This window comes from Lepidochelys olivacea, assembly GCF_965140295.1.
Source record: "Lepidochelys olivacea isolate rLepOli2 genome assembly, chromosome: 11".
Lineage (NCBI taxonomy): Eukaryota > Metazoa > Chordata > Testudines > Cheloniidae > Lepidochelys > Lepidochelys olivacea.
In genome coordinates, this window is record NC_140421.1 from 48,028,278 (window position 1) to 48,316,635 (window position 288,358).

General features: G+C 41.2%; 4 protein-coding genes across 12 annotated transcripts; 2 read left to right on the top strand and 2 right to left on the bottom strand.

Annotated features, from left to right (window-relative positions):
- Positions 1–1,807: 1,807 nt before the first annotated feature.
- On the bottom strand, positions 1,808–36,875 carry FRZB (frizzled related protein). 2 transcript variants are annotated; one of them, XM_084642798.1, is made up of 6 exons: positions 36,003–36,875; positions 18,599–18,646; positions 10,835–10,900; positions 7,454–7,658; positions 7,105–7,168; positions 1,808–2,965 (listed from the first exon to the last, which is right to left on the bottom strand). In XM_084642798.1, exons 1-6 carry the CDS (start codon positions 36,466–36,468, stop codon positions 2,855–2,857), a joined length of 960 nt encoding a protein of 319 aa, XP_084498924.1. In that variant the 5' UTR covers positions 36,469–36,875; the 3' UTR covers positions 1,808–2,854. The 2 variants fall into 2 exon arrangements, with proteins under 2 accessions (XP_084498924.1, XP_084498925.1); XM_084642799.1 differs by lacking the exon at positions 18,599–18,646 and having other exon boundaries at positions 36,003–36,874.
- A 20,510-nt stretch (positions 36,876–57,385) lies between these two features.
- On the bottom strand, positions 57,386–169,942 carry NCKAP1 (NCK associated protein 1). 5 transcript variants are annotated; one of them, XM_084643280.1, is made up of 32 exons: positions 169,671–169,942; positions 146,451–146,468; positions 145,130–145,240; positions 131,853–131,939; positions 131,558–131,614; positions 128,002–128,144; positions 127,822–127,912; positions 126,630–126,767; positions 125,544–125,592; positions 123,362–123,518; positions 121,616–121,672; positions 116,674–116,770; positions 116,394–116,500; positions 113,520–113,652; positions 109,378–109,459; positions 107,435–107,493; positions 100,068–100,213; positions 95,429–95,561; positions 91,705–91,824; positions 88,928–89,067; positions 87,509–87,640; positions 84,301–84,519; positions 83,786–83,916; positions 83,271–83,368; positions 78,952–79,045; positions 77,145–77,227; positions 76,565–76,645; positions 68,125–68,218; positions 66,377–66,493; positions 62,791–62,900; positions 58,902–58,991; positions 57,386–58,322 (listed from the first exon to the last, which is right to left on the bottom strand). In XM_084643280.1, the coding sequence occupies exons 1-32, from the start codon at positions 169,776–169,778 to the stop codon at positions 58,206–58,208; spliced, it is 3,399 nt and encodes a 1,132-aa protein (XP_084499406.1). In that variant the 5' UTR covers positions 169,779–169,942; the 3' UTR covers positions 57,386–58,205. The 5 variants fall into 5 exon arrangements, with proteins under 5 accessions (XP_084499406.1, XP_084499405.1, XP_084499408.1 ...); XM_084643279.1 differs by having other exon boundaries at positions 131,853–131,945; XM_084643282.1 differs by lacking the exon at positions 146,451–146,468.
- Positions 169,943–203,651: 33,709 nt separating this feature from the next.
- DUSP19 (dual specificity phosphatase 19) lies at positions 203,652–213,609 on the top strand. 2 transcript variants are annotated; one of them, XM_084644054.1, is made up of 4 exons: positions 203,654–204,048; positions 204,512–204,558; positions 206,324–206,476; positions 212,906–213,607. In XM_084644054.1, the coding sequence occupies exons 1-4, from the start codon at positions 203,823–203,825 to the stop codon at positions 213,125–213,127; spliced, it is 648 nt and encodes a 215-aa protein (XP_084500180.1). In that variant the 5' UTR covers positions 203,654–203,822; the 3' UTR covers positions 213,128–213,607. The 2 variants fall into 2 exon arrangements, with proteins under 2 accessions (XP_084500181.1, XP_084500180.1); XM_084644055.1 differs by lacking the exon at positions 206,324–206,476 and having other exon boundaries at positions 203,652–204,048; positions 212,906–213,609.
- A 3,070-nt stretch (positions 213,610–216,679) lies between these two features.
- Positions 216,680–229,296, top strand: NUP35 (nucleoporin 35). 3 transcript variants are annotated; one of them, XM_084643590.1, is made up of 9 exons: positions 216,680–216,833; positions 217,710–217,880; positions 221,735–221,862; positions 224,604–224,664; positions 225,337–225,478; positions 226,024–226,093; positions 226,188–226,316; positions 228,094–228,258; positions 228,728–229,290. In XM_084643590.1, exons 1-9 carry the CDS (start codon positions 216,800–216,802, stop codon positions 228,803–228,805), a joined length of 978 nt encoding a protein of 325 aa, XP_084499716.1. In that variant the 5' UTR covers positions 216,680–216,799; the 3' UTR covers positions 228,806–229,290. The 3 variants fall into 3 exon arrangements, with proteins under 3 accessions (XP_084499716.1, XP_084499717.1, XP_084499715.1); XM_084643591.1 differs by lacking the exon at positions 216,680–216,833 and adding an exon at positions 217,320–217,452 and having other exon boundaries at positions 228,094–228,271; positions 228,728–229,296; XM_084643589.1 differs by lacking the exon at positions 216,680–216,833 and adding an exon at positions 217,328–217,452.
- The last annotated feature ends 59,062 nt before the right edge of the window (positions 229,297–288,358 follow it).

Genomic DNA, 288,358 nt, shown 5'->3' on the forward strand with positions numbered 1-288,358 from the left:
GCCTAATGAGGTTGACAACCTGTAGGGGGTGCCACAAGAAAAGATTGCAGCATCTCATCAAGCTGACAGGAGGCACTCATGAGAGTCTAGATAATACTTAGTCCTGCCTCAGTGCATGGGACTAAACTAGATGACCTATCAAGGTCCCTTCCAGTCCTACAACCCCATGATTACTCTTGAAAGAGGTGGCTTTGGCCTCCTTCAGAATGAAGGAATGGGGAGGGCAAGAAGGGGTATGTAAAGGGAAGAGACCAAGCAAATCAAAATGCCACTTTTATTGTGGCAATGGAGTTCTGAGGATACAGAGGCAGAGTGCAGGGATTTCCATGCCATATGTGAGAAGTCACCCCACACCTCTATGCTCATTCCATGAAGTCCACTGAACAGCCATTGCATAATAGTAGGGCTGGTTGAACATTTTCCTTCTAAACTTTGACTAAACAATTTTTTCATTAAAAGTGTCTGCTTTCCAAGGAATATTTACATTTTTCCTGAAAACCAAAATATTTTGATTTGGAAATACTGCCACAGTGCCTCATGAGAGCTGTAGTCGGTTGTCTCATGTCCCCCTATTCTTCTATGGGCTGGATTTAATTCTCCTATATTGCACCAGCAAGAGAGACCAAGCTATAAAGGAGGAAGGGAGCATCAACTAAACTACAACTCCCAAGAGGCACTAGCGTGGCTAGTGAAAAATTGAAATATTCTGATTTTCAGTAGAAATGTTTTGGTATTCAAATTTCCACCCAAACACAAACTCTGGAGGAAGGGGAGGCATTTTTAAACCAACTCTACTAGTACTGAAATCTGCTATCTTGACAGATATCTTGACATAAGGCTCTATATCTAGAATTGTAGTCAGGACATTTTTGACAATGTTGCCATTGAAAAATGCTAACTGGTTAAAACCAAAACTGTTCCGCTTCAGTCTTAACTAATCTCAACTCATCAAAAAAATAAATAAATTGGGGGGGAACTTTGAAGTTATGTAAACATTTCATTTTGACAATTTCAAAATGGAAAATTCTAGTTTTCCAATTCAAATGGATTTTTCACTTTGAAATATATGCTAATTAACCTAAAAAAGGAAGATAAAGATTGAAATCAACATATAGACCCAAAGGGAAGCTCCCCCCGCCCCATCTCCTAGATATTTTGAGATTTCCACTTTGTCCTAATTTTAGCCAAATATTCAAGGGATGACACAACTGTTTCCTGCCCAGCTCTATTTGCATCCCATTGCTAATCTCCTGTGACATCCAGTCCCCATCTGCACTGTTGCATTTTATTTAAAAGATACAAAACCTATGTTTGCACGGTATCTAGCACAATGGCGCTCTGAGCTTGACCTTTGGTTATTAATGAAAACATTAAATTATTATGAACACTTTCGAAATATTTTCTATCTTCACTGCTTTATTTGCATTTAAATTCAGTAATGTTTAACTATGTAAACTCTGGTGTCGTTTCCTGTGGATGAACAGCAACCACGAGATACTGTATATGGGTGTCCTGGGAAAAGAAATTCAGTACTTCCAACTAAAAATGCAGTAACAGTTTGCATCATAAGTGTTTTATTTTCTGTCACCAGAGCTCAGAAGCTTGGTATTCTACTTACATCATTATACTTTTAAAAAAAAATGATAATTTCAAATTGTTGGCACTGACTGAAAAATTCTATTGAAGGAAGAAAATGCAGGGTGGGTGTTTGTTTTTTGCGCTGGCATACACTGTGGACAATAACAAATCACGGATTTTAAACATTCATTTGGTGCAAAAGTCAGGATAAGGTCTCTGACAACTATCATTCTTTTATTAAACATATTTTACTGAGCATTAAACACTGCTGTTTATGTAGGCACAGAAATAAGAATAACACCACAAAATCAAAATGATAAAGTGCAGACCTATACTGAGAAGCAGGCCTGGTAAGTCAGTCTACTCCTACGTGATGTGGGGGAGGGTGGGAAGGAACTGCCATTACGAGAGCAAGTATACCGTAAATTATGTTGTGAGTTAACAGAACTATACAATGTTTCCCACAAGGATTAAAGCATTTAAATCCCATGTGTTTTTTGTTGTGATAGATGTAAATTAGACTTAAACTTATACAGTGGCTCATTTAAGAGTAAGCAAATTGAAGGGTTGTGCTGATTAGAACACAACTTTTAACATGAGTCTCTTCCTTCATGCTGATTAGGTATTTTTTGTTAGATAATTGCAGAGCTAAATATTTAAACTGGTTTTCAATCAGTCAAAATTTTCCCTTATCACGTTGCTGACGCTAACACTGCGAACAATTTATTTTGCTCTTCAGTCAGTGTCTTTCCAGAAGTGCCATATAATTCTTAACTTATGTATAGATATGGCCATTATATTTCAGACTAAAACTTCTACATTAAAAAAACCCAGTTGCTGCAGCCATGATCAAGCATGTGAGAAAAAGGGACAGGAGCAGAGAAGCTGGGTTAAAGTTCCACCCCTACTTTTTTTTTTTTTTTTTTTTTTTTAAAAGGTCCTGGTCTGGCCAGATCCCATTCCTATGTTGAAATCTTTCTCTAAGCAACATGGCCCCACTGATAAAACCACCAATATCTCTTAACTTCAGTAAATGTCCTCCTATTTTTATCTCATAAGGACAGTTTCCTGCAGTTATTACTGAGATAAAATATAATTTTTTAGGGTTTATACCCCCCCTTAAAAGGCAGAATGAGGGAAAATAACTAATTAGCTACAACATGATTTTTTTAGTAAACAATATAATATAACGTGCAATAGTGCAATTTCTCCCTTGCTGCTTCAACAATGCAAGTCTTAATATAGAGTCCATTGATTTGTACATAGCTTTTCACATTTAGTTGCGTGTTTGTCGCGGGTTACTGTTCTTGCCAGGCTTTTGAGCAGAATCACTTTGTCCAGGCTCATTTCTGCCCTTTCCAGGGTGACGGAGTTTCTGATCCCAGCGCTGTACAATGTAAGCAAACAAAACTAATAAATGGAAGAAAAAAATTAACAAAGCTACAACTGCATGTGTTTCAAAATACCTCAAACGCAGATATTTTTACAAAACTAGTTCGCAAATTACACTCAAATGCTGCAAAGCAATATTTCTAAAAGATGCTGTTACTCCCACCAGAAGAGAAAATGCCAGAGACTTTATAAAATAATCGTGAATGTGTGACTTACAGATTATGAGCAGAAGTAAGAGTTCTGCCCCAGAGTGCAGAGCATAGTGACAGGAATGTGGCTATCTAAATGTGTAACTAAATATTACAGTAACAAATCACAGGGTAAAGCAGGTCCTTGTTCTCATGGTCTAGTGACCATATTTCTTAAACCTTTATTTCTTTAACTGTTTTTTGGTAGGGATGTGCCCGTATGAGGCTCAAACACTAGCTACTTACTAAGGCCATGATTCTGCAAGATTTGCACAAACCCTGTTTGCTTCAGCAGGGTTCTGTGTGGAGGCAGTAGTCAACCTACACGACTAAGCCTGGAGGATGAGGATCCAATCCTAAGAGGTGTTGAGCCCTCTCAACTCTCAGTGAAATAGTTGGAAGTTGAGGGCACTCAGCACCTCACGGGATCATGCCTTCAAATGCATAGCATGTTATTTACACAGTCGGGGGATGAGTGACATTACACACACAGACCTAAGTTATGAATGCCAGGGTAGATGATGGTCAAAACACAGACTTTGAAAAAAGTTATTTTACCAAAATGAATTATTTAAAATGTTAATGCATTTTTCTTTCAATGAAAACAGGCTTGGTTGCGCCCTCTCCGCAAGGTTAGAACTAAACGTTCCCCTCCGCATGCTTGCAACCCAACCACTGCAGTGCTGAGAATCAGAAAGTGACTATAGACAATACTAAAACTGTGTCCATGTCAAAGCTGAAAGAAATACAAGTAGTAATCAAACACTACTGTGAAAAGCACATTAGATTTTAATAGCCTATCTTTAACTTTGCTTATGCAACCAGCTTCATCAAACTCAAAGCCCTGCCAAGAACAAAATTATGCACGTAATTTATTTGCGTGGTTATTGTCCTCAGGTGTTACTAGAAACATAAGTAAGGATCTTTTTCAGTTCTTAAGGGTTTATTGAACTAGTATGTTTTTGGTTGTTTTGTTTTTAACAACTTGACAGTGCCCTTTTAAGCAAGAACTGTTGGCTGCCTAAGAGATCATATTAACATCATGAAAATGAATGATCAGACACCATGCTACAATGACAAGCAGAAACGTGGCTTACGCTTTATTTAATTTAATTCATTTATTTATTTTAAATGTAAGTAAAGCCACCTGTGGTCCTTTTTAGAAAACCAGGATAGAAAAACAGTCAAGTGATTCATAGAGCACAGCTGGGACGAAGGAACTGTGTGTAATAGATGGTGTAATAAATGGTAGTGAAATACCAGGGCTGTAACAGTTGCCGGTAACTGAAGTTACACTAGTAGCAGGAAACCAGAACTAAAGTGGTACCAGAGAACAACATGAATTATCACATGTTCCATGGCACTGGCATTGAGGAGGTTCTACCAGATAAGAGAGGTCACCCAGTCTAATAAAAGAATATGGATAACAGCTAGACATAGAAGAATTTCAATTTGTATAAAAAAAAAAAAGGATTTTCTCTGCAGTGATCACTAAAACTTGAAGAAAATGAGGGGAAAGAGACGGACAACACATGCAAAAAGATGTGGGGAACCTTATTTATGTCAAATCAACACGTTGGAGAAATTGTTTTTAAAATAAATGCTTTCCATGTAAAATGATGTTCTTTGTAATGCTGCCAAGGTCACTAAAACCATTTGAAGGTGTCAGATACGTAAAATAAAGCTTAGGTGCCAAAGGCTGTGTGGCTGTCTAGCTTACCCAATCAATCATTCCAGGAATTACAAGATATTAGGGTGGAACCTATATCCTTTTTGTGTTTGCTCCACTTCCTCCCTACTTCTCTATTTTCTTTCAGATAGGAACTCCTGTACTTGTATTCCTCCCTCACATATGTCAAATGTTTCCTTTAGATGAAGAGCTAAGTCTCAGAGCGAGACCAAGTCTGCACAACTTAGATGAGAACTGTATTTAAACATTTAAAATTTGAGACGCACAAGTTTGTAAATGAGATAATAAGGCTTGTGAAACCACGTTCTGCCCTTGACTGTGTGTAGACGGTTCCCACTAAACTGAATAAAAGCTGCATGTATGCACCTAAATGCAGAATTTGGCTGTAGAGCTTAATCCAGCTCCTGCTGATTGAAATAAATGATTCAGGTTTTAATCGCTGCTAAACTTGTATAAATCTGGATTAACTCCACTGATTTCAGTTATGTTACTCCAGATTTACCCTTGTGTAATGGAATCAGAATCTGACACGTTAACTTTCATGGGTGTAGAATTGGGCCTCATATATTTATATGGGAATAGATGGCCAGCCCTCTGTGGAGAAAGAGGTGGTTAGGGACTATTTAGAAAAGCTGGACGTGCACAAGTCCATGGGGCCGGACGAGTTGCATCCGAGAGTGCTGAAGGAATTGGCGGCTGTGATTGCAGAGCCATTGGCCATTATCTTTGAAAACTCGTGGCGAATGGGGAAAGTCCCGGATGACTGGAAAAAGGCTAATGTAGAGCCAATCTTTAAAAAAGGGAAGGAGGAGGATCCTGGGAACTACAGGCCAGTCAGCCTCACCTTAGTCCCTGGAAAAATCATGGAGCAGGTCCTCAAAGAATCAATCCTGAAGCACTTACATGAGAGGAAAGTGATCAGGAACAGTCAGCATGGATTCACCAAGGGAAGGTCATGCCTGACTAATCTAATCGCCTTCTATGATGAGATTACTGGTTCTGTGGATGAAGGGAAAGCAGTGGATGTGTTGTTTCTTGACTTTAGCAAAGCTTTTGACACGGTCTCCCACAGTATTCTTGTCAGCAAGTTAAAGAAGTATGGGCTGGATGAATGCGCTATAAGGTGGGTAGAAAGTTGGCTAGATTGTCGGGCTCAACGGGTAGTGATCAATGGCTCCATGTCTAGCTGGCAGCCGGTGTCAAGTGGAGTGCCCCAGGGATCGGTCCTGGGGCCGGTTTTGTTCAATATCTTCATAAATGATCTGGAGGATGGTGTGGATTGCACTCTCAGCAAATTTGCGGATGACACTAAACTGGGAGGAGTGGTAGATACGCTGGAGGGCAGGGATAGGATACAGAGGGACCTAGACAAATTGGAGGATTGGGCCAAAAGAAATCTGATGAGGTTCAATAATGATAAGTGCAGGGTCCTGCACTTAAGATGGAAGAACCCAATGCACAGCTACAGACTAGGGACCGAATGGCTAGGCAGCAGTTCTGCGGAAAAGGACCTAGGGGTGACAGTGGACGAGAAGCTGGATATGAGTCAGCAGTGTGCCCTTGTTGCCAAGAAGGCCAATGGCATTTTGGGATGTATAAGTAGGGGCATAGCGAGCAGATCGAGGGACGTGATCATCCCCCTCTATTCGACATTGGTGAGGCCTCATCTGGAGTACTGTGTCCAGTTTTGGGCCCCGCACTACAAGGATGTGGATAAATTGGAGAGAGTCCAGCGAAGGGCAACAAAAATGATTAGGGGTCTGGAACACATGACTTATGAGGAGAGGCTGAGGGAACTGGGATTGTTTAGTCTGCAGAAGAGAAGAATAAGGGGGGATTTGATAGCTGCTTTCAATTACCTGAGAGGTGGTTCCAGAGAGGATGGTTCTAGACTATTCTCAGTGGTAGAAGAGGACAGGACAAGGAGTAATGGTCTCAAGTTGCAGTGGGGGAGGTTTAGGTTGGATATTAGGAAAAACTTTTTCACTAGGAGGGTGGTGAAACCCTGGAATGCGTTACCTAGGGAGGTGGTAGAATCTCCTTTCTTAGAAGTTTTTAAGGTCAGGCTTGACAAAGCCCTGGCTGGGATGATTTAATTGGGGATTGGTCCTGCTTTGAGCAGTGGGTTGGACTAGATGACCTCCTGAGGTCCCTTTCAACCCTGATATTCTATGATTTCCTCTCTTTTTTCTTAAAGGTGAGATACAAACAGTTTTCAATGTTAATTGTTACTAAGATTGTGAAACATTGTCTTACCTTTACTTTTTTACCAAGACGATCCTTCCATTTCTCAGCTATGGAGCCTTCTACCAAGAGTAACCTACACATTTCAGATAAGCCAGTTATTTTATTATCAAGGAATGTGTATGCTGTACGTAGCAATATACACAACGCTAATGGGATCTGCTCAAGGGGAGAAGAGAGAGAGAGAGAACCTCATGGCATTCAGTAGTGACAAGTCCAAAAGTCAAAAGCATTGCTCACGAGTTCTGAAGAAAATTCTGCCCAATTTTCTTCAGAGGGAACAATGGTGGCTTCAAAATGAGGTGGTGGGCGAATAGAGCAGGGAAAGTAATTCTCTAAAGGACACTAAAGAATAAATTACCTGGAGCGTTCCTCATCTTCATAGCCCATTATAATGTATTCTTCATTGGCATTGAGCGGTGGGCATAGACAGCCAGAGTTTGTGTAAAGGTTAACAGTGTCCTTAGGAATATTCACCAAGGAAGACTTTAGTATCTCCTTTACTTCAACTACTGCGGTGACATCATGACATTTAGTCTTCACCTCCTTCACTTTAGCCCGAATGACTGGGGGAAAAGTACAGAGTATAGTTAACAGCAGCAAATAATGTAGGTCACCCCCATGCCATCCTTTGTGAGCTGGGGGATTAGTCTTTTGTGTGCTCCTTTATCAAAAGCTCAACTGAACTCCATCTAGATTTTGCCTAGAGATTCCCTTCTTCCCCCTATTTCTTCACTTTCTCTTCTACCAAGAGTAACATGTACATTTCAAGTAGGCAAGATATATAATAGCAATGTAGGTGCTCTGTGCAGGGAATAATTTATCAATGGGCCTTTCACCTTACTTTCTCTGGGATATATTTTTTTTTTTAGTTTTTTTCTTTTATTCCCTCTGTGTTTTAAACATGTAGTTCATATTTCCTATTATTTCCTCCTCGCTCATACATCTTATTTAGGTCCAGTACAGACTCTTAATTTGTCATCCACAGCCTTTCACAAAATGGAAAATATACTTGAAAGCTTTATTGTATCATTATCCCTATTGGATGACAGGGCCTTCCCTTTTCTCTTCTTCCTCCAGTGACCCAGCACCAATCTGCTCTGTTTTCCATGAACTCCAATGCTCCTGATCTTGACCTGATGACCTGTCTAATTGTTTCTTCTCTGATCCTATTATTCTCCCATGAACTGCATACTAGGGAAAGTTGCCTTCCAAGGGCAGCAATTTTTTCAGGTCTCTCATGGTGACCAATGAGCTGACACCGCATGCAAATCCAGAGGTCATATTCAAGGGAGTACTACATCTTGCACTGTTTTCAAATCATAGATTCTTCCTCCATTTTACATCCAAATTCCTCAGATTCTTAATCTCTTATAACTAGTGCAAAGAAAAAAAAGGAAAAATGGAAGAGATGTAATGAAAAAGAGAAAATCCATTAATCCATCCCCACTCCCTCCCCCCACACACACACTTTTCCACCCACAGCTATGCTCAGCATTGTCTCAGCTAAGTTGAACACAACTGTTCAACAGCTCACAGGTTTTATACAGAATAAAAATTTTACCCAAACTAATCCACTTTCTTAAAACCTCTTAAGACTTTCCCACAAAAACCTACTTTGCTTTGGCACTCTTTCTAATGTGTTTCCAGAGGTCTTTACGTTCTAAAGAAAGAGAGGAATGGTATAACAGAATATAAAGAGAGCCTGTGGTAAGTCATCTTAATTCTCTCCAAAATTCCCCCAAGCTTGTTTAGCCTAACCAAAAGAAGAGGGGAGATAGGATTGCTCTCTATAAATATATCAGAGGGATAAATACCAGGGGGAGAGAGGAATTATTGCAGTCAGTACCAATGTGGACACAAGAACAAATGGATATAAACTGACCATCAGGAAGTTTAGACTTGAAATTAGATGAAGATTTTTAACTATCAGAGGAGTGAAGTTCTGGAATAGCCTTCCAAGGGAAGCAGTGGGGGCAAAAGACCTATCTGGCTTCAAGATTAATCTCGATAAGTTTATGGAGGAGATGGTATGATGGGATAACATGCTTTTGGCAATTAATTGATCTTTAACTATTCATGGTAAATAGGTCCAATGGCCTGTGATGGGATGTTACATGGGGTGGGATCTGAGTTACTACAGAGAATTCTTTCCTGGGTATCTGGCTGGTGAATCTTGATCTTGCCCACATGCTCAGGGTTCAGCTGGTTGCCATATTTGGGGTCGGGAAGGAATTTTCCTCCAGGGCAGATTGGAAGAGGCCCTGGGGGGGTTTCGCCTTCCTCTGCAGCATGGGGCACGGGTCACTTGCTGGAGGACTGTCTGCACCTTGAAGTCTTTAAACCATGATTTGGGGACTTCAATAGCTCAGACATAGGTGAGAAGTTTATTGCAGGAGTGGGTGGGTGAGATTCTGTGGCCTGCGTTGTGCAGAAGGTCGGACTAGATGACCATAATGGTCCCTTCTGACCTTAATATCTATGAGTTTATGGCTGTAGCACGAGCAGTGAATCTCTGCCATAATCCACTGGAGAATACTCACACCACAACCACCCCTACATATAAAACAGCTAAATGAGTCAGAAAATCATAACCTTGCTGCTTTTCACTGAATATGAGAGTTATTAATATCATTTAGTAGGATTTATTTTATTACAGACTTAGTGGATACCATTTGTATACATATGTACTTAAAAAGCTTGGTTTAACAATAAAATTGTCTTCACTATGTCCTGGTCATGTAAACCCTTTTTCATGAATTCAGTGAAACTAATAGTAGCTACTCCCATGAGTAAGGGGTTGCAGGTCAACATGTTAAGACCTCAAGGGCCCAATTCTGCATTTCTGACTCCTATATGTAATCCTTACTTATGCAAGAAATCTTGTTGACTTCATCAGGTTTATTTGTGTAAGAAAGACTTGTCTGAATAAAGGCTGCAGAACTGGACCCAGGGGATGCCTGAAGAATAGGGAAATCTGGACAGCTCAGGACATAGTTTGGACATCAGGGGGGTCGCACAGGTGTTACTGACAGCATAACTTGGCCTGACGGAGCCTCATTACTGGCAATGATGCAGGGGAAGGAAAGAATCTAACTTCAGTGTCAGATCCCAGGATGAGTTTGCGGGGATGATAGTAAAAACATCTTTTTGTTTGTAAACTGAGCAAGTTTGAGCTAGAAATCAGAGATAGATCAAAGATAGAATCCCACAATGTCATTTTTATCCCATCACTTTTAAGACTAAAAACACTTTTCAATGCATAAACACCTAGTATTCTCCTGGAGCCAATGAAGTGGCACATCTCATACCAACTGGGATTTAGAGTGAAAAACAGCAACATTATACAATGAAACACACTGGGCTTGCATGTTAATGTTTAAATATTGTTTAAAAAAAACTGTTCACAGAACATTTTAATCTCAAAAGCTACAAATATTATGATGTCCTATTAAAATACTAACCCACCCTTGCCTCATCCTTCCATGAGTGAATCAAGTTTTGAACTTAGAAATTTTTTTTACTTCATGTTGTCTTTTTGTAGTTACTGCTAATGAATGAACTCAATACAATCAATCTGACCAGCTTTCCTAGTGCAAATGAGCATGAACTGATTACATGCTTAGGCCATAGCCCATTATTGTGGAATTTTTTTCCTGTCACATTACTAAATTTAGAGTTCCTGGAAAAACTTAATGTATTCCTTTAAAGGTTTGATATCTAGCCATGCAGCTGTCCTTACCATAGTTATAATTGTTCCGAAGATAGGTCTTCTGGGTAGCTTTAATAGGCTTGCATTTGCAACGCTCTGCAAAACAGAAAACCTTTGCTTTAGAAGAACAAGGCATTGACTCAAAGACAAACTCTCCCATCCCCCCAAAATTGCCTTTAAAAACACTGAAACAGAGATTGATAGCAATCAGATGGCAAAAATTAATTTATTTATATATTCAGGTTCTGTTAAAAACATAGGGGGTATTATTAAACTCCTCTGCACAAAAACATAGTGAAACTGAGCATCCCATTGCTGATTTGAGGATATTTATAAAAAGGTCAGTGTGTCCTGCAGGAAATTCTGATGTTTTAATGTTTGTTTTCATCCCAAATCTGAACAAATAGTTGAAATAGCAACACTCTTAGGAAAGAAAATATCTAAAAAATTGGAAATGGCAAAATGTTTTGTTCTGAGCCTGTTCAATGTTAAACAGTATTTTCCTATTGTGGCACATTGCCTCATGGAAACTGTAGTTCAGGAGTCAGATGACCACATTCTCCCCAATGGGCCAGACTCCCTGGCCAAACTACATCTCCCATGATGCATCTGCAGTCATGGGACTTCCATGATGCGCCAGTCAGAGAGAAGACTGTATTGCATCATGGGAGATGATGTCTAGTGAGGGAGCCTAGCCCATAGAAGAGAATGGGGGCTGGAACTACACTAGGGAATGCACCACACTAGGGAAATGCAATTTAATGTTGAACTGACTTGAAACTATACATTTCAGCCAGTTCAACAAACCAACTCAAATAAGATATTTCATTTTGATTTTCTCAACAGAAAACTGAAAACTTTTGCAGAAACTGCATTTCCCCTCAAGAAATCATTTTGATGGAAAATTCCCAACCAGCTATCAATCACAGAATAAATTCTGTTTTCAGTTATACTACATCAAACCCAGAATAACTGCACCAGCAAAACTGAGGACAGGCTGTAGACTCCCTATGGCAGCTCTACAGCGTGAAAACACAAGCACATTTGTTACAGGGACATAATACCTTTAAACCCAGGGGCTGATGGAATTTGTAGTCTCCAGACCAGGCACATGATTAAGAAATGTCAGGTGACTTAGTGTCATGTGACTTTCTAGTGGCTACTGTGTAAAGGAATGCTTCTGGCACAGTCTTGTGAAGGTTGGTTCTGTGGCCATATGAGATGAGGCCTAGAAGATATCCAGGAAAGCTACCCAGGGGAATAGTCAGTCTTCTCACCTACCATCTTGCTGAAAGGTCTTGTCTGGATGTTGCAAGTGTCTTGTATTATGTTAATCCTGGTTTGGAATCTCCTTTAAATTAATAAAGCCAGCACTGAAGAAATGACCTTGGACTGAACTATCAAATGGGTTTTATTTTACCTTCCTTAGTTGACACGTCTGCCCACTCACTGGCCTACACACTCTACAAAGGACTGAACTAGGATCCAGCCGGAGATTTTGACTAGTGCTCAGACAATTCTAATCACTGAAATTTTTGCATTTGATCTTTTTATTCTAACATGTACTAAAAAGAATCCTCTCAATAGGTGCCCTAAAGAAATATATGGCTAAAATATAATCAATCTCCCTGGCCATCCCACGCCAGAAAGGCAAAACAAAGAGCAAATTAAGGTGCTGATCCAGCAAATCTTACTCATATGGATCAGACAGACATAACATTTTGTATGTATATACTATAAATATTGGTATGAACAAGGTAATCAGCTTTGTTTGGATACTCTTCCATTTATAATTTGTATTTTAATTGTCTCAATATGGTCATGATACCTAATATGAGTTTTTGACACTGACTTTTGTGAGAGCAGTTCCTATGTTTCTACTTCATTCAGGGAAAGAATAAACAAAGACTCTTGTAAGTAAATTAACACTTGAAAATTGCATGAATTATAATAAATAATCGTGGAGTGCTAACTATAACTGAAATAACTGTTCATGGGCTTGGGGTGGGAGATGTGAGGAGACATTTTTTGGCAAGAACCCTGGGGAAGGGCTCTTTGTAATCACTCCCCTCTCTAGATAACCAGCATAGAAGACGGTATCATTCAGCTCATAGAGAATATGCAGAACCCTGTGTACAATAATGAATATGTGGCCACATAATTGCCCTTCTATCTGAATTTTCTACACAACTGTGCTCTAGAATCTAAGCTTTCATTAACACAGTGAGGTTCCCCCCTTCCAGTTGCAAAGATAATTCAAAATATAAACCCATGTAGCGGTGTCTGCATGAGGTTGCAGACAGCTGGAAACAATAATACAAGTGGGTACACTTCATTCATGTCAAATAAGTTGCTAACTCAGTCTGGAGCCTTTACTCATAATGTTGCTATCCGAAGAGGTAACTACTGATCATTTTAACAGAAAAAAATCAAGCTACTTCATTATTTTGGATGTAATGGAAGTTATTGAGACTTGGTAGAGTGGAGCAGCTGATTACAGTTGGCATTTGCTGGGGTAAGTGAGAGAAATTTAACCCTTCCCCACAAATTACAGTACTGTCTAGAGCCATACGCAGAGCCAGCTCCCTGCTGGGACCCCCCCATCCAGCCTCTTCTCTGCTGTGCCCAATAGAGCATTTCCCCCATTATGTTTGCTAAGCACACAGCATTCTACTTCTATTCAGAAATACATAAAGAACATCCTACAAAGTAACAATTGCATCAGTACTCTTACTAGAAACATCATGTTCCAGAAATAGGCATATCCTGTTAGTGATCTGTTTTGCTGTTCTAGCTGAAGCAGCACATAATTCAGAACAGATTAGTGGTCAAATTAGGAACAGAACCCAGGTGCCTTGACTCTCACACTCATGCTTTAAACATCTGACACTGCCTCCCAAGTCAGGTATGCATGCTTCAATATTAAAAACAGTAAAACCCAACACAGCTGATTTATATAAACTGAAGATCTAAAACAGTGCCCATTTCAGATATTTCAGTATAATCTGAAAAGAACAGTTCAAAAAAATAAACTTGTATTTTTGTGCTTTGAAAAAATTAGGAAGTTATTGTGTTATTTATTGGGGTTCTCAGTTTATCATTTACTTTGGCTTCAATGTATCCTTATAGTTAAAAAGAGAAAACAGTGTATACAGGAAAAAAGTACATTTCAAAGGAAGAGAATAATGTTTCTCTTGAATTTCAAAATACATTCTCAGAAATCTATCTATCTATATGGAGAGAAAGAGAGAAAAATATGCTACAGAGTTGAGCTTTTCTATGTGACTGTTTTAAAATAATAAGGCAGAAAAGGGAAGTAATTTTTGTCTTTCATTAAGCCTATATGAATTCATGTACATTTAGGCCAAATTACGGCTCATTTTGTAAACTGCCTCAAAACAGGTGCTCATAAAGGGGCCAGTTCTGTAACCCTTACTCATGTTAGTTTCACATTTCAAATTCAAACAGAGTCAGACCTGTGTCCAGGAGAGTTACCTTAACAACACACAATGTCAATCCCTTAAAATTCCCCTTCTCTGCAGAACTTTATTCCACCACACTAGCAAAACACAAAATGATTGAAATTGACAGCAATGTTACCTATGGGTTAACACTCCTAAAACAATAAATCTCAGAAACTGCTTTAATCCAAGGAAAATATTTTACTGTAATTGTCCTAGAATATAATCAATGGGCTTCTCCCTGATCCCACTGAATGATACTATCTAATAACACTTATCAGCACTTTCTCTCTGTGTGTGTGTGTGTATACACAAAAAGACTTGATTGATTGATTGGATGTCTCTTGCAGGGATGAACCTATGTGAGGAACAGTCAAAGGCATGCATATACATACACGCACAAACCCCGGAGGAGAACTTAATAGAATGATGCTATTGAAAGGCATAATGTCTCTTAGATTCTAGGAGAGCACGGAGGGAAACACCCCTTTCTACACATGTGTAACTGGAAAAGATAGGTTTCAGAGTAGCAGCCGGGTTAGTCTGTATCCGCAAAAAGAAAAGGAGGACTTGTGGCACCTCAGAGACTAACCAATTTATCTGAGCATAAGCTTTCGTGAGCTATAGCTCACTTCATCGGATGCATGCAGTGGAAAATACCATAGGGAGATTTTATATACACAGAGAACATGAAACAATGGATGTTACCATACACACTGTAATGAGAAGGATCAGGTAAGGTGAGGAGCTATTACCAGCAGGAGAGAGGGGGGAAAAAGAACCCAAAACCTTTTGTAGTGATAATCAAGGTGGGCCATTTCCAGCAGTTGACAAGAACGTGTGAGGAACAGTAGGGGGGGAAATAAACATGGGGAAACAGTTTTACTTTGTGTAATGACACATCCATTCTCAGTCTTTATTCAAGCTTAAGTTAATGGTGTCCAGTTTGCAAATTAATTCCAATTCAGCAGTCTCTCGTTGGAGTCTGTTTTTGAAGTTTTTTTGTTGAAGAATTGCCACTTTTAGGTCTGTAATCAAGTGACCAGAGAGATTGAAGTCTTCTCTGACTGGTTTCTGAATGTTATAATTCTTGACGTCTGATTTGTGTCCATTTATTCTTTTACGTAGAGACTGTCCGGTTTGGCCAATGTAGATAATTATCCCCCTGGCCCAGCCATCTTGTTGTGCAGGAATATGGGACATGACCCTGCCCACACACTACCTAGCCATTCTACTCTGGAGCTGCTAGAGGTACTGACAGTGCCGCTGCCTACCTTCCTTCTAACACCTAGAGCACTGGGAACCAAATGGCAGCTAGACCCCTAACTCCACTGGGAATGCAATGAAACATTCAATTTTTGAGAAAGAAGTCAGTGGGAGTTAGGGGCCTATGTGCCATGTGCGCCTTTGAAAATGTTCCTCTACAAATATATAGGGGCTCTTAAAAATATATAAAATAGGTTGCTCCCATAAAACCTGGTTGTGATACTGATCAATATAAGTACTCAAAGCTGGCAAATGTTTCACTGAAATAATAATAATATCTGGAGAAACTTCTAAGCAACTTTAAAAGCATCTTATGAAATAGACAAGAATGTAGTTTCTCGCCAAGGAAGGAAAAAAATTATTTATATGCAGAGTTGGAGGCAAGACTTTGCCAATTGACTTTGCCAGGGATAAGAGCTGCTTTGAGTAGATTTAACACACTGACATTACTTACAGGCAACAATACACACAACTATTTGCAATATCCTTTAGAAATCATACAGCATGTCCAGCCCTGAATTTTTTAACACACTTCATTGTAATACTACTTACAAAGGGTCTATTTACAATGGAGAAAGGACAAAGGCTGTTTTACTGAACATATAAACAAAACATATATTAAAAAATAATGCTCCTTTCTGGTGGGATTAAATTGTGTTTGTCAATTGAAAAAAATGTGCTATATTGAGACTCAAAATGTGATTCTACACTAAAAAAGTGTCTGTAAAAATATTCAGCTTATTCTTCAGAGCTGCTCCCTGGGTGTTTTCACAATCATATCTGCTTTCTTTAGTAATATATATTTTTACTGCTTTTCACTATTAGTCTAACAGAGCCAACACAGCTAAAATAATTTAAGCTGGACTCTTGTTGTGATGTGGCAAGAAAAAATAAACTGTTTAAATTCCAAGCAGTTAAGTCTGGGTGACCACAATGAAGACAATGGGATTGGCACTGAAGCAATTTTTGGCCAGCAAAATATTTCATTACTGATGGTGCAACATGACAAGGAAAGTAGACAGCTTGACCTTCAGATCCCACAAGTTTGCAAGACTCATTATTTTAAAACAATCTTTTTACTTATAAACTGATAAGCTGGTATGAAAATCAGTGAAAGACAACAAACATGCATCCTATTATGTTCTTTTAACAGTAATCGTTAAGCGCAGAACTTCATTTAGACTATGCAAAGATCATTTTTGCTTGGTTTAGAGTTAAGTGAAAAATTTTTTACATTTGGGCACCTACAGTTATTCACTTAAATCCAGATTTAGGTGCTTAAAGCAGCCTGATTATCACTGAGAATTGTGGTTATATAGCACCTCTTACAAAAATGCAGTTAGTAACTTAAATGTGGATTTAGATGCCTAACTTTAGGTACCCAAGTCTGAACCTTTTGACCCATGTGATTTGACCAGCAGCCAATAACAAGTTATTGGCACAAATGGTAATAGAATCCAGGAGCTCTGATTGCCATTTCCCAGCTCTAATTCTCAGGCAATACTTAGATATCATATCTATCCATATGGGGCAATTCAATTTTCTTTTTTCTTTTATTACCTAAGAATAGCGGTCAACTGGAAGGGATCAGTTCTGACACACAAACAAGACAATGAGAGGTTCAGCGGAGTGAAAATTCATGGATTCATAGTGTGAAATCCTGATCTTATTGAAATCAATGGGAGGTTTTCTCTTGACTTCAGTGGGGTCAATATTTCACCAAGAGGTTTTAAGGCCAGAAGGGACCGTTACGATCAGCTCATTTGACCTCCAGAGTGATGTCAGAAATGGTGGTTGCTGGTAGATTTAATTAAACTTAATAGAAGAAAATTACACAGGAATATTATTTGCAGCAATTTGTAATGTATTTTGCTGTAAAGTAAAACAAAACAAATTTTCCTTTCCTTTCTTAACAAAGCCCAAACAGGCTACTTAAGATTAACTCCATTTGACTGAAATGAATAAATCACTTAATAATATAAGATACATTAAAACAACAAGAACAACTTATTTTTAGATCTTTGCTACAACTCTAGAAATTTCTGAAGCAAAGGAAAAAATTAAAGGCTACACTATTTTTACAGCTTCATTTCCTGTTTTCCTTACAACTAACATAGACTCATGGATTCTAATGTCAGAAGGGACCATCATGATCATCTAGTCTGACCTCCATGTACCCATGACTAATGCAAACAACAGTTTACTCAGGTACATGCTTTATATACTCTACAAAAAAATTCTATCATTTTGCTTTACAGTTTGAAGGTCTGAAAAGAGAGACTGCTGCCATTTCAAGAGAGTGCTATATACACGGGCCTGATTCACCACTGTTTCACTCCAGTAAATTAACAGAGGTCCGCCAACATAAAAATGGACACAGTAGTAAATGGACCCTACATTATACAAAGAAGTATCAGAGTAACTTGTAAGGAATCTGATTCATGAGGGATTTGCATGCTGAACAATGCACACTAACATATGTGGCACTGTTGATTTTTCTTTCCAATGCTAAAATGTAAAGAGAAGTGTTGTCCATTGCGTTAGCATGCTGTAATGTAATATGTGATTCACCTGTTACTTTGAATTACTGGGCTGAACAAACGTTCTTCTGCACACTGAATTTCCAGCTTGTGTGAAAAAATAATTAGAAGGAAGATGACTTCCAGAGCAGCAAACCAAATCATATTTCTATAGTATGGAATAACAAAATGAAAGTGGAAAGCACAATAGGGGATGAATCCTAACAGACAAGAGCTCCCCTGAAATCAGTAAAGTCCTTTTGACTTGAAGGAAGTTTTGCCTGGATAAAAACAGCAGAATCAGGCCCTAGAAAAGTACTAAAAGTGAAATTCACACCTGTGCAGAGAGGCTTACCCACCACCTAAATCCAACTTTCAACCTCCCTGAATGTCTTATTGAACATGTAACTCTCATAGCAAATACACAGTGTACAAAAAATTGAAACAGCGGAGTCTATACATCATTAAGTACTGGTCTTATTTAAATGTTAAAAGAATCTGAAAGAAGATAACTTATTAAACAGTTATATATATAAAAATGTACTCACCATTGCCGGAGCCTCTACAGTTGCCATTATTAGAATCCATAGGGAAATCTGGTATGGATTCGTAAAATATGTTAGTATTTTTAATATTGGATTATTTCAATACAGCCAATTTTTTAATTAAAAAATTAAAATTGCTTAATTTTTCTCTAATATTTAGTGTATTAAAATGTAAGATCCTCTTAATGAAAAAGAGGTTACAATGTTTTAGAGTCCTCTCCTGTTCCTACTGAAGTCAGTCTGAATTCTGTCTTTTAGCAAGCACCTAATGTTACATGCTGAAGCAGACTCTAGATTATTTATAGTTCACAACGGAAACTGTTGCATTTCCATTGGTGATGTGCAAGGAGTAGCAGGATCTATACAAGAATGGAAATATGTGTCAATTCAGACATGAGATTGGGGCAACTGTGAAATGTACATATCCTGCTTTTCTACTCAGTTAGATGCTAGAGGGAAATTCAGCTTTGATTTCCTCAGTAACAAAAAACAAACCAACCACAATCATGTCACTGAAGGGAAAGCCAAAATAAGCGTTTCAGTTTTTCCCCCTTAAAAATTTTCTGATTATTTTGTGAGAGAGATCAGGAATAGGGGGAGGAGGGAGGGCATAATGCCCAATTTCCAAAGAACTGCATTTGGGGACATTCTAAATTGGGAATATGTGCTAAATTCATATTCTTATTTTCAAATCTATTATTTTTAAATAACACCAAAGTTTACCTGATTTATATGCATGTCTTGTTAATAAAAAATATATTAGCTGTTGCATATTATTCTCTAGAAAGAAGAAAAACTGAAGGAATGAATATATACATAGCAACATAGACAGTCACCCAACCTTGCAATGGGATTAATGTGGTTTTGCTTGCACGCAGCCCCATGGAAGTTGCTGAGGCTCAGTATGAGGCAAGGGTCCCATTACATGAATTCAACTGCAATGTCAGGGCCATAAGTTGTATTTACAAATGACATATGTGAGTGTGTATGTGCGTGCTAAATATGGATTGAGGAGCCTAACTTTAGGCACCCATTTTTAAAAACATCTGGGCTGGATATCTCTCTTATTTCCTTCACGCATATTTATACCTTGTACAGCAGGCAACATACTTTACATAGGTGGCTGAAAGATATGTAGGGTGAATGTAGATTTTGACATATATCTAGTTTATTTCACTAAAATAGTAAATAACCTCTGGCAAACCTGAGACTTCAGCATTAAACATCTGTATCAATGTAGTAAGCATAAGGGTACAGGAAATGTCTTCGCATTCCAGGGCAGTTGTCTATTTAGCCCAGAATCCTCTCCTTGACAATAGCCAAAAACAGTTTGCCACATACAGAAGTACTGAACCCCCATAATGCATTTAACTGTACCACATTGCAGTATGGAAGAAATTTCTTCCTGACGTTAGCTTATTCTTCAACTACAATTTATGCTGAGAAGCATAATACTTGTCATTTTTATCCTAACCAGTAAAATTTCAGCTACTATTCTTATTCATGTGTTATCAGAGACTTTTCTTGAATCTTGATAAGCTGTTCACGTCAAATAGCATCGAGAGGTTGTGAACTCTACAGATCAATTATACATGGCTTTTTAAAAAGTGTTTCCTATTATCCAATTTAAATGTTTCCTTTTAATTTTATCAAGTATTTTCTTAACCTTTTATTATAGGACAGGATAAAAGATATAATCCATATGGCCTTCTTCAAGCCTGTTATTTTCTTACATATTTCCTCTTATTTCTCACCTTTCCAAACTCCAATACATAGTCTGGGACCTAGCTGTGTTTCCTTATTCAGTACTCTGAATCGTGGCCTCTCTTTGGACCTGTGGCAGTTGTTTCTGACTCTCCTATTGTTACTACCAGTCTGATACTACCCCCTCAGCAATTCCCATTACTAGAAGTCTTGTGACCTCTTAAAGAAATCTACAAAACGCCCATAAACTGGATCTTCCTTACACTTTCACAGCACTTACCCCTGTAACCTCTGTTCGCTTTCCCTGTCCTGCAGACTTGTCTGTTTCATAATGGGTAACAAGGGAATAGAAACAGAATCAAAAACAGGGACAGAGGGAAGGAAAAAGAGAATCTGGCCAGCAAAGAAGGTAAAAAAGAAACATCATGGGCAGTATTTTTCATATCTTCGTTCCCAAGTAGGGGGTGTGGAAGGAAAAATACGAAGCACTAAAATACTCTCTCCAAAGTAAAGAAATGTAGATTTCCTTGAACCAATCAAAGCCCCAGATCCAACGTTGCCTGAACATTCGGGGTGCTTGCACTGCACATTGAGATCTGGATCTGAATTTTAGCTTGAGCCCACCTCCACATTAAAAACATTTTTTATTCTTTAGTATAGTGATCATCAGAAAGGCTTATATGCAGCGACACCCCCGCATTACACACACTTCCACTTCCTTCCTTTTTAAATGGAAGTGGAAGAACCCCTCTTAAAATTTAAATCCCACACAAAAAACAGATTCCAGAGAATTTTATTACTAATGATTTACACAACACAGTAAATTCATATGACGCTTTACAACACTAGTTTAGATCCTGCCCTGTGCATCCCCCTGCAGCTGAGCAAAGTGACATTGACATCAGTGGTGTTATAAGCAGGAATACATTTCATAATAGGAACATTTTTCAATAGCTTTAGAACAGTGGACCAGATGCACAGCTGGGGTATATCAGTTTAGATCCACTGTAGTCCGTAGAGATACACCAGTCTACACAAGCTGAGGATCCGGCTCGGTTATCTTTGGGGTTGAGAAATGGTTATGCATGTTGTGCATAGCAACCCTAACACAACCCCACAAATACACGGAAATGAAAAACTAAGCCACCTAACACCTTCACCCACAGTACACCTTAATATGACCCCACCTATCATACATACACTGCCATCTTAACTCAGCTCCATTTTCAACCTTTGGCATGCTCTCGTTTACCAATTTATTTTCCTACTCCCCTGGCGCTAGTAGTTATGGATGTTTGATGCAGTAGTTTGTTGTGCTGGCAGAGGTTAATTTGCGAAAGGGTTATGTGTAGAAGGGCAATTATAGGGGGTGATGTAAAACTCTGGCGACCCTAATGGGCAGAGTTAAAGTTGTAGTGTATGGTGTGTGGTAGTTGTGGCAATAGTAAGATGTGTGTCTATGGGAGGAGAAGAAGAGGATATATATTATTAGGTGGCTTAGCTTTTCATTTCCTTGTTTTGATGAGTTTGTGAGAGGCATGTCCTGTGTGTAGCAACCCTAACTGCTTCACAAGGAAGATTTTTGTGTATTCATCTCTTAATTTATTTAATACTTATTTAGGGGTAGGCATTGGATAAGTGGGGGGGCACGACATGTGGGGCTTAAAGGACAGTGGGAGAGCATTTGATCCCTTCTCTGTTGTCGAATACATTCTGACACAACAGTCTAGCTTCTCATAAAGAAGGCTTTATGTGCTCCTGGTCCTCATCCAATAGGTTTGCATGCAGCTCTCCCACCTCTCCCTCAACCAGTCACACTTGGAGATGCCCCACTCTTCCCCATACCCCATCAGTCCAGCTTCTCTGAACCCAGCATTCCCCGTCAATCAATCTTTAGCGCACCTAGTCCCAATAATCAGGTTTCTGTGTATCCTGACCCAATCTATTTATTTTGCACCTAGCCTCCATCCATCAAGTTTACGTGCACCGTGCACAAACTTTTATTCATAATGCAAATAATGGCTAAACACATTTGTTAAAAAGAACGAAAACAAATAAAAACACTCTCTCTGTGTCCCCCGGATCTACCTCTCTACCAAGTTTTGTCCAGACAACTGTGTACAGAACTTTCTGATAACGATAAACAGCAGGCCTGCCAAGGGAAAAATTCCGCACAAGCTCAAATTCAAAGGCTTTCTATTACAAATTTGTTAAGAAACACCAAACAAAAACTGCATCAAAAATTCAAAAGGCCTAAAAATTAACCTTGTGTGAAATTTCACACCAATCAGCTAACAACTTTTAGAGAAAAACAGGAATTTATGCCCCATTTTAAGACCATTTTAAAACACAAGCCAGTAGGCACCTCCATAAGACAATATATCAATAAACAGAACCATGTCTTGAAACAACATTTGATAGTAAATGAAGACTATATGAGTTCCAAAGGAAAAGCGTACTTTCATTTATGTTCAAGACTATGCAAAGGACAAATCACAAATCTCCTCTGAATAAATGCAGACCCTTATCACTGCCAGAAACCGACAACTCTATGCTTTTAAAAAACAATGGCCTTGTTATAAGGATCCCTGACCTTTCCTATAGCCCATTTTACCAAATCCATTTTCAGTGGAAAACTGTAAAAATAATTGAAAAAGAGTATAACAAAAGACAACAATTCAAGGGCCAGAGTGGGAGGAAAGGTTTGAAAAGGAGAGACAGACCGAGGTGATTTGGTAGAAAACTTTGTTGTGAATAAACAACCTGTTATGGCTAGAGGAAATCCAAGCATAATGTGATCCTGATTATTATTGCAATTAAAATGACATTGCGCAGCATTACAGAAGCCATTTCAGGAACTCTGCTGGAAACAGCAAAGTCAAACTGAGGGGTTGTTGTCTGGGGACTTTCTTCAGTTCTTTTGATGAGATGGGAACAGTATTGCTGACTAAGAAATCCCTCAACGTGAATTAATTTAGTTTTAATTATCTACTTCAGATATTTATTTGTTCTTTAATGTATCTTCTTTAACTGCAAAATATTTGCATTGTAGAAGTATTTGAGAATAGGGCATTATGTCATCTCTGAACTAAAAATGACAGAACAACTTTCAAGGTAAGAGGAGATCTGTCCTTTGATTCACATAGTGAATCCTGACTCCAGTATTCTGGTGAGATCTTCCATTGAGTCAACAGCAGCTCTGTGCATTAAGATCCACCAGCAGAATTTTGCATTTCATATGAAAATTAAAAAATTCTAGCTTTATTCACTTAAAATGATCACAGCCTTAGGTGGCATTTAACTCCACAAATCTTGACTTTGCACATAGATTATCAATACATATACCACAAAAGCCATTTTTTCCTACAGTTCATGCTATAGATATATTAGAGAGAGGCAGCGTACGGTCACCAGCAGCAACACTGTTAGTAAGGTTTAGAATTCTCTCTTCTTTAGTTCATAACTTTCTCAAAATGTCTCTTGTAAGGTTAGAAATATACATTTTCAGCTTATAAGTGTTTATTTTTTCTGAAACTAAGAAAATGGTGTACTTGCATTTTTTATGTAGAGGACTGAAAAATGACAACTTAAAAATGACAAATCTGACATGTACACAGTCTTCCCTGAGGAATGTGTGGTTCGTTACATGCAAAATACTGCCCTAACTTATACACTTGTACAATTTCACTGAAGTCCATGGAGGTCTGCAAAGTATGTTCTGAGCTGAATTTGACCTTAAGTCTGGAAACAACTGGATTGGAAATAACAGAGCTAATAGCATTTGCAAATAGTTATAATGAGCATGAACAGTTAATGCTTTTACCTATGTTTTAAGTACTGCTAGTACCGGGGTGATGGAACAATTTTCGTAGTGGGGGTGCTGCTGATGGATGGATTTGGTGTTTGTTATTACTACTTCAAGCAAGGGGGATGTGACAGCACCACTGATACTAGATGCACATCTTTGTGTGTGTTTACACACCTAGAGGGACATAAGGAGGCAGAGAAGGAAGACTTAACTTAAGCTAGTGTTTCTCCACCTAGCCAATGATCCCCAAAATATGTTTCACTCTGACCACAGAATCCCTTAAAAAAAAAAAAAAGGAGGGGGGTGCGATACAGCAAAGTGTCTCAGACTTCCAATTAGGTGCCCCTCAGTAAAGTGTTCCTAGCATTTGTTTTACTTGCTTTACATTCTGTGGTGGTGTTTCCTTCCCTCCCCCCCTCCCCCCATCTCACCAAGAGCACCACACACCTTCAAGCCATGTTTTTATTTCCTTGTAATATTGTATGTTCATTCTACAATGCTCCTCTTCCGGGCTAAATGGACAAAGTATAATCAGCCTGGGGAAGCCCTTCCTCTCCTCTCCAAATGCAGAAATTCACATGTACCTTGACACTGCTCAAGAGTCCACGGATGTGATAGGCAATACATGGACCACCAGATAGTTTCAGCTTCCATATGGAAACGAAGTAGAGTATCTCTGGAGAATATGTTATGGATGCTACAAGCATGCACCAAAATAATTTAAGGACCTGGACCCTTCATGATGGATGCAAGTAAAGCCAAAAATTAAATATATTGTTTCTCTGAAATATTCAAAAACAGCATAGCAATCAACCTACTCTAATCACATATAATCAAGGCAACTGTTTTGACTGAAGCATAATTCAAGACTCGGCAAAGAAAATATCCAGATCTATGAAGTTACACTTCCATATTCTGAAGGTGCAATATGACACAGAAGTTTTCTTTTTTAACAGCTATGTTCCTGCCATTTGACATAAACTTCTCCAATTTTATATGTTAGACATTTCCAGAGATAAATGTTCAGGTAGCCTAAACCATCTCTCTTATTTTGCAAGTGCCCCTTTCTATCTGCTCTTGTTTTATTGTTACTATTTGTTCAGGAAAACATACCTCTTCAGGACTTCAGCACTGTCATAAATAGGGATAGACATAAGCACATGCTTAGGTGTTTTCCTTAGTGAAGTCTTTAGCACTGACAACATATTTGATACTGCACTGTATAGAAAAACAAAAACAATTCCTGCCCTCAAGCCCTTGGAATCTAAAAGCATGACATACAGGTGGCAGGTCATACTGAGTAATCCAGTGAATGGGAGGATCTGGTCGTTTGTTTGTTAGTTTTTAAATTGTAAACTCACTTCTTGCAGGCTTTGCAGAATAAGTGAGTTTTAAGAGGGACCTAAATGAAGAGAGGGTGACTGCTTGGTAAACTCAGGTGAGAAGAGCATTCAACTAGCAAGAAGTCAACATGGAACAACACAGAGACAACAATGGGTGGAGGAATCAAATGGGGTAACAAGACTGGCATGAAGGGCAGAGCCACTTGTGCACACAATAGCAATTTAGCATATACAAAATGGTGTACCCCCACATCTGTAGGTAGAATCGCTTACATGTGCAAAAGCTGGTGACAAAAATCAAAGGCCAGAGACATAAATTTGGACCTTAGCACTCTCTGCTCTGACAATTGGAATGTAAACATGTTGTAAATATCGTTTTCTTCTCCTTCAAGGATTGTCTTAATTAGGTTGATCCTGAAGACTAATCAAAGATATACAATTTCACACTGGCCTCCAGAGTCAGCTATAACCATTGGTGTGTTTAAAGTTACAGTATCTTCTAAATACAGACCTGGAGATTCTCTCTTTTACAACAGTATAAAGGAACAGCACAAATCTAAGGGCCAAATCTTGGCTCATCTGCTTAGTGAGCACAGAGCTTACCCAGAGACCCTCTGCTCTGTGGTTGACCAACTAGATCCTTCTGTATGGAGATTGGACTCCACTGACTCATAAGAACAGCCCTACTGGGTCAGACAAAGGTCCATCTAGCCCAGTATCCTGTTTTCTGACAGTGGCCAATGCCAGGTGCTTCAGATGGAATGAATAGAACACGTAATCATCAAGTGATCCATCCCCTATGTCCTAATCCTAGCTTCTGGCAAACAAAGGCTAGGGACACCATCCCTGCCCAACTCATATGAGGTTTTCAGGGAGTAATGTCAGAGGAGGTAGTGCTGCCCCCCAATATCCCCATTTAAGGGTGAGATCTCCGCAGATGGGTGACTGCTGAGGAAACAGTGAGGGGGCTCAGTGATCCCCTTTCAGCCTCCTAACTCCATTTCTACAGGGGTGCTCTGCTCTGACTGGTCTCTCGAACCCTTGATTCCTCTCTCTCCCTTCAGAAAAGGAGACAATAGTTGTTAATGGCAGAGGACGGGAGGGGCACAGAGTAACTGAGATGCCCTTTCACAGCAGTCATTAGGCTGAGTGAATGGTACAGCAGTGGCCATATCATCCCTTCCACAAGTAGGAGGCTCTGGAGTAACAGTAGTGAAAAGACACAGACAGCTCCTTCCAGGGAAGTGGCCTTTAAATCTGCCTTACATCATAGCCTAGATATGAAAGGCAGAAGCCCTAAGCAGGGTCACGGTAGGGATCACAATAGCTTCTCCCATTGCAGCAACTGAGGATGGGCTTTTGGCTAGGTGTTGCCCCGCCCTCACCCAAGACGGACTCATCATCTTTTGTACCAGTCACCGTCCAGTAGATTTAGTAGTTGGGAGTTCGGTACTATTTCAAGCTCTGGTAACACAGGCTTATGGGAACTCAAATGGACAAAAGGAGTTGGACTCTGCCTTATGGGAGAACCCTGTACTGAGCAGGGAGCTAGAAAAGATGATTTAATGGGGCTCTTTCAGTCTTTAATTTTAACAACTGTACAGTTCTCCTTAAAATGGCTGCTAGCAATGTGTTTACAGGAATGAAAAAATAGGTGGGAAAGACAGACCTGCCAGACCAGTGTTAAAGAAAAGCCTCTCTGTTCTTCACAGAGTGGAGAAATGATCAAATAACAGTTCACACATGGAAATATTTGGGCTCTAATAGGGTGACAAGCTTAGAAAGGTCCCCAGTGATATACTACATAAATAATACTGGCACAAGCCAAAGCTCCTGTGCCCATTAATGTTGTGGTCAATTAGAGCTGATTTATCTAACTTGTTAATTAGGGCCACTCCCCTGACCTTTTAGGGCCCATACACTCACTGTTTTACATACTTGACAACTGACATCATGTGCAACATAAACTCTGTGAGGAAGAATGTGCATTTTTCAGAATTTGCTTCAAGATGCTGCACTTCATCAATTGTAGTTCAAATTATGCAAAAGTGCAGGTCTGGGAGAATGGAGCCCAAAGTTAACACTCTTCTGGTGAGAATGTTGAATGCTAATTAGTGTGCACAATTTCCCTATATGTAAACTGCTTTGTATTATGCACTTTTTCATCCCTTTGTCCTGTTATAATTATAAAACTGATGCATGAACATCCGTCTCATGAAAGCGAACAAAAAGAAATCTTTTCTGAAGTTAAACCGAAAACCAGTCCAGTCCTTTTACCCAGCCAGAGTCAGAATGAAGATCTCACCCTCGCAGTCTAACAACTTGATCTGACTGCCAATCCACATGCACAAAAATGAGTAAAGAAACAAAATTTTATTTTAATTAAAAATACTATTTGCTATATTGTGGATTAACTGGAAGAAACTCTGCAAACTGAGATTTTCTACAATGCGATAGAATATAAAGTTATTTCACACTGTGAATCTGTATACTGTAAATTGTTCACTTGGGAGGAGGTATGGTAGGGGTGGGCAAACTACTGCTCACAGGCCGGATCCGGCCCCTCAGGGCTTTGGATCCGGCCTGTGGGATTGCCACCCATGTGGCGCCGCGGGCCCTGTGCCACTCCCAGAAGCAGCCAGCACCACATCCCTGAGGCCGCTGGTGGGGGGCAAGGGGGACAGAGGGTTCCATGCACTGCCCTCACCTCCAGGCACCACCCACCGCAGCTCCCATTGGCGGGAATGGGGAACTGTTGCCAATGGGAGCTTTGGGGAGGTACCCACAGAAAAGGGCAGCGCATGGAGCCCTCTGCCCCCATCCCCAGGGAGCACACGGACGTGGTGCTGGCCACTTCAGCACAGCGAGGAGCCAGGGCAGGCAGGCAGGGAGCCTGCCCTGGCCCCGGTGCACGCTGCTGTCACCCCGAAGCCGCTCCAGGTAAGTGGTGCCAGGCGGGAGCCCGAACCCCTCCTGCACCCCACCCCCCAACCCCATGCCATACCCCTCTTGCACCCCAACCCCCTGCCGCACCTCACACTCCTCCTGCCACCCAACTGCCTGCCCTGAGCCCCCTCCCTCCCTCCGCACCCCTCCTGAACTCCTGCCCTAAGCCCCCTCATACACCCCGCACCCCTCCTCTGCCCCAACCCCTTGCCCTGAGCCCCTTCCTGCACACCACACCACCTCCCACAGCACACACTCCCTCCCTCCGCACCCCAACTCCCTGCCCTGGCCCTGCATGCAATTTCCCCCACCCAGATGCGGCCCTCGGGCCTAAAAGTTTGCCCACCCCTGAGGTATGGTCTGGTGAGCAGAGAAAAGGAATTGGACTCAGGGCTCCGGGGCTCTATTCCTGACTCTGCCACTGACAACGAGCTTGATTATATCATTTAACCATCCCATCCTTAATTTGCCCTTTTACACAATGGATTGAATAATACTTACCTTAACCAGTCAAAGTTTAGAAAGAAATCTGTGATCCCTGGACAAAAGGTATGATAGAAGTGCAAAGACCTATTACTTTGTGGGTAATATTTTCATTTTGAATGATGAAAACCTTTTCAATAATAAATGTGAATTTACATTTCATTGACTGTGCATTTCACCAACAATATTAGGTGCAGAAAGTGCATTCTTAAAAGGAAAAAACTTAGGAGAAATGCCTTGTATACGAATCATTAACTATTCTGTTATTTGTTTTAGTGATGTTTTCTACTAGGGTACAATCCTCTAATAGGATGATACCAGTTTTCTTCTGACCTTTTCCTAGATAAGGAATATTTCATTATATTTTAAAGGGGAGGATTTATTCCCCCTCCCCAGAAGAATGTCTTCAGTCCAGGGGATAGTATGCTAGTTTAATTTTTAAATCCCAGAAATAAGAATGTCATCAGGTTTCCAGTCAGTGAAGTATTCATGGATTTCACACTGGAATCATTCAAAGAGGTTATTGTGCTGCTGTGGTCCTCAGCAATAGGTAACTCAGGGGCAATTTTAGAGAAACTTCCTCCCTTCAGTTTTGAATGCCACTGCTTTCAAATATCTGTTGACTTGCCAAGCCTCACTCAGTTTGGATCCATTTTTAAGGCAGTTTTGAAAGTATCTCAGTGCTGTTCAGGAAAGAGTCTGTAAATGTGTTTCAAAATGAGACATTCACAAACTAGTCCTAATTTTGGAATTCAAAACCAACCTCACTGAAATCCTCCCAGCAGGTCTGCAGCCCAAAGAAGCAGCAACAGATCTATAGACAGACACGCGGCATTAGACGTGGGGTACAATTACAGAGGAAGGAAAGGTTAGAGACGAATGAGGGGAAGGGTTAGTTATGGAAGTATAAGGAACAGAGTTAGCTTGAGTTATGGGTTGTAGAAGGAGATCTGAGAGTTAGAAAGGGTGGAAATGGTAGTTTGAAAGGTAGGAGTGGAGTTAGATTGGTATGGAAATAAAAAAATATACAGATAGGGGAAAGAGGTGATGGATGGGAAAGGTTAAATGAGCACATGGAGAGAAGAGTGTAATGGAATAGAGTATAAGATGTGATTGGAAGTGGAGAAAGCATTGGAAGAGGAATGATGGGGTTTATTTATATGGAGTGGAATGAAAGGTAAGGGTCAACAGAATGATGGCAACAGTAATTAGTTACATACAGCACCTGTCAACCAAAGCACTTTGCCATGGGTCAGAATCAGAGGTGACATCAACGGTGATATAAATGAATCAACAAATTGGTGTAAGCTGGTGTAACTTAAACATCAAAGGGGCTGAAAGATGGGGCTGCCACAGAATGTACAACTAACAGTAGAGTGTAAGTAGGTGTAAGATAAAGCACAGGTGCAAACCTGCTCTGTCTTATAACTTCCTTTTCTCACTACACCATCCTCTTCTGCCAACTTTGGCATGTAAGTCAAACCACTTAGCAATAGTTAACTTACACCATGGTATCACCTATGGTATCTCCCAGTGTGACCAGAGATATGTATTTCTCTCTGATGAGATAAACTCTGAGATATTGATCATTTTGTAAACATCTAGGGTTCTAGAGCCAGAGCCTTGACCAAATTCCAGTCGTAGCCAAATCCCCAAATTACATATTGCCTAATTTAGCTTATCTCAGCTCTTTCAATTGGAAATAAATGGGTTTATTTCTCCATTGCTTGTCCTAGTACATTGTGTTGCTGTGCCCTGTTAAACAGGTTCTATGTTCCATCCCAGAGGTAGCTGCTCAGGGATGGGTAAAGTTATACCTTTTGGGATTAAAAAAGCCAGCCCCCAGCCTGACAGCTTTGCAGTGTTCTGGCAGCACAAAGCAGTTGGAAAGCCATCTTAACCAGTTATGTGGGGATTCTCCTATGGTAAGAGGAACAGCTAGATGGCACGGAGACACCCATCAACACCACCTTTACAGCTCCAAGCATAGGGAGCACGGCCAATGAAAGGGAATGTGGCCAGAGAGCTGATGTGCTCTAGAATTCTCTAATGATCTCCAGAAAGACCTCCTGGAGGCCACTGCAGCCAGATACAACTTAGAGCAGCTCTGAGGCTACTCTAATTTGAACTGGGGCCCAAACTGACCCTCATCTAACCCCAGGACCAGGAGACGTACACGTTACCATGTAGCCATCTTTACCACACTCATCCTTCAGCTACACTGCCTGCAACCCGAATACAACTGAGGATCTGACCCAGTATCTATGCATGCCATAAAACTAGTAATATTTGTTATAAGTTTATCTTAAAATATATATGCAACAATTACTTTCTGCCGCTCTTCCCCCAGCTGCCATTTCGCATGTCTTTGTGCTACTGCTGGCATGGGAACAGGTAGGGGCAATTGCTTCTCCTAACTCAAGCCTCACTCCTCCTCTGGCCACCACAGTCTCTCTCAGTTGTCACCGCCATGAAAATAGGAGTACCACCCCCTTGCTCCCATCAGCACAAGCTAGCTTGCAGCATGAAGTTCAACAAGCACAAATGTGCAGCTGCTCGTCTATGCAAAATAAAGCGAGTGCAGCCAATTCTGGAAGGAAGCATGGTTTTAGTGGGTCTGAGTGACATCGTAAAGGGGAGTGGAGGGCATGGCGAATTGTATACACAGTACTGGGTACATTAATGGTGTGACTACTGCCCTACTATAGTACAATTATGTTTACAAAATACTAAAACTGAGCTAAAAAGAATGTGAAATGGTTTCCATTTCACAAGCTTTGAAAGAGACCCATTTTCATTTTTTCAACAAAATGGACTTTACAAAAAATGTAAGCTACTTTTTGAATAGAGAATGTTTCTGAATCTGTTGTTGAAAGTTTTCATATGCCAAAGACCCATTTTTTGAATAAATTAGAAATGTTGATTACCCAGTAATGGTGTTGATAAAAATTTTGACTGAAAAATGTTGATTAAAAATATTATAAGAAGTTAAAAATTTCAAAGAAAGAAAGAATTTCTTATGGAATGTTTCAGTTTTGGAAAAAGGCCATTTTCAACAACAACAAATTTCACTCAAAAATCTCAATCAGCTGCACACAAATGCTAAATAAGAGTAAAAAGTTACAGGTCACAAAAACTTATTCACACCAAAGAGCATAAAGATATTATCAGAACGGTGTAAGATTGGTTTGGGGCTGAGGGTTAGGTGAGCGCTACGTTTCGCCTATGGTAGGAGGCAACAGGAGTGAGGGCAAGAACTGGGTTTGGAAATGGGAGACAGGATCAGAGGGACAAGTTTACAATTGGAGGAAGGGGTGGCAGGGGAGGGTTATGTTCAACCACACGTGGATGCAGTGTCCACCCTGTTTGGAATGACATTACTGCAGGGCACTTTTGTCCATTGTCTCTGCACCTTTATATGCAAGCATCAACTACTCACTCTCAGATGTCACCAGTATCCATGGAGTGAGATGGGAAGGCAAGGAGAGGAGAGTGGGCACTAGATAGGGGAAGGAGGGATAGAGAGGTTCTGGAAGAGAGAGAGCAAGATGCTACAAAGGGAAGAAGAGAAAGGGATGAGAGAGAGATTCAGGCGTAGGAAGAAGGTCAGAGGGAGAAGAAGAGGGATGGCAGATGGAGCTGGCTGGGGGCCCATGTAGCTGTGGTTGACTGAGATCCGAGGTGATCTCCCTACGGGTCAGCAAAGCATGAGGGCTGGGAGTTGGAGCCAGAGGGGGATCACAAGTGGGGTAGGCTGGAGTTGACTGGGATCAGAAAGGATGAGAAATGGGGACTGGATTCACAGCGTGCTGGGCACACGGGTGCTGGCAGAGAGGAGCGTGGGCTGGGCTCAGAGGGGTGTGGGCTGAAAGGGGAGCATAGAGAGGAGTGCAGGCTGGGCTCCCAGGGGCACAGGCAGGGAGGGGTGCAGGCTGGGCTCCTGGGAGCGATGGCAGGGAGGGGAGCGGGCTGGGCTCCCGGGGGCGATGGCAGAGGGGGAGCAGGGAGGGGAGTGGGCTGGACTCCTGGGGTGATGGCAGAGAGGGAGCCAGGAGGGGTGGGGTGAGGGCTCCCGGGGGCAATGGCAGGAAGAGGAGCGGGCTGGGCTCCTGGGGCGATGGCAGAGGGGGACAGGGAGAGGAGTGGGCTGGGCTCCCGGGTGCGATGGCAGGAAGGGGTGCGGGCTGGGCTCCTGGGGCGATGGCAGGAAGAGGAGCGGGCTGGGCTCCTGGGGCGATGGCAGAGGGGGACAGGGAGAGGAGTGGGCTGGGCTCCCGGGTGCGATGGCAGGGAGGGGAGCAGGCTGGGCTCCTGGTGGCGATGGCATGGAGGGGAGCAGGGAGGGGTGCGGGTCGGGCTCCTGGGGGCGATGGCAGGGAGGGGAGCAGGCTGAGTTCTCAGGGGCGATGGCAGGGAGGGGACCGGGCTGGGCTCCTTGGGGCGATGGTAGGGACAGGGGCAAGGAGGGGGGCGGGCTGGGCTCCCAGGGGCGATGGCAGGGAGAGGGGCAAGGAGGGGGGCGGGCTGGGCTCCCAGGGGCGATGGCAGGGAGAGGGGCAAGGAAGGGAGCGGGTTGGACTCCCGGGGGCGATGGCAGACAGGGAGCAGGGCAGGGAGCGGGTTGGGCTCCCGGGGCCAATGGCAGGGAGGGAAGCAGGCTGGGCTCCCGGAGGCGATGGCAGGGAGGGGTCAGGGCTGGGCTCCCTGGGGCAATGGCAGGGAGAGGGGCAAGGGGGGAGCGATGGCAGGGACGGGAGCGGGCTGGGCTCCCGGGGGCGACGGCAGGGAGGGGAGCAGGCTGAGTTCACGGGGGCGATGGCAGGGAGAGGGGAAGGAGGGGAGCGGGTTGGGCTCCCGGGGTCAATAGCAGACAGAGAGCAGGGCAGGGAGTGGGTTGGGCTCCCGGGGCTGATGGCAGGGAGGGGACAGGGTTGGGCTCCCGGGGGCGATGGCAGGGAGGAGACAGGGTTGGGCTCCCGGGGGCGATGGCAGGGAGAGCGTGGGCTGGGCTCAGAGGGGTGTGGGCTGAAAGGGGAGCATAGAGAGGAGTGCAGGCTGGGCTCCCAGGGGCACAGGCAGGGAGGGGTGCAGGCTGGGCTCCTGGGAGCGATGGCAGGGAGGGGAGCGGGCTGGGCTCCCGGGGGCAATGGCAGGGAGAGGGGCAAGGAGGGGACCGATGGCAGGGAGGGGAGCGGGCTGGGCTCCTGGGGGCGATGGCAGGGAGGGGAGCAGGCTGAGTTCATGGGGGCAATGCCAGGGAGGGGACTGGGCTGGGCTCCTTGGGGCGATGGCAGGGAGAGGGGCAAGGAGGGGAGCGGGTTGGGCTCCCGGGGTCAATAGCAGACAGAGAGCAGGGCAGGGAGTGGGTTGGGCTCCCGGGGCTGATGGCAGGGAGGGGACAGGGTTGGGCTCCCGGGGCGATGGCAGGGAGAGGAGCGGGCTGGGCTCCCGGGGGCAATGGCAGGGAGAGGGGCAAGGAAGGGACCGATGGCAGGGAGGGGAGCGGGCTGGACTCCCGGGGGCGATGGCAGGGAGGGGACAGGGCTGGGCTCCCGGGGGCGATGGCAGGGAGGGGAGCGGGCTGGGCTCCCGGGGGCAATGGCAGGGAGAGGGGCAAGGGGGGGACCGATGGCAGGGAGGGGAGCGGGCTGGGCTCCCGGGGGCGACGGCAGGGAGAAGGGCAAGGAAGGGACCGACGGCAGGGAGGGGACAGGGCTGGGCTCCCGGGGGCGATGGCAGGGAGGGGAGCAGGCTGAGTTCACGGGGGCGATGCCAGGGAGGGGACTGGGCTGGGCTCCTTGGGGCGATGGCAGGGAGAGGGGCAAGGAGGGGAGCGCGTTGGGCTCCCGGGGTCAATAGCAGACAGAGAGCAGGGCAGGGAGTGGGTTGGGCTCCTGGGGCTGATGGCAGGGAGGGGACAGGGTTGGGCTCCCGGGGGCGATGGCAGGGAGAGGAGCGGGCTGGGCTCCCGGGGGCGATGGCAGGGAGAGGAGCGGGCTGGGCTCCCGGGGGCGATGGCAAGGAGAGGGACAAGGAAGGGACCGATGGCAGGGAGGGGAGCGGGCTGGACTCCCGGGGGCGATGGCAGGGAGGGGACAGGGCTGGGCTCCCGGGGGCGATGGCAGGGAGAGGGGCAAGGAGGGGACCGATGGCAGGGAGGGGAGCGGGCTGGGCTCCCGCGGGCGATGGCAGGGAGGGGAGCAGGCTGAGTTCACGGGGGCGACGGCAGGGAGGGGACTGGGCTGGGCTCCTTGGGGCGATGGCAGGGAGAGGGGCAAGGAGGGGAGCGGGTTGGGCTCCCGGGGTCAATAGCAGACAGAGAGCAGGGCAGGGAGTGGGTTGGGCTCCCGGGGCTGATGGCAGGGAGGGGACAGGGCTGGGCTCCCGGGGGCAATGGCAGGGAGGGGAACGGGCTGGGCTCCCGGGGGCAATGGCAGGCAGAGGGGCAAGGGGGTGACCGATGGCAGGGAGGGGAGCGGGCTGGGCTCCCGGGGGCGACGGCAGGGAGAAGGGCAAGGAGGGGACCGACGGCAGGGAGGGGACAGGGCTGGGCTCCCGGGGGCGATGGCAGGGAGGGGAGCAGGCTGAGTTCACGGGGGCGATGCCAGGGAGGGGACTGGGCTGGGCTCCTTGGGGCGATGGCAGGGAGAGGGGCAAGGAGGGGAGCGGGTTGGGCTCCCGGGGTCAATAGCAGACAGAGAGCAGGGAGGGAGTGGATTGGGCTCCCGGGGCTGATGGCAGGGAGAGGAGCGGGCTGGGCTCCCGGGGGCAATGGCAGGGAGGGGAGCGGGCTGGGCTCCCGGGGGCAATGGCAGGGAGAGGGGCAAGGGGGGGACCGATGTCAGGGAGGGGAGCGGGCTGGGCTCCCGGGGGCGACGGCAGGGATTAGGGCAAGGAAGGGACCGACGGCAGGGAGGGGACAGGGCTGGGCTCCCGGGGGCGATGGCAGGGAGGGGAGCGGGCTGGGCTCCCGAGGGCAATGGCAGGGAGAGGGGCAAGGGGGGGACCGACGGCAGGGAGGGGACAGGGCTGGGCTCCCGGGGCCGATGGCAGGGAGAGGGGCAAGGAGGGGAGCGATGGCAGGGAAGGGAGCGGGCTGGGCTCCCGGGGGTGCGGCACTTACCGGCTCCCTCGGCGGTCACGATGGCCTCTGGGGAGATGCAGACGCCGCGGTCGTAGAGGGGCAGCTCCTCGCAGGCCAGGCTCTCGGGCCAGGTGTGGCGGTACTTGATGAGGACGGGCTCGCAGCCGGCCCGGGCCCGCTCGCACACCGACTTGCAGGGCTTGATGGGCTCGTGCTGGAAGTCGATGGTGCAGATGGGCGCGTACATGGCGCAGAGGAAGAAGAGCAGGTCGGGGCTGCAGTGGGTGCCCAGCAGCCCCTCGAACTGCTCGATGGCCAGGATGGCGTTGGCCTGGGTGCTGTGGTGCAGGTGGTTGGGCATCTTGGTCATGTTCCAGGGCAGGGACTTGCACAGCGGGATGCGGACCGGCTCGCAGGCGGCCCCTTGGGCCCCGGGCACCCTGCTCAGGAAGAGCCCGGCCAGGGCCAGGGCCAGGAGGAGCGCGGCGGAGCCGCAGCCCAGCATGGTCCCGCCGGGCTCTGGGCTCGGGACCTCACACACACGCGCTCCCCGGACCTGGCGGAGCCGCCTCTTCTCTCCCTGCCCCTCGCCACAGCGGCTCCGGCTGCCACCTGCCCCGGGCAGCGGGGCCCGCCCCCTGCGGCGCTAGGGGTCGCGGCGGGATCGGAGCAAGGCGCAGCCGGAAGGGGGGAGATCGGGGGGCGCTGCAGCGGGGGGCGCCCCGCTCCTGCTGGCGCCGAGCACGAGGACGGGCCCGCGGGCGCCCCGGCAAAGTTTGGCCAGCGCGGAGAAGCGCTTGGGACTCGCCGGGCCCCGCTCCGCAGGCTGAGGGACGGGCCGGCTTTGCAATGAGGGCTCTGTCTGCAGCCCAGCTCCTTTTCCCCTTCCCACCTCCTGGCCAGAGAGCCCCAGCTCCTCCTCCCAGCCCTCCTTAACCCTGGGCGGCGGCGGGGAGGAGGGGGGACGAGATGACCTGCGGCTGCATTAACTTCCATCAGTATAAGACACCGCTTGTCCCGTACCCCACCCCCCGCCTATCCCTCGGGAAAGCTGCGAGCTCTCAGTTTGCGCGGGCGCTGCAGCAAGGCAGAGCGGGGGAAGCCAAATCAAGCTAGGCCTTGTCAAGCGACTGGAAAGTGCCGGGCAGCAGAAGCGCCCAGCCAACCCTGACAGAACCTCTTAGACCAGATCTGGCAGAGCTCAGAGACCCACCAACTCTTAAGCCAGAAGGGAGCAGCATGATCGTCTGACCGGCACATCGCAGGCCACAGACCTCCCACACCCAGACCCCTAGTCTCTGGCTGAGTTACTGAAGACCACAGATCATGGGTTAAAGATTGCAAGCTCCAGGTCTACACTTTAGAAACACATCCCTCCTCCCCACCCAAGCATGGAGGTAAAGAAAAGGAGTCTCTTTCAGACACTCCACAGGACACAAGGAGGCGGGTTTTTCCTTCCCGAGTCTCTCTGTTCTGGTGTAAACAATCACCTCTGGGGCTATCTTTTCAAACATAAGGGGTAGAGTTTCTGATCTGCCTTGCTGCACGGGATCCGATGCCTTTGAATCGCAGCCCTTGCCAAGAGGGCTGCATTCATTCTGACACTGCCCACCCCCTCCACAGCCAGAGTCCTGCGGGAAACTTTCCCCACAGTGGCAGAAAGTGGTTTTTTCTCTCCTTCAGTCCAGATGCATTTAATCTAGAGGAGAAAATAGAAAGCAGATCCATCCCCCAGCAGCTTGCTCCCTCCAGCTAAAGTAAACTCCTGTTCAGAGCACAGTCTAAAATGAAGTGACCTACAGAGGCATCTTCCCCTCTGCATCGGGGGGAGAGAGAGGACTCCCTCAGAGGGGCAACAAAGCCCCAAACAAAACAGGAAATCACCTTTGCTCTGCACCATTAAAATGTGCCTTTGTTTCAACGCAGCCATTTCTCACAGCTGATCATTTTTAGCCAAACCTATCCCCTTGGCTTCCACCCCCTCCCCCAGCACACACAGTGGGCTATCTGTTTCTGGCCCTGGATTTGACTTGAAGGCAAGAGGTTTAAAAATGTAACATTCACTTGCTGTTTATATGGCTTCGTTATTGCTGAAATAATTCTGGACAATGGTGCCATAAACATTTTTCCCCCAAGGAAAAGATTGTTAATTGGAGAACAAAGAATAACAGACGCTAAACTTGGATTAATTTAGTTGAAACACAGGGTGGTTTATTTTGGTGTAACTGTTTTGTATCTTTAACAACAAATAAATTAGGCATGAGAAATATTAGCACTAAATTATTTGGAAAAAAGAAAATAGAGCCATGCTGAGATAAATACCCCTCTTCTGAATAGTAAATTTGGAGATAGCTATATTCAAGCTAGAATGCCTTTGGGACTCTTATTAGCAGTACTGTTTTGAGATGGAAGATGACAACCTTCACACAGCCTACACTGTTAAGTGGGAAACCATGACTATCATCATCAAACCAGCAACTCTTGACCTCCTGGTCAAAAGAGCAACAAAAAAAGCCTGCCTTTTCAAGGCCAATGTACTAGGCAGATCAAACCTGGGTTAAAGATCTGCCAGTTGAATGTTGAAGACTCATGGTCCAAGAGTGACTGCCTTCAGTATTTTCTCCAGATAATCAACATCAAAGTCCTCACCCTTCAAAAAACCCACATTACAAACAAAGAAAAAGCCTGTTGTTACAAAATCAATAGCTATAAACTCATAGCCAGCAATGACCACCCAAAATAAGGGCTGGCAATTTACATAAAGTGGGAGATCAACCAATATGTGGTCCTACCTCCTACAGAAACAAACTACAATCTCCGTGCATGTCAGCAAGCTATCATTAATGTATATAAACCACCTGGTACACAGTGGCCTCAACCAGCTCTGCACCCTCCTGTATTTATGGGCAACTTTAATAGTCACCACACACAGTGGGGTTATGCAGCAAACAACATTTCAGGTGAAGAAAGGACATGGTCAGGGTTGACAAATGATATGCTCCTCCTTTCTAATGCAAAACAGTGCAGCACTGTCCGCACTGCAAGATGGAGCAGATGATACTGCCCTAACCCAATGTTCATCTCTAAAGATGATGGAGGCACACCAATACCCTCGTCACAGACCATTTTTGATGACTTCCCGAATGGCCAGCACAGACCAGTCCTGACCCATATTGGCAGTCAAATTCCAGTTCTCTACTCAAAACCAGTGCTGTGCTGGAACTTCAAAAAAGCAGACTGGGCCACTTACCATGGCAGTGGACAATACAATCTCCCACATTCCCCCAGTGCTGAAAAAATTTGACTATTTTACTGCTCTTCTAATCTCTGCTTCAAAGAGGACCATCCCCTAGGCACACAGGTCACCGTATGCTCCTTGCTGGGCTGTAGAGAGCCAAGAGTCCACAAATATGCAGAGTGTAGAGACCGAAACACTAGAGTGTAGAAAGCCCTCCTGTCACTGAATGCAGTAAGGCCAAAATGGTGGCTTGATTGTGAAGAAGATCCAAACTTCACACACTCGAGTAAATATGCGTGGAACCTGGAGGCTGCAAATCCCACACATGCCACTAGCCAATGCCATCACTGCTAAACCTTTGTGGACATCCCAACAGCCAGTGACAAACAGTATCGCAGACAAGTCCAACATCAACTCTGGAAGGCAATGTCCACGTGCACTCCATCGCCCCAATGGTCTGGACCCATTCACAAGTAAGGAGACTGAAACAGCCACAAACCTGGGAAAAGCAGCGGGAAGAGATAGTATCTATCCTGAGTTCCTATATAACCCAGTCCATTAGCTCAGAAATGGATGATGCAGAGTACTGTGCATCAGTGTAGACAAGAAGTTGCCATATCCAACTTGTGAAAAGGCAGCTAAAATCAGACCATGTGAATCATCATGGGGACTTTAAAATCAACAAACTGTGGCTTTCTGGATTAGCAAACATTGAACTTCATTTGAGCTCATGCTCAAATAAATTGGTTAGTCTCTAAGGTGCCACAAGTACTCCTTTTCTTTTTATTGAACTTCCAGCTATCCGTTGAGATATAGCCACAGTTTGAGAACTTAACTGGTCTGAAGACTGCTCAGAACTTCCCACCCTGCCGGTCATGGATAACATACCCCAGCAACACCTGAAACTGCAAAAACCACTGTGGACCACACATGACCATCTCATATCTCTAGTTCCAGCCAGGGAATGGCAAAGTGTCAACCTTATCTACTATTCTAAACAAGCACATTATTACTGACCCAACAAGCAGCCCTCCTGGTTTCGACTTGCCATGCGGACATTGAACCACACTGAACCACATCCAAACAAACCATGGAAGATGTGACTACTTGATGCCCAAGAGGAAAATCAAAGACACTCAGACCCTCATGTGGCTCCACAAGAGAAGGGGTTACAAACCCCTTATTGCTGAGAAAACTAATAAGGAAAACTTTGGGGAATTTAATGCCACTCCATGGGACTTACCACCTACAGTCTGGCCCTATGTATTATTATTATTCATAGTACCCTAGCACTTAGATGCCCTAACTGTGGATCAGGACCCCATTGTACTAGGCCTGTATAAACATGTCCAGGGTTTCATGCTAGAAAAGTTAGTGTTGCTGGTGGCTTGTCCTTTGTGTGGATAAGTTTATTCTTGTATTCTCAGGAAAATAACAAGCAAGGCAAGAAAATGGAAATCAAAAATAAATTATTTCCCACCATTGTGCACTATTGTTGCAGAAGAGATAAATCTTGGAGGAATTTTAGTGTATATTTAATTCTGTTAATTGAACGAAAAAATGTCTTGCAGGTAGTAAAATAGTGGGGAAAATCTGTCTTTAGCAGCAACAGAAAAATGAGTATTTCTCCATGTCTTTTATTCAATATCTGAACAATGTCAGGGGCAAATCCCCCCTCCATCTCCCTCAGTGTGCAGGATGCCACTTACAGCAGCATGGATTCAAGGAGCCCACACAGAAGATGCACATCCTCTCTGCAGAGTGCATACTTTCATATGAATGCCCTACACAGTTGCAGGAGACTAGGCAGGTCAGGTCCTGAAGATCTGCAGTTACATTTATTTTCACATTCTGCCCACCCCTCCCCTCCCCGTTACAACACATAGTAGTGAACAAAGTGTTAAACATGTTGGTACTGAGAGGAGACAAGAGTAGCCATGTTTAACATCTTGGTTAACCCTAGGGTGGATCATAGGGTTAAACATGATGAGCTGGCATAGAATCGTAAAACTAGTCTGGAAGGAACCTTAAGAGACCTTCTAGTCCAATCTTCTGCATTGAAGGCAGGACTTACCTATTGTCTAGATCAGTGGTTCCCAGCCACTGGGAGCTGCGGGGAGGCTGTGTCTGTGGACAGTCAACGTCAGCAAAATGTCTCATGGCCTGCAATCAGATTACCCTGATGGGCTGCAGATTGCCCACCACTGATCTAGATCATCCCTGACAGGTTTTGTCTAATCTGCTCTTAAAAATCTCCAATGATGGAGATTCCACAATTTCCATAGGCAATTTATTCCAGCGCTTAGCCACCGTGACAGTTTTTCCTCATGTCCAACCTAAACTGCCCTTGCTGAAATTTAAGATAATTGCTTGTTCTATCCTCAGAGGTTAACAAGAACATTTTTTCTCCCTCCTCCTCAAACAACCTTTTATGTACATGAAAAATGTTATTTCTCCCCTCAGTCTGATCTTCTCCAGACCAAACCACCCCATTTTTTGTCTTCCCTCATAGGTCTTGTTTTCTAGACCTTTAATCATTTTTGTTGCTGTTCCCTGGGCTTTCTCCAATTTGTCCACATCTTTCCTGAAATGTGGCACCCAGAAATGGACACAATACTCCAGTTCAGGCCTAAGCAGTGCGGAGTAAAGAGCAGAAGAATTACGTCTTGTGTTTTGCTTACAACACTCCTGCTAATACATCCTAGAATCATCTTTGCTTTGTTTGCAACTGCAGATCATTGTTGACAGATATTTCGCTTGTGATCCACTATGACCAACCCCATATCCGGTTTTGCAGTTCTCTTTCCTAGGCAGTCATTTCCCATTTTGACATGAGTGCTTCAATAGGAGCGTGTTCAGTTAGTGGTCCTTGATCTGCATTGGCTGCCTATGAGTTTCCAGGTGGGGTTTATGGAGTTGGTATGGACCCATAAATCTAAAGAATAATATAACACCTGACATCACACAAAGTCATTTCCGAGAATATACAAGCCCTTAGTGGGGCTGAGGCCAAAGTAGAAGGATTGTTCTTTGAGTGGTTTATATAGAAATTAACGGAAAAGTTGGATTATTATAGCCTGCAAAACTTTGGGTAATTACAGCTTTGATGCAAAATATATCTTGTAGACCAAACTGCCCCCAGTTATACTAGTGCAACCTCATTGAAATCAGTGGCTCACACTGCTATGAGGACAGAATTCAGCTGTAAGTTGTCTGGTTATGTTCAGAGCTGTGTGGATGTCTGAATAAGTTGATTAGGGCATACAGATGTAACCTCAAAAGTGCAGATTTCACAAGAATGTGAAAAGGGATTGATTTCTTCATTCTTATTCTCATAGCCATACCAAAGTGAGGGTAGGAAAGAAGCTGCCTTGAGATGGCTGGAATTAACTTGTTTAACTTTTTCCCCTTTCTGTCCCCCACCCCTCTTCTACTTCTCTCTCTCTCAGCAGTCCATAAGTCAGTAACTGCATTAAAAAACAATGTCAGAGGCATAGGGTTCAGCTTAGTTATTAGAACTGTAAATTAGCAAAATCTCATGCTTTTAAAATAGATTTTTTAAAGTAGTTTAGACTGTCCCCCTTTCACATAAAGACTTCACTGAATACAGTAAATGGTAAGAGGATGAGTAATGTGTGATCAGACACAGAAAGTTATGATGCAAACTATTAGTGGGACAGTAGGAATTACTGGTGTGTTTACTTGTGCCTTAGTGTAACTGTTTATAGTGCATCAAATGCACTAAAATGTTTTGACGTGTTAATGCAAAATAAGAATTTTATCCCATAAATATGGACTCGTTACTCCCTGCTCTCATCAACGGAGGCAAGATGGAGTTTTACATGGTGGATTCAGGCACAGTGAGGTGTCCTTTCCTTATGGGAGTCCTCGGGTGGTATACATCCACAATAGCAGTTCCTACACCACCACCTCTGATTTCCCCTCCCAGTTTAGGGGTCTAGCTAAGGAAAAAAGGAGTGTAGCCAGTGTCTCTCTTGGCCCTGCCAATCAGAACTTGTCTCGAGGTTGTGGGCAGTCAAGTGTAAATTAGAGCAACCGTATAGCTGCTCTGAAACCAGAGTGGGGTTTGGGACGGAAGTTAGGGACCACTTGATAGCAGAGCACTGTTCAACTGGACCAGAGGATCTGGCTCTACATTTTCAAAGAATGTAAAACAGACAAAAACAAAGCAGTTAAATAATATCAAGTGGGCAAAGTGTAGGCACCAAATTTTTCATATATGGGGCTTATTACATCTGGCTAGGAAGAGACTGGAGCACATATGATTGGAGTTGATGTAAAGGAGCATGTCTCTGAAACCTGCTCTATCTGGTAGTCAATCACAATCCAAAAGCTCAGTGCAAGACGTTCTTTTGGCCAGATGTTTGCCTAATAGATCTTTATACTTTCTCTTCAACAGTAAAAAAGTTTAGACAATTAGAAAGTGAGAAATGCCTTGTAAAAATACTACATAGCTACAAAAATGTACTATATAGGTATAGCTTGTCTTGGAACTGACTGAGGTTTGGAGGTAATAATAGTTTATAAATATCTGAAAGTGAACGCTGAAGAGGGAAAGGAGTTCTTTTTCATAATTAACTGGAATACAACTAGGAGCAATGAGACGAAATGAAGAAAGGAAAAATTTAGACTGGATAGCGGGAAAAAACATGCAACAGTGAAATCTTTTAGCCAGTGGAATACTTATCCAAGGCAAGGGATGAAGATCCAGTTACTTAGCACGTTTATATTTAAATTGATCAAAACACCCACCCTGTTAACATTCCCTAGGAACAACCTACAGTAGCATGACGAGGTGCTAACATGACAATACCAGGTGTTTTCTACCTTTAGATTCAGCTTCTATGATCAATCTTGTAAACAATAGCTAATGGAGGTGTTTTGATAGCAAGCACGGTTTTCTGTTATATTTTGTTGATTTGTGATTATTTTAGTAATACGAGACCCAGGTACCTTGGCTACTATTTCTAAAGAGCTAAACACATTTTGTGTGAAAAGCTAGCTAAGGAAACATCCAATACAATATTTTTGCTTTTAGAAATCTGTCTGCTACAACCAGTTGTCCATTCCAACCATTTTTTTTTTACTCTGTGTAGTATTTTCTATATCCATGTGTACACAAAGATCCAGACTGTTAATAAGAAAAGGTCATGTTGAGATCAACACCACATATTCAGAACAGGTTTTCACTTTCCTGAGCCTTTCTGTAATGATCTTAGTGTTACTTACAATTTAATTTACTTATGTATCCAGAAAAAACAAAATATTTTATATAGCTGTTACTAAAACCATAAAATCATTGACTTAGAGAGTCATAAAAAGGGGATTTATTGTACATTTCCTGTTCCAGCCAAGGTTTTGTTACAGCTCCCTCAGGTAGACAAAGCACAGGAGACTATTAACTTACTTTAATAATCTTTCAAGTTTCTCCTTGGACAACTTACAAATAAAAAGGAATAAGAAAAGATTCTTTTCATACAACCTTCTTCAGACCTGCAATTTTTCATACTGTTCATTATTAACCATCCCGTGCCTTCTGGGTCTTTATGCAACACAGATTCAGATTTTTCATATTAATTTTTGCTCACATCTATCTCCTTGAAAAGTCAGGAAGAACGTAATTTGCCCCCACAACTCCATATCCTTTGTTACTAATGAAATTAATATTATGGGTTTGGAAACATGCCCAGTTACATTTAGCTCTACACATAATTAACAAACATTGAAAAGGCTCATTGACATCGACAACAGTTCTGTGCACCAAAAGAGCGTAGAACATTCTGGTAAAGAGTCTACTCTAGCCTATGCTGGATACGTGGCATACATACACACACATTCCATGGATGTCTAGTTTGGCAGGATGAGCTTGTGAAGTGCCTGTGGCTCTCCCAGATTTTGCAGCCACATATGGATTTTTAGCTTCTTGGTAGGGTTTGCCAGCTGTAATGCAGATTTTCAGCATGGACACAGGGGTCTGCTTTGGTTCGCCTGTATAAATTGACAGCAAGAGTCTTTGTGTGGTATGTATGCTTTTTGTGGCATTTGGCCACACAGAAGAAACTTCCATCAGAGAATAAGAAGCTTGACAAATGGACGGTAGAACTCCTTTGACTCCTTTGCCTTTATCCCAAACACAGCTGCCAAGGACCCAGTAACTTCATTACTGTGTCTCAACATTGTTAAAGAATTGCTCCATTTTACAGTGTAACTGGAATTTTATTAAGGCCCAGATTTTTAAAGGTATTTAGGCATTACAGTGCTCAGTGCTGCAATGCCTAATAACTTAGAAGCCTAAATCCCATTAACTGATAATGGAATCTGGGTTTTAGTCTCCAAACTCTGCTAAATCCCAGGCCATGTCCGTGTCTTGTTCAGTGTGGCAACTGGTGGTACTTTGACCATTTCACCTGGGAAAGTATTCCATAAATTGACAGAGAAGTTGTTAAACTCTGTCTGTGATTCCGACATCATTCAAATTTTCAGCCATGACCCTAAACCTGTCACATTTTTCTCCTACTAGTTTATAGCTCAGAAGCTTTGCATTATTTTAGGTTTAAAAAAAAGTTATATAATTCCCTATATATTATTGTAAATGGTAATTTGGAGGGGGAGGTAGGATTAAGCAAAGTTAATTGACCAAAAGATGTATTTACATTCAGGGCAGACATTTTTAATTTCACAATTTCACATCAATTTTAAAAGTGTATCAGAACTTATTTATATGTTCATGCTGAAAATGTAATATGAACAGAACAGTAGTTATATTCAGTTTACATTTGGATCATTATCTTTGCAACCTCAAGGTCTAGAAATGTGAATGAAAATTTTTTGAATCTTGGTGCCTAAAATTAGATGCCTAAAAAACAGGCCTGATTGTCAGAGGTGTTGAGTACCTGCAATGAAGTCTTTATATGAATGCATAGACCCTGATTCTGAAAACACAAGCATGTGTGTAACTTACTTTATATGAGTAGCACCACTTAGTTCAGTAGGACTGCTAACGTGAGTAAAGTAACGTGTTTAAACATTTGCTGAATCAGGACTTCAGTTTATGGAAAATTTTGAGCCGAACCAAAAACAGCTTTGCATGTAACTTTGGGTCTTGACTGCAAGGTTGGGTACCATGGGAAGCCAACGGATTCGAGAGACTGGAAGATTTTCCTGATGTTCTAAATTTCCCATTTTTCAGTTCCTACTGTTACTCTCCAATAGATCATTGGTCTGTTCTAATATGGCAATTCTTCAGTGCAAAATCAGAGACTGACAATCCACAATCTCTAACTGTATTTACTACAGTCTAATTAGTGTCATCAACACAGTTCTTGTTCTGATAATTTGACTGAGGTACATAAACCCCTAAGGACTCTGTTGGAATCTGATTCACATTTACAATTTAAATACTTTAGGATCTGCATCTCCATTGAAGGGGTAGAGACAAAGGGGGACAAAGTTCAGGGGGTTTCCCAAGCTTTTTCCTTGGAGGGGAGTGGGGGGGGGGGTTGGAGAATACAGTTGCCTCAGTGATTAACACATGATGAAACAATTTCCTTTAACAATGTAACAAAAGCTTAAAATACAGAGTTAATTAACAATGTTACAAAAAAATCAGCTTTTATGTCATTCCAACAAACCCAGACAGATAAAAGCCAACCAGCAGATTGGAATTCACACAGATCTGCAGCACATCAAAGAGTCACATTAATGAGGTAGCATTCAATTAGTTGAAACATTTTCAGTTGTATAACTAATGTTTATTGTTGTTCTGAGTTGGGACCCATACCGGCTAGCTGAGGGCAGTCTTCCTGAGAGCAACAGTAAATTGGCTGCATGTTTTAAAGTAAACAAAGTTCAGTCATCTCAAATGACCTTTCTTAAGGAACTGAGAGTTATGTTTACCAAGAGCTAGAGCAGGTGCCTTTCCCAAACTGTTCTAAAACAGAGTTCACACACCTCATAGAGCCTCTGACTCTGAACGCTAAGGAGGGGATTTTCAAAAGCACCTACATGATTTACATCCAGAAATCACCATGAAAGTCAAATTACTTACATGCTTTTGAAAATGCCACCCTAAAAGGCAACAAAGTTCTGCGGAAGCTTTCTCCTGTGCTTGGCCTCTCCTGGAGTTCCTGACCAAAGGATTGCTACTCAGCTCACACTCTAGGTTCTTTCCCTTCAGAGAGCTACTCCCATCTCCTTTGCATCTGGGCGGGGTACTGAGCCATCTGCCTCAGTAGCCACATCTTTAGCAGGAAAAAGGTGCATTTTAGCTAACACATGATAACTAACATAGGTTAAAATCCTATGGTAGACAAGGCAAGATGTAATGTGAGTATGAATGAACTGGTCAAGGTAAATTCTAAGCTTCCCACTAGGTTTACCTCAACTAGCTAACACATATTAAAACTAAAACTTGCCTAGTCTGCACTAGGATTTCAACATGTTAACTAGCACATGTAAAAATACACCTTTCCCCCAAGTGTAAGTAAGGTCAGAGAGTCCAGCAGAACCTACTTTACCCTTTGTCAGCATTACCAACCCCTGCTTGCTAACAGGACAGGGATTTTAAGGCAAAGATGGCCAGCTTGTATGGTTATGTCTTGTGCAACATTTCCACATGTGCCCTCTGTAGAAATAATTTCAGATTAAACCCAAACCAAAACACCTCCAGGCCATTACTAATTAAGACTTATTCCCTACCCAATGGCAGGGCCAAATTCTGCCCTCATTTGCACCAGCACTGCCCCATTATCAGAGCAGAGCAGCATTTTATGCCAGATCAAACCAATTTCTAAAATCAGAGTTCAGGGTACAGTTAAGTTTTACTGTAGGGGCATGATCTATGCACCCTCAGGTCCCATCGACTTTAATGGGAGCTGATAGCTCAGCACTCACAGGCTCAAGCACTGTGTTTGTCTAAATACGAGCACGCAACGTTCACATATGTTCGATAAGTATTTGTTCATATACCTTGCTCTTTTCAGTCTCTACAAAGGGCCTCACTTAAGTGCACTACACATCTTATAATTTTCTCAATCTCTCCCTGTCTCTCGCTCTCTCCGACACACACACACACACACAGTCCCTCCCTTTTGATCAGTAAACGCTTAGTAGCAGAATCCTCTAGTAAGGTTTCTTATTACCAAGACCCCATCACATTTTATGGAAGTATTACGAAGTTTATAAACTATACACCAGACTACAGTTTGTTAAAATAATTAGAATTATATAAAAATAACTAATTAAAAGAACAATAAGTTCGGAGAGTCAAGCTCTCCAAAGTTAGGAAATGCCAGAATTAAGATGGCCTGTGCAATCTTAATGTGTCCCCATTGTGCATATTGTGCATTATGACACAGGTCTGAATTACATGGTCACATACCATTTTTTCCACATGGCCCCGGTTCCATTCAGTGCACTGGATGGATGTTGCTCTCTGAACTTGCACTGAATATGCAATTATTGATGTGTTTCCACTCATTCATGTGAATTAACAAAGCCCTTCCTTTTCCAGTTTATTTATTGATAGAGAAAATAGTGGGGAGGGATGTAAATTCAGGAAGAGTCACAAAATTTAGAGGCACACAGTGATTGTGTACTGTAACAACTGATGATAAATACTATTACACAATTAAAAAACTACTAGCTATACACAGTTGGGACTATTCCAGAACATATTTTTAACATAAATCTAAAAATACTGTCCTGGTCTCTTTAAATTCCTCATTCCTGTAGAGTTTTGTCCCTGTTCATTGGCTCTCCCAGGTTATTGCATGAGTCTACAATGTTCAGTATATCTGGTGATTTATAATTACTCAGTTACTCTTTGGGCTACAGCAGTGGATTTCTAAGGGTAATTTAAGACCTTAATGACTTTAAGGTCTTGGGTCCTGATCCCCCACACACTTAAAAGCTTGCAGAATAAAAATCAGTCCCAGGGAATTATTTAAAATCATGTTTACCTTTTACCTAATTTTCTCACAATGTAATAATTATTTTATATCTAAAACTATAATGCAATCATAATTTGATGAGGAGTTTGCTGACAGTGTGCTTGGCAGCAACCTTACTTCCCTGATTTATAAACAAACCTTCTTGGTTCAAGTAAAAACAAAAAATGCAAAATTCAGTTGGCATGTTTTTCATCATCTATTTCCAATAATTACAAACTTAGATAATTTTCTGATCATTCCTGACATTTCTGTTACAAGATCTATAAATCTAACCTCCAGACAATTTTTCTCCCCTTGCCTAATTTTTTCCACAGTTTTATACTGTATATAGAACATTGCTTGCTTGTTTATTTTGCTCCCTGCAACCACGGGCTTGTTTACGAAAATTGGAAACAAACCATTCTTTGCAGAAGAGCCAGCAAGCATACATACAAATATTTGCAAATCTAATGGATGGGAATAAACCTGATCAAGGTTCATGACTTAAAACTACTTATCTATATAATTAATCTACACCTTAAAACCTAACCTAACATACAACGATCCAGGCCTCTGTCCTCAATACTGTCAATCATCATTGTGCTAGAGTCATTAGGATAAAGCTTTATAAAAATATAATTTTCCTCAAGCTGTAAAATTCCACCACAGGATTTTTGATTACTACTTTTCCTTGACTGCCTTCTCCCTGTGGGTTTGTCTGCTTCCCACCTCAGCTCCAGTGCTTCTGGTAACTGCCAGTGCTCTCAATGCCCCCGATTCTACTGGGTTCAAATAATTTAGACTGTAATATAACAGTTACTTGGCAGTGATAGTCATTTTTAATTTTACTTTGCCTCCTAGTTTAGGATTTGATACATCAGCAGCCTACAGATGCAGGAGTAGTTCATTTCAGTTAAATTAAAACTGAGGTACAAACACCTAACCATAAAATTATGATCTAAAGCAATAATTCTCAAACTTTTCTACCGGTGACCCGTTTCACATAGCAAGCCTCTGCGTGCGACCCACCTAAATATATAAAAAAAGTGTTTTTAATTTATAAACACCATTATAAATACTGGAGGCAAAGCAGGGTTTGGGGTGGAGGCTGACAGCTTGTGACCCCCCCCCCCGTAATAACCTCACAACCCCCTCAGGGGTCCCGACCCCCAGTTTGAGAACCCCTGATATAAAGGTTGATGCTTGGAGTCACTATTCTCAGTTCCAATCCCACCTGTCCAAGATGAGTTTTATAGCAAATGGTCAGAATGGAGAAACTTGTAACTTGTGCCGTAGACTGTTAAAGAATGATACCTTAAGGATACTGGTAGGTGATTTCTCTTTTCTTCCTTAAACATAAGAACACCCATACTGGGTCAGCTCAAAGGTCCATCTAGCCCAGTATCCTGTCTTTTGACAGTGGCCAGTGTCAGGTGCCCCAGAGGGAATGAACAGAACAGGTAATCAAGTGATCATCCTCTGTCACCCATTCCCAGCTTCTGGCAGAGGCTAGGGTCACCATCCCTGCTCATCCTGGCTAATAGCCATTGATGGACCGATCCTCCATAAATTTATCTAGTTCTTTTTTAAACCCCGTTAATGGTTTGGCCTTCACAACATCCTCTGGCGAAGAGTTCCACAGGTTAACTGCATTGTGTGAAGAAATACTTCCTTTTGTTTGTTTAAAACCTGCTGCCTATTAATTTCATGTGGTGACCCCTAGTTTGTGTGTTATGAGGAGGAGTAAATAACACTTCCTTATTACTTTCTACACACCAGTCATGATTAATCCTTCTGCATAAATTTAGAGTTTTGGATGATTCTAACCTGGTGCTTAATTGGAGTGTTCAAGGAACTCAGGTAGAAAGATCTGGTGACCATCTTAGCAAACTCTGGGCCTGATCCTCAGCTCATGTGGATCAAATGCTTCACTGAAGTCAAAGGAGATCAGCTGGTGCAAGTGAGTGTAAGATATGGCTTTCAGCATCAAATGGATTCTGACAACGTTATACTAATCAAAAAATATGAGATGAGCTCCAAATGGCTATTATGCAAACTTCTGCTGCTATAATCTTTGTACTGGAAGGCAAACTAGTATACTGCTGTGACAATGCAGGTCCAGATACCCCAAAGAGCAAGCAGAAGGTTCAAACCTCAAGAATGAGCAGTTAAACTAACTGATTATAATACTGTATGATAGAAGTGTATTGGGTAAGCTCTTATATGAAGGTTTATAATGTTCTCCACTTGATGGTCATTAGGAGCTATGTATACAGCAGCGATAATCAGTGGTTCAGGAGACAAATTAGTCATCAACATTACCCAAAAGAGCCACTGTAATGCGAATTCATTGTTTCATTTATATTTATAAAATTTCTCACCGCAAAATGACTGACCAAGTAGTCAACAATTGGTTAACAACATAGCAAAGGCATCCTAATTGGATAATAATGAAGATTAGTTAATAGTTAAATCACACAATGTTTTAATATGTGCTGCAAAGAGCTGCAGACACATTAAAGAACCACTTACCGCTCCCACGCTTCAGCCTGAGTGGCACTGGTATACAAACTATGATTATGAATCTATGTATTTGTGTATATAGAAAACTGGACTCATAACCTGTACCACAGCTTCAACTACATCTCATAGCAGGATGGTGAGCAGTTAAGCAGGGAGTGGCACCACCCAAGTCAGCTGTTCAATGAAAGGAGCTTCAAGTAAATATTGATTGTCCAGCCCAGGAAAAGACCATGATGGACCATTACAGTTAACAGAAAGACATTGAGACATCCCAGCTATCTAGTCAAGAGGGAATTTCCCCCACTTTTAATAAACATCCATCACAATGAGACGGAGGGTGGTGGTGGTGGGGGGGGGGTGGAGTCTTTTAAAAACAGGCTTGAGATGAAGGTTTTTAATCCAGTACTTGACAGTCTTGAGGCAGGAGGCCGTCTCTGAATCCTGGATCCCTCTAATAGCCAGGGGGTGCACTGAGAAACTGTTTTAAGGCAATAACTTGTATTAGAAAAGGAATTTTATCTATTATAGAAACGTAACACCTGAAATTGCGTCTTTATGTGTATTTACTATGTAACTTATACATTTGCTTTCCCTGTTTCATCTTTGAATCTCTGGCTTTTCTATTAAATAAACGTTTTGCCTATACTTTTCCCAAGCAGGTCTCTGGTGTGCAAACTGTGGTCTGTCCCCTGAAAAGTGAACTGATAATCAGGGGGTTGGTTTCATGCCAACCAGAGAGGAACAGTCAGAGTGTCTTGTACTTAAGAACTCTGGGAGGATGAATTTGTGGAAACGATGAATTAAGTTAAACACATTTGACATGATGCCAAATACCCTTTAATTAATCCTGATTAAAAAGGGCAGATGGTTGTGTGGAGGGTATCACTAAACATGGCTGACAGCAACTTGCATTTCAAGGAGAGAAATGGAATTGTGTTCCAAACAGGATAAGCCATCTTCATGTTTCTGGGTAATGACCATAACTAGATCCATATTAACATCCCACAGAGTTGCCTACTTGGTCTTGAGAAGCACAGCTCCCAACCATTATACTTCAGAAATGTGTGTTCTCAGCTTTTTTCTCATATATAAACCTAAAAACACTGGAAAAAAACCTCTTTCCCACTATGGCATGAAAACCATAAATATTCTCCATTAGGACTGCAGATGCGATTGCTAAGTCAAGAGGCGGCAATCTAGACTAATTCTCCAAAAAGTGTTGTAAGACATCTTCACACCAAAGTGGTGCCTACCTAGGAAGCACCATAATGAGATGGGTCCAAACCTTGTGGAGATCTGGATCCCTCCTAGCTACTCCTCTCTTCCACCACTAAGCCTTCCATGATCTCACCTTTCAAACACACACTACTCCTCACAAAAAAGTTTTCTTATGTTTCTCTTAATTCTCATGTCAAGCTAGCATATGGTGTATTTACAGTACACACTGCAAGATGGCAGGCACGCCTTTGAAATACAGACATTTCTGTCTTTCCTCTTCTCGCTTTTCCATGGTTTTGTAAACACATTATGTTAATTTCTTCAACAGAAGTAAAGTAAATTTATATTTTAAAGTAACATTGCTATACCCCAGCAGAGCTAAACAGACTACCCGGTTCTCTGCTCTCTACACTGGCTTCCCATGGATTATTGGCTCAAGTTCAAGGTCTCAGTACCTGAGTACATATCTACAAGGTTCTCCACTTGCCCAAGCCATGCCTTCAAGTCTGCACTATGTTTAGCAGTGTGGTGTCCTGCTGCTTCCTAGCTGCTGGACCCTTTCCCCTCTGCAGGAAAAGACTAGCATCAGGGGATGGTTCCAGCCCTGGCAGTGTGGAAAGGCTCCCTGAAACTAGAGCCTTTCCCCAGTGAGGAAAAGACTCCAGCAGCTCTCCACCGCTGGAGCCATTCCCCACTGCAGGTAACAATCCTGGCAGGGGGAAAGTCTTAGCCTTTCCTTGCCACAGTGAAAGGCTCCAACAGCAGGGAATTGCTGTGAAGCCTTTCCCCACTGCCTCGCCTCCTGCCAGTGCCTTTCACTGATCCATGTAGCTACACACTGAAGCATGGACGAAGCCTGCTTTTCAGTGTGGCATGCAGCTACACATACCCTACATGCTGCCAAGAGTGGTGTAGAGAGTAGATGTAGACTAACACAAGGGTAAAGCTAGCCTGTGGTACTCTGAACTGCCTTCTCTAACAAACACGTAGCAACATGTACATGTACATATATAAAATACCCCACCAAAGCAAAACACTACATTGCACGCACAATTCTCTCCCTTGGGGAGAAGAAAGAACGAACTAACCACATGAGGCAGATGCTCCTAAAATTGCTTAAAAATTACTGGAAAGCACTTAGATACTATAAGGTTGAGGGCAGTATAAGAACTTGTGTAATACCTAACTTCTGGAGCACTTTTCAGCCATAGATCTCAGAGGGAATAAAATGATCCCCCTTTTACAATTGGGGAATCTGAGGCACAGGAAAGAAAGTGACTCACCGAAGGTCACCCAGCAAACCAGTGGCAGAGCAGGAAATGGAATCCAAGTCTCCTGCGTTCAAGTGCAGTATACTAGGCCATAGAGACTAGGCTAAAACAGTTTCAGCATTGGCCATGATTCATGTACCTGTATGAGTCACACCATCCTCCACTTCCTTAAATGTGGTTCAGTAAGCAAAAGCCAGGTGGTTGGGATAGAAGAGTGACAATGGATTTTATAGAGGAGTGACTGGGGAATATATTTTCTATTCAAAACCATAACTGCTCCCTTAGTCCTGCCTATTCAGAAATAACAAGCATGTAAAGACCCATAGGGAGGGATGAAGCACAAGGGTAATTAAAATAAAACAGTCTTACTGCTTTAAAAAGCCTGCCAAAGGAATCACCATGGCAGATCATTTATTAAGTGTAATAGACATGAATTATAGCAAAAAACCATTGTTGGGGCTTTACAGACCTCTCTCCTTAGACATAGCCAGTAATGTTTTCACCCAGGATGCACCTGTGGTTCTTGAGTGTGCCTTCTGGAACAGTCTGGCTACAGGCCATGTAAGAGTCTCTGATGCGGCATTTAATCCCCCTTGCCAGAGAATACTTTGGAGGTTTAGTCCCTTTGCACTGAATAAAAACATGAACAGAAAATCTCATAGCCGCTGTGCAATTCAGCTGCATTAACATTGCTGACTTTGTGCCACAATTTGTCAAAGAAGGTTGTTTGCATTGAAAGAGCAATTTACCTTGTTTATAAAAGGCCGTGGAGTTTGGAGCCATCCACGACAGTTTGTGTATAGACAGCTTATGTTGCACACATGATTGTCACACATGCTTTGAAACAAAGAAGTTGCAGTCATGGACTCAAATGTGATTGTAACAGCTTGAAGCACCAGAACTGATTTATCAACCTTCGATGTGCCTATTCTGTTTTTAGAAATCTGGCCAAGGGAATAATTGATTAGAATTTATGCAGTTCTTGCAGAGAGTATTTGTTGTAGGACACACATCTGGTTGGCTCAAGGACTAGAATGCTAGACCATCCTAGAGTAATTCTAGTAGTGTTGAATACTTGGTCTCCTGCAATTGAAGCCTCTTTCCTTACATCAAAGGCCTAACTTGTGGCAAAAATATTTTTTTAGATGAAGGGCATTTAGATGAAATCACATTTACTGCCACTGCTTAAATCATCTCTTTCAGTCAACACTTTCCTTTCAATTTCCAAACTATCCAGTTGAACCATTCTATTTCTTGAAGCAGGAGTCATCCTTGGCTATGTTCATGTCTGAGTGGCGGAAATAATGGCGTTTTTATTGCCATTGCTATCTAGAATTTCTTTGGTGGTTGGGCCATTGTGATGTAATGACGACAATTGATTACGTTTCCTTCCTTATTTTCAGGATCATCCTCCCTAATGTTGGTCTAACTAATAATATGGGAAGGTCTTTTGAACATATTTTCTTTGGTAGGAAGAGGTTTTTGCTTTGTTCCTTTGTGGTACTGTGTCCCACTTGATGTCTGTTCAGCACATTCCTTGCATTCTGTTGAAGTATTCAGGGTGCAGTGATGGGATGATGCTCCTTCATGCCCAAGTCCCCTTTCCTTCACACTGCGAAGTTCAGTGGGCAGGGGAGCATGCTTTCAGTGTTTACTTATTCTCAGCAGTGGTTGGGAAAGTGGTCTTACATGTGGCGAGCCTTCCAGTCTTGGACTAATAATGCTGCCTTGCTGGGTTTGTGAGGTACTGAGGCAGTGTGGTGAGGGAGGTGTGCTCATAGAGAGTGCTCCATCAAGAGTCACAGTCAAGCTGTAAACACCAGAATACTGCCCCGAGGGTCAGACGTTGGCAAGTCTAGCACAGAATGCAAGCTTGTTACCTGCCAAAAAAAAATTAAAATTTTCAGTAATTTTATGTCTGAGCATTTGCAGCTGGCAGGTGTGTAGGAGAGCCGCTAGAAAGGGTGTGGCCAAACCAGGTATGACTTCTTGGCAGGAAAATTCAGCTACCTCTGTTTACACTGGAGAAGGGGCATGTGCAGTAGTTAGGACTAGTGAATGTTAGGATTTAAAATACCATCAACACAGATAAGTTGCCAAAAGACCAGCAGAGAATTGACTAATTATCAAAGCAACCATTAAACATGCAAAATTCCCCTCCCCCACCACCCCATACACAGCTAGGCTACTTCCTTAGCAGATTTTGACAGCAAAGCTTGAGACATGCAGGACCTGTTAATTGAAAGATGGGAGCCCTTTTACCACAAATATACTGTACTTCAACCAAGAGCTATTTAAATTAATATTAGAACACAGAATTTTGATGTCTTAAAACTAGGGTATTTAACCAATAAGTTGCATCAGATCTCCCATCTAACTTCTTCATAAACCAATTAACTTATCTAACATTATGATACTATATAAGCAATATAAAAAGCAACATTTTTATTTCCCTACTTTTAAAAATAGATTGAATAAGTAATCAATATGGATGTAATGAGCGACCTCCTCATTATTTCTATTTCACCCCATTGGCTTGTTTTCCTTTAGACAGAAGAAAACATTGTAACCGATGAGCACACAACAGCTCTTTGATCACAGCAAAAGTTACCAGTGTGTACATAAGTTGTGTCCAAGAACAGGGGCCCTATACAATGTCCAGAGTCAGAGCTGTTGAGAACCACAATCTTTATGGTGCTGATCAGAGAGCAAACCATCTGGTCAGCTTTCAGACTAAATGAGCCAACTCTATCCTGCATGCCAATTTGCATGACTGACAAAAACAGATCTATTATATATCTGTCTTGTTCTGTAATGTTTGATGTCATGGTTTTAGCAGCATTCTCTTAAATTCTACAATTATTTTAATTTTTACTCTTTCTTTCCCTCTATAGATGCAATGGGTGTTGGTATGCACCAGAGATACACTTTTCTTGTTGTACCTTGTAAAATGAAAAGTTGAAGGTCAGTGGCATTCAACTGAGGTTTCAGGTGTTTTTAAAAATTCCTTCCTCTGAAGTTTTTATAGGTTATCTACTCTACTGTAGAGCTCTACACAAAGCTGAATATTAAAAAGTCTTAATCCTTCCAAGTGAAGGGATGATATTTAATCAATTGAGAATGGAAAAGCAATGCACAAGATCCGTGTTAAAACTTGTTGTGCTAGGATAAATTAAGATTTTAATTGTAATTTTACATTAAAAATAATTCACCAACATGTAATACAGTCTAGTGTTTATTGTATGTTATGGAAGGTACACTGGAATTTCAAAAATTTAAAACATATAAAAAGTGGTTAAGGGCTAACATTTTTTTATCAACACCTGATAAATGTGTAAGAACGTTTATTATACAGCAGGGTACAATGGTAGTGTTAATGCCAACAGGGCACCATGAAAGTTAGTCTAAAATTTTTTCCCACTTTGCTTTATACAAACAACATCACTTTGCCTCTGTTTAAGAAGATCGGGAGAGGATTGCTGTCTAAGGATAAGCAGTCCTAGAACATTTTTAATGTTATTTAGTGTCCTAGTACTTAGATTAGTGAATGTTTCAAAATAAAGGAAAGTAGAAATGTTGTAATTACTTCACAGAAATGCACATCCAATTCTTGTTTTCAATAAGAACAATAGGTACAGATTATAACTTTCCCTATATGAAATAATTTACACACAGAGGAAAACTAGAACACTATCTAAAATAATCACTAAATACATTTTTCTTCTTGGAAATAAACAAGCAATTATGGTTTTGCATGATCAAATATCAAAAACATAGCAGAAGTAGTGTTTTTCTTTTAAAGATAACCGATACTCTAAAAATAAAAAAAGGAGTATTTTCCATGTGTGTGCAACCTAAAATCAACCAAGCTCATATTGTAGTACAACCATATTAAGAAACCACGGATCAGAAATACAACCTTATGGAAGAAAGTTTATAATCCACAAAACTGTTGGCCAGGCCATAAAGTAAAATAGCTCCACAGTTTACAGGTAAAACTGAGGCAACATAGATGCGTGCTAAGTCTTCAGTCAGTCGATATTTATGTAGAGGCTGTGACACTTTGTTTGTAGACAGCATGGTATGCATTTCTCAGCAAGACATAAGGGAAACAAGACTCCAAAAGATCCATGGTCAGGAACGGAGACTCCTGCACAATCTGAAAAACACCAAAGATGTATCAAGATTCTCTAATGTTCAATGATGAGAATCATCTACATCATTTGATTAATACCAGCCTGCGCCACAACAGCATTTATATTTCTTCGGCTGAAAAGGGAAATACTGCAGCGTGTTCATCCCACAGTCCTTTCAAGTACAACGTTTAAGCAAACATACAAAGCTTTTTAAAGCTAGTTGCAAATATTTCAAACAGGCTTGTGACACTAAAATAAATGCTCAGAGCAGATGTCTCATGGGTTATCCTCACAGTTTAATTTGCACTAATTTACTGTGACATCAATATAGAGCTGTATCCGTTAATCAATTGTGAAAATTACTTGAATACTACTATAACTTTTTCTGGCATTTGTTGACAACACAGAGAAAGATAATACTCAATAGTAAAAGAATTGTGCAGAGGGACGGGAGAAAAAAATCAAAAGGACTTCAGTTCTTCATGTCATTCTATTGTCATGATGTCAAAAAGTATTTCTATTGGTTGATGAGTTACAACAGCAAGGGTGTCTGTCAAAAAGGCCTTTGTTGTTAGGAATAAACAACGAGCATGAGAACTTACCATGTCTAGCAGTAAATAAACAGATTCTCTGTTCCTTGTAGTAGTTTTGTCCGTCTCCTGACCAATTTTCAGTAGACTAGATGATGCAAGCTACAAAAAATTATTAAAAAACGATAAACATTTTAAAATATATATCATATCATTTTTGTGCTCTACTTTAAGTTGATCAATTTTTGCTACTTTTGTTAAGTTTCTTTTAACTAATCTCCCTAACCAGTGTAGTTATTAGTACAACAGAATACATAATGGAAAGGAAGTACCATAACTACATTACAAGCATGCTTTCTGCATATTGTGTTTTGCTCTGCTAGGCATGTGCCTTTTTTGTAGAAATCAAATCTGATTAGCAGTGCTTGACATGCGTATTTGAGGGGAGAAAAAACAAGATTATTGCACAGAATTTCCAGGTGAAATCCTCGCTTTCATGAAGTCAGCAGTTTTGTCACTGACCAATTTTTTCCTTCCAATATGTATGCACGTTTACTTACTCTTCTTGCATGATCAATACAAATAATTTTTTTAAAATTTATCATTCCATATCCTGGTCCTGATGTGGTGGAGAGAGAAAAAAAAGTATCAAATGCTCAAATTCTAATACTACATATAATTAAAGAAATGCATACATTATTATTTTATGACAATGGCAGGTTAAAGTGTAGGCAAACCAAACTACTTGTTTCTGCGATAAAGGCCCAGATACAGCAAAAATCAAAGCCCCCGCTTAAGTCTTTGCAGGATCAGGGTCACAGACTTCAACAAAATATTTTGATCAGAAATGAACTGTTAACTTTATTGTCATGAACTGTAGAATACACAAATAAGAAATAAATTTGTTCAACTTCCAGAAGCAGAATTTTCAAGATTAGTACATGCCAATGAAGCAACAGCCCCATGCCTAAATATCTGCTCACAAATCTAAATTTCTGATTTGGAAATTTTCACTTTAAAATATTCCTGAAGACTGAATCACTGTCCGTTACAAAAAAAGAGTTTAATAATTTGCCAAAAGAAAAAAAAATAAGTCTATTTTTAATCTAAGGTGATAGTATTCACATTTCAAAAAATCTTTTAGAACATTCCCATATTTAATTTCAATGGGCAGGAGCAATTAGGTTATCTAGTACATTCCTTTATCAGAAGATAATTATTTTCCACAGTATATTTTCTTGAGCTCCAGGCCTTCTCAAGCTAACTGTGAAAAAAAAAATTCTTTAAAGAAATTGGAAGACACCAAGTTGAATAAAGTAAAGTCAGTGACTACAGTACTTTAATTACAGTCTGAGCAGTCAAAGAAAACACATGTACCATCTAGATCACATGATCAAAAATGAAATTCTTGCAGCAAAAATGTTTTTATATCACATGAAACTGCACTGTTTTCCTTTGCTTGTCAAGCACATACAATTTGACATGACCATTTTTCATGTTTTGCTACAAGCAGCTGCGGCAGACAATATCCGCTCATGAGGTCAATGGGTTAAGATGCTTTTTTTCCTTCCATAAAGTAACAATGCATTACCAGAAGTGAGAATTTTGCAAAAAGTACTGCCTATTGTACCTCTCTAACTATTAAAGATAAAGACAGATTCCCGCCTCCCCACATTCACACAAAAATATGTTTAATATGCCCAAGTAAGGTTGTCATTTCTGTCCACATTTCTTAAAGTTGGCCACCCAAAAACAAAGGCACTCAAAATCACTGGCTATTTTTGAAAATTTAGACCAGACTATCTACTTGGCCGTCTGTTATTTTAACTGTATGTACCCCTGAAGTACTGAGAGCCAATTTTTAAGTTAAATTTCTATTTTAAAAACACAATGAAGTATGCTAAAACCCAAAACCATAAACCACAGATTTATGTATTTGACAAGTTACAAAGATCTGATCCTAAAGCAGATAAGTGTTGGAGACAGATTTTTGAGCATGATGGCGAGTCAGGTCATTCCAGATTAATCTAGATATACTAAGCCAAAACATTACATATCACAGATATGACCTGGATCTCCAGTTCACACTGAAGGCACCACTAATTCTCTTACACAAGTTTTCTTGGCTGTCTAGAGCCCTATACTCCACCTAATGGCTACTGCACAAACAGAACTTCAATGTCAAAAGTACAATCCAAGAGATACACCAAGTCAGCTAAGGTTACTTGTTATGACAGACTAACATATAATAAACTAAAAGTACAATATATCTTGTGGAAAATCTCTTGGAGCTTCATAAGGATATAAACATTGATTTCACATACACTATACTTAACTGTTTCCGATCTTGCATTACAATCTAGAAGATCATGTACTCTATTTTTAATATATATATACACACACACACACACACGTACGTAATTACAGTATATATACACACACACTACAAAAATGCTACATGCGTTTCAGGCTCAAGTTTAACTTTCATGTAATAGCATATCAACTGACCGATGTTTAACCACCTCTTGTAATATCACACATTTAATCTATACACATCTAAGTCTTTGTACTATTCATTTGCATTCTGTGTATCAAAATTAAGACAATTTATAACCAGTTTAAATATAAATGAGAGTAAAATAGTTCCTTAAAATTACATTTTCAATCTGAATTTTGAAAGTATCTGCAGACCACTAAATCAGAGATTAATTTCTTAAGAATAAAGTACAACTATCCACTCTTGACACAAAGTTTAAGAAAAAGGATAGATCTTCAAGAAATCCTTATGGACTAACAAAGCTGGGCAAATAACTGATTTTTTGGTTTGGTCAGCAAACTGAAAAAGTCAGGAAGATAATTAGGTTTAGTTCTAAAAATGTCAGCAAATTGGAAAAGTCCATTTCAGGGTCAGCAAACATACACCCATATACGTCTGAGTACCTTTATAACCTTTGGCCCAGAGGTTACAGGCTTTGCCCAGGATGTGGAACTCCCAGGTTTGAATCCCCACTCTAGAGCAGGGACTTGAAGTCAGGTCTTTCCCTCAAGCTATAGGCTATTCTAGAGCAGGTTGCTCTCAATCTCTCCTGTTGAAACTGCTCCACTTTGTACAAATTTTTAAATAGTCACTGGCCAAAGAGAGTGATGACGATGAGTCTATAGCCTAGTTATTAAGGCACCCACCTGGGAGGTAAGAGATGTAGATTCAAATCCCTCCTCTGAATCAGGCAAAAAGATTAACCTATAGCCTGGTGGTTAGGATGCTCACCTGGGAGGCGGGAAATCTGATTTAAAGCCGCTGCTCCAGAGTGGAGATTCAAACCTGGGTCACCTGCATCCCAGTGCCCTATGCACTTGACTAAAGTTAATAAAGGGGGGCAGGGCGCACGCACACACTCACTCTGCTGACTCTGAAAAACCTTTTTCCAACCAGAACTATTGAGTTGAATTAGCAAATGGTTTCAGATCCACCGAAATGGTATTTTTTGGTGAGTAAACCATTCACCCAAAAAATGTCACCCAGCTCTAACGATTAACCAACTGATTGTGTCCCCATATCTGATTTTCTCCAATTGAAAATGAAAACTGTGAAAACAGTACTGCGGATAATTTAGCCTTTTTCTCTTTAGCTTAAGACCAAAGGGAAAATAACTACCAATACTAGACAAAGTACACATATATTGTTATTTCAGAAGCAAACGGATATTGCAGATCAATTGAAGTCATTTCTATTAAAATCTTTATAAATGTTATGGCAACGAAGATTAATGTAGCACTCTATACTATGCATGGGGAATACCACAGTAATATCGGTTTGCAAAGGCAAAATGTTGAGGATTTTAATGGTGACCACTGTACATCTAAAAGCTAAGTCTGAGTTGCAACAGAGGTTTAGGGTTTTGCTTTGGTTTTTTAGGCTGATTTTTGTAGCAGTCAACCCTGGTTATCAAATTGTACATACAGCCAAAAATTCTTTAAGACGGTCTTCAATGCTTCCCTTGTGGATGGTAAATAGGGCTGCAGCAATCTGGTTGATAGCTTTTGCCAGGCAATGTATGTTGTTGCAGTGCCCTAAACAAAAACACAGACATGTTATTATTTCAGCAACACTTCTCAAAACCAAATGATTCTTTGAATGTTTTAGCTGACAGGAACATAATTCGTAACTGCAACAGGGTCAAGGTTTTGCAGTGAACTAACTTGAAATGTGCTAGCAATTGTGGTGAGTGCTTTGGATCTCCGGGCCACATTCAGTAAAAAGCTTACAAAGGAAACATGTTTAGAATTAATACAATGAAATGCACTATTATATTTTACTCCCATATTGCAGGTAAGTCGCATGTAACATACTAAAAATAACAGAGGTTTATCACAACAGAGGCCCGTCTTATGCAGCCATTGCAAGGGTCATTAAAAATCACAAGGTGAGATGATTTCAGGTGTTTAAAATATTATATGGATTGAACAGGAGATCATATACATAATCAAAAATTCAAATCCCCTCCCTCCTAAGGGCTATGATTGGGAAAGATCCCAGAGACTCTTGGAATGAAGGGAACAGCTATGTTTTGGAAAAATACTTTCAATTCTGTAAAAATGAAAGATTTTGTAATTAGCTGGGTATATGGACATGTACACACAGGTGTCTTTCAGGTTCAACGAGCACAGGATTTATTCATTTTCCATGTGGTGGTTGTGGGGCAAAAGAGATCTCTTGAATAAAGCAGGGGAAGGACCTCCATTCTAAATCTGGATTTTACACACATCTGGAGAGGAGACCGGTCCAGGATAGGGTGTAAAACAGACTGTCCTCTAAAACTTTGTCAGTAATTCTCTGATAGGTGAACACTAGTAACAGCTTTTGGAGTGAACAGTTTGCATGTCATACCCAAGAGAGATTGCCTCTTCTCTGACTTGAGTGAAATAAGTGAAGAGGCTGTATGGTAGACAGGGAAGGAGAATCTGACTGTGAAACTGGCATGAATGATCTCTGCTCATCTGTCAGCGGGTGACTGGACCAAGTTTTAAGGGAAAACTAATCTCTGGCAATTAGCTTGAGATTTGGCTAACTGTCAAGATCTCAGTCTTCTGTTAGCAGGAGCAAATATGAAGGTTACTTGGGGTCTGACTCTCTGCCAGGAGACATAGAAGGAGCCCTTGGTCTTGGATAAACAAATGGCAGGCACTCAGATATGGCCAGAATATCTTGAAGTCTGTACTTTTGAGATAACATTTTCCCTCTCTTTTCCTTGGCTTGGGAACTGAAGCTAGTTCAACTTTTTAGATGGCCATATCCAGGATCTTGCCAGAGTTTAATGACACTAAAAGGAGCACAGCACGAATGAGATTGAATATATAGCTTACATCCAAAGCCAGATGCTACACTTCCGGATTGTAGAACACAGAAGGGGAAAAAGTGATAAAAGAAGGGACAAAAGCCATCTAAAAAGCATTGTGTCCTGCTTTTAGCTTTGACTAACTCAGACGTAGTCACCCAAGAAAAGGAAGCCCTTATATCCAAGGCAGGCCATGGAGGCAGAGTCCCTCTCTTCAAGGACTGCTTGTCCACCAGGTAAAGGAGATTTGTCCCCCTGACAAAAATAACTCTTTTTTGTTCAGCCTCGAGACTGAGGCATCCACCTGAGCCTATAGCAAATTCGATGCATTTATCCTTCTGCTCTTGTACAGTCAGTGGCAAGTCCCGATATAGACTTTTTTGTGCGCTGGGTAGGATCACTTAAAGGGTCTGGGAAAGTTCATGCACTTCTAGCTTTCCCCACTTTAAAGGGTTCCTCTTCGGGCCATCAGCTTCACCTGACTCCTTGTCAGAGCTACAAAATGGAGGAGTCAGACTGCCACTGGAAGAAAAATTGGTGATAGAGGGTATTTTCTAGTGCAATTTATTTATCAAAATGTACACAAGTCCTGTTCATCTTGGAGAAGTGATCAAAACTACATACAAGCCACTCCACTTACAGAGACTGCAGCTAAGACAGACAGGCCTGTCACCATGACTCAGTTCCCTTCTTTGGTTCTTGATCTGTCTCTTCTCTTTTAGGAGATTTTCTGGTCCTCCCTCCTGCCTGTGCTCTGAACATTTAATCTGGGGAAAGTTTCTAGCCCTTAGTGGTTTTGAAAAAAGCCTCCCAAATTGGAAAGCAATGCACTTTTGTCTTTCCAAATCTGCAGATAACCCTCAGAGCTATTGCTTCAGGCTATGAATCGTTCCCCCTATTCATCTAAATAAAATGTTCACATTTAAGTTTGTCATTAGGCTACACTTAATTTCTGTTCATTACAGATAATCCCAGAAAAGATGGATTTATGTGCAGAGCTCAGACTATTACTCTAGGCTTACTATCTAAAAGTTACAGTGTACATACCTATACACCTTGACGATGAAAGAAAATATGTCCCTATCAAGGAAGTTAACATTGTTGAATTAAACAGAATCTTGAAATATAAATTTCTACAAAAATGTGTGTACACACAGTAATACAAGGCAATTGCAATCTTAGTCTGCACACTTAATCGTTGTACTGCACAAGTGACCAGCTATGCCCACAAAGATCTGAAACATGGGATCTTGTGCATCTAAATTATTACATAATATATTTTCTTTAATTTGAAATTCAAAGCTTTAGAAATTTGGGGCTTTCTCCTGCTGCTTCTACTAATTCTGGGAAAGCTGGGGAAGGAAATGATTGACAAGCTAGATGTCCTATGTTAATTAAGCTTTGTCCTGTGCAGGATATAGAGCAGATTCTGGTAAAGACAAAGAAAGAAAACTTAGTGGGTCAAGTGAATGGACACAGACTCCACATATTCCTATTGAAAAGTGATTTGTGTGTGTTTTGGAGCAGTTTTGACAATTTTTTCTATTAAACTTAGTTTGAAAGAGTTAAACATTTTTTTTGTGGATTACAAACAAAGAATTTCCTTGAGGCAAAGATCTTTATCTTTTAATAAGAAAGGAAAGTAGCAAAAATTCCTTAGACGATGATTCTACTTACAATTCATTCCTTCTAGATTTAAAAAAAAATTTTTTTTTTAGTAGCTGAGATATTAAACCATTAAGGCATATGAATAGGCACAAATCCAATGTAGCAGTAATAAATTAACAGTTACTAAAACAACACATATGCTAATCAATATAAATTCTTAGACTAATCAAAATGGAAAATATGTTTTAGGTCATCTGCTTTGTGTGCGAGTTAAACGTTAACTCCTAAAGTGCATATTTTAGAACTGCATCTAGTCTTCAAAATTTCAAGTGGATTATATTCATTTTTAATACATCATGTTTCAAAACAAGATTAAGGTAAATGATTTTAAAAATTTCTAATCATGTTTCTGTTGTGATTTAGATTCAGTTCAACCTGACTGTTAGAGCCATCCACCATAAAGCATATGATAATAAAATAAATACATTTTGCTATTCCAAAGAGCAAGCATTTGAGAAAAAAACGCTTAAAAGATTAATAATCAAGGTATTTCAACAAGAACATATTCAGACCAAAAATGTACCACCACCAAATAAATAATACCTTCAATGGCAGGGCTATATTGAGACATCACGTTACTGGCCAAAGTTGGCAAGGACACTGCCACAAAGACCATGAGAAGGCAGGCAATTTTATATTCTTCTTCTGGACTAATATTTTCTGAAAATAAGAAGAAAATTCTTCAATTTAAAAGCTACTCTGAGATTTATCCCATGACAACGGAGCAGAAAGTTGCCTTTTTGGTCTGTCGTAATTCATGTCACATTTTCTGAAATATTATTGCCACCACCTTTAATGAGACTATAAAGTTAAAAAAGTCAAGTAGTGAATTGCAGTATCTAGCACACTATTAAAGGCCAGCATGTATTGACTAAGTGATGATAGTAAAAAGAAAAAGGAGGACCTGTGGCACCTCAGAGACTAACCAATTTATTTGAGCATAAGCTACAGCTCACTTCACTGGATGCACTCGATGCATTGTTAGTCTCTAAGGTGCCACAAGTACTCCTTTTCTTTTTGCGAATACAGACTAACACGGCTGCTACTCTGAAACCTGATGATAGTAAGTCACTCCATCCAACTGCAGAAACAGATGGGAATTAAAATACAAGACCCCAACACCAAAAGGAATGAGCTAAAATAAAATGCTATGTCCTGTTCACACAATTTAACTCCTTCATAGTTACTGGGGTAGGTTGTACTAAAACTACCAAGGGAAGAGAGATCGGAATCACACAAACTTTAAATAATATTTACTAATGACATTTTAAAAAGCCATTCAGGCTGTTTGAACCCAATATGTGATTTAATATTAAAATAATAGTGATAAATGTCTTCAGGAACTTAAATGTATTTTTGCCCACCTCAAAGCTACCCCTACTAAGAAAATGGAAAAAAGTAACTTTCGGTATGATCTCTAACGGTCCATGCTCTATAGACATCCAGCCAATAGCAAGAACAAAGCAAATAAGATGTATTCATAGATTTGTGTTACCACAGTCATCTACTTTTTCTTTTGAAGGGAATAATCAAAGTGTTTAATAAGAAACATAGGGAACAAAATGAATATCTGCTGAACAGCTTTAAGAATTTCATTTATTTTTATGCCTCTAAAAGGATATTTATTGTGAGTCAAAAAAATGGGAAAACTGGAAGGATTTGCAATGGCCCTTTAAAACAAATGTAACAATTTCAGATTCTATGGCAACTTGTCTTGGATGCTTTCACAGGCATAATTTAAAATGCTTTCCTTTGTCTGCTTTCATGTTAATGTTTTGCATAAAACACAACCTTCATATATTTCATAATATTGGTTTGTTAACTGCTTCTTAAAATCTGACATTTTTAAACATTCATAGTAGAGAGGAAAGGATTTAATAGTTACTGTGCATCAGAAAATAGACTATTTGCCTTCTGTTATCCTCAACACACAACCCAATATCTTCCTCTCCTTAAATGAATCCAGTTTTTCCCAAAGGCATTACATTCACCCACCTTTCACCTATTATCCATTTCTAGAGCAGTTTCCCCAATGCAGCTGGCTCACAAAACTCCAGGCTACATATCAGTGCATTTTATGCAGCATGCATAGCAAATGCTTAAGTTCCAAATGAAAATTCACCTGGCAATATACGTGGCTCATCTGAGGCAATACAGAAGAGCCAGTAATCCACCAACAGCTCTTTGCTTACTACTGCAAATATCTGCACGTGTTTCTGGATTTTTTTAACATCAAAAAGAGTCAGAGTGCATTGCTAAATATACTTTTGAAAGATTATATGACTTGTTACCTGATTTTTGGGAAGAGAGTGCTACAACCAAGGCAGGATCAATCTCACATGGCAATCCAGCAGCAGATGACAGCTCATATACATTCATTGCCACCTGAGACACAGAACAGTAATTATTACAAGGTGAAAAACACCAAATGTTCTCTAAAAATCTCATTTCTGAACACAGCTGTACTGAAATGTTTAAACTGCAGAGTTTGAGAACACTAGGGATTTCAGTCTCTGAAATATGATAAAGAACCTTTGGATTTGTATTATGTCTAACCTACAATGAACAGCTGGTTCAGCACTTGGTTTGCTAGGAGGTTATCATTTCTTGCTGTCAAGGCAAACAAGGTTTTTGTAACTTTCCTCAACTGCCTCCAGCACAAACATCTTAGCATCCAGTTAGCTCTTCTAACTGAAAGGAAAGATGCAGAAAGTAAAGCTAACAAAGATGTAAGCAATCAGATCAGACGTGTCAAACAATGTTTTAAAAGTATTTTAACAAAAACACAGCCAATTAAGACCATATGTTGATGCAGTGTTACCAATTAAATGCACAAGAGTGAGGAAAAAAGTTAATGGTCCTATAATAATGCTAAATTAGGTGAACATTTTCAAAGTGACAAGGGATTTTGGGTACCCAACCTACAACATCTTATAAGGGTCCTTATTTTCAGAGAATGAGTATTCAGAACTTTCTGAAAAATTAGGTCCACATAAGGTGTCTCAAGTTAGGAACCCAAAATTCAATAGTTACTTTTGAAAAATCTTAGTCTTAGAATGCTGTACATCCTATATATTTTATATTTAAATTAGTGATTCACAACTTTGTTTTTGTTGAACACCCCTGTGGGACAGATTGAAAGGTAAACACCCAGGTTCCATACTCTTTTACATCTTATTCTGAAACATTTGCCTTTTTTCCTGTTCATTCTCTCTCTCATTCTTTAAAACCCCTTTAAAAATATATTTATTACCCTTCACAACTCTTGTACAATAGCTAATTTTTAATCATGGAGGCCAAGAACCTAACAAGATTAAAAAAAGAATTAGATTTTTATATGCTGAATGAGACTATTCACAATTAAACTTTTATTTTTTTTTAAAGTATTTTTTTCCTCAGAAAGACACATTTTCATTCTTCTGGCTTAAGCCAAACAATAGCCAATGTGGGAAGAAACTCCCCCTTTGGGCTGGCTACTCCATAAATGCCCACTACAGAGTTCCTGGCACCCTGCTCTGAAGCATCTGGTACTAGTTATAGAGGCCACTGGACCAGATGGGCTTCTGGTCTGATCCAGTGTGAAAGTATCCAGTCTCCCAGGAGAGATTGCATATTTTTCTTAGAAGCTCAACCACTTCATTTTCAGGTACTTTCAGAACTTCTGCAAGTAAACAATCCTGCTCTTATTAGTTTGTTCCCCTCTCATTTATCTACCTGTTCCAGCACCACCTCTTTTGATATTTCAACGTCTGGAAGTACACCTCATCTTTATTTCCTAAAACGAGAAAGCATCTTCCTAACATGCTCTGTTGTGAAGGTTGATACAAAGAAATCATTTAGCTTCATTGCAATGTCCCTTATCTTTTTAATTGCCCGTCTACGCTGGTGGTTGAGTAGGCCAAACATTTTTCTCAGGAGCTTCCTGCTTTTAATATCTGTTTAATGCATTTCATATTGTTTTTGTGTCATTCAGTATTTGCTCTTCTAATTATCTTCTAGCCTTCCTCATTTTTAACCTTACATATTACTTGCCATAAGTAGTTTATGCTCCTTTTATTGGCTTCACGAGGAGGGCTGGATCTCCATTTTCTGAGACCTACCTCTGGTTTGAATAACCTTTTGAACCTTGCCATAAAACCATGTTATTTTTTCCTTGCCTTCCTTTTTGTTGTTGTTTATTGGTATACATACCTTTTGACATTTCTGCTGTAAGCCACCTTTTTAAAAAAAAATCTGGTGCTGTAAGGTTTGACATCACAGGATTTACTTATAGTTTACTGGATTTGTACAGTTTGAAGGAAGGCGATAAAGTGGCACAAATACCTTTCATTACAAGCAGATGTATTAATAAAGTACACAGATTTGGCAAAGTTACCCTATAAAGTGGCCACCTTTTACAGTGCTCCTTAAATCTTAAACACACTTAAGCTGTAAAGCTTCTTCTCACTGACCACAAGTGTTTATCTTTACCCTTAATTGATACTAGTTTGGTTAGATAAACAATACTTTGTGCTTCTTCAGCTAACAGACACAGGGTTCTGCAGTGAAGTTTCCTGCTACAGCGAACTCCTATAAATCATACTTTCCTTTTCTCATATTCATATAGGAATGACATGTGTGAGAAAACCACACCCAGTTTATTCTTCTAATGATGAAATGTCTATGGCTGAACATTCAGTTAACAGAGTACATCATTTATAAACACCTAGAGGATAATAGGGTTAATAAGGAATAGCGAACTTTGATTTCTCAAAAACAAATCTTGCCAAACCAACCTAATTTCCTTTTTTGACAGGGTTACTGGCCTAACAGATTGGATGGAAGGGGGCCGATAACATTTGATTTTTAGTGAGGCTTTTGATACAGTCCCACATGATACTCCCTAAGTAAACTAGCGAAATGCAGTCTAGATGAAATCGCTATAAGGTGGGTGCACAACTGGTGGAAAGACCAAACTCAGAGTAGTTATCAATGATCTACTTTCAAACCAGGATGGCACGTCTAGTGGAGTTCCACAGGTGTTGGTCCTGGGTCCAGCATTATTCAATTACATTTTCATTAATGACTTGGGTAATGGCATGGAGAGTATGTTTCTAAAATGGGCAGATGACCCCAAGCTGGGAGGAGTTGCAAGCTTTTGGAGAGCAGAATTAGAATTCAAAACAATTTTGACAAACTGGATAACTGGTCTTAAATTAGCAAGATGAAAGTCAATAAAAGTAAGTGCAAAATACTTCACTTAAGGAAAAAATCAAGTGCACAACCACACAATGTGAAGTAACTGGTTAGTGGTAACTGCTGAAAAGGATCTGGGGGTTATCACAAATTGAATGAGTCAACAGTATGAGACAGTTTAAAAAAAAGGCTAATATTCTAGGGCATATGTAAGACACAGGAGGCAACTGTCCTGCTCTACTTGGCACTGGTGAGGCCTCAGCTGAAGTACTGCGTCCAACTCTGGGTGCCACGCTTTAGGAAAGATGTGGACAAACTTGACAGAGCCTGGAGGAGAGCAGGTTTAGAAAAACTGACCTATGAGGAAAGGTTACAACTGAACATGTTTAATATTGAGAAAAGACGACTGACAGGAAATCTGATAAGAGTCTTCAAGTATGTTAAGGGTTGTCATAAAGAGAATGGCAATCAATTGTTCTCCATGTCCACTGAAGGTAGGACAAGAAGAAATGGGCTTAATCTGCAGCAAGGGAGATTTATGTTAGATAGTAGGAAAAACTTGCTAATTATAAAGGATAGTTAAGCTCTGGAATAGGCTTCCAAGGCAGACTATGGAATCCCCATAACTCAGTGGTCCCCAAACTTTTCAGGATCACGCCCCCATCCCATATCTGTCCGCACCCCCACCCAGCCAGGGACACAGCTCCAGGGTTGAAGGAGGGACATGGACGAGGTAAGGCAGCCGAGGCTTGGGCCACAACTGGGGTCAGGGCTGGCATCCGGGGCAGGGCCAGGAATGGAGCTGGGTGGTGCTCCCTCCCCACCCTCCATGGGGGCTGGCCCAGGACCCAGCAGTGCCCCCTCCCAACCCCGCAAATGGTCTTCCGCACCCCCTTTAGGGGGCACACCTCACAATTTGGGCACCTCTGCCATAAATGGAGATTTTTAAAAGCAGGTCAGACCAACACCTGTCAGGGACAGTCTAGTTTTACGAGGTCCTGCCTCAGCAGAGGAGGCTGGGACTTGACTTCTAGAGTTCTTTCCAGTCCTCCATTTCTATGATTTCCCCTTGCTACATTCAAGAAAGGCATACGTTGTACATACCCTTTTTTGAAGGGTCAAATGGAAGAAACAGTTACTAACCTTTCCATAACTGTTGTTCTTCAGGATGTGTTGCAAAGGTGTATGTGAGCTCCAATGCATAGTTTCCGAGTTTTATACTTAGCAGTATTTGTTGGGGCGGCAGGAGTGCCCTCTGCTGCCTCACACTGTGCACAGGCATAGAGCGGAGCTGCCCCTGATCCTCCTCAGTTCCTTCCCACCGGAAAGACTGACAGAGAGGGGACAGAGGGCAGGTCATGGAATGGATATGTGCACCACATCTCTAAGAACAAAAGTTACGGAAAGTTAGTAAGCGTTTCTTATTCTTTAAGTGATTGCACGTTCATGCCACTGTAGGTGATTCACAAGCAATCCAAACTGGAGGTGGGCTTGGAGTCTATCTGAATACGGATCGGAAGATCAGTCGTCCAAATCTGGCATCGTCTTTAGACTGGAGGGAGATTGAGTAGTGAGAGGCAAACATATGACATGACGACCAGGTTGCCACTTTGCAAATGTCTAATATGGGGCGTGGGCCAGAAAGGCTGGAGAAGCTGCTTTGGACCTAGTTGAATGACCCAACAGTATCTGGAAGCATCACATTAGTCAACTGGTAACATAACCAAATTCAACTGGATATCCAAGATGAGCTCCTTTGACTCAGGATACTTGGCAGCCTTTCATTCTGTCCACAAACGTGATGAACAGCTGTGTCGAAGACCTAAAATGTTTAGTCTGGTTCAGATAAAAAGATGGAGTTCTTCTAACCTCTAGAGCATGGAGCCTCTCCTCACCTTTATGACCAAGTTTTGGAGAAAAAGGCTAGTAAGATGATCTCTTGGTTAATATGAAAACTGGAAGCCACCTTAGTAAGAAACTTTGGGTGAGGATGAAGGTAAACTTTGTGTGGAAAACTGTATATGGAGGATCTGATATTAATGCCCTCAGTTCCCCCAATCTCCTGGCTAACGTAACAGCCATCAAAAATGCCACCTCCTAGAGCAATGGGGAGAAGGTCACTAGAGGCTCAAAGGCGGAGGAGTCATCAACTTTGCTAAGACTAGATTCAAGATAGTCATGGGGGAACAGGATACTGAACCTACGGAAATAGTCTGGGGAGAGACCAGAGGATTGCAACCATGAAGACTGTTACACAGTGATGGTCAGGCTATGTAGCGAGCCACAGAGTCCAGCCTGCACAGCTGTTCTAGAAACAACTCTCTTCCACTACAGCCTGAAATTATTGTTTAATATAATCTGGGAGCTTGCCCTTAAAACATCACAAATGTATCCCACAGGGTAAAATTGTAGCGCCCCAACAGAGCTTGATGGTTCGCAGTATGAAGCCATAACCTCCTGTGGAATAAAGTTTCCTTCTGAACAAGTCTAGTTTCTTAGAAGCCTCCTGGGGTTGGCGGGCGGGGGGGAGAACAGTGCCTGGTGACCCATTTGCTGCAAGTGCCAGGGAAGATACTACCAAGAAGTCAGGAAGGGGGATGACTGTAAAAATGTTTAAATCCTTAAGAGGATACACAGTACATTCTCTCCACTCCTTTTGCAATAGGTGGCAGGGACAATGGGGTCTCCCAAAGAACCTTAGTAGGATCTAGAACAGCCTTGTTAACAGGCAGAGCTATCCTTAATGGAACCACTGGTATTAAAATGTCCACAAGCCCAAGGGACTTTTCCTCTGGATGGATGGCCAAAGCCAAAGCTATCATTCTCAACAACTCCTGCTGGACTTTGTGGTCATTCAGTGGTGGGGAAATTGGTTCCACCAAAACAGCCTCATCAGGGGATAAGGAAGAAGATACCAATGGCTCTTGGGGTTGATCCTTTTCCAACTCTTCTTGGGGTAGCTCCTGAGAAGGGTCCTGTCCCTGCCTGGTGCTGGGGCCAGTACATAGGGTGGACTGCTTATAACATCAATATTCTTCTCAACCAGCCGAGGAAGCAGGTTGGGAAGGAGATGGGGATGCTCCTGATTGAGGGGGAATCCCCACAAGTTCCATAAAGGCTGCTGATATGGCTTTAGCCCCCAACTGTGCACAGACCAGGGTTCCTTGAAGTATGCACCCTGCTGGAATTGAAGCTGAAAACAGGGTGGGTAGGCACACACAGAGGTTACTGGACATGTCCAGGCTGAGACACACATAAAACGCACTTCAGAATCCAAAGAAGAATCTGATTCTTCAGACCATGCAGGTCTGCCCCCCATCAGTACCGGTGAGGTAGAGTCAGATTCTGGTGAAGAGGATACCTGTGAAATCATCTGCAGCTTTCCCTAGATGGTACCATTTTTAATCTGTATCCTAATTGTTGAATCTGACGGTCCCACAATGGTGTGGCTCTGAAGCTGTGACCGTTGGTGCTGATGCTAAGAGAATCTTGAAGTGCCAGGGAAGATAGTACCAAGAGATTCAACAACTCTCTTTCAGCCACAAACTCCTCAGCTGTAAATGGTACCAGGAAAACATTCTGATTTTATGGCACCGGAATCTGATGCGACAATGATGAACCTGGCATACCGGGAGTCAGTCTCACTGGGCCTGAACTAGGCTTTGGAGTCAACAAACTCCCATTTTGAGGCTTGCTCCACGAAGTGTCTTCTTTTTGAGTGCATCTCCGAGTACTTGGTAGAGCTCGAATCTCTTCGCCTCCAATCTTGAGGTGCCCAGTACAGAGTGCTTAGATGACTTGCAGTACCCTCTTCTTGGCATTGGTGAAATTGATCCATCTCTCAATTCTGTCAAAGCTGGAGGAGCACTGTTGACTGATGCAGAAGAGCTCGATACCCAAACTGAAGAAGAAGGTTCCGATGGAAAGTACTTAAGTTTAGCTGCCCTATCCTTTTTGGATCAGGGCTTAAACCCCTTACAGATACTGCACCTGTCACTAATGTGAGCCTTCCCCAAGCACATAAGACAGCCGGGGTGCAGGATACTAACTGGCATTGGTGTACCACAAGAGTATTAGGACTCGAAGCTCAGAGAACGAGGCGTAACTCTGGTTCTCTGACATAACACTGACATTGGTGCCCAGATGGGAGCTGGTGTCAAACAATCATTTTTCTTCTTTTAAAATAAATACTAAAATAAGTTAAACCACACAATTTACTCTAACACAAATTCTTAGTACAATATCTACGACGAGCTGAAGTCAGGACTTGCACAGGCATGAATGGCACCTCCAAAAACCATCACAGGGAACAGGAAGGACTGAGGGGGGGTGGAGTGGCTTTGCCTTTTATGCCTGTGTGCAGTGCGTGAGACAGCAGAGGCTTCGTGCCACTCCAATGGTACAGCTAAGGGAAAAACTCTCACAGTTGTGTGCTGGAGCACTCACACACCTACAGTGGAATGGACATGTGCAATCACTCAAAGGACAGGCATCTCTTATACCAGAGCAGTCCATATGTACTTCAAGTCTGGTATGCGGCCTTTCACAATAGCCCCTATCAGGTCCTTAAGGGGAGAATATCCCCTATAATGAGCAGTCAATTGTGCAATGTGATAAATTTGAGGTACTCTGACCCTGCTCATGCCTTGAAGTATGAGAGTTAATTATGCCTGTTATAGAAAAATAAACAAGTATCTTTGGTCAATATTATCCAGCTCCTTTTTATATCTAGCTATAGTACCGGACTTATCCCCTTGTCCAATAAATTAGCATAAAAAGCAGGGATTTATCAGTTTTCACTATACCCTACATAAGCTCATACTTCAATTAACCTTCTGTCTAACTCTTCCCTTTTCAGGGCTAAATAATCCTCATTTTTGCACTTCTCTCTCGTACACATAATCCCATAAATTCAAGCCATTTTTTAGCCCTTCTCTGGGACTTTTCAATTACAGCTACATTTTTAAAGTGAGGAAACCAAGCTAAATGTAGTTCCCCAAATGATGCCATATCATTTGCCAAATAGCACAATAGGCTTTGTATTTTTTTATCCTTTTAAATAGATCAAACATCCTCCTTGCTTTGACATTCCCCCAGTTTGTGGCAGCAATCTTCAAACTGTTGACAACTTCACAGCTTCCTGTCAACTCGAAATTCAGACTATTTTACTAATGTATTTATTCATTTGCCCTTTGGCTTCTATCCCCTAATGTGTTTAAACCAAAAGAAGTTTCCGCCTTTTACTAGCCAAAAGAACTTCGTGTCATCAACAAGTTGCATCAACAAATCATTACTAAAACAGGAATGGTCCTTTTTCTGCTGCTTAACCAATTTAAATCCTTAATGAAACTTCGCTTTTTAACCCTTTGTTATATACTTCCATAAAGTCTTATATGTGACCCTTATTATCAAAAACTTGGAACACTAAGAGGTTACATAAACACAATAGCATAAATTCACAGTATATTCTTTGTTTCTGGATTCTTCATATCAAGTTAATGATTTTGCCCAATATTTTTAAGCCATAAAAATGACTCTCTCAACCAAAAACATTACCTTCATGTCAGTCTCCCTTGGAATGTGATCCTTAAAGTCTTCAATTGAACTTACAAGGAAAGGAATGTGGTAGGATAAGACCTAAGAGACAAACAAATATGCAACTAGAAAATTCTTTCAATAAAAATAATCTTAGACACTAACTTATTATGGATTTACTTTACTTTGTCATGAGTTATTTTATGCATATCAGATAGTTTATTAATCTATGAGAGAGTTGGAGGCATAATATATTCAAAATTGAGCCTAGCATTTACCAAGCGGACAAGCGCTTTTAGACCTTATTAAAGTTGAAAAACACATGCTGACACACTGTCAAAACTATCGTACAGATTCTAACAGCAGCAGCAAAATGGTTTTGAACAGTACCCAATGAATTCTCTGAAAATGCCTATTTCATCTTGCAGAACTGGGAATCTTGGGTTCAGTATGTTTCTGCACATACGCATTTTACCCACAAGGCAATTTATTTTAAGTTTAGTTTTACTCTTAAAAACACAAGACACCTGAATGCTGAGACATTTAAATATAATATTCATTCATCTTAACGTCATGCAGAATAAATTTAGTTATTTCTTACATCTCTAAGTGCTTCCTGTGCCAATGACCGAAAAGACAAGATTACGCCAATAATGGTCATCCTCTTCAGAACACTGTCAACAGCTGAATTAGAAGAAAAATAGTGAACTAGAACAGCATTTCCCAAACTTGGAGTTCTAACCCAAAATGGAGGTCACAAGGCTATTGCAAGGGGATTGTGAGATCAGCTAGTTCCTTGCTTTCAGAGCTGGGCAGCTGGAGAGCAGTGGCTGTTGGCCGGGCACTCAGCTCTGAAGGCTGTGCAAAAGTAAGGGTGGCAACACCCTACCACGTGACCCTGACTTCTGCACTGCTGCTGGCAGTGACACTGCCTTCAGAGCTGGGTGGCTGACGAGTTGAGGCTGCTGGCTGGGTACCTAGCTCTGAAGGCAGAGCTACCACCAGCAGCAGCACAGAAGTGAGGGTGGCATAGTATAGTTGCTTAGCTCTGTAGGGATCCGCACTGATGCCGTGAAAGCTATGTCCAGTACCAAAAAGGAAAGGGGATCATCACATTCTGAAATATTTTCAAAGGGCGGCCCAGCAAAAAAATATTTAAGAACCCCCTGAACTAGAATATATCCCAAGATTTACAAAACAAGCCTTTTCAAACATTTTACCCCAAATTAATATCAGTAGGAAAATATAGAAACAACTGGAAAGTAGGTGACATTCTAACAAAGGCATAAATCACAAGAACTAAAATACACCTGACAATTGTTTTTCGTATGTAGCTGATATTTGTATCTGGCAATAAATGTATAAACTCCTATTGACTACTTCAAAAGAATGAGCTTGTTTACACACAGATGTCAATGTCTGGATGTAAACACTCTTCTCTGCATAGTTTAAAATGCCCTAAACACCCCTGTTTTTCTAAAGGAGTGGTGTGGAGAAAGTGAATAAGGAAAAGTTATTTACTTGTTCCCATAATATAAGAACTAGGGGCCACCAAATGAAATTAATGGGTAGCAGGTTTAAAACAAATAAAAGGAAGTTCTTCTTCACTCAGCGCACAGTCAACCTGTGGAACTCCTTGCCTGAGGAGATTGTGAAGGCTAAGACTATAACAGGATTTAAAAGAGAACTGGATAAATTCCTGGAGGTTAAGTCCATTAATGGCTATTAGCCAGCACGGTTAGGGAAAGTTGTCCCTAGCCTCTGTTTGTTAAAGGGTGGAGATGGATGGCAGGAGAGAGATCACTTGATCATTACCTGTTAGGTTCACTCCCTCTGGGGCACCGGGCATTGGCCACTGTCGGTAGACAGGATGCTGGGCTGGATGGACCTTTGGTCTGACCCAGTATGGCCATTCTTATGTTCTTAAGGATGCAGCAATATACCATGATGGAATCCTATTTGAAACAGGTGCATCCACAAAACTCTTTTCAAGTTCTACTCTGTATGCATGTACTTCTACATGCCTGTACTCTGAAGAATTATATTTATGGCTATTAGATGTGACACTTGGATGACAAGATCTGTTTCAATGCATGACAGGTCCCCATCCTTGACAGAAAGGAATCATATTTTTGCACCCCCCGACACTCCAGCTTTTCATGGTCATATCCAAGTGTTTATGCACTAATTTACACTGAAATCTCATTTTGTTTACACATGAACAAGCCAGATAATTTTTAAAATTTAATCAGTTCACATACATTATGAGGAAACTCTAGTGAATGAAATGTACATTTTAACGTTCATGTACATTAAAATCAGAGGATATTTTTCACAATGTTGTTTTATTTATGCAGACAAGTGCAGGGACAAAAAGAAAAAGGAAAAGAATATTGTTAGTTACCCACATGATAATCTTTTAAAGAGTGCTGCCATCTGGTCTGGTTTGTCAAAGCTGGTCCTCATTTGTGTTAGTACTTCAACATTCTCCACCACAAGTTTCTAAAGAGAAGCAAGACCTCAGGTCAGCTGTTCGTTAAAAAGATAGGTGCATGCTTTAGGACATTTCAATCTGGCAAGCAGGAAATCAAGCTCATGAAATCCAGATGTTCCCACTATCTTTCTTCTGAAGGAACTACAGGGTTATTCTGGTAAATCCTGATTGTACACCAAATAGAGCTCAGAATGACCAAGAGAGGAAGAAAAACTGCTGATAGGAATATTTCAGAAGAATGTGCACTTTCACAACGTGAGTTTAATGATCTTAGAGTAAAACTTCACAAAATAAACCTTGTATAAAGACGCACACTACTAATTATATTTAACGTCAATAATATTCTAATTATTCACATCTCAATAGCTTTTTTCTTAGAGCCGCCCACTCCCTTGCTCTTTTCACAAGATGTATGCTTTGGTGACAGTTGGACTGCAGTCAATTTAGGAAGCCTCCTTAACTGGAAAGAAATGTTTCTCACAAATTTTGACTGCTTCACATTTTAGTATAAAACAAGAGAGTTTATTTTTTTAAAATAATCTGGTCCTCATAAATTATTCAAACGTTAAGTAACAGTGCAGCTTTCCTAAGATTATTTTCTTTGACTCTGATCACAAAACAGAGTATTAAAGAAAAAGGAATATGAAATTGTTTATTTAAATCCATGCAATTTAGTCTCAAGCAGTAAGTCAACTTTAAAAGAAAGACAGAATTCTTCTGCATGTCAAACACATTTTGGCTAAAACAATACGTAAAGGAAGTGTTTTTCTTTGATCCTTAAATAAACACATATGAGCTAGAGATCTCTGTAGCAAGTAAGTGTAATAATTATTCTCCAAATATATAAATTATAAGGGAGCTGAAGGACTATGAAGCTGCATAACCATAGCTACAAATCTGAACCTGTTGGATCCAACAAGGCATTTTTGGTACCACCTGGTAAGACACTTATGCTACCTCAAGTCCTCCACCACAAGCAAGAAGTGGTTATTTTATTCTTATAAAAAGGGAAGCTACAATAAATGAATGATAATCCATTTGGATGTTTATCTTTAGAGACAGAATATTGTCTTACACGTTAATTGAGCTTCTTACGGAGAGGCCAACCTCCATGTAGCTCTGCACACTGCTAAGTGGAGGAAAGATTATGCCTACTTCTCCCTAGACACCACACACTAACTTTTTAAGAGTCCATTTGGTGCTTTATGCCCCTGAAAATATGGCCAAAGCTGGAACATACATAAAGAAAATGGGAGAAGAAAACAGGAACACAGAAGAAGGGGACACTCTGGATTAGAAGAGAATAAGCAGTCTCAGAATAGCGAACATGGAAAACAAGTGTCCTATTGGTGCAAACTTCTGCCAATACAGATCAGCTACTGAGTAGCAGTAAGCCACAGCCTAAAACATGAGGGGGAAAATGATACCTCATTAACAGGAGTACACAGAACTATAAAAACTTTTGACTTTTCATCTGTACTCTAAAGAGAAGATGAACTCCATGATTCTACAACCAAAGCAGGCTCATGAAGAGACTGCAAGTTGTATCCAAGCACATTTGGGGAAGGGAGATGTAAGGCTCAAGTAGTGACTTTTCCCAAACATCTTACAAGAGGCCTTATAAGTCTTCAAATGATGTAAGAAACAGGGTGAAACATTAATTGGTAAGCATGGAAATTCAACAACAGATTAAAATAATAATGTGAACACTGAAACAATGAGACACAAATACCATAGTATTACTATATGCAACTTGACAAAATTGTTACCCATCCCAAACTACCTGGCAATGTTGTTCCACTGCGGACTTCAACTAGCACCAACAACTGGGTACTACAAACTTAAAGGTGTTTGTGAAGGCCATGCCCCCGTGCCCTCAGGCCTGCCTAGGGACTCTGGGCTCCCCTCCTCCATACTGGAGGCAGGAAAAATAACAGAAGGGAACCTGCCTCAGTGTCTTGCAGCTTGTATACTCCTTAACCATGCAATACTGTGCCCAGGACCAATGTTCAAATAGCCAATGGGTTACAGGGACCTCAAATGGATCCCTTATAATCTACCAACTGCATTGTAACTGCCGAAGTTGCGACAATGGGAAGGTAAACACCGAAACCACCCTGGAAGTCTTCCAGATGGAAGGTGAAAACCCATACAGGTCCTTTTCCAATTCTGCCATCTGGGTAAAATCCCATAATTGGCAATCAGCCTACCTCTAGGCATCATAAAAGATCTAGTATACCAGTTCAAGGATGGGAAGGGTAAGTCTGAAACGGAGCCTCAAATGGCTACTCAGCTAGGCAACAAGCAGTAGCCACTTCAGTTCCTCAGATAGGAACTAATATGTTGCCAACTTCACTAACCATTAGTAACAGCAATGGCTCCAATGCCCTGAACCAGCATGAGATACCCTATCCTTCTCCCCAAGCCATGCATCATGAAGAGGTGAAAAGGAGAGAAGTACCCCACACACATGCCAAAGAACAGTCTGAATCAGTGGCATCCCAGCACTCCAGGTGACACCCCCAGGGGGGTTCAACCAGTCACACACACACAGTTTAGGGAAATGGGAAAGCTTGCAATATCTCTTCCTAACTTCATATTTTCAAGGGTATCATACATCGTAGCAATTCAATGTCACTGAAATTCACAATAATGAAGGAAAATGCATATGACAGAGGAGAGAGAATGAATGAGAATATATATAGATGTGCACACACTTTAAAAGGGTTATGGTATTCTGAAAGGATTTTTTCAAGGACAAATGTAATGGGAAATCAAAAATTCTCAAAGAGTTTAAGCTGTTTGTTTTTAAAAACAGTAAGTCAGCATCCATCATCAGGCAATATGTTCCAAATAAATGCAAACCCATCACTAAAGTGGGAAAAAAAACCTGAGTGGGACTCAATATGTTTACTAACTTGCTACTAAGTCCATACATTACAATATTAGAGGGTTTAACAACATGAATAGCAGATTTCATAGCCCACAGTCTATTTGCATAAACCAGCCACTGTCTGGCAAAAATATCAGAATAATCTTATTAGATATTTTTAAATGTTCACCTAACAAGAGTTAGTATAAATATGTATTAAATGTACCTTTCCACTATCAGTGTTAATTTTTGTGAATTTGATTGCATATGTAAGAAACTCCTTGAATACTCACTTATAGTGTTAATTTCCATTCAACTTTTGCAGAGCACCACACTAGATTTATTGCCTTTGCTTCAGCAGCAGATGCACCCTCCCCTTTTAATAGGTATACTCCTCTCTCTCCTCTTTGCCTTGCTGTGGGGTGGGAGCACTGACCACCTGCAGCAGCACCTCTACCCTGGCACCACAATACTAACACTAGTTGTGGAAGGGAGGGCTGGAGAACAAAGCCCACCATGCATTCACTCCTGCAGTACTGGCTCCTGTCCCAAAGGGTGGTACCTGGCTCCTGCTCCAGGCATAACAACAAGGCGCAAAAGGTTGCAATGCTGTTCAGGTTTGGCCTGGCAGCCTGTGTGCCAGATCACAATGCCAGGAGCGTGGAGCCAGGCCCAGACCCATGGGACAGGTGCTACCACTGCAAGGGTTTCTGTGGATGTAATTATTCCCATGAATCCTGACTAAAGCTGCCCTGGCTTGTATAGTAAATGGTAACAAGAGGTCTTATTTTTTTAAAATAGAATCTTTCAAGTTGTACTTGAGATCACTGTACTACTGGGTCTTAACATTCAGTTGGAAAACACCGTAATAATGCAGTCCCAAAGCACTCAAACTATGCAAATCTCTGAGGACAACTTGCATTTGAGCAGGTATTTCATCGACTTGAACAAAACTCAGCATCTATTGTAAAGGAAAACCATTCAAACTGGAAAGGATAATTCTGTCAAAAAATTAAAGATCTAAAAATAGCAAAGCAGAAAATAAAGGCTACTTGAAATTAAGTGCAATCAAAGTGAGCAAGATATGCTAATATAGCAGCAAATTCATAATGTTAATTGAAAGGAAAAGGCTCTTAGAAATGTGGTGTTTTGGAGTAGTCCAACCACTGAGAGAATATGATACAGAGACATGCTCAAGTGTACTATGTGTTCACAGATGATGGATACGAATGAGAAAAAAAATCCCATCTGTTTTCAGTTTTAGTGCGGTATGGTAATACTCAGTGAATAACATGCAAAGCATAGCTCTTGGGCACTATAAATAAAATGTGCCTAGGGAAAAAAAATCAAAATATCATTACCTTAAGTTCAGCAACCTGTGAGGAAATGTGCCACATAAGACTTTCACTTAAGAACTTCATGCCATATGGTCCTAGTAGTTCTGAGAGGGCCCTCATTTCTAAGAAAGAAAAAACAATTGTCTTTATGTTGACATTTATTTTGTCATGATTTAACAACCATAATGCATGTCACAATACCATTCTATCAGAGCAATCTCAAAACTGGATACAGGGTAAAGCTTAAGTTATAACAACACTGGGGTAGTAAGTTCACTTACTACATTTACTTACAACAAATCACGTTTGTCAAATCACATAGCCAGTAATTGTTTCAGCAAGAACAAGAAAAAATTTGGTACTTTTCCCCCTGGGTAGCTAGGAAAGAAAACATGAGAAAGGCAAAATTCTTCTGTATAATAGAATATTTCTCTAAAAACAGTACTGGTATTCCACAATCTCTCTAAAAATCTTAGTCTCCAGCACATGAAAAACAGCCCTCACAAGCAACATCTAGAACCATGTCATAAAACGTTTACCTGATATGTCGGAGTATTCTTCAGCATTAAACGTCAACTCATTTTCTGTGGGCAAGTTCACAAATGCCTTCATTGCTGGGAAATATGCTATATGTCCATTGCTGACTTGCCTTAGTAAGGTTTCCAAATACCTTAACAGAAAAAAAAGTCACGTAAAAGTATTAGTTCAATGAGAATGATACCATGCTACACATAATATTTACAAAGTTTCATTGTTCTGCAAGGGTGAAAGTCATCCTTGTGCAGAAGTCCTATTTCAATGGCTTAACTGTGCCTAGACCTTGTCCTGCCTTCTGCAACCAGAAGAATTTCACCTTCAGTGAGTTTTTAGACTGTCTTTTAAACAGCTATTGGGAGAAACAGTAAATCTGTCTTGTTTGAAACTTGCAAATTTGCAAGTGTTCATGCTATACATAATCCCAATTTCCTAATGCAGGCTATTCAGTTTAATTAGATTTTAAGTGTATTTAAACGTAAAAAAAAAGAGCTCACAATAGATGTTAATACATTCTTACCAATTTGTGTACAGACTGGTAATAGTTGGCTCCCCATGACTATCCAAATGCTGGGTTTGCTGAAGAAGAACATTGTTAAATACTCTTGTTATGTCAATCTGCACATAATTTTCTATTGATTGGAGTACTGTCATGTAGGCTCTTACACTCGTTAACAGCTCTGAAGGTTTTGCAATCTCTTGTGTTGCTTGATTATACATAGTCATTCCAACAATTGACCTTTTAAAGAGAAAAGAGTTACCTTTGTACTTTAATGAAATTAAGCAATAGTTAATTCTTCCTGCCTGTATAAAGGATTGGGATTCAAACTTTTAGCTGAATATCTCAATGAGATCTAAAACATGATAGCAGCACTTTTCAAAAAGAGAAATCAGCAGGAATACTGTACTCGTAATACATGTTCTCAGATACAATTGCATGGGAATTCTTAACACAAACACTTAGTGAACACTATGAAGACACCCAGGAAAGTATGGTCTATCATCAAGTGAATGACCCATGAACTAGAAGATTTAAACCACAAGCAATTTGGTAAAGAAAACACTTTAAAAGGCTCCCAAAATACATCTGCAGGAGAGAAACTAGCTGTAATTATCTACCACATAAACACATACTTGGGCTTAAAAGGAAGCACCAGCCAGTTAATCTATAACCATTCTCAGGAGCACCATTTAGGACAAATTCTTTGTACAAAGGTGCTGTTATAGTTTATGTCCATTTCTATATATTTTTAAAGGGTTTAAAATAAAATTTATCATTAAAATAAGCACAAAAGGAAATTTAAGTAACAATAAAATTCAAAGTAAAAGAATTAACTCATGCTGGGGCCTCAGATCAGCTTTTGATCTAATTTACATGCACTGCAAAACAAAGACAACCTAGCATATTAAGAATGGACAATTTAATTTCCTGAATCAAAACATAATGTATTGTGTTAGAAATGGAGTCCTAGTAAAGTGCAGTATTGTTTTCAAGACTAGAACATATCTATAATTAGTCTGTCAAATCTAATTTTAATTGTCTCATTTAATGGATCTTCTACTACTTCTCTTGGAAAACTATTACCACAGCTCACTGTTAGGAAGTTTTTCCTGATATTCATTTTTTAAAACAGATTAAAAGATACCACTTCTACATAAGGAAGTGTTAGCCTACTGGGCTCCCTTCAACTGTGTTAGCATTCACTATTTTAGTTCTCAGGACTTCTCAATGGATTCTGCATAAGCATTTCTTGGTTATAGGATTTTAGCCACAAAAGTGATTTTTATGTCCTACTAAATTGTCTGAAAAAACACACAACACTTAAATAGTGCCTTCTGTCCGTAGATCTCAGAATGCTTTATATAAGGAAACGATTCTGTCTCAGATTCCATGACTTTCCGGGACCTCTGTGACTTCTTCTGTGGCAGGTCTGCAGCAGCTATCATCCCAGGGCTGCCAGAAGAGCAGCCGCCAGGGGGTGTGGGGAAGGCAGCACACCAGAACTGCTGACTGTAAATTCACGGGCTTTTGTGAATTTTTGTTTATTGCCTTCAACCTGACCCTGATTTTTACTGAAAATACCCATGACAGAAATGTAACCTTAATCATTATCCCTAATTTATAGACAGGGAAACTGCGGTAAAACTTGATTTGCCCAAATTTACACATTAAGTCAACAATACTAGTCATGAACCATATATCAGACTGATTCACAGTTCCATGCTGAACCCTCTAGAGGGCAGCTGTCTGCTTAGACCCTGATCCTTCTCCACTCCCATTGACTTTAATGGGCATAAAATGTGCTCCGTACCTCAAAGGATTAGGCTTTTATATAGTAAATAGAGTCAGAGAGCTTGAAAAGTAATTCAGTATTTTGGTAGTCATTGTAGACTTAAAGATTATAATTACTCACTCAAGTTTGTGTTCATAGTGATACACGTTATGAAGGCAAGACAAGAAGAGCTGGGCATGAAATGACTATTTTAGCAGAATTGAAGTTTATTTAAAACCAAATGCAATTTTTTTGTTTTGAAGCAAGTGACATTTATTGTTGAAATGTTTTACTATATATTTTTAACAAGTTTGCCTCTGATGCAATCTTTCTTATTTCAGGAAGTTTTACATTACAAAATAAAGCTGGCATAGCAATATAAGCAATAGTTCAATCACAAAAAGAAATATACAAGCTTAAAGTAGTAAAAACTAACATGTTTATATAGGATAGGAAATCAACCCTTGGAATAAAGAAACTGCAGGCCTCTGGAAGAAATACCACTTAACATCAAAAATAGAAAAAAATGAAGTCTCTGCAGTCCCATTTCTAGCTTGGGGCTGCCCTGAGTACCCCCTCAAAACCATCAGTCAGCATTTTTGTGGACTTACTACCCACCCACAGGCAAAAAATAAAATTACAGAGAGCACTGTGATTTAGGGTCTTAAACCCAGGACTTCATGAAAAGTCAACAATTTTTACCCTTTATGTCACCAGCACTTCCCAGTGTATCAAAAGAATGTTCTAGACAAAAGTGTCCTCAAACCATGTCCTGATCAATAGAGACCCCCTAAAACCTTATGTGAAATACAGAAGATATAGTTAGAATCTCTACCAAAGCTTACCGCCAGCCTGATTAACAGGGATGGCTCCTACAATGAGAAATTCTCACAAGAGGTTGAAATTTTCCTTTTACTGCACCCACTTACTACAGGGAAAAGCCAAGCCAAGAACCCACCTAGTTGCACATCAAGCAACCATTACACCAGCACACAGCACTTATTTTAAAAAGGAAATGTAAGAAAGTTTCCTTTTAGGCTCCTTGCCAGGTCCTGAGTTCATATTTCTAAGTCCCCCCTCCAAACAAACACCAGAAACAAGGTTCAGCACTGCAGGGATGTGCCACTGTGAAGAGAATCTCTGTACTATTAGGATTTGTAGTCATGGACTCCTATGAAGAATATGGAACTAAGAACTCAGAATCTGGGAGGTAAGTGGAGGAAATTTATTTTCAAATATTTTGTTTTAAATATAATTTAAATTTCAAAAATGTTGTATGCCTACATATGTATTCCAATTGATTTGGAATCTTGGTTCTCAGAATTTGCTATTTTAAAGCTTTGCAGTTCTTTGTTAAAAGCAGTCTTGTGAAATAGATACAATATTTTTTGTTCTAACATTAAAAATAATTCATTTTCCTTGGAGAAGTAAAAATTTAATTTGGCCGTCACTTACTTGGTAAAACGGATTTCCAGGTGAGATGTTAAGTACTCCCTTGGGGTAAATGTATGTTCCCAGACAACCATGTTTGGTACGTAATTGATTGAGAAGCAGAGCTCAGAGAGTGCAGTGTGCAGTTTGTCCAGGCTTAAATAAAAATTGACACAAATTACATAAGAAATTACAAAAGTTTTTCAAAAAAACACAAGCATACATTATTACTGGGGAGTGTTGCTGACAATTTTTCTGTAAGTAAGATCAACTAGTTCTGCCCTTTAAAAACAAGTTACCAGTGTGCACTAATCATATGAGGAGGCTTTTCACACCTAGTTAATTTAAAATCAGATTTTGGGAGAAAACTGGCTAATGCAGGATGCTACGGTTGTGTGTTGCTCTATACTGTGCAGAAGAGAAAGACTGTTGCACAGTTCACCAAAATAAAAAATTTCTTTAGGAGGTTTCTTAACTTACGTTTTGTAACCCAACAATCACTTCGAGACTATATGTCTTTTAATAACTGGAAGTTATTAAAAAATTCTTAAGATTAAAACTAACTAACTAGACAAATTCTAAGTAAGCCTTCTCCCTCAACCCCTCCACTCATTTAAGGTCAGGCTTGACAAAGCCCTGGCTGGGATGATTTAATTGGGGATGGGTCCTGCTTTTGAGCAGGGGGTTGGACTAGATGACCTCCTGAGGTCCCTTCCAACCCTGATATTCTATGATTCTATGCCAGCCACCTGATGCCCCATTGTTGACTGTGGCAGCAAGCTTTCCTTCACAAAGTGCACACACATACTCAGGACTTCCAACTGTAATGGTAAGCACTATTACTTACTTTCCATCGTTTCCCCTCATCCTGGTATTTTTGTCCCCTTTACCATATGCACTCCTCTCTTGCTGTGTTCCTATCTCATTGCTTTTCTAATAGTTTTCAACCCCTCATGGCAGCTGCTATTCAGAGAAGTTTACCTGACAAGTCTGGGGTTCAAAGGATGGAAGGAGACCAACACGCTTGGTAAGTGTCTCAAGCTCACTTTATTTAGCTCTTCAGGAAATCAGATGGTAGTTTGGTGGCAATGTGCAACTGACACTGCTCTCCTGCCCCACAGACTAGCCAAAATTCTGAGTGGGGCAGAACTACCAGGTGGGATTGTGCTGCCCAGGAGAGAGAATGCTGAAGGGGCAGATTAAAGGATGTGTAAGCCCCACCTTCTCCACGCAGCCAATGAGGGGCGGGGGGAAGACGACAGACAGACAGACAGACTCCCTTCCCTTTATTTACATGGCTGTAAATTTACTCAAAAAAATGAAAATTGAATTACTAGTCCTAAAATTAACCATGTAAATCAACACAAAGAAAATATCAATGTTTACACAAAATGATTGGGGAGAATGCAGGAGGAGAAAGTAATGGCATGAGAACGTGCTTACTTGGTCACCACCAATCTGTTTTTCCTCATGCTTTCTACTCCCGGTTTCTCCCTCTCTGGTTCCCCTTTCTTTCCGGTCTGTTTTTTTGACTTTTTGTTCACTGCTTGACTGATTGTTTTGGCACAATGCTTTGGCAGCAGCTAAAAGAGGATGAAAAAAAATCTTAGACACTATTAGATTAAAAATAAAGCTATGGTTCAGGTGGAGTTTTCAATCACAAAGAAATGCACACTTTACATATTGTTTAGTTGAGTATACAATTCCAGCTTAGGAAAGTTCTCCACCCCATCCTCATTCACTTTCAAGATATGCCCAAAAGGAAAAACTGATTAGGAATACAGCTATGAAAATGATCTCAGAGTGATTAAACACTTAGAGAAATAAACAGAAGAGGATAAATGCCATAGAGTAATTTGATATATATGAAAAAAAATCTGTGTGTATTTATATAAAGAGATGGGAAAATAACTTGTTTTGGTTCACTAGCATTTCTGAAAAAAAATTTTAAAAAAATCAAGGGTCAAGCAAAATGAAAATTAAAAAAATAATTGAATCAGAAAGTCAACAAAAATTCATTTCTAGTGAAGAAAACATTTTGTTTGACCTGGGCTAGATTCACAAAACAGCCAAAGGAGGAAGTGGTGATGATGGTGCCACCTCCCTTATAATGTACAGCAATGTACAGCCCAGTGCTTAGGGCACCCACCAGGGTGTGGGAGATACCACATTAATTCACCCCTTCTGCCTGACGTAGAGAAGGGCTCTGAAGTTGGGTCTCCCACCTCTCAGGAGAGTGAGTTTAAGTCCCAGAAAAAGTATGTTTTGGCTATCAAATTCATGAATAGTTTTGGGTTGACCTAAGCGGTGCTTTTCAGTGAATAAATTATTATTAGTCAAAAAAATTTCACCCAGCTCTATTTGTATATAGATGTGCACACAACCGCAAGTTTCTTGATGGGCTCTGTAGATTTCCCAGATGTATCATGAACTATTAACCAATGCTAAATAAACAGCAGCTAGTGTACACACTAAAAAATAAAGTAAATTTTCAAGACACTTAGCACAGGGCTGTGGAAAATTTTAGGTTGCAACCAACCTGTAACATAGCATAATCTTATTCCTAGTAGATTTCAATCTGTTTTTTCTCATGCTTTCTACTCCCGGTTTCTCCCTCTCTGGTTCCCCTTTCTTTCAGGTCTGTTTTTTTGACCAAAGATTAGATATTTGCTTTTCATGTTATTTATTTCCCCATCACCACCAAAACCCTCTTCACCAAAGCGCTGGCCTTACCTTTCCCACATTAGGCACCTCTTCCTAATCAAATCTTTGACCAAATAATCTCTTCTCTCTTCCTAAACTTCCTAAATATAGTCCATCAAAATTACTTGCCAAATTCAGATTCTCCCAATCTTAGAGCACCTTCCTTCCCCAATCAACAAAGCAACAGCCCGACAACCCTTCCATATCTAAACCTATCCCTGATCTTGACACCCCTAAGTCTATATTATACACAATTTGCAATACTGGTCTCAAGTTTGGTGAATTACTCAAAACTTAAACTGCTATCCATGTAAAGATGTGTTGTCAGTCAAGTTTTTGGAAATAAAGGTGTGACATGGTTTGAGTGTCAATTATGCCATTACTTCCTGTTCTTAATGGTGATTTTTAAAAATTCCCTTCCTTCTCATTACTCATTGCCTCCCAAACCTCCACTATCGATCCCTACCTTTGGAAAGCCTCTCTGCAACTTTTACTATTAACACTTTCTCTCCACCACCACAATGAACAAAGACCACACAACAGCCTTTTAAGCAACACCAATCCTATTGTGGCAGCATAAGTCCTCGTTTTGCATAAATCACAGTTTATAAATAGAGCCCTACCAAATTTGTGGCCGTGAAAAACGTGTCCCAGACTGTGAAATCTGGTCTTTTGCATACTTTTATCCTATTCTATGAAGACTTCCTGGGGAGAGACCAGCATTTCTCAAACGGGGGGTCCAGACCCAAAAGAGGGTCGCACGGTTATTAGAAGGGGGTTGTGGTATTGCCACCCTTACTTCTGCACTGCCTTCAGAGCTGGGTGGCCGGAGAGCGGTGGCTGCTGGCCAGGCGCCCAGCTCTGAAGGCAGCACCTTGCCAGCAACAGCGCAGAAGTAAGGGTGGCAATACCCTGCGATGACACCCTTGCTTCTGCATTGCTACCTTCAGAGCTGGGCAGCCGGACAGTGCCGGCTGCTGGTCAAGGGCCCGTCTCTGAAAGCAGTGGTGCAGAAGCAAGGGTAACAATACCATCCTTACTTCTGTGCTGCTGCTGGCGGTATCGCTGCCCTCAGAGCTAGGCTCCCGGCCAGCAGCTGCTGCTCTCTGGACGCCCAGCTCTGGAGGCAGCGCCGCCGCCACCAGCAGTGCAGAAATAAGTGTGGCAATACCGTGACACCCCCTCCCGGCCCGAATAACCCTGCAACACCCCACCACGACCACCCCTCTTTTGGGGCAGGACCCCTACAGTTACAACCCTGGGAAATTTCAGATATCATTATTTGAAATCATGAAATTTACACTTTTTAAAATCCTATGGGTGCGAAACTGACAAAAATGGACCATGAATTTGGTAGGGTTTAATTCAATACTTAAGCACAATCACAGCTGAAAAATAATGATGGATAATATTTATTTTAAATCCAACATTTACAGTGTATGTGGAACTGAACTACAAGCTTCTCAGAACTGCCTCAAATGAATAAAACCTATTTATAACACAAAATTAATTCTCACCTGGTCACTCAGCGTACACTGTTCTGTGCAAATATCTGTGATAAGATTTCGAGCCTGCTTAGCCATTTCATCCAAGAACATGTTACACAAGGAAAGACTGCGATCTCCAATATGATGTCGCTATCAAAAAAAAAAGAAAATAGAAAAAAAAATTGTTTTCCAAATTTCTGCCAATCCTATAATATACCTGCAACAGATCTATGTACTGCAAATAGAGGAGTTAGGACTAAATTCCTGGTCTTTTAGCTCCAAAAATAAAACTTCCATCACTTGAGCTAAGGGAGATATTCCCTAGCTGCTGCAATAGTAACACAACCCTTATCTTCTCCTCGACCGGCTAGCCACTAGAGGGCAGTGATTCCCCGGTACGTGCTACGCATGAATGTACGTGCACATACTACCAGTATATTACATACTGCTGCACTACTAAACAGTTATTTTGAGTGTGGTTAATAAAGGAGACTGGTCAAAGAAAGATTCTCCATATCTTCTTTCCCTCGTCCACCACAAAAAACCCCACAAAGTTAAAGAAAGTGTTTTTAAGCAGCTAATTTAAATTTTAGCACCTCCTTAACCAAAAGGTTGGCTATTACAAGTCAAAAAACAAAAATCCCCAAAAAACATTTTCAAAGGGCATGGAAAAACATGAAAAAACTGAGTAACTTCCTGGAATTGTCAACTCTTCTTTTCCATTGGGTTACCTTTTGTTCATATCCAACAGCAAAGAGGTTTTTGATTTTATTTATTTATTTTATTTTAAGCACTTTGAGTACTGTGCAAATCACTAGAATAATCACTGACTGGTGGGAAACAACCCATGTCTGGTCGCTAGAGCTGAAAAATAAACCAGGAGTAGCTGACAAAATATACTGGAAGAAAACAGAATGTGACAAGCTTTATTCTGATACTTCCTCTGGTAAACAGATTATTCTCTCTGAATTATCAATGCTACTGAAGCCAGGAGAGAAGACACCCAATTAAAACGCTCTGTGACTATTTATTTAAAATATAGCCATAGTTTAAAGTGGGCTAGGTCACACATGTTTACAGACAAACATCCGCAATAACATACTGCTGAAGTAGGTCAACTGATGGCTAGGGAACATTATAAAATGTATTTAAACAAACTGTCTAATGCCCGATATTTGTTAAAAACAAATGAAATTCCAGCATGGGCAATGACGGATCCAACACGTATCTGAGACATCACATGTTCAGAGCTTAAAGTTACTGTCAACATTTAGGCATGTAGGAACACATGTAAGCCACTTTGACATTTCTTCAGTTACATACACCATTCCTCAATAGTTGCTGAAAACTGTCAAAGCCAGTGAGTGAGTCAGGGGCTACCAATGTTGCCAATGGACCCGCACTACTTACAATGGGTATTTTTTGTCAAAATTCCCTAAGTGCAGAGTAAACTTTAATTTAAACGCTTCTGCCCCTTCTTCATACATCAAAGCAGCACATATGCCCCCTTCTCTCACTACTTTTTGCAGATCACCTTTAAGTGATTAGCCTCAAAAGCACTGCAGTCTAGTGGATTAGTCAAGGATATGCACATCAGAGGTCCTTAGTCCTTATAGTTCTGGCACAGATTAGCTGGATATGCTTGGGAAAGTCACTCTGTTTCCCTCATCTGTAATATGTGGATAATGATATTAATCTCCTTTTAGTGGTGTTCAGAGGCCTAACTAAATATTTGTAAAAAGTTAACAATGCCAGCCAGAAGAGATATGAGTAGAACTCAAGTGTTCTGGGTTCCCAGACCTGTGCTTGTTACGTTAGGTCATGGGGCCTGTTGGGATGTTGGGGAAGTAGGGAGTGAACAACCACCACCACAGCATTTGTTAGGCCTAGCGAACTTCTGAAGTCCACACAAGTTTGGAGTACAGTGAAGTACTGCATAGTGGCTTCAACATTTGAAACAGAACGATAGACCTACTGCGCTTGTATATCCCAAACACACATTTTAAACCACAGATCAAACAAAATCTTACTGCATATCTAAAGAAACTTACAATATTCACAACTTTGAAACTAGTGAACCAATTCACACCTCTCCCTAGGCTTCAGAGCCCAAGCCACAACAGCTACACAACTATTCTTAGCACTGCAGCGAAACTCCAAGTCTGTAGACCCAGGGTCTCAGCCTCACTGCCATGGGATCCTGCTTGCTGTGTAGGCGTACGCTTAGTTCACTTAAGCCACCAAAAAGATTCGCCATGCAGCTCTGCTGTACGCAGCTTGTCGGGATTTAGCATATTTGGTTTTTGCTCACCACAGCTCTAGTATTATGCCTCAATGAAAACCCTTCTTTCACTAGTCATGTTTACTTTGTAACACTTACAGTACCATTATACAGTACAATATAGATTAATTTTTCAAATTGGTAATTGTGACCAAATTATACAATTAATGCACTAAATTCAAGCTGTGTGTTAGCTGTAGTGACATTTTCTGGCTATTGCTAAATTTACAGTAACTACTATAGAGTAGACAGCAACTGAATCTCTTTACTGTTCCTATAAATTGTTCTGAAAGACACTTCTTTGTCTTGAATGGAAATTTTCCTGGAAACTTTTTTGTGGTTCTCCAATGTAAATAAAGTTTGCAGCTGTTTAAAGCTGAGTGGAAAGAGGAAAAAGTGGTATAGATATAGTGGGAGAAGGAGTTTAACGTTTAAATAAGGGAAATCCAAACCATGCATATTTCAATAAATCTCTTTTATTCATTTAAGTGTTTTCAGATTAGTTCTGAGCTGTACTAAGGAATACTTCTACTGGCACCAAACAAGGAGGGACAGATTCATCCCTGGTGTAATTCCAAAGTCAATGAAATTTTACGAAGTGTATTGAAAGATATATTTCATTATAGCATGAAAATGTAAAGAATTCCGTGAGAATAATCCTTGCTTTTCTTTATCATTCTATCCAAAGGTAGGTCACAGCGTAATGAATGCTTACATAATACTATAGTTCACAGTCAGTGCCGTACAAATATTGTTCATATAAATTGTTATAATTTATAACATAAGGCACAGAGATATCAGCTGCTTGTTTCCTTTTTCATTATATGGATACAAGTTTTTAAATGTTTACAAACTATTTATAAGACCAGTCTTTACATTTTAAATGGACATATGGCAGCAATTAGCATCCATAACCAGATACTAATGATATACAATGCAGGAACCAAACAGATTAACCTACTCACTTCAGTTCATTCCCCTTGCCACAAACCAAAATATTTTTAGATGAATACTTAATTTTCAATATTTTATTTTGCCAAAACTTAAGTTATTTAAGAGAAGTTTACAGAAGCTGATAGGACAATGGACTAGTAGGGAAGAGACCTCGGTATTACTCTACACTCCACCATTAACCCACTGAGTAACCCAAGGAAAGTCATTTAACCCCTGCACCTTAGTTTCCTTTTCTTTGAAATGGTAATAATAATGCTCATATACCGTGGTAATGAAGGGCTAACATAACTGCTAATTATTAATAAACCAACATGTGATCAACATCAACAATATTTTGCTTTATTCCCACTCAGTCTGAATTTCTGTAAACTAACGTAATGGTATTACGGACGCATCATTTCAGTGATGCATCAGTACGGTGTGCTTTTTAAGTGCTAATTAGCTGAAAATTTTTTAAACAAGGCAGTACAGATAATTAATTTCACACAAGAACATCTACATGAAGTATTTTGAAATTACCTCTTCTGGACACAGCTCATGGGTGCAGCTCATAAAGTGGGTGCAAAGCAGCGGGAATGCAATTGAATACCTCGACTGAGAGGGCAGCTCCAAACACTGCTGAAACATCTTCTCAAAAGCACGACTATAAAAACTGTTCAGAAACAGAAGTTAAAATTTAGTATTAATGTAATCTGATGGCTACCTTGTGGCAAACAAATATTGTAAACACTGCCAGAGGCTGTAATGCTGTCTTCATGTACTCAGATTAACTCTAATGATTACGGTTGGATTTCTAACAAAACATAGTTCATCTGACAGGTAAGAGTGAAAGTGTGCGTGCACACATTTAGGCAAGGCTTTACAGCTATGTATTCAGTCTGTATTTCTCAGCTATGAAATACCGTATGATTTTTAATGCGCCAAACAGCTTTTTTTTGTTTTTAGATGTACAACCCTATATTTGGCAATACTGAAACACATATTGCTTGCTTATGCCCAGTTTACCAAGCAAATCTAGCTCACTCTATCAGTGACCTCTTTTCTTCATTTACCATTCCCCAACGTGTCATCTGAAAACTTTATCTGTAGTGATTTTATGTTTTCTTCCAGGTCATAGATAAAAATATTAAATAGTGCTGGGGCCAAGAAGTGATTCCTGAGATACCCCTGTTCAAGGATTCCCTTTTTTAATTACATTTTGAGATCAGCTAGCCAGTTTTTAATCCAATTAAATGTGCCATGTTGATTTTGTGATCAACCATAGTACCCTCTTACATGATATCCATCAAAATTACTATAATTTTCCCCACTGTCCGCAGAATCGACTAAAAATTATTTTATTTCCACCAGAGAGATTCTTTAGTTTTTATTGTCCCATTAATGTAGGCATGTTCCATCAAATAAAATGTCCTTGTTAACAAAGTGATTCAGAAGTGCATAATATCAACTTAATTTGGTCCTCAAGGCATTAAACTAATAAAAGGGAAGGGTGAAAAGAGAGTTTAGCACAAAATTGCTAGATGTCAAGAACAAAATTAAGCAAGGCACATGAAAAGAAGAACTTCTATACACTAATGCTAGGAGTTTTGGTAATAAACTAGAGGAATTGTTCACCTATGAGCATAAAGTCAATCTAATTAACATTACTGAACACTAGCAGAAAGATTTGCAAGACAGAATGTTAAAAATCAATTGTTATAACCTATTTAGAAAGGACTGAGCGGGCAAAAGAGGAGGGGAATAGCATTGTCAGAAATGGCATTACCCGTTTCTGAGTCGCCGACAACTCAGAAGCAAAAGATCTTGAATACTTATGTATCAATGCATTAATAGATAAAGCACAAGATCGGGTAATAGCTGGTGTCTGCTACAGACTACGAAATCACAGAGAACAGGATGACTGGCTCCTTAAAGTTACAGATGATAAATTTAGAACTCAAAAAGTGTTGCATCCAACATGGGAGGATTCCATAGTCATGTCTACACTGCAAGTAAAAGGTGAAATCTGGCTAGGCCTGGCGATACCAGCGGTGTAGACATGGTGGCATGGGCTTCAGCTCAGGCTAGCAACCAGACAAGCCCTCAAGAGATTCTGGATACCTACTCTGGTTGCTAGCCCATGTTCCAACATGACACTGGACCTATCCTGCTACTGTTCCCAATGCTATCTAGATTAAAGTGTTAACACAACACAAAATAACAGAACAGCCAATATGGGTTCGGATTAAGAATTAAATGTATTTAGACATACATACACACACATACACACACAATGTGTGCCCCCCAATCAACATGGGTTTATGGAAAACAAATCTTGTCAAAACTGGATTTTTTTATGAGATTACAAATTTGGTTGATAAAAGGTAAAAGGGTTGACGTAATTTACTTAGACTTCTGCAAGGTATTTGACTTGATATAACATTTAGAACAACAACAGATGGACACCAAATCAACAGAACAAGTTAAATAGATTAAAGCCTGGCTAACTGATCGGTCTCAAAATGTAATTTTAAATGGCAAATGTTTCAAGTGGGGTTCCCAGGGATCAGTTCTTGGCCTGATGCCATTTAACATTTTTATCTATGATCTAGATCAGTGGTCTCCCAACTGGGGCGCGCGAGACGATCCCAAGGGGTGCGCGGCAGTAGCGCGGCCAGACAGCACTCCGACGTTTTTTTCTTCGGCAGCAGCTCCGCACGTCCACGGCTGGCGTTCCCCTCCGGCGGCCCGCCTGCAGTAAGTCTTCCGTTCTTCTTCCTCCTGCGGCAGGTCTTCCGATCTTCTTCCGTTGGCGGTGCACCTGCGGCAGGTCACCCTAGGGTGCGCGAGCCAAAAAGTTTGGAGACCACTGATCTAGATAGCAATCATAACTGAAAGTTTGCAGATGACAAAGGCTGGGGGACTGGTAAAAAATGAAGATGATTCTTCACAGATACGGAGAGCTCTGGCTCACTTGGTAAGCTGGGGATAAACAAGCAATATGACCTTAATATGGCCAAATGTAAGGTCATGTATCTAGGAAAAAAGAATGTAGGCCGTATCTACAGGATGGAGGACGCTATCCTGGGAAACGACTCTGAAAAAGACTTGGGCATCATGGAGGATAATCAGCTGAACAAGAGTTCCCAGTGCAATCCTATGGCCTGAAGGACTACTGTGTACTATGACCCTCAGATGTATAAATAGGGTAATACTGAGTTGGACAAAAGAGGTGATATTACCTCTGTATTTGGCACTGGTGCAACTTCTAATACAATATTAAATCCAGTTCCAATGTCCACAATTTAAGAAGTATGTTGAAAAATTGGAGAGGATTCAGAGAAGAGCCATGAGAATGATTAAAGGATTGAAAAACATGTCTGATAGCGATACATTCAGGGTCTGTCTACACTGCAAGTTAAGGGGCAACAACAGTAGCGTACATACGGCAGCATGGACTAGCTTCCCAAGTACAAGCCTGCTGGGGAGCCTGAGATTACATATGCTGGTTGCTAACCTGTACTGCTACACCTACACTACTACTGTTACTGATGCTAGCTAGATTTAAGCTAAGACAACTATGCCTACTCATGTTACAATCACACCTCCACTTGCAGTGAAGACATACTCTCAAGGAGCTCACTCTATTTAGTTTACCAAAGATAATATTAAAGGATGACTTGATCAAAGTCTATAAGCACTTAAATAGGGAACAGAAATTTGATTACAGGGTTTTTCAATCTAGCAGACAAAGGTACAAGATCCAGTGGCTGAAAGTTGAAGCTGGACAAATTCAAACTAGAAATAAGACACATTTTTAATAGTGAAGGTAGTTAACCAATGGAACAACTTACCACTGGTTGTATTGGATTCTCCATTGCTGGATATTTTAAAATCTGGAGTAGACTTTCTCAAACGTGCTCTAGTTCAAGCACAACTACTGGTCTTGAAACAGAGATTAATTCACAGAAGTTCTATGGCTTGTGTCATGCAGGTCAGACTAGAAAATGACTTATGGTTCTTCTAGCCCTAAAATCTATAAAGCATTTCTAATGTAACTTTTGCTCTTGAACCAAGGTTTTGCTTCAACTTCAGTGCTAATTCTAGTCACTTTGGATTTTTGGGGTGGTGGGGGGATGGGAGATACAAAAATAAATACTGAACTTAGCTATTTCTAATTAACACTCTGAATAAAAGCATTTCTGAAGGAAATGTAGGGTTTGAAGCACCAGTTCAAGTCCAAGTTTTGGACTCCTGATAAAATGTATCCTTTACCAGGCACTTGACGCCAGACTGATTTTATAGCAGAGAGAAAACATGCCTTGTTTTCCCCTTCTCTTGTACACCACACCCCAGATTTGCTCCAGTTAGCTCCCCTTTTCCCTGGAGGGTAAAACTGAGTCCTGAAGTTGAAACTGGCTGAGTCCTGAAGTTGAAAATGAAAGTGGTTTACAGTCTTCTATTTCAGAGTAGCAGCCGTGTTAGTCTGTATTCGCAAAAAGAAAAGGAGTACTTGTGGCACCTTAGAGACTAACAAATTTAGTCTTCTATTTGGCTCCCACAATCCAGAAGCAAGTGCTATTTCTCAATTAAAATAGGGTGAAATATAATTTACAATCTGTAGCTGGTGAAAAGCCTTTTTCCAACTTCCATACTACTGTTCTGAGCAAGGGATTTTGTTTTTAAATACTATAAAGTATTGTGGTGTTAAATACAGCTTACTTTGGGAGGGGAGGTTATTTTTTAGTTGACACTGATTGATGAATTTTATATAGTATAATATATTTATTAGCCAGGATCCTTACGATAAATGTATTGCAAATCTATTAAGTAAATAAATAAAAAGCAGAGTTATCGCCTGCTTATCAGCTTTGTATGAGAAATGTACATGTTGAAGGGCAAACTCCATATCAGCTAGGCAAATGATGGATAACCATGGGGACTGCTGTTGCCCTTTAATGAATCAAAGCATACGTCTGCTATACGGATTTTCAATGAGGAACACAACAAAAATCACTGCTGGCTAAAGTCACTGTAAACAGAAAACCAGGAACTATCATCTACTCTCCCATTGCTGGATCTTCCTAGATGATATGCTGTTTAAAAACTGCATGTGTAAGAGGCTTAACATAACCAAAGTTATAAAGACAAAGCTTCTAGAGTCAAATTAATGACATACCAAAATATAGAAAGGTCTGATGTTTCCACCAGCATCTCCACCAAGGAATCTACCATTTTTGTGTGGAAAATAATTGTGTTCATCATCTTTCCAAGTTCTCTGTGGTCTGCAAGACTAAGTGAAGCCTTAGACACACTGGTGTAGGCCTGTAAGGACATAACAGAGTAAGGACAATAGTTTAATAACATTAAGATTTTTATATCTATAATTAACTCAGTCAGATAATGTGGATATGTAGTTGTATATAAGTTATTAAACGTCTCTTCAGCCCAACGCAATTTTAAAGAGTGGCTGAAGCACGTATATTACCCATGCTTTTTAAAAATATCAAAGCTTGGAGTAAATCCCTGTCTTCATCCCACATCCCCCCCCCTTTTTTTTTTTAAATTTAGAACCCACAACACTTTACAATCAAATTTCCATATGAAGGGGTTGCCATCATCTCCTGTTTGAAGGCATGGTATGACAGCAACACGGGGGTAAAGTTTCTGGACCAAGCAGTACTGTCACAGCAGAGCACAGAATGTTCCCGCAGAGCTACTGCTAAGCTACCATCTCGGAGCCAAAAGTATCCTTCCGCTTCTCTGTCTCTTCCCTTAAACAAATCAGACTTTTTGGAGAGGAAAGTGTAGACTGAGAGAAGATATCAAGTTGTACAGGAAAAAGAGCATGGGCCAAGTCGTCCGGAAGCAGTGTGTGGATGGAAACCAAGAATGAATTGGAGGTTAAGTGCATAGGTGTAGTTTGACTTCTATGTTTGGAGGGGCAAGGGGGGAGGTAAGGTTCAGCAGGGTAGAGATTCAAGTGCAGGGGGCTCAACAGGGGAGTCTGGGTGCATGGGTTGATGCGGGAGGTCTGGGTGCAGGGGGGGGGTCCGGATGCAAGGGTGTTGGGTGGATGGGGGGGGGGTAAGCTCCCCATACAGTGACCTTCCCGCTGCAGCTGAGGAGTGATGGGGGCATAAAGCAGGGGAGGGATGCGGTGCTTCATGCAGCCAGGGAGGCTCCTGGGGGTGGGTCTGACCCGGCCCCAGCTGTTCCAAAGGAAGAGGAAGTCCCGTCCTCCCAACCATGCCCCAGCAGCTGAGCCAGACGCAGAATTCCAGTTCCCACAGGAGTCATTCACTCTGTCACTCACCTGGGCTGTACACTGCACAGACGCTTGGGCAGCAGTTCAGCCACCTGCCTCTCCTAGGTCGCAGCTTTCCTGCCCTTCCCAACACAGCCCATGAGGGAGAAACTGACCTGCTACCAAACGACACCTGGCTGACCCCCTCCACATTCCTCTGTGCCTCCCATTAGGCTGAGGAGGTGCGGGGGCGAGCAGCAACTCCAGGTGCTCTGTGCCTGGTCAGTTTCCCCACATGGGCTGTGTGGTGAGTCAACAGGAGCTGCTCCCTGCCCTCCCCTTATACAGCCCACGTGGGCACAGTGACCGGGAGGCACAGAATGTCACTGTGTCGCCCTGCCTCCTCAACATTCCTCCATGGGGAGGAATCAGGACTAAGGGAGAAATCTGAGCATCCCCCTGACCCCACCCACCCATCAGCTCTGAGATGTATCTAGGATGGGAGAGGGGTGCCCCTCTATGTCCCCACAATCTCCACCCATAGGTAGGTGAGACTATAGTATGGGCAATTGGTTCAAGATAGGCTTTGTCTTTACTGCAAAAAAAGGGTGTAGGTTATATAGCATAACTAACGTACATTAGCTATCTCACAGTAAATTCCTAGTGGACATAAGACACTGATGGTAGTTCATTCCGATGTGAATTTGAGTCTGAGTTCTTGTAATGACTGGAACCTATCCTTGGGCAGATTATTTTTTTTCTGATTTGGAGTTGATCCGGGCTCCTGTTAACTATCATCTGCAATTTGCATAAGTGATTTTTTCCTAGCTTATTAGGCAGCCCAGCTAGATGTACAGGGATACAGCATATTCAAGGCTCGTTGCTACCTCCTGCAGTAATCTGCCTCTGATCAGCCAGTCATCTAAGTATGGGTAGACATGGATGAAATGATGAAGGCAAGTGTTACTATCCTGAATCTGAGGAGGCATATATCTGTTCAGTCTTCTGAGTCTAGGATAGGACAAAGATTCCCCTTTCTCTTCGGAATAAGGAATTACTGGGAATAAAACCCTCTCCTCCTATTACTCTACACAGGAGCTGTAGAGAAGTTTGCAAAGTATTGCATTTTTTAAGGCTTGTGAGGGGGTCCCTGAAGAGGGATCGGAAAGGGAGGTGAGTAGTCAGGAGGGTGTACAAATGAATGGAATAACTACAGGTGATGACATCCAATATCCACTTGTCTGAGGTGATACTGGACATAGCCTGATTGAATGAGGCAAGGTGGCTCCTAAAGGGTTATATCTGGCAAACAATCCTGATAGTTATTTTTTTCTCAATTCAAGTAATTTTAATAGATTATAGTAAATCTCTTTTACTAAACCGTCACACAGGTTGTCAATTTCAAATTTAATTTTATACAGGTTTATTTTTAAAAATATACCTGTATGTAATTTAAAATTTAAAAACATTAAATTTAATTTTTTTAAACATTATCGATTTGTATTCGCCCTGAATCAGAAAAATTGCGAACTATGGCCATTAACAAGGGGGATGAGTCTGGCCCGAGTTGGGCAGGGTTTAAACCCTGATAGTTTGCAGTCTGCCATGGTGGGAGGCCCAAGGCATCTACCCCTGCTATAAATACTGGAAACTGAATGAAGGGGGTGGGAGGTTTTTTTTGGGGGGGGGGGGGGAGAGGAGAAAACGGGGAAATTTACAAATCAAAAATAAGGAGGGTGAAGACAGATTTGCTTCACCAAACAGTTTGGAAACTGGTTATAAGCTGGCCATCAGGAAGTTTAGACCTGAAATTAGACGAAGGTTTCTAACCATCAGAGGAGTGAATTTCTGGAACAGTCTTCCAACGGGAGAAGTGGAGGCAAAAAAGTCATATCTGGCTTCAAGACTAAGCTTGATAAGTTTGTGGAGGTTATGGTATGATGGGATAGCCTAATTTTGGCAATTAATTGATCTTTGACTATTAGCAGTAAATATGCCCAATGGCCTATGATGGGGTGGGATCTGAGTTATTACAGAGAATTCTTTCCTGGGTATCTGACTGGTGAGTCTTGCCCACATGCTCAGGGTTCAGCTGATTGCCATATTTGGGGTCGGGAAGGAATTTTCCTCCAGGGCTGATTGGAAGTGGCCCTGGGCGGGTTTTCGCCTTCCTCTGCAGTGTGGGGCACAGGTCACTTGCTGGAGGATTCTCTGCACCTTGAAGTCTTTAAACCATGATTTGGGGACTTCAATAGCTCAGACATAGGTTAGGGGTTTGTTGCAGGAGTGAGTTGGTGGGATTCTGTGGCCTGCTTTGTGCAGAAGGTCGGACTAGAAGATCATAATGGTCCCTTATGACCTTAAAGTCTATAAGTCTGAAGCTCCATAGGAGTAGCAGGTCAGATGCTTGCTGGGTTTTGTCTCGTTGCTACAGGTGGCAAATCCCAACTCCTCCTCAGGGAGGAGTTGCAGTCAAATTGCCTTTTATGTCTTAGCACTAAAAGACACAGGTTGCATGCACAGCCCTGATGGACGCTGCAATTCAAAAAAGCCCACTTCGCACACATCAAGAACCTCTCTCTCCTACTAACTATACATGTTCTTTTGCAGATGTAGGGAAAGAGTAGATATGAGGAAGAGCTGGACCCAATTCTGCCAGCAGTCCCTGACCGAAGATGTTCAAAAAATCAGAGAGGCTCAACCTCACTCCCCGCTCTCAATGCATGGGCATAAGCCAGCAGCTTCCTGGGCTAGTAGGCTCTGCAAAACCAATCTCTTGCATGTGATAAGAATCTGAACAACGTCCATTTGAAAGCCTGCTTATTAGTAAAAGAGGGAACATCTCAGCCAAAACAGTATCTCAGCTTAGTCTTTGGACAGTGCTTGGTTAATTCTAGGAATGCTGCTCTTTCCCGATGTCATTAGCATATCACCTGTAGATCCTGCCTTCAGTCAAGAAGTGGAGATAGGAGCTAGAAATGGAACAGTGGATCAAAGCATTAATACCAAGATTGGTCTGTGCTGAATAGCAGTCCTGAAGAAATTACAATCTGAAGGCAGGAGTGAATATGACAACAAAACACAACACAGAATGCTTCATGGCGTAACACTTGCCAAAGTTTCTGAAAGAGCAGAAGGAAGAATCCAGCCATACATTTTATTGCAAGGTCACTCCAGGTGCATGTGGTACTGTGAGGTGAGGAGACAATGTGAAATCAGAAAAGAAGCTTGAACAGGCATATAGGAAGAGATGGAAGCAGAAATGTAAGAAATGGGTGGAGGCATGAACAGTTTTGAAGAAGCAAAAAAGCAGCTTGACTCTGCAAAGACTGAAAAGGATGGGAGACAATCATCCTCTCCTGCATCTCCAGCTATTAAATGAATTTTACAGTTTTAAATCCCAATTAGGATTCTACTATAAGTTTCCCATTTTAAAAAAGCATAGGTGGGCCAAAAGGGACCCAAGACAAGGCTAGTTCACTCCAAATTTAACCTGATAATTTTTCCTGCATTTGTTGTGTATGTAATTCTTGATGTATAGCATTTAAACAAATGCTTCAATTCACTCCTTAAAAACAAAAAGACATCAGCAGGATAGTACTCATGAACAGTCTTCTAACAACATATCAGTGACTGATGGATGGAAAACAAATGGGTAGCAAAAAAGATTTCAGTTTTGTGCTTCTAAATGGTAGCTATAATCAGAGTTTTAAAAAAAAAAGGTCTAAAAGCTCTGACAAATGTCATGTACTTTCCTTTTTAACATGCTAGTAGTGATAGTCCAACTCTGTTGAAGACAATGGCAGAACTCCCATGAAGTTCAGTGGGGACAGGATTTCAACTTAGATGTTTTATGGAAAATTTGATATTAGGATATTAGGCTTTAGGAAAATCTGCCTATTTAATCACCATACCCAACAAAATCTCTAATCACTCTTTTCTGCTTTCCATTTTAACTCTATAAATATAGTCTAATCTCAGCACAGTAAAATAAGAAATGGTAAATTCTGCTTTGTTTTTGCTATTGTTATAAAGTACACAATGATTACTCTAAGTAAGATATGAGAAACATTAACTTTCTTTATTTTTCAGTTTGCGCAGCCCACAGCACTTTTTGAATCATAAGCCGTGTGTTTGTGTGTATTTTCTTGCAGCAATTGGAGAGACACTGTAAAACGTAGAAAAATGATTAAATAAAAATTGGCAAGGAAATTCAGGAACAGTGTAATAACCATCTAACTTTTAAAAAAATGATTAGATTTCAAGTTGTCAGTGCCCCCTTTAGCAGACAATATTATAGTTACTCTCTTTTTTCATATCAGGAAAGTGTGAGTTACAAAGCAGGATTTACAGTATGCCTGTATGAAATTCATGTTTTACAGAAAAGTGCTGAAAAAATGCAAGGCAAGAATTATCTGTCATCAATGGCTGACAAGTTATTATTACTTATATTAGCTTCCATTTATATTTAAAAATAGATGGTACCCTTCCATTTAATGCACTACAGGAGAAGAGTCTGATATGTAATGGTATTCAGATTTATGCTTAATTTTAACTAATAACAAAATCTAGGGTTCCCCCCCCCCCAATAACCAATTTTTGTTGAAAGCGAAATATTTTTTTAAATAGGAGTTTTCTTATTTCTATCACAACAAAGAGTTCATTTGAGGATCTAATACCTCAGATTTGGCTACTAATGTTCTGTTGAAGAGACCTTCCAGTTCTTTTTAAAACAAATATTGCTGCAGCTCCCTGCAATTACAATCAGAATGTGTTACTCTGCTACTGTTGCAGATGTTACATGCGAGAAAGTTAATTTAAGAATTTCAGACACATTACATCTGTAGACAAAGATTTCCTGGGCCCAAATCCAAAAAGATCTTTGAGCATGTGTTTTATTTGTGAAAAACAGTTACATTAAAAGGGAGATCATGTTTTTCCAATCCTGTCTTTACAGCTTCTTTGCACAGCTGAGGAAAACCAGGCACTTTATGCTATCTTAAAAATACTTTCCCAGAAAGATGACTGGCCTGCCACTTGACAATCTGGAATTTTGCTTTTCTTTCCAATAAAACACTCAAGAACAGGAATATTATTTTGAATATTATTCTCTTAATATTTGGAAGTCTACAGTGATTTTGTTTCAGAGTAGCAGCCCAAAACCCATGTCTATGCCAAATTTCATTCTACCTATCTCAATATTCTTCCATGTCAACAATGCACAGTATTTTTTGCTTTCTTCCTTAATTGGTTGCATGGTATGGCAATGTGATGCTTAAACAGATGTCACATTTTAGGCAAAGGAAAGCTCTACCTATGCAAAATCTGTATTTCAATTTACATTTGTAAAAGTAATTTGGGGTCTACTACAATTAAGGGTGTAATAAAAGACAATGAAAAGTACGGCCATACATTGGCAAGTGACTATGTAAAAACAGCAGTCATTCAACAGATTTGTTTCACTGTGTGTAGTCAGAATTGCATCTACTTACTCTACAAACATAAATAAGTTTTAATTATTTTTTAATCCTGTTAGCACTGCAGGGCCAATATTACTGGGACGGAGCACGCTGTATTCTATTTTGGTTCAAGCACCAGATTTGTTAACTAAGTTCTAATGGTAGGGCTAAATTCTGCCATTAGTTACATCTGTGCAGACTCATAAGAGAAAAGTTGTACAAGTGTAAATAAGATCAGAAGGTAACTTGAGGAATCTGTATTACTGGTGATAATGCAAGAGCCAGAAAAAACACAACTTTCAGATCCAGGGTTGAATTTCCAGTACTGACATTTATTTGGCTGGGGGAGGGGAGGGAAGGGAAGGAGTTTGGAACTAAGGAACCTTTGAAACAAACACAGAATACGATGACATGTTTAGAGCCACTTTTCAAAGAACAATCACACTCTAAGCTTCCCTTATATTTTACTGATGTGAAAACCACTAAGACAATACTAGATATGCTATTTATATTGATTATCTCAAATGCAATCAATGACCAATCTAATGGAATATAATACAGTTATATACAACGACACCTTGTTAATATAGCTGGCCATGCAACAGCATGAAGTATTTAGACACTTGAGCATCTAATTTTTTAATTCTCAGTTAAAAACCTTATGATTTTCTTTCTGATCTGTAATAAATTTTATTTTGTAGCAGTATATTAAGTTGTCCTCCTTTCAATATCTGTCACTCACTTGCAAGTTAAACACAGTTAAACAGGCAATAATAGATCATTTAAAAACAAGTAATTCCTTACAACATACATGCAGAAGTACATACATTTAAAACTTACCTGCAATCTAAACCAATCTAATCTCATTCCTCTGAAGTCAAACACCTCTCCATCTTCAACTGCATCAGAAAAAAACACAGACTAAAATAAAATCTTTAAAAAGTAAATATGAACACAAAAATTCAATCATTTTTCTAAGGACAATTTTAATACCAAGGTTCTTAATGTACACTTCCTTTAGGACAGAGGTGGGGAAACTACGGTCCGCGGGACTGTCCTGCCCAGCCCTTGAGCTCCCGGCAGGGAAGGTTAGCCTCGGCCCCTCCCCTGCAGCCTCAGCTCCTCACGCCGCCAGTGCTCTGGCCTGCCGCTCCTGCCAGACAGTGTGGCAGACTCCAGCCAGGTGGCAGGGCTGCAAGCTCCTGCTGCTCTGAGTAGCACGGTAAGGGAGCGGGGGGGGGGGGGGGTTGAACAAGGGGCAGGGGGTCTCAGGGGGCAGTCAGGGGATAGGGAGCAGTGGGTGGCTAGGGGTGGAGGTTCTGGGGGGGACGGGGACCGACGGTCAGGGGACTGGGAACAGGGGCAGTTGGATAGGCGTGGGAGTCCCAGGGGGCATGTCAAGGGGTGGGGGTGTGGATAGGGGTCGGGGCAGTCAGGGGACAGGGAGGGTTGGATAGGAGGTGAAGGTCCGGGAGGGGGGCGGTGGTTAGAGGGAGCTGGTCCCAGGAGGGGGCAGTCATAGGACACGGAGAGGAGGGGGGCATTGGATGGGTCAGAGGTTCTGAGGGGGGCAGTCACGGAGCAGGCAGTGGGAGGGGTCGGATAGGGGACAGGGGCCAGGCTGTTTGGGGAGGCACAGCCTTCCCTACCTGGCCCTCCATACAGTTTAGCAACCCTGATGTGGCCCTCGGGCCAAAAAGTTTGCCCACGCCTGCTTTAGGAGAATAAGGTTAGATTTGGTCTGATAATTTACTTAAAATTATTCCAACCCAGCGTATATGATCATGCGAATAAAACTGACTTTGAGTGGATAAGCATTTATATGTATGAGTTATGAATAACACTTACTTTAAATGAAAAAGTGGGACTACTACCAGAAAAACTGTAACAGTTTTGTCAAAGTTGCAGCTACAAAGGCTTGTGTGTCTATCCTAAGCCTGGTAAATGTATGATAAGGACCACATAGCTGCTTTGCAGACCTCTTCCTCACAGCCTAACAGGTGAAGTTGCCTCTCAAGGAATGGACTCTGGTCCCCTCAGAGTAAGAAAAGCAATAATACAATACACTGTTACCCTAGATTGTGCGCACCGACAATGGTAACTAAAGATTAAACATAAGGAGTCCCTTACGTTAACAACATGCCGATCAGACATTGAATTTATAGTAGTCTAATTTGACATAACACTACATGACATTGCTCTAATATGCCCACTGCGTAATAAAGATGATGTTCTGCCCACTGTGCATTTTACAGAGAAGACCAAGTAATTTTTAATACTTTCAACGCTCTATTATCCCACTGTTTTTCTTCCTCCTCTTTCACTTAATCACTTTGATGCTGTGTTGTGGCATTCCAAATTCTGTGAACTGAAATCAGTGGAATACCATGACAATGTATGTGCAGCAGCAATGAAAGTGCATTTTGCCTGATTTAAGTGTTTCACTCCTGCTTAAGATTCCAGGTCCACTCTTTCCCATTTATAGCTGTGCCAGCAACAGCAATGTGAAACTTACTTGAATACTAATTTCTGAAAATCAGAGATCAGGATTCCTTCCAATAAATTTCCCTTTGCTGAATGCGCACTGATGTATCAAGCAGATGGGGCTGTACAAAACAGGAAGCAAACAGGAGGAAGAAGAATGGAGAGTAGCAGCCACCATACAGAATGGGATTAAGAGAAAAGATCTCTGATCCTAAAACACCAGAAAGCCTGAGCTTCAAAGTAATAGAGACTAAGCTCCAGTCCACTTTTGCTTGAGCTCTTCATCTGAACAGACTTACCTTGTTTCACACTCAGGGAAGTCATAGTGTTTACAAAGGAGGACATGATGATTGATTCATCTTCAGGGCACACTGAAAGATTCTAAAACAATGGAAACACATTAATGGCTTCACAGAAACAATACCAAGAATAATCAAGTCCACAAATTTAATAAATACACACCAGAGTGGCTTTTTAAAAAAACTTCTTAAAAAGTTAACTTTAAGAACAAGAAAACAGTTTCTCTAGAGGAAGCCTTAGTTTAGAAGACTGGCGCAAGTGGTTCTGGAACGAATAAACTTTTCCAAGCTGTCCTCAGCCAGTGATGAGAAAAAAATATTAAATCCATTTGCAGCTACATAGGGATTGTAAGCAATACTTTAGTGAACAGTGCACTGTTATGAGCATTCTAGGTAAAGCCTCCACTCTCTATAGCCTAGTCATTCAGGCAATAGTCATTACACATTTTTCTGTTCCTAGTATTTTGCTGATCTAGATGGACACCTGACCTCTCTGCATGCAAAAGTTAGACCAGGCAAGCTGCAAGACAGACTATTAAACACATGACCACACTAGCTCACCACCTTGCTTCCCATTAAATCCTACTTCAACTATGATTTCCACATCTAACAGTTCATGAACCGACAGTTAGATATGATTTATACCATTTGTTTTCAACCTGGGGGTCCACAGACATCTAACATTTCCAAAGGGGTCCACACCTCCATTCGAAATTTTGTAGGGGTCTTCAAACAAAAAAGGTCAAAAACCACTAATTTATACCATTTGGAAGATGAGATATGAAGATTTCAGAAAATATAAAAAGTACTGTTTCTCAGAGATAGCAGCTGTTGTAAACATTAAGACCATATTGCAAAGACTACGTATATAAAAATTACTGTTTTGGTTAATTCTGATTATGGTCAATATTCTTGGATTTTCAGACATGGAGTTTCAAAAGATACTGGATCTCACCACTTAATCACTTCAACCTATCACTGTGTTTTTGGTATTGGTCAAGGACTAAAAGTACTCAACCAGGACTCAACCCGGTATTATGATCACTTCCTCACTTCATGGTTCATCTTAATGTACATTTGTACAAAGAGCTCAGAGGTCATTTACTGTGTCTAGGAAATCATCTCTCAGGGTTCACTGATGTCAAATTCAGAAAAAATGTAATTTATACCATCACTTCAGAGCATGTAGTTATGAAGAAATAAGAGTACAACTTTTATAGTTATAACTTTTCCAGATAATAGATAAGAATGATTTGATGACAAGTGAAACATATATAAGCAGCAAAAAGCAAGTATTTAATTGCTAGAAGCAATTAAATCATTCCAAATCAGTGTAACTCCAAGTATTCACTTAGTTTTAAATAACAATTAAAAAAGAATTAAAATGTAAATAACTCTGGACAGTTATTGTTACTGTTTTACAGTATTAAGTTCAATAATTAAAACAGAATTTACACCACTTACAATAATTAGGTTGAATATCTACAATCTAATTAAATAAGAAATGAATGCACTCATGTGGACAGAAGTACAGATTAGCAAAATGTGAGCTCCCTCTACTGGTCACACAAGAGTAAAGTCTAAATACACTATAGATCACCATTCCATACCTTGGTCATCCTCTAGGTGCAGAGAATAATTTGGCTAATATTGTGTTAATCATATTAATTTCCAGTTGCTTTGAGCTTTAAAAACAAAACAGTTTTCACAAGATACCAATTCTATTCCTGGCAAGTTATTTTACATAAACTCAAAACTTGTCTGCTTTGCCTGCTGCTATGGAAATATCATTTGCTGAATGTTATCAGCATATTTAATACTATCCAAAAGGTCCTGGCCTTCAAGAATCACATAGTGAAGTCTGATTGAGAGCTCTGTTGCTTAGCCTGCCCATGCCCCAGGCAATGATGAGTTAAAAGTCACTTTCCAAATAAATAAATATATATATATAGTTAGTGGCTTTCTTGATCTGAGAGTTTTGAGCCATCCATGCTCTACCACTCTGGTTTGCAGCCGTGGCCGCTGGTATTTTAGGTGTAGCTACTCTGACAAAATAAATGGAATTTTCTTGTGATATCTCTGCATTCTCTGCCCTCCTGGCCCATCCCAAGCAGGCAAAGGTGCCTTACAGGCAAGAGATATGACACTAGTGAAGAACCTCATCACCAGTCAGTTACATATATTTCAACAAACTCCTGTTGAGCAGATGGGAGAACTTGAAGCAGCTACCTTGAAGCACTGAACCTCTTTATTTCTACCCTTTCAGGAGCTAGTGAAGACAGGGACTTTACTTGGGAGATGATGTGCCCAGGTGCTAGGATATCAAATGTGGAGAAACCTTCAACCTAACGGGCTGAGCACTATCATACCCAGTAGGGATGAGAAACAGATCTCTCTCAGATAGTAAGTCATTATCAGCATCTTGGAACACACATTTCTCCTCAGATTGGCCAGGCTTCTTATCTATGAAACCATGCAAGGTGTATGTAAAAGTCCTTCCCTATGAAATAGCAAAGGTATTCATGGATATCAATGTCCATCTCCATGGTACAGGGGCTGTCTCTTGTGTAAAAAAACAGTAACTTAGTAGGTAGAGGTATTGCAAAGAGGTCCATATATTGAAGGTAGCCCCAACCACCCCTCTGAGATGGGGAGAAATCAGTGAACTTTGTGAGCATGTTCTCCTTTGCGGTCAGCAATTTCTTTTGAGACATTTGCAGTTCCACACCTAAAATTTTCCAACACAGAAGACAAAATGTCTCTCCTTGCTCTCTGAAGTAGAACATTGGTATGACACTCAGAACCCACTGAAGTCAATCGGAGTTTTGCTGTTGATATTGATGGGGCCAGGATTTCACTCTACTTGAACTGGAACCACATTTTAGAATATCAGGTGTGTGAGAGTCCTAAGAACATACACAATCCTTTTGGGGAACAGTTTTGTGAAGAGGGATTCCTAGAGAAACCAAGTGACATAAGTGCTGAATCCCTCTGCATGTGCTTTCCACTCCATAGTGAGTGCTTCCACGTTTGCCACAACTGTGAAGCCCGTTCCCCCTGCTGTAAATTACCCTCAAGCTAAAACAAAAACATAACATTAGGCCCTTGCTCAAAAAAACCCAAAACCACCACACACACACCTCTCACTAATCATTATCACCTCATCTCTTTTGGGAGCGGAAGCCAAATAGAGAAGATTGTGGCAAAGCAACTTCTGACAATACCTTGAGTCCTCAGATTTCCTTCACATTGGCCAATCTAGTGGTAGGAGTGTGAGTGAGAGATTCCACCGGCATAATTTGCCAGCTTCTTGCTGATAATGGAAAGAATCAAGAGTCCACAAAGATTTTATCAGATCTCTCAACTGTCTTTGATACTGCTGATTATGAAATGTTGCTGGCATGGTTATGGTACCTATCGGTGGATGGATGGAGTATTTCTGGAGTGGATCCTGAAGTTAATGTTGAGTAATGGGTTCATCTATCCCAACAGCAGGCTTATAAGGGGAGCAAGAGGGCTCCAGTCAGTCTCTCCCTCCTATTCAGGATGTTTGTGAAGTAGTATGGGCTAAGGTGTCTTCATTATGCTGATAAACTACATCTTATGACTACTCTCAGAGCAGCAACTGAGGGCACTGTGCTGCTTCCCAGAGATCTCATAAAGAAGAAATAGCACAAAAGAAAAAAAAGACTATCAAAATCTTATCAAAAGCAACTTACTGCTACTAGAGGTATTTGTGTAGTCTAGATCCTGTCCGTTCCTTTTTCACACTGATGGAAGCAGGAATGTACCATGCACTGGTGAGGTGGTTCAATAGTTTTACAACTCTGAAGCTACAGGAGTTCTTGCCAGTCACTTGATGAAAGAACACAGCCTGGAATCTTAATCTATTTCAGTTTGTACCTTTAGGTGAATATAGATTTTTTTTCACCAAAAGCTCAACCTCTATAGCACAAAGCAGAACCATGAACTATTTGGTTTGTTTTATTTTGCAGAAGTTATTATTTAAGCAGCACAAATGCAGCAAAGTTTTATACAAAGTGAGATGCATTTCTAGATGCCACATCAGACAACAACTCAACAAGCTCTTTGGCAAACGTGCAGATGTGTTTATAAAAACAAATGAACAAACAGCCCCTCACCTGCACAAGTTCATTTAAGACCACAGCATCAAAACCTGAGAGATACTGCACATAATATCTCTGCATCACCGGTCCATATTTTCGCACATGAGCTCTGAGCTCTTCCATGTAGAATATCAGTTCAGCTATGTGCCTTAGGAAGCAAAAAAAGGAAAAGTTTACAAATACAAAAACATACCCCTCTTGAAAGAAGTCAAGATAGAGCCCTTTCCACTAGAAACACTTGTTTACAAAGGATTTAGAACAGTATATTGGCCTTAAGCTTTCACTGTTTTCTTTTAAAAAAAATTATTTACTAGAGTCTTTCAGTGAGAAGCGAAAACCAAGAAAATATTGGTCTCGCCTTGTAGATCTGAGTTTCTGTAAGGAGGGACACCAAGAAGACAAAGGGTAAAAAACACAAGGCTCTAGCCCCAAAGGAACGTTTTTAGATCCAACTCTATTCTCTAAAGAAATCCTCCCTCTCCCACTAGCACCCCAATTGAAATGTCGGTATCATCTACTAATCAAATTGATTAATTCTGTGAAATATGACTTAAATAATAATTATAATGGAGAGGCTTTCATACTGGAAGTTCTACCTACTAAAAATAAATCAGTTTACAAGATCAAAGTCTCTTTATCTGCTGGATGCTCACTAGTCTGGAAACAGGCTATGCCTAGCAGTACCCACAACGAGTGATACTATACAAAGAACTAAGGAGCAGCACTATCTTAGGGCCTGTCTACACTTGAAACACTACATCGGCACAGTTGCAGCGCTGCAGATGCACTACCGGAGCACTTCAGTGTAGAGGCTCATTACAACAATGGGAGGGGTTCTCTGATGAGCGTAGTTAATTCACCTCCCCAAAAGGCAGTAGGTAAGTCTATGGGAAAATTCTTCTGTCAACCTAGCACTGTCTACCCCGGGGAAATTAGATCATCTTATCCAACACTCAGTCCGACTCCCACAAGTGATGGACCTGGGTAGACTTAATTTTTTAGCCTTAGACCTGGCCTTAGACTATGGCTCCCAGCATTGTCTGAAAACCATACCTGTTAATGTGCTAAACATCCACTTAATTTCAAATGAAGCTGTGAACTGATTGCCAGGTAGTTACTTGATAGATTTAATCCAGAGATTTTCTGTTCTACCCAAAAGGTAGTGATTTTTCTGGACACCCAACACGAGCTCAGTATACTTCTTTAATACATATGAAGAGTCACTCCGATAGGATATGAAGGCCTCTCCTCACACTTGGAGCTACTGAACAGAACAAAAACTCTGACCTGCAAAAGCCAGATGGCGAAGTACTAGAATTTTAAGGTCCTAGTCTAGAATTTTAACTAGACTAAACCTAGGTTATGGCACATGTGAATAAGATAAGCACAACATATGTTAATGGTAATATTTCTGGTTCTAGGAGAACTACTGTCCAGCCTGTAAATAAATGATGGTAGGGATTATCTAACAGCCACCTTATTGAGGGAACATTAGGAAATTCCCCACACTCCTGTCCACGGAAACAATCACTATGAACGGTTACCTAAAACAAGTAAATAACACAAAGATTTGAGAAAAGGAACGTGAGCCCATGCAGCACTGTATTTAATCTCCATCTAAGAGCTACCCAGCAAGGGATTTATGACAGGTTCTCCACTCCCCTCAGACCTGCATAGTGAAGGGTGACACACACAGTGGACAACATTCACAGAAAGGCCTCTGATGGCTCCTCAAACACTGAGCGCAAAGGGTTTTTGCATACCACAGATGGCACAGGGTTAAGTTGTACACACTAGGGTAATTTCTCCTAGGTAAGCTAATAAGTTTAAGGTGAATATCCTTCTTGGTATTAGTATTGAAGAGATCTGACAGCCAATATTGTTAGAAGTTTTCTTTTCATAAACCAAGCCTTTACATGTAGTTTTTCTAGTATTCCACAGACTCAGCATATAAGATTTGTTGAAGGAAAAATATTAGGATTAACAGCTAATGGGTGCCAGCATGGTGTTATTAGGATCAGATTTTATCTAGTTTTCTCTCTCTCAAAACCTATGGAACCAAGTGAATGGGATGTATCAGCTGACTCTCCCCAGTGGATGGAGAATAGATCACTGGTTGAATCACAGGGTTTCCTATTCTAATTGTAAAACACAGAAAGCTCGATCTTCACTGTTGTGAAGAGATTCATGGTTAGCTTGCTCTACTGATAGCAAACCTTCAAGGAATTTTCCAGTCAGTTTTTACTCTCATGGGAGAAGAGATTCGCAGAGATTAGCTAGTCCACTTGAAGACAAAGAAGTTCCTGGATTGGCTACTAAAGAGAGCTGGTGCTGTTCCCCCGAAGTCCATCAGAATCATTTCTTTATTCAGGTCTCCTGCTGCCACCTTGCTTGTTTATGTATGGCACTTTGTACAACTGGATTAGGGCTATCTGATTTAACACTAGTCACTTGAACTTCTCCATAGGATTGGGGTATTAGTAATTTTACAATGCAAGATAAATTTAGAACTAATTTCTATCTATATAATTTTCTGTTACATTGCTTCAACAAAAAGTATAAGCAGCTGGTTTACACAAACCAAGGCTAGTCAAAATTTTTCCATCTGAACTGCTTCCAAGATCATTTGGGGTTTTGACTAAATTTTTAATGAAAAGCATCAGCTGTCTGCCCCAAGTTTTAAGTTTTCATCAAAAAGTTCCAGTTTTTGGCTAAAATTTCAGGGTTTAGTAGTTCAAAGAAAAGTTGAAATTTCCACTTTTCTGAACAGCCCTAATTCACACATACATCCACAATGATTCCTGCACAGATCATCTTACATTCAAATATATTTTCCCTGTTAATTCTGCATAAAGATTTAAAGTACCACACTAAATATTGTTAACCTACTTATCTATGAAGTCATCTGCACTCTTTTTAGGCATGTTATCTGCATGACGAAGAAGCCAAATAATTTCATCACGAGCAAAGGATAATGCCATAAATACAAAAAGTGCCTGGAAAAGGAAAAATATCAATTAGTTCCTAAAACAAACACCTTATATGTATAGATTTTACCTTTTTTAAAGTAGAATTTTTTCCAAGACATGTTAAAAATTAGCTTATTGTAAGAAGTTTGAAAGAAAATGTAATAGGCTACATACCCATCAAATATAACTACTGCAATTACCTTGGGACCTAACAAGCCTGGCTGATCGGACAGGACAGTAGCTAGTTCTTTCAGTGCAGACCGTAAAAACTTGCGTCTTTCTCTATGCATTGATCCACTGTATTAAAAAAACAAAGATTGAAATTCATCAATCATCAATATCTACTCTGAGTCACTATAAAAATGGGTTGGGGGAAGATTTTTATTTTTAAATTAAATGTTTTGGTCTTAATATTTACAGTTCATATTTCACCAACGTCAAAGAAAATTCAGTAATTGAAAGAACAAGGGTCAGACTAAAAATGTCACCTCCATTACTAATACTTTAAATCACTAAGAAGTTTAATAATCTATCCTTCACAACTCACTTTTCAATTTGTATTTCACTCAGGTTTCTAGCCAGTTACTTTGAGTTTTCACGCATTAGCATAACAATGCTATAGCGTGGAGATTTCAAAAAATGCTGGGGGAACGCGTAAATTAAAAAAATTGTCCCTTGGAAATTTGAACATTTATTTTGTTAAATAAACCTAAATTTGGGGCATAAACTACCTGGTTTCCTTGATGATGTATCATTTATAAAGCCTTACATCCCCACTGAATTTTATCAACAGAAAAGTAGCAGGAAATTATTTTCAGGTATTTTGTGTCTTAAAATGAAAAAAAAAAAAAAGAGTTGAGTTTTTAGAAGTCTAATTTGCCTTTAAAAGCCAAACCTGTAGATGGCTATTAGGGTAACCAGTGTACGGGTCTTAAGTATGATATGCTCCCATGTATCTGAATGCCATGGGGAACACTGAATTTTTGGCTAACCTAGGGGTTCAGATAAATGGAAGTGTTATTTTGAGGTAGATTTTAGCTGCAGACTGCAGAAAAGGTCAAAGCACAGCTAGGAGTGGAAGGCTCAAAGAATCATTTGGGGCGCTGCTTCACTCAATTGGCTTCTGTTGTTGCCCTTCTAGGCTATGAGACAATGGCAGCACTCTGTCCTTCCCCCCATGTACCCCACCTGCTCTGTGACTGTCTGGGTCCTCAGGCTGCCTCTGACCATCTGTGGCTGGACATGGACCCACAGAGACCCCATCTGCTCTGTTCTTAGGAGGGGTGTCCCTGGTTGTTTTGGTAGGGTTTCATGGAGCATTCCTCAAAGAGAGGAGGAGGGTATAAAATAAGACCTATACATTATCTCTTCTCCTCTGTCTACTCACAGCAGCAAGACTGTTTCAAAGACAAAGAACCATCACTGAACTAGAGGGGAATGGTCTTTCCAGGTAGTATGGACTGCTGAAAGTTTTGGGTGAGAAAAATTCTTTTGCTTTCAAATATTATTTAGATTAGTAACATTTAGGAAATAGCCTGCGTGTTTTATCTTTTGTAACCAATTCTGACTTTTATTCCTTTACCACTTCTCACTTAAAATCTTTCTCTAGTTAATAAACTTCTTTTATTCGTTTATCTAAACCAGTATGTTTTGATTTAAGAGTTTGGAGAATCTCTACTCAGGTTAAAAAGGCTCGTGCATATTCACTCCCTTTGATGAAATGATGGACTTTTAATCATACTCTGTTCGGGGCTAAAGGGGTCCTGAGCAGTGCAAGATGCACATTCCTGGTGTGCAAGGCTGTTGCCTTGTTCTTGACTAGCTAGGAGAACATTGATGCAACTCTGCTAGGAGTGACTTTCCATGCTAATGGCTGTGTGTGAGCAGAGCCTGGAGAGGCTGCTCGTCACTAGCAGAGCAGTGTAAAAGGCACCCGGGGCTACAGAGTAGAGGGGACAGTGGTTCAACAGTCCAGATTATACCCTGGGAAATGTCACAGCAGTACCAGGGCAACTGCCTTACAGAAGTCTAAGTATATTACAGGAACACTATTACCTTATCAACCAAACTTGAAATCTCTTTAAAAAAATCATCTAGTTAGTTTATGTCCAAGCTGATTAGCATTTATTATATTACCCTTTTAATTTTTTTTTTATTAATCAGGTCCTGTATCAACCACTCCATTATCTTGCTTGGGATCAATGTCAGGCTGACAATTACAGAGGTCATCCTGTTTACTCTTTTTAAATACTGGCACAACATTGCTTTCTTCTAGTCTTCTGAAACGTCCCCAGTTCTCCAAGGCTTAATGAAAATCAACATTAACAGTCCAGTGAACTTCTCAGCCAGCTTTTTAAAAAAAGCTCTTGGATGCAAGTTGCCTAGAGCTGATGCTACTTTAGTAGCTGTTGTTTAACCTTTTCCTAAGATACTAGTGAAATGGAAAGAGTGTTATGATGAGACTACCTCATCTTCCCCACCCCACAAATACAGGACAGAAATATTTAACATCTGTGTTTTTTGTAGCATTAGTAATAATTTTACCATTTCTATCTAGTAATAGACTAATACTATTGCTAGGATTATTTTTGTTCCTAATATACTTTAACTACTTTTTGTCCTTAACTCTACTGGCCACAGATTGCTCCTGGTTCATAAGAACGGCCATATTGGGTCAGACCAAAGGTCCATCAAGCCCAGTATCCTGTCCTCTGACAGTTGCCAATGGCAGGTGACCTAAAGGGAAAGAACAGACAGGGCATGGATCACTTGATGATAACCTGTCACCCAATCCCAGCTTCTGGCAAACAGAGGCTAGGGACACCATTCCTGCCAATCCTGGCTAATAGCCATTGATGACCTATCTTCCATGAACCTATCTAGCTCCCTTTTGAACCCCGCTATAGTATTGGCCTTCACAACACCCTCTAGCAAGGAGTTCCAGAGGTTGACAGTGCGATGCATGAAAAAATACTTTCTTGTGTTTGTTTTAAACCTGCTACCTATTAATTTCATTTGGTGGCCCCTTGTTCTTATATTGCGAGAAGGAGTAAATAACACTTCCTTATTTACTTTCTCCGTACCACCCATGATTTTATAGACCTCTACCATATCCCACCTTAGTCGCCTCTTTTCTAATCTGAAAAGTCCCAGTTTTACTAATCTCTCCTCAGACGGAAGCCATTCTATACCCCTAATAATTTTGGTTGCCCTTTTCTGAACCTTTTCCCAATTCCAATATACCTTTTTAGAGATGGGGCGACCACATCTGCATGCTGTATTCAAGGTGTGAGCGTACCACGGATTTATATAAAGGCAATATGATATTTTCTGTCTCATTATCTATCCCTTTCTTGATGATTCCCAACATTCTGTTCGCTTTTTTGACTGCCACTGAACATTGAGTGGATGATTTCAGAGAACTATAATTGCTTTGCTTCTCTGATCAGTTTTCTACAGTTCCTACCTTCTGATTTATATTCATTACTATCAACTTCACCTTTCTTCCGTGTGTGTGTGTGTGTGTGTGTGTGTCTCTCTCTCACACACACACACGTTTGTTTTATAGCTGCCTTCATTTCTGCTCTAAACCACATTTTTTAACCAATATGGCTTTCCTCCTGAATTCTGGCTTTTTGGGTATCTACGAAAGTGTTCTTAAAAATACCTAATTCCTTCAGGCAGAGCTATGCAGTGCAAACAGGTTGGGGTGCACTGGAGAGTTGGACCCCCCTGACCAAGCTAGGGGGTGCTGTACCTGTCTCCAGACACCCCCGCCTCTCTCACCTCCACTACCATCCATCCACATTTATTCGCCTCCCCATATGACCTCAACACCCCCCTCCCTATATTCCCCAACACCTCTCCTTTCTCAGAAAGCATTCACATATAACATTTTCCCCCAAATACTTTGCTTATATTCCCCCAAAACAAAACTGCCACCCATGACTCAAATTACAGTAACTCCAAGGCAAATCCTTTTCTTTTAGGTGAGGGCTTGTGATTAATTTATCTTTAGATGTGTTAACTAAAGGGTGACTTCACAGCAACCAAGAGGTCTGTGATGCTTTTGGGATGAGAGGGAGGGAGGGGAGCTGCAACTCTGGAACCCAAATTTGAATCACTAATGCGATCATGAGCCACCATGAGGCATATCAAATTTCACAGCAATCTGAGTAGCCATTTGGATTTTAGAGCACTTACAAAAGTGTAGTTTAAAACATATAAAATCGTGGGAATGGAAACCATCTAGCTATTTTTTGGTATTGATGTATGTGTATTGCAAAAAAATATACATTTTCTTAAATACAGTTTTCCATTTGGATCCCTCAAATATAGAATGGGTGTCATGCACTACCTTGGGTAAAACATTATAGATTGAGACTATTTTGACCCACATCACATCTCTAGCACGAGGCAAAAAATAAATAAATAAAATAAATAAATAAAAATTTAAATGGCTAGTATTTTCCAGGGGTTATATCTTCAGAACTCCTGGCTCAAATGACTCCAAATTTGGATCACAAACTTTACCTTGCACCTCCTGAGATGCACCAAATTTCAAAGAAATCCAACTAAACATGTCAGTTTTAAAGGACTTAGAAAGGTCCATCTCCGAACACGGTCATGACGCAACTTTAACTGTAGTGGTGCTCCTGTGCCACTGTTAAGTGTTTACACAGCTACAACTATTCAAAAATTAAAGTTTCACATTCCATGTTTTATTTACAATAGTTTTACTCTTGAAGAAGCTTGATGGAATAGTGAATGCAAAGATATTTTGATCTGATATAATATGAAGGAGAAAAACTCAATTCCCATAACTGATTTTGAATTTAGGAAAACTTCATGCACAAAAATGTCAATTCAAAGACTTTGTTCAAGTAAGGGGTTGGTTTGTTTGTTTGTTTTTAAAACAGCAGTAAACAAGAACATACCTCTCTCAAGCAGGAAAAAGAAAACAAAGCTAAGAACAATAAGCTTAGTAAGACAAGGATAGCTCAGTATAAAGTTCCATTTAAATGCACTCATGATATAAAAAAAATTCCAGTTAACATTGTTGGTTTTAAGCTTTTTACAAAAGTAAGCAGTACTCAAATCTGAAAAATCACAGTATGCTGTGGTTTTCTACAAGATACTTACGCATGTGATACAGCGGCTTCTTTGCACTCTCTTATGTCATTAATCCGTTTGTTGTAGCTGCAAGAAAAACAGTAGTAAAATGTCAACAAGTATTGGTAACAGCCTTAGCAATAGCTAGGGCCCTATACTTTCTGTAGTTCCACAGCAAAGGGAATTTGTCTTTAGCAAACAGCCCATGTTGCCCAAGGACTACCTTGCTCTGGTTAATGAGATGAGCCACTGGACAGTAACAGGAAACACCCATCCTTGATCGACATTTCAGTTTTCTGTGTTTTTACATATATTATATGTATTCTTTAGCCTTATTTGAGAGACCTTTAAAAATCATTAAAATGTATTGTGATGCTTCCTTCCTCACTGTGAAATACTGAATTTCAATATTTTAATGGCTGATATTGCAAAACCTGTTGCAGACAGCTGTAGCTTGCAAATAACTAAGATTCCTCATCCTCCATACCTTCCCCCCACACCACCAGAATCCCTCCTGTTTATCAGCATGGATAGGGCACAGTGATCATGACCCTCTGACACCTTTTGAAAACCCACAGAATACAGTTACATTAACTCTTGCTGCTTGACAGATCAGCTGCCAAATCATGTCTGAACTGACATGAAATAAAGAAGGCAATACTCAGAATAAGAATCCGTCAGTTCATGCACTGAGAAGAAGCAGTCTATGGTTTAAGCTAAGGCTATGGCTAGACTACAGAGCTTACAGCAGCGCCAATGCTATTGCAGACGCTTCCAATGAGAGAGAGATCTCCTGTTGACTTAATTACTCCTATGAGCAGCAGTAGCTACATCGGCGGCAGCTTTCCCACCACCGACATAGTACTGTCTACACCAGCACCTAGGTCAGTGTAATGTAGGTTGCTAATGGAGGTCGCTAATGGGGTGGCATATTCACACTTCTGAGCAAAATAGCTTATACCGACCTGAGCTATAATGTGTACGTAGCCTAAATGTTGTCAATACTGAAAATCTGCATGCAGAACTTTCATCCAGCAGGTAGATGCATAATTCTCTAATCAACTGTTCAAGCAATGGTACATTTAAACAAAATCCTGGAACACACTATGTAATTTTGATCCAGCCCTCTACAGATGTATGTACAAGGACTAAAAGCATTCCAAAAACAAGTGCTCAATTTAGGAACTAAAGCCCAGTTTGGGATGGGGGGGCTTGTTTTGTTTTTGCATTTCTAGTATCTCTGAAAGATGAGTACCTATGGCAAAAAACTTATCTAACAAATTATCAAATAATATATACAAAAATCTATGTGTGTGTGTATGTGTGTATAAAATAGGTTTTCAGTAAGTGCCAATTTTTTAGATAAAATCTCTACATTTCATTGTATTTTCAGTACTACTTAACATGATCTTAAGATACATGTAACATTCTAAACAGTGAGGGATTAGAAAAATACATTCAGAAAAAAAGGAAAACGTTTCTATTTCAGACCTTCCAACCATGGAACAGCTCACCTTTGCAAAACTGTCATGAAAACTTACAAGCTCCGGACATAAAATTTGTTAATCTTTTTCCATAATGGTGATAATGAAACAGCCATGAGAATTTATCCTCCTACTTCCCCTCCAACAGTATTTCCATATTGTAAAACTATTAATCAAAGCTGTTACATAATTCTCATACTGACAGACAAATTGTTATTCTAGCCCTGTGCTAACTCCATTATCAGCAATGAAGACAGTTTGCTAACACAATACATTCATGAAAATACCATACCCTCTTATGTTCACAAACAAGTCTTCTGCAGCTTTGTGAATATGGAAAACTTCATCTCGAAATAGAGACAGGCAAGAACTGCTTTGAAGAGCGAGTTTCCAAAGGTTCAATGCTGTAACATCACTATTCAGGATTCCATGGCACAAAATAAACCCAACTTCAAAAGAAAATTCAAGATGGATGTAAAATATCACAGAGCAGAAATACAAAGACAACATGAGAACCTGAACTACTGAATGGACTACTGTGGCCAATTGCCAAACCAATAGTTTTTAATATATTGATTTCATGTATAGGTTTCAGAGTAGTAGCCGCGTTAGTCTGTATCCGCAAAGAGAACAGGAGTACTTGTGGCATCTTAGAGACTAACAAATTTATTTGAGCATAAGCTTTCACGGGCTACAGCCCACTTCATCGGCTGCACAGAATGCAACATACAGTAAGAAGATTGTATATATATATATATATATATATATATATATATATATATATATATATATATATATATATATACACACACATACACATACAGAGAACACGAAAAGGTGAAGGAAAAGGCTAATTAATTAAGATGAGCAATTATCAGCAGGAGAAAAAAATGAGCTCATTTTTTTCTCCTGCTGATAATAGCTCATCTTAATTGATTAACCTCTTACTCCACCTTTTCGTGTTCTCTGTATGTCTGTGTGTATGTGTATGTATACCTATCTATCTATATCTTCTTACTAAGGTGTGACAAGTACTCCTGTTCTGATTTTATGTATAGTTGTATATGTGACACGGTCTACCCAGGTGTCAGCTCAGGACTGGGCTGCAGGCTAATTCACAGATATGCTGAAAGAAATCAAAGGAGGAATGTCAAAAGGTATTGTAGTGTAATCAGGTCAATTAACTTGTGTAAACAGTTTAGTTCAAAAGAAATGTTAACAATATTGTCTTCACTTATCTATAACCTGTTGATTTCTATTGTATTACATTATGTATACTCATGTAACTAATTAACCCTAGATCAAAAGCGTATATTAGTGTTAAGATGAAAATGTACTAAACTAATGAAGGATTGTTGTTTGCTATTACTAACATTTCCATTTATGTATAACCCTGTAACTAAAGTTACTGCTCAAAGAAACCTTGTGAAATGTTAATGAAGGACTTAATGGCTGTAACAGGAAATGCTAATTTCAAAGCAAGGAGCCAGGCAGTGAGTAGAAACACTTGTCAGAGAGTGTTATCTGAGGAAAGAAAATACAAATACTGATTCAGAGGAATGATTCTTCATCTCTGGACTGCTTGGATTCCAAAAGAGTAGAATATCTGGACAAGAAGAGATCCCCAGAGTTATTCTGGGTAACCCTGAAAGACTTTTGGAAAACTAACAGATCACTACATCTCTGATATCATTTTGGATTTACAAACTTGGTCTCACCTTTTAATGTATTTTGCCTGCTTTAAACTATCAGTAACTCATTTCTTTTCTTAGCTAATAAATTTTGAATTAGTTTACTAGAGAACTGGCTGCCAGCATTGTCTTTGATGTGACATCCAGAGTACCAAACTGATCTGGGGTAAGCGATTGATCCTCTGGGATTGGAGTAACCTAATGTGATGTGATTTGTAGTTTATGTGACCATTATTCACTAAATCCAGTTTGTCTGGGTGGCAAGATGGGTAGGAGAGCTTATGGGGACTATCTGTGTCTCCATGGTAAGACTGATATAGTGCTCAAGGAGTTCACATTTGTTACTGGTTTGGTGAAATCTAATTATAGAATATACCACCAGTTTGGGGTGTCGGCCCTGTTTTCTGACAGTCTGACCTGAAATTGGCACTCTCAGTTGCGAGCCACTCTAGATAGCATAACAGTATACGCACCTTATTTTCTAATATAGCAACGAATGACCAAAATGTCATCGGTATGAATTAGTTAATGGCACCGCTTAAATTATCACTAATAAAAATAACTCAAAAACAAATGTACAGTCACAAAATATATGCTATAAACTAATTTTTAAAAAACATACAAAAGCATGATATACTGTTACTGTATAAATTAAAGGATCTATAGGGTCTAGTCAAGCCACATTCTACAGAATATAATTGCTTTAGTACAGCATTCTGAAAACAGGCACTTTATAGAAGTAAAACAACTTAAAAAAGCACACTCTCTTAAAGTTGTACTTACAAATAATCCATTTTTCCATTGCATCTAGAGAGAGGTATTCACATGGCATCTATTGGAAAGAATAATTTGTAATAAACTAATAATACATAGTAAAAAAAAAATTTCTAATGAATACATTTTTACAGAATATAGCTTTTTACACAAAAACAACAACTTAATAAGGTTTGTCCTCACAAAGCCTGTCAGGACATATTACCCTAATATCAAGAACAAAGAAGATTGCTTATGTTTACTAAATTGCTTTTAATTTAGCTGATGCTTAAGCATCAATAAAGTCTTACATATTTTACAGAGACTGAACTCTTTTCAGGTACAAAAAAGCCTACTGAGTTTAAAATCAGTTTCTAATTCCTGGTAAGTGTGACATACACTTTTGTCTCAAGTCTCTTGAGCAAAATGATAAACAATTGTCAGTTTTTTATAATCTCAAAAAAACCCAACCCCACATTAGCATTTAGGAAATTAAATTTCCAGCGCACAAGGTAACATGGAAAATTAAACAAACCAATGCAGAACCTTTTATAAGGATATCTAACTAATATTTCTTAGTTAAGATTTTCAAAAGTGACTAGTAACGTTGGGTGACTATTTCTGAGTGCCCAACTTGACACCTAGAAGGGGGCTGATTTTTTTACAAAGTGCTAAATGTGCACCCGAAAACAGAGGCATCCGAAGTCACGGCTCACTTTTGAAAAAATCTTGAGTCAGATGTTCCGTCTGTTTCCCTATCAACACCCTAGACAGGATATAAAAATTCTATCCCCTGCCCTCCCCACCCAATAAAATGCACAATATTTTCCTTCAGAGAAAAATTACCAAGAACTGGGGACAGAAGTAACGTTACGACAAAGGATGTCTTACAATTAAATAGGTAATTAATTCCATTCTGCACTGCAGGTGTAAATACTTAAGTGTAACCAAAGTGATTATTAGCTCAAAAATGGCCTAGAAAAGCTAAATTCTAGACAGCGAATTAAACAGTTTAATCCAATAATATGTAATCCTATATTAAATATTATACAATTAAATTATTTCACAGAAAAACTCATTTAATACTACTGTATTACTCAAGGTAAAATGTCATACTGTGTCCGACTGTGCAGGATTAAGCATTGTACTCGGGGCACTGATGAGGCTCAATAGTTGTGCATTCCGCCACTGGTCAGCTGACAGATTTCTTCGGGGATAGACCATCTGGAGTGAAATTAGAGCATCTGAAAGGGACTAGGAAGTAAAAAAAACAATATTTAGTTAGAAGAACTCTGCAAGACCAAATGCTTTGTTTAATTTAGCAAATATCTAAGATATGTACTTCATTCTATGTCTTCTTGTACAGTAATAATATCTAGACATTGTTAGAAACTGTTCTACTTTATTAGTACAGTATTCTCTTTTAATAGCAACCAGCCAAATACTTGCTATTTTCAGCAGCTTGAACAGCTAATGACAATGGCAACCACCATGAAATAATTGCTATTTTGAGCAGCTTAAACAGCTAATGTCTGATGCTGGCCTGGATGTAACCTTGCATAATAACTAATTAATCACTAACCACTTGGTATTTTACATCCATTCTTGCAATAATCACAATTGTCTACTAAAATATTTGAGGCTAAACACTACACTAAACCCTAAAGCCAGTTTCTGCTCACACAGAAGAAATGAGGTACTGGTTTTTTAATAATGGAAAACTAGAAAACTGTTTTAAAAATACAAGGAATTTGGGTAGATGACATTAAAATAAAATGAAAAGACAAGGGCAGAGGATTTTTATTTTACATACATGAGTGAACAAAAATAAAATTGGATTTATCAAGTTTTTCATTAGTTCACCAAAGCAGCCAGTTACTCTGGTCCTGCCAGCCAATTCTCCCCTATAGATTAAGCTCACTTTTTCCATCTCATCTAAAAATTAACTATAAATTCTATAGGGCTGGGTCTTACTGTGTTGATGTATGAAGGCAGCACACTGGAGTACTCAACCTGAATGGGGTCTCTCGGCTACCATACTACAAATGAACAGTAAGTTGTATCTCTGTTACACAGTCAAAAAGCTTAACCAGTTTTGGTTTAGTTTTTTTCCTGGAAGGCAGAGGGGTGGTTTGGTGAAGTTTATAAATTGTCTCACTCTATTTATATATCTGCTAAATCAACAATTTAATTCCCTAGAGATTTTTTTTTTAAAAATAGTAGTCTTATAACCTGTAAATTTGCTTTCACACACATGCTTCTTTCAACCAGCAATGATTATGAACCTGTGAAAAGTATTCAAACATACCTTGCTGTGAGGTACAAATTCCTCCATCATCTTCTTTAAAGGATTCTCATAATCCACAATCATCTGGCCAAGACGTGGATATTCTCTATCACTGAAAAGCACAACAAATAATTTACCCCGCTGTAGACAAAATCATGTAAAAAAATAAAAAATTTTTAAAAATACACAATGGATTTTTACCTTGCTCCATGCGTCATTTCATGAGCATAATTGTACAATCCAATGATTGCCTTTCTTTCCTCAATTCGAGACAGCAGTATCATTAGTGTTGTGTAGGTTATAATCAAATCTAGGTAGTTCTTTGTTAAATCAAAGTTTACAGTCTAGAGATAAAGTACAAATGGGTACAGGTTTTTTTCCATTCTGAAGACCTTCAGTAGCAAAAATATTATTATACACATACATGCTCCAGTGAAAAAACCTAAATCATACTCAAGTATTATTAGCACTTAATTCTAGTGGTTTTTTTATGCCAAAAGTGTAGGTCTTATTTTTCTTCAACGCTTATGAACAAGCTTAATTCAAGCACTTAAATCAGTGGGACAACTCAAAATGCTTGAAGATAAGCATATACATCTTTGCAGCATCAGGGTGTTAGTGAGTACCTGTTATATTCTGTGTAAGGAATGAAAAAAAACCTGGAAAATAATTTTGCTCTGAAATTACAAAACAATCAATCAAAATGTGAATGTGTTTTGTCTTACATTCTATAAACTTTATTGTATTTTAAAAGTTGGCCTGCAAAGGACAAAAATTTGGCTTCTACCACCATTTTGAATCCTAATGACATATAAAGATCCCCTGAAAGGGTTCATCTGTGCTTTTTTGTTACATTATAAATCCAAGTTTGCCAGTCCTAAAAGACTAATGACTACTGAACCAGTGAAATGACAACATTATAAGTGTCAAGAATGAAAGCCAAAATTAAGGACAGCCATACTGGGTCAGACCAATGGTCCATCTAGCCCAGTGTCCTGCCTTCTGACAGCAATCCATGCCCAATGCTTCAGAGGGAATGAACAGAACATGCAATTTTACCTGAGACATCCCCTGTTGTCTAGTCCCAGCTTCTGACAGCTGGCCGTTTAGGGACACCCAGAATATGGGTTTGTGTCCCTGACCTAACAGCCATCAATGGACCTATCCTCCATTAACTTCTCTCATTCTTTTTTAAATCCAGTTATACTTCGGGCATTCACAACACATCGTGGCAATGAGTTCCACAGGCTGAATGTGCGTTGTGTGAAGAAGTACCTCTAAGTTTGTTTTAAACCTGCTGCCTCTTAATTTTAATCAAGTGACCCCTAGGTCTTGTGTTGTGTGAAGGGGTAAATATACTCCCCTATTCACTTTCTCCATAACATTCATTATTTTATAGGCCTCTATCATGCCCCCCCCCCAACAGTCTACATTCCAAGCTGAACAGTCCCACTCTTTTTAATTTGTCCATAATGCTAATAATTTTGCTGACCTTTTCTAATTGTAATATATCTTTTTTGAGATGAGGCAACCAGAACAGCATGCAGTATTCAAGGTGTGGGCGTACCATAGATTGATATAGTGACATGATATTTTTGACTTATTACCTACCTTAATGGTTCCTAATATTGTTAGCTTTTTTGACCGCTGCTGCACATTGAGCAGACATTTACAGAAAACTATCCACGATGACGTCAAGATTTCTTTATTGAGTGGTAACAGCTAATTTAGTGCCATCATTTTCTATGTATAGTTGGGATTCTTTTTTCCAGTGTGCATTACTTTGCACTTATCAACACTGAGTATCATCTCCCATTTTGTTCCCCATCGATCCAGTTTTGTGAGATCCCTTGGTAACTCTTCACAGTCAACTTTGGATTTAATTATCTTATCTTGAGTAATGTTGTATCATCTGGAAATTTTGCCATCTCACTATTCACCCTCTCTTCCACATCTTTTTAAGAATATGTTGATCAGAGCAGGTACCACTGCAGACCCTTGAGAGACCAAGCTATTTCTGCTCACCACCGTGAAAACTGATCATGTATATTCCTACCCTTTGCTTCCTATCTTTTAATAATTTACTGATCCATGAGAGGACGCTCCAGCGTATTCCATGACTGCTTACTTTGCTTAAGAGCCTTTGGCGAGGGACTTTGTCAAAGGCTTTCTGAAAGTCCAAGTAGACTATACTCACTGGATCACCCTTGTTCTCATGCTGGTTGACAACCTCAAATAATTCTAATTGATTGGTGAGGCAGAAGCCAAAAGGAAAAGTTGTAAGGGAAATGGATTTTCTTTTTTAGCTTTTTCTACACTGGAATTTTAGCCACTAGTGTAGCTGCACTGGTGTATATAAAGGAAAGAGAAAAAGAAAAATGAAACACCATGTGACACCAGAAATATTTCTGTTTTCTGAGGATCAAGCAGCTCCAAGCATTCACCTGACAATAATTAATCAAGCAGACAATAAACTTGTAGAATCAGTGCGACAAGAGATATGTAGCTGTGTATCATTAGTGGCTGACAATGCTGTAGCCATTGATCAAAAGTGGTTTTGTTAAAAAGTAAGCTGGTCTTTAATGCCTTGGTAGTTAAGTTGTGGGCATAATAAAGATCCACAATTTAAAATAAAATTAGCCTGACTAGGTCATACACAAGCCTACAGTCACAAAACCATGCTATAAATATGTAACAAATTTTTTTGTTAGTATATCAATTTTCTAGCTTGTGACTATTCTAAAGCATATTAAAATTCTGAAAAGTTATAAAAAGAAAAGGAATACTTGTGGCACCTTAGAGACTAAAAATTTATTCGAACATAAGCTTTCGTGAGCTACAGCTCACTTCATAATGACCAATGAGACAAGATACTTTCAAAGCTGGAGGGGGGGAAAAACAAAGGGTCTGTCTGGGTAATGCTTTTGCCGGGGACAGAACAGGAATGAAGTCTTAGAACTTAGTAAGTAATCTAGCTAGATATGTCTTAGATTATGATTTCTTTAAATGCTGAGGAAATTAGCTATGCTGAAAGGAATAGAATTTCTTGTCTTTGTGTCTTTTTGTAACTTAAGGTTTTGCCTAGAGGGATTCTCTATGTTTTGAATCTAATTACTTTGTAAGGTATTTACCGTCCTGATTTTACAGAGGTGATTCTTTTTACTTCTATTAAAATTCTTCTTTTCAGAAACCGAATGCTTTTTCATTGTTCTTAAGATCCAAGAGTATGGGTCTGTGGTCACCTATGCAAACTGGTGAGGATTTTTACCAAACCTTCCCCAGGAAGTGGGGTGCAAGGGTTGGGAGGATTTTGGGTGGAAAGACGTTTCCAAACAACTCTTTCCCAGAAACCCGGTTAGATGTTTGGTGGTGGCACCGAAAGTCCAAGGGCAAAGAGTAAAATAGTTTGTACCTTGGGGAAGTTTTAACCTAAGCTGGAACTTTTCATGCAGGTCCCCACATCTGTACCCTAGAGTTCAGAGTGGGGAAGGAACCTTGACGTGAAAGCTTATGCTCAAATAAATTTGTTAGTCTCTAAGGTGCTATAAGTACTCCTTTTCTTTTTGCGAATACAGACTAACACGGCTGCTACTCTGAAAAGTTAGTTATACTTGTAAATGTATGAAAATGGTGAAGGATTTTGCAGAAACTGAGTAAACGCAAAAAATATTTCTTTTCCTACATGTAGTTACCATTTTTAGTTTCTAATGGTATTTGAAAGCTTATTTAAAATATTTTGTAAAAATGAGAAACTTACAATATCAAAGAAGACTTGGCAAACATCAATAGTATTCAGCAGCTCACAAACATGGTCCTTACAAAAGAAAAATTCTTTATTTTAGTTTAGAGATCTTAAACAATTATGTTAGTATATACTGCCAAAGAAATAGAACACACAGAGTCTATAAAATACAAAACTAGAAAAGCAGCTATTTCATTATATACGATATACTACTGCAAAAATAGATTTGATAGGAGACTTATCTGATGACACATGAATTACTGCAACATCAATTCTCATAGTCATCTGAGTTGTATTTGCCATGCCTTACCTTAAATTCCATAACATCAACAAATGTGAAGTAATACAAAGCCAGATTCTTCAGAATCTCTGATTTTTCCTTCTGTAGCTGAGCAAGCTGTTGCTGTAAAAGAAACACAAATGCATGTATGCTGTTCTCACCAGATCATTAAAAAAAACTAGCTAGAAAAAAATGACAGCAATAAAATACCTGTGAGGCACAGATGAACCACTAAGCTTGCTATGCAAGAAAATATACGTTTTTCTAAGACTGAGGTTCTTTTGCATTCATTTGGGTTTTTTGTAGACATACAGTAATAGAAAACACCGAAGACTGACCACTTTAATAGCCACTGGCTATTATTAGTTTTAAGATTAAAGCCAAATTAGTACACATTAGTATTGAAGTCATTGTTTAGTGCAGCTAGAGACAAAATTGGGAAAATGTTAAGAAAGAAGTGTTATCATATGTGTAATTAGCAAAGGAACAACAGTAAATGAGCACAAGTCAGTATGACAAAAATAATGACAGATTACTTGAGGTGGGAGAAAAGGTGGCAGAATTTACAAGTTTTACTACAGAAAAAACAATATGCTTTTAAATTCTGAACTTACCAAAAAGAATATCCAGGCAAAGCCACGTTAAGCATGCAAAATAAAATGTAGATACAAACATAAAATACAGTAATGGTTCTTTGACCAGTTCTATATAAAACACAATACATTAAAACGAAAGCAACAAAAACAACAACAAAGAAATGAAAAAGAAGCAAAACACTAGCATTAGACACTGGTGGATAAATGGAAGAGGCAAATGTGAATACAAAGGCATAAAAGTAATTCGCATTAACTTTTTTTAAATTGAGACAATGACAGCTAGTTGTATTTTCAAAGAATATTTTTCACTGATTTCCAGGCTTTTCCAAATTAACTCTAGCAATGATCATAATAACTAAATAACTGTAGCTCACAAGAAGAACAGAAAATTTGTTGTCAGTTACTTAGCAGATGCTCTGTTCACCTATATTACAGCATTTCTGGGGGGGGGGGGGGAGACAGACAGACAGACAGACATGTTTTGCTGCAATTCCATCCGATCTCAAACTAAGCAGGGTTTGAAGTTACCAAGGTATACAGTAGGTATCACTGCAAGTGGCATTGGTGATTCAGCAAATTACTTTTCCCTCTAACTCTACTGAACCAGTATCCCAATACTGCGTAAAGAAGATAAGATTAAGTACAGCTGGAGGTGCTATGGGGATGAGACAAACTATGGTCCTGGGAACCTCCGGAGTTATTGGAAATCCCATAGTGCTTTTTTGCATAAGAAGAGAAGCAGATGGCTGTTACATTCAGCATACAAAATTCCTTCTTCAGAACAGCTCTAAATCGTCATGGAAGCATTTGTTTCATTTCAGCAACAAATAAAGATGACTAATATGCCCTAGGACCCTTTGGGATGCTCTAGGCTATACTTAAAGCAAGATATTAAAAAGCACAAGATGACAAGAAATATGTACTCTAAATAGCTTAGAATACAATGGTAATAACTTTAATTTTCAAAACAGAAGCTTGAAAACAGCTAAAAAAGCACAGCTGATATTATGCAGCATCTTAGTCATTTACTTGGGTTTTCAGCACTCAGAAATGTGGGTGTAGTTCTTTCCACACCCGTGCAACCAAGTTTTTCCACTACTAATTTCTAAGCAGCTGCTGAAGAGCCATATTTAATGCCATCTTCAGTGTCAGTTTTGTATTTTGCAAATGTAGTTGATTTGCATAAACCTATAATGCTCATTTAGGAAGCTTTGAATATTTCTGCTTTCCAATAAATAGTATAGTTGTATACACTTTGGAGAGCAGAAACAGAGCAAGTTCAAAATTTCAGAAAGAACAATTTCAACCACAGATAATCATAATGGCTTCTTGACTGAAACACTACAAAAGATATTTCAAAATATTTTAAAATAGTTCAAAATATATAAACAAGGAGAGAGTATTTTTGAGGAACAGAGCATGTAAAGTAATAGACTATACTAGGGTTCAACAGTAAGAAGAAAAATGCAAGGATTTTAGTACAGAAGTTTTAACACAAAAAATTAAGAAAAAGTCACCTGCATCTATTACCTAAAGTTTTCATCTATCTGATGTACAATCATGTTGGACGAAGAGCTTTGAAGTAGTTAGCTACTGGCACAGATTTTAATGCTATCAAAGTAAGGTCAATGCTAAAAGTTTTTGGGAACTGAACCCCTTATTCTTTAGTAGCCATTCATGTTTTGATTGTCCACTTCGAAGTCTGATGGAACATTTGTGCTCCATGATTATGGAACTTTGTTCTACACTAGGAACTTCTTTTCGTGATAGTGTGATTCATCTTCCTATGCTAAATGACTAGCTAGTCATAGGAAAACATTTTCCTGACCTCTCTTTTTTCCCCTCCTACTTCAAGCAAGTGACTAACTAAGGACACAAAAATCACACTCTTCCTCTCCAAAATGCTTTCTTAGGGCACTAGATCAGCTGGACTGCTCCTATTAAGTCTCCGTGGTCAAATTAACAGATTTAAAATCCAGAAGGGAACATTATGATTATCTACTCTGACCTCCTGCTTAACAGGCCACAGAACTTCTCCCAGTAATTTCTGTAGGAAGACCGTAACTTCTGTTTATTATCTGCATTTCCGCAGCACCCAGAAATCCTCATCACAGACCAGGTCCACAACGTGCTGTACAAACACAGAAGAGACTGTTCCTGTCCCAAAGAACTTACAATCTGAGTATAAGACAAAAGACAACAGACTGATACAGACAAAGACGAGAGAGTACAAGGAACCAATGAGACTATATTGGTCAGCATGACAGACAGCGGTCTAAAGACACCAACAAGGGAACTATTTTCCAGTTTTTTAGTGGCATCACGGTAAAGGAGAGTTTTAAGGAGGAATTTCAAAGATGACAATACAGTAACTTAGTGGATGTTTACAGAGAGCTCCAAGCATGGCGGAAAAGCATTAAGATACTTGTCTGAAGATTTAACATGTGGGCAGTTGAGGCTGACATCATGAGCCAATTTGAGACAGGAGCCAATATTCTGATAGTGATCCAGGGTTGAGAGTTCAATCCTTGAGGGGGCCATTTAGGGATCTGGGGCAAAAATTGGGGATTGGTCCTGCTTTGAGCAGGGGGTTGGACTAGATGACCTCCTGAGGTCCCTTCCAACCCTGATATTCTATGATTCTAAGTTGCTCCAATGTTTAAATTACCCTCACGTTAAAAGTTTGTGCCTTTTCTAGTTTGAATTTGTCTAGCTTTAGCTTCCAACTATTGGAACTTGCTATGCCTCTTTCTGCTAGAATAAGCAGCCATCTACTATCAGAAATCCTTCCCACATAGGTGTGACAGATATGACCAACACAGGCATATACTTAAGACTATTGCATCGACTTTATAAATGTTATCTGCACCTTTGTGAGTTAGACGGAATTGTAACTCCATGGAGGAGGTTTGCTGAACTATAATCAGTGAGAGGCAATTACTGCAAACCCTGGGACCAGTATAAAAGTCTAATGAGGTACCATTAGGAGATTTGTGCACGTATTAGGTAAGACCAAGCCTGAGGGGAGTAAGAAAGGCTTCTGGTACAAAGGGCCAGCCTAAACTGACTGCATAGGCTTTTGATCAGAAAACTGACATGAACCTTTAACCAAGAGTGCACACTGCTGAAGGGTCTGAAGGACTTTGACACCTACCAGATCCCCAACATGGAAGATGGGTGACCTCTTGTAAGTTTAATATGTGTTTTGACTTTGTTTTATTATATGATTTCTGTAATGCTTTGGTCCTTAAATAAATTTGCTCTGTTTTTTGAAAGCTGTTGGTAAGCCACTATCATTGTCCCTGGAGAAACAGCAAAAATGCAGGTGCCGAGCTAGGTCAGATCTGTTGGGAAATACAGAGTGCATGGCAAGAGAAGGAGCAGGCTAAATCCCCAGTCTGGAGGGAGAGAGTCATGGGACTTTGCTTATACAGGCAATGCCTTGATACTTGAGACCTAAAGGGGGCAACCCTTGAGGAGACCACCATGGAGTCAAACGTGCAGTTACCCCAAAACTGTGACAGTAGGACTTAGACACCACAATTCAAATTACCTCTTAACCGCTGCAATCTTTTTAGTTTATCCAAGAGCTTTCTTAAGGCTCTCAAGTCGAAAATACAAAAGACATTTAATGAAGTAAAGGACATACCGGAAGTACGCAGAAGACATTTTCAGTGGAAGGCCCCATACCACCCAAGTTCTCCCCAGTTGATGCAAAACATCTATTCAACCAAACCTGTTTAGTAACTGTCAAATTATTTGGGGTAAGGTGGTATGCTCATGTTTTAGACATATGTTTCTGGATACCTGAACAGTTAGAATTACAGTGTTGACTATGCAGTGTAGCCACAGCCATGTAGGTTCCAGGATATCAGAGAGAAGGTAGGTTAGGTAGTATCTTTTATTGGACCACAGTGTCTGGAGTGGCTCACGTCCATGAGTGCTTACCTCTGGGCAGACACCCCAACCCCTGGTGGTATGTTCCATAGTAAGATTTCACCTAGCCGGTGACAAATGATAAATGACAAGTGATAAATGGCCACTTACACCAAAAATCACCAAACATTCAATTGTCTCTCTTGCCGACGGAAGTTGGTCCAATAAAAGATCTCTCATGCACCTTGTCTCTCTAGGGTTGGACTATGAAACAAACAAAATAGACATTTCTATACAGTACATATAAAATCAGAAATTGATTTTTAAAACACAAGTCCAAAATATTTTCATAACTATCTTTGGTAGTCATCCTCCCCTTTCCCCACTTCATACTTCTCTCCCCTATTTATGCTGGTCTACCACACAACAACAGATGAGAGAAAGGTAAAATGTTATGCTAAAACCACAAAAATTGGAAGAGGGGACCTTCCAAGACAAGGAAAAACTGAAATTAGATGTAGGTCACTTTTTAAAAAACTGACTAAATTTCAGAAGTTGATGAAATCTCTTTTTAAATACCCTTGTGTAAACAAAGCAGACAATATGTAAATCAGGTGCTAAACACAATTGCAAGTGAAGTCAAGATAGATGGGAACATAACACCATTAACTGAGCAAATAGTTAAACAGAATATAAAACTTTGATGATTTAGTGTAACATTTAAGTACAAGAAATGTATTTACTAACTACACTGAAATAAATTTCAGCTGCAAGAACTTTGCTATTCAACTGCAATGGCATAATGAACATTATAAGCACATTCTAATCCCAACAGTGACAGGCAATCTAGATAGCTGGCACCTAAGTAGAAATTAGTTCAGCTATCCAAGACTGATGCGTCGTCTTAGTACTGCAGAGGAAAAGCATTACAAATCATGGGTGGGGGTAGGATAACAATCATGTCACTTTAATCTGCAGCAAATTCGAAGTGCTACATCAATAGACTTTGGAATATCAATTCCAAGTCAATACTAATTTGGCACTTCAATCTACACAAGTTTATCCAAACCTAAGAAACAGAGACTATTTAGTTACATGTCTGAGGAAGAAATGATATGCCCCGGGACAGGGCTTCATCCTAGAAAAGGAGTTTTATCCCATGACCATTCCTGATGTAGTTGCAATTTATGTAGTACAATGCCAAGCTCTTTGCAGTTATAAGGCTGCAATGATCAGTCTGGGAAAGAGGGTTTCTCATAGCTGTGAGAGATACAACACTTCACAGAAAATGGGTAAAGAGAAGCAAGTTTTTGGTAAACTCAATGTTAATCCTTTTGACATTTTAAACCGCAATTGCTTCTTTCCTAGAGAGCAGCCTGTCCCAGCCTTTATGTTATATGTGCATATTGATTATTGTATTGTTTCCTCATGAGCAGGAAACTTTTCTTAAAAACAAAAAACAAACAAACAAAAAAACAAAAAAAAAACACTTCTTGGAATTTGCCAGTATGTGAGGTAGCTAGGTAAGTTACACTCTGAGCCTCTCACCCATAACCCAATTTTTTTTAAATGATATTTGAATTACCGCTATATATGCTAAAGTACTGGAAAAATTTCACTAATTTCAAAATTTCCCTTTATGCATTGTGTCCCCTTCAGGGTATCTTAGTGGTAAATCTGAAAAGCAAATGGTTGGCTGAAGGGATACATATTATTCAGGTAAGTGCTTTGTACAAGAAAAGATGTGTTTATTAAAAGTATCTATACCTCAAGAAGTTCAGTTAACATAATGGCTACTTGGCAACTATACAACGTTGTTTTAAGTATTGCATTGAACATAAAAGCATGTAAATGGCTAGTCAGTACAGTGTGATAACGTCTTCAACTAAGTTAGATCTCTGGATGCCTTACGCTATGGCTTTGACCTCCTATCTCAGACTGATGATCACTGTTATTCAAACAGTAGATCATGAAGTGGAACAGAAGCTACATCTCTGGATGTCTTATGCTAGGGAGTTGGCCTTCTGTCTCGGACTGATCATTGTTATCAAACCAGTATGTCATGAAGTGGAACAGAAGAAAAGAGAATCACCTAGCTCAGCGGTTCTCAATCAGGGGTACACAGAGTTCTTCAGGGGGACATCAACTCACCTAGATATTTGCAACAAGCTACATAAAAAGCACTAGCAAAGTCAGTACGAACTAAAATTTCATACATTGACTTGTTTATACTGTTCTATATACTATTCACTGAAATGTAAGCACAATATTTATATTCCAATTGATTTATTTTATAATTATGTGGTAAAAATGAGAACCTAAGCCATTTTTCAGTAGTAGTAAGCTGTGACACTTTTGTATTTTTATATTTGATTGTGTAAGCAAGTAGTTTTTAAGTGAGGTGAAACTTGGGGGTACGCAAGACAAATCAGACTCCTGAAAGAGGTATAGTAGTGTGGAAAGGTTGAGAGCCACTGACCTAGCTGCCCAAACAACAGCATGTGCACTGAGATCTAAAACTGGAAGAAAAATCAGTAGTGGTGACAAAGGAAGTGTGACATCTTTCAATATTTTGCATCTGTTGTCAGAAATGGGTCTGTTCAAGGGATGGGGTCATTATTCCACTACTATAGTGTAACAAGAATATGAATGATATACATCAGTAATAGTTGGCATATTGAAATCCTGCTTACTTATTCAGATCAATATTTTTAACAGGTTTCAGGAACACTACATCTCAACTGTCTTAAATTACTGAATCAATTTAAATGATTAAAATGATTAAAAAGTTAAATTTAAAGCTTACCTAACCACATGGTAACTACCATTTTGAAGAAGAGAAACTATAGCAACATTTTTAGCACCCACTCACACACTCTTTGCCCCGAAATAATATATATATACACACACACAATCCCATCAGGTTATATTCCACAAATTTCAAGAAAGTGGCCCTATGCCAATCAGGCTGTAAATCTTTTCTTGCTTGTCCTTGAAACTAAAATAACTCTACCCTGTGGTTCTGGTAAGCCCCGCCCCCTCTACTGTGTTATGTAAGAAGGGTAAAGGCAGAGGAACAGCAGAAGCAAGCTGTGAAATTGCCTTCTAGGAAGTTAGGTGTGTGCCAAGAACGATTAACTTCATTTTCCACTCATACAAGATGGCTGCAAAGACATATGCTCACAGCTATTTAAAGTCATAGGAACCATTGAAAATTACACAGGTATTTCTATCCTTGGCATTTCTAATATATCAATTAAATAAAGTTGTGTAACAGTTTACTAAGCTGCTCACTTCATTAGTTACTGGATAAAGTCTCAATGCATATTGAAATAAGGACACTCTCTCTATAAAAGACTTTCCAATATAATCAATAGGAAACTGCTTTCCAGTGAGTACTGTTACCAACTTCGAGATCCCTTCAATTTCCTCAATTTGAGAAACAATGTGAAAGATGTCAGTACTTATAAGGATTTCCCCTATGCAGTTTAGCAGAACAGCATGGAGACTGGATCCATTACACACAACCAGATACAGAATTAAAGGGATATCCTTGGAGGATCATTCAGATCCCACCTTGACTCCACAGGAACTTGGGGAGAAGCTATCAAAAGGAAGCTAAGCTTCAGTAGGTTCGTTTTCCAATGTCATCAGTTTGGTGGCAGGTCTTCAACCTGCACTAAGGGAGTAAAGAGGACAAGTAAAAATAAAGCCATAAACTGCCATGCTTTTGTGGGGGGGTGGGGTGGGGGTGGGGGTTGTAAAAATATACAGGGCTAACTTTAAAAAAAAATAGTTCCCGCATTTAAACACCCAAGTTGCCGAGTGCTGAGCTCTTTCGAAAATCTGGCCCAAAAAGACCTCACCCCACTACAGTGGAATTTTGCTTTTGAATTCAATGCAGCCAGGATTTCACCTGAAGGTCTATCTACTCCAACGAACTTTTAAAATATTTGTAATTTCAGTCAAGACACAGGAAAACAGAAATACTGAATAAAATTCAATCAGAAAATGGCATTAGTTATCAGCTTGATATACAACAGCAGTTAAAGTAAGTAAGATAGGCTTGTTTTTAAAAGAGACTACTGACACACCCGACAGTATACTCCAATACGTGAAAAATCATGACGACTGGTTATGGCTCTAACATCTAGAGACTCAAGAGTATGAATTTGCTTGTTCAGATCAAATGCAACAAGTAAGGTTCCCAATCCTACATCAGGTCCTGTATAACTGTCATTCTTGCATGGCTTTGGAGAGGTACAGTAATTCCTGTATTAGGTTCTCCCTCACACATCACTAACTGGGCAGTCATTTGAAGCTTCTCACCACCCGAACAATTTACTTATATTTCCACTAGGAAACTGTAGTGTCATATATGCAGGCTAGCCTAACTACCCACTGCTAGAGTTTGTAGTATATCATTACTGCCAGTCTTAAAAGGGACATCAAGTAGAAGGTCTATGAATTTTTAAAAAATAAGTTAAGACTAACATATGTTACACATACCTCAGACTCCCCATGCCAGTTAAGGTTTTTTAATCATATTTCTTTTATCTGCTGCTGTGTAAAATTCCAACAGGATTCTGACCATAAAGGCAAAACTATTAGACTACTTGAAGATGCTGTCAAATTCCCACAAAATGTGGGAATAAAAAAATAATTCTCACTAATCTTTATTATCGTCTGTTATATACAAAAAAAGATGAAAAATGTTCAGGCAGAAGAACAATTTTATAATTGGTGTATCCTTTTAAAAAGCATGCCCAATAAGCATTATTTTTTCAGCAAACTAACAATAGCTTCCAAATATTGCCCAAGTCTGTCCAAGGATTTTGAGTCGTATCTTTGACCTTCATAGTACTGGATTAATTAGGTGTTTTTTTCTCATTCTAACTGTAGTCAATATAAAGTTGTTAACCCATACTGACATGGGTGATTAGCACTTAGTGATACCTGACAGTGTATGAATTATTTAACACAGCATGCCAAAAGTTGAAGTAAGTGGTAGGAAACCAGCAAATGAATAAAGAAGTTTCTGAACAAAAATGTAAACGTTATCAGTAGTCAAGTTAAAAAAATAAAGATTCACAACCATCTCAGCAGCTTCAAAAACTGTCAGCCTTATATTCAAGACATTCCCATCAAATAAAATTCTATCTAGTGAGATAGAAGAGCAGAACACTGAGTGAGACATTCTCAACGCTGCTAACTTTATCAAAACTTTGAAATGACAACAATTTAAGTCAGATTCCAGGCCTTTCAGCAGCTCTTCAGAAACCCTGTCTGTTCGTCTTTGACACCAAAAAATGGCAAAGATAATTCAGAGACTATGCCATTAAAAACAACTGAAAAGCAGACAAACTTGAATTGCAACCTTCTTATTCTATCCTTGCCTTCCTTACAGCACACAGTGAGGAATTCACTGCAGCCTTTCACCTTAGATCCACTAATCTAGAAAGACTAACTCTCATATCCACTTGATGCTGCAAATGAAGAAAGAGCAACAACTAAAGGATGAATTAAAAGAAGTAATGACACTGAAGTAAGGTGACTGGCTGAACATGAAAAATGACAAAGAAAAGAGTGTTTCCACTTACTGCTATTAATTCTGTGTCTAAAAAGAAAGGCATAGAATATTGTGTCCAAATAGCTGAAGATGCCAGAGAGACACATGCGAAGAAGAGAGATTATTTTTTTCATTGTGTAAGAAAATGCCAAAAGGTGAGTACAGGTTCCTATATTTCAAGCATTTCAAAGTGAAGATCTAGATATCTGTACCTAAAGCATGTTTCTAAAGGAGGCTGTATCACAGTTCACTGCATCAAGATGGTGGAAAAAAATGGAATTCAGAATCATGAGTTTTAAGACCCCATACTGCTGTTCATCTAGTTCAGCATCAATTGTGTATTTTTAGTACACTTCAACTGACTTGATTAAAACTTTACATATATTATGGTAGGTACTGAAAATGAGAACAAGTTGGTAAGCGATTAGTATCTAAGGACAGACAGAAAAAGTGGTAGGCCTTACTAGTTACTGGACTGAGTATCAAATTCTTAAGTTTTACTGAGAAATATATGCTATTTATTTTGAATTGTGTGAATAAACATATTGCACAGTGAATCAAATTATATGATTCAGGATTCATATTGTATTTGTTTAATGAAATATGTGGGTTTTTCAATTTCTCATTTTGTCTTTAATCTGAATTACAGGAATGGGTGGGTGAGGTTCTTTGCCCTGCAATGCGTAAGAGGTCACACTAGATGGTCATGGTGGTCTGTTCTGGTCTTAAAGTCTAGGAGTCTAAAAGTGGGTTTTTTCTCAGATTGTGAAAACAAAACCACCAACATGAACTGAATGCTCATGATTTTCTGAGCACTCAAACCTGCTCAGCTGGCAATTTCATCTGCTGACAGACAATAGCTGTATCAAATTCAAAGGTCTGGATGCACTGCTCTGAGCAGTGGTAATTGCTACACTTGAAACTGGAAAAATTCAAGTCTCTACGAAAAACTGGTAGGAACTCTTATTACATATGTTAAGATCACGTAACTGTTGTCCCTCTAGTAATGCTCAATAGTGTTTTACTTAATGGTGTTTCTGTGCCAGTGAACTCCTTGTCCCTTGCGGGTCTCTGAACATCTGCTTCCTTAGCAGAGAAGCTCGTCAGTGTGCTCTGCGACTGTAATGTCCACTGGCCCTTGAGTTGGGAGGAGTGGGAGAGAGGACGAGGAAGGAGGGAAATCTGGCCCCTTCCTGCTTCTTACTGAGTCAGACATTCTTAAATTTTGAAGAGGTTTCATTTGTGAACAAAAAATAGCTTCTTCAAAATAAGAGATGCATTGCATCCATCATGGAGACTTGATTTTGGCCTCCTTAGGTCCGTGTCTTTATGGTAAAAACTGCCTTTCTGCGCCTCTGAAGTTTCTGTATCACACAGATGTGAAAATATCAATTAAAAACTCACTTCATAGCCTCCAAAATTAATTGTAGATCGGTAACTGCCTGGTGTTCTGCCATAGAGGCAGAACTTCTGAAGGTGAGAAAAAGTACAAACTACTACTAGAGCAAGAATTAAATGTCCTTAAGCTCTAGACTACAGATTCATCTTTAGAAGACGTGTGGAGTGTATATTATAAATAATGTAATTTTCTTTCAGGGATATTGAGAAAAGGATGCATAATTTATTTTCTCCATATACAGCCATGAACCTCACCCTAAAATCATTAGAGATTGTCACAAAATGGAAAGTCAACAAGTTCAGATTTTTTACAAAACTGTGCTTGTTAAAATATTTCAACCTGCTCTAATCTACATATTTGATCTTCAGAGAATCAACTTCTTAAGAATGTAACACTATCTAAAATCTAATCCAAATATACCCAGGTATGACAATCCACAGAGGCTATTTGCAAGAGTGTTTTAACTGAAGTTCATTTCTTGTGCTCAATACCTAGCAATGTGCCATTTTATTTTTAATAGGAGATGAGCTGTAATAAAAAGTTGACAATTATAGAGGTTTCACTGGACCTGGTTTAAGAAAAGTGTAGGTATATTTTTACTTTTTACATAAGTCTAAGAGATGTTTTTATGTTACTGAAAGACAAAAATTCAATACATGAAGATAAACAATCTTAAGAATTGTAAATAATGCAAACATATTCAAGAATACAAAAGAATGCATTGTTGTGCTTAAATAAAAGTTCCCTTATTTAAAAAGAAAATGCACTTTTATCGGTTGTTATTGGCTTTGCTGGAGATATTACTTGGGACCACTAGCTACTGTTAGTACAAACAATAAAAAATAAGAACTAGATGCAGCTTAAGGCTGCCAAAATGGAAACTGCAGAAATAGGAGAACGCTCAAAGTGAGCCTAAATAATTGTCTTGAAAATGGGAGTTCTCAAGCAGCCGTGCAAATAGTTGCATACATGAAACATGCAAATCCATTACCTACCTCCCTTTCCACTTCTGGAAAGAAAAAAGCATATAAAGAAATCTTCCCCATGACTTTACAATTCTAAACAGTCACAGAGCAACCCATGTGTGTAGATCTTTCCACTCCTAACAGAAATCACAGCAATCTCATACAAGTCTCTCTAAAATGTTAGAAGCTAAATTCAGCAACACTGGTACAGGATCTAAAATATACTTCCTTGTATCAGCAAGCTCACTATATGTAAGCTTGGAGGGGGAAGAACCCTTCCTTTGGAAGAAAGCTGGGGTTCCTACTATTGCACTCAATAGGGATTTCTACTGTGTATGTCGAAACATCTTTAATTCACACAGGGACTGACCATACACATTCTACTAGCATGAGTATCCGTGCGGAGCAACTAAATTGTTAAAACTCCCTTCTGTCTTGGTTGTCTCAGTTGTGTTGGCCAGTCCTCTCTCATAAGTAAGGCTCGATTTAGTCCTGGGTACTTTTAGTAAAAGTCACGGACAGCTCACAAGCAATAAACAAAAATTCATGGCCATTGACTTGTCCATGATTTTTACTAAAAGTACCCATGACTAAATCTTTTTTTTTTCTCCTGGCAGGGGGAGGGGTGGCCACTGCTCAGGAAGTCCCTGGGGCCAGCCGCACTAGTTAAAGCAGGTTTAACCTAGAAGTATAGGTTAATATATTCTTTTCTTTCCCTGTTTAGACAAACAAAGGCATTGTCACACTAGTTGGACCAACAGTCCATCTAGACAGGTAATCTGTCTCCAATAGTTGTCAGCAACAAGTCCTTTAGAAGAATGTGTAAAACCCCTACAAAGCAGAGTTATGCATCAAAAGGTTTAAGCAGACTGCATATTTACATAATCATTTGGGTTACTTACATTGTTGTTGCGTGTTTCTACAGCTGGAAACTTTCTGACTATGAATTTGACAGCAGATTCCAGGTTTTTGTCGATGAGATATGATGGTTTTGCTTTGGGGTCCCCACATGCCTACAAAAAAAAAAGGGGGAGGGAAGTGAACTAAAAATACATTCATTCATCTTGCTAAAATTAAGTATTTGTAGCAAGTCTGCAGTCAGAAACTAGAAAGACTTATTGGGTTTTAGTGAGCAGGTGATAAAATGAGTAGGCAAAGTGCAGGGATTGTCACAGCTGGAATATGCAATGGGAGACAGTACAGAGATGCTCTTCTACTGAAAAAAATGCATGGAAGTTTCAAAGCAGTTAGTGCAGAACAGCAGTGAGGGGAAAAAGCTCAATCCTAAAAGAAGAAAAAGATATTTTACTTCTATTCATGGTTTGAGGTAGGGTTGTATTCATCTGAAGCTAATAAACTGTTGGAAAATACAATCATATCATCATCTGTAGAGGAGAGTGCTGGGCATATTAAATGATTAGTGTAACCTATGTAAAGAAAAATAGGAAACAACCTGTATTTAAGTTTCTCTTTCATTGTATTCTGCAAGATAGTTCTCCCTCCTACAATTAAGCTACCAATATTTGCCTCATCTAAAGAAAAGGACTATTTCCAATAGTTAGGAGCATGTTAAATCTACTCGGATTGTAAATTAAATTTTAATTATTCCCTTGACCCTAAGCAAAATTACAGTACTGCTGTCAGCTGTACTTTAAAAACAGCACTTCAAAACAATTATACGAAATATAATACATGGTTCTTAAGTGAAAATGTGAACTCTAAAGTAACTGATTTGGCCACATCAGCAGTACAAAGTTCTCTGGGCAACCAACTAATCAACCACCTTCATCAGATGATGGTGATCCTTGTAAACCTAAATGAATGTTTCTTTAGAAACTTACTACTATAAACTTCAGTGACAAAAACTGGATAGAGACCACTGAGTAATGCTGTACTGTTTAAGTGTGTGAGAAGTGTAATTAAAGGAGTGTTATCTACAAGACAAAATATTGTGCTCAAACTGTACTTCCATTCAAATATTTACAGTTTAATATTAATATTAATTAATCCATAGGGATTTATACCACATCTGTGTCTCATGCAAACTAAATCACATGCTATGTGCTTCTACACAAGATAGCGACCTAGGATGATAGCTCATTTTAATACATTTCCATATTGATTTCTATGGCTGTCGTGGGTTATAGAGACAGAAGTCATGGAGTATGAGACTGATCTGAAAGCGGGCAAGCGGGCAGAGGGAAGGTGAAAAGCTTTGCAAACCTTCCAAACTTGTCCTTGCTGGGAAAGCATTGTAACAAAGAGAGAAAAAATTACACATAAACAAAATATTCTCAAACTCTGGCATCATTACTTTTAAATGAATTAATGCACTTATCTATATTCAACAAATTAAGGTTATGGCTATATTTAACATACTTTCTACTAGATTACCATTCTAAATACACACAAACTATTACATTATTCTGAGTGCAATACATGTTGCATCACCTTAGTTCCCACATATTCTTTCCAAACCGAGTTTGGGAAGGGAGTGGGGTTAACAAGAGACAGCACATGCAACTATAAAAACAGGAGAAAGACTGTCAGTTAATTTTACATACCTGAAAAAGAAACGGTAGCCAAGAATAAAAAAAAAAGTCATTATAGTATAATCCTAAAACTCCTGCTCATATTACAAACAGACTTTCTGGAAAACAACAGACTATGCCAATATATCTACACCTGAGCACCACAGCTGCTAGTTGTCCTGTGGAGAACAAATACAATACTAACCTTTCTTGAACTGTCACCTCGAACTCTCTACAATACTTCAAAAAGTAGTTACAATAAAACTAAAAAATTGAATGCCTATATTTTTAATTAGGAACAATACTTTTTGCTTCAATAGTCTCAGAAGCAAGCACTACAAGTAGAAATTTATTTAAGCATGTAGAGAAGCAGTCCATACTGTACACATCCTTTAGTTTTAAAGTTATTTTTCCATTTTCAAGAATGAAAGCTATTATATTACTGTAGGCAAGAGAGTCAAGAAAGTAAAAAATCCAAGCTTTCAAATTTAGGATTCAAAACCTGAGAGGTTGTCATGGGTTCATCTGCATCTCAGTTTAATTTATGAATTCTACTTTCAATCATTTCACATACATATTCTTTTTTTGTCTGAAGAGAGGGCCAGAGACTAAGGGGCAGGTTTTCACTACCCGCCAGATCGGTGCGTAGTGATAGATCCCTGAACGCGCTCCCCATCGACTCTGGAACTCCAGCTCCCAAGAGACGGAAGTGGAGTCGACAGGGGAGCGGCAGCGGTCGACTCGCAGCCATCCTCACGGCCAGGTAAGTCGACCTAAGATACACAACTTCAGTTACGTTATTCGCATAGCTGAAGTTGCATATCTTAAGTCAACCCACGCCCCCCAGCATAGACCAGGGCTAAGAGCCTTTTCTTCAGCTAGCGACCGAGATCTCCGATCCAAAGTTACAAAATACACAATACTAATATCAATTTTAAATTTAATAGATTCTGTAGAAAAAAATGTGTAGTCCTTTTACTCAGTGCTGTAACCTGAAAGTAACCTCAAAATTTCTCCTTATGCATACACTGCAGCTTAATCACATAATTTAGTGCCTGAACCAAAGCCCACATAAAGCCAATTTCAAAACTCCCATTTACACCAATGGGCTTTGGATCTTACCATTAGCCTTTAAAAAAATCTTGTTGAAACCTTGAGGCAGAGGAGGGTAAATACCATTTTGTAATCCTGCTAGCAAGTATTTATTTGTTGATTCATCATCAAAATATATGAATTGTAAGCTTTTTTGGAAACATTTTGTTTAGAATTTTCAATATTTAATCTGTGGTTAGATACTCAAAAGAACTTTTCAAACCTGAGTGATTCCTTTGAAGACTAACAACAACTTTTTTAAAGGGCTTCAATTTCAAAGTTTTCCACATTTTCTTTCCAGAAGCTTGCCTTCACTTTCTGAAGAGAGGTACATGGGGTGCTTTGGTGAGGATGAGACACAATCTGTGATGTTCAGAAGAGGGTAGAACATAGCAGCTTTGAGAGCATTTCAACTACATCACTTGCTTGCTGAACACTTCAATGGGTAACAAGATATTTTATTCCTTACCTACCTTTTCCAATATTCCAGGGATCCGCCTGAAAGTCCACCTAAGAGCCCCAGCAGTTGATTTGGAGGTAGGAGACTGGCTGATGTGACTACTCCTTTGGCAGCTGCATAGCAGCCTAACAGCAGGTCCATCAACACTTAGCTGGCTGAGGGCCCATTTAGTGTCTGTACCAGCAGCACTTCCTCAGAAGCCCACCGGAAGGAAAGGGGAGGTATCAGAGAAGATTTCTAGGCCAGCTGGTGGGGAAACAGCTCTTATTTTTGGTGAAAAGTAACAGCAGATGCATTGGCCAGAAATATTGGCTAAGAAGGGATCAATACCAGCCAACAGTTCAGCCTAGACAGCCTCTACATATCAGTGAAATTAGCATGTATGTAAACTCCACTGATACTGCAGCTCACACACAAGTTGTGGAGACTGTGTATTGAGTCAGAAGATTCACTAGCTTCTTTACTAGTGCCTCCTTCCCCACAGAGTTAGGGCTTTCAGGAAGCTTATAGGGAGAGCTGACTTTTCTTGTCCACAAGAACAAACTGTTCTTAACCAGGGCATTCCCAGGTTCACCAGCCTCCCTGAGCTAGAGTCCTCGGATGAGGTAGCATGGTGAATCTCTTATTACTCCCAGCACTGTTCCAGCAAGCAGCAATGTAAGATGTAAAGCTATCTTTAAGTTACTCAGGGCTTGTTCTACATTTCACAGATTCTTGCTCCGAAGTCCTCACCACTCACTGAGGCATCCCCAAAGACCTGGTTTCAATCAGGAGGAACAGGAAACAAGTTTAGTTTCTTGAAAGAAAACAGAGATACAAAGCTTCAATTTAAAAAAAAATTGTACTAGCAGAGTGTTGGACTACACAGATTTAGCAAGTGATTTTTGGAGAGTAGCCACATTTTAGAAGATCATATGAAAGCAGACAAAAATATGGAATCTTTAAGCAGGCTTCCACAATGCATCTAGATTGATGGTATCCTGTGTGTCACTTTAAGCTAAATACCGTCCACTAGCATCAAGTTCACTACTGTCAGTTTTAATTTAAACACTACTTTCACATATACTATTTCTTACTCTTATAGTGAGAAAAACAGGTACCATTTTCTTCTAATATGAGACAGGTTTGAGTCATTAAGCTTTCATACTGAAAACTGAGTTCTATGCGAAGCATTACAGTGAGACCTCAACCTGCAGGGAAAGAGGCCTGAAAACACAAAACTTCTGACTACTTTTCCCAAATCATCATAAAACTGAAATGTCTTCAAGATTAGAGCACCAATTCAACATTCCAGAACTTATGTTTACCTATGTTAACCCATATGATTAGGTGACCAGTACTGTCATTGATAAGATCTGCAAGATATGGAGATACAGATGCCCAATTAAGCCAAGTTTTGTTTAACAATACAACCAGAAGATATAAAAAGTAACCAATATTGTAATATCTCGGATTCATATATTTCTAAAACTGAAGCTTTTATTTAGACCGAATCAAAGACTAATGTTCACCCGTTCAAGGAAATACAATGCACCAGACTAAAGGAGTGTGTCAATGCTTAAAGCATCAGGGATCCTTCTCTCTTTATCATATACTTTTCCTTCCTTTCTCCCATGCATCATGGTCATTGCTCAGTAACGGATCTACTAATGCCGCTTCCTTCTTTCATTCAGAAATGTTTTACACAGGACAACACAATGACCACCACTCTTCCCCTGGGTGAAAGCAAAGTATCTGCACAATTCCCAGACCCCCTGTTGGCAGATGGAGCAAGGAAGCAGATGGAGCAAGGAACCAAGCTTGGTTACCAGGCCAGCCACTACTGAACGAACACATCTTTCATCCATTTGTGTGACACCACATGCAACTTCATTTCTGTACCCTTCCCACACTAGACCTCTTGTCACACTCCCAGAATTGTCAAAGTTCTGCACCCATGCAGCTCATGCCCAGAACATTCACTCCACTACCCAGGAAAAAAAGAGTGAAACTGAGCAGTCCTATGCTAGTGTCCCCGGCTGGTGCTACTGTCAGTAGCAGAAGTAACAGTAGAATATTAACTGGATGGGGTAGTAAAAAGAGCAAAGACAGGGATGATGAAAGCAGCACTCAGAATAAAAGTCCAAGTAAATGGTGGGTATTGTTTGTTGGCTAATACAAGTGCAGTGTTAAGAATCAATCATAGAATATCAGGGTTGGAAGGGACCCCAGAAGGTCATCTAGTCCAACCCAAACAAACTTAACACCTCTTTTCCCCACTGCAGCAACCAGGGACACTATGGTGCAGCGTATGCCCAGTCTGAGGATACTTTGCACTCTAGCAATCACCTTAGGTGAACTAAAGAAGCAACATTAATAGATTTCAGTAGGAGTAAGGTTTAGTCTGCCTAAAGGTAACCACAAACACCACACAGCCATCTATTCTCCCCTTAACACCTCAAAAGAGGGAAACCAAAAGCAAGAGAAGAAAGGTTATGAGAGGGAGAAAAACAACTGGAGTAAAGGAGAAGTGAAAAAAAGTGAATACCAATTTTAGAGGAAGAGGAAGATTTTTTAGATACCAGTCAAATCAAAGTTGGATGTAAAATTTTTCAATCACCCATTTGACTGTATGGTGCTGAGAGTAGAGTCCAATAAAAATTAAACATTTTGCTCTTAAATCAAAAGCACTTGATCTTTTTAAAGATTCAGTGTCTTTAGATGCTCTTCAGCAAGCTGGGGGTCAGAAGCCCTCAGGGGGTCGTCAGGTTATTCAATGGGGGGGAGAGGGTTGCGAGCTGTCAGCCTCCACCCCAAACTCCGCTTTGCAGCCTGCATTTATAATGGTGTTAAATAGATTCACAAGTGTTTTTAATTTATGAAGGGGGGGATCGCACTCAGAGGCTTGCTATGTGAAAGGGATCACCAGTACAAAAGTTTGAGAACCACTGCTCCTCAGGCTTGATACCTGGTTAGATGCAGATGCCCCATTCTTAACTAAGTGCAATGCAATGGTGACTTTTCAGCACTTCCAAAAAATCAAATCAAGACCTTAAAAAAAAATATATATTACGACTAAAGCAGCATTCCTGGAATACATCATTCAGAAACTATGGGCTTCCAGCTGCTTCCGAGCTGGAATACTATGCTCAAGGAATCTTCAGCAAGTCATTTCCAAATTCTCTTTTATGCTACTTGCTGTAACATAACTATGCTGGGAAAGATGATGCAACACAAGCATCAAGGTCAATACATAGACTTGCTATTTTAGAAATAAAGTCTCATTAAAACAACAGATACTAGATTCCTATTAAGTTTCAGAGAAGGGTGGATTTGATTTAAATCATGATTTAAATCACTAGCCAGGAAGACTTGAACTAATCATAGATTTCTACATAAAAGTGCATTCTTGTTGGTTGTTATAATACATATTCTTCACAACTCCGAGATAGATGTAAGTTTCATTTTTAGAAGGTACATACTATACATTTTTGAAGTGATTTATTTAGAAAACTTTTCAGGTTAGTTTTACAGCTATATCAGAAAATGAATGATTGTTTGGTTATTTCATTTACCAAAGGTAATTGAAGCAGATATTTACGAAGTCATTGGGAGGTAAACTATCTCCAATTCAACAGGCTAATCATTAATATTTGGAGGATTTACTTGCCATGGCTTATTAGGAGGAGAATTTTTTGAAATTTTGCACTTTTAGAGAGGTAAGGGATTGACTCGGACACAAATTTGCAGAGGGACAATAGGGTTGAGGTCTGTTATTTCTCACCTCTATATATTATTTATTTAAAAACATTTTTACTGTTAACAAGCATGTTATCTCTGAAGACAAATCCAGTTTGAGAACTGCAAAACTAAGCATCTCTGATGGTATCTTCTAGACTGAGGACTGAGTCCTATTGGGTAGATAGAAATATTAACCTAAATAATCTATACAGAAGCCCCTGGAAACCCATAAGATTGGTCCCTAATCCATAAACTACCGCAACTCATTTACAACACTTTTCTTAAATATTACATGAATATATTGTCTCATACTACAGAATTAAAATTTATAATCCCTATTCCATGATGAGATATCTTTGAGCTATAATGTATCTTAATTAGAACTATCTTTAGATAGGTTTTTTCCTTAAAAAGCATTTTATAAAAAAAGTGGGTTTTTTTTAAAAAATCATTGATTTTTATCCATCATTACAGCACATTTGTTTCCTCAGCAATCGATACTAGGATGGTAGTTTGCCACACTTCGTGTTCTCACTTAAGATGAAGATTTTTCCCCATGATCAAATAACATCGCAACCAACTCTGGAACAGCGTCAAAAATTATATCAAAGAACCATAGGATTTCAGTTGCTACATTTTCATTCCTAGTTAATGTGTGCTTTTAAAAGCAAAAGCAGATAATTTTAGTTTGATGTCAGACAGCCTGAACAAGTGCTATATAAGCACAAATTGTCAAATGGAGTTTAATTTGGTGAATAAAGAGACACCATCAAGTCAAGTATTTTTAAAATGTGTTTCCTTATTTGTTAAGAAAAGCTTAGACAGTTTTGAACAAAGAACTTACTTTACTCCATGCTACTTGATTCCTTTTTATTACTATATCTCAGTCTGGATAAGGAAAACAAGGCAGTTTCACTTCCTGGTTCACATGCACTAGACAATACTGCAATATTTGGGTAGCAACATTTGCAAGGAAATGTCTGTTAAAACTCGTAAGTTGTGGAAACTGCTATATTTTTAAAAAGTAGTATTTTCTAGAGGGTGAAATAAAATCCAACGTGATTGATTTTGAAGCAAAATACTCCAATAATTTGGAGAGAGAGCGCACGATATCCAGGGAGAGGCTCTTTTGTCTGGAATAATTACACCATTACAGTAAGAGTTAATTTAGTTACAGCAAAAAACAAAACCTAACATATTTTACTCTACTGAAAAGATCAACCAAATTACTGTGTGTGGCCATACAGGTCACACAATCAGGTCATCATCAGACAGGATCAAAGCAGCTCACATATACAAGACACCATCAGTCTTTAAGACATGGCAACATAGTCTAGTGGATCGAGTACTGAATTGGAAACATGGTCTATTCCTGTTTTATGTTGCTGACCTGCACACATGTCAAGTCTCACTCACTGGGTGGGAGACTCACTCATTAGCATGTTAACTCTCACACACACACCTTCTTAAGACTATCTCACTCATTTTGAGTAAATATATAAAGATAAAAAATATTTTTACTCAGGTGCTGAAAGAGATAATACATCTGGGGCCTCAGACATGGGGCTTAGAGCTTGGAAAGCAGCTTGTGTACTGCGGTAAGCATGGAGACTACCAGCCTGTGTTCTATATGCCGCAAGAGGAGACAGGAGGCTACGAAGTGTGTGTGTGTATTTTTTTTTACCTGATGGTCAAAAAAATATGAGTTCATCCAAAAACCAAGCAGGACTTGATTGAAAGTTTACAGGTTCTGCAAAATACAGTTCAAAATTTAAATCACAGTGGATAAATCAGGGTGGATTTGATTTAAATCAAATTGATTTAAATCACGAGTCAAGAAAACTTGATTTAATCATGGATTTCTACATAAAAGTGAATTCTTGTTGGTTGTTATAACCTTAATACATATTCGTCACAACTCAGAGATAGATGTAGATTTCATTTTTAGAAGATACACACTATACTATACATATACTATACAACCCTGGACAGAAATAGGAACTTGAGGGAAAAAAAAGCCTTGCCTGCTGCCGGGACAATGGCCTTGAATTTGTCCCAGGGTGGATAAAAATCAATGATTTTTTTAAAAAAAATTTCCATTTAATTACTTTATTTTTATAGTCATTTAATTTTAATTAATTTAATTAGTTTATTTTGGATTCTGATTATTTAAGTTTTGCTGTAAATGTGATATGAGCAATCATATACAAACCAAATATTTGTAGTGTTTTTTTCAAATGGATGATTATGACAAGGCGATAGGCAAAATAAACATTGTTGTATTGATAAAAGTTTTCTTTTTTTGTTAGGTTTATATAAAAACAGTTTATTTTTGAATATTTCTCTTGTTCTGTCCACTGACTCCGTCTAAACCAAGGGTTAACAACTCTGGTCCCCAGGAATCTCCAACCATCCAGGTTTTTATTCCATTCAACAAATAATTGTTTTTATGAAAATCCGCTGGTTTGCACTGCTTATAGAATCTTCACATGCCCTAGACAAGTGGTCCCCAAACTTTTTACCTCACGCCCTCCTTGCCTCTGTCCACACACCCCTTCCTGAGACGAGGCTGGGAGCAGGGCCACGGCTCCAGGAGGCAGGGGGACGCGGACAAGGGTAAGGGGGCTGAGACTGGGGCCTTGGTTTGGCAGCCAGGGCTCCAGGGCCAGGAGTGGAGCTGGGCGGTGCTCCGTGGCGCTCCCTCCCAACCCCGCAATGGGGGCTAACCTAAGCCCCAGCCACACACCCACAGTGTTCCTCCAGGGCCCCCCCCCCCAGGTGGGCGCATCGCACAGTCCGACCTAATTTAATACTAATCAGGACATTTAAGTGTTTCATATGCAATATTAAACAGCGTACATTTTAAACAAACTATTAAATACTGGTTGGACTGAAAACCTGGACTACTGGATGCCGCCAATGACCAAAGATGAGAGTCCATGTCTTAAGCAATCATTTAACACATGACCTGGAAAGTCTCACCCTTTGGCCTTGAATCTCACTCTTTGGGGCTTTAAATCTCACTCTTAAGGACAGCCAACCCTTGGCATCTCTGGATCTGCTGCATGACCCTGAGCAGGCCATTTGCCTTCTCTGAATCTGTCTCCCCCTCTTCCCCGCCTTGCTAATTTAGATTGTAAATGTAAGCTTCTCAGGGCACAGCCCAATTCTTAATATATGTTTGTTCAGTCTCTAGCACAGAGTTTCAATCTAGGTTGGAGCCTTTAGGGCAGGGGTGGGCAAACTTTTTGGCCCAAGGGCCACATCTGGGTATGGAAATTGTACGGCAGGCCACGAATGATCACAAATTTGGGGGCCAGGGTGTGGGAGGGAAGGCGGGCTCTGGAGTGGGGCCAGAAATGAGGAGTTCAGAGTGCAGGAGGGGGCTCTGGGCTGGGGCAGAGGGGGGTGTGGGCTCCAGCTGGGGGTGTGGGGTGGGGCTGGGGATGAGGAGTTAGGGATGTAGGATGGTGCTCCAGGCTGGAACTGAGGGGTTTGGAGGGTGGGAGAGTGATCATGGCTGGGGCAGGGAGTTGGGGCCCAGGAGGGGGGCAGGCTCCAGGCAGTGCTTACCTCAAGCAGCTCCTGGAAACAGCAGCATGTCCCCCTCTGGCTCCTACGCGGAAGTGTGGCCAGGCTGTTCTGCACGTTGCCCCGTCCACAGGCGCTGCCCCTGCAGTTCCCATTGGCAGAGGTTCCTGGCCAACAGGAGCTGTGGGGGCTGTGCTTGGGCCATGGGCAGCGTGCAGAGACCCCTGGCAGCCCCTAAACGTAGGAGCCAGAAGGGGGACATGCTGCTACTTCTGGGAGCTGGGCGAAGCCACTGCGGAGTGGGGCCAACCCCCAACCCCACTGCCCGGCTAGAGCTCCAGAGTGGGGCAAGCCCCAGACCCTGCTCCCTGGCAGGAGCTTGAAGGCCGGATGAAAACATCTGAAGGGCTGGATGTGGCCCCCAGGCTGTAGTTTGCCCACCCCTGCTCTGGGGACACCCTAACAAATAACATTTTACAATTAAAAATACTCAGTTTTGAAATATTCCAGTGCAATTTGAGAAAATGCATAATTGTGAACAAGGAGATAAATGCATCGAGGATACATTAGAGCAAAGGTATAGCAAATTAATATTATGTTGTTTCTACAAGTTAGAAACACTTTTTTTCCCTACTACCCCCTTCTCCTCTTTTTGGATACCTTAGTCCAGCCCATTCCCCTTGCTCCAAAAGATGTAGAAGGGAAATATCCCCAAAACAGGATCTTTGTATTAGTAATGAAGGTGCATATTTCAGTTGGCCAGAAGATAGTTGGCAATTACATCAGTATACACTCATGTTCATTATACTTCTATTCTCCAACAGAAACTACACATCTGTGAATGTTCCTGAACTAAAGGGTCATGCTTGGGAGCACAGCATGTTCTCACTCCTACATTAAGCCATCAAAAAAACATTCTTGCTTTACTTTCTGAATGCAATTTTAAAGGCAAATATTGTTATTGAATGTAGCTACACTGAGACCCAAAAAACTAAAATTATCTTTTGATCAGTTAGGTAATTATCTCATCTATATAAAGAAATCACAACAATGCATGAAATAATCTGCACTCCAAAATAATGAACTATACATACGTGATTGTATTTTTAGCAATAGCAGAATACTTGCCATCCACTGAGGCTGCCTTTATTAAAAAAAAATAGTTTAAGAACTTTAACATAGCTTCAATTGCTAAAGAAATCACTCGTGTAAGATAAACAGGAACTAAGCCCTATGTTTAAAAGTATGTAAAAATGGCATAAAACAAGAGAAATGGTTAATATGTGAAAGTAAACAATTGGACTGACACAGTATCACTCTGCACTTAGGATCTGTAGTCTGTGCCAGAACCAGTAGATTAACCACATGTTGATTTAACCTTTAATCTAGTAATTGTTGAGAGAATTACAGAAGGGCTCCACTACCTTCTATTAAAAAAATACAGAACACAGAGTGTCAGACTGTTACACCTAAAACCGTGCATATCTTAAAATGAACATTTAAAAAACACAGCATTCAAAGCAGGACTTCTGAACATTTATACGGATTGCTCATAGACATCTAGGGCTAGAACCACAGAGAGATTTAGATGCTGCATCATTCAGTGTTGCAATACCTAACTTAAAGGAACCTTGTCACCCAGTGAAATCTGCAGCCCTGAGCTAGACTCCTAAGCTCCCAATACAATACCAGGGGAAGAGACAGGTGCCTAAGAAAGAAATCCACAAAAGCAAACATGCTGAGCAGGAAGCCACCTAAGCTAGTCAATAGGAAATGCCAAGGAGAGGGGTATGGCTAAGCCCCATTACTCAAAGGGAGTTAGGAGCTGAAGGCTGGGTCAGAGGGAAGCACCTGTCTCGTCTTGGGATTCTCAGCCATGAATTCTCTCCTGGAGTTAGGCTCCAAAGACATTTTTAGTAAGAAATGCCAGAGAAGGAGATGGTCATGGAATCCCCTTTGTAACTTTTATCCCCATGGTAACTACTAGAGCACTCACCCATTATGAGAAAAACAGGTTCAATTCCCCCTTTGGCCTGATAGAAAGAACATATTTGAACTTGCGTCTCACCCCTCTCAGGACGCTCTACCCACTGGGCTATTGGGTATTCTGGGGCCGGTTTCAATCTCTCCTGTTGAAGCTGTTCCACTTCGTATAAATATTCACTGGATCAGAGAATGTGATGACTCTGAAAGCCGAGTGGTTAGGGCATTCAGCTGGAAAGTCAGTGACAGGATCCAGTCCACCTGCTCCAATGCATATTAAATTTATTTATACAGTGGAATGGCTTTAACGGGAGAGCTTAAGAAAGACCTGCTGCTCCAGAATACCAGATAGGCTACTGGTCAGGGCACTATCCTTTAAATTCCTTCTCCACATTAGGCAGAGGGGAACAGAAGCGGAGTGACTGCTTTAACCACTGGAGTAAAAGTTTTGGGGGACCTGACCAACACACCCGTCTCCTGTTTTGGGTGGGTTTAGGAGTGTTCAGATCACATGTACCAGATCAGGACATACAGGTGAGGCAGATGCCGAGAATGTCTTGTTTGAGGATCCCGCTAGGGTTTAGGCATGAGCTATGTACCCAAGCACCTAGACCAAGGCAACTGTGTGCACGCTCAATGGCAAAGCTCAGGTACCTAGGCAACTTTAATGGTGGAAATGTAGGTGCATAGGGACTCTTGGTGTGCATGGTTAGGCAGCAGCTGAGAAGTGGTTTTCAGGACCTCAGTGCCACCTAAATATTGGACTTTAGCACTTAAGTGGATCTAGCTCTTAGTATTCTTCCTCTACTGACTGCTCCGTACACAAGGATGCTCACAATCCAAACCACAGCCAGATGGTCATATTTCTTGACTACCAGTCTTATAGTTTTCCTTTAAATAAATATGTTGAGGCCAAGTATCCAGGTAAATCAACTTTATACAAAAATATCAGTTAAATGCATATGCCAAATGCCAAACAAACTAAGGGCTGAAAAAGCAATAATCTTAAAATTGCCCTGCAAAATTCTCCACCCTACCCTTGAGAGAGAGGCTGAATAAATCAGTAACTTCTTCAAGGGGCAACGGCTGTGCTCAGTTACATCACTGAACCCACTGAAACCAATGGGAGTAAGAGCATATGACTAAGCATAGAAAAATTTTGCTCTAGAAAGTTAGTTACTACACAGTGGACATATTCTACCCTTGATCTTTGTGGAATCAATCTTCTCTATTATAAAACTGGTTTCAATTACTTCAATGGGAGCTGCAGTTCATCAATACCTCTCAGGTTCATGCTCATTATCAGTAGGATATGTGCTGTGAAGTGAGGATAATTATTCATCTGGCCCATGGACAACAATTAAAAGTGGAAAGCAGCCTTCTTCACAGAGCAAGTATAACATCCAAATTCAAATAAAAAATATACTGGTAAATCCAGATTATTCAAAATTCTAGGATAGCCTAAGGCTTTGGAAATTTGGATAATTGGGATAAATGATAGCTATGATTAAATAAATATGGTAAGAAAGAGGGAAGTAGGCTCTATGAAACTTCATGGAGGTGTCCTGGTGTAAATGAACAACCTTTGGAAAAAGTGGTTAGATTCTATAACAGCTGACATGCAGATTTCTAAATACCTATGGACTCTATCTAGGAAGATAGAACTGTCCACAGAGTCAAAAGCTACACTGACAAAGAATGAGCAACGAGCAGAAAGGAAGACTCATCAGATGGACAACTGCAGTTTGTGACTGTAGTTGAAGCCAGACTGGGAATTCATCGAAACAATTAGTGAGAGACATGACCAGAGGAGTTAGTTTCTCCAGCATTTATAAGAATATAAGAAGGGCCATACTGGGTCAGGCCAAAGGTCCATCTGGCCCAGCATCCTGTCTTCCAACAGTGGCCAATGCCAGGTGCCCCAGAGAGAATGAACAGAACAGGGAATCATCAAGTGATCATCCCCAGCTTCTGGCAAACAGAGGCTAGAGACACCATTCATGCCCATCCTGACTAATAGCCATTGATGGACCTATCCTCCATGAATTTATCTAGTTCTTTTTTGAACCCTGTTATAGTCTTGGCCTTCATAACATCCTCTGGCAAGGAGTTCCACAAGTTGACTGAGTTGTGTGAAGAAATACTTCCTTTTTGTTTTAAACTTGCTGCCTATTAATTTCATTTGGTGACCCCTAGTTCTTGTTATGAGGAAGAGGAAATAACACTTCCTTATTTACTTTCTCCACACCAATCATGATTTTACAGACCTATCCTATCCCCCCCGTCGTCTCTTTTCCAAGCTGAAAATTCCCAGTCTTATTAATCTATCCTCATAAAGAAGCTGTTCCATACCCCTAATAATTTTTGTTACCTTTTCCAATTCCAACATATCTTTTTTGAGATGGGGCAACAACATCTGCCCGCAGTATTTAAGATGTGGATGTACCATGGATTTATATGAGAAAGGGCAGGCTGGAAATAGGAAAATACTAAGATCATATGGAAAAATACAGGAAAACATAAAATGATCCAACACAGAAAAATTACATTAAGGTCTGGTTCTGCAAAGGTGGTACAGTATTGCAAAACATCCATATGGCTTTCCAAAATTTAGGGTATGTTTTTAGTAATTTGCATTAGATTTCTTTGACAATCCCCAAAATGTACAACTAATCTACACAATGCTAATTACAAGATACCCTAATAAGAGATGTAGAAACTCCTGAGCCATTGCATTCTGCTGTATGGCAAATTCATATGCCACACAAGAAAATCATGGGCAAGTGTTCTTACAGTACATATATTTTTTTGCTTAAAATATGCAAAAAAGGCTCAGTCTAAAACTTTTTTAGGAACAGTAAGTTGCACTTTATGTATGAGTGGCCTGAAAGGGACTCATTTAATAGTTAGGCAAAAAGGTAATTCAGAGATAGAGTTACATCATCACCTCTGAATTTCCCTAGGTTTGTCATTTATTTGAAGCTAATTATCAGTTATTAATGTCTAATTTTGAAAAAACCCTGGAGTGGGGGAGAAAGGAGAGAAAAAACAGCAATTCCATTGAAAAGCTATACTGGAAGTTCAACATATAAAGAAACTCTTTACACTATAAATGAATAGATTAAGATTAAAAAGTGATTGCCTTAACATCTCTGGTGAAGGCTGCCACAGCTGACTCATTCTGTTAAATTTCCCATACTGTGTGGAAGTCTACAGTTTATTAATCAACAGGCTTGTTTACTGAAAAAGTCAATGTGAATGAGGGCTTTCATACAAGAACTAAACAAGTTGCTGTGAAAAGTCATCTGTAGGATATGGACAAATTATTTCTCACAGTAAAGCTTTGAATGCTTTGATGCTTCTTAAGAGTTTTGACAAACTTTCTCCTACAATGGCACATGCTTAATTCTGTATCACAGAAGTTCCATGAGTTATTTGTATTGTGTACAATCAAAAGTTCCACCTAACCTACAAATACAACCATGCCAACGGACTCTGTTACACATTTTATCCCCTTCATCTAGTTAAAATTTTTAGCATGGACCAAACCTCTCCATTCTGTAACTGAATCAGGTACATAAGATAAAGCTTTGGTCTTCCTTAAGTCACTGAAGACCTTGCAACGAGGATAGGTGTCATCCATGTGACAAATTTTAATGTTTTAACAGTCTCAGACAGCCATATTTGTAGTGCAGACAGGTTCAACTGTTCAAAATATTTCCTGAATACAAATTAAATCTACTACCTGTCATTTCTGATGCAGGAACTGAAGTCCAACCTAATGTCTTCTAGGACTAGACCAAGACAGAGCATTTGTTTCCCAATCAAAACCACTGACATCAATGGCACTTTTGTGTCAAGAATGGCTACAGAATCAGACACTTTACACTTAATTCTGAATCTAATACAGCACAACACAAAAACCTAATACATTTTATATGGTTAGCTCTGAAAAGTTGTAATGTTAGTAAATATCAGAACTGATCAAATAGAAAAGGTTGATTCTACTAATTAAGTATGAGGGCAGCGTGACAGGTAATGAGAAGGAAAAATAGTGGGCTTAAATTGCCACAAAATTTCAACATCCTCATTTAAGTGACTTGTGATCTGCCTGAGAAGCAAAAAGGTTGTTAAAACTTTCTCTTTCGTTCGCAACCACGGACCAGCTCTTTTGGGATGATTTTCAATTTAACGTGTAAATCAAAAAAGGCGCACTAGCTTCTTCAGCTGCACCTGATCATCTTCTGAACATTCTTTTAAAATAACCTTATCTTTACTGTGACTTAAATTAGTCACTTTTGTAGTATCACATGACAGGCTGAATAATGAACTGGGTGTGGAAATGAACAAACAATCTGTAGTTTTGTAACAGGATCTCAAAGTTCTCCTCAATATTTCTAAAACCCATAGTTGATGCAGAATACTCAAACGAATCCTGAAGCACTGCTTGCTGTGGCCCTACCCCAGGTAAGCCACTCCTGCCCCCAGCCTGAGGGTTTGTCTACACTTATGGAGGATTGACACTGCGATGATCAATGCACCGGTGGTCGATTTAGCGGGTCTTTAGACTGGACTTTAGACTGGTCTTTAGACCCGCTAAATCAACCACCGATCACTCTCCCGTTGACTGCTGAACTCCACCTGATCAAGAAGAGTAACAGAAGTCAATGGGAGAGCGTCTCCCGTCAATGTTGCGTAGCGTGGACCCTGTGGTAAGTAGATCTAAGCTACGTCCATTTGAGTTACACTACTCACGTATCTCAAACTGTGCAGCTTAGGTAGACTTTTCCCTTTACTGTAGGCAAGGTAGTCACTGCCCAAGGGTTGGGAAGGAATTTTCTGAAGGCAGTATTACAGCTGTCTTCTGTAGTATCTGTGTTGACTGAAACCCTTCCCCAGCCAGAACTGGGGATTTCAGGGACTCTGGCCTTATATCAAGTGTAAAGGGGCTGGAGCAGAAATGAGAACCTCACCCACTGTCCCTATGGTGTTCCTTCTTAGAGACTATTCTTCCTTCAGCACCATTTATATGCCATATATTACTCATCTGAAAGAATATGTACCTGTAATTATGGCAAAAGTTAAATAAGTGAAAAAGCACTCACTTGACTTATGAGTAAGTGTTGGAAAGATGACAAGTGGTAATAAATCTGCTCATATAATTAAAAAACAAAGCTTTAACAACTCTGATTTTGAGATTTCAAAATGGAGGATGTCATTTACTACACAAGGCTTTAAGCTCTGATTTCACAGTAAGCTCTATATGGGATGTCCCTTTTCCTGCATGCTGCTCACTGTGGGATCAGGAGCCAAGCTGTCAATTTAGAAAGCTAAAAGTAGTCTTAAGTCAGAACTAATATGTAAAACACTTTGTTCTTTGGTGATCCTAAGGCTTAGTTTGGTTATGCTTTTCACAGTCAATACTCCTATTAGGTAAATAAATTTTAATGCAATCCCGTTCTGCTAGTTTCGTATACTAAACTACATATCTAACTTTATCTTCCAAGATGGCCCCTACCAGCCTACAAGGAAATTTAACAGAAGTTAAGCCAATACCAATATTTTAACTCCTATGACTGATCAGTTGTAATAATTACGCCTACAAGTTTACTCCACTTGTGAGCCTAACTGGGAAAGTGGTTAAAGTTTATAAAGTGTCACAGTAACCTATAACAAATGTTGATGGGAAAAGGGGCAAAGCGAAGACAAAGACTAAATTAGTCTTAAAAAAAGAAGGCCTACTGATCTAACTCGAGGACTGAGTTAAGATCATGTCTGGTACATAGGAGAAATGTGGGACCAGAACTCAGTGAACCAAAATTGGTGTTTTGGAAATTAGGTGTAATTGGTGAACAAAACAAGGAGGGAATGGGCTATTCCAGTGGTTCTCAACCAGTGGTATGCATACCCCTGAGGGTATGCAGACATCTTCCAGGAGGTACATCAACTCATCTAGATATTTGCCTAGTTTTACATCAGGCTACATAAAAAGCACTAGCGAAGTCAGTGCAAACTGAAAGTTCATATAATTTCTTGTTTATACGGCTCTATATACTATACATTGAAATGTAATTACAATATTTATATTCCAGTTGATTTATTTTAGAATATGGTAATCAGAAAGTGAACAATTTTTCAGTAATAGTGTGTTGTGACACTTATGCGTATTTGTGTCTGATTTTGTAAGCAAGAAGTTTTTAAGTGAGGTGACACTTGGGGTACGCAAAACAAATCAGATTCCTGAAAGGGGTACAGTAGTCTGTAACGGTAAAGAGCCCCTGGGCTATTTCACCTACCACTCCCTTTTGGAGTCCTTAAAATAAAAGACTTTGGAGAAAAATTGGCTACAGCAACGCTGGCTGACAAAGACAAAAGAAGGGGAAGGAGGAAAGGTTCACCATCATAGCTGCCATTCCCATCATCTCCTGGAACCCCAAACCTTTTTTGCCCTACTCCCGAGAGATGTCCTGACCAGATGAGGCCAGAGAGAGGGACCATGATGACGTCTCCCCATTGCTACTTCCATCAGCTCAATCCCAACCACCACCTGGAATGGGAGTCTGTGTCACATATACCCCACCATGTGTCCTCTTCCTTTCCTACTTTATTTCATTTCTTTCCTATCTAATAGAGAGTCTGGTTACACCAGCCAAGACTATATTTTGCAAAATTAATGTAAGCCTGTGACCAGAAAGGAAGCTAAAGGCAATGCCTTAACCAGACCATGTTAGTAAAACTTTGCCAGGTCTCAGAGTGGTGGTGAAGACCATGTGCTGTGCCTGTGTTTTTCCAGCAGCAAGGCTGCAAGTGAAAGTAACACCAGGGACAGAAATTTCATTTTATGTCTTTGCTGTTTTTTCTTTCCCCTTCTGTGTGGGTCTGTCATTTCAGACTTCAGCAATCACATCTCCATTTCATCTCAACTAACTTCTCTTTTCCCCAAAAAGGACAGCTACTACTATCTTCAATACCATGTAGTTGTCAAACAGGTGGGATTTCTTTCTTGAAAACTCTCTTAAGGTAAAGGGAACAAAGTATCTCATTAAAATGAGAACCCTGTTTAATACTTTACATTTTAAATGCTTTAACTTTTTTCTTCTTTTCCTGTATTTTTAATAAAAGGTTTAAGAGATTCTAAATGGTGTGTTTGCCATGTTACCAAACAGGATAAGGTCTCTGTATACCAAATGCCAAGCCTTGTTTAAAACTGTTTAATTTTGGAAAGTTACAAGGTCACGTTAAGACCTTTAACGCTGTGCCCATTTTTTCCTTCTAATTAAATACAACATCTTCTGACATCTTAAGAAGAATTTTGCAAATCCTGTGCACAGACATAGAAGTTGTACTTTGGAATTGGACATTAACAGCACAATGACAACAAACTCAATTAAAATATTAAAAACACTGATTTCTGATTCCTTATTTTTGGAGCATTATTCTGCGACCTTAACTTTATTATCTTAAACTGTTCTATTGATAGTATGTTGCTCTGACACTCATTAAAATCATTTATTCTAAAACCACAAGAACTTTAACACCACACTGGATTCCATCATAGATTCCGGTCTTGGTTCAGTTAGCTATTCCAAGTGTTTAAATTCACCATAAAATCTTGTAGCAAATATGACCTGGCAACCACACACTTTAAAAAAAACCAACAACAACCTAAGTCTCTAAAAAGAAATATCCCCACTGAAAAGAATTGTTCCCGTGTCACTGCTACCTAGAAATGTAGGAGCATTGACAGAGAAATGTACAGTCTAATCAGTTTATCTTTGCTGCTCTTACCAGAGGCAAAGTCACAAGCAGAAAAGTGTTTGCTTGAGAAGTTTACTTGTGCTTTTTCAGTAGAACAGAGGTTGTGGGAGAGCACTAAACTGTGTTTGGTACTACAGAAAAGTTACTCACCTACAAGCACAATAGCTAAGGAAGTTCTGTGTGAAAAGCTGCAGCACCAGTATAATCCTTTGAGGAACTGAGGAAAGAGCCAGGCTCAAATGACGGGAAGGAACAAGCGAAGAGAGAAAGTGTAGAGGCAGCACATCCAAATTCAGAACTAAGATTGGTCCCAATATCGAGAAGGGTTGGGACCACTGTGCAGACATTTGCGACCCTGCAGAAATCCACTCCTGGTACAGATCAGACATAAAACAGATGGTCCACTAGCAACACACTAGCAGCATCTTACTCCAACATACACCACTTTACTAACCACTCTTCATACTGCCCATACCCTGTGCTCTCACCATAGGGGGGAAGTGAACCATTCACCGGGTACTCTTCCTTACTTCATTTCATTCTTGTCCCCAAATCACTGTTGCGAATCAGAATCCTGTGGGCAGTAGTGAAACCAATGAGAACCACATTAGTTTAGCTCTGTTGCTGGAGAGAACTATGAACAGAGGAAGATAGATCCTTTCAGTGCCACAAGATTGGAGGGAGTAGAGTAGCAGACACAGCGTCTTGGTAGCAGAGAAGGGGAAGAAAAATAGGGTAGTGGATCCCACAACCAGTGCTTCTGTGCAAATTCATTTAAGAGCATTAAGATTTCAAGATAAGTCATCAATTAAACTTTTCACTCATGCACAGTATTCAAAAAAAAATAAGAACATTAGCATGAAAGATGAATGATAATCAAGTTTTGCGTAAAGCATATACTGTAGGTTACATCTAAAAACACTGAAGAACCTGTGACTTCCTTCATTTATTAAAGTTTGTGCTATTCAAGATAGACAATATCAGCTAAAGTTAAATTCAATGAATTCCAAACTACTATTTCAAAAAACAATGTAACGTCAGGAAGTTTCTGCAGACAGGAACTGAAGAGCAATCAACAATTTTAGGCAGAGGGAAAAAAAAAAAAGGAGTTCAATGACATAAAAACTGAGATGTTTACAAGCAAAGATGAAGTACAAACTCAGTCTTTAACCATTCCTGATAACTTCTAAAATTACTTTGGAGCAAATATTTTGTTTAGTGCACGCACTTAAACAGGCAAGAAACTCTTAACCATCCTTTGAACATCCTTATTCTCTAACCAACGATTACAGCAATTTTCAGTCTTATCACTTGATCTACTATCACTTCCTCTTATAAAAACCATCTTAACCATTTCCTTTAACCGCAGTACCACATAATGATTAGTAACTTGTAGTTATTTGAGTTCCCAATTCTCCTCTTGAATATTTAAAGGGAGTTTCAAAACTAAAAACACTAAGATTCTTTCCTCCTGAAGAGTTGTCTGAAAATTCAGCAAGTTTGAGCTTGGTTTCAGACACAGCCTCATCTTTGAGGAGAGGTCTGCAGTCACAAAGAGCTCAGGGCACGCACACTTCAAGCCCAAGATTCATGGGAAACTCTAGGTTCAACCTTACGGAAGCCCAACTCTTCAGCTCTGTGCCGGAACCCCTTCCCCACTACAGTTCACTCAGACACCATGTTGCCATTGCCATTCAGTTACCACAATGATGAATCCTGTTTAAAATATAAATTAAAAAAAAAATGTAAGTAGAAAAACAAGCAGCTACATGAACTCCCACACAGATTTCTATCTGGGACTCTACCAGCTTTGCAGTGGAATACGCAACATAGAGCTGAACTACCTACATACACCTCCTAAACCATCTAATATTTGAACTTGGGCTATCTGCAGGCATGACTGGAGTCCTCTCCTCCCTAAAGGTGCAGCAACCCTTGGAATTTTGGACACAATGGACAGTTAAGCACTTCTACCATCATGCCATCTGGAGCAGATACAACTTTAGAGCCTTGAAGGGCGAATACCATAACCCTAAAAGAGCCAAGCAGACCCAGTTACAGTGAGTCACTTTTGGTGACTAAAGCCAGATCTACCCTTAACACTTTTGTCTGCACAGATGTGTCAGTTTCAGGTTAATTTTTTTTTTTTAAGACAACATATGTATATGGGCAAAAGCCTTGACTTAACGCAGACAGTTATAGTAGCAAAGAGTGCTTTTGCCTGTCTAATGTATTTCACTCCCAAACCAGCATAAGATATACTGTCAAAAAATTACTGCCAGTATAATTGTGTCTACACTAGGAGGGTTTTTTTTTGCCAGTATACCTATACCTGTAAGCTCTTAGACTTCACAGAGGAGTATATAAGATAGATTTAATAAGTATCTTGAAGTTATTTTCCCTGAACACAAGGTTTCGCTATTTTACAATAACTTTCTATTGTTATATTTATACTGCTATTAAACTGAAACAACAGAGAACATATCCGGTCATATGGGTCACATATTGGGTTTTTCCCAATACACAAAACTGCAAGCTAAGAGCACCTAATATATATGTTTAGGCCTTGTCTGCACAAGAAATTTGCACCTGTTTAGACTGACTTAGTTAACACAGTGTAAACCTACTCCTAAATTGACAAGGTAAATAAATCCTAAATAAGCATGTCCAACACAGCCTTTTTGCACCAGTTTAACTAAATCAATTAAAAAAACAAAAACAAAAAAACAGCTTCAGCAAAATTGATATGTCTGCATTTAGACATGCCCTTAAATTCTCACATTACAAAACTATTAGAAAGCCACTGTGGCCCACTGTTAAGTTTTAATGTACTCAATATAACTTCTGAAGTAAAAATGCTTCCTATAATGTAGAAGCTATCTGACAAGAAGTGTGTTGCAGCTCATAGTTTAACCAGGAATCACTCAGTTCAGTCACTCAATACCGGTTACATCCTTCAGGGTGATCTGTGGTTCTTTTTCCATGTATCAAATCAGAAGTATTTTTAAAACAATGAGTGCAAAATCGGAGTGTGCAGAATTACAAACTCAAAGAATAGCTTGGGGAATTTAAGGCCTCAATCCTGCACACATCTGCACATCCTCAGAACATAAAAACTACATCAAATGAAATGCAATCAAACTATGCCTTCTAGAATACACTAATTAGATAAAGCAGAATAAACAGAAGTCATAGTAAAATCTTAATTAACCAAAATTCACCCTTTCAATTGGATTCATTCAAACCTGAAGTTCTACCTAGTGTCAGTATGTCATTGTTGAAGAAATTAAGATAACAAAAAGTTTAGAATAAGTCAACAAGAACTCAAGGTATCTAATAGCTGACTAAAAATGGTCACTAAACAGTCTATAAACAAAAAATCTTGCTTCAAAACAAGGTAAACTAAACTTGAGAAACCTTTCCGAAAAGGGAGTGGACATTTTTCTCTACATAAATAATCATAACGTATGTTAACTTCATGCACCTCTGAACCATTTTCCTTTATAAAAAACACAATCTTCCTTCCTTTATTTTTCTAATAAAAGTAAAGCCAAAGTGGAGACTAGCTGTTACTAGTCTTTTAGCACCAAGGAGAACTCAAAACATCTGTTACCACTGAAACCAGCAGCAATCTTTCTAAGCAACCACCTGATCTGCCTCAAACTTGTTGAGATTAAAGTATATTACTTTTAATGAGACCTTTTCTCTTAAGTAGCAAGGAACCTTTGGCAGGTTGGGCTGGGAAGCTGACCCATACTCTCCCTGGTGTCGTGACTCACAAACAGAAAAACCCTGATAGGAAATGCCTGCTTTACACCCTGTTGGGCTCCTCCCAAGAAGTGCCGTGGTCAGACGGGAGACAGTCATTTCATTTCATGGAGCCGGCGGCTCGCTGCCCGCTTCCCTGGGGATTGTGGGTGGTCTCGCAAGCCTTTCCCCCCTTTGCACCTCCCGGGAGAGAAACACCCACCCCTGGACTCCAGAACCCCACAGTTCTGCCCGATCGGCCTCCATCCAGGCGGCGGCCCCGGGGATGCCTCCCCGCGGCGATCTCACCCCAATGCCGAGGCCGACGCCAGACGGGAAGTTTTCCCATCGCGGCTCCGCTTCCTTCGCGGGAAGCCCCGACCCCGCAGCCCCCGCCCAGCGCCGCGGGCCGAGCCTGTGCGGGGACCGGAGCTCTCGCCGCTCAGGAGAGCTCCACTGGGGAGCGGCTGCGCCCAGGGCCCCGCAGCTAGGCCGCGGCGGAGCCGCCGGGGTCCCGCCGCAGGAGGGAGGCCGCCAGGGCCCAGGAATGATCGCGGCGGCGGCGGCGATCCCCCCCCGCCGTCCCGCCCGGCTCCCACCCCCGCCGCGGGGCCCCCGCACCTTCTTGATGTTGTAGAGCCGGGTGAGCATGCCGATGCCCCGGTCGTTGAGGATGGTCAGCTTCTCCGCCAGCTTCTGCTGACTGGGCTGCAGCACCGAGCGCGACATGATGCTGCTGCCGCCGCCGCCCCGCGCTCCCGGCCCCGCTCACAGCGCCTCCATCGCCCGCCGGCCCCCGCGCCGCTCCTCCGCCCGGCCTCGCTCGCGGGCTCCGCTAGGCGTGGTGGCGGCGGCGGTTCTGCCCGCTGCCCACAGCCAGGCCGGGCTCTGCCCCCGCATCACATGACGCGCCTCTCTCTGCCGCCCCCTGTGGCCGCCGCTGGGAGACGCGGCCGCCTGGGCAGGGCGGGATGGGCTGGTCTCGCTTGGCCGGAGTCCGGCCCCGCCGTCCCGGTCCGGCCCAGCGCTCCACGGGCTCGGGATCAGGGGCCAGGCGGTGACACGCCGCTTCAGGGCGTCTATTGAATCGCCTCCAGGGCCGGATTAAACTTTTTGTGGGCCCCCATGGGGAATGATTGTAAAAGACATGGGCTGTACATGGCACCCAGCTGCACAGGTTTTATTGACAGGTTTAAATTGCAGATGGAGGTGGCTGTCATTAGGGTACCAGCAATGGTTGCCTTAGGGCAAAAAGAATACTCTCAAGTGCAGATAAAATAAATTGCTAAAGGTTCCCTCCACGCCAGTGTTGCCCCCAGAGATTGAAATGGGGCGGGGGGGGGGATTCAAAAATACTGGGAGGAGGAGGGAGGACCAATGAGGGGTGAGACCACTAGGGTGAAGGTGGGCTGTATAACACCATAGTAAAAACTGAAAAATGTTTCACAACCATTGTATTAGCTTTAACTCATGTTTTTAAATCATCACACAAATTAAAATTGGCTACAGGAGCCTACTAAAAAGCACTATATCTACACCCTTCTTGGTCTCTTGTTGTAATTTTGCTGTTAATGAATTTCTCAATTCTCAATGGGGGCTGCAGGAAGCCGCACGGGCCAAGGGATGTGGTGGCCACCCTTCCTGCAGCCCCCATTGACCTGGAGCGGTGAACCGCGGCCAGTGGGAGCTGCGATCCGCCGAACCTGCGAATGTGGCACGTAAACAAACCAGCCCGGCCCACCAGGAGCTCTCCCTGAACAAGCAGCTGCCCTAGTTTGAGAACCACTGCCTTAATTAATCAACTTCTGAACTGAAGTCTTTGCTTCTTCCAGTATGTTTTCAGTGGATATCTCTCTGATTGATACAAGTGTAGCTTCCATTGCTGGACAGAGATCTACTACTGTTGTAGCTGATGCCTGGATAGCATTGTTTAGTGACCCAAGTGGTTTCAACAGTAGATTTACAAGAGAAAATGGTGATTGTCTTCTCTGAACTTAGTAACAAAAGTAGTCCAACAGCCTCACTACTTAGATCCATCCAATCTCAGTAGATACTTTCTAAAGCCAATAATAATGGTTGCAGTAATTTTAAGACAACAGCCAAGGATCACTCATGAGAAAGCCATAGGGTTTTCCCAGGTTGGACTAATTTGAACTTCAGTCCCAGTGTATCTTCTATATTTTACAAGAAGTTCAGTCCTTTTAGACTCTTGCTGAAAAGAGAGTATAATGAAGACAATACATTTATAGCTTTTTAAATGCCTTTTGAAGATTCTGCAGCTCGTACTAGTGCTAGTTGGCATAGATGGCCTTGCAGTGTGTATAGAAGAGATCAGAGTTACACTTTTCTCTGAGCAAAGCGTGTACTCCACTATGTCTTCCAGAGAAGTTTGCTCCTTCAAATGCACAAGCAGCCATCTCTTTCAGGTTCAATTTACAAGCATTAAACTCTTCTAAGATGTGGGTTGTCAGAGATGCAGCCAATGTGTCTTTTATAAACTGAACATCTAGAAATTAATCTACTGGCCTACGACTGACATCAAGATAACGTATGCAGTGACTTAATACTAGACACCCATTTGCATCGTTCATTCATCAGCTATGTGTGCACATTTTCCGAATGCGGTGAGAGAGTTCTTCACTTTTTTAACTGCTAAGTCTTTCACTGTTGCAAATGACAATGCACTTCACATTGGCCTCCAGCTTGTAGCGTGTGGTATCTCTTGCTTAAAGAGAAAGTATAATGTGACAGCCATGTTTGTTTGAATAAACTGTCTTGTGTCTCCAGCATTTTTAACAGCCTTGTTAAGTACTTCTAAAATTGGCTTTGACAATGACTGGCTTATATGGCTTTCTGCATGTCAGTGCAGTCCGGAGGACTGGTGTTTCATATAGTTCGTCAGCATTGGCTTTGCTGATCAGTGTGGCAAACCAAGCTCATCCAGTTTTACTATATAAATCCATGGTATGCTAACATCTTGAATACTGCATGCAGTTCGGGTCACCCTATCTCAAAAAAGATATATTGGAGTTGGAAAAGGTACAGAGAAGGGCAACTAAAATGATTAGGGATATGGAACAGCTTCCATATGAGGAGAGATTAAAAAAACTTGGACTTTTCAGCTTGGAAAAGAGAGGACTAAGATGGGATATGATAGAGGTCTATAAAATCTTAACTGGTATGGAGAAAGTGAATAAGCTTCTTCACATAACACAAGAACTAGGGGTCACCCAATAAAATTAATAGGCAGCAGGTTTAAAACAAACAAAAGGAAGTACTTCTTCACACAGCACACACCCAACCTGTGGAACTCTTTGACAGGGGATGTTGTGAAGGCCAAAACTATAACAGGGTTCAAAAAAGAACTAGATAAATTCATGGAGGATATGTCCATCAATGGCTATTAGCCAGGATGGGCAGGAATGCAACACCATGCTCTGAGAGCCTCTGCTTGCCAGAAGCTGGGAGTGAATGACAGGGGATGGATCACTCAATAATTGCCCTGTTCTGTTAATTCCCTTTGAACCACCTGGCATTGGCCACTGTCAGAAGACAGGGTACTGGTCTAGATGGAGCATTGGTCTGACCCAATATGGCCGTTCTTATGTAAAAATTAATGATAATATAATAAAAATGTTTAGTACAGAAATTCCCCATGATAACAACCTCTCAAGATAGGAACAATGTGAGATAATGACCTTGGCATATAATGCATTTTAAAAATCTTGGCCTATTAGGAAATGTATATTTATATAAGTTTCTCAGTCACAAATCTAGCATTCTGGAGCAAAGTCACTAAAACATAGTCCAATAAACAAATGTTCCTTTAATGCTCCTCCCTTCTCTCTCTACTGCACCCCACTCATAGTTGTTGTTCTTGGTCAGTGAAGACCCAGAGTTCAGAGCTGCTTTTGCATGAGTTTACCTCCCACCCTGGTGGGGACTGGGGAGGACTCCGGGGGAGAAGGCAGCTTGCTCATTCCTCCAGCTGCTCGCCACTCACTGCAGCTGCTCACTCTGGCCACTGTTGTTTGTCGTGCCACCGTTCACTCCACCACTCCATCACCGATAGCCCTGCGCCATCACCTTTTGCTGCCACCTGCCACTGTGACCTCTGCAATTTGGTCTCTTGAGGTTCCACCCAGCTCTCAGTGATTTCAGCTCTCAGTGCAGGAACCTCACAGCAAATGCAGGCTGAGCTGTCTTTTCCACAGAAATGCTGTCTTGCAACAGGTCTAAGCACTTAGACCTGTTTAATAGTGACAGCTCTAGTGGTCAATTAACAAAACAAAAGACTCTCTATGGAGTCTAATAAGCTCTATCTTTAAATAGAGGAGAGGGGCAAGTCAAATAGTGCTTGTGACTCTTAGGCATAGCCCATACCACCAGGCAAAACCCCATCTCTCCCCCCGACTCATCCCCCAGGCTCTGCTATGCAAACCCCTTGCTTAGCGAGTGCAGTTCAGTTGAGGGTGACCAGTGCTTAATTTGTAACGAAAGAGGTGCCACGGTTCAAGCAAGTTTTTTACTTTCTTAACTGATGAACTGGGGCTATGAACTGCCAAAAATAGAGGTGCGAGACTCAGTGCTGGCAAAAATTAAGCATAGAGGGTGACCCCTTCAATTAGGAGAGGCTAAGTATAGTTCTTCTGCCCTTTGCTCATACAATAAGGATAACAACATTTCATGACCCTCTCATTCAATACTAAAGTGATTTGTAACCCATCACCAGCCAAAATTGATCACTTAGGCAGCACAGCTCTGTCTGCCGGATACCTAAGCAAAGTAGGGAATTTATGTAAATACAGTCTGGTCCTGAAGCCTTCCCCCTCCCCGCCCCAGCTCCTCACTGGTTGTCAGGGGACAGCTCATTCAGACCTTGCTTACAAATCATAATTTGAAATTATAAGGTTGGCCAACATTGACGAAATGAATGTGCCAACATTGTCAGAAAAAGCAACAGCTGTGTGAAGAAGCTAGCCTTTGTTCATACTTTTAAAACCTATTATACTTTTTCAGATAAAAGTTTTTATCATACGCTGTATACGCTTTTAAAGTGTGTACTAATGTTTCAGTTTCAATTCAGATTGCCAACCAATAACTAAATTGGTAACACTGCATGTAACTAGCTGATCACTTGGGTGGTGGTGGGGAAATTCAGCGGTATAAGGAAATCCCTGCTCCAGGCAGAGAGGCACAGGACCAGGACCAGCTGTGCCCCCAAAAGACCGGGCCAACCCTCCAAATATAACCAGACCCGCATCCCACTCCAGATGGAACACCCCAAAGTGGAACAGATGCATATCCCTCTCCAGACTGAACCCACCAAACTGGACCACCTTCCAGCCAGAACCAGATCAGACCCCTCTATGAACTGACGCCTCTCAACCTGAATCTCCCCACTGCCTACCAGAACAGGGCTCCTCCAAAATCTCTGTTCCTGAACCAGACCCCGCACCCCGCCCCGAATCCCCAAGCAGACCACTCTCAGGCCCCCAACTGCAAAGCCACCCCCTGCTGATTTGCCCCGTTCTCCTCCGAACCAAACTGAAACAGGACGGCCCACACCTGGCTGCAGCTTGGCCAGGTGCAGCTCCCCACTGGGCCTGGAGCATAGGTGGGCCAGGGGAGCTCAGAGGGGCAGGAGGCTCAAATCTCCCCCAGGGGTGCTGGGGTGATGGGACTCCAGCTGCTCCGCAGGGCCTGGGCTGAGGAGGCTTACATGGACCAAGGAGCACCCACTAGTCGGGGTGACTGGCTCCTGTCTAGCATGGTCCAGGACCCCCACGGTCCCCAGCCTCCACATCCAAATGATGGCGGGGCCAGGGTGGCTGCACGGGGTGGGGGACTCCTCCCACTAACAGTGCCCCAGGCCTGGCAAGGGCCCAAGAGCACAGGGAGGGGGTGAGGGCTGCAAGATCTGCATGCAGGTGCCACAGGGGAGCCCAGCTGTCTGTGCAGCCCAGCTGTCTGCCAGAAATGCCAGACCCAGGCCTGTGAAGCCCCCCCGCAGCCACCCCCCACACACAGCCACCCCAAGTGGTATGAGCCGTGTGGGAGGAGAAGGGGTGAGACATGCCACACTGCCTCTGCCTGCTCTGCTCAGGGCAGACACCTGCTGCCCTTACCCCACACACCTGACCTGGGATTATGGTAGGGTTGCCAACTTTCTATTTGCTGAAAACCAAACACCCTTGCCCCGCCCCTGCCCAACCCCTTCTCCAAGGCCCTGCCCCCATTCACTCCATCCCCCTCCCTTTGTCGCTCGCTCCCTCCCACCCTCACTCACTCGCTCATTTTCACCAGGCTGGGGCAGGGGGTTGGGGTGTGGGAGGGGGTGAGGGCTCTGGGGCAGGGTGAGGCGAGATGAGGGGTTTGGGGTACAGGAGAGGGCTCCAGGCTGGGGCAGGGGGGTTGCTGACCAGAGCCACCAGGGTCCCTTTTCAACTGGGCATTCCAGTTGAAAACTGGATGCCTGGCAACCCTAGATGATGGACCCCTTCCCAAGTGTGAGTCCAGTGCTATGGAGCCACTGGCACCTTTATAAACCCTCATCTTCTCTTCCAGCAGCAGCCCAAGTCCCCAGTAGCCACAAAGTATAAATCATCCCTCTTCCCCCCTATAGTATGAGACTGGATTAAAATCATGAGTTGGAGGGGGGGAGGTTAGAGCTGTTGGCTCCATGTTCCCCCAAGCTAGCAACTGACCCTTTTTTTAAGAAGAAAAGATGAGATTGTCACATAATCCTAGTACTCCAGGAGCTGGGGCCTAGAGCCAACACACCAACCATTGCAAGCTTCACTAAACAGCTATGAGAATTAGCAACACTGCAGTCTTTCCCTTTCCTAGTCCAGCCCCATGGTGCTGGCCTCCTGGGGTCAGTGAAACTCAGAACCATGAATTCCCCACTTGAAGAGTCCCCCAACATAATTCATGAGGTGCGGGGTAGCTGTTGCACTGAAAATGGTATGGCAACAGGTACCTAGAAGGTTGTTGGTTCGGCCCCAGCTTCCGGTATCTAGTCACCTGATAAGTTAGACCCTCACCCCACTCCCTCGGGTAAGTAAAAACTTAACCCAGGATAAGGTGCAAAACAAACCACAATTTATTGAGGAAAGTATATAGAAAGTGGGGAAAACCAGGGGGAAAAATAAACAAATAACAAACACCTCAGTGGTTCAACCATGCAGGGATGACGCCTGGCTCCCAACTATCATTGGCAACACTATGGGTTTTCTAAATCCTTTTATACTTGCAGATCCTGATGGTAGAGGCAAGCAGAGGATGGACAGCAGCTGATGTCCTTTGGAACCAATCACCAGGCAATCAATGGGCTTTGGACCTACTACTGTCCCAATGTATCTTGTACAGGAAGAACAGAACAGGTGTTATGGCTCAGGATCACTCCTCAATCTTCTTCAGGTAAGTGGTGCTGGTGTTGATGATCCTCGACTCCTGCGCAAAGTAACTGTTCACTGGCTGCCTCTGTGATGGACAGCGGCGGTTGTGCAAAAATTCTAAGGCTCTGGATTCTTCCGGAGCCTTCTCCCCTTTTCCCGCCTTTTAGGGAAAAGAGCGCCAGAGTCCGTAGTGAAGGGCGGCCAATATGGAGTCCAAGCCATAAATCATAGAATATCAGGGTTGGAAGGGACCTCAGGACGTCATCTAGTCCAACCCCCTGCTCAAAGCAGGACCAATCCCCAATTAAATCATCCCAGCCAGGGCTTTGTCAAGCCTGACCTTAAAAACTTCTAAGGAAGGAGATTCTACCACCTCCCTAGGTAATGCATTCCAGTGTTTCACCACCCTCCTAGTGAAGAAGTTTTTCCTAATATCCAACCTAAACCTTCCCCACTGCAACTTGAGACCATTACTCCTTGTCCTGTCCTCTTCTACCACTGAGAATAGTCTAGAACCATCCTCTCTGGAACCACCTCTCAGGAAGTTGAAAGCAGCTATCAAATCCCCTCTCATTCTTCTCTTCTGCAGACTAAACAATCCCAGTTCCCTCAGCCTTGCCTCATAAGTCATGTGTTCCAGACCCCTAATCATTTTTGTTGCCCTTCGCTGGACTCTCTCCAATTTATCCACATCCTTCTTGTAGTGTGGGGCCCAAAACTGGACACAGTACTCCAGATGAGGCCTCACCAATGTCGAATAGAGGGGAACGATCACGTCCCTCGATCTGCTCGCTATGCCCCTACTTATACATCCCAAAATGCCATTGGCCTTCTTGGCAACAAGGGCACACTGCTGACTCATATCCAGCTTCTCGTCCACTATCACCCCTAGGTCCTTTTCCACAGAACTGCTGCCTAGCCATTCGGCCCCTTGTCTGTAGCTGTGCATTGGGTTCTTCCGTCCTAAGTGCAGGACCCTGCACTTATCCTTATTGAACCTCATCAGATTTCTTTTGGCCCAATCCTCCAATTTGTCTAGGTCCCTCTGTATCCTATCCCTGCCCTCCAGCGTATCAACCACTCCTTCCAGTTTAGTATCATCCGCAAATTTGCTGAGAGTGCAATCTACACCATCCTCCAGATCATTTATGAAGATATTGAATAAAACCGGCCCCAGGACCGACCCTTGGGGCACTCCACTTGATACCGGCTGCCAACTAGACATGGAGCCATTGATCACTACCCGTTGAGCCCGACAATCTAGCCAGCTTTCTACCCACCTTATAGTGCATTCATCCAGCCCATACTTCTTTAACTTGCTGACAAGAATACTGTGGGAGACCGTGTCAAAAGCTTTGCTAAAGTCAAGAAACAATACATCCACTGCTTTCCCTTCATCCACAGAACCAATAATCTCATCATAAAAGGCGATTAGATTAGTCAGGCATGACCTTTCCTTGGTGAGATCCTGTTTTCATGAAGAAAAGGAGTACTTGTGGCACCTTAGAGACTAACCAATTTATTTGAGCATGAGCTTTCGTGAGCTACAGCTCACTTCATCGGATGCATACCGTGGAAACTGCAGCAGACTTTATATATACACAGAGAATATGAAACAATACCTCCTCCCACCCCACTGTCCTGCTGGTAATAGCTTATCTAAAGTGATCATCAGGTTGGGCCATTTCCAGCACAAATCCAGGTTTTCTCACCCTCCACCCCACCACACAAATTCACTCTCCTGCTGGTGATAGCCCATCCAAAGTGACAACTCTTTACACAATGTGCATGATAATCAAGTTGGGCTATTTCCTGCACAAATCCAGGTTTTCTCACATTCCCCCCACCCCCATACACACACAAACTCACTTGAAACCGCTTTCTCACTTTTCTTTTTGCGAATACAGACTAACACGGCTGTTACTCTGAAACCTGTTTTCATGAAGGAAGCCCACTGTCAGTTTACTTCCTAGGTAAAGGATGCCAGGGTGTCTCTGCAGAATTTTAAAATATTGGGTGCAGAATTTTTAATTTTTTCATTCAGAATTCCTCCAGGAGTAAATGCACAATGATCCACTATAGAGGTAGGTGCGTCGAGGAGTTTGTCGCAAGATATGCTATCTTTGGGTGACCTGTTTTTAACTACAGATCTAGAGAAAATATTTTAGTGTGTGTGTGTGTCACACATGGTAGAGATGTAAATAGCGTTTAAAAAAGTAACCACTTAAACTATTAAAATTGTATCAGCTAGTCTACTTGCAGCTGCAACAGTACGATCCACACTACTTGAAGAAAAACCCATCATTTATAGTTAGCTGCAAAGTATAGCCAAAACAATCGACAGATTCCTATATAACATAACTTGATGTGTTGGTGAGCACAATGTTGTTTGCATTATTGTGTATGCATGCAAAGACACGGCTTGCCAGACCCCATCTTTCCACTGTAGTGTTTAATTTTTCAGCAAGGTTTTCTACTGTATGTCATTCTACCATACTTTTGGATTGTAGAACTGCGGATAGACGCTCCCAATTTTCAATATAATGGCAAGTGACAATCATGTAGCTTTTTGTAGTTAATGCTGTACGGGGAGATTTCGGCAAACCTGTAAAATGCCTGAAACCACTATTGCTTATTGCTAATAGTAGCCAAGTCAGCAGGCTGTAAATTGGCCATGCAGTGGCCTTACCTTAACCAAGGCAGGAGGGGAGGGGGTTTTGGGTGCCACAGAAAGGGCAGCTTGACCCCGAGTCCTTCCTGATAAGAATGTTGAAATTGCTGATACATGTATTTTAGAAAAACAGGAAGCTTGTCTATGTGTGCCCCCTGGAATGTGTCTGTCAGGGCCTCAAAGCATGCACACTGAAAAAAACACATCTGGTTCATTGATGATCAGAAGGAAACCTCTTGCTTGACCTTTAAAATTGCTTGTTCAACAAGTTTTCTTTAAGTGATATGTATTGTATTACTAATGTATAAATAAGGGGAAAAAATTTGAGGTAGTTGGACTCTACCTGTGGACACATCTTGTGGTCCCCACCGGCAGATGGAAGTTTGGCCAATGGAAGACTGTCGCTGTGCCACTCAAGAGCCACACTCAGCTTTGTTAATTATCGAGGGTTGGGGGTGTTTTACTAACCTGTTGTGGACGTGTGTAAGTTCTTGAGACTAAGTAAAGCTTAGCTTTAAGTGAAAGCACTCTTGTGTTGTCCTGTTTGTGCCAGCCATCTATCGGTCGGACAGTCTTGTCAACCTTGATTTATTTTCTGACACCACCTCGCACAGAGTAAAAGTTACCGAGAGCTTTGGGTTGAAAGAACCCTGGGTAACAATGATGTCCAGCAGTCAGTGGTGAAAGCTACTTTAATGGCATTTTCCAATTTTTCCTGGACAGACTTCACACAGTCTTTATAGCACTTCTCTAGTCACGAGGTTATAGTCTGTCTCACAGGCACACGGTATTCAGATTCTACAAAACTCATCAATGCACGAAAACCTGTACCCTCAATGATACTTACAGGCAGCATATCTGTAGTGATCAAGGTGCACAACAACTCCACTAGTTTTTCATCACGTTATGTGTTGAATTTTCTTGAATTGCCAGAAACAAACGCTGTCAGCGTTGTTTGATTTTTGCCTTCTTTTTCACATGAAACAGGGATGTTTCAGCTTCAAATGGTTCAGCATTGCTCCACTGCTGTTTGTATACCTCAGCTCTTTATTACAGAGTTTACATTTAATGGTGTCTTCTGTTATTTTTGTGAAATGATTCCAGGCATTACTCTTTTTCGATCGCTCCATCTTCACTATTGAACAGTAGTTACCAAAAATCACGATCACCTACATGATGTTGTTTATTGCTCCCAAAGTGTGATGTCAGTTCCCAACTCCTAACAATGTGGAACCTAGTTCCATACTGTCATAAATATAAAGGGGTGGGTAACCAACTTTCTGTATACAGAACTATAAAATCCCTCCTGGCCAGAGGCAAAACCCTTTCACCTGTAAAGGGTTAAGAAGCTAAGATAACCTCGCTGGCACCTGACCAAAATGACCAACGAGGAGACAAGATACTTTCAAAGCTGGAGGCGGTGGGGGGGGGGGGAACCAAGGGTCTGTCTGTCTGTGTGATGCATTTGCCGGGAACAGATCAGGAATGCTCTTCATAACTCCTTAAGTTAGTAAGTAATCTAGCTAAAAATGCGTTAGATTTCCTTTTGTTTAATGGCTGGTAAAATAGCTGCACTGAATGGAATGTATATTCCTGTTTTTGTGTCTTTTTGTAACTTAAGGTTTTGCCTAGAGGGATTCTCTATGTTTTGAATCTGATTACCCTGTAAGGTTTTTGCCATCCTGATTTTACAGAGGTTATTCTTTTCCTTTTTCTTCAATTAATATTCTTCTTTTAAGAACCTGATTAATTTTTCATTGTTCTTAAGATCCAAGGGTTTGGGTCTGTGTTCACTTATGCAAATTGGTGAGGATTTTTATCAAGCCTTCCCCAGGAAAGGGGGTGTAGCGCTTGGGGGGAAGACGTCTCCAAGTGGGCGCTTTCCCCGTTCTTTGTTTAACACACATGGTGGTGGCAGCATAAGATTCAAGGACAAGGCAAAGTTTGTACCTTGGGGAAGTTTTTAACCTAAGCTGGTAAGAATAAGCTGAGGGGGTCTTTCATGCTGGTCCCCACATCTGTACCCTGGAGTTCAGAGTGGGGAAGGAACCTTGACACATATACACTATGAAATGGTATTGCTGCGGCATTTTTAGTGTGCACATTAGGCATTTAAACAGTAACTGAATACATTACCGGTAAGACTGATGCTTATCGGTTAATCGGTTAGCATTTTATATACCTAATACATGGGAAATATGTGAGGCGTTTATATATATTTTACACTGATCATCAAGACAGAAAGCTGTCTAACCTAATCTATTGCAACAATTATGATGACCAATATAACATAGGCTTTCAGTAAGGATCTTATATGACCTCTTTTGGTGAACCTATGGGGTTCCTGTACTTCTATATACCTCTGTGTCTTCTGCTAGATGTCATCAAGACATGCTTGGCTCACATTGAATCTCAACAAAGGAGCAACCCTTGAGGAGTCAGGGGGAGACAATTATTCCCATCTGACGAAGATGGGCTGAGAGGACCTTTGTAAAGATGCTCAGGATGGCTGAAAGGCTGAAGGATGCCAGGGTGTCTCTGCACTCCCAAGTACAGCAGAACAGAACTTTGACATTCACCTCAAACTAGGGGTCCCCGCACTGCTGTTTACCTCTTCCTGTTCATTTCCATGGTACTGAGAGTGGTTCTTGCCAATGAAGAATCATAGGAAACGTCTGTGGGAAGGGTGCATAGTTACATGAAAGTATGCATCCTGGAGGTTGAGGGAGATGAACCAGTTCCCAAAATCTATTAATAGAATTATTGTTGCCACGGTTACCATCCTAAAGAAAACGGTACCAAAGATGACTTCTGTCAGGGTTCCCTCCCCACTCTGAACTCTAGGGTACAGATATGGGGACCCGCATGAAAGACCCTGTAAGCTTATTTCTATCAGCTTAGGTTAAAAACTTCTCCAAGGCACGAATTCTTCCTTGTCCTTGGAATGGTATCGCTGCCTCCACCAAGTGAGTTAGACAAAGATTTAGGAAAAGGACCACTTGGAGTTCCTGTTTCCCCTTTCCTGGGGAGGCTTGAGAGTAAACAAGGTGAGCACAGACCAGATCCTTGGGTTTTTAGGACACTAAAAACCCCAATCAGATTCTTAAAAGCAGAACTTTTATTATAAAGAAAAAAAAACAGTAAAAGAAACACCTCTGTAAAATGGATGGAAGATAATTTTACATGGTAATAAGATTTAAAACACAGAGGATTTCCCCTCTAGGCAAAACTTTAAAGTTACAAATAAACAGGAATAAACCTTCCTCTTAGCATAGGGAAAATTCACAAGCTAAAACAAAAGATAATCTAACGCATTTCCTTGCTATTACTTCCTATTTCTGTAATTTTAGATGTATCATTCAGTAGGAGCTGGATTACTTGCTTGGTCTCTCTCTTTGTCTCTGGAGGGAACAACAAAAGCCCACACAAAAACTCCCCCCTCCCCTCCCCCGATTTGAAAGTATTTTCTTTCCTCATTGATCCTTCTGATCAGGTGCCAACTAGGTTCATGAAACTGATTAACCCTTTACAGGTAAAGGAGGGATTTTATGCTACCCTTAGCTGTATGTTTATGACAACTTCTTTGAGGAGTCCGTGATCTTTGGGAAGTCCTTGCATTTAGGAGGCTCCAATTCCAGTAGTGATGACAGTGCCACACAGGCTGCTTGTCAAGAGACTTCTCAGTACACGGTGCACTGGAAATCTTTCTAGTCTGTTCTCCTCCATTTCCAGGGAGACCAAAGTTAATGGGCAAAACCTGAAGATATACAATATTGCTATTTACCAGGATGGTATCCTCTTGCAGCTTTTGCAGGTGTGGAAAGAAATCACTAGCTCTATGAGTGGCCCCAAGAAAGCTGCATTGCCAGGCAATGTGGGTGCCAAAATAGAGCACTGTCTTTGCCTTCGTTTCTCTTTTATAACACCTCTAGATTAGCACAAAGTGCGCTACAGAAATCAAAAAAAGTTTACAGTAATTGGTTTGAAGAAAAAGAATTAACAATGCTGAGGAAATAACTAAAAATGATTTGCAATCTCTATGAATTCTGGAATGCCTCTGTCTCCTGATTTTGGCAATTTACCACAAAATTTAATAGTATCTAAAATCTTAGTGCATTGCTACAGCTATAACCTAAAGTACATTTTTTCTACTGCTTTTTCTGTTTCGGTCTCTGCTGCAACAATAAATATGCCTGCTATAGAATGTGATTGATTTTAACCCACATTGTGCCAACGTGTTGAGTGGGAAGTGGGTGAGGGGCAGCCACAGTGGACTGGGGCTGCATATGTGGCTGGCTGATGGTTGTGGGATTTGATACTTTAGAAAAATAAAACCATGCTAAGGCTCCAGCATAGACACCATTTTTAATACACTGGGTGGGGAGTGTTAAAAACTGAGCAGGTGTCAGAAGAGAGCTAGTACCCAGAAAAAAGTTGTTTAAATAAGGAGATTTACAGCTGTATTATAACACAGTGCACAGTGCAAGACTTACTAGTAGAGTTCCCTACTGTGGCATTTTCAGGCTGGCTGTTGGTAGACCTTTCCTTCACATCATTTCCAATACGGCTGTATGTAGGGGGTTTTTGGGAAAGCTCAAATCTACAGTTCATGGCTACCCAGAAAAATCTCCTCCTGGTCAGATCTCATACATGGGTTCTAATGTACTTGTCATGGTGCCTGGGATGCTTTGTAGAAAAATGTCCTCAGTGTGGTGGTATCATTTGCAAAAATGCAGTCCAGATACTCATCGTATGGACAGGTAGTGAGAACATTACTGGATGTCCGGTTCTTGTTCCTTGCCTTCAGGTAGTTCAGCTGGTGACAATTCAGGTGTGAAGCAATGCAGTAAGGAGTAGCAGTGGGAGGACTACTAGAATTAGAATAGTTAGGAATGCATCCATACAAACTCACTGCAAAGTAGAATTACTTCTCTTCCGAGGATTAATTACCATGACTCAATGCCAAATAATTCTATTTTTTAAAAACTGTGTGTGAACACAAGGAACTTTAATGTGAAGAAACTAAAGTTAATTCAATGTAACATTCCAGTACAGATAAGTTATTAGATGCTGTGGTCATCTCCTCTTTTTTTTCTGCAATGATATTGTGGGAGTTATCTAGCTGCCTACCTCCACTCTTCTCATTTATTTTATTCATCAGCTAATCTGGGCCTCTCCTCATTGACTTTTATTTGAGTCTCCAGTCTCCTCTTTGGTTATTCTGTGTGTGTCTCAGTTCTCCTCCACAGTCTCTCCAGTTTCCCACTTTGTCTAGGCACCTTCATAAAGTAATTCTTCAGTCAGTACCAGTTGCTCACAGTTACAGTTATATCCATGATAAACTGCAAATCAGTATTTTGTGTATATTAATAATTATATCAAGTCTTTGGAAAGTTCTTCTTACCATCCAGATATTTTTTCTGCCAATAGATTCTATTCTGCTTGTAACTAAAGACCTAATTTAAATGTTAGATAGTTTCTTATTTTCAGGAATCTTGGAAAGGGGCATTTGCTGCTTCTCATGTTTTCTTAATAAACATTTAAAAAATGCTTACAATGGCTAAATCTTAACACCTTTAATGCTACAGAAGCTGTGCGTGATCAATGGTAAGGTGAAGCTTCCTTTTAAATATATATAAATAAAGCAAATAAGACATATGCTTTATCATTTTTATCTGTTTTCCTGTTTGTAGGAAAGTCATAACATCAGGGGAGGGGCAGGATATCAGCAGCAAGAACAAAAACCATTGTATCTTAATCAGTTTTGCAGAAATAACAGGTTTTCAAACCAATTCTCCTAGTGTTTTGACAGAGTACTTTCACATAATATGATGACATTTTAATGTAGCAAGAGGAAAAACACCAGTTTCACTCTTCCATATAGGAAATGGTAATTATGATCTAATTGTATTATGTAGCCAAGAACTGATTTGAAATATAATAAGAAAAACTTCCTGGCATTTAGACTGCTGTCCTTATTATAGCTGGATGGTCAGTTACCAGTGTGTGTCTATGTCACAGGTGCACAGGCTCGGTGCTCTGGAAGTGCTCTGAATGAAGTTCAGACAGGACTCTCTTGTAGTGTGTCTCCCCTCAGGGCACACTCTCATTACAGCAAGCCTCCTTGGCTTCAGTGCCTCCAGGGTCTGACCTTTGAGCATTCAGCACCCTTTTTTCATGCCATGAGCTCCTCGCAGTGAGTCTACATGAATAGGACACCCGGAGAAGCCTTACGTGCCCCACATAGGGACCATAAACCCCCAATTTCACAGTCAGCAGTGAGCCAGTGTTGTAAAACAGAAGGATGTATTAGTCATCTGGAACATAGCTAGACCAGTTCTTGTTAGCACAGAAAGTAGGAACATTCAGCAAAGTCCATCTTGAAGGGGGATCCAGAGCCCAGAGCCCTGGGGCCTCTCCCTTGAGTCCCAAACCAGGAGACTGACTAGCCTTCAGCAGCCCACCCTCAGTCATGCCCAGTTGCCCTTCCTCCGTCCTTTGTCTCTTTCCCAGACAAAGAGGTGACCTGGTCTCCACCTCTTTCTTTTCTCCAACTCTCAGCTGGCTGGCTTTTGCAGAGGAGCCCCGGCCGTCAGTTGCCAGGATACAGAGTGACAAGTTATTGTCTGTGCACAGGCAGCTAGAGGCAGTCAGACCTTCCCTCTAGGGTCTCTGTAATGATCACACACCCTTGTCCCACTGCACCACATATTCTTCACAGTGATATTATTATGATATGATATGAGTATGGCATAATTATATTTTATGCAAGATGAGTCATGTGAGGTGTCATTGGAAAAGTTCTGATTTGCTGAATATGATTATCCTATTTGTATACATGTATCATTTTTGTGTCTGAAGTTATGAATGTTGACTATGTAACTGTATTTCAAATGTAGTTACAGCTGGGTAACACCCACTAGACAAGATGCTTTCATTCTAGATAGTGGGTGGGGAAGGGCCTATTCGGGGCAATGGGCCATTAGGAAGAAAACAATAGGCCTTAGGAGGAGCTTATCTCCCACCTGGTGAGCCTTCCTGACATCACTCCAGACAGCCTCCAAGTAGTGGCTGCTATGACTCCACAAGGACATGTGATGCGACCACATGTCTCTAGACTCCATCTTGGGATGTCAGTATTTTTCCACAGTCTGGTCTGGGAACCAAGTGCTGGGAACAAAGGGTCCCTGCCATATGCAAAAGCTACATGAGGCAGGGAGTGACTTCATCTGGGGCTCTTCTCTACCCACACAGGGAGGCTCCTGGAAACACCCGAGGAACAAAGACTGAACTGGGGGAAGTGCTGGACCCAGGCTAAAGAGATTATTAGCCTGTGAATGAAACACCTGGGGATTCCAAGCTGTAAAGCAAGTGCAGCTTGCCCCTTAAGAATCTGCAGCCTGCTTGTATCATCTCTTAGGGTGCTATTCATATCCAATCTATTTAGTATATTAAGCTTAGTTTGCATTTTTTATTAGGTAATCTGCTTTGATCTGTTTGCTGTCACTTATAGTCACTCAAAATCTATCTTTTGTAGATAATAAACTTGTTTTTGCTTTATCTAAACCAGTGAGTTGGAGTGAAGTGTGTGGGAATCATGACTCAGGAGCAAAGGCTGTTGCATATTCCTCTCCACATTGAGGAAGGGGGCGAATTTTATGAGCTTACGCTGTACAGTTCCCTGTGCACTGCAAGACAGTATAATTTTGGGTTTACACTCCAGAGGGGTGCATGCCTGAGGAGGTGTGAGTTGCCTTAGCTGTAGCCTTCCTATACAGGGGCTGGTCAGAAAGCCTGCATGTAACTGCAGCTGGGTGTGTCCCTATCTGTATGTATGCTGGTGAAAGTGCAGGCTGGAGGGCTTTGCAGCTTGTCACAACAGTACAGTGTGAGAGGGAGCCCAGGCTGGTGGGCGAGGGGGCTCAGTGGTACCCCAGTTCCAGGTGGCACCCTGGGGGGAACTCGTCACACCCACCAGCTAGATACTTGTGCAATACACAGGGGAAACCGAGGCACACACAGTATTCAAACAAAGCATTAAGAAAATTCCCACTTTGTCACAGTCTACAAATGTGTTACATCAATGACATGGTTCAGCTAAAAGTACTTTTCAAAACTAAATGTCTGTTATAAATACTGTGAAGGGGATGCTCACCTGATGAGTGCCTCCTTGCAGCTGGGTATGCTGCTGCAGTCCTTTTCCTGCTTTTGGAACTTCTATAAGTTGTTGATCTTGCTTGGTCTTCAGTGGCTCAGCTGCCACACAGTCAAAATCAACCCCTTCCGGAGTAGCAAAGAGTCTAACAAATAAACAGTTTACCTGCCCTCACTAAGATCTTCATCCCTGGCTCTGTGTTCTTTAAATTCAGTCCTTCACTTGGACTTCCAGACAAGCCCTGTGTCCTTCTTTGGGTTTATACTACTTTACCTGTGGCCTGAGAAGAGCCTGAGCCCACCTCTTACTCCGTGGTCCATCCCATGGACCCTATAAACAGCAGCCATGTACTGTTCAATTCAGTTTCTTGCTGCCACTTTCCTGGGCTCCTTTATCTTCATCCTTATCCCTGGGTCAACAGTCTCAGGTACCTCTCTTCCTACTAATTTAGTTATGCAAGTGCGGCCAGAGATAAACTATGGCTAAGCCCCACACTCCTTTGCCTAAAGAGGGAGACCCATCCAGACTCTTCTGGTCCCAGTCAGGGACTGCCCTGCTAAGACCCTGCAACTCCCTTTATCAGGGCCTTCTGGGCTCTGATTGGGTGTTGCTAGCCCTTCTAGCCCTTGGAGTACCAGGTCTGTTTAGTTTCCTGGATGGCTACTCCAGAAAGGCCTCTCTAGGCAGGCTTGGAGGACTCACTTTTGCTGTTCCTTTTGTCCCACACTGCTGATTCCTAGGGTCAGATGTAGTAGAAACATTGGGCCTCCTCTAGGGAATGACAGAGGCCAGGTACATGCAGTCCCAAATACAAAACTGCAAGCATAAAGAAACACCCCCCAAAATGGCAGCATGCCATATTATTTTTATCCTTTTCCAAAAAGGCAGATCATAGTATTCAAATACACACTCTCTATTTTGTTAAGCCCCTGCTATTGTAAGGGTAGGACCCTTTAAAGTCATGACTACACTAGGGATTTTACAAAAACATTCCAGCCACTTCTGCCCATGCTGGTAGCCTTAGTGTATCTAGGCCAAGTTGGTGGTGACTGAAAGTTATTACCATCTGAAAGCTGCTTGGTGGCCTCTTGTTAGTCTCTGTTAAGTTTCTAGAGGACAAGTGACCACTGCACAAAAGCACCACCAACAATGGCCACTATGTTGGCAGTATTGGCAGAGAAGCTAAGGATGAGCATGAAGAGTGTTCTATCCTCTCACCAACAGAGCTGGTCCCTCCATGGTAAGTCAGCATAGGCAAGCATTTACTATTATATTATTATTAACATAGCTCCATAAATGTAGATATGTGTACAAAGACAGGATCCAGACCTTGAAGAGCTTACAATCTAACTGCAGCTAACTATGCTGTACCTGTTTTGTGGTTCTATGGAGGATTTCAAGTTTCATAACGATCAAGCTAGCACCTTTCACAACCACAAAATCCACACGGTTATGGTTGTGTGTGTTGGTTTGCTTGTTGTTTCAATTTGGGACCTGCATATACAAAATTACTGTCCATTTATTCTTAGACATCCAGGGCTGGATCCTCAGCTGCACCAAGCTAACACTTGGCAAAGCCTGCGTGGGGGAAGCAGACGTGATTTGAAGTCACCTTTCCACCTGTCCTAGTCTCATGGTTGGCTGGCAATAGTTAGAGATGCCACAGAACCATTCTAACCTACAGTAGCTGGATCGAACTTCCTAGAGACCATTCTGCTAGCACAGGATCACCAGAGTACAGAATGCTCCAACCCAATCCCTTCAACCTCTGTAATAGCCCTCTTCCCATGCCGGAATGTCTTGTACATGGATGTGGTGAAAGCGGGGAGAAATGGGTCACATAGAACTAACTACACATGCTTTGGTGTAGGATTCATACAAGGTTTATGCGCTTGGCAACATTCAGGGCACACCCGGAGTGTTGTGCTGGACCTGTGCACACACAGCTCCTTTCAAGGGCATCAACCTTGGAATCTCGCCCAGATGACATGAACCGTGGGAAGCCTCCCAGGACTGGGCTCAAGGCCCGAGAGCAAGGAATGCGGTAGATAGAAACTGGTAAATAAGAATGTTAAACAAAGCCAGTGTATTCCTTTTATCTGTTGGAGAATGTAATGCGCGGGGGGAGAGAAAGAATAAAGGGAAGCCTGTTAGCAGACCAGCCGCTTGCTTGCTAAAAGCTCTGTGCTGTCTTGTCATTGAACCGCCACAACTGGCGCCCAAACGTGGGGCCCTCAGCACTCACCTCGCCCGGCAAGGGTTTCAGATGCATCACTCATCCGCTTTGCGGATCCCGGTGAGTATTTTTCATTGTGGTAAGTATGGGAAGCTCCCTCTCTGCTTTGCAAGTGCACCACCGCAGTGAGCTACAGTATTTGCTGCGTAAGGCTCAGCATGACTGTCCCACTCGAGAACTCACTCTCCTGCTAGAGGAGGTGAGTGCCCAATGCCCGTGGTACCCTGAAGCCGGAACCCTTAAGCTAGCGGACTGGGAGCGGTTGGGTCAGACATTGCACAAAGAGCCTCAGGCGCCCGTGCAGGCTTTACACGCCTGGCACCTCTGCCGCGATGCGATACAGCGTGTCGCTTCGGACAGCCCCCCCCACTCCAATAGAGGGGCTGCCGATCTCGCCACCCCCGTCCGCTCCTGCAACCATCCCTCCCCCTGCTTCGCCCTCAGGGCCTCTATTACCAGCGCCTCCCTGGCCTTCCCCACTGGAGCCGGTGTGTGATCACCCTCCCCCTGTGGAGCCCCATGCTCCGGGGCCCCCCGGAGGGTCATCCGCGTCTGCTCAGGGGCTTTCGCTGGTGCAACAAATGGTTCACGCAGCGAAGACTCGCTCAGATCTTACAGCAGAGGAGCTGGCTGAGCTGGTCTCAGTTTGTCCGGTGACCTGGCAGGATGATGGCCAGGGCAACCAGGTTACAAACTGGGTCAGTTTGCCCTACTCGGTGATCAGAGACATAAAGAAAGCGATCCGCGAGTTCGGCCTCACTAGCACGTATGTGCGTGGTCTCATTGAAGGGCTAGGTACTGGGTACACCCTGATCCCTTAAGATTGGAAGGCGCTGTTGCGCATGATGCTGACACCTAGTCAGTATGTTATTTGGCTTAGTGAATTTCGGCAGATGGCAGAATGCCAAGCCCAGGTATATAGAGAGCAAGGTATCATTTATGAGCAGTTGGCAGGGGAGGGCCAGTTTGCTACTGTTCAGATGCAGTCTCAACTCCCTCAGGCCGTCTTCCCCATTATTTCCACCTGCGCCCAGCATGCTTTCCGGAAGGTCCCGGATTCAGGCAAGCCTACCAAAAGCTTTGCCAGTATCCGTCAGGGTGCATCAGAGTCCTTTATGGATTTTACCAACAGATTGCAGGAGGCTATTCTCCGGCAGGTGGATAGCCCTGCAGCAGCTCAGGAGATCCTGTTAAAAATGGCAGTTGAGAATGCGAACGAGGATTGCCGCCGTGCTCTCCAGGCGGCACAAGCCTCTGGGATTCTAGAGCTGTCAGACATGCTGCGGGCGTGCCAAAACATCGGCACCCAAGCCCATAAGGCTGGAGTTCTGGCTGCCGCCCTGCGGAAAAGCGGGAAGGAGGGGAAGCGTTGTTACCGCTGTGGTAAGGAGGGTCACTTTCAGCGGGAGTGCCGCTCATCGACGGCTCCCGCCCGCCCCTCAAAGAAGTGCCCCAAGTGTCGGAAGGGCTATCACTGGGCTAATCAGTGTCGTAGCAGGTCGGGAAACCGCATGACGGGTTCCCCCCGAACCCAGGGCGAAACGGGGGTGTTTCCCACTCAGACAACTGTTCCTCTGCTTTAAAACCCATAGACTCCATGAAGGCGGCGACTGCCGGAAGTGCAGGGCTTGATTTGATTATGCAGGAGGACGCTGATTTTCAGTTGCCGGGGGAGGTTTGTGCCATACCTACCCAGGTGACAGGACCTCTCCCTGCCGAATTTGTGGGTCTGGTTCTCCCTTGCTCACACGCTGGGAAACAGGGCTTTTTTGTCATCCCAGGGGTCATTGACGCCGATTACAACGGCGTTATTAAGGTTCAGGTGTGGACCCATCTTCCGCAGTCGCTCACGCGTGGACGGTCAATTGCGCAATTGATTTTAGTCCCCTATCAGGTGCCAGCTGAAGAGGATCGAGCCCGGGGCGGAGGCGGCTTTGGATCAACTCTGGCTCAGTCGCCATCTCACAACACGTCCTCTCCACTTGTTGCTCTAACAATGTCAGTCCGCCCCTCGAAACCTGTTAACACTTCTCTTAAATAATGTTCCTTTTACAGGGCTGGTGGACACTGGAGCTGACGTTACGGTGATTCGTGATCCGGAGTGGCCGGTCAGTTGGCCAACAGTTCCTTCTAAAGAGTTGTGGGGGATTGAGGGTAGCAAACCCGGGCGCCAAAGTTTGTCTTGGGTCACGGTCTCTAAACCAGGAGGCCGTGCCCTTGCTACAATCCGCCCTTTTGTACTCCCTGTCCACCTCAATATTTGGGGCCGTGACTTACTTACAAAGCTGGACACCACCCTCAATATTAATATATAATGGCCCGAAATCCTCCCTCACCCACCTTGCCATCCGCATTACCATTAGTATGGCAATCCTTAGAGCCCGTATGGATTGACCAGTGGCCCCTCCCCCTAGAAAAGCTGAAAGTGCTTCATTCACTTGTACAATAATATTTGCATGCACAGTGCTTGGAGAGCTTTACTAGTCCTTGGAATTAGCTGCTGTTATTTTGGCCTTTTAACTTTTTGGTGATTGTCCCTTTAATTTGATTGTGGACACGCATTATGTTTATCAGGTAATTGATCATTTACCCCTTGCCCTTATTACCCCTCAGGTCGATGTGGACCTTCTTCGCCTGTTTTTGTCCTTATCTCATCACCACTCGTAATTTCCATTACTTTGTTGCTCATATTTGCAGTCATACCCCTCTGCCTGGGCTACTCACTGAAGGCAATGCGCGTGCCGATCGCGCATTACGTGGTCAGGTAAATTCCCTTTTTTTCTGACCCCATTGAAAGCCATTCCTTTTTTCAATCAGTCTGCCTCTGTTTTGGCCCGGCAGTTTCACATTCCTGCTGATCATGCACGTTTTATTGTTCGTTCCTGCCCCCACTGTGCCGCTGCTGCCCCTACCTTTTCTTATGCCATTAACCCCAGAGGTACCGCAGCGAATCAGCTGTGGCAAATGGATGTCACTCACGTGCCACAATTCCGTCCCTATTTGTTTTTACATGTTTCAGTTGATACTTATTCGGGATTCCTCTGGGCGACCCCACAGCGTGGGGAAGCCAATCCCAAAGTTATTCACCATTTGCTAGCCTGTTTTCCTGTTATGGGTCGCCCAAGCCAGATAAAAACAGATAATGCCCCAGCCTATTGCTCCACAGCCCTCTCCATCTTTTGTGCACAATGGGACGTCTGTCTCACACACAGGATCCCTTATAATTCCACGGTCCATTGTTGAACGTGCAAATCGCACGCTAAAAACCTTGCTCGACAAACAATTAAAGCAAGGGGAGCTGCGTCTCCGAACCTTAGGAGACATTCAGCAACAATTGCATATCCTTTTGTTCACTTTAAATAATTTAACGCTGAACGCAGATCAGCAGACCCCCACGGATTGGCATTTTCACAAATCCGAGGTACTGGAAAGACCGCGTGTCTATTACCGTCAGCTGCCCGATCCACAATGGTTGGGCCCAGTACCTCTAATCACTTGGGGTCGGGGATATGCTGCTGTGTCTCTCCCTGCAGGACCGTTGTGGGTTCCGGCCCGGTGTGTGCGACTGGCACTGAAACAGCATGGCGTGGCACCAGGGGCTGTCAAACCCCATACCGGAGTTTCAGCTGACCTTGGAGGAGAACGCAATGCCTCCCAGGTCGACAATGGCGGGACGGAAACGGAGGAGGCGTAGCATCCCAAGCCAGCCCGTGACATGGGGAGCAGTAAAAGCATTGGTTGCCGCGGCTCAACGAAGACTGGCAGCAAACCAACAGCCAGAGACTTCTGAGACTTTGTTTGTGGCAATTCTTGCCCAAATTACTGCTAATTCTGTATTGATTGTATGCCTTTTGTGCCTGCTATTTCCTGTAGGGGTTGGCTCGGGAGCGCTTTCTCCGTTACGAGCCCGAATGACATATAACCTATGGGAAAGATTGGCTTCAATAGCAAATGTTACCCACTTTTGTTTATTTGATTTTGTAGCAGCTGAAGAATTGTTAGGTACGTGCCTTATTCCAGTATGTCATCACCCTGAGGAAACTGGAAATAAGATGATGCTCGCTGCTTACGCTAACCTCTCTTCCCAGTACTCTAGCATGGCTAATTGGGGCCCGGCCAATTACACTTTACTTTCTTGAGCTTATTTTTTGCTGTTGCTGTGTGCAATGTATTTCCTTTTTGTTAAGGCTTTGTCGAGAACCGCCCTGGCAGGCTCCACGAGTTATGACCTTGTCTATCTGGGAGTTAATTGGCTTGCAAAAGCAAATCGATGGCTACCATGAGATGGCCGAGCACAAATAAACAGAAAAGGAGGGGATGTAGGATTCATACAAGGTTTATGCGCTTGGCAACATTCAGGGCACACCCGGAGTGTTGTGCTGGACCTGTGCACACACAGCTCCTTTCAAGGGCATCAACCTTGGAATCTCGCCCAGATGACATGAACCGTGGGAAGCCTCCCAGGACTGGGCTCAAGGCCCGAGAGCAAGGAATGCGGTAGATAGAAACTGGTAAATAAGAATGTTAAACAAAGCCAGTGTATTCCTTTTATCTGTTGGAGAATGTAATGCGCGGGGGGAGAGAAAGAATAAAGGGAAGCCTGTTAGCAGACCAGCCGCTTGCTTGCTAAAAGCTCTGAGCTGTCTTGTCATTGAACCGCCACACTTTGGACAACCAAGGAATTCCCCTTCTTCTGGGGAATCCTCAGTTGTCTCTCTAAGATAGCTTTAAGTCCCATTGCACCACTGGAATGGTCCAAAGGAGTCTTAGCCAAAGCCAGTGAACAGGCCCTTATTGTCCAACTTACCCCAAATTTAAAAGGAACTGTGGCCCATGGGAGCTGTGGGGGCAAAGCCTGCCTTAGCCCCGCCAACTGGGAGCTGCCCAAGGTAAGCGGAGCCAGGGGGCTACACACACTGCCCCCTCCGTGCACCACTCCTGGACGCGGCCAGCATGTCTCTGTGGCCCCTGGGGGGTGGAGAGGGCTAGGGGGCTCTGCGCGCTGCCCCTGCCTGCAGGCCCTGTCCCCACAACTCCCTTCGGCCGTATTTCCCAGCTAATGAGAGCTGCAGAGTTGGCGCTCGGGGTGCGGGCAGCGCATGAAGACCCCTGCCCTCCCGCCCCCCAGGGGCTGCAGGGACATGCTGCCTGCTTCTGGGAGCGGCACAGGGCCAGGGCAGGCAGGGAGCCTGCCTTAACCCCGCTGCACCACCAGATTTTTAGCAGCCTGAAATCTCCCGGATTGGCTTCAGTAGCCTCTGGGAGACAGAGCCAGATTCTGGGAGACTTCCGGCAAAACTGGGAGGGTTGGAAAACCTACCCACAAGTAATGGCCTTAAGTGTTCAGGACCTCCAGTTTAGGTCACTTTATATCTCATTGGTAAGAAAGCACCTACAGCAGCACAGTTTTCCACCTTCTTCCTCAGCAACGTATTGGAGAGGACATCTACTAAGTCTCCAACGCTGCCTCCTGCAGCATCCCATTCAAGTGCTGCCAGAGTCAACCCTACTACAGCCTCTTTGAGGCTGATGTGCTCCACACAGCACAGAGGATTGTGGTAGTAGAGCTGATGACAGGGTCACACCCTTAATACGTTCAGCCCTATTACTAGCTGATCCTCGACTCCTCAACCTAGAGCTGATCAGTACTGTGAACGAAGACAAATGTGAGCTTGGTTATGAGGAAACTTTAAACAATTATATCCTACTCTAAGTGTCTATTTTGCTAAGATTTACTTCTTAATTATTTTAACATAATTTTTGCTCATTTTTACATGCTTTATTATTTACTTTTAAACCCAATATTTTGTGTAAAAAGAAAAAAGCTCGTTCACCATGAACAGTTTTTGGGTATTTTTCTGATCCATCATCTTTGTTAGTCAAGCATCTTAGATAACTGTTCTCTCCGGTAAGCTGCAGCAAGTACTGCTATTGGTAATCTAACTACTGTAATTGTACTGCAGAGAGACTGAGTTTCTAATTTTAAAAAGTGCTGATAATCTAGTGGTTTATTCCCTGGAGGAACGTTATATGATTGCATACACGGGCATATTAAGTAGAGCACTAGATACTGAAGAACTAAATGTAATACTGTTTTCATAAATTAAATTAAAGGGCTGATTTTTCTGCATCTTAAATATTTTTTTCAATTTAAACAAAATTCACAGTTGGATAAAAAGCAATGTGTGAAATGGTAATACATATTTTATTATGTTTTTTAAAGAAATGAAAATAATTAATTCTGAGATTTATACCAGTTCTGTTTTTAACTGTTACCAGTGGATGATCTTCTGAAACTGATTATTTCTGCTGGATCTAGAGTTTTCAGAAACCTTTCATCTTTGGCCTTACACTTTGTAAAATTCACTTTTTATTTGGAAAGACAACTGAATCGGGTTTTACATTTTACAAAATTGATAGCCTGCAGGTGTAACACTATGAAAAACATAGTGGGTGTTATTTATAATATATTGGGTGTTAAATGATGGAACCCTGGATCTCATAGCATATTTAACTCACGTGAACAAATTCCTAATTTAGGGCAAAGATTCCTCCTTTATGTAGACTATTTTTACATAGGGAATGGATTATTCTTGAGCTTCATCTTGCAGAACAACCTTCTAATGAGTGAGAATACTGTCTGTGAAGGAGTTGCTGGGGGTGCTGTCCCATTAGGCTAATGGAACCTTACACCTCAGGATCAGCTGGTGACCAAGAGCATCTGTACACCTGCTCCTTCCCCCAATGGAAAAATGGTAAAAAAATTCTGTGAGTTGAATCACATGGTGTCTCCACTCTCTAATATGGGTCATTCCTGTACAGGGAGGATGGCATCATACCTAACAGACCCGACCTGCAAGATCTTAGCTTTTCCATTCATTAGATATAGATAGTCTGATATGGAAGTCTAGTACCAAGTCATCAGACGGTTCTGTGTATAGTGTTCACAAAAATACTAGTGTAAGGCTAAAATATTTTACTTCATCTTTGACCCATGTCATGAACTGAACCCAGGACTGTAGCTGTTGAAAGGCTGTGCCTCCTCACTTCACAGAACTTTGTAAGTATTTATTATGATGCATAAACTTTTACAATATTAGCAAAAATAAAAGACCACATTCTAAAATCCTTTCTCAGGCCCTAGGCAAAACTCTCATTGAAATCACTGTGACTTTTGTGAGAGCCAGTACTTTGCAATTTGACTCGCCGGATACGTCATTGTACGCTGATCTCTGTTATGGTGGATGTAGGTGTTCTGATCACCATCTGCCACATCACCTGATTTTCTTGAAATGTCCCATGTGCTTCGACAACATTATTAACTTTATGGAAATTTTGCTTTCCAAACACTTTCAATTGCACTTGAAATGTTTCTGCATACAATGGTGCCCGCAACTGCGCACATATTACACATGGCGCACGTCTAATGTATGCACATTGGCAGGGGGGACTGGTTCTGTGACCTTGTGCTCTAGGTGGCAATGCCATTCACTGAAATTTGACCCAGCGGCCCCTCCATCACACCAAAGGGGAGGCTGGGCCAAGCCTCTGTGACATCTCACTCCCCCCAGCAATTCCCAAAGACTTAAAACAAAAAATCCAACCGTGCCTTTGCTGATACGTTATCATCATCGTCAAAGGCTAACTTATCGTGGTGGTTTTTGACCCATAAATACTACAGACTAGTTGTGAGTTTACTCTGGTCTTTTGCAGAATGTATTCTGCTGGAACACACAGGCAGAGCTGTAGAGCGAAAAAATATTTTTGTAATTAAAATGGAAAGTGATCCTATGGAAATTTTAGCTTTTAGAATGCTGGGCTCTTCCATCTGTGTTAATCACTTGACTGGAAAATGGAGAATTGCTGTAATGTCATAATAAGGACTGAGAATGATTTATTATGGTTATAGGTCTTATATATAAATGGTTTACATATACTACTATCAGGTTTTGCTGCTGTGCATCATAACTTTATGACATGCTAGAGCATAAATACTCTATAAATACGGTTGCTAACATATAATTGGAAAAAGGCAGAGGAATTTAGGGCCAGATTTCCAAAGGTATTTTAGGAATCTAAGGATGCAGATAGGAGCCCAGTGGGGTGTTAAAAAGTGCTTAAGGGAGTTAGGCACGTAAATTCCATTGACATCAATAAGTCTTTCCACCTCCAGAAGATCAGGGAAGAAAGTCTTCATTCACAAACTAGGGGTATCACCTTTCAAGCTATCACACTGATGTGAAAGACTGGTGAAGAGATTGGGACCTTTCATGAGGAGATACAGATGAAGGAGTTTCCAGCAGGGACTTAATGCAAGGACTATCTAGTCCAACAACAACCAAATGTATGAACCAAAGAATTATGCTGAAGATAGCATGAAGCCAGTTTCATCTGAACTTTTGTAAGAGGCACTGAATCAGGGAGAGACAGATACAGGAACTGTTCCCCAGTCCCAAGAGGATGTACTGGTGCTCAGTTACCTGTGGTGAGATGAAAGTGTCTAGCACAACACAGAGACAGTGTCATTGGAGTGTTTAGAAATAAACTGGTGTATTGTGGGTAGTGGTGAAAGAAGACCAAAATAATTAGATTGTAATTTTTTCTGGACGGGCTCTGTCTAATGGGTGGCCTGTACAGCACTGAACATGTTGTCAGCACCCAGTAAGGGCCTGGATCCAAAGCACATTGAAGTTGATAGGATCCTTTTCATTGACTTTGATGGGCGAAATGTAGGGCTGGAAGGGACCTCAAAAAGTCATCAAGTCCAGCCCTTTGTGCTGAGGTAAGATCAAGTAACCCTAGATTGTCCCTGAAAGGTGTTGGTGTAACCTGTTCTTAAAAACCTCCAACAACCGGGATTCAACAAGCTCCCTTTGAAGCGTATTCTGGTACTTATTTATCCTTATAGTTAGCAAGTTTCCAATATCTAACCTAAATCACCTTTGCTGCAGAGTAGGCTGATTACTTCTTGTCCTACCTTCCGTGGATATGGAGAACACCTGATCACCATCCCTTATAACAGCACTTAACATATTTGAAGAGGATTATCAGGTCCTCTTTTCTCAAGACTAAACATACCATACCATACATGTGGTGGTAGGACCTATTTAGTCTTAATCCACTCCTTCCACTTCCCTAAAAACACATAAAAGGATTTTCCATGGGGAATGGTCCATCCACAGGGAATGCAGTTTAAATCATCCTACCACAAGAGCTAAGATTTCAAATAGGTAAACCATCAGTTAGGCTTTGATTCTCCCCTTGTCTTCAATGTTATAAGTGAGAGGAGAATCTGCTCTTTAATTCTGTGTGTACAGCAAACTTTAATCATCTACCATATTGATTCTTCAGACTGCACTGCTGGCTTTTCCAAGTCAGCTACTTGGAAAGTCTCATGATGATCTCCCTTATGCTCGTTTTACATCAGTATAGCTCTATTAACTTCAGGGGAGTTACTTCTGATTTACACCAGCGTGATATAAGAATCATGTGCAGAGTCTCTGCCTAGAAGAATTTACAATCGAAGGGTCAGATTCTGCCCCCTTTATTCACACTGATGGGATACTATTTATAATGAGTAAAGGCAGGAGAATCTGGACCTAAATGAAGACCTGGATCACAGGAGGAGATGAAAATGTCAAAGTCAGATTCAAGACTCACTGAATTTGTCAGACCAGTCTGTTTATTAGCAAAGCGCTTTGCCAATGCACCCAGATATATGTGAGCCTTCTGCAAAAGCTCAAGCTAACTTATTTATACAGATAAGCCAAGGCCAATTTAACATAGGAGACAAAAGGAAGCAGAAACTGACAAATATACATACATATCTTATTTGCATACTAACGTTTACCAATCTCCTAGCTCAGTAGGAGCTCAAAGTTAATTAGTTTGAGGTCCCATTGTTTCACACTCCTCAATGTTTCTCTTCCTGACAACTATATTTCAACAAACTCTTCAAGCAGCATTTCTTTAATGAATTATAATTTCAATATAATTCATTCTACTTTCACAAAAACCAAAGGGAAGAGCTGAGGGAGGAAATACCAGCGTGATAACAATAAGATCATGTGGTGATTTAGAGAAGTTTTATTTGCTTGTTAACTTTTTTTTTTTAAATAGAGACTAATATCTAACATATGCCCCTCTGTTTGTACACGTCCTTTTTTACTCGTTGAACTTACTAACAATGAAGGAGACTGTAGTCCTTGTGATTTTCCACTTAGGTAGCAAGGCCCAAATACTCCAAAAATCCACATTACTGATGTTAATTAACTGTTTCTGCTCTCAGGAAAAGAGAGCTGAATGCCAACTGGTGCATTCAGCACTGAGACAGGCAGACCCATGATGGCTTACCAGAGGGAAGACCCATGGATTTCAGCACTCCATTTTACTAAATTTGAGAACTCCTTTTAAATTTGATCTCTGAAAATGTGTTTTCTGCAGTGTATATCTTAATCTGCCATCAGGAGCAGGGGCTGGCTACTGGGCCTTAAAAACTGTAGATTGTTTTCCTTCCAGGGAGAGATCTCTTGAAGTAGACAATAATTTCTTTGAAAGTTTTGGACCACCGTGGGCTTTAAAAAACAACCTGCTCCAACACTCTTCATACTCTGGCCAGTAAATGATGGGCTAGAAACACTGCCATTTAAATAGCAGATGATAACAATGTTAAGGGGTTTCTTTTTATTATGTAAATTTAGTCCAATTTATAAAACTTCACAAACTTTTCAGCTGTTAACAAAATCTTACACATTCATCAGCTCCATAAAAAATATGTGCCATCATGCACAGGGAAGTAAAGCTTGTACCTATGAACATAAAAACCTACCATTAGGTGAAAATATTCAAACACAGTCATTAATCTTTAGCCTGCATGAATCAGAAACATTCATGGAGTTGAAAACTCAAATAGTATTTCTGCAGTGAAAGGAGTAGTTACATGGTTCATTTATTTTTAGACAAAGTACAAGGCCATCTAATATTGCAAAAATATACACTGAATTTGAGGTAACTTATGATGTTTTAATATATTTTGATTGTTTTTAATCTGTGCTTTAACATTTCTGTTTTAATAGTTCGTCTTGGATTAAACAGCATATTGGCCACAGTTCAGCCACAGTTCAGCACTTCAAAAAATTAGAAGGGGATTAATGCCTTCTAATTCTTTATGCTCTGAATTGCCCTCCATCTTGCCCTAGCATTAGATATGCAATTACTCTATACAATTCTGTAAACTACTGCTTCACTGATCTACTGAACCATGTAGATAGAATCAAGTTAATGTCATTGTAAACACAGAGAGAGGAAATCCACCATTAGAAAATGTAAGAGTGAAACTGAGCCACCCATGTGAAAATGAAACAAATATGAATTACACAATCGCTAACAATACTCATTGTTGATATGTTTCTCTTTGCAGGTTCACACAAGTCCATTATCAATGCTGTGGATCAGCCAGGGCATCAAGATGGCTTTTTAAAAATCTATTTTTCTCTCTGCCACAGTAACTGATTAATCTTGCAAAATGCTTGCAACACCCACTGACTTCAATGGGAGTTGAAGGCATTTTATCAGCTTGCAGAAAGTGCTCTGCACCTCAAAGGATTAGATCATCTGTCTGCAAAAACTGGGTATGGATTATTAGATTATTTATGGACTTTTGTTCACAGAGGCATTCAATGCTGAAATAGTTACCATAGTTACAAGTCATACCACATCTTGTATGACTCCAGTGCTCATGATGCAGATCCCAGAGCATGACAACTATATTGTTCATATACGCACACTTTGCAGCACATTCATCCCTTTCCATAAACTAAAAACAGCAATTTCATGAGTACTGCTGACATCTGGTGGCTAATTGCAGCTGCAGCAATTATACACATTCCTAACAGTAGACATGCCTTCAATTAGTCAGCTACACATTGGCTGAGTTTATGTTAACCCCCCCTCCCCAAAATACCTTTACTCAAAATGGAGACTCTGAATCAGATGTTAAGCCTGGATGGTAAACACTTGCAGGGTTTTTGTTTTGGTTTCATTCAGTCAGAAAGATGGAGGGTTAAAAGGTTTAGGGCCCAATGTTGCAGACTCTTACTCACATAAATAGGCCTTTCACGCACACAAGGCAGATGTCATAGGTCACATGGGCTGATTCTTTTAGGGGCACTTCTGGCCCAACCCCTCTCACCAAAGGTTTTTTTCTACCCCTTTAAAGGCACCCCACATCATAAGCTGGGACCAGGAGCCAAAACACCAATGCAGCTCCAGCCCAGTCACCTCCCTAGGACAACTTTTGGGGATAGGGGTTCCTAGGACAGGCAAATGTCCAGCTCCAGCCCTACTCCTGGGTTTCCATTAATTTCAAAGGGCCTGCTTAAGTATGCATTGCAAAATTAGGTCCTTATTTCCTGAATTAGTTTAGAATTTGAAATGCTACCCTGGCCCAACTAAAATAAATGGTAAAACTATGGTGTGGAATCTTGTCCGGGGGCAGAACAGCCCCACAAATATACCCTCCAATCAGAATGCCTGAAAATGTATGTGTATTTGTGTGAGTGTATGAGAGTGAGTAAGGGGGAGATCAGAGATGAGAACATCCTTACCCCTCCCATTTCTATCTCTCACTATGATTACATCAGTGTTGTAAGCAAAAGAGTCTCACCCTGCTCATGTTTTTGGTGTCGGCTCCATAAGATTCTGGAGAGAAATACTGAAATATAAAATCAGTCTTCATAACTATTCCATTTTGGTTCTTAGGGGTTTCTTTCTTGCAGCCATGGGATTTTTCCAATTACTATAGTTGGAGCTGCAGTGAAGACTCTGTTTAAATTATTATGGTTCAGACACCAGGTTACACTGCAAATTAACACCAGTAGTTTCTGCAAGCTTTTTTTTTTTTTTTTGGAACCATCCTTGGCCACACACTGTCATAAAGAACTTCTCTCCTAATTTATACAAACTACCTGGATGCACATCTTAGCAGTCAGGGCATACAAGCAAAAATATATATCTCCAGCCAACCATTGACAGCAACAGCAACTTAAACAAAATGTCAAGTATCAGGGGGCAGCTGTGTTAGTCTGTATCCACAAAAACAACAAAGAGTCCAGTGGCACCTTAATGACTAACAGATTTATTTGGGCATAAACTTTCATGGGTGGAAAACCCACTTCTTCAGATGCATGGAGTGAAAATTACAGATGCAGGCATTGTTATGCTGACACATGAAGAGACGGGAGTTACGTCACAAGTGGAGAACCAGTGTTGACAGGGCCAATACAATCAGGGTGGATGTAGTTCACTCCCAAAACCAAAATGATACTCTAAAAGCAGGCAGATTACAGACTGGTGAGGCAGTATGGAGAAGCTCACATACATACCTGGTCAAAAATGTTCATTGGACAAAAAATGGGGCTTTTGTCTAAAAGCAAATTTCCACATGAAATGGCTATTTTTGAAGAAATTGGTTGAGTTTCTCTTGGAAAGCAAAGAACCGCAAACTCCAGCAACCAAAACCTGAAACATTTCAGTTAGTCAGACTAGTTTCCACTAAAATAAAAAAATGTTGCTCGACTGCCCCAAGTTTTTGGCTTTATGTTGCTGAAAACTGATCTGTTAAAAACCAAAACCCAGGGAAAAAAGTTTTGCAGTGAAAACCTGAACGATTTTGTAGAAAAGTTTCAACCCAATGATTTTCTCCCCTACACTTGTCAACATTTTTCATGGAGAAAGAAATCACTTCCCAACCAGCTCTGTTGCCCACCTTTCTGTAACACAGGAAAATAGCGGAGTTCAGTCTCCAGGCCTGTGGACTTGGAATGTTGACAAGCCCTGACTTCATCTGAAAATATTTTAAATTAAAACATTATAAATCACAATCCAATTTGACAGCTTCCCCAACTATTTTACAAATAACACTTCTGTAGCAGTGGACACAGTCAACTAACCAAAAGCAACTAGAATACAGACAAGTAACCAGCGTGGTCAGATGAAAACATAATGATTGCTCAGAGCTATTTTTCATTGGTGCCCTGAGTGCCACGGATTGACAGCTAACTAACAGGAAGAAGAGATTGTAAACCAATAGGGGAACGCTTTTGTATGACCAATCAAAAGCTGTCTTGCACAGCCTTTTTAGAAAACTGAGGCTTAAGGTGGTAGCCTTCTCGTCTGCCTGCCCACTCCAAGCCGCAAGGAGCCTGCGCGTTCGGTGCAGACCGTGCCATAGGTTAGCGAGAAGGAGAAGAAGAGTTACAGGCTGCTAGGTTTGCCTGCCTTACTTGCTAGCTGGAAGTTGCCTGCTCATGTAATGCACTCACTGACTCAGGAAATCAGAAACTTCTCCAGGAAAAATCTTAAGAAGCAATGCACAAGGGTAACAACTTTAACGGGGAAGAGGATTACAGAGACATGGAAAGATGCCCGAATGCAGGTGGTGGAAGAAGCAGAGCCAAGTGATGGGTTCGGTTGTGGTTACGTTCAGGACCTTAGCTTGGACCTGCAGGTTGGCGTTATTAAGCCCTGGTTGCTGCTAGGTGAGTGACCGTTTGAATTTAAATTTGCATCCCTGTTAAATGCCTGCTCCTGCACGGTCCTGAGCACCAGCCAGGGGTGCTTAGCTCCCACGAAAGTCAGTTGGAGTTGACGCCGATGCACATTTCCATAGAGTGCTCAGGACCATTCAGGATCAGGTTCCAAGAGATTACTATCTTTGCATTCACACTGAAATATGACTTTCTTTATGCTTGCCCTCTTGTGTTTCTGCTCATGTTGTTTTATCCGGTTAAGCAGATGGAAAGTTGGATTTATTAAACTCGGATGAGAAGTCACTATTCACAGTGTAAACATATTTAGATTGCATTATTAAAATAACTCATTTTCCCCAGGGGGAAACAAATAACTAACTTGTTTTAAAATTAAGTAGGATATTTGCTTTGTCTGTTTATATTTTGACAGCTCTATGAAAATAGTGTGATAATGAGTCCCTTCTCTTTACAGGCTCACAAGATGCTGCTCAGGATCTGGAGACAATGAAAAAATATGGGGTAACGAACTGCCTAATAATGACTATAGACTGTCTTATATTTAACACTTGCTAGTGAGAATGCTTTTTTAATCATTAGAGAATGTTAGTTTTCTGACTTTTCCCTTTAAAAATGTTATATCTAGTTTAATGAGGTTGCTACTCAAAAGCTTGCATCTGATCCATGCATACAGTCGTGATGGGTGTTTGTGGGTTTCACAAGAAACATGAAATGTCAAGGTTAGCTGTTGTTTAAAGTTTGATTTATTATAGAACAGATTATATGCATCTCAAACTGTGTTTTCATCAGTCCTCAGATACTAAGCAGGGTCAATGAGCCGGCTCAGTGTTCATATGGGAGATATTCAAGTGGGGGGGAAAGGGGGGGATGGGACACATATGGTCCTGAATCTTTCCCCAACTTTGGTCCCTTTCTAGGTCTCTGGTGGTCTAATGAGAGTGAATGTACTCCAGGGGGCATTCCCCTGCTGCAGGGCAATACCCTGGCAGTATAGGGACTGTATGGATAACCTTCTGCCACCTTGCCATAACTTAGAGTAGTCTCCAGCCAGGCCAGAATTCAGACAGTGCAAAAATGGCATAAGGCCACCTTTTCCCTGTCCTGCCTAGTCTGTACCTGCTGTACCATGAGGCCCCATGCTCCAGTAAGCAATGCTGGTGACTCAATAAGTGCACTGTTAACCGGTTCTCCAATGTCCCAGCATAAATCTAGGAGATAGTTTGCTGATGGAGGTGTTGCCTCCTCAGCTGTAGGGCTGGCTAATATATTTGGAGCACCCAATACATTTATACTCTTATCCCTCTAATTTTTTTTCTATTCTTCTCCTGTGCTCTGCTATCCCCCTCTTTTGTTTAAAACCCTTACGCTAGCTGGTGTAGTTAGGGTGAGGGCAACAGATATTCTCTCTTCATCCCCTGCCGAACAGATGTTCTCTCTTCATCCCTGTGTGGGGAAGCAGTAGCTCTTCCATTATATGATTCAGCATGAGGGTGAAGGCCTATTGGCCAGATCTTTCCCCAGAGTGCCTAATATTGCTAGCAGGCAAAGGTCTGGTAGAGCACCAGTCAGCGCACCCAGGGAGCAGAAGACCCTCACAGCCTTAATTTAATTTGGGCCCCTCTCCACATTCAGCTGGGATGTTTTTGCCTAATCATAGTCATTCAAGATCCCATGGCTCCTTTCTACAAGGTGTCAGTCTTGCCAAATTCAGTTTGGTTATTCAGATTCTACCAGCCTAAAAATTCCCTTAGTAGTTTATTGGATATGGAATTCTTCATATTATTTCATTATCTGTTACATACTGTGGCTATGCACTCTTAAATAGTAGGTTCATTCCACCCCAGAGGTGGCTATGTGATAAGTGAGGGGATTCCTATAAGTAGTTTGCAAAGGATTTTGGGTGCCTTCTTTATGAAAGGAAATAGATAACCTAAGATGCAGACTTTAACCTGTAGCAACAACAACTTCTCAAAGGTTCATTTTCAGAAGTTTTCTACTTGAAACATCATCATTACCTTAATGCGTAATTCTTCTTTTGTTAAGATGGACTGAAAAAAACTGAAATGCCACTTTATACATTTTAACACTTGACTATCTTTTTGAATCCACTTAAGATTTTATCAAGTCAGAAACACAGACAGAATGTCTGAATAAAATTGAGTACTACTATTTGATGTTCCAACTGATGTCCGCTTAATAGATAATGCTATTTTTGTTCTTGTCCATTTTGCTTGTTGTCTTCATAAACTACCTTTTTTTGGCTTAGGTTACTCATGTCCTAAATGTGGCATATGGAGTTGAAAATGCCTTCCCCAATGACTTTATATACAAGAACATTTCTATACTGGATCTCCCTGAGACTGACATCACATCGTATTTCCCAGAATGTTTTGAGTTTATTGAGCAAGCCAAGATGCTGGTAAATCAATATTTCATAGTATTAGTTATCCTGGGTATGTGGCAATAACTTAATACAGTTTCCTTTGGTTAAAAAAAAAACCCAACAACCATCAATCATGCTTTTCTTAGAGTGATCAAATATTATTTACTGTTATCTACTTTTTTTTTTTTGGTGCAGTATTTCTTAATTTGATCTAGAGCAATAAGTGACTTTTTGATAAGCAAGTCTTAACATAGGTCCAGATCCCTCTTCCAGGAGTAAAACCTGCAGGGGAAAAAATAAAGCTCTATAAGCTTCCCATTGTAGAGTTTCCAGAATTCATCCACTAGGGAGGCAGTGTTTTGACATACCAGAGAAGAAGCAGGGAGTTTGGCAGTGCCCCTGGAAATCAGTAGGGTTTTGCTGGCTTCTTCCAGTTGTCAGGGATACTTCAGCCTGTTACTGTCCCTTGAACCCTCCCTTAAAGGTGAAACACACAAAACTATGAATTCAAGATAAAAATAGTTAGAGCACACGTTAGTAACTGCAAACCATCCCTGTTCAGCAAATATTTACTGAACAGGGATAGACATAAGCTTGTGTTTAACTGCTTTACTGAATCAGTGTCTAACTGCATGTCAAAATTCCTGTAAAAGAACAAAAGTAGGAAATGGGACAAAACTCTCAGGGCTGCATGGCAGCTTTCATTTCTGATATTCTGTTCTGTGTACATGCACTAAACTGATCTCAGTTCTGATTTCCTGGTCTCACATTCTGTAGAAATGAGATCTACGAAGCAAGTCTGGGAACAGAATTTTGCTCTGTTTTAGGTTGATTCCTTTTTCTACAAGAATTCAGGCAATGTCAGGGTAGAGAGGGGGAAAAAAAAAAGATTTTGCATCTCATGCCAGAACTATTAAAAAGCGTTGTAGGCTCTACAGATAATCAAAGTCCTCTCTGTCTGTTACATGTTGAATTACTATATTTCATACAGGCCATTGACTTTAACAGTGCAAGAAGAGAAAATGCCTTGCCAGTCAAACCTGGTTCTGGATTATTCCACCAGATCTATCATGTTCATTATTTACATAGCTTAGGATAAAGGAAGGTAACATTGCCCCATCCACTTTTGTGTCACATAGTGTTCTTTCTTTCTGACATATCCTTTACAAGTTACCTAAAACGGGGTTTCACTTAATGACCTCCTTCAGGTTTCCAGTTACGATTTCCATTTCATTCTTAAATGAGACTTGCCAGCTTAGTGTCACTGCTCCACTTCAGAAGTTAATTTTCCGGTTACTTCTCTATAGTCAGCGGTATTCTCATAAAGCCTTTCATGGCAATACTAATATTTCTATACTGCAAGATGTTTGTGTGTTAGACTGCCAGGAGATTAGGTTTTGATTAGATTAGAACAGTGGTCACCAACCGGTCAATCGCGATCGACTGGATGATCCTAGAGGATCTCCCAGTTGATTGTGATCTCCGGTGGTAGCTCAGTGTGGCGAGTGCTTAGGCTACCCCAGCCCCCCACTGCTCCCAGAAGTGGCCACTGCGGCTCTGTGGCCCCGGGGGGGGTGGAGGGTGGCAGGGGTCTCCCTCGATGCGCTGCTCCTGCCTGCAAGCACTGCCCACGCAGCTCCCATTGGCCGTGCTTGCGGAGAGGGGCGGCGTGTGGAGCCATGTGCCCCCCGCCCTCCCCACCCCAGGGGCCGCAGGGGCTTGTTGGCCCCTTCCAGGAGCGGTGTGTGGCCGGGGTAGGCAGGGAGCCTGTCTTAACCTTGCTGTGCCCGCCACCGACCGGGAGCCACCGGAGATAAGTGCTGCCCAGTGGGAGGCTGTACCCTAACCCCCATTCCTGAGACCCCTTCCGGAGCCAGCACCCCGTGCCCCCTTCTGCACCCCAAACCTTCTCCTGCACCCCAACCCCCTTCCCCAGGCTCAGCTCAGATCCCCTTCTCACACTGTGAACCCCTCAGCCCCAGCCCAGAGCCTGCCCCCCCTCCCAAACACCAACCCCCTGCCCAGGCCTGATGAAAGTGAATGAGGGTGGGGGAGAGCGAGCGACGGAGAGATGGGCAGATGGAGTGAGCAGGGCAGGGTTTTGGGGATGGGGCGGGGTAGATCATGAGTTGCCCTTAGATTCAAAAAGTGATCTTGGGCGTAAAAAGGTTGGAGACCACTGGATTAGAATAAACTGTGGTCCATGGAGCACTTGCTGGTAGTCTGCAGAGAGCTGGCTGGTCACATGGTGATGGATCCTCCTATTTTTAGCAGCAAAACAGCACTGACAGATAGCTAAAATATGTTAGAAACTCTCCTATTATTTCTTTTCTAAATAAGCAATTGCTGTAATTGCTAAGGAATTATTATTTGGTCACCTGCAGGAGGGGAGATTAATGGGAGCCTTAATGAAGGGGAATGTGGACCATGAGGAACTCTGTGTTAAAATTCAATAAAAGGTTAAGAATTTCTGGATTAGAGAATATAAACAAACACTGCACTGTTCGTAAATTCACTGACAGCTAGTAAGAAAGGACTGAGTGTCCCAAACTAACAACCACTGAGGTCTATTGTGTTCTTGGTTCAAATGGGATCAGATTATCAAGAGACTTCAGCATCCATAGCTGGGGTAGATTTTTCAAGAGCTCAACTCCCAACTAGGTACTGAAGTAAGTGAGCAGACTTTCAAAAGCACATTAGGTGACCCATGTAAAGTCCATCCTTTGATTAAATGGTGATAGGACTTAATTTAAATGTCTTTGTGTGATATTTTTATTTAATAACTACTATGTATAACTTTAAATTTATTAGCCCAGATCAGTCCTGTCCTGCAGGGGTCTTGGGGAGGAGATTTCAGCCATGGTTTCCTTGTGAAGATCTCTCCACATTGTTGCATTGGGGAGGTACATTCCCCGCAAGAAAAAGGTAGTGAGTCACAATTCAGTGCAACAGAAAAAGAGCCTACATGAATGCCAATAAACACACCAGATAAAATCCCAGCTGTAACAAGGGCTCTGGCAGGTACCATCCATGTAATCCTTCAAATCTTACCAAGGGATTTTTCTGTTGTTGCAGTTCATAGCAACTCTTAGCTCAGAACAAGCACACCAATAAATCATTGATTCTCTCCTTCATACGGTTTGGGTCTTGATCTTGTCCTCATGTAACAGGTGATCAGGTCTGTCACAGTTTCAGGACAAAGCACTTCAGGGAGAAGCTTCAAAGGGCTGTGTTCATGTATAACTGGAGTAGATACATTTGCATAAACCTCCCCTTAGAGGTTACCTAGGAAACCCCTTTTAACTTTCTTTGTCCCAAAAGTTTGTTCTTGTCTGCCACATATTTACAACTGTACTTCCAGGGTTTACCCTGACCATGTCTCCCCCTAGAGAAGTTACATACAATCCCACAATAGTACATAAACTTTGTATTTATAATACAATGGACTCCAAAGCTATGCAAACTTAATTGAGTAAGATCTCCCAAAGATATTTCAGAAAATTGCCTTATCTGTCATATGAGAGGACCCACCCCCAGACATGGTAGTTCTCCAGGGATCTATTATAAGCCATGCAGAGTCCCTATGCCTTTGTCCCAGCTTCTCATCCCCAGTAAGGCCACCTCCTCCAGCTGCCTGGCCCGAAGATACATGTGGAACCATAGCTGCTCCTGAAAGGAGCAATCTGTGTTTTCCTAGTTGAAAAATTCCAAGGAAATTCAGCAGTGAAAATTGCAGTGTTTGCAGTCTCTTACATAGGTTATTCTGGGTTAGGAGAGAACTGGGCTGAAAGGAACATGGGATTGTACCCTTATAAACCAGTTCAGATTGCAGATATGAATTGTTCTGTTTTTCACATTTATGCTGCATTCCTGTTGAATGCAAAATTAATAAGACTAATGTGCCAAGTTCAAGCAAGCTGTAGAGTTATAGCAAGGAAGAATAAGGTGGCCCATCATGAAATGTGGGTTATTGATTTTGCATATGTTTGTTCATATTTAATAGTTCTTGGTTCTAGTCCAGGCATGTAGCCATCTGATTTGTTGCAGTATGCAGCATAGCTCTCATGAAAAGAAAACTGCATAGCAACAATAGAGTATTAGCACAAAGAAGAAGAAACTGAATCCCTTCAATGATGCATCAGTTAAATGCAGACTCTAAAGAAATTACAGTGATTTAGCAAAAATTAATCTGATTTTTTGTTTCTGTTTTTGGTTTATATTTTTACCCCTTTTCATTGTTTATTTTTACCAACTTAATTCCTGATAACTTCCTCAAAGCCTTGTGTTAGATAGTGATCTCAGTTACGCTGGTGTAGATCTGGAATAACTCCACTAAATCAATAAAATTACTCCTAATTTACAGTGGTGTAACTGAGACCAGAATGTGGCCTATTGGTTTTTAGTGTTTAATTTGAATTGTGACTGGGCACACTGGAACAGAAAACAACTGTTTTATTAGCAATAAAATAAATGTAGGTTTTAAAATCTCATAAAATCTTTCTTAAAGAGCAATCTCATATATGTTTTGCCATTGACATTCTCACAGTGCGTTTAAATGTATATCTTTTAAAAATAGCTGCTCACCACACTGCTACAGTGCATGACCAGGAAGTGAACTCCTCTGAATATGAAAAAGTTAATCAAGACTGTAAACAATGTAAAGAGGATGTGCATTTTGTTGGGAGGAAGAATGGTCTTGGAGTTAAGGCAGTAGACTGGGACTCAGGAGATTCAGATTACATTCCCAGCTGTTCCATAGGCTTGCTGTGTAAGCTTCGGCAAGTCACTTAATCTCTCTGGTCTCAGTTCACCACCTGTACAGAGGGGATAATTATTCCTTTCTCCCACACTTGATCTGTTTTGTATTCTCTTTGAAACATAATTTTACTCTGTGTGTACAGCATCTAGCACAATAAGGTCCTAATCTTGATTGGGACCCTTAGGTGATACTATAATAAATAATAATAAATATAATAATTTCTGGATGGGAACCTTGCCATTTACAAGGTCTTATTTCCCCAGTGAAACTTCCATTGACTTATTACACATTAATAAGGGGCTGTCAAACCAGGCCTTCGGGTATTTAGAATATAGATTAAGAATATATGTATACTTTTAAGAGGTCTGTCACAGTTTCAGTGTCTTCATTCAGCAAATGGTGCTAGTGATTTTTCTCAATGGAAATGAGATATTTCATATGACTGGACCTCTTGCCAGGTCACAGACTAAGCTGCAGGCATCACAAAGTTTGTGTAAGGTAAATACTAACTTTTTTTGCTTTACAACAACTTTGATAGTCTTTCGGTTTCCCATCAGTTCCAAAGATAAAAAGTATTTCCTGTGATTTTTCTAGATGGTGGCTTCCTTTTTAATTGTTAAGTAATCTCCATTATTTTTATCAGAACAGCAACATCTTTAAAAAGTTGTTCAGGATGTTCAAAAATGTTGTTCAGACAAGGTTCAGGCTGTTCATTTAAAAGAAGTATTATTTATTATTTAATTAGAGACAAGCCTGAATGTAACTCCCAGAATGAACCCCTGTGAACCTGAGGGAAGTTCAGATCTGGATCAGGGTCAGAATTTTGCACCTCAGGTCTATCTCTAGTCATGTATGCCTAATTAAAGTACAAAATAGAGTAGATAGCAAATTTGTTTCTATTCATTACATATGTTTCTTTAAGGTCTGTTTTGACAGAGCTATTCATGAGCCTGATCCAGCCTACCCAGAGTCCTCACAGTTTGTACAGTACTTGGCACAACCGTGTCCTGGTCCAAAACTGGGGCTCCGAGGCACGACAATAATACAATTAAATAATAATGATGAATGAGTGTTGAGTGTGCAAGGAATGTGGGACTGGACCTGCAGGATTTTCAAACACTTGCCTCTGTTTTTGCAATCACAATTTGCCACATTTCCTTGTCTTTAGCCTGATTACAAAACATAGATAAGTTCCTCTCCACACTACAAATCAGACCCATGTTGAAATTGGCAGCTCCTTAGTTTAAAAGGGATGGGGCTGGTGGCAGGGCATTCTCCCTGTGGGAGCCTTGACTCTGGGACTTGCTCTCCCCAACACCATTAGTCTGACAGAGCCTGGATTTCTTAACTTTCAGGGCAAGCTGCAAGGAATCTATTTTAGGGAGTGAAGAGGAATGGCTTGAGGGATTTAAGTGTAATTGATTTCAGGATCTTTGTATAGAATGGGAGATTCTTACCTTCAAAAGAGGCTACTTATGTTATTACTTGGCTGTTGTGAAGCAGCTTTGGTCCGTAAAGTTTTTTGTTTAGGGCACTTTATCCTTGTTTGTAGCTATTGATATTTATACAATGCTTAGAGCTAGACAAGGTGCTTTTAATAAACCAAAATAAACAGTAGGAAATGTTATATGAAATCTGTCACTGCCTGTATAATAGATAGTAATACGGTATCTCAAATGACTAATGTGTTTCGTTTTCTCTTGAAGGATAGAGTGGTGCTGGTTCACTGTAATGCAGGAGTTTCTCGTGCTGCCGCAATCATCATTGGTTTTCTAATTAATTCAGAAGGACTCAATTTTGCTAGAGCATTTTCTTGGGTGAAAAATGCAAGACCTGCTATCTGTCCGAATCCTGGCTTCATGGAGCAGCTTCACAAGTACCAAGAGTGCAGTAAAAAGGCAAATGAAAGCATAAATGATCACAAATGAGAAAATGAGAGAAATGCATGCAACTATCTGTGTGGTTATACTGTAACAAATGTGCTGACATAGCATACCTTAAACTGTCGTTTCTGAATTTAAAGATCTATGTATGAGGGGAGGGTAAATACATTTCCCACACAGTTAATTCTTCAGCTTTTTAGTCTCAATGGACTGTTACACTTGTTGGTCCAGACATCAAGTTGCTAAGAGACCAGCTTTTCCCCTGATATTCTTCCACTGACTTCAGAGATAATTTGGCCCAAGGACACATTTTTTTCCCCCAGAGTGGTGAGAAAATGATCAAACAAGTTCTGGTTTGTTTGAAATATCAGATAGAAGAGAATGGTAGGTTTTCATTGAACTGTCTGTGAAAGTAGCAATAGAAAAATAAAATAAAATGCAGGCTCAGATAATAGTTTCCCCCATCTACTTTAATACCACGTCCAATCTTTATCCATTCTAGCTGGTTGTAAAATCTAGATAATAAACTGTTCTTATAACAAAATGCCTCTGTTTTGTTCTTAAGTTGATCTTGCAAGGCAAACAGATTTTTACTGAATTCTGTGGGTTAGCCAGACAGTAAGGAGCCTTCTCTTCCTTTGCATCCTGTTCAGGGGCCAGCCACAAGCCTCCTTAAGAATAAAGAAAGTGCTTCCTGCTGGAGCTTTCAGTGATACTAGTCTCCAAAACAGGAGGGGGAAACTTACCTCTTCCTCTTTATCTCCTGCAACACACAGTATAGTTAGGCCTGCTCAAAAAAGAGTTTACTTTTTCAAAGGGTGCTGTTCCAATGTGCTCTACCCTGAAGCTGTCCACTCTCTGTAAGCCCCAGAATATGGTTACAGACTTAAAACCCACAATGTTGTGTACACTTCCTTACAGAACAAGGACAAAATATTGCCCTCATTTACACCCATTCAAACCAGTAATATAAACTGGTTTAAAACTGAAGATGGAGATGACATAAAGAAGCAGTACCAAAAACAGAAGGTTGAAGCTGAGATACCTAAAAGAGGCAGGATGGTCAAACAATTAGTAATCTTTTCTTTAAAGTTCTTCATCTCATCATTATCCTGCCAGCTCTCATATTTGACAAACAACTCAAAGGGAGAAATTCAAGAATAAATAGGTGTGAAAAGCATTAAAAGATTAATTTCTTTACCACAGGCACTATTGTTGGTTTCGTGATTCAACATTTCTGATTTTCTTAATTTGCAGTAGAAATGAAATAACACAGGATTTGGGTGGGTCAAGTATAAATGTGTATTTAAAAATGAGGGAGAGCTAAGAGGTTTGTTATAAGTATATAACATGCCTGCCTTTGGGCACCAGTAACCTGACTTGCAGTATTTCCTACAATGGGTTTAGGAAATGTCACAGTATATTTAATTATATTAAGCAGTAGGTATTGATATTTTTAAATGGTGACCATTGTATTAGTGTCTCATATATGTATGTTTTTGGCAAACTAATCTAAGTAGGAGCTTTTATCAAAAGCTAAACCAGAAAGCGTATCTCAAGCATATTATCAGTAATGTCAGCAATGTTCTCAAGGCTCAGTAGGATTTATTTTGTCCTAAAAGTCCATGGTCCTGATTCTGCAAGCAGATCTACATGAGTGGAATCCTGGGCCCCTGTGGAGTTCCATTGAAGTCAGTGACGCTTCACATGAGTTCAAGAGTGGACTCACTTGCAAGATCTAGGTCTATATCTGTTAATTCCTGGAGACTCCAGGACAATCCTGGAGGGTTGGCCCCCTTACTCACGGTGTATGTGGTGCTGTGTGTGTTACAGTTTCTGGGGGTGGCAGTTTGCTGTGCATGTTAGTCTTGGGTGTGGGAGAGGCTGTTGTGGATGTTAGTCTCCTGGGAGAGGGGGTGTAGGTAGAGTTACCTTGTGTGGAGACAGAAGGGTAAACCTAGATGTAATTCCAACCACAAGGCAACTTCGCAACTCCCCCTTCAAGTCATTTACAGTATCTAGTAACACATATAGATAAGATTGAGAACATCATTGATAACAAACAGGCATTTGCTTTATCAGCACGTTTTACGAGCCAGTCTTTGTAGTCTGTTTTGTTTAGCCAGTTTTCACTGAATGTGCAGTTTCTGATGCAAGCTGTTTTTTTCCCCAGGGTTGTAGTAGGATCACTGGCACCGTCGCCCTGATCTTCCATTATTTAATATGCCTCACACATCTCCTCCCTCTTGCATAACTCAAACCCTCTCTCGCACACATGTGCGGTGTACTTGCGTGTTGGTGGGCAGACAGCTGCTGTATTTTCAACAGTTTTGATATGTTACCGCTTAAACTGTGGAATTGGGAACAATGCAGCATCTTTAGCTGGACACAGAAACTTTTAACATTAGCTATCCTAGTGTATTGTGATACTAATGGAAATCTTTAGATCCCCATACAAAAACAACCTGGCAGATTAAATTATTTTTCTAGAGCACTGGCAAATCCAGAAAAAGAAAAAAAATGGCCAAGCCAGTCAAGCCCTAGGCCTGGAGTGGTTGTGTGTTACAGTTTCTTGGGATCTGGAGTATGTTGCTGTGTGTGCGTTACAGGCTCATGGGATGGGATTGTGTGTGTTACAGTCTCCCAGCGTATTAGGGAGAGAGGTTGCTGTATGTGTGTTAGAGTCTCACAGTCGAGTTTGCTGTGTGTGTTACAAGGGGGTGGGGATTGCTCTGTGTGTGTGTGTTAGTCTCACAGGGGTATGAGGTCATACGGGTTTCTGTGTGTCTGTTACAGTCTCACAGAGGATGCAGGAGATTGCTCTGTGTGTGTGTGTGTGTTACAATCTCATTGAGTGTGGGGTGATGGGGGTTCCTGTGTGTGTGTTAGTCTTCTGTGGGTTGCTGGAGGTTACCATCTCAGGGGAGGGGACAGCAGTTGCTCGGTGTTTACAGTGTCACAGAGGTTACTGGGGTTTGCTGGGTGTGTTACAGTCAGAGGATGATGGGTGTAGTCAGGTGTGTTAGTCTCACAGGAGTGATGGGGGGTTGTTGGGTGTGTTACAGTGTCACAGAGGGGGGTGGGGGTAGCTGGGTGTGTTACATACTCATGGGGGTGAGGGGAGGTTGATGGGTCAGTCTCACAGGTGATGATTGGGGTGTTGCTGTGTGTTTGTCTCACAGGGGTGCTAGGTGTATTTCAGTCTCACACGGGCAATGGGGATGTTACTGGGTGTGTTACAGTCTGACGGGTGATGAGGGTTGCTGGGTATGTTACAGTCTCACGGGGTGATGAGGGTTGCTGGGTGTGTTACAATGTCAAGGAGGTGAGGGTAGGTTGCGGGGTGTGTTACAGTCTCAGGGTGGCCATGTGGTGGTTGCTGGGGGTGATGGGGGCGAGCTGGGTGTGACCATCTCTGGGGGAAGGGGTCATCTTGCTGGGGTAACGCGGACGAGGGAACCTGATCCGTGCTGGGGAGAAGCCTGAGGTGGGGATGGGGGCGTGGTCAGGGACGAGTCGCTGACTGAGCGCGCTACCGTCAGCGTAACCACGCCTCTTCCTGCCCCGAAGTCACGCTCCCAAGAGATGGCTGCAGGGCAAGGCAGGAAGTGACGCACCCCAGCGCGCCCCGCGGCGGGCCGAATTTCCGCTCCATTTGAAAGTGATCGCCGCGGGGGCTGCTGCTGTTGTTTCCCACAGTTCCGGGCCCCCAGCGTGATGGCCGCCTTCGCCATGGAGCTGCCGCCGGCCGGTACGCAGGGCTTGGGGGTGGCTCCGGCTGTTGCCGGGGCCAGTCGCGGCTGGGGAGGCCTCCACTGCCAGCCCTCGGAGCTCGTGGGGGAGGCCTGGTCAGGGCGGACGGGACCAGCGTGTCAGCGGCCTTGGCTCTCCGCCGTATGCGGCTCCGGCCGCGCTCTCCACCTGGCCCGTGACCGTATCGCATGGCCGCGCTGGCTCTCCCGTGTCCCGGCTTTTAGCGCTGCCGGTGGGAGAGCTGCTGCTGCGTGGCGGGCCTGGGGCAGGTCCCGCCAGGGCTGCGGGATCCCAGCGCCGAGGGGCGCTTCCCTCCTGTCCTGACGGTGCCAGTAACCGCGCTCAGCACGTCGCGTCATGAAAGCGACGCACAAAAGCTACAGCAGCGCGGGGCCAGACCGTCAACGGTCCGTGGGAGTTAGGGGCTTCGTTACTTTGAAACATCCGGCCCTCAGCGACTGTCGCTCGGGCAGCTGGGGGGCTCGGGCGGGGGCGTGACCGCGCCGGGAGACGCAGCGGGGCAGCCAGTGAGGGAGCTGGCATGAGGACCTGGAAGGTCCTGGTTCCATCCCTGCGGTGGGAGCGCTCTGTGCTGCAGAATGAAACGAGGAGGAAAAGTAAAGTTGGTGCATGTTTCTTTAAAGTGATAAGAAATAGCACAGCTGCTGTGGTCACAGAAAATGCAGGTTTAGCTGGTATTGTTTCTGATTATAAAAGTAAATCCGTAATGAGAAAAGTTCTTTCATATCAATTTCACAGCACTAATTTGAACTTCCTTGTAGCTTTCCTTCAGACAGATCCTTTATCCTTAGGAACTGCGGTATGCTGAATCACTAACTTTTCTGAATTCTTCAACTTTCTTTTACTAATGCAGGAGCTGAACCAATGACTCTTGGTTCCCCGACCTCTCCAAAGCCAGGAGCTGGTGCTCAGTTCCTACCTGGATTTTTAATGGGCGATTTACCAGCTCCAATGACTCCACAACCTCGCTCTTTAAGTGGCCCTTCTGTTGGTGTGATGGAAATGAGGTCTCCTTTACTTGCAGGTGAATAATTTTACTATGAAGCCTTTTGTAGAAGCAGCTGTCTTTTTTTTTATTTAAAAAAAGGCTAGCTTTGATTTACCAATCCAGTGATTTTTGTTACAAATTTGAGTCTATCGTTTTCCAAACTGTAGTTGCTAAAGATGGCCTCAAACATATTCAGTTGCATTTGAATAACCAGTTATTGCAAATAAGTCTTAAACAAGTTTCATGGTGATTTAAGTATGACCGTTTCAATCTAACAAAATTTCCTTCAGAGGTACAATGTGAGTTTCTGCTGGTATAAGATCAGTCTAAGGTCGGGCATTTGACTTGTCAAAAATAATTGGTCAGTTGACTGGTCATAAATGGTCAAACATTTTAAAGTACTAATTAATGTAATTGGTAAAGTGGAAGTAACTTGAGAAAAAAACTTCTATATGAAATAGTATAGTGCTGGCATAAATAGCTCTAGCAAAGTGTGACCAAATTCGCTTTTCTGGTCATAGGGTAACTCCAATAACTGATTTGATGAACATCTGAAGACTTTCTAGGCGTAGGAGTTTTCAATACTGAACTAGGTAGAGTAGCAAAAATCTTATAAGAGGATGAAGAAATGGAATTGGCTTAACTCCCTGCCCGAGCCCCCTGCCGCACCCTGCACACCTCCTGCACCTCAACTCCCTGCCCTGAGCCCCTGCCGCACCCTGCACCCCCTGGGGGCAGAGTTGGGGTGGGGACTTTGGGGAAGGGGTTAGAATGGGGGCGGGGAAGGGATTGGAAGAGGTGGGGTGGGGCATCATGGAAGGGGTAGAGTGGGGGCGGGGCCGGGGGCAACAAAGGGGGGGTGTCAGTGTTGCGGCCCTTGGGCCAATGCACTAGTCCTCATGTGGCCCTTGTGGTTATTTGAGTTTGAGACCCCTGAGCTAGGCCGATGGAAGTATCTCCATCACTAGAGGTTAGGTAACTATGATGGTCAGCATTGGAGGTGGATTTTTCACAACACCAAGCACCATAGCTATGTTAACCTAAATTTTAATTGTAGACCAGGCATGTGTGATCAAGACCTTAAGCAGGCTTACTTACAGATGGCACCATCATGGAGTCAAAAAGGTAGTTCTGCTGCCTACATCAGGCTGGACTGAACAGCACCCTGCTCTGGGCCGTCTGGAGTGGCCTTGGTTAAACAATATAATTGTTAATGTTTTAAAAGATATTTACATCCCTAATTCAATCTATACTAAAGGGAGTTTGGTTTCCCCACAGGTAGATTGCTGGTAAAAGTAGCTGCTCTGCTTGTTGGGAAATTGTTCGATGAAAGCAGTGGTCTGTTGTGAATAAAATGAAGCTTTTGGAAACTCTTGATTTAAAATACAGTATTTTTAAGGAAGACAGTACTATTAAATCTGCCTGAGAAATTGTACGTAGATATAACTGTCGTTGGGGAAGAACTAAAAATCCTTTTCAGGATATGTCAGGGGTCTCTCTGAATGTTTTTGTGAGGTCCCTATTAGCTACATTAGGTGAAGGCTGTCAAGTTAAATTGGGCCTATATGGGAAAATGTTTGATTACATAGGCCTGTAGTAATATATATCTACTTTTCCTGGCTACTGGGAAAATTGTGTGATTCTGTTCTCCATCCTGATAACTGGGTGGGGGGTTGCATTACCCAGAAGAATGCAATACTGTGTCAGCTTTTCTCCCTTCCTTAGACACATTTACCAGCTTCTAATCTCTAAATCAATGTATTCAATGTCCCAGATGAAGTAGGAAGTATTTGTTTCACTGAATCAACTGTGGGTATAGTGTGAGTAGTACACTAGTGCCACTGGGCAAAGGTTCCATTATGGAGGAGGGGGTTAAAGGTGCAGAATGCAGTACTGACATGTTCTGTCCCCTTTGAGCTATTGTGTCAATATTTCAGTATAACTTGTCTAAATATCATTTTGGACTGAAATGTGCTGTTACTTTCAGCTATTAAACTAATTGATTAGCTTTTTTTAAGTGTTCATAAATAGAAATTGCAGAGGTTTATGCTGCATTGTCCATTAAGGACTCGGGGCTCCTGATTTTTTAAAAATACAAACTCTACCAACACAAATTTAGAATAACAAGATAGGTTTGACTTAATCCTCTGAAATTAGGAGTTACTGCAACAGAGAATAAATTACCACAGATTTGACACCCCGCTAGACTGTGAAAGTAGGGCTTCTGCCTAAATCTTGAGGGATGTATCCCCATCAAAACTCTCAATTGCCATGTAGATATACCCCCGCTTTCTGCGGCTCACAAATAATTCATTTGTATATAGGGAGTCTTGTAGTGCAGGACTGAGAAATACATTTGAATTGGATAGCCAGAGAACTTTTAATTTAGACATTATTGACTTGAGCACGCCCATGTAAGTGTTCTCTTGGGTGCATCAAGGTTCTTTGAATCAGTTTAATTTCTTGAGCTACTCCTACTAAATATCCTTGTGTTATGGTGGAACCCAGAGGTTCCAGTCAGATTTGTGGCCCTGTTTTGGTTAATGCTGTATAAATTCATAGGCAGTTAGTCTTTGCCCCAAAGAGCGTACAATCTAATTTATGACATGACACAAATATTACAAATTGGAGAGGAGAGAGTTTAATTGCATGCACACCTTAATGTTTCAAAATCCTTGATGATTACTCATATAGATGTCTTAATCTCCAGTGGCCCTTTGTTGTTGTTGGTTAAGCTTTCGTGAAATCTGTTTCATGCTGTAGTGAAGTTGGTTAACATAAAATGACTGTTGTGAATACTACATTGTTACTCTGCCATAAAACAGCAAGAGGTAACTGTGGAAAAACAATTGTTAAATAACATTAGAAATCAGAAGAAAATGAAAAGGAACATCTAAATTGATTTAGGTTAGATGGGTTTAGAAGTCCTTCTAATTTTGACATTGCAAAAATCAGTGCAATTGTTGTAAACTGATCCTAGAAAGTAGTCTTATGTCTTTAGGTAGTGTAGTTCACTACCTACCTTTTTTGACATTTTTTTTAAGAAATGTGTGATTATCCTGTTGTACACTCATACTATAGTAACCTAAGTGCAAACAGTCCTCAAATCCTGCTATTGTACTATGTCCAGATGCATTAGGCATCTAGCATTTCATATGTTGTCCAAGCATCAACAGTGAAACCATGTGACAAATTAGGGTCGGGATGTTTGTATTACGAGCTTAATACTAAAACGTGTATATTAATACTATTTTTCTGACAAACTACATGGACCACGCTCCGACAGCATCCACAGAAAGGCAAACCAAAATGCTAAATTTAAAGTAACTTCACTTCCATCGAGTGGATTGTAATCAAAACTCGCATCATATAATCTTTGAAGATACCGTATCTATTCCCCTATTGCTATAGTGTTGTGCCATACAGTATTTTTTTCATGCTGTGTTCTGTATAACTTTAAATGTTATAAGCAGCAAATCATTTCCAACTACTTCACTGGAAGACCATTGTGTAATTATTAGGGACTGGGTTCTGATACCCTTCCTCATGTTGAGTAGTACTTTCCTCTGTAAAATGTCCCATTTACTTCAATAGGGACAACTGAAGGAGTTGAAGTGCTACTCGGAGTGAGTGATGGTATCAAAATCTGGCCCTCTGATATATCCGATTTTGAAACAAGTGCACTGAAAACTGTCTAACAAAGTGGTTAAACAGTCTGTTCTTAGTTTATAGATATTAGGTGTTCTTGGGGGGACAATTAGAAAACTAACTAGGCAGTCTATGATCAGATGATTGCTAACAGTTTGAATGTCAAAAGACTAGAGTTTCAAAATTAATCTGGTGGAGTACATGGAAATGATAGGCTTTCTGCTTGCTCCTTTCCATTGCAGGTGGATCTCCTCCACAACCAGTAGTTCCTACACATAAGGATAAAAGTGGTGCTCCCCCTGTTAGAAGTATATATGATGAATTATCTAGTCCAGGACTTGGATCTACACCTCTAACCTCAAGAAAACCAGTAAGTGGTAATCTTAAAGGTTAGTTGCAAAGCTAAACTAAAATTTGAGTTAATCTAGGTAGTGAATGTCTTTACTTCCCAGGTTGGGTGCAGGCATTTGATTCATACAATTTTTATTTCAGTGTTGAATGCCTCTCATGCTCTGGTTACTGAGGGGCTTCAGCTTCTGAATCTTATCTTAACTCAATTTTCACTTCAGTCTGGTTGACAGCTGGTTAGTCTGACAAACAAGCACTGCAATATTAGCATGTATCTCCTTTCATTTTTTCCCTCTTCCTCCATATGACTTTGGAGGTTAAAATATAAAAACAAGGAATTTCTCTTGAAACAAAACACAGTCAAGTCAGACCAGAAGTTACATATCTTTATATGTTTCAGAGTAGCAGCCGTGTTAGTCTGTATTCGCAAAAAGAAAAGGAGGACTTGTGGCACCTTAGAGACTAACCAATTTATTAGAGCATAAGCTTTCGTGAGCTACAGCTCACTTCCTCAGATGCATATCGTGGAAACTGCAGCAGGCTTTATATATACACAGAGAATATGAAACAATACCTATTCCCACCCCACTGTCCTGCTGGTAATAGCTTATCTAAAGTGATTTCCAGCACAAATCCAGGTTTTCTCACCCTCCACCCCCCCACACAAATTCACTCTCCTGCTGGTGATAGCCCATCCAAAGTGACAACTCTTTACACAATGTGCATGACAATCAAGCTGGGCTATTTCCTGCATAAATCCAGGTTCTCACATCCCCCCCACCCCCATACACACACAAACTCACTCTCCTGCTGGTAATAGGAGAGTGAGTTTGTGTGTGTATGGGGGTGGGGGGATGTGAGAACCTGGATTTATGCAGGAAATAGCCCAGCTTGATTGTCATGCACATTGTGTAAAGAGTTGTCACTTTGGATGGGCTATCACCAGCAGGAGAGTGAATTTGTGTGGGGGGGTGGGGGGTGAGAAAACCTGGATTTGTGCTGGAAATCACTTTAGATAAGCTATTACCAGCAGGACAGTGGGGTGGGAATAGGTATTGTTTCATATTCTCTGTGTATATATAAAGCCTGCTGCAGTTTCCACGATATGCATCTGAGGAAGTGAGCTGTAGCTCACGAAAGCTTATGCTCTAATAAATTGGTTAGTCTCTAAGGTGCCACAAGTCCTCCTATATCTTTATATGTCTGTCGCAGCTTAATGAAGACTTAAAATACAGGAAGACAAAATATTTTAAGGTTTGTTTTTTTTTTTTTTGGGGGGGGGGTATCAATAATGCAACAAAAAGTTAGCGTAAATGAGATGGCAGTATTCTGTCAAAGCATTGGGGGCACTGCCAGCAATAGCAAGTCATCTTCATGCTTTTCAATTAAATTCTGTTGAGTGAAATGCCTGGTTAAACTTTCAGTTTCTGATGCTAACAGGCCAGAGTAAGACTTCAGGGTCAATTCAGTAACCTGTCAGTCAGCCTCTTGATCCATAATGATAAGAGAGCAAATACTTTCACTAGAAAATTCTCTTCTATTGCTAAAGAGAACTGACTTACTCTGTTGATTGTGTACTTGGTCCTGCATAGAACATAGGCATGTTTTCTGGCATAAGGATCTTATAAACTGAAAACTTAGTTATTTTATGAAGGGGAGAAGCCACTAATGTAGACTGAAGGGCTGGAGACTTCATAGAATGCGTACTAGTTCTGTCACTATAGTTAATAGCTCCTGTTAAATTTAAAAGTACTTCTGTTTTCTTAATCGTATTTTATATTTAAGAAAAAACATGCTGCTTTAATGTTGAAAGGGCATTGTTGAAGCCTTTACTTAAAACACTGAAAGTTCCTTTTAAGAGACCTAACCTTCTAAATACTCTGTTTCAGTTTGGAAGGGGGAAAGAAGAGAATAGCTAGCATAGGGTAAAAGTCGTTCAAGGGTAGGTAATGCAACTGAGTAGTGTTGGTATACCGCAGCTGTTGCCGAAGCTTACAACTGAGTGAGGGGAAGGGGACATAACTAACTTAAAAAACTGATAGACACAAGGGAGGCTTCTCATTTGATATGTTCTTTGTGAATATTTATTAAGCCGTTGTGGTAAGTTATGTTTACTCTTCAAAATAATGAAAGGTCTTTGGGTATAGATGCAAAATACTTATTCATTTTTGGCAAAACATTGCTGACTTTATAGGAAAGCTGACTACTTCAGTAGTTCAGAGGTTCCTAAATCTGTGGTGTGGGTAGATGTCCCTATTGTATGATGATCAGTTGCTGTCTAAATGGCAACAGCCTTCTGAACAAATTTGTAAGCAGTATGCTGTTCATAATGTTTCCCCCATGTGAAATAGTTACTAGAGGAGTTCACTGTGTAAAAGAATAGGAGTTAGATACTTTTAGTCAGAAGACCCATAGGCAATTGCACTTTATTCCACAAGGATAAACAGTGAAGTAAGCTCTTCATTATCTACCAATTGAGGGTTATTTGGATATACAAGGAATTACTAAGTTATATGAATTTAAACAAATGCTGAAGCAAAATGTTCAGTAACTTTATTGCATGTCAGGATCCACTTACTGGGTTTGCACAGTTGTTTCACTAACTGCAAGAAGAAGAATGTTTGTTTGCTTTAAATTGATACTGGGGCAAAAATTTAACCTTTTCTCCTGATTTTTATCAAGTGGGCTAAAACCGGTCTTTCCTGACTATGAAAAGACTGTACCTGCAACTATGACTTGTTACTTTTCTGTATTTTAATGCAGCCCAGCTTTTCTGTAACGCAGAGTCCATTGGTTGGAGCTATGCCAGCAACCCCTGGAACAGGTAGACATCCTGTCAAACTGCTTGCTATACTTTTGTTAGCATGGTAGAGGGCCAACTCTGTCTGAGCTTTCACTTTTTTTGTAAATTGCCTTGCAAATAAGTAGCATTCTTTCCGCTTGCAAGTGACAAATGTGAGCAGGAAAGTACTGCCTTGTTTGTTAGAGTACTGCAGATAGAACAAGGAGCTGTAGTTATTCATCTGTTCCTTGCAGTAGAACTTCTCCATGCTGTATTGAACACAGAGGCAGAGGTGGCTGTTCTTAAGGAATGCTATGGAGGATGACAGATGGTGCCACCATTCTAAAGCCTCCTCATTTCCTTGTATGAACCCAGCAGCTTCTTGTAAAGCTTTCTGTTGGGTTCTTTGTTCTCATAATAGGCTCTGCAGAGTAGTTGTAGGATCAGAATTTGGCCCCATTTTTAGTAGCAGCAGACAAAGGTGTGGTAAGTAGCTCAGTCACAGAGCTTAGCAACATGTTTGCAAATTTCACTAGTCTGAAGTGTGAATTAATGTTGTTTTACTGTGTTTATGAAAATAAATCGGCTAATTTTTCCTACTAAAATAATCTTCATATCAAATTTATACTCTTAGGTGCCTAGCTTTCTACACTACTCTGACTAGCTTAGTTACAGTAGCAATTCATTGAAACCAATCCTATTTCAATTTAACAGCCACAGGTGTATTTAGTCCTGCAAGTATTGGACAGCCCAGAAAGACTACACTGTCTCCTGCTCAGCTGGATCCTTTCTACACTCAAGGGGATTCCTTAACCTCAGAAGATCATCTTGATGACACCTGGGTAACTGTATTTGGGTGTGTGATCTGCAGCATTTTTCTAAAATCTGATGGCAAAGTCCTTATACTTGGCTATTCTGTTTGAGTACCTGTACATGGAGATGTACAATCTATACATCACTGAAAAAATGCATGAGTTTTAATTACTTTAATTTTCTAGACTACAGTACACTGAAATTTAACTTGCTTCTTAGGAAGTGGGTGAGAGTGGGGAGTGCAAGAAGCAGCAATAGGACATTGTGTTGGGGTACTAGCAATCATAGGACTCGATTCTCAAAGCCAGGAGACAGCAAGTGAATACATCTGCTAAAGTGGCTTCCGTGGGGAATCTGCATATCATTATCTTCATGCAAGAGTGTAGATGATGGTGAGCCAATAAGATCTAGGACATTCTGGTATCTTAAATACTGTTTCAGAATCAGTGCTTAATGAACAGTTCAGCTGATCTTGCACTTTTGGGAACTCTGCCAAGGAGTTTCAGCAAAACATTATAGAATATTTAGTGTGTTCTATAATAGTCTCTCACTGATCAGCATTTTGAGTATGTTGTCTTTTGCTTTCAGGTTTCCTCAAGCATCTGCTTCATATATTCTACTACAGTTTGCACAGTATGGAAACATTTTAAAGCATGTGGTAAGTCTTACGTTGACTTATCTTCTAAAACATATGCTAAGTTGTTCATTCTTCAAATACTAAATTTCACTACTTCCAACCAAAACCGAGACAGATGTCCAATACAGGAAACTGGATGCATATTCGGTATCAGTCCAAACTGCAAGCCCGGAAAGCCTTAAGCAAAGACGGAAGGATTTTTGGTGAATCTATCATGATCGGAGTCAAGCCTTGTATAGATAAAGTAAGTTAGCCATCCATTCTGTATGGAGTAACAAATTAATTTATAAGGTATCTTTGTTTTGGTCTGTCCCTTGCTTTTCCTCTTCCAGAAGCATGTACGGGGATGGGGAGTGGGGGGTGGGGAAGGGTTCATATGTTAAATCAGGTGGCATACATCAGTAGTAGTCCTTTGTTATCTGAGGACTTAACATGGAAACTATAACGGTGTACAGCAGTGCTGCACCACACTTAGGGCTGTGAAGGGAGTATGCTGGTTCATCTAAAACTGTAGGGGAAATGTAGCTGGGTAGAATGCATTTACCTGAGTTGGAATTTGATTCACTAAAATTAACATTTTGCTGGTTACTAACTACTACAGTTAGTAGTTCTGCAATTTCACATTTGAGTTCCTTCAGAACTCTTGGGTGAATACCATCTGGTCCTGGTGACTGATTACTGTTTAGTTTATCAGTTTGTTCCAAAACCTCCTCTAATGATACCTCAATCTGGGACAGTTCCTCAGATTTGTCACCTAAAGAGAATGGCTCAGGTTTGGGAATCTCCCTTATATCCTCAGCCGCGAAGACTGATGCAAAGAATTCATTTCGTTTCTCTGCGATGGCCTTATCATCCTTAAGTGCTCCTTTAGAATCTCGATCATCCAGTGGCTCCACTGGTGGTTTATCAGGCTTCCTGCTTCTGATGTGTATATAGAAATTTTTTTGCTATTACTTTGAGTCTTTGGCTAGCTTATAGACTTCGGCAAGTATATAGCTCCCCATCCAAGTCAGTACAGTCACAACACTTGGTAATTGTCTCCCCTACACTAAGAGGAAAGCATGCCTACCTGGTCGTTTAAAACACCAATTCCTGCAGCACTCTGGTCATCTTGGCAGTCTCATCTATATACTTGCTTGAGCTGACTATGCTGTCAGCTGTAATGCGGTTCAAGCGTGGCTGTAAAACATCTAAAGGGAAGAGGTTAAGCTACGTACCAGACTAAAGGGGGTGAGGGATGAGCAGGAATAAAATAAGACTGGGGAAATACAATTGAATGGGAGTAAGCAAACAAACGATTCAGCTCGGAAAATCCTGTAAACAGGACTGAGACCTATTCTTGCCCCAGCTCTAATGGGCTGGCTGTCAAGAAGCTTGTCTTGTGTTGCAGAATCAAAAAATGGGGAGGGGGAATCTTTTGAAAGCCAAAATATAAATCTTTGTTCTGGAAAAAGCCATCGGATCACTAACTCTACAGATAACCCCGGGATTGTTTGGCAGTAGACTCATGGAAGGATGAAGGGTTGAGGTAACGCTACCCAGGTTTGAATCCAAAAATTTAGGTATTTAATGCCCAAGGTTGGACCACTACAAGCTTGTTGAGACTTGCTTTTAGTTTATTTATAAATCACTAAAATCATGTTGTCTGTACTGTTTTCAAATTTGGTCATGACATTATCTTGAAGACTAGTAAATCATTAGTTCACCACTAGCTTATACTAGCATCATACAGTTCTTTTACATAAGCATTTTTCTTACTGCTGCTCTGTGCGCTAATGTTCATCATAGAACATGTACTGGTAGTTCAGTGTCTGCTATACTGTGTAAATATCTTACATACTCTTCATTGAATACATAGTGGAAACTTTATTAGAGTCCTGGTGCATCTTGAGCTATTGGGATATTACTTTTTGTCAAATCAAATCCAGTTACTGCAGTAACTGGAATTAAACTGATATGCACCTAGTATTTGCTTCCAATTTATTAAAATTTAAATAGCCTATTTTCCCCCCTCTTTCAAGAGTGTGATGGAAAGTTTTGACAGAGGCTCTGCATCCTCCATGTCTTCAGTCTTCACGCCACCGACAAAAAACTTAGGCACACCGATGCAGCCTGCAAGTACTCCAAGGATTTCTACAATGAGACCTCTTGCAACAGCATATAAAGCTTCCACTAGTGACTATCAGGTATTTTGAGAAGGTAGAGAGCGAGAAAGGTTACCAAATACTTAAGCAGATTTCCAAAAAAGGAATTTGTATTCTTCTTGACTTTCTCAAAGTAAACTGCAAAAGAAACAACTAAGCCAAAAAAGACACGATGAATGCATATTTATACTTTCTGTGCTGAGTAGTGGGGACATCAGCACATTGTTCTAGACTTAACTCATTTTTCATTTCTACCTGTAGTTTGCTCCTTTCCCACTTGTCAAGGCAGTTTTTTCAAACTTGCCAACATAGCCTATCCATCTGTCAAAAAGCTTTCAGAGTGACTTTTTTAGAAAGCCAGTTTCTTACCTCATCTGTCCATTCCAAGAAGTTGAATTTGTGTTGAGATGCCCTTAGATGCCCATTTTTACAGTCATAGTAATTCTAAGAGCTGGGGTGTGTAAATAGAATGAATGCATGCTGGCTGACCAAGTGTTTTTGTTTCTTCTAGGTGGTTTCTGACAGACAAACCCCAAGGAAAGATGAAAGTATTGTATCTAAAGCTATGGAATACATGTTTGGCTGGTAGCAAGCAATGGAAAGTATTACACTAAAACACAGTTAGGGCTACAAATAAACTGCCAGCTTCCTGGTTAGTTGTATAACCACTCATGGCAGTATTTCAGCTTCCCTTCACACCAGTTATGCCTTCTGAGAGGAGAATTCAGCAGACATTGTTTGCACTTTAAATGATGGCAATGTACACAGCATTTTAAGATGTTAATCTTAAACTAATCAGTGTAAATACAAGTGGTCTTGTGCTGTTTGTGCTCTAGTGATTGCATGACTTCAGGAAAAAAGTCAGTCCTGATTTGCTATAAGTTATGGAATTGTGTTAATTATACTTTCCAGTAAAGTGAGAATGTATAAATGATAACTCAGTTTACTGTTTCCCAATAATGTAACAATGTTTCTTAATCTTTTCTGGAAAGATGGTAAGTTTTTTTTCTGCAGGATGAACACTATGTATTCTAGTAATATAAGGGATTTTTCTTGGGCTACCAATTTTAAAATGAATGTTTTAAATTTTAATTTGGATGCTGTTTAATACTTCTCTGTTTATATAAAGTTCATCTTGGAGTCCCATTCTAAATTTTCATAACAGCCTTTTAAACTTTTTAACTTAAATTTTCTTAATAAAAGTTAAGAGTTTGCAAAGTTGAGTTCTTTTTAAAAGCTTGAGTGACCCATGTGTTCATGAACTTCCCATTTGTCTCTCAGGTGTATTGCATGTACCACCTGAACTTACACAGCAGTGTGTCGGGTTCAGGTAGCCAGTCAAACAAAATGGGTGGATTTAATTTGCATAAATTGGAATTGGTAACACTATTAAGATTTAAATTTGGACTTACTAAGAAATTAACATAGTAGTGCACTGTGCCACTTATCAATACCTTATGCTTTATTTAGAAAAGGTCAAAAATATGCGACACAAACGTGTATGTTTCACCAGGACTAAAATATATCCTCCACTTAAGTGCACAGGACATGCCCGCTTTTAAGCATTTTTAAGCTTTTTAAGCATTTAAGCTTTTTAAGCACCACCCCCAAGAGGAGAAGGTGGGTGGTGGTGGTCGGGGACTCTCTCCTCCGGGGGACTGAGTCATCTATCTGCCGCCCTGACCGGGAAAACCGAGAAGTCTGCTGCTTGCCAGGGGCTAAGATTCGTGATGTGACGGAGAGACTGCCGAGACTCATCAAGCCCTCGGATCGCTACCCCTTCCTGCTTCTCCACGTGGGCACCAATGATACTGCCAAGAATGACCTTGAGCGGATCACTGCGGACTATGTGGCTTTAGGAAGAAGAATAAAGGAGTTGGAGGCGCAAGTGGTGTTCTCGTCCATCCTCCCCGTGGAAGGAAAAGGCCTAGGTAGGGAGCGTCGAATCGTGGAAGTCAACGAATGGCTACGCAGATGGTGTCGGAGAGAAGGCTTTGGTTTCTTTGACCATGGGATGGTGTTCCATGAAGGTGGAGTGCTGGGTAGAGACGGGCTCCATCTTACGAAGAGAGGGAAGAGCATCTTTGCCAGCAGGCTGGCTAACCTAGTGAGGAGGGCTTTAAACTAGGTTCACCGGGGGAAGGAGACCAAAGCCCTGAGGTAAGTGGGAAAGCGGGATACCGGGAGGAAGCACAGGCAGGAATGTCTGTGAGGGGAGGGCTCCTGCCTCATACTGGCAATGAGGGGCGATCAACAGGTTATCTCAAGTGCTTATATACAAATGCACAAAGCCTTGGAAACAAGCAGGGAGAACTGGAGGTCCTGGTGATGTCAAGGAACTATGACGTGATCGGAATAACAGAGACTTGGTGGGATAACTCATATGACTGGAGTACTGTCATGGATGGTTATAAACTGTTCAGGAAGGACAGGCAGGGCAGAAAAGGTGGGGGAGTAGCACTGTATGTAAGGGAGCAGTATGACTGCTCAGAGCTCCGGTACGAAACTGCAGAAAAACCTGAGTGTCTCTGGATTAAGTTTAGAAGTGTGTGCAACAAGAGTGATGTAGTGGTGGGAGTCTGCTATAGACCACCGGACCAGGGGGATGAGGTGGATGAGGCTTTCTTCCGGCAGCTCACGGAAGCTACTAGATCGCATGCCCTGATTCTCATGGGTGACTTTAATTTTCCTGATATCTGCTGGGAGAGCAATACAGCGGTGCATAGACAATCCAGGAAGTTTTTGGAAAGCGTAGGGGACAATTTCCTGGCGCAAGTGCTAGAGGAGCCAACGAGGGGGGGTGCTTTTCTTGACCTGCTGCTCACAAACCGGGTAGAATTAGTGGGGGAAGCAAAAGTGGATGGGAATCTGGGAGGCAGTGACCATGAGTTGGTTGAGTTCAGGATCCTGACGCAGGGAACAAAGGTAAGCAGCAGGATACGGACCCTGGACTTCAGGAAAGCAGACTTCGACTCCCTCAGGGAACGGATGGCCAGGATCCCCTGGGGGACTAACTTGAAGGGGAAAGGAGTCCAGGAGAGCTGGCTGTATTTCAAGGAATCCCTGTTGAGGTTACAGGGACAAACCATCCCGATGAGTCGAAAGAATAGTAAATATGGCAGGCGACCAACTTGGCTTAATGGTGAAATCCTAGCGGATCTTAAACATAAAAAAGAAGCTTACAAGAAGTGGAAGGTTGGACATATGACCAGGGAAGAGTATAAAAATATTGCTCGGGCATGTAGGAATGTTATCAGGAGGGCCAAATCGCACCTGGAGCTGCAGCTAGCCAGAGATGTCAAGAGTAACAAGAAGGGTTTCTTCAGGTATGTTGGCAACAAGAAGAAAGCCAAGGAATGTGTGGGCCCCTTACTGAATGAGGGAGGCAACCTAGTGACAGAGGATGTGGAAAAAGCTAATGTACTCAATGCTTTTTTTGCCTCTGTTTTCACTAACAAGGTCAGCTCCCAGACTGCTGCGCTGGGCATCACAAAATGCGGAAGAGATGGCCAGCCCTCTGTGGAGATAGAGGCGGTTAGGGACTATTTAGAAAAGCTGGACGTGCACAAGTCCATGGGGCCGGACGAGTTGCATCCGAGAGTGCTGAAGGAATTGGCGGCTGTGATTGCAGAGCCACTGGCCATTATCTTTGAAAACTCGTGGCGAACCGGGGAAGTCCCGGATGACTGGAAAAAGGCTAATGTAGTGCCAATCTTTAAAAAAGGGAAGAAGGAAGATCCTGGGAACTACAGGCCAGTCAGCCTCACCTCAGTCCCTGGAAAAATCATGGAGCAGGTCCTCAAAGAATCAATCCTGAAGCACTTGCATGAGAGGAAAGTGATCAGGAACAGCCAGCATGGATTCACCAAGGGAAGGTCATGCCTGACTAATCTAATCGCCTTTTATGATGAGATTACTGGTTCTGTGGATGAAGGGAAAGCAGTGGATGTATTGTTTCTTGACTTTAGCAAAGCTTTTGACACGGTCTCCCATAGTATTCTTGTCAGCAAGTTAAGGAAGTATGGGCTGGATGAATGCACTATAAGGTGGGTAGAAAGCTGGCTAAATTGTCGGGCTCAACGGGTAGTGATCAATGGCTCCATGTCTAGTTGGCAGCCGGTATCAAGTGGAGTGCCCCAAGGGTCGGTCCTGGGGCCGGTTTTATTCAATATCTTCATAAATGATCTGGAGGATGGTGTGGATTGCACTCTCAGCAAATTTGCGGATGATACTAAACTGGGAGGAGTGGTAGATACGCTGGAGGGGAGGGATAGGATACAGAAGGACCTAGACCAATTGGAAGATTGGGCCAAAAGGAATCTGATGAGGTTCAATAAGGATAAGTGCAGGGTCCTGCACTTAGGACGGAAGAACCCAATGCACAGCTACAGACTAGGGACCGAATGGCTAGGCAGCAGTTCTGCAGAAAAGGACCTAGGGGTGACAGTGGACGAGAAGCTGGATATGAGTCAGCAGTGTGCCCTTGTTGCCAAGAAGGCCAATGGCATTTTGGGATGTATAAGTAGGGGCATAGCGAGCAGATCGAGGGACGTGATCGTTCCCCTCTATTCGACATTGGTGAGGCCTCATCTGGAGTACTGTGTCCAGTTTTGGGCCCCACACTTCAAGAAGGATGTGGATAAATTGGAGAGAGTCCAGCGAAGGGCAACAAAAATGATTAGGGGACTGGAACACATGAGTTATGAGGAGAGGCTGAGGGAGCTGGGATTGTTTAGCCTGCAGAAGAGAAGAATGAGGGGGGATTTGATAGCTGCTTTCAACTACCTGAAAGGGGGTTCCAAAGAGGATGGCTCTAGACTGTTCTCAATGGTAGCAGATGACAGAACGAGGAGTAATGGTCTCAAGTTGCAGTGGGGGAGGTTTAGATTGGATATTAGGAAAAACTTTTTCACTAAGAGGGTGGTGAAACACTGGAATGCGTTACCTAGGGAGGTGGTAGAATCTCCTTCCTTAGAGGTTTTTAAGGTCAGGCTTGACAAAGCCCTGGCTGGGATGATTTAACTGGGAATTGGTCCTGCTTTGAGCAGGGGGTTGGACTAGATGACCTTCTGGGGTCCCTTCCAACCCTGATATTCTATGATTCTATGTTCAGCACACTACAGTTTGAAACAAGCAGATAAAAATATCTAATTGCAAGTGGAAAAAAATGGCTAAACTGTAACTTGGCCAGAACAAAGACTAAGCTAATTGCTGCAAGGGGCCAGAGCCTTTTACATCAAGACTTTCTAATGAAGAAGCTATTTCTGCTGTGTTGGCAGAATAGTGAATCAAAGGGTAGAGTGTCGTCTTTTGAATTACCAACATACTCTCCTTCAGTACCCAGGACTTTCCTGAGAGGTGGCCTATCCGGGACTGAGGAGGCTTCATCCTATATTATGTGAGATCCATGATCCTAGATTGAGAGATGGCTAAATACAGCTGATTTTTTTTTCCCCCATGTATACTCAAAGGGAAAAATCTTGCCTCCATACACTACTATTCCTACATCCTTGTTTCTAGTATCTTCCTCCAACTCAAGCTATTTGACAATATCACATTTTGACACACACAGTTACAAACTTCATCCTGACTCTGTAAATTTCCCTTTCTCAAGGTACCTGAGAGGAAACTTCTCTCCCCTCAATAAGCTTAATGTATTTCAATTAGTGTTGGGCTCTAGTAATAACTCCTCAGAATTCAGTTCTACAGCTGATGGCAACCCCTTCGCTCACATGATTCAAGAGGGACATTTCCGTAGCTTGGGGCAGCATGTGGCTCAGTGCACCACTGATATTCGTATCCCAGCAGTTTGTACTTGGTTCCAGAGTATATCAAAGAAGGTGCATGAGTCTTTACTCCCAAATAGAAACCAACTGTACATGGTACATCCTAGATCTTATGCAATGTGGGGAACATAAAACAGCGTGGAACATGTGCAGCCTTAAGCGTTGTCTAAATATGTATTGCACCAGTTTAAGATAAATTGGCTTTTAAACTGACTTAAACCAGTGCAAAATCCAGCACAGACACTATTGGTTTAAGAGTAGCTAATGGTGGTTTAGCTTCAGCTTGTTCTTAATTGACTCAGGCTAATTTGATATGAAGTGCCCACATAGCTTTGTTCACTAGTTTAACTGTATCAGTTTTAAATAACCTTTATACAAGTAGTTTCATCTGCTTAACTAGACCAGCCCTGTGCTCCTTTGGAAACTGTTATATTGTGTATAATAGCTGGTGCTTAGTAAAGAGCTGCCCTTTTGTTGGAATCTAAATAGGACAAGCAATCACCTGTTGACTGTTAATCAGTATGTTGGGTTCCAGTTGCTCCTTAATTGCAGTCCCCAATACACCTGCTCAAAATGCAGTACCCTCTCTCTGGCCTGTGCTTCCAAACAGCCTGTTAAACGATGAGCCCATACAGAAAACAGGTAATGAAACTATTTTCTGACAACTAGCAAATTACAATCTTTCCTCCTATAAGCCGAAATGACTTCCACAGGATTCTTGGTGTATTACTTGTATTTAGCTGCTCACTTCTGATCTCCTTTCTTGCTCACTCTCCCTACCTTCACTGAACTTAGACCTCAAGATCATTTGTTCACTAACTAAACTGCTGAACAGTTTGATGGCTCACACCATTCCAAATACCAGATTTAAATTTCTTGACTGCTGCTGTTCTGTTGTCTTGCTTCTCATGAAGTTTAGGATGACTTTTCCTGCCCAGACTGGCACCTTCACACACTTTTTTTTTTCCTTATTGATGCTGTCTGTACAGTAAAACTGCCTAGGAATGTTGGATATTGGTTCACTTCTCTCTGTAGGCAGGGAGAAAACATGCTCAGGATCAAAGAATCAATATACTTTGCTTCTGCTGTCTAACTTTGGCTGTTGTGTTGCTGATCTAGGTTCTTCCTGGAGTGACTTGGATTTGTATCACACGCTTGTTACAATAAGTGTTTCTAAATCGTGTCTCATAGTGTGCTGAGTAGCTGTAGTCATTTTGTTTGTAGACTAGCTCACTATGAATGTAGTAAGAATTATCTAATGTCTTATACACCCAAAACATTACACAAAATGCTCATTTTCAAAATATGTTGTTGGCAAAAGAAAGCATCTCTAGTTTACAAATAAAGAACCTGAGTGCTAAGGGGAGGATTTTCAAAAGTGCATTTAAAGTGTTGTAGCCCTGTTGGTTCCAGGATGTTAGAGAGACAGTGGATGAGAGAATCTTTTTCTGGACCAGCTTCTGTTGGTGAAAGATACAAGCTTTTGATATCCATGGGTCCTGTACATGCCTGTTACCACATGTGTGTCTCACCCAGTGCACTAAATGCCCAACAGTTATGTGGGTGAAACCAGACAATCTCCACATTCTTGAATTAATTCAGAAAAATAAAAGACAAAACCACTATATTACCTGTGGGTGAACACTTTTCCCGAAACAATTACTCCATATCTGAGCTCTCAGTCCTCTTCCTCAAAGGAAATCTGCTCAACACCTTCGAAACATGAGCCTGGGAGCTTAAATTGGTAACTCTGCTAGATTCTAAAAATCATGGTCTGAATAAAACACAGGATTTATGGCTTATTATAAGAATCTTTAACCCACTAGCTCTTTTTTTTTTTTTTTTTTTTGGTCCTATTTTTGTCCTGCAGCGATGTTAATGGGCTGCTTTACCTTGAATGGTATGTGTGTTAACTACTTATACTAAACATTCTGTTCCACCTTGTATTTAGCTGTGACATTCTGAGTACTTTTCCAGTCCTGCAGAAGAGCTCTGTAAACTCAAAAGCTTGTGTCTTTCACCAACAGAAGTTGGTCCAATAAAAGATATTACCTCACCTACCTTGTCTCAAGAGACTTCCAGGGACTTATGCTCCTAAATCCCACAGGTGCTTTTGAATATCTCCAGCCTTATTTTGTCAAGGCCAGATGGTGAGTTACAGGGAGAACTGGCATTAGAAATTTAGGAGTTGTTCCTGTCCTGTGCACTTACTTAGTACTGCTGCTTTATAATGGAAAAGTATAGTTACAGTGATAGCTGACTTGCCTGTAATTAAGGGGCCATTTTGTAAAATTACTACAAGCTACTCTTAGTATGACCTTTTTATGAGTGATGTACCCAAATAGTTGGATGCTAATACTTTAATGTAACCACTGAATTTATTAACTTTAATCTGGGATATTGTGGATTATGTACTATAGGTATTTTATGATTTTCAAACAACACTTTGTACTTTTGGATAATTTAAGCATTATGCCCAGATGTTCAGACACTCTCGTCTTAACCTATGTATTACATAATGTTAACATTATCTTTAATAAATTTTTTAAAATCTGTTCTTATCGATATTCAGTGTCAGTTTCCCCCTAGGCCCCAATCCTGCAAACTGAAATGTATTCAGCGCCATTGACTTCAATGGGCCTTTGTGCTGACTGGGAGCTCTACCCACGTGTGATCAAGGCTATAATTTTAAACAATTTTTTTCATAAATATTCAACATATTGTTTAATCTTTCCTGCTGCTACAACTGAGTCAGTTTAGTCAAAGGCTTGATTGTCATATCTACTCCTATGTCCTAATTCTATACAGTTTTAAATTCTTCATTAGTAGGGTCCTGTAGCCTCTGCTATTTCATATCCATTTCATGAACAATTTAGTTGGCAGTGTCCTTTTTGCTGGCAAGTTGTTCGTTGCTGGATAATAGATGAGAACATAACCACCTCTCATCCCAAAATTTACAGCCTGCTTTTAGATAACTTTAAATGTGGTAACTTTTTGCCCAGATGGACAACTATAGAACACAACATGAATGATCAAAAGTTATTTTAACTGTAGTATGTTCATTTCTCTAACCGAAAATACAATTTCTACTTCATGTTGCAGACTATCTCCACCTTGTGGCAGCTTTTTAGAACTGTCCGGTGTGCTAGCTTTATAATTGAATTGGAGGTTTAACTGCTGTTGTGTGAAGTTTATCTTGATTTACCAGTACAGATGCTCTATTAAACCTATGTGCATAAACAATACCATGAGAAAAAAGCGCACCTTTTAAAAAAAATGCAATAAGATTTCCTCTAGACCAGCAGAGGTGTAGGCAAAAGAGAAGGAAAATACAGAGCCAGTATATATAGCAGAAATGTTCTTACCCAGTGTAGCAAAGAAATTACAAAGGGGATGGCTTGTGTGTCTAAATATTAGGCTTGAACTAACTTGTGTCTGGAACCTCACTTAAGTTCTATCAGTGAGATGGAAGAGAGATTTCTGGAGAGATTCTTATGCTCAGATGCTGTTTCTGTCTATTGAACATTATTTATTTGTATTGCAGGAGTGCCTACAACTACCAACCAGGGCCCCATTGTGCTAGGCACTGTTCAAACCCATCAATTTTCCCATGATTCCTTTTTGTAAAGGTAAGGAGTTGTCCACTTCTAGCCCATTCTTTTCCCTCCTCAGTACTTCTCTACCTCAATAAAATAGACTGCATTTGTGGTAGTGTATATGTGTGGCTTGTAAAGTGCCTTGGGCGAAGACTTTTTATATAAATGTAAAATAGTATAAGCACAGTACTTGGTAAAAAGCCTTTTAGTTCTATAAAATCGTGTTTTAAGTACTAGAAAGGCCATTAATACAGATTTAGCCAGGTGCCAAGAGAGAAATAACATTCATTAGGTGTTCAAATGCACCTTGAGTGCTTTTACCTGCCCTCAATGTAGCTGCAACCAAGTAAGAAAGACATTAACAGTGTCCCGCAAATTATAACTGATGGCCTCACGCAAGAAGTGTGCATGCAGTGATTTGAATGATGAGAGGGAAGCTGTTTGGTGCCCAAGGGAGGGAGATGCATGGGAGCAGGCATGAAAATGAGTGGGGAACGAATACAAAAGCATACTCAGAAGGGGGCATGAGACAAGCATAGGCAACAAGAGGAGAAGGAATTCCATCTAAGCAGAAATACAGGGAGGGCAGATCTAGCAGAGCCTTGAAGGTGAGGATGGGAAATGTAAATACCTATAGTGAGTGGACCTCAGTGAAAGGATTCAGAGGGGCAATTGTTAGAATATTGATATTCAGGCCTGCCTGTAAAGGCCTATACTTTAAGAACTTAGGTGTATTTTTTATCACTTAGCTAGTTACAGGGGTATAAAAAGAAAGAATCAAAATCACAGTCCGCCTGTGTATGGGCCTTGTCTCACTAGGATAGTTTGAGGCCTTGTTCTTAGGCTAAAGCCTTTGGCTAAGCAGCAGGGGAAGCCATAAACTGGGAAGCATATGGTCACACTCACATTCCAAACCTGTCACATTGAAATAAGGTGGTATTGGGCTGTTAGGAAGATGATCCTGTCCTGATAGTGCCCATCATCACCAGATAAAGAAAGAGATCTTTGGATGGTTAAAGAAAACTTAGTTTGATAGTATCCTGTCTGGCAAGAAATCACTTATCAATGGTTGTGAAACCCTCATTTTTGTATTTTATCTTTATGGCCCCCACTTTGTTGTCATTAATCTGTCTGGTTCTCTAATTGTTTGTCTGCTGTATAATTAATTTTGCGAGATGTAAGTTAATTTAGGGTAGTTGTTTCAGAGTAGCAGCTGTGTTAGTCTGTATCCGCAAAAAGAACAGGAGTACTTGTGGCACCTTAGAGACTAACAAATTTATTAGAGCATAAGCTTTCGTGGGCTACAGCCCACTTCATCGGATGCATAGAATGGCATCCGATGAAGTGGGCTGTAACCCACAAAAGCTTATGCTCTAATAAATTTGTTAATCTCTAAGGTGCTACAAGTACTCCTGTTCTTTTTAGGGTAGTGGGATATAACTGGTTAGATAATTGTTACAGTATGTTAGGATTGGTTCGTTAAATTTCAGTAAATTGTTACAGTATGTTAGGATTGGTTCGTTAAATTTCAGTAAAATGATTGGTTAAGGTATAGCTGAGAATATTACTATATAAATTGGGGGCAAACAGGAAGTGGGTAGAAAAAAAATTGGAATCATACTTGCTGGAAATTAACCCCAGTAAACATCACGCAAGGACTTCTGGTCTTTTGCTGTTTGCGTGACACGAACCAGGGAAGTGGGAGGGAAAGCCCTCTAACAGCAATGGGAAAGTCAGAACAGCAGGAGAGGAAGATAATTTAACAGGAGCATTTTGTATTATGTGGAGTACGGCACTATGAGATGTGAAGACAAAGTTTCAGTAGATTAGAGGTGACAAAGGCAAGGTCTTATATTTTAATGATAGAGTTGGAAAGTAAAGAACAAATTTTAGAGATGACATATAGGATGAAGTGACAGGGGTCAGGTAAGAGCCTAGAAATGGGAGAAGAGAGACTGCCTGAATATGATACTGAAATTGCTAGTTTGTGTGATGGGGAGGCTGTTGAATATCATTGATGATATGGTTATAGGTCTGGATAGCTTATCCCATACTGTTTTGTTTGTTACGTACGAAAATACAATTTAAAAACCACTGTTAAAGAACTGACAATGAAGAATGAGGAAATTCCAAGATAAGGTTGAAGTTTGGAATTTTGTGGATTTAAAATAAAATCTTAATATATTTTTTACATTTATTTTACTTTTAAAAATATTGTTAACAGCACTAAACAAATGTAACAACCTCCAACCCCTCCCCCGCCCCCAATAGCTTTCCAAATATCTCTAGAACTTTTAGACTTGATAAGTGAGTAGGATCACTCTGGTGATTCTTCTGTCACCCATTTGATGTAGCACTTTTGCAGTTTTGCACAGCTGTTAAGCATTGACAACCTACATAATAATAACCTGCAATGAACGTGGGGGATCCATTATAATTTTATGACTGCCTCGCAATATAGTATGTGCTGAAAAGTACTGCTGTGCATTAGCAGTTAGTGCTGCCCGAATGTGGCTAAGTGCTGTTCAAATGTATGCCTTTGTGCACCCATTATTGACTAGCAGAATGCAAATGTTCACTATTAAAATGAAGTAAAACTTTTTACTAGGAGGGATTTTATATGCTATCTACCTAGGAGTGGGTAAAAATAGGCCAAACTTATTTGAAGAAAAAGATTTAAACTACTACTCCTAGTCTGAGAATTTATATACCAAGTTTCAAAGTAAGGTCTGATCCTTGAGGGGGAGGGATAGCTCAGTGGTTTGAGCACTGGCCTGCTAAACCCAGGGTGGTTATGAGTTCAATCCTGGAGGGGGCCATTTAGGGATCTGGGGCAAAAAATTCGGGATTGGTCCTGCTTTGAGCAGGGGGTTGGACTAGATGACCTCCTGAGGTCCCTGCCAACCCTGATATTCTATGATCTACACAGTTTTTGTAATCTGTAACTATTCCAGTTAGGGGTGTGATTTATATTTTTACTGATATAGTTATGCCAGTACAACCCCTAATGTGGACACAGTGATGCTGTTATACCAGGAATGTCTGTATAGGAATGGCTATACCAGTATAAGCACATTTATCCCAATATAATTGCATGCATACTGGTGTGGGGGGTGTTGGCCCTCCTGTAACAGTTCAAGCAGCACAACGTTTGTGTGTAGGAAAACTACATTAAAACATAGATGGCACCTGTGCTACACTACAAGATTAGTAATGGAAGAAGAAACAGGACATGCCATCAGGATGTTTATTTTTCCATACAGGCCACCATTAGGCCATAGATTATGTGCTCTCCAAAAAAATTTGGATTTTCTATGCCTCTGATGCAAGGGACTGATAGCTCCGGCTTGAGAAAGTAAATGGCGTTAGCTGGGCAAGGTAAGCCTCTCCGATTAGTTCTTTGAAAGCACCTTGGACATGACCTGTAACACCCTTGCTATTCCACTGTTATTGTTGTTTTTGTTTTTTTTGTTTTTAATAGGCAGCAGTTGTTCTATCTTGGAATGTGATCTCTCCAGATCTCATATGTTAAACAGGGCCAAAACTTGGTTAATAAGTGAATAGGAGACCTCCAAAAATCACCTAGTTTCTGCAGGAAGTAGTGTTGGTGATTAAGCAGGTGGCAGTTTTCTCTCCTGGCAGTATCAAATTAATGTCCTAGGGAGCTCTGTGCAGCTGGTGCTGTTTTTTGGGTAAGCCCTAAAACCAAGCGCCTGAGCACTTTTGGAATTGAAGGTTTTTTAGTGTGTGTTTTGTTTTGTTTTTTAAAGCTTTAGGAATGTGTTACCCTCAGTATTCCAGTGCGGGTAGTCCATATCTTCCAGATGTTCTCCTTGTAGTTTCGGTTATATAAAATATTCTTCATATCCTCTCCTAAATAGTTGTGAAGTGTTTCTGTGCACTCTTAGTTTGCAATCATTCCTACAAGTGGAAACTGTGTTTCAGCAGTAGATAAATTAATGTTTGCGCACATGCACAGGTCACCATATTCTTCCATTGTTTTTCCTGCAGAACTTCCATTGCTAACAGTGTAAGTTTTGCATAAAGACCAAGGTTAGATTTGGCCTATGCAGTGCTTTGTAAATCAATTTGTAAAATGCTTTGTGATCCTTCTGGATGAATAATGCTCTATAAACTTAAGTCATAATTATTTATGTAAAGTAGCCACAAAGGATTGGACTTCAGACCAATTGCATCATAAACAAAGACTGATTTTTGGTACCAGATGTCCAGAGGAGAAAGACAAGTTTGCAGACATGCTGAGTTACTTAGCATCCAAATATATTTACAGTTAGACCTTACCTTAGACCTTACTCCATCCCATGCTTTGCTTCATATTGGGATACCCACATTTGCCATCCTTGCCTGTCAACTGCCCTTCTCTCCTAATCTTCCCATTTCATGTTGAGGTGCTTGATGTCATTCAGAACTGTTAGTTTCCATGTTATCTGTGGTCTTCCTATCTTTCTTCTTGCGTTTTCTGTCTTCCATTCAAGGGCGGTATTGGGTGAGTGTTCTTTTTCTATTCTCAGCACATGTCTCAGCCACTGATGTCATCTTTTGTAGATTGTTTTGTTTGGGGGTGCCTTGTCCAGTAATTTTTCTCACTTCTTCATTTGTCTTCCTCTCTCTATATGTTATTCCCAATATTCTTCTCAGAAGTTTGTGATGAAATGCATCCCGCTTTTGTATACCTTTCTTGGTAAGTTGCCATGTATAGTTTTGAGATACAATGCAAAGAAATGTAAAGTCATGTTAATGGGGAACTACAGGGACAAAAATCAAAATTGAAGACGAGAAACTGGAGAAGGTGAACAATTTTGCATATCTTGGAAGTACCATCAGCCAAGATGGTACTAGTTCTGAGGAAATAAGAATCGGGAAGGCAAACACTGCATTTGGAAGACTCAGAAACATCTGGCAACTCAAAAACATCTCCCTCAAGACAAAACTGAATGTGTACAAAGTAATTGTTATTGCCATCACAACATATAGCAGTGAGACATATTTACAGTTAACAGGAAAAAATCCCAAGATTCCTTACCATCCTGTTCATATTTAAGTAAAATGAATTGAACTACTTCACAAACTTTACTACAAGATTAATGAACCAGGTTATAAACCTTGAACTGAATGGGAACAGTCAATGGAATAAGCATTCTTCATCCATAAAGTAGAAATGTTAGCCCGCAGGCAAATTTGTGCATCTTTGGTAAAGCTGTATTTTTAGATGATCGGACAAGAAAAAAAGGCCTGCCTTTGACCGTAGTACATAACTATTAATAAGCATTGAAGTACTAACAGCACTGGCTGTCAGGCTTGTATGTATTAATGTTTATGAATGAGGTTTTTGCCTCCCAGGAGGAAAACAAGTTGTTACAAGTTCAACAATGATGAGCCAAGTACTGGCAACAACAGTTTGATAGAAAGTCTTTAGTTTAGTGAAATGACCTTTAAAAATGAATGCATAAATAATATCAACATAATCAGTTTGTAAAACATTTTCCGTCTCCTGCTAAACACAACTAAAGTATATCATCGCCTGATGCCTATGTACTGTGCTTCCTCAGATAAAACTAAATCTGCCACCTTGCTCGAGGCAAAACTCCTACTGAAGCCAGTGGCAGTTTTGCCTGGGAAAGGACATCAGAATCCGACCTTCTAAAATACTCTTAGCAGACGATATCCTGATATTATTTGAGAGCCACCAGAGAGGGATTTTGTCATTGTTTCATAAATATATAAATGGACTTAAATAGGCCAAATTCATTCCTGGCCTAATGATACAAAGACAATGAAGTAAGTGGAATTGCAAATTTGGCTTTTTGTAGATGAAGCGCACATTATTATTATTTTTTTTATAGCAAAGAAAGACCTTTTTTCTTTAAATCTTCAGATATCTTTTTTTAGGGAAAACACCCTATTGCAATTATGCTGTCTCCACAGCAGTCAAGCAATAGTTTTGACTTTACTCCATGGGGACTGCCACTTTGAGCAGATTTTAGTTTCATCCTGCTGTCTTTTCTTACATTCAGGTTTAGGGTTGTTTTCACTTCCCAACAACTCCAGGGTAGTTCTCCACAGAAACCCATTTACTCAGGCTTTGCTCATAGTAGGGGTGAATTTTATCCTCAGTAGGAAAAATCCTCCTTTGCAAGGACATTGTCTTTTTCCTGTGTGTCTGCCATTTAATTAACATCTTGTTAACAACCACCACAGCCTCGTATAGTCTGTCAAAATCAATCCCTTGCTGCAGAATTGTTTTCCAGAATCTCAACTTCCTTTTTAAATTTTTAAAAAAGATCTTTCCAGCCCATATGGTTGCAAACATAATCAAGCAAACACGAACCAAGGATAAACTGATGCACTGATATTTGTCTGAGCCAGTAAAAGGCCTAAAACAATAGCTCGGATGTGTGAACCACCCCATTAATTGAAATTGGTTATTCACCCTGAAACCTAATGGTGACACTATATTGGTCAATATTAACTATTTCACTGCTGATCATTTTAGTACAAACATTCCACTAATGCACTTCTCACAATCCCAAACTTCCTCTTCAGGTGCCAGTCCTCTGCACAAATGCCAATCCTACCAGTTTCTTCCTTACAACTTCTAGAGTGCAGCTATGGACTGTCCCTACAAAATCTGTAGTCCACCGAACGTCAATGTTGGACAAGGTATAATAAATTGAATTTAATATGCAAACAACACAGCTACTCTTCAGAATCCTACCTCTCATTTTCATTTTTAGTTTATTATAAAGCTGCATTTTTAAAAATAAATAACAGTACCACAGAATTTCTAGTCTGCTCCATGCAATCCAAAGACTGCTGTAGAGTTTAGGTCCAGTTTACTGTGGAATGCGTGGCATCTCACTATGATTACAGTTGGTTGACATTATGGTTGCAAAATGGCCTGTTTGGAAAATTCATTTTCACAAAACCAATTGGGTATTTTCATTTTTTCCCAGGTTTTCAAAAACTTTTTTGACAAACTATGAGTAATGAAATGTATTCTTTTGGTTTTTTGGTCCACAATATGCTAGTTGGAGAGGAAACATGTTGGCCTATTGTTTTCTTCCTTTCTTACTTGTATGAAAAGTGCCATCTGACCTTTGTCATTGCAGGGAAGAAAGGAACTTGGATTTTAGTGACATCTTGAAGACCCCCACACAGCAAACTGCCTTAAATTGTATTTTCCACTGAAAGATGAAGGGTTAAGTTAAACTTGGTAGAATTGAAAATCCTGGCTTTTAAGAATCTAGGTAGAATAAACTTGGAGCCTCCTCCTGCTCCCACAGAAATCAGTGGAAGTTTTGCCACAGACTTCAATGACAGTGGGCTTGCTCTGACCACTAGGCAACCTCCTCTTTTCAGTACTCCCTTATTGCACTTCTCTTTCAGTTTCAGTAAGTTATTCAGTTTTCCCCAAGCTCGATATACCTATTTTAAAAAAAGCCCTGTGGCCTCCAGTCTTGACTTAAAGAAGAATGTTCATATTAAATGAGGAATCTTTTTGCCAGAAGTCTTAAATATTGCTCACTGTATCTGATCAAAATTGATTTTCATAAGACCATCCTATCATTTTCTACTGGAACTCTAAAAGTCTTCAAGAAACCCAGACTCAAAAATCTTTTTGGCACTAAATCTACTAACTAGGTATGTAAAACATCAAAATTGATCAGCAAACTGAGTTATGAAAAAATGATTGGAAATGTACATCTGTTTTGAATTAAATGATGAGATTACATGAATGTGCATATTCCTCTCTTTGTCATTTTGAATAAAATAGAAATAATGTTTGAAGTCTAACTGGACATTTTCCTCCAAGAGTGTTTTGATTATGATTATAGCGCATCCTACAATTATATTTAAACATATCTTTAATATTTCTAACTCTGATTTTTATATTGTCTCCTTCACTTTTTTGAGTTTTACATGATTTTATCTCCTTCCTCTACATTCTAACCATCTGCCTCTATATATTCTAAGCCTGTGCATGCTAAATACATGTCCTCCATACTTAGGATCTAAACTAAACATCCTAAACTAAATTTAAGGGCAAGGAGAATTTGGGATGATCAGTCTCTCACTGGTTTAGTCCCCTGCAGTTTTATCCTGCTCCCTTTGCAATGGACAAGAGTATTGTCATAGATTTCAAAAGGAGTAGGCTGAAACCCATAGGAATTTCCAAGCACATCGTATAACAGCATGTAGTCTCATATTTCAGTACATTAAAGGGAGCTGAAATTACCCATCATAGTGGTACTGTAATAGAAAATGGTCCCTAAAATCAATAGCCTATTTCTTTGTAATTGAATTGTGCTCATGAACATAAGAACATGTTCATTTGCAGGTTGAAGATAGTGAAGTGAAAATTGCACATAGGGTCAGCTTCATTATGCACAGACTAGAGAACAGTCAAATAAACATTAATTGCCCTATTGTTTTCAAATGACTACATTATTAAAAATGGAATTTCTATGCATATCGAATGGGACATTACTTCACGCTTACTAATACTTCTTTCACTTCTTCAAATCCACACATTCATTTTTATGTTATTCATATACAGCAAATTCACATTTCTGTCAAGCCTTGTGCCTTATTCCAGCAAGTGCAATTCTCATTTAGGCTAGGAAGAAATATCAAACCCTGAGGTTTGAAATTATTTTTCTTATTGCAATTGTTATATTCAAGGTGTACTGTGGGCGGGGGTGGGGCATGTGACACAACAACAACAAAACCAACAAACAACCCAACACATCTAGGCCTACAGCATCTTTCTAATGGTGAATCTAGGGGAAGGCAGGCACAAATCTAGAAACCTAGATTTTTGTATGTTGATTAAATCCATATACACTATCATGATAATGTATAGATAAAATTATGCAGGAAGTTTAACTATGAAGCAACTAGTTTGTTTTAATAGCTATGCAATTATTATTAGTAATAGTACAATTTATTTATTTAGACTGATGTGCCAAAATGTGGCCATATGGCAATGAACCCAAAATGTGCCACACCCTTTTCAACCACAGAAGAGGACAGTCCCTGTCCAAATATCATCAAGGCAGGGAAAAGTCAAAAACAAGGGCTAGTGGCAGACACACTCCACCCACCCCAAAGCTTGCCAGAAATGAAATAAGAATTAAGGGGAAAGATTTAGGCATGCCTTTCCACCTTCATATTGTCATTTTGGTGATTTATATCAGAATTTACAGATTATGATTGTTTTTCAGTAACAGAACCTCTTTTGAAGAGGCCTTCTCACTATGCAACTCACGTACGCCATATCATTCCCTGCACAAACATCATCAGCAGGGTTTGACCCTCTTCCACTTTAGACAATTCTGTGCTAGTTGAGCTGCTGGAGTAATTGCTAGCCCTGCTGTACACCAGCTCCCGCAGGAAGTCTTGAGAGATGCTTTTTCTGTGTATCACACAACTATTTACTAGTTAGCAGTAGACTATAAGTGATCAGGAATCTGGATTTATTCCCGGCTTTGGGAGAAGAATCAGCTGCATCGGCTTTAAAGATTGATAATCTAACTTGCTTTGTTGTTCTGAAAGGCAGTGTGGTGTAGTAGTGAATAAGCCTGGGGTTTCTCATAATATAGAGGAAGGAGTGTTAGTAATGGATTGAATGAGAATTTAAACCCCATTAAGAAGAGGTGATATTTGAGTTTTTAGTCTCCTCTTTTCTAGGTCAAGGAACTTTCCCCAAACTTACAGGAATATTTGATGAAAGTGCCTCTCTTGGTTTTTTAGGTCCCTGGAAGCTATTGAGGGGGTTTGCACTATGGCAGATTTGTTGTCACATTAACGTTCAGCAGGATAAGCTTGGTGGGCATATTTTCCATTATGATGAAAAGTTATAAAATTCTCTACAGACAAAGACTACCCTTGTATATTGGTGTGATATTCTAGGACTCAGCACATGAGCTGCAAGAATATGGCCAAAGGACAGGTTCTGTTCTCTCTCTTGTTCTCTCTGTATCAATTAATTTATCATCAAACCGCCATGAAAAATTCAAAGAGCGCTCTGAGTTTATATTTCATTTTGGTTTTTTGGCATTTCAGTAAGATTTTTACAAATAAAGGTTTAATGCTTCTGTTAAAATTTAACTTTGTAATGAAACTTTACCTAGGATACAGCTACCATTATACCATAATACATATAATGAATGGGGTTGGACAAAATTGTGTCTGCTTTCAGACCTGCCATCGGCTGAAAGAGAGTAGTGTTCTAAGTGGACAAACATGACATAACTGTACTCCCCCCAACTTTCTCTCTATCCTCATTTCTCTGCTCCATGTGCAATCAGAACCGCAACATGATTCAATCACTGAAGCACTGTCTGTGTTGTGCCAAATGGGAACTGTTGGCAATCTGAGTGTTACAAATTATATTGCCTGGAATGGTACCACTGCTTTCCTCCCCAATTTTCTCTCTGATAGGAGAAAAATCCCCATACTGCCTAATGATGAACTGGAGGGGAATAGCAGCACACCCAGTCTTTGCCATCCAGAAAAGAGAGTTTCAGCTTTCATATAACAAAAACAAACTGCATCTAGTCCTTTTCTTTTTGAAGATAGCTGTCAAGGCTGATTTCCCCACTCTGGCACTTCGAGTGCAAAAGGTGGCGGCCCACAGGATTCTAAAAATTAATACTGGCCACTCCAGGCTGGTATTAAACTCCCAAGGTTACACCTTCTCTCTGACCTTGGATGGGTAGATGTTGTCACCACCCAAATGCAAAAAAACCCATTGAACCCAGGAAGGCGCACTTGGGAATTCATTCCTGCAGGGTACCCTCAAGCCCTTTCACCCCCACCCAAGAGCTGAGAAAAAAAACAAAGGAAATCAGCTGTTGCCACCATCTAATTAAACAACATATGCACAAACCTCTCAGGACACAAAAAAACCCAGTCCTGTTCTTAAAAAGGTAAATTTTATTAAAAAAACAAAAGGAAGAAAATAAATCTGGAAATTAGGCTTTTTGCTAGATCTTAAAAAAAAATTACAAAAATTAAGCATCAAGATAACTCTCTTGAGGTTCAGCGGAAAGGTTACAAGCAAAACAAAAGCACCTGGGGTTAGCATAGAGGAGTCCACAAGCCATAAAGAAATAAAAGAGAAACCTAATTGCGTCTTCCTAGACATTCCCTGATCTACTTACATAGCTGAGGTTTTAGATAAGTAGTTTCGAGGTATGATTTGATGATTTTTCATACCTGGTTTAAAGCTTCTTACAGAATTGCTGTTCTGTGTCTCCTCTCTCTGGAGAACGACAACAGACAGACAAAGGCAAAGTTTTTTCCCAATTTAAAAAAGTTCTAGCCTTCCCACTGGCTCTACTGGTGGTAGAGGGGGAATTAGCTCAAATGGTAGAGCGCTCACTTAGCATGTAAGAAGTAGCGGGATTGATACCCGCATTCTCCAAGCTGCTCGGGGGGAGGGATAGCTTAGTGGTTTGAGCATTGGCCTGCTAAACCCAGGGTTGTGAGCCCAATCCTTGAGGGGGCCATTTGGGATCTGGGGCAAAAATTGGGGATTGGTCCTGCTTTGAGCAGGGGGTTGGACTAGATGATCTCCTGAGGTCCCTTCCAACCCTGAGATTCTATGATTCTTTTGGTCAGGTGCCCACTCCCTTCCTATTACCTAGGGGCTTTTTTAACCCTTTACAGGTAAAGCAAGTAGAGAACAGCTACTAACAGGAATTTTGTAGCTAACTGGCTGGCTGGGTGTCTATAAAAGGGAGTTCCCCTCCCCCCCACCTTCATTTATCACAACAGCCATGAAATGTAAGATGATGTAAACGATCAAAGCAAACTGACGCTAAAGGTATGGCTACATAGCAGGTGGGAGGTGTAATTCCCAGCACTGGTAGACATGCATATGCTAGCTCTGCTCAAGCTAGTGCCTAAAAATAGCAGTGCGGCCCTGATGGCCTTGGGAGGGGTTTCAGGCTAGCTGCCTGAGTACAGACTTGGGGGCCAGGTGAGATTGAACTTGGGTGACTAGCCCAAGCCACTGCCCATGCTGCTGTGGCCACGATGCTATTTTTAGGTGCTAGCTTGAGGCGAGCTAGCATGTGTATATCTATCCATGCTGGGAATTACACTGCCCGGCTTCTGGGCAGACATACTGTTAGGTTGAAAGAACAAGCACCGGGCTCCACCTGTGAACCAGGAGGCTGAGGGAGGGAAATCCAATGATACACATACATAAGACAAAAAGAAAAGGAGTACTTGTGGCACCTTAGAGACTAACCAATTTATTAGAGCATAAGCTTTCGTGAGCTACAGCTCACTTCATCAGATGCATATCGTGGAAACTGCAGCAGACTTTATATATACAGAGAGAATATGAACCAATAGGACAGTGGGGTGGGAGGAGGTATTGGTTCATATTCTCTCTGTATATATAAAGTCTGCTGCAGTTTCCACGATATGCATCTGATGAAGTGAGCTGTAGCTCACGAAAGCTTATGCTCTAATAAATTGGTTAGTCTCTAAGGTGCCACAAGTACTCCTTTTCTTTTTGCGAATACAGACTAACACGGCTGTTACTCTGAAACCATACATAAGACAAGTTCATTCAGTGAACAGTGTATCCTAAAGAATCACCTCATTTACCTTCTCATTTACCATGTGATTTCACAGGCCCACTCCAAAATGGTAAGGCCAGTCTTGCTGGTTATGTTTTTTGGCTCATTCTGAAACTGGGACTGAGCCAGCTGTGGGTGTGCCAGCCATTTCCATGGCAGCTACTGCATGGGGAATGCCTTTATCCGCGCTCTATTAAAGTGGCAGTATATCCCTGTAGCCCTCCACCCTACCAACTACTTAGGGTTCTAGAGGAAAGGAGGCAGGGCGAAGCAGCTGCTGCACCATATGGGAGTTCTACCTCAGAGGCTGCAGATGACCCACCTGCCACTCCCTTCCTATGTCCTTGTGCTTCCCATGTGAAGTTCCTACTTAGCTTCTTCTGACTCGCATAGGTAATCAGGAAGAACTCAGCAGTGTCTGTCATTGCCAGCATCCATCCATTGTGGAATAAATTGGCATTTATTCTTTCAAGTGTTACCCAGAGCTCTAGGATTGCTGGTGTTAGTCAGTGTTAGGCTTTTGCCAACCTTTTGGCCGCATTGGTGGTTTTGTTTTTTCAACACTCTATTAAGCTGTCCCTGTTCCATGACAGGTCTTTTGATCCTTGTCCGAGACCAAATGTACTGGCAAAGGTACCATGTCCATAATAGGTGAGCACACTCAGTACTTTACCACAAAGAGACACATTTCTGACGGTTGCGCTGTGTGCCAGGCTTTTACCAACTGCACCTGTAGACTTTGGGTGAGTTCCCATAAACTATTGGAAATGGCTTTGAGGGTGTTGTTCCCAGACCATCTGGAGGAATTGACATCAAGGTCTCAGTTGGGTGAATTGGGAACCAGTGGCCAGACATTTTTCTTGGCTGGAAGAAGCTTGATTCTCGGGGATTTGACCTCACATTCTCTACAGTGGGCTCTGTTAAACTGCTCTTCAATCTCTCAGTCTCATGCCCTAAAATTCAGCACCATGAGTCATAAGGGGTTGGCTCCAATGAGTGCCACATCATTGTTGTATCCACTTTGTAATGGTAGGAAGGATTTGAAAAGAACAAGCTAGCGCTGGGTTTTCAGTTGTTTGGGAAAGAAGCACCACATTTTCCCATGGAGAACAGCCTTAGACTTCTCTACAAAGTCTCTTGGTAACAGCGCTTCCTGTGAGCAGTATTTTAGCCACCAAAATTTGAGATATATATCTGCTTAATATCTGTTGTTAGCTATGTCTTATCTTCAGATGCCACTGCTGAGGTTCAATTCCTAGGAGCTAATAATCATGTAATGAAGCACAATTTTTTCTTGAATAAAATATTGCTATTAGGAAACACTTATATAGTACCATAAGCAGTGGTGAGCTAGAGCCGGTTTGCACCGGTTCGTGCGAACCGGTTGTTAAATTTTGAAGCCGGTTGAGAACTGGTTGTTAAAGGGGTTTGGTAAACTTCGGCCCGCAGGCCACACATGACCCACGGGACCGTCCTGTCTATCCCGCCTGAGCTCTTGGCTGGGGAGGCTCCCCTAAGAATTTCTACTCACCTGGCAGCCCTGTGGCCCTTTGGTGGCGGGTCCTTCAGTCGCCCCGGGTCTTCAGCGGCACTTTGGTGGCTGGCCCTTCAGTGCTGCCTAAGACCCGGAGCGACTGAAGGAACCGGTTCTTCAGCTTCTGGAAGCTCATCACTGGCCTTAAGTGTATACAGCAATTTACAGACATGGATTAAGAGATGTTCTCTGTCTTGAGGAACTTACACTCTAAGATAGACAAGACCGAGGACAAGACATCAGGAGTGGCAGTTATATTGCTGATGAGAGGAAGGTGTTCTTGAAGATAAGGGTTTTAAGGAAGGATTTGAAGGAACAGATATCGGATGTTTAGTACATGTGGCAGGGAACTGTTCCACTCTTGGGAGAGGGCAACCATGGTGACTCTTCTTTAATTTTTGCGAATGCAGAGCATGCAGATCATTTTGTTTATAGATATACTATATCTTTGTATCGTTTGTTTGTGCAGTGCCTATAAAATGGGACCCTGATCCCTGACTGGAGTCATTACATTTTAATTGCAATAGAAACTATACCTACTAATAATATTTGTGATTATACTTTGAAGCTTTTAAGAACCAGAAAATTTCTTTGTGATGAAAAAAGCATTTGATTTCAATATATAAACCAAATTAATTCCTGCTTTCAAGTAATGAAATAATTTTCAGATGTTTAATAACATATATTGTTATGGATTGATTACTCACCTATCATGCATTTAATTAGGGGACTGGCTTTCCTTTAAAGGCCGGTCTCCAAAAAGGCTAAATTGTTTTTGTCCACTCACCATAGGCCTGATCTAAATCCCATTGGAGAAGTGAATGGAAAGACTTTCTTTGACTTCAGTGGCATTGGATCAGGGCCCAAAATAGCTAGTGTTTGTGAACTTTGCAGGACATTTAAAATGAATTGGGGATGTATATAACTGAGGAAAGGTGTTAGTTCAGTAACCAGCTAATAAACAAATGTTTAAATGCTTTCAAAGGAAAAATTCAATAAGTAAAGCATAGGCTTTTATTGCAGTTCACAATCTAATGGAAAAAAAAGGCACAGCATTTTTGGTTGTACGTTTAGGAGCTTAATTTTAGCTTTAACACTGACACATAATTTCAGCAGCTGCAAAAGGAGTCTGGCACCATTGAACCTAATATAGCAAACTTTCCTTATATTATTGGAAACAAAGAAAGAAGAGTGCAAATCAGTAGCTATTTAAAAGCAAAACCCGACAGGAGTGACTAAGCTAAAGCGTTGATAATTCTGCAGCAGCACATTCTTGCACATTAAGTCAGATCAGAATTTGCTTCAACCAGTTAGGTCTCAGTCTTTGACACATACAGAGCTATGAAATCTTAGAACTGAAAAGAGCTGTAATAAGGCAAAGGTGTGACAGAATGTACCCCTGTATTCACATCTTATACGCTATTGTAATAATCTTTGTACAAAATATGCCTTGAAATGCATCATCTGAAAATTCATAATTTGCTGATTGGTATACTGATAAAATATGTGTGGCAACATTGTATGTGAAGTTGTAAGATTCCACTGCATGGTGTTATGAACACATTCTCAACTGAGGTTGGCAAACAGGTTTGTCTCACTAGGTACAGCGGAGACTGTGCTTTGGATTCATAATCAAAAGCCCCCTCAAAATACCCTCATAGTAATCGTACATGAGTTGGCAGCAGATGCCTTTCTTTTAATTTTTTAATCTTTTTGTGATATACCAGGGTACAATCCAGACTATTGAGCAGCTGTGTCACCCCTGGCTTGCAACTTTGGATGCCTTATGAATTCTCCACTGTACCTAGTGAGTTCTTTCACAGCCTGGTCTCGAATAAAGTTGGAAAGAAACAGTTTTACTTACTGGAACATGTGTTTATTTATAGTCATCAGAAAAGAAGAAGCAGACCACCAAGGCACTGACTTTTACTAGCCTTTTCATGGCCTTTCACAAGGGTGTTTCAACGTGCATGTAAAGCTTTCCCCTTTGTCTGAAGGTATTCAGAAACCTTCACTGATCACATCCACTTCCGTTATGTCTCAGGCTGACCTGGGAATAGTAAGCAAAGCCTACCTCACTATTTAAAGGGACCAGTACCTATAAATGGAATGTCAGACTATTTTCATCCTATATCACTGACTTATGGTAGATATATGATCAAGCCAATAAGGGGCCAGTAAAGGTAAGAAGATGCTACATGACCTTTACAACATATGTAAAGAAAAGAGTGCACATAAGCAGCACATCGTATACAAACATGATGATTTGGGGAATCTGTCTGGCCAATAAGGAGTGCAGATACATTTCTGGTGGGTTTCATTATATCATGAGGACTTATCATTTTAAATAATAATAGGTCAGACCTTATCTCTACATGGAAATATCTATGTAGGGACCAGAAAACTCTTCTTGTGGAGTTTCCTGTGAAATCTTTTGTGGTCTCAAGGTTCTCCCTCCCAACAAAAGAAACCAGGGATGCATTCCACAGCCCATGCAGATCTCTCTAGAACACTCCTCAATACACCACAGAAATAAAAAAATCAAAACTTTCCACTCTGAAAATGTCCAAACATCCCATTTTGATATTTTTGAAACTTTTCTCCATTTTGTTTCGAGATGAAAGGTTATTAAAATTAATAAGATTTCAGTTTAATCAGAATGGCATTTTCCAAAGGAAAACTGTTTTGACTAAAATGTTTTGAATGACTCTTCTGCATAGTCCAGCTGCATCTCTCAATCCAGCTGAAACCATTTACATACTCTTATTGCTAATTGCATGGATGCTAAGCATCACATAAACCGATGACTTGGCATATATTCCAGTCCCGCCCTGGCAGACTACTGTGTGTCTGGCAGAGTTGGACAGTTGATTGGTCATTGGAGCAATTTACCAATGGCCATGGTGGTGTCTCCATTACTGGCAATTTTTAAATCAAGATTGGATATTTTTTGTAAAAGCCATGCTCCAGAAATTATTCTGGAGAAGTTCTATGGGGTGTGTTTATGCAGGAGGTCAGACTAGAGGATCACAGAGGTCCCTTCTGGCCTTGGAATTTGTGAATCTCTGAACTGCATGGATCTCAGTGCTCTACTGGGGCTCATGGCTATCTGTGTAAAGGCTCAGTGCTTCCAGATTGCCTCTAGGTCCCTATTATTATTAATATTATGGGAGTACCTAGAAGACCTCACCAAGATCAAGACTCCATTGTACAAGGCACTGTACAAACACATAGCAAGAGGCAGATTCTGCCCTGAAAAGCTTGCAATCTAATTACACAAGACAGAGGATGAGAGAAAGGTTATATTATTATCCCCATTTTACAGATGGGGAAATAAGACACAGACAGCTTAAATGATTTGTGCAAGGGCACACAGGGAATCTGTGGTAGAGCTCAGAATTACATCCCGCTCCTGAGTCACAGTCCAGTAATTACACGACTATCCTTCCTCTTCCCTGGTTCTGTCCCAGCTCCTTGCTAGTGCATCTCTCCAATTGGCATATCCCTGTCTTAAGGAATTTCTCAGTGCAGACAAGCCTCTTCTGGAAAGTTAATGTGGCATATGGGTGTAGTAACAGTTTTATTTATCCCTTAGCTGCTGTACGTAGGGAGGAAGGTGGGATGCATGTACCCCCATTGCACTTCTACTCACACCCTGTTTTCAGCTAACAGCAGTCACTGAATGCCCTCCACAGGGTTTGTGGCATGTGAGGAGTGAGACTTAAGTCCCTTCTGTGTGGGGTGGGGGGTTCTGTACACAGGTCTAGCCCCGTAGTCTTACATTGATATAGCACCTTTTAGCTTAGAGAAATCCTGAGCTATATACATACAACACCACTGAAAATGCAGGAGAATAGTAGCCAGGACACAGGGGCAAATGCCCACTCTTATGAAAAGTGCCAGAGGGTTTTTTAAAGTTCACAAAATAGAGAAAGAATCTCAGTGGTTAAGGTCTTACCCAACCCCCAGTAAACTGCATGATACTCTGTTATCTACAGTTTATCAGAAAATGTCTGAGGGGAGTCTATTGTTCCAGAGAATCCAGGTATTCCCAGTCTGAGACTTAAATGTCTAAGATACCCCCTCCATATTTGTAAACATGGTCAGAATATTTTGATGACCTGAAATTTCAATGAAAAGCAGAAATGAAATTCCATGAACATTTTTGTATTCCTCTCACCCTTTTACAACAATATCTAGGGATCATTTTATATACTTATCATCCTTCTCCCTGGGACGATGCTTAAAGTAAAGCAGCAGCAGCTGACAAGAGCAAATCTTCTCTTTTGTACCATCTGTACCTGAGGAAAGTTTATCACATCAAAGACTTTGCAAGACTTGATTGCTGGAGGGGACTTGCACTTTGAAAAGTTGGCAAAGATGATTGCAAAGAGTAATGGGCTCATGACCCGAGGTTTTGATAGGAGACTGTCTAGGTTATTGATAAAAAATCTGTAGTATTTTATATCTCAGGTGTCTACTGCAGATGAGAAATTTGCCAGGTTTCGAATTATGCTTGGTGGCAATTTGGTTTTGATCACAGACCTAAGAAAATGAAAATGAGATTCTCAGAAGTAAAATGGGCATTGTCAAAGGTAAATGAAAGGTGAAAGCATGGAATTCCAACAGTGACTGGAATAGGTTCTTTATAAAGTGGTTGCTTAAATCTGGGCATTTGCCCTCGGCCTTTTCTGTCACTATATGACCCAATCTAACCTCTCTGTGTTAAGAATGTGGAAGACCAGTCACTTTCTGACTGATCCTACTTATCTCACTAACTCCAGGCTTCCTCCACTGACTTTAGTAGTTACTCCTCATTTACAGCAGTGGTATTAAATTGATATTCAATTGTCTGATCATCCACTGTTTAGGCAGGAGTAAAAAGATTGAAACAAACAGGTCAGGATTTGGTGGTAAAAAGTTTGGATAGTGAAGGAAGGATATAGGTGAACATAATTAGTACGCCTGGTATTGTTCCAATAGAGCCTTTAATAGTTCTTATTTACTCACAGAATGCATTAATCATACACTGTGTATACACATAACACTCTGTAATGTAATCCAGTATGATTATGAAACTCAGCTTTATATTTCCTTTCATTAGATTTTAGCAGTGTGTATTCTTCCTTTGCCTATCCAGAGCCATGAGGGGGACTCAGGACCTAATTCTTCAAGACACTGAGCATTTCACAGGATCAGGCCCCGAGGAAGGGTGCAAAAGCAAATATAAATCTCCCAATCAGGATCTCATAGGGAACAAATATCTATGAAATTAAGTCACAAAACTGTCTTCACTAAACTCTAACATTTGAGGCTAGTAACAAAACCAATATTCAATTTGCTTTAGTCTTCAGCAACTGACAATGACATTCACTATTTTGCTGCATTCTTAGCAAAGTCCAGGCATATTGTCATAGTAAAACAGTTACAGTATTATTGGAAACTGAAGTACAAAATAGATGGTGTCTCTTTGGAAACAGAAAATCCATTATTGTTTATAAAGTATATTGGTCCAAATCAGAGTAGCCAGTCTAGCCATCCATGGTGAATTTATTATCAATTGTTGTGCTAATTATGGTTCCTAGATATATATCCTTCACCATTATGAGCCAGATCCTGCAAATATTTACTCCTATGCATATGCTTTCTCTGGATGTATAATCCCATTGACTTTAATAGGACTCTGTGCATTATTGCTTGCAAGGCCTGGCCCTATGGCTCATTGAGCTATACAAAATATTGAACAAGTCAAAGCTATTTCTTCAAGGAAACCTCCTGTAAGCATTAGAAAAACATTTTGCTTTCCACTGTGCTGGGTCCCAGGAGAAGCAGAATTTTCAAAGTGTTGACATGATGGGACAGATTCTCATCTCAGTTACATCAAAGTAGAAACTTACTTTAGATTTCTACTGGGGTACTGAAGATCGGAATCTGACCCATTGTCTTTCTTGATTCATACAGTTGTTACAGTTCCTTGTCTTGCATGTCAGTTAAAAAAAAAGGTTGCTTCCTATACCGGGTGTTTGTTTGGAATCCTAAGTACATATTCAATTCTCAACAAGCCTTATTCTAATGTTGCTTACATTAGTATAACTGAAATAAGTACTAGTTTTCACTGGCTATTACATTGCTTCAACAAGCACTTCAGTTCTGTGGCACTGTCTGCAAGAAGAAATTTTGTAAACAGGGAGGTTTTTCTTTCTTTTGCAGTATATGGGGTGGGCGTAGGCTGAATGTGGGATTGCCCAATTTTGTAGCATGTGTCAGTGATATGGAAGGCTTGTGTCACACCGGCTGTGAACCCGGTCCTCACAGAGTCATTAAACAATGCTGTCTCTTGTGTTATCTTGGTGACTGCCGGTATTATAACCAGTTGGGATTTGTGTTCAGCTATAATCAGCCACTTTGGGGACAAGGGCCCTAATTTCAGGGAAGCAAATAAATACATGGTTAAATCCATCCCTGTTCAGCAAAACATTTAAGTACATGCTTCACTTCAGCCATGTGATTCAGTCCCATTGACTTTGCTGCATGGCGACACTTTGCTGAATCAGAGCTTCGATCTTGTTGGCTGAACTGGTTTTACACATAGGACTAGATGTTCATCTGTGTTGAGTTTATATTTAGGATAGCTGAGGTAGGAGCTGGGAAAAGGTGGCTCTGAGATATCTTTCCATTCTCTTGGTCCTGATCAGGGGCCAAAATGGTCACCATGTAATCTAAAACAGCATAAAGGTCATAGGGTATTCCTCAGTGGCTGAAGATTGGCCATTAAAGCAGAAGTTAAGTGACTTGTGCAAGGTCACAAAGCAAGTCCATTTCACAGCCATTATTGGAATGCATAAATTCCTGACACCAGTCCTATGCTAAGACCACGAGACCTTGCCTTTTTCTGAACTGATGACTTTGTGCCTGACTCAGCTACCCTTGAAATCAATGGGAGGCTTGATCGGACCACGAAGAATAGTGAAAACATGAAACGAGTGCTGTTTTTAAAATCAAGGCTGGAGCTTGAGGTTTCCTAAAAATTGAAACAAAGATTTTTTTGCAACATAGAATATAAATAAAATAAAACCTTTTTTTCTGTTTCCGTTTTTGTTTCCTATTGCCAGCCATAAAAAAAAAAAAAAGGGCTTGATCGTCAAATGTTAGCTTCCTGAGTGCATGCATCCTTACATGTGCAGGAACCTACATGTGTGTTTTTCCTGCAATAACACATCCAGGTGCAGAGGATAGATTCCAACACCTATATGTATGTGCAGGTAATAGAAGTTTTATGTGCCAAACCCACTTGTGAAAATGTTATCTCCCGTACATAGAGGTGTTAGTGCTATGTAAGTGCGGGATGATGTGTGTGTGCAAAACTACATATGCAGAGATGGAGGCTGGGTTGAAAGCTCACTGAAAATCAATCTGAGCATAAATGTATTTCATGTAGCACTTCACTTGTCTCCTTTTGCAAACTGAACATACTGTAACAGAGAGAAGCTATGATATAATTGTGTTATCAAAGTGATGTGATGACAAAACCCAGCATAGAGTTCATTCTCAAGGAACATTTTTAAAATGTGTTGGGTGACAGTTTACACCAAACAAGCTTTATGACTGTAAAAATCTAGTCTATCATTAGCTCTTTATGGTTCATTAGTCCTAACATTTGGAAGTTGAATGCCACCTGGGTAAGAATGCATTAGATTATTTTCTGCAGTGCTGTCTCTTTTGATATAGTGCTGACTCTGTTATTCTTGCATCTAACGTATTCCAGTTGGCATGGACGTGAAAGACATAATTCTCATTACATGTGCTAAGCCAGGCAGCAAGGGAAACAAGCCTGACTAAATGCTTGGATTTCACCCAATGGTGCAGTAAACTAATGTTGGTTCTGAAAATGAAAGCTATTACTGTATTCTTCACTTGGAAATGTCCTGAGCTTTAAAGTTAAATAATAAGCTGAGGCCACTGTTGAATGAGTAAACCCTCTTCAGTTTGAAAGCACTGAAACAAAGATCTCTGTGAATAATAAGGGTGCTTGTTGCTAGTATCACAGAACAGTTTGGTGATCTGATGTTGAAGGACATATTGTGTGATATTTTTATTTTGAGTTGATGCACTCCTTGGCAGCGGCAGACAATAAAGTGGATAGAAAATGTTCAGTCCTGCTAGCTGTTCAAAGAACTCTTGTAGGTCAGTTTTGTAGAATGTGCTTTATAGCTAAGAGAGTTGTATCAGCAGAGTTCCAGTTGTCCTTGTGAGCTTGATACACACTTTGAACTTATCTCTTTTTCACTGCAGCACATAATTGTCCCACTGTGTTTGTGGGCTGGCATTACTCTTATTTAAAGCAGAGGCCTGTTCCATGAAACAAACTATTCCCAGTTAGACAGCTCGGCTTCCTCCATAGCTTAAAAGCTTTCTTGCCTTTGTTGTTGGGTTTTTTCTTTTTTCAAGAGCATGCAGAGTGCATGGCTATTTATTAGACTGTGTGACAGCTTAAATGGCTCTTGTCAACAATTACCCATTTAGAAATGTGGCAGGCTTCATTTATGATGCTATAATGAAAACTGATCTCCAAAGAAAAGTCTCTTGTGTTTTTCAAAATACAAAGCAATGGCTCTACTGTGTATTATGTAGGAAGTTGACAATCACTCAAAGAATAATTTGTGCTGTATAACAGGTCAATATGGAATACAATGTTAAGATGTTTCTCAATGTATCTCTTCAGACTAAGTTTTTCTGTTTTCACCTGCTAAGTTATGGATAATGTGGCCTCAGATGAATTTGACCGGTTTTAGCGATAGTTTCCTCACAAGTGTACTGATGTCATGGGGGCGGGGGGCAGATGTAATCCACAGAAAGGAGAAGGAGAAAGAGAGAGAGACTTCTGAACATAATCAAAGGGTTTCAACATATTTATCTCTCAGAATGTGGCGGTTCTCAAACTACTTCTCAGCCCTTCTTAAAATCCTGTCCCCACTGAAATCAATGGGAAGTTTGATATGACTTTAATGGACTTGATAATTTTCATTTTCAGAACCCTTTGGACTGAGCCTCCACTCTGTTACACTGCTCTTCTACATCTGTGTTACAGAGTGGAGACGCAGGCCAGGTCTACACTACAGACTTATAGTGGTGTAACCATGCCGCTCAGGGGTGCCAAAAATCTACCCCTTATAACGACATAACCTCTGGTGTAGACAGCACTAAGTCGGCAGAAACCATCTTGCATCAACATAGCTACTGCCTCTTGCAGAGGGGGATTTACTATGCCTAAGGGAGAAGCTTACCCATCAGCGTAGGAGCATCTTCACTTAGTGCTACAGCGGTGTAGCTATATCAGTGCAGCTGTGCTAATGCAGTGTTTTAAGTGAGACCTGTCCTCAGATCCCAAAACTAGGTGTAGAGTTTCACCTTCACTATCTCTAAAAGTCCATGGAAACTCGAAATATAGAATGGATTCAAGATGGCAAGTTATTCAGTAAAACAGACATAGACAGACTAGTAAAATGATATAATTCCCAAATGTTTAATAGGTATAGGAGCTGGATGAAGTTATTATTTGGGAAATACATCTAAAGACAATTGTATATTCAGTCATGACATTCTGATATTTGTAGGCATGGGAGACAGATAACTCTGGTCCTAAACGTGGTAACAAAGAGCACAAAGTCAATTATCAAGGTGCTATTACATGATCCTGCAGGGCTTTACACAAGCAAGTCTTCCACTTACTCTCTGAGTAGGGCTATCTAAACTGAGCCCAAAATGCTCCATGAGTGGTGATTATTTTGTATTTCCACATACAAATACCAACAATTAATTTCAGCCTGGATAACTTTTATTATTGATTAAAGAAACCACCAAACAAAGAAAGAACGAACATAAAGTCTCCATTGAGAGAACAGATGGTGTCTCCCTCTGTAACAGTGACCTTAGTGAACTACCTCACAGGAAATTTTGCTCTCTCAAATCCGTGTAATTCCAATGAACTCAGGCTCACAAAGGTGGAAATGAAATGAAGACAGAATTTGCCCCATAATTTGATATGGAAAATTAAAGGTATTAGGCCAGATTTTGCACTCACCCACACCCCTGTAAATCTAGAGTTACTCTGGTGTAAATTAAATCAGGATCAGGCCTACTAAATTTCTTTCTCTCCCTCAATCCTCCCTCTGTTACAAGTCACCTAATTCGAAGCTTTCTGTAGCTATTTTTTGGGTCTGGTAACAAATACTTGCCCTACATGCAAGTAGGGTGGTGCTTCCCACACTTAGTGGCATCTCCATCTTTTGGATTCAGGTTTAGCATTTCCAAGAATTTGTATTATTTTTATTATTATGATGTATGTAGTGCCAAATGATACTAGATGTTTTACAGACAAATAAAAGAAAAAAAATGCCTGCTTTGAAGATTTAGTTATCTAAACAGATCACATATATAAAAAGAAGAGAAGGATGGGATGCACTAAAGAACACAAGAACTAGTTGCAAAATGCATCGCCTTTTGTGAGTTCCACCTTTATTACTACTTTAATTGTTGTTAATTTATGGACACAACTTTTATGTGAAGAACTGTGTTTTGAGGAGGACCTGGAAGGATAAAATAGAAGCACAATGGACTGTGTCAAGGAAGAGCATTTCAGAGTGCATTTCAACTCTGAACAAAAGTTATGGGTCCCATGTAGTATCTAATGATTAGCTATTTAAACGCTATATTACAAGGAAAAATCATTGCCCATGTCTTCCTAGCACAGTGGGGCCTGACCTCTGCCACAAAACAAATAATTAATAATAACAACAGTGAAAGAAAAAAAAGACGTCCATGGAATAAAATAGCTTTATTACAACTTCTGCAAGAATATTCCTGTCCTGTGACCTTCATAACCAGACACATTATTGATAAATAAGCCTTCATGGCAGTAATAAATTAACTGTCTACTAAGCTCTGTCACACTGAAAAACTGTGTGGCCTACTTTATGAATAATGAATAGACTGCATTGATCAACGTGAAAGAAAACTGCAGATGAATTGTCAGTATGTTTATTTTTTAATTGTATTGGAGTGATGCCTTCTGTTGCTGCTTGAGGCTATACTAGTACCCAAGGCCTGGTGCAGTATGTCTTTATAAGCACTTCTGTAGTTTTTTAACAAATACAAATTTATTACAATTTTCATGGTCTTTCAAACAACCCAAAATTGGTATTAATGTAAGCAAACAGTGAGAGGCCACACTTCACAATCAATACCTGGATCTAGCAAAACACTCAAACACAAGCGTATCTTTAAATCCTTGGATTATTCATATGCTTCAGTGCCTTTCCTGCATCAGGGCCTAAATTATGATAAATATCTTCTACATGCTGACAAGTGTTTCATTGTGCCATTTTACTCTCAAGCAGATTTGATTTAAAATGTCATACTCAGCAGCATGGAGTGTTCCCGTTTGTTATGTTTTAAAGGGACACTGAGAATGAAAAGTTGCTAGTTTAATTATAATAAAAATACAGTGCAAGAAAACAATGCACGAGTTTCTGCTGTTGCGGATCTGCCACAACAGGTAACGAAGAAACCTGTGGGTATGGCTTAGGACCTACATTTTAAAAATTGGATCCTGGATGTCATTGGAATTTTTGAAGATGATTAAAAGTTAATCAGTGAACTCAGCTTTTTGGCTAACAATTATTAATGTCTTTTATTTCTAATGAAGCAGAAGCTCATAAGGTTCTGTTTTGCTTCTTTCCTTTGTGCTCGTGCATAATTTAAGAGCACACTCTGTTGGCCGTCAGCAGAGGAACACTTCATAGGGGCTCAAAAAAATTACCATGAAAACTCCACATTTAATTTCTGTTGCCAGCTGACTACAAATAATTTGATTATATATTATCAGATTTATGCCTCAAAAGCTTATGTCAATAGAGAAAAATATTCATGACCGAGTGATTATAAACATCCAACATTTCACTGTTAAATCATTTCAGTAACTATTCCTTCCCCGTGATCTAACACACTTTGATTTAGAAATGGTGTCTCCTTCAAGCCAATGGGATGAATAGATTATTGTCTCCATGCTCATGTGGTCTTTGGTTGGCAGTGTTTACTTTATCGAAGAACTCAGAATAAATGGAAGTCCCATTATCAAACTGGAGGATGTGTCAGTATTTTGAATAGATTCAACAATAGGCTAAATTGGAAACACAAAAATCCAGGAGCATCATTTCTTTTCTTTGGGCTGTGAAAGAAAGAAAAAGAAAGTTGAATTTGTATTGTAAAACTTACAAGAGTTAAGATCACTTTCCTCCTCACATCCATGTGGAAGACCCCCCATTGGCACGTATATTCTTGGCAAAATGAAGAGAAGTTAAAATAGATCATAACAAAGGGAGATCAGGCATTTTGTTCATTATTGGAGATTAATGGCCAGATCCTCAGCTGGTGGGAATCAGGGTAGGCTCATTGAATTGACGGGAATTATGCTGATATACACCAGCTGAGAATCTGGCCCAAAGATTTCTGTTGTAAATGAGGGATGAGATGGGGGAAAACCCTCTTTTTGTTTTAAATAACAGAGCAAACTTTTTAGAATGTTATGGAAACACAAAATAGAAACAGAAGACAAACAGGACTGATCACAGTATTTCTCTGAAGATGCTCATGAGAAACAAAAACCTTGATATGGGTGGCAGGGGGGCAAGAGATAGAAAGGAAAAAAATAAACACCTCACCCCAAACCAAATAACCTCACTCTTTCTCTTGTTTAGTCTTTCAGGGTCTGGTCCGGCAAGATGCTGAGAAATTTTGGGAGGTGTCAGGAATATTCCTGCACCATTAAACACATGTGAGGGTAGGGTTTAGGGTTGCCAGGCATCCGGTTTTAGGCCAATGGAAACTGCAGGGGCGGCACCTGCAGGCAGGGGCAGCACATGGAGCCACCTGGCCATTGCTGTGCCTAGGTTAGGAGCTAGGGGGAGATGCCGGCAGCTTCCCAGGAGCTGCCTGAGGTAAGCACCACCCAGAGCCCACTCCCCAAAACCCCTCCTGCACCCCAATCCCCTGCCCCAGCCCTGAGCCCCCTCCCCTACCCAAACTCCCTCCCAGAGCTTGCACCCATACCTGCTCCTGCAGCCCAACCCTCTGCCCCAGGCCTGAGTCCCCTCCTGCACTCTGAACACCCCAGCCTGGAGCCCCCTCCTGCACCCCAAACCCTCATCTCTGGCCCCATGCCAGAACCTGCACCCCCAGCCAGAGCTCTCACCCCCTCCTGCACCCCAACCCCCTGCCCCACCCTGGTGAAAATGAGTGAGTGAGCAAGGGTGGGGGAGTGCGAGTGATGGAGGGAGGGGAGACGGAGTGAGTGGGGGTGGGGCCCTGGAGAAGGGGAATGGGCATGGCCTCAGAGCAGGGGCGGGATGTTTGGTTTTCTGCAAATAGAAAGTTGGCAACCCTAACCCCTAGTGTGTCTGGACCTTGATACTCACAAGTGTGTACACACAAGCGTCAAATTGTAGCAGAATGCACTAGAGAGGAGGATAGAGCCCTAATGGTGACTCAAGGCTGAGCTAAATGATTACATGAGATAAAAGATTCATATGTGAGTGACCTAACTATTTTAGTAAATTTTGTGCTGCATTGCCATTCATGGACGATGAAATCCTTTGTTCTCAGAACAGATACAATATGAGCAGCAGCAGTGCAAGCTTCTTAGTGCATCCCTTACAACGTACCACAGTTCTGCAAGGACTAGGGGAGGGAGGATAGTTCAGTCTTTATGACCATTTCCATCTGTGGTCTCTCTTCTGAGAATACCAATTCTGTGGAAGGTTCTTGTAGCGTTCATACTTCTCAGTTGAACAGAGACTATAATGCTCACTTCACATTAGGGCTGCTGGAAAATAAAGTTTCCATTTCAAAAAAGTGGAAAATGTTGCAAAAAATGGGGTGAAAAGTGTTGCAGTTTTGAAATTTGTTTTTTGTTCTGAACTGGAATGAAAATGAGAGCTTTTGAGGAAAAAACAAGAGTCCCACCCCAAACAGCCAGCAGCTTAGTGGACTTGAAGTTGGGTCTCCCACATCTGAGGCAAGTACCTTAACTATTAGGCTGTGGCCTATTCAGGGCTGGGGGAGGGTCTCTCTTATTGGACAAATAAGTCTCTGTAAAAAGTTCTTTTCTGACAAAAGTGTACTGTACTTGTCTGAGGCAAAATAACAGAGTGATTAATAACGAAATAACTGTGTACTGTACTTGTCTGAGGCAAAATAACTAAAGTGATTAGTTTATAATTATTAGGCCAAGGGGAACAATCCATTTAAAAATTGGGGCCCTGTGCTCCCTTGCCTCTTGGATCATTTGATGTTTGAAGAAGACTAGTTGATTCACCCTGTATAGTGTGGGAAATATATAGGCTGCTAATGTTTCCGTTAATCTGTGCCTGGAAGAACTATTGCCATGCTTCAATTGAAAGTGCTGTGACCTGTCACCAAACAGATGCACTAGCCTCCATCTTTTTCTTCTGCTCATAACTCCAGCTGCACCATTCCCATGCGCTTAACAACTAGTCAAACAGTATGGGACACTACTTTGCCTACTGAGCAGGGCCCCATGTATTCTGCATTCCCCATGCTGCAGAACTGTCTCCTGTTTACCATGGGCTATATATGGCCTTGTTAATAAACTCAGCAGCAGGGGCAGCAGTTTGAGAAATGTGAGAGGCAGGTGGAGGGGAGAAAAGAGCTTTGCAGCCCCCCCCCCAATATTACACTGTAATAATCTACAGGGTGGCTTAGTAGTCTAAATGTATGGTTTTAAATACCTAAGGATAAATTAACCCCCTGGAGTAGGAGGTGTCACTTCACTGAAGCCAGTAGAGTGATGGCTTCTTTCCCCCGGGTGGTTTATTTTTTGTCGCTAGACTTCCTAGAACCACATGTTGAAATCCGAGCAGCATTGGCTCAGCTCCTCTTCCATGCAAACATAGGTTAAAGGAGAACCCAGGTTCTGTCTGGTCTTTTTAGAGATTGAACATCCCCTATGGCACTTCTGTAAGATGGAGGATCTGTCCCAATGACCTTGGCAAGGGATTATCCCTCTCCTCACTGCTGTGCGATGTGCTGCGTGCTGCTTGAATGCTGTTGTCCATCCCAGGCCCACCGCTTCCCGCAGCTCCCATTGGCTGGGAATGGTGAACTGCAGCCACTGGGAGCTGTGGGAGGGCTGTGCCTGCGAACGGTTAACATCTGCAAAATGTCCTGCAGCCTGCAATCAGCTTACCCTGATGGGCTGCATGTGGCTGCGGGCCGCAGGTTGCCCACCACTGCACTAGGGCCTTGTGTACATTACAAAGTTTTGTCAGCAAAAGTTATGCCGCTTAATTAAAGCGCTTTAATTAAAACCGCTGTTGCGTGTCCACACTAGCTCCTTGTGTTGGCAGAGTGCATTCACACTAACAGCTCTTGCAAGAACACAGAAAGCAGTGCACTGTGGTAGCTATCCCACTGTGCAACTGGCCACAGGGTGCTTTGGGCAGGGTTTGCAATGCCCCAGGGGGCAGGTATAGCATCTGGACCCACGGAAAAGAAGCCCTTGAGGAATTCCACCATGATTTCAACAATTTCCAACGCACTATCAACCTCAGCCTGGACCAGTCCACACAAGAGATCCACTTCCTGGACACTACAGTGCTAGCAAGGGTCACATAAACACCACCCTATACTGGAAACCTACTGACCGCTATACTTACCTACATGCCTCCAGCTTTCATCCAAACCACGTCACACGATCCATTGTCCACAGCCAAGCTCTAATATACAACCACATTTGCTCCAATCCCTCAGACAGTGACAAACACCTACAGGATCTCTATCAAGCGTTCTTAAAACTACAGTACCCACCTACTGAAGTGAAGAAACAGACTAACAGAGCCAGAAGAGTACCCAGAAGTCACCTACTACAGGACAGGCCCAACAAAGAAAGTAACAGAATGCCACTAGACATCACCTTCAGCCCCCAACTAAAACCTCTCCAGCGCATCATCAAGGATCTACAACCTATCCTGAAGGATGATCCCTCACTCTCACAGATCTTGGGAGACAGGCCAGTCCTCACTTACAGACAGCCCCAGCAGCCACACACCACACAACAAAAACACTAACCCAGGAACCTATCCTTGCAATAAAGCCTGTTGCCAACTCTGTCCACATACCTATTCAAGGGACATCATCATAGGACCTAATCACATCAGCCACATCATCAGGGGCTCGTTCACCTGCACATCTACCAATGTGATATATGTTGTCATGTGCCAGCAATGCCCCTCTGCCATGTACATTGGCCAAACTGGACAGTCTCTACACAAAAGAATAAATGGACACAAATCAGACGTCAAGAATTATAACATTCAAAAACCAGTCGGAGAAAACTTCAACCTCTCTGGTCACTCAATTACAGACCTAAAAGTTGCACTCGTTCAACAAAAAAACTTCAAAACCAGACTCCAATGAGAAACTGCAGAACTGGAATTAATTTGCATACTGGACACCCTTAAATTAGGCTTGAATAAAGACTGGGAGTGGATGAGTCATTACACAAACTAAAAACTATTTCCCCATGCTAATTTTTCCCCTACTGTTACTCATACCTTCTTGTCAACTGTTTGAAATGGGCCATCCTGATTATCTGGACAAAAGTTTTTTTTCTCCTGCTGATAATAGCCCAGCTTAATTGATGACAGGTTTCAGAGTAGCACCTGTGTTAGTCTGCACCTGCAAAAAGGAGGACTTGTGGCACCTTAGAGACTAACAAGGCACCACTAAGGTGCCATAAGTGCTCCTTTTCTTAATTGATGAGTCTCGTTAGAGCTGGTACGGCAACACCCATTGTTTCATGTTCTCTGCATATCTATATCTTCCTACTGTATTTTCCACTGCATGCATCCGATGAAGTGGGCTGTAGCCCACGAAAGCTTATGCCCTAATAAATTTGTTAGTCTCTAAGGTGCCACAAGTCCTCCTTGTTCTTTGGATGAGTTCCAGGGGCATCCTAATAGATTGTCAGTGGATTGTCGACCGCAGTGTGTGTGGGGGGGGGAGGAGGGAGAGGAGAGTGGTGTGTCCGAGGTGGGTGAGACAGCAGGCTGACTGACTTATCCTGGGGCAGGGGGATCAGCCCCTGGCTCTGCTCGGCACAGCAGTCTCTCCTGAAGCAGCCCGCTCTGCCTGCCTGAGTGTGGTCCTGTGATTCCCTCCGAGTTCTCCCACAGCCTCCTCAGGTGCCGGGAGCATCATCCTGAGCAACTCTGTGAGCTCTCTGTGCTGAGGCATGTCAAAGCAGCACAGCAGACACCCTCCCCGCCTCACTCCCCGCTGCAGCAGTCTGCCTGCTGCTGTGTTCCTAGTGCTGGGCAGAACAGGAGCATTCCACCCTAATGATTTGCTCTTTGTTCCCCTAACGGAGCAGCACGCTCTCAGCTGTCAGATACTTCAGGGAGCTTTGAAAGGGGAGAGGCACATGCTTGCAGGGCAGCAGAGATCAAAACAGTGAGCAGAGCGGTCATGGCAGGCATTGTGGGATACTGGTGGAACCAGTTGTGTTGACAGAACAAACAGCACATACACTTTGTTGCTTTAACTTTGCCGCAATAAGCTCTATGCCTCTCTTTGAGGTGGTTTTGTTTTGCCGCCCAAAGTAGCTCTGTAGTGTGGACACCTCCCCTGTTTTGTCCGCAAAAGGCAGCTTTTGCCGACAAAAGTTTTATAGTGTAGACAAGGCCTTAGTTGCCAATGGGACCATGTGTTTCTGCACCTATTTAGGGGGAAAAAAGGGGCACTGGCTACTGAGAGGCTGCAGGAGAGAACAATCATTGGCAAACTGGAATATTCCCCCGTTCCCCGTTTTGTGTTTAAAGGAGATCTTGGGATGGTTTATATTAAGTCTCTTGCCCCTTCAGGACAGGATGGATAATCATAATTATTTGTAAGTGTTAAAAAACAAGAAGAGAGGCAGAGAGAGTCACATTGACTTCTTAGCAAAATCCCAGAAGAAACTGGGTCATTTACTGTGTATTTAAAGAGCCTGAAGCTTCAGTCTCTTTCTTTTGAAAGTGACATAGTAGTAGCTGTGAATTTTAGAGGAAGACAATTACCAGCCAGTAACCCATTTCTTTTTGTTTCTATGTATATGTAAGGAAAAAGACACACTAGCCCTTGCCTGGGTCAGAATGAGGTTTTTCCCCCCATTCCGATTTTGAAATCTGGAACACCCACAGGGATATCTTTGGGGATACCGCTCTGTGTTGTGCTGTGAATGTAATACTGTTCCATGAAGGGAAAGCCTCCCAGTTAAAAAAAAAAAAATTGTCACTGCTAAGGACTCAGAACAAGAGCCCTTAAAAGAGAGGGTTTGATATGGGGACAAGTAGTCTGTAGTCTGTTTTTGTGATAACAATATTTTATATACAGATGTCCTCCTTTCCTTCCTGGGCTAGTAATTCTTTTTTGGTGTTGGCATAGTTGTTTTTATTATTGATAGTTTATGTATGACAGTAGTGCCAAAAGGCTCCAATTGGGAGTGAGTGCCCATTATGGTAAGCACTGTACAAACAAGTAATGAGAGATGTCCCTCCTCAGAGAGCTTAGAGTCAAAAGGGACGACAGGAACAGCAAACAAAGGCATTGAGATGAAGTGACTTGCCCAAGGTTATACAATAGATCAGTGTCAAAGCCAGGAATAGTACCCATGTCTCCTAATTCCCAGGCCAGGGCCTTATTCACTAGGCCACATTTCCCCTTTAAGGGCCCCCAAATGCAGACTATTGTGAATGTGATGAAGGCACTTTCCACCCAGCATGGTTCTGATGGTTATATGAGGCAGACATGATAGGAACCAGAAAGGAAGCGATTAAAGAAGCTGTTATGGGGTATTTCAAATGCTTGTTGGTCAGGTTTTGGATGGCAGTTTAGATCAGGGTTCCATTTTATTCTAAGCCTCAGGACTGGGTCAGAGAAGGAGGAGCAAGCGGTAAGCCAAATAAGACAATCCTTTTTTCTAACCTTGAACATTTAAGCCAGTAGAGTGGAAAAAGGTCTCGCTCTAGGGGACCCTACTCTGAATTTAATCCTTCAGGCTGCGTCCTTTCTACTCCTTGTGCATGCTTGGCTGAAGTACGACAGTCTGGGTTTTATTCACCTGCAAAGTTCCATGCACAAATCAACAGGTTAATGTAAATGTCTGTTTCTTCATAGCACAAAACTCTCAGGCACTTTGACTTTGCTATCATTCTTGTAATTAAGGGACAAATTCTGCCCTTCATTATTCCACTATAAATCACTAGAGTTCCACTGGATTTACACCCAGCTAAATGAGAAGTCTCTTGATTGTTTCACAACTCAGTGCACCTGATTGAGTTTAGTGCAGTTGCTCTCTGTTTACACAGTTGTAAATTAGAACAGAATCAGTCCTGTTATCTGCAGAATAAAACATACCTCAAAACTGGCTTTTCTGTGATCTCAAACTGCTGCTAGGGGCCAATTTCTGCCTATAGATATGTGCATAAATATCAAGTCAGTAGGAGCAGCGTGTACATATGTGAAGACAGATTGGATCCTTAGGGTGTCCATGTCTGTGCTTAGTTTCTAGATACAGCACTTACTCAAAAGACTGTCAAAGGTTAGCAATTCAAGATGATGTCCTTGGGGTGAGTAGGTACCTCACTTACATCTTATGTCATCTTCTAGGCAGCCACAACTCTGTGGTCTGGTTCTGAAATACAGAGTAGAACCCTCTGGCTGTACCTTTTAGCGAGTCCACCTCCTTTGGGGGAATATAAAGCAACCTAAACAAAACAAAAATACTTCACCTCCCTTTCCTTGGGCTAAGGAGAGGGGAGCAGTCTCTCAAGCTCTATAGGCAGTCTCCATTCCCTCTCCTTAATGCAAGTAAAGGTTAGGGCTTAATCCTAGGTGAACTTCGACAAAAACAAATCAGCCCAGCCTGTCTTCTTCCTCACGGGGTTTAGGGGCAGGCGGCGTTTACAAGCCGTAGGTCAATCAGTGCCACAGATCCCCCAAGCCTGAGAGCCTTGACTGTTTCTGAGGGCTATATCCATTGGCACAGAGCTCCTCCTTTTTAGGGGCCTGCCTCCATGCCTGACAAGCCTCCCAGGTGTGGCTTATTGGTGCTGATTGTAACCATAGGAATTCCTTCACCCTTGCCTGGCTGGTGCGAGTGTCATCTGCCCCATCAGAGACCATATGATTTATTTTATTTATGTTAAAATACTGCTGAAAGGAGGAAAGATATTCCCATGATTAAAGAGCTAGCAAGTGCTGCTATACACACACTAACTATATAAAATGCTAATAACCTCTAATGCGTAAAGGGTAGTTTCACTTCAAGACAACTCTGTGGATATGTACAGAAAGATGTTCCTTCTACATTTTGTATGAGTCTGCCGTACTTTGCTGCAATAACTAAAGTTAGAGTGCATATTCTTTTATCTTCCTCAATGAGGGAACAATATAATCAAGTTCAAGCAGTAGGCAGAGCAATGTATGTGCTCAACAAGCTCCCATCTGTCAATGCCTTCTTTATATTGGAACCATTGTCACCACCAATCAAACAAACCCTCTGTTGTAAGACAATATTGAATCTCTGTTTTTGTTCACTCAGAATGGTGATCAACAAGGCAATGTCCTGGAGAGAAGCCAGCCTCCAGCATTCCTTCTACATGTGAAAGAGCCCCATCCTGCTGTTTAAAGATGAAGGGTCAAATGCAACTCCTGCGTGAGTGAGTGCAACCCAGAATCAGTGGAGCTGCACTTGCTTACATGAAGGCCTTAGATATCTAAGCTCACTTCCCTAAAATATTTCCAGATAATTCTCATTGACAATAATAGAACTGCCGAGCAAGTGCATGGATTCACAGTGGGGCTGATGGTGATTCCACTGAAGTCAATAAGAAGTTCCTGTTGATGTCAGTGGGAGCAGTACTGGGCCCCAAAGGGAAGTTCTGGCTGGTAACTAATCTAGCGTGCCAAGGGTCAAACTTCAATTTCAAGGTTACTACTGTAAACATACAGCAACTCCATTAGCTCCTTTTTGAGATTTGTGGTTCATTGTGCACTCCTATGCTGTTGACCTTCAGCTGATGCAAGGGTGAGGGACTAGAAGGCTGGGCCTTAGCCATACTCTCTAGGCCAAGTCATGCCTCTCTGGCTGCTTAGTACCTCTGCAGTATGTGGTTCTCTCTCACTTAGTCATTTCCCTGCCATTGCAGGGGCCTTGAGCACTGGTGCATCTTGGTCCCTCTTATTCTTTGCCTGTGGCACATAGTCTAGTCTCCTGTGGGCTGTGATACTTCGGTCTCATTTTGATTGTTGGGTTTAGTGTGCAGATGTTGGTAACCTATGATATACAGGAGGTCAAATTAGGTGATCTAGCAGTCCCTTCTGGCCTTAAACTGTATGACTGACTCTATACAAGGAACACAAACACAACACTTCCAATTGTCTGCACAGGGCTTCTGGTATTCCCTTTCCCACCTTGTGTTCCCACAGGAAGGGCAGTCTTCCAAATGTTGTAACAAACGAAGTGTTAACTATAGTTACAAAATCATTGCCTGTCAATTGCATCAACAACTCCATTTGAAAACTGAGAATTTTAAACACTGTTTGGCAGGTGCAAATAAGCCCAAATCAACTCACACAGCTTCAGAAATGTTCAGCAGCTAGGATAGTTTTCATGGGGTCATTTAAAACACTAAAGAAAGGAGCTAGAGAATACAGACCTATAGTATGTTGTGAAGAGATTGTGTTGGTTCCTCTAAAATATAACTACACTATATTTTAAAAATAACCCCAGCAAGTGAGACTGAGGGTTTTTTTTATTTGTTACCTTGATCTACTTCTGGATATGAAATGTTTGGACATGATAGTTAATTAATCTGCTCCAGGAATTTCTGAACTGATTTATCATCCCCAGCCCACTCTCCACAAAAATCATAGGCGTTATCACATTCTTTAATCTGTAGTTTAGCTGGAAACAATAGGGTGTTTCTAACACAGTGAGAAACTCTTTCTACTAAGGGAAGAGAGGGAAATTACTTTGTGCACAGCAGTCTCTGGGAGGGTAGCGAGATTGGATTCATTTACCTTTTTGTTTTGTTTCCTTTCGCTTGATCTGCCAGAAAAGTCTGTCCTTGTCCTTAATGTCCATGAGTCTCAGGATAACAGCATGTCCCATATCCAAGTTATTTTTATTCTTACCTGCCGGTAATCTGTAGGCACTCTCAGCCAAAACTAGGTCACACTGAATATTAAATATAGACGTTTGGGAATACATTTTAAAAAATGTCAGCCAGTTTATTACCTTTTCTCCCCTTACCAGGCTCTTGACTGGGAGGAAGTCTTTACCATCCAGATATGATTCTCGATTAGCTCGTCTTCAGTGCTCTTAAGCCAAAAGCAAAATTCTACAACATTCATCATAACAGGATAATGAATCTTGTCACCTCAACTATTTAACCACATTTCTATGGGTAAATGGTTAGAACTGGTGCAATGTTATGAGATAGAGTGACAGTTTATGCCGTTTTTATTCTGGTTTGCAAGAATTAGCTAGCAGTTGGTGAGCTAGAGGTACTACAGGGTTATACTGGTGTAATTTAGAGCAGAATCTGAGTCCACGTCTTTTACATTAGTGTATTGATATACAGAGTTTTCTCTTATGGGAACACCAGATTTATCACAATAAAATAATATTGTATAATAATATAATATTTTATCTTACCCCAGAGACAACCAAACTGTGACTGAAAGGGTCCTAAATATGGCCTTTGGCTGTAGACCATTTGTCTGTAACTCAGAAATAGAGGTATGTTCCAAGGAGTGTAGATAGTAACAGAACACAGTCCAAGTCTATTAATCCCTGCAGATCCAGCACCAGTTGAAGTGAGTTTGAGGTTCTGTGATTTCAGTGGGTGTTGAGTCCCTTGGAAAACATGATTGTTTTTTCTTTTGAAGGAGAACTCAGCCAACAAAAGCAATTTCTTGTTCTCTAAGGCAGGTATAAGAACAAAGAAATATTTTGGTTGGGTGCATTTTTTTAAAGTATGGAAATATATATGCAAACCGAGGTTACCAGGTATTGCTTGGCATTGGCTGGTGTCACAGTTGCTGGGCAGGCTGTCCCTTCTGAGACCCTTTCCCAGTCACTTGAGTGAACCCTTTTCAAGTTGCAGGCCCTTGCCTCCCCTTGTTTTTGGGTTGGATCCCACACTTCAACCACTCTCCAATTGGGTCATACCTCCCTGCTTGCCAATCGTGTTACCCATCAGGTCTGACTGGGCTTGGACCCTGCCGGAGTTCTCCTTCAGAAACCTGTGGTCAGGAATAGTATGAAATGACACAGGAGCAGTTTCTCCAAAACCAATGATTTATTTTGACCAAATAAAACAAATAGATTTAAAAATAACAGATCTATATGCATATTGTCTTATGCTTCGCATTCCCCTGAAGCCCCTATGTAGACATGACTTAGTCTTGGAGTGTAGATGTTCAGGCTCAGGCTGGAGTCTGAGCTCTGGGAGCTTTGCAGGTGCTTGGAAGTGCCTTCTCCCAGTAATAGCCCCATTGTTTTCTCAGCTACCTTGAAGCTGGGTAGCTGAGAGGGTGTCTTAGCTGTGACATTGTTTTGTCTTTCCGCAGTTCTTTAACAACCCTGCTTTTGATCTACCTGCGCATTCAGACAGGGTAATATCACACAGGTACTCTAAGCGTCATTACACTTATAAAGAATAATGCAAATCTTTCCCAGAGTTGATACGCCAATGTCTTCTGGGTAATTAAAAATGGCTTTAGATCCAGTAGAATTTTACATACAGTTCAGTGCACTTCCCATCATCCTTAAACTTAAATTTGCCTTCCAGCACACCATGCCACAAGCTGAGAATCAGGTGACGCTTTCTGTACTCTCAGATACACAATAGTGTCTTTTCTCATAAAGAACACTATACACCTAATACATTTATTTTAGGAAATGAAGTCATTGGAAAGACTGGAGCCCAATTCTCCCGTTTCTCAGCAGAATGCTTTGATGATCAACCCAAATTGTTGCTTTGGCAGATTCTCAAAAGCAAATAAATTAAAATAACTATAAAGTTTAAGTAAGATCTGTAAAAATATTAAATTAAAATGATTAGAGATATTAACAATGCTGTTTAATTACTAAAGGCTATACCAGCAAGCATACTAGGTTACATGCTCCCCCAATATTCCTAAACTAAAGTATATACCCTTTTAGTTCTCTGTTCCTCAATGTCTCCAGTACCCAGGCAGTGCACATGGAGATGTAGAATCATAGGACTGGAAGGGACCTCGTGAGGTCATCTAGTCCAGTCCTCTGCACTCATGGCATGTCTAAGACCATCCCTGAGAGGTGTTTGTCTACCTGCTCTTAAAAATCTCCATTGATGGAGATTGTACAACCTCCCTAGGCAATTTATTCCAGTGTTTACCACCCTGACAGGAAGCTTTTCCTAATGTCCAACGTAGACCTCCCTTGCTGCAATTTAAGCCCATTGCTTCTTGGCCTACCTCCTTTTTCTCCCTCCTCCTTGTAACAACCTTTTATGTACTTGAAAACTATTATGTCCCCTCTTAGTCTTCTCTTTTCCAGACTAAACAAACCCAATTTTTTCAATCTTCCCTCAGCAGTCTTGTTTTCTAGACCTTTAATCATTTTTGTTGCTCTTCTCTGGATTTCTCCAATTTGTCCACATCTTTCCTGAAATGTGGTGCCCAGAACTGGACACAGTACTCCAGCTGAGGCCTAATCAGCACGGTATAGAGCGGAAGAATTACTTCTCGTGTCTTGCTTACAACACTCCTGCTAATACATCCCAGAATGCTGTTTGCTTTTTTTTGCAACAGAGTTACGCTGTTGACTCATATTTAGCTTGTGGTCCACTGTGATCCCTAGATTCCTTTCCGTTGTACTTCTTTGTAGGCAGTCATTTCCCATTTTGTATGTATGCAACTGATTGTTCCTTCCTAAGTGGAGTACTTTGCATTTGTCCTTATTGAATTTAATCCTATTTACTTTAGACCATTTCTCCAGTTTGTCCAGATCATTTTGAATTTAATCCTATCCTCTAAAGGACTTGCAACCCCTCCCAGCTAGGTATCATCCGCAAACTTTAAGTGTACTCTCTATGCTGTTATCTAAATCATTGATGAAGATTTTGAACAGAACCAGACCCAGAACTGATCCCTGCAGGACCCCACTTGTTATGCCCTTCCAGCATGACTGAACTACTGATTACTACTCTCTGGGAATGGTTTTCCAATCAGTTATACACCCACCTTACAGTAGCTCCATCTAGCTTGTATTTCCCTAGTTTGTTTATGAGAAGGTCATGGGAAACAGTATGAAAAGCTTTACTAAAATCAAGCTATACCACGTCCACCATTTCAACCCAACCACAAGGATTGTTAGCTTTCTTTGACAGGGTATCAGGTTGGTTTGAAATATCGCTATTGGTCATCAGAGTTAACACTTCATTAATATAAAATGGGAACATTCATGCCTCCCTTAGAGCTGGTGTTTCAGGCTCTAAGTCACCAGTGCATCTGTATATATTTGGAAGGTTTTCTTTGGAAAGAGAACTAGAAGTGTCTTTAAATGGAAAGCTTGCATTTTGCAGAGTGCAGAGGCTGGATGAATACTTTATGGAGTTTTGGCTGTGGGCTGGCTCTGACTTCCCTGCTGCAGTCTGTATGTTCACTTGACAGTTTGGCATTTTAGTCGGGGACATTAATGAGTATCCACAAGCAGAGACACTGGGACAGGGAAAATAAAGGATTTGAGACATTCTCAGGTAAAAGGAACTAGAAAACTAAAATAAAAATTTCATTCTGCAGATAACAAGTCAGGCATCTTAAAGTGCTTTGGTTCCTGAGAGATTAAGCAGGTTTGCCAACATTCATTGACAAATGCATTTGTCCAGGATTGTCACTCGCAGTTAAGTCACCGCCATGGGATTTTACAGCCAGCATTAAAGTTGGAATATTTTGAAAGATGAGTTTATTTTCCTTAACGAGATACAAACTACTTTAATACTCTGTAATAGGACAAGAAAAATGATTCTGGCTCGGAACAAGAAAAGTAAATGGGGAAAAAAAATTACAGAAAACCCCTAACCTCTCAACAATCTATAATCTGCCTTAGATTTTTATAGCACTTGTCACTGTAGTGTTGAAGCACTTTCCAGGTAAACTAAATCTACATGGTGATGTCTTTGGTGGATTTCATGGAGTTTTCTGCTTCTCTTACCATCCTTGGTTAAAAGGAGACCCTGCTGTTTCCTTCTTGCAGAAACAATGCGTGAGGGGGTGGGAGGTATGCGGGGGTCACATGCCCGCATTTGCTGCTTGGTTTGTACTGAGCATGCTCACACAGACTGCCCATGTTCAGTAACACTACTGAAGCCGGCTGCCCTCACTCGTTCCCCCCAACCCCGCACTATTAGCCTGCACCAGTCGTCTCTGCTTCCTTGGTTAAAAGTTTCCTGTAGTACAAGGAGCCAGTACTGAGAGCATGTGGAGTCAGTCAATGCTATGCCTGGCTCATGAGACAGCTTATGGTGTCCGATACCATCAGGTGGTCCTGAGACATCTACACAGAACACATCACAGGACACTGCCAGTACCAGGTCGAGTAACCAAGAACGCTGACCAGGGAAATAACCCACTTCCTTCCCTGATGAACCGAGGGATGCATCCAACCCATGTATTTATTCTCCACACCAGTACTGACTTGGACTCTTAATACATTCCATGGGTGCCGTACCCGAGCCCACTTATCCACTGACGCTTTAAAAACTCCCACAACCAATCTGGATCTATGCTGGTTCTGTGATATGTATCTACCTTGTGAACCTTGTAACTGATACTTGCAATTCCCCATAACCTAAGCCCGACCCCAGATGTCCAGTACCTTCCCTCTTAACTTGTGTAAATCTGATTTTACACATTAACTTTAATAAAATTTTTAAATCTGCTTCCTAAAAGCATGTGGCAATATAAAAAAGGAAACCACAGTATGAGTAGCTTGTTCATGTCAAGCTGGCATCCCAATATTGGGAAAAGCAAGTTCTTTTCAGACACGACGAGAAAGTACGTAAGCTGTGGTAATGGGGAGGTGACAAAACGCATAGATACATTTTTCAGAGTCAGAGGAGCTATGGCGACTTACATTTCTGTTAAAAGTTTGTGTACGGGGGCCAGACCTACAGCTGATGTAACAGGCAAACAAGTTGAAAACAATCCGTTTCCATTTTGCCTTATTTAAAATTGGTGATTGAGTACTTCAGATGAACTTGATGGCTGTACTGGAAAAGAAGTGTTTTTGGGGCAGCTGAGAGCCAAGCCATTTAAAGCTTTATCAGGTCTGTGTTTGGAGCCCATCTCTACTCAGTGTCTGCAAACTCTAGCAAAACTTTTGGTGAACTTGAGCAAAGTTTTGAGTCTGTTATAAAGCCAGAGGAAGGGTTTGAATGGTTTCAGGTTTCATAACCAAAGTTTTGGTTATAACCATTGTTATAAGGACACCCAAAGGCAGCAGTAAGAGTAGCAGCCATGAACGTGTTAAAGAACTATAGAAGCACTGTGGCGGATGGGGGGGTGGGGGGGGGGGAACGGAACCACTATAGAGTACAACTGCTGAACAGAAAGGTTAACGGGCCTGCTGATCATGGGCCTCATCGGCTCCTGCTGTACCAAGAGGTTACCAGTGAGCAAGGGTTGTACCATTTGCCTATCCTTACCTACAGCAGGCTATACCAGACTGAGTCTTGAGAGGAGTAATACCCGTGCATGACTGCTTGGATGAACTCCAGCTTTAAGTCTACTAGTGGCAGTGCTAAATACATGAATCCCAAAGCAAAAGGGACAGTTTTCCTCTCAGATTGCTTTAGATCGCAAATACTGCATTTCAGCACAGTGCAGGTGTCTGACTTCTGGGTACAGAGAAGAGGGCTGAGTATATTTCTGGGTCCGAGTTAGTTTCTATATCCTAGCTAAAGAAGTGTCCAGCAGATGGTGCAATTTACTTTATCATTCTCTTCAACCTCTCTGACCACCCCCTCCACAGAAGTCTTGAGGAGATTTCCTTTCTATTGCAGTTATCTTACATGGTCAGCTCTAAGTGTACCATTCTAAAGAATTTCATTTGAATTTTTTGTAATCATATTAGTGAATATAAATGTATACAATGTGTGCTTTTTTGCAGGCAAATTTAGTTCAATTTGGATATATTTTAAAAATGCCTTAGTATTATGAATATTTCTGAAATCATGGCATCTGAAGCCCTGGAAAGGCCATGGGTTGGATTCACCACTGTGGGTGTAGGGAGTGCAATTTGTAATCACCTATACCTCTGGGCTGCACCCACAGAAGTGCTTTCCCTCCAGGGAATCCGCTGTCCCTCCAGGGCTCTGCTGGGGAAAGCGGCTTTATTCTCTGTGTGGGCACCAATCTGAAGAGACTGTCCAGGGAATGCATTGAATCCATGGAATGAACTGGTTCCTAACAGAATACAATGGGAGTTTAGTACTGGCCACTCTTTCAACCCACAGGGCAATCGTGTCCTACTATAAACATCCGTTCCCACCAAGAGCTTTCTGAGCTGGGGAATAAGGATTAGTCATACAAGAATGCAAGATTGCTCTTGATGCAAACCCCTGCCTGCTGGTCTATTCTCCCTATCCCTGCCCTGTACACCCATGTATATATTGTAGCTAAGTTTTATAGCAGAAACATGAAATTTTAGGGACAGATCAGATACATGAGACTCCCTTGCATCTTAGACTGCCTTACTTTGACTCCCTTAAATCTATGTACATCAAATCCACACCCCTGAGCTATGTCGTTATACCGACGTAATCCCCAGTGCAGACAGTGCTATATCTATGGCAGGCCTTCTCCCGTTGACATAGCTACTGCCTCTCAGGGTGGTGGAGTATCTCCACTGACAGGAGAAGCTCTCTTGTTGGCATAAGAAGAACCTTCACTAAGCGCTACAGCTGCGCTGGGGCAGCTGCTCTGTTGCAACGCTGTAAGTTTAGAGAAGCCCTTAGATTTCTTTGAACTCAGTGGGGCAAATCAGAGGTGATATGGAAAAAGATGGGAATGTACATTATATATTGGTTGGTGGGTGTGAGTCTAAGTTAGTGCAAACAACACTCCTTGCTACACCGCTGAATTTTACCCAGTACATTTAAAAGACCCATTAGATCATCCAGCCCATCCCTTGATAATACAGAAAATTCCTAATAGAACCAAAGGATTGGGCAATGGAGATCAATTGTGCAATCTAAAGGGCAATACATTTTATTGTAATCCTGAAACAAGTCTATAAATATTTTATTAAATCCTTTTAAAATGTTATGTTTTCTAACTCCTCATTGTGAGCTCCCAAACACAGCACTAATGGGGATGAAATGCTTCTGGGAAACCCAGCAAAATGCAATCAGATTCAATTTAATACCTGCACTGCTTGCCTGTATCTTTTGGTTTTCAGTAGTGCATCATGGACTGGCTTCTTATGCCAGTAAATATGAATGCAAGTATCCAACACCAAGTCCTGAAATCAAAAACTAACTTCCCAAGAGGAAGACTGTAGAGTCAGGGTGCTTAGTGCTTCTAGAATCAAATATAGCTTACAGTCATTTTGTCATTCAGAAACTTCTTGTTGCTGAATAGGGGCCCAATCCAGCTCCCTTTGCTGCAGCCGATAAGCTACTCAGAGAGAGGTATCCTCACTGGAAGCATTCTGACCATGCCATAGGCCTTGTGTGGGTGAGGATGGGGGAATCCTAATAGACCTGCCACTTTTCTTGTGGCAAAAAAAAAAAAAAAGAGAATGTTACAGTATTTAATTTTTAGCCAGTGTTTGAGGTTGTCTATTCAGTAGTAGTCCTAGTGGTTAAGGCCTGCGGCTCCAGTCTTTTAGTTCACTGTGTCCAGAACCTGCTGAATGTGGTTCAGCTGGGTTGTCTCATTTGTCAGTAACCCCCTAGTCCTGCCCATGCCAGGACTAGGCATAGGGGAATCTGGGGTGGGCTGGTGGACCTGGGCCTTCTCATTCCACTGGGTACCAGCCTGAGTGAGAGACATCACGGGATGGCCTATGCTCAGCCCAACTCTTTGCTCTTCTTTCTCTGGGCCACTTCCTATCCACCCAATGACTCAGTCTGGGGCATGGCTGCTGTTTAATTATAGTCCTTTGCTCCAACCCCCAGAGTCTTGGGGCTAGTGCAGGCAATTATTTGGTGCCCCTGTACATGGTTTTCCCTTACCCCTCAATTGAGGTCTCAAAGGAGGGGTGGAAAGACTCATAGCCATACCTTCTTGGTAAGAGCTTCTTCTCATACTGTCTCAGGGCAGTGCTCCTCCTGGAAAGAACTTCTTTCCATCCCCTGCCTGGGCTGCTGGAGCCCTCTTTATATTGCTTCTTCACCAGGAGTATGCTCAGCAGTGCCCGAGGGGCAGCACTTTCTTGGCCCAATATCACCTCAGCCTAGCCCCTGCCTCAGCTTTAGGCTGGTGTTTGTAAACCCCATCACACTAGTCAATAGTACTGGATTGTGTCATTCCTGACAGGTTTGAGAGTCATACAGAAAACTCTTGGATTTCTTAGGTCATCCTCCCATTCATTTCGGGACAGATCATTGACTGGCCTTTTACTGTGTTTGTGACAGGGTGTATATACCCCACACTGATAAGGAAGCTGCTTCTCCAGTTCTGTCAACCATGGGTGGTAGGGTAGAGACCTTAAAGGAAGAAGCTGCAGTCAGTTGGTGGGTGGAGGAGAAATTACCCTGAGGACAAAACGACTAGAGTGACTCCTGAAGCTGAAGGAGGAATGCCCATCCAGGGAATCTCAACCCCAGTCTTACAGGGAGTGCAGTGAACTGCCAGACTGAGCCCAGTTCAGTTACCCTTAGAGAAGGATTCATAGAAAAACCATTATGCAGAGAGCCTCAAAGCAAGAAGGTACTGCTGGCCTTCTCAACTTTTAGTTGGCTCTGGGAAATTTTTTTTTGGGTATTAGAACCTTTATCTTCCTTTGACCCTCCCCATCAGAAGAGACATAAGAAGGCTTTCACAGGGCAGGCTCCTCTTGCAAGGACTAAGAAACTGGGGCCTGAACATGAGCCACCTGGTGTAGATAACTGGGTGTTGCCAGGGTCTCCCACATCTGGGAGAAAAATGTAGGGGGAATCTTTTATAGGGTGGCTGAAGTTTCTACTGTGAAAGGCTTGGGAATGGATGCATTTTTCAGAGCACTTTGTGGTCCTTCTAACTAAAATGCATGAAAGAGAGAAGAAGTCATGTGCTCTCTAGATATTGTTGGTCTGCACTCTGACATGTATGATATTCTTACATACGTAGCATCTTTGACAAACTGATTAGAGCTGGAATTCTTCTGAAACCAATTAACATTTCTTCTATAAACAAAGGATACACTTTTCCATTTGTAAAGTTACTGTTGTTGGGCCACATTCTAAAGCCCTTATACCATGTTCACTCAATCCTTACTCAGCAGAAGGTCCCACTGACTTTTGTGAGTGTGAGCTTGTGACAGGGTTCAACTCACCGCTGCTGGCGCCTCCTGCTGGTCGCTCCGGGCATTAGCTCTTGACCGCTGCAGAGCATCTGCCGCATGTGGTGTCAGGCCCACATTTGATCTGCTGCCCTGGGACCTGCATTGCTCCCTGCTCAGCAGTATCCTCTTCAGGACACTGCCCTTGTCTCACCCCCTTCCAGGGGGGTGGGTGGGATGTTAAGAGCAGTCCTTCTGTCTGCACCTGCCTTGGTGGCCAACTGCAACCTTGTAGTCTAGCCCCTTATTTCAGGGGCTAGTTGCGGTCTGCCTCAGCCCCTCTCCTCAATGGCCAGCTGCAGGGCAAAGGGGAGGGACCCAAGCCCAGCCGGTACTCTGGGCCCTGACCCAGGGACCCTCTAGCGGCAGCCTCTCTCTGCCCTTCTTCCTTCCCCTCTTGCCTACTCAGTTTCCCTAGGCCACTTCCCCTTTGGCCCTATGCACCTTCCTGACCCTTTGCAGCAAGGCCACAGCCTGACAGGTAATGAGCTGGAGCCTCTATCTACTCCCTAAAGCCTGCCCAGCACTACTCTGTCCAAGGTGCTGCTCCTTTCATCAGGAGCCAGTCCTCTTCCCTTGCTGGCCAGGGAGCAACTGCCCTTCTCCCTAGCTGGGAAGCCTTTATATAGGACCTAGCCCGGTCCTGATTAGCTGCCCCCTCCCCTGCCCTGATTGGCTCTCCCCAGGCCTTCACTGATTGGCTGCTGGTCTGCGCAACCTCTCTGGCCTGGTTCAGCCCTTTTTCTCAGGGGGTGGGGCTCTGTCCCACCACAAGGCCCTTCAGAATTTGGTCTACAAAAAACAAACTGTCAAGTCATAATTTCCTCCTCTTCTTCATCTGCTTATGCTAGAAGCAAAGTCGTAATTTATGTCAAACTGTATGGCATATGGCTGATCAATGCAGTACTTGTGAAAATCTGGGAATATCTTTTTACCCACATGGCCTCTTGTTCCTTGAGTGGCTCAGCAGGCAGTTTTGTATTGTAGCAGCAGCTCTAGAGATATTTAAACAAGTAAATAGTAAAAACAGTGATATAGTGGAGTAATGGACCATATAATGTGTAAAATTATCTTCCTTCCTCTCCCTCTTTCATCTATCAATCATGGTTTTGGAGCTATATCCTTGTGTTTCTTGCCCCTACATTGGCAGTTACCATATTTCTCTTTTGAGCAAATGTCATGCTTGCAACATTGTGGTACTAAGGCCATTGTAGTTAGTACCAATTCCTCTTTTGTGACTGAGAATTCATACCATTTTCATTGGACCAATTCTGGAATTTGGGCATGGAACATTCCCTTATAAAGGCAGAGCTAGTCAATCAGTTACGAGGTTCCTCTTTTTTCAACTCACTGGACACGATTACAGCTGATCTTCCTGCTTTTTAAGCCAAATGGAAGTTTAGGGACTACTTTATTATGCAGGCTGTTTTCCTCTTCCTACACAGTGCAGGGAGACAAAAGAAACTTGCCCTTTTACAACCAGTGCAAAGAACCCCAGCCAGGAACATCAGCAATTGATTTGGGATGGTCAGTAGGGTGACCAGATGTCCCAGTTTTATAGGGACAGTCCCGATATTTGGGGCTTTGTCTTATATGGGCGCCTATTACGCCCCACCCCCACCCCCATTTTTCACACTTGCTGTCTGGTCACCCTAATGGTCAGGGAGACTGAAACAAGTCAGAGGCTTAGTGAGCTGAGCTACTTACCCATTGCTTTAGATGAAAATCGAATGGTCTTAAATGAATAGTCAGTATCTTTTAATCGCTCACATTAATGCCCCTGTTATTTTCATAAATATAATCAGATTATTTGCCTGTTTGATTTAAAGGTTTACAAAATAACGTTGCTGTTGTGTGTATCAAGTGAATAGGAAGTATGTGCACAAGCCCCATTATTTTCTCATAGGCTTGGTGTGTGTGGAACATTTTAAGTTTACCTTGCCAAGCCTGGCAGATGGTCCTTCCCCCTGCCCTCTTCCCCCCCTCCCCACTCCAGTATAACGGATAAGAGAACAGCAGCTCAGATGTGACTGAATTCTTACTGAGATGAGAGAGAATTGATTTAAAATGAGGTTATAGTTGTGAGCCTGAAACAATGGACTTATTACGCTAGAAAACTGTGCATGCCAAAAATTAGCATTACTATATATTTGCCCTTTTGTATTTCATGATTTAGTTTTAATTATGGAGGCATCAGCAATGACTCCATAGTCAGGGGTGCGTTGAAATTTACTCCTCAAACAGGAATAAAATCCCTGTGTTTCATACTTCAGTGATCGGATTTTGTCTTCAAATTTGGCATAATAACTCTTCAGAGGACAATTGAGTTGGCATTATAATTTTTAAAGTGAATATTAACTAGCTTTTTGTACAGGGAATGCTTTAAAATGTTCATTGTGAAGTTTTGCCATGTTTCCTTATATTTCTTTGAGTACTTCTAGCTAAACATCCAGTCCTTACAAACTCCTCCCTTCCACTGCTTTGGGCCATTCTGGCAACACAAAGCCGCCATCAGCCTGGCTGTACTGACCACGTAACCTGGGTTTACAGCTCTCTTGTATCACTGGAATGGCTCAAAGCAGCCACAGTGCACTTAAAGTGTTATTCCCCTTACTAGCCAAAACTGGAATGAGATTTGCCAAGATTAGCTGACAGAGCTGTCTGGCTCCAGCAGCTACTTTTGCTTCAATCTTCCTTCCTGACTCACTAGATCTGCTCACCGCAGAGACCCTGGTGAGCCAGAGACGCAGGCTGGCCAGCAGGAGGTATGAAGCTGGGAGCTTGGAGAGGCATGAAGGAGAGATGGGCTGTCTGGGGAAAATGAGAGTCTTGAGAGGAGTTGTGAGAGTAGAGGAATAAGGGGATTTAGAGGGGAGACCAGCAGAGCAAGGGAGGAGCCCAGTCTGTATACGTTGCTGCCTCAGCACAGATAGCATGGGCTCCCCACAATGGTGCTGTATTATGCATCATCTACATTCCCACTACCTCCCAGGGAGGTTTTTACCCTTCACAGCTGCAGTTCCAATGTGACAGACCTGCTCAGTTGGCATGTGTTAGGCCAGAACTCCCCTCTAGGGAAACAGGAGGGAGAGGCTACCTTAGGTGTGGAGCTGGAAACGCTTTTCCTGAGAGCCCTTCAGCTGTAAGTCTCCCTATCCCTGTCCCCTCCCACCATAACAGGGGGAGACTTGCTGCTAAACATGCCTCAGGAGTGGAATTTACAAAAGCCGCACAAGCCCTCTATTAATCATCCAAATGGAAGAATTCATCCACTGGCAGTAAAGATGATTGGAGGCCAACAGGTGCCACTCCTTGTTCAGAATGCAGGTGGACATATGTGGGGTAGAAGGCAGGTAGCTGAGATTGAGAAGGGGAACTGATGAGTAGAGTGTTAGGCTGTTGAATGATGTAATGGCTCATTTCCTTGCCTTATTTTTTTTTTTTTTACAGAGTGCATTGGCAGCTTATGCAATTCAGCACCTTGAAGACAAAGTTAATATTTTTTTTGGGTGGGGGAAAATAGAGTTATAGCTGGATTCTAATCTGCTGGATAACATTTGGACATTGTCTGTCTCCTTCTAGAAAGGCTCTTGTTGAGGCTTATATTAATAGAAAAAAGGTACTCACGACTGTTGACGTAAAAATATTTTATTACGGTACATGCCAAATTTCCTCTATATAATTGCCCAGTTTGTTCCCATTGTCACACACTTTGGTGAACATTAGTAACTGCCAGGGGACTAGAGAATTCCCAGCAATTGAAACCCATGTTTGTTGTAGTTTTGAGGATCTTTCCATAGGATTTTTTTTTCTGTAAAGTCAAAACTTTCCTTAAAAGCCCCCAACAAACAACAAGAGGTATCTCACCCTTTCTGCTGCAAAGGAAACTGCAATATATCACTGTTGCAAAGGTAACCTTTATGTCTCTACATTAATACACTGCTACACTGTAAACCCAATGTCCCCAGCTAAATAATAGCAACAGCAAAGGTCTGAACTATATCTTGATCCTTCCCCAGGCCTTAAAAAACTCAAAAGTTTTTACACGGTTCACATGCCAGACAGTTCTAACAGAGAAAGAGGGACAAACTCCTCAAATTCCTTCACTACTGTGGCATCACTGTCCATATAAAATGTAAGTTCTTTGGGCCAGATTCTGAGCTGATGTAAATGGATGTAGCTCCATTCAGTGGATTTACACCAGGTCAGAAGCTGGCCTCTTGTCTTTGCCTCCAAGGCCCTGCAAAACTTAGTTCCTGTGCATTCTTTTGCTCTCATATTTTCTCCTTCTTCCTTTCTCCCTTTCACTCTGCCCAATTTGCATGACTAACCCCATCCTTTCCCCCCTCTGTGTTCTCCTTTCATGTCTCTTACATGTCACTCTTACATGTCACTGCCATCTTCCACATCATTTATGCCCTGACAGAGTATACCATACCTCCACCCTATTCTCCTTTGAGTCCTTCCTTAAAACTTACTCAGAAAGGCCTATAAACCCTATTATTTCGCCAATGAAATATGAGCATAATAGATTATAAGGTAGCAAATCTAAATAATGAAGTAGTAATGAATATTTTACTAAAATCTCTCAATACAAATTGTGTAACTAACAAGATAGATGCCAAATTTCAACACTCTCATCTATTTTACATCTTGGGATGTAACAAAGAAACCTTCTCCCCATTGCTTGCAAATTAGTTGTCTATTAGATTAATGAGTAATGATTGTTAAGAATACATTTTTAAAGTACTGACAGTGTACTCACTTCTGTAAAACATCATTTACCATGAATAGTTCACAATAGAGAGAGAGAGAGAGAGTAGACAAGATATGGGAAGGCAAGAGGAGGGGAAACTAGTATTTTCCTTATATTATTAAGTCATGAATTCACTTTGTGTGGGTTTCAGAGACATTTGTAAACCCTTCGGGACAGAGGCCTTTCCTTTATCTAACTCACAGCA

Excerpts from the sequence above, each read along its gene's own strand:
- FRZB (XM_084642798.1), bottom strand. The coding sequence starts at position 36,468 with ATGCTGGGCTGCGGCTCCGCCGCGCTCCTCCTGGCCCTGGCCCTGGCC. Across the intron at positions 10,901-18,598 it reads CTGTAGAGGCTCCGGCAATG|AGCGTTGCAAATGCAAGCCT; the intron begins GTGAGTACATTT and ends TCTGTTTTGCAG. Across the intron at positions 7,659-10,834 it reads TCGGAACAATTATAACTATG|TCATTCGGGCTAAAGTGAAG; the intron begins GTAAGGACAGCT and ends CTTTTCCCCCAG.
- NCKAP1 (XM_084643279.1), bottom strand. The coding sequence starts at position 169,778 with ATGTCGCGCTCGGTGCTGCAGCCCAGTCAGCAGAAGCTGGCGGAGAAG. Across the intron at positions 126,768-127,821 it reads AATTTGTACCTCACAGCAAG|TCCCTTTCAGATGCTCTAAT; the intron begins GTATGTTTGAAT and ends TTTACTTCCTAG. Across the intron at positions 58,323-58,901 it reads TTTATTTACTGCTAGACATG|ATTGTGCAGGAGTCTCCGTT; the intron begins GTAAGTTCTCAT and ends GGTGTTTTTCAG.
- NUP35 (XM_084643589.1), top strand. The coding sequence starts at position 217,377 with ATGAGGACCTGGAAGGTCCTGGTTCCATCCCTGCGGTGGGAGCGCTCT. Across the intron at positions 221,863-224,603 it reads CTCTAACCTCAAGAAAACCA|CCCAGCTTTTCTGTAACGCA; the intron begins GTAAGTGGTAAT and ends ATTTTAATGCAG. Across the intron at positions 228,259-228,727 it reads CTTCCACTAGTGACTATCAG|GTGGTTTCTGACAGACAAAC; the intron begins GTATTTTGAGAA and ends TGTTTCTTCTAG.
- DUSP19 (XM_084644054.1), top strand. The coding sequence starts at position 203,823 with ATGCACTCACTGACTCAGGAAATCAGAAACTTCTCCAGGAAAAATCTT. Across the intron at positions 204,049-204,511 it reads TAAGCCCTGGTTGCTGCTAG|GCTCACAAGATGCTGCTCAG; the intron begins GTGAGTGACCGT and ends TTCTCTTTACAG. Across the intron at positions 206,477-212,905 it reads TTGAGCAAGCCAAGATGCTG|GATAGAGTGGTGCTGGTTCA; the intron begins GTAAATCAATAT and ends TTTCTCTTGAAG.